This window comes from Halichoerus grypus, chromosome 9, assembly GCF_964656455.1.
Source record: "Halichoerus grypus chromosome 9, mHalGry1.hap1.1, whole genome shotgun sequence".
Taxonomy (NCBI): domain Eukaryota; kingdom Metazoa; phylum Chordata; class Mammalia; order Carnivora; family Phocidae; genus Halichoerus; species Halichoerus grypus.
In genome coordinates, this window is record NC_135720.1 from 53,719,226 (window position 1) to 54,007,583 (window position 288,358).

Genomic DNA, 288,358 nt, shown 5'->3' on the forward strand with positions numbered 1-288,358 from the left:
GGGTTCCTTTGATGTTGCTTAAGAGTTATTTTCATTTTACCAAGCATATAACAATGTAGGCTTAAGAAATAGTTGAATGAATGGAGACTTAACACAGTGCATGAAAGGCTATCGTTAAAGCTATAAGAGTCTATCCAGGTCCTAGATAGATTTTAGAATGCCAATTAAGTAGATACAAATGGAATTCTTATGATTGTTGATCACTGGAAGTCTTGAAATAATATTTGGATCCCCCAAATATTCTCCCACTGCATGAGAGGAAAAAAAGCATATACAGATATATGTGTGTGTGTGTATATATATATATATATATATATATATATATATAAAATAAAAACCCATCTCTGACATTCACTCTGCTATCAAACCATGTGGTGTGGATCAACATATATATATATATATGTTGTATATATATATATCTCCCAACTTTCAAGCAATTATCAGATTCCAGAAATCCAAATTGCTTTGTGAAAACTGTTACCATTAAATTTTTTTAAGTTTTAAAAATATTTTAAGGGACAAAGAGAATATATCTGCCACTCTTGTTAACTGACCAAGACTAATTTGATCATGTATAAGTCTTAGGTTTTTTCCATAGATAACCGTAGCCACTAAAGAAACTGAGATGGATAAGGATTAATTACTTTCCCATAATCCGGATGTGAGATTATAATGGAAGCCAGTCGTAGACCAAATTCCTATGTACATGCAGACATTTATTAAACAAAACAGTTCATATAACCTTCTTTATAAGATTGATGATACCCCAACTCTCTGCCCTTTAAAGATGCTCTCATATCTCCTTGCAAGAAATGTTCTCTTAAGGCAGGTATGATACACCATTCCAGAGGCTGAATTCTAGAACTTTTATAGAAGACATAAGAAAAGTTAGGGATCAAGCTGCAGGCTTCATGGATTTCTACACTCTGTTCATGCAAGACTGGCAAGATCTCTAAAATATTTTAGTCATTCTACCTATCTTAAGTACTGCTAATTTCATAAATGAGATCCCATTTCTAAATTTCTAACACTTATCATACTTTTGAGCAAGTCAAAAATAAAAACCCATCTCTGACATTCACTATGCTATCAAACCATGTGGTGTGGATCAACACAGTGATAACAGACATCCTTGTGACAGCTGCTCCTGGAGTATGGTCTTTCTGATATTGGTACCTGACCACCTTTGGAGCATGGAATTCTCAGTTTGGGCAATTAGAATTGAAGCTTAACTTAGCACATGCATACTGTTATGGTCTGTATGCCAAAGTAGGTGAGAGTACATTCCAGCATCATCCCAGTCATCCAGTTCCAGCCTCTGGAACTCTGGTTTGCAGCCTTTCACATGTAAGAATTCATTCCTGCTTTCTAGGAGTTTTCATTCTAGCATCCTTTGAGAGGAGTCATTTGAGTAAGGATAGAAGAACAGAAGAACAGAAATATGGCTGTGTTCTGGGGATACACTAGAGAGCATGCAGCAATGACACGTTCCCCACACAGATCGGCAAACAGGCCCGGAGATAGGATGCAGTAGTGGTAGAGACCCTTACTGTTTACCTTGGTCACTTTCAACTTTCATTGCTGTTAATTTTGAAATTGGTAAAGTAATAACAGAAATCACTGCTCTCTGCTTAAACTCCAAGCTATGAGGAAGAATTTAGTTCCTAAGGTGAGAGTGATAGGAATCATGGAAGAAAACTCATGTTCAGCTTAGTTTATTTCAACACACATTTACTGAATGCCCAGCATTGTGCTGGCACTGAAGATTCAAATAAAGACTGAGGAAACTATGAGGAGCACCTACAACAAATTGGGTGGATCTGGGAAAACTTTCTAACACCTGAACTAAATCTTAGGTGATGAGTGGCATATGCCAAATGGGGAAGAAGGGACATGGGGGATAATGTTTTAGGGAAGAAGTGTCTGGTGAAGGGTAGCATTTCAGGCAGCAGGACAGAGGGATCAAGAGCACAGAGCCTGACATATCCTGGGTGCACAGAACTGCAAAGTGTTTGACGCTATTAGAGTTTGAAGTGCAAAACAAGGAGAACTGGGAAAGGAGGGAAAGAACCAATTGATCACGCAAAGAAACTTGCCCAGAAGGAATCACCAAAAGGTTCTAAGTATCAGAGTGACATGGTTAGAGTGCATGCGTAAGGTAGTGCTCCCTTATCCATGGTTTCACTTTTTGCAGTTTCAGTTACCAGCGGTCCGTTTAGGTCTGGAAGCAGATGATTCTCCTTCCGATATATTGTCAGAAGAAGGTCAACATATCCTAATATTACAGCACATTGCCTGTGTCATTCACCTCACTTCAACGCATCATGTGGGCATTCTATCATTTCACATCCTTACCAGATGGGTGAGTGCACTACAATATTTTGAGAGAGACCACATTCACAAAACTTTTATTATAGTATATTGTTATAATTGTTCTATTTTATTATTAGTTATTGTTATTAATCTCTCACTGTGCCTAATTTGTAAATGAAACTTTATCATAGGTATGTATGTGTAGGAAAAAATATAGCATATATATGGGTTTGGTACTATCTGTGGTTTCAGGCATCCACAGTGGGGAGTCTTGGAACGTATCCTCTGTGGATAAGTGGGGGTGACTATAATCCACTCTGGTTGAAATCAAGGTCAAATATAGATGGAGCAAGGCTGGAGTCAGGGAGACCAGTTAGGAGGCTATCCTAATAGTTTAAGTAAAGAGTGATGACGGACTTTAATAGGATGAGAGCTCACTTGAGTATGTCCATTGACTGAAGAAAGAAACCAGAAGTGAGGGCATTTGGGGAGACAGGTTACATGGTTGGAGCACAGTCAGAGCTGAAGTGGAAGAGTTATATTTGGCTTAACTAATTCATCCTCTGAAACTAGCAGGTTGGAGACAGAAGTCAGTAGATGGGACCTTTGGGTCAGGAAGTAATGTCACGTTAGAGTTCACGGGTTTAGTAGAGACACCTTAGAGTTTAGGAAAGCAAAGTTAAGTAAATTTAGAGCAAAGAAAGTTGTGATCCCACAGCTTTGAGTCTTACAAGTTGTGAGACATGCAAAAATAAAACCCAGGCTTTACAAGTGCAGACTATTAACGATGAGAAGAAAAGAAAGCATGTTATTATCAGAGACTTGTCTGGAGTCTCTCCTTTGAATCCAGAATTTTAGAGGACTTTATATGCAAGTTCACATAATTCAAATGGCTGCCTGAGAGTAACCCAGAATGAGTTGAGTCTTGGGGGAAATGGTAAGGTCAAAAAGACCTCTTTAAAAGTTATCTTCATAGAACAAAAATTTGAAAGATGTAGTGCCACTGAGAGATAAGACATAATCCTGACAAATGGAAATGACAGAGAACAAATATAGAATCCCTCTTATTTCCAAATTTTTGCTCAAGGAACATAATCATAAGATGGGAAAGAGTACAACTATTTAATAGGGACACTGATAACTGGACCATATCCAGAAGAGAGGTATGTCATGTGAAGATTGGCTGAAAGAACTGACAGTCGTTAGCCCCAAGTGAGTTATGGAGCATGAGAGCTATTTTTTCATATCTGAAGTGCCGTCTATTAGAATAGGGGTTAGATATTTCTATTGTACATTGTAGTCACAAGGTTGGGAATGGACAAGGGGAGAAAGGAAGAAAATAGGGTCAATTCTTAAAAGTTACAGGAAGCTGGATTTTAGCTTGATGTAATAACTTTCTTCCTATTAGGTTCTCCATAGTTTTCCCCCGACATTTTATTATTATTTTATTTTTCAAACATATAGCAAAGTTGAAAGAATCCTATAGTGAATGCCTGTATACTTACCACCTAGATTCTATTATTTACATTTTATGCATTATCACATATTTATCTATCTACCCATTCCTCTATCCACCCATAAAACCACCTAACATTTTGGATGTATTTCCAAGTAAATTCCATGTAGTTTTGGCTACCATGGGGAAGGTAGGTGTTCTGTGAAAGGGAGGTATAGGCAAATGACCTCCAAAGGCTTAAGGAGTCATAAGCCCAAAGAAAAAGGCCGTTAAGTCCAGCTTGATGAGAAATAATTTATTAAGGGGACTTACTGGCAGAAGCGTGTCTTGGGTGGCTGCAAGACCTCACCTCTTGTAAGACCTGCTTTTATAACCCTAGAGGCTGGGGAATATAGTATGGTTAAACAAAAAGAAAGAATGTATGTGTGGAGGATGTGCTCAAGAAGGCTTCAAGTCACAGAGTGGTCATCATGGCCAATTCGTCCAAGAGGATGTTAGTCTGGTTCCTACATTGGGGCATCTTAATTCCAGGAGCTTTTTTACAGAGGCTAATGGCCGACTACTGGGGATACTGAGTAGGTGGAATGGACCAGACTATGGCTTTCAAACTTTTTGGACTGCTATTTATACCAAGAAATGTATTTCACATTCCTATCCACATACATTCTGAAGCAGAAATTTCAGGAAACAATATTTACCCTTAACGTGTGAAGGATGCCAATATTTTTTACTTTATTTCATTAAAAATAAAAAGACAGTCATGATCCACTAACTTGATTTGATGAGCCACCAATGGGTTGTGACTCATCATTTGAAAATCATTGGACTAGTCGATCTCCAAGAAGATTCATCTTTTTAAGAGAATCCTGTAGCTACTACTAGGATTTATCTAAAATTTCCAATGATCAGGAACCTATTTTGAGTCTCCGCACAGTATTTACCTGGCATGTATGGAATTATGTTGTATGTCATGCATAATTAAGAGCAAGATGTTAAATGCCCAGCTAAGACTTATGGATAGATCAAATTCAAACACCCTTTAGGAGTAAGTTTTTTAATTGCTCTTATTTTCACAAACATAAAGGTATGCCCTATTGGTTGGATGAGAGGGCTTCACTACTCATGTGTAGTCTTCTTCTGTTAAATACGGCTATTAATCCCTGCTGTGGGTCTGACAAAGTTGAGAAGATCAGATGAGAAAAGAAAACACTTTGAAAACCAACATTTTATTAATATGATTCTGTGAAGCCAGGCAAGAGAGGCTGCGGTCAAGCTCTATGGGGCAGCGTCTCAGTATTTTTAAAAACTCTCTACTCTGACAGAACTTACATTAGCCTCCCCGAACACCAACGACAATGCCAAATGCGCGAGACTCCCCTAAAAGGGTATTAGCTGTAAACTTGCCAGTGGTTTGACCCCCTATTCAAGCGCTCCGCTCTGTCTGCGCATGCTCCAGCGCGGCTCGGGCCTCCTCGCGGGGTTGGGCGGAAAGCGGAGGGTGGAGTGCGGGCCACGTGGGTTCCCGTGACGTCATCTCCGGGCGCCGAGGGTGACTGGACTTGCTGTGGGCTTCCAAGGCCCCGCGGCGCTGCGGGTTGTATTGGCAGGATACCGGAGGGCGGAAGTGCAGCAGGGCTCGGCTCCGACCTCCGCGCCGCTGCCTTCTGCGGCTGCGCGGGCTCTCGGGACTCCGGGCTCGTGCGCCTCTGCGGGACAGTGTGTCAAGCACCCTGCGCCGCCGCCCTGCCAGAGCCCGGGATCCGAGCGTCTTCACCGGTGCGGGAAGCCGGAGAAGGAGCTGGCGTTTCTGGTAGGGTGTGTGTGACTGTGTATGTGTGTGTGTGTCTCCGTCTCCCCGTTTTCCTAGTGTGGGGAAATGCCTGGAGGAGAAGGGTTGGGGAGGTGCCAGGTAGGTGTGGTAAGAGGGAGGGGCGAGTAGCCGGCTGGAGGAGCGCTCCCCCGGGCGGCGGTGGCGGGTGGAGGTGGTTCCTCCGGGGGAGGTGGGGTTGGCCAGACGCCGCCCCCTAGGACCTTGGGCAGGCCGGAGGGTGTAGCCTGTGTGATCTCTCTCCGGGAATATGTCAGTTCCTTATTAAAGTGGGAAGCCTAGCGTCTTATCGCAGGCTCTAGAGTTTAGTTTAAGACGTGCATTTTTCGTGGAACAGTTACTTAAAGTGTAATTATTTCACAGGCAGTTCGATTCTGTGCGAATTTAGTGGGTGTTTCCTCCAATTTCTTTTCTCAACGGCATTCATTCTAATTTTAATAATATTTAGTGCTAACGAAGTCATTTTCTGTTGGCAAAGAACTTTCACATCCTTTATACTTTGGATTATTTTCAAATCATACCTGAAACTGGAGGAACGTAAGGAAATTGGATTGGTTCTAGATTTTCCTCAGGGGTGATGAGGCACAGCATGTCTTCAGCAACAATCAGAACTCAAGAGACTATCAGACATCTCTGAACTTCCAAGGCCTTCCAGAATCCACGTGATAAATCTCAGAGTCTTTTGAGCTCGGGTACTTGCATTTGAACTTAATTGTTTGTGATTTCCATACATGGATTTGTTGGTTGAATTTTAAATTTGAAAGTTAAAGATATTGGGCTGAGGGTAGTAGTTGAGGGGGATTTTAGAGTTTTATGCTAGCTTTGAGTATGTGCCCTGATCTTCAAAGATATGCTGGTTAAAACTGGGGGAAATGAGCAGAATGATACTATATGACTATGACTATTTAGAATAATGTACATACTCAAGTGTAGGTTTGCTTTATTAATTTAACAAATACTGAGTGCCTGTTATGTGCCAGGCACTGAACAAAAAGTAAATATAAAAATAAACAGTGAACAAAACAATAAAAATTCTTGCCATCATATAGTTCACTTTGAGGGTGGGAGGGGAAGACATTAATGTAAAAATTAATTAAGGGGCGCCTGGGTGGCTCAGGTCATGATCCCAGGGTCCTGGAATCGAGCCCTGCCTCGGGCTCCCTGCTCAGTGGGAAGCCTGCTTCTCCCTCTCCCACTCCCCCTGCTTGTGTTCCCTCTCTCGCTGTGTCTCTCTCTGTCAAATGAATAAATAAAATCTTTAAAAAAAAAAAAGATTTAAAAAATTAATTTAAAAATATGTCAGGTGGTGAAAAGTGCTAGAGAGAAAGAATAAAGTCGTGAAGGGTAACAAGGAATGTCAGTGGCCTGCATAGGAAATTGCAGTGGTGGCTTTAGAAAAGATGATATTTGAGTAGAGAACTGAAAGTGATAAAGAAGGATTTCATGTGGATGTAGTGGAATGAGCCGTTAGACCTATCACAAAGTCCCTGAGACAGGAGCATACCAGCTAGTTCGGCTGGAGCTGAGTGAGCAAAAAGGGGGAGAGGTAGATAATCAGGTCAGAATGCGGCGGGGTCATATACAGCCTTATAGGACTTTGTAAGGACTTTAGTTTTTACTTTGAATGAGATAGTAGGGTTTGAGTAAAGGAGTAAACTGATCTGACTTGTGTTTAAAAGGATCTTTCTGATTGCTATGTTGTTTGTCTCTAGCAAGGGCAGAAATAATGAGACCCCTTAGTAGGCCATTTATCCAGGTTAAAGGTCAAGGTGACATGGATCAGTGTGATAATAGTGATGATGGTGAGAAATGGCCAGATTCTGAACTTGTGTCTAAGCTAAAGCAGTAGGTATGAAGGGTCAAGGATGACTCCAAGATTTATGGCTTAGCAACTAGAGAGCAGTTACCACTTTGTGATTTGGGGAAGACCACAGAATAATAGGGAGATGAGGGAGGAAGGTCTGAAATCATTTTCTGTTTGCACATGCTGAATTTTCAAATGAAATGTCAATATTGCATAGTATCTATGAAACTGGAGTTCAGAAGAGAAGACTGGGCTGAAGATATAAATGTGGGAATTGTTACTGTGTAAATGATATTTAAAGCCATGAGAGATCTCCAAAGGTGTGGTTCAAGGTGCACTTCAAGATTGGTAGGAGGTTGGAGATATTTAGGAGCTATTCCTCCAGGATGGGGGTTGGGCTGTTCATTAAACCCCTTGTTGATAACCACTCATCCTTCGTAACAGGATAGAAGGAAATAGAAAGCTAGTTCATTAGCTGTGAGAGAGTGAGGAAGGAGATGCGAAAATTAGAGGAGAGAGGAGATACGAAATGGTGATCTAGGACAGTGGGAGAATAAATGGACTCCGGAAATGTAGGAACGCTGGCCAGTACTCAGGGCCTACTTTTGAGGTTAGTGTTCATGAATTTAAAAGGAGACCAGCCAGCATAGATTATTTTTAGATGTTTTCAAATTTACTACCAGTAGGTATTTGATATTTTAAGTAATTTCTAGGTAGTTGGGGATTTTGTCAGCAGAATAGCTTCAAGTAATAGGTTAGCCTTTCTTGGTTTGTAGTGTGAAAGAGACTAGTAATTGTGCATTATATTTTTATTATACTTCCTGTGCTGTTTGCTAAATGTTGTTGGCTGGGAACTTGCATTGTTCCAGGCCTTGAATTAGTTGCAGAGAATTCAGCAGTCAGGAAATAGCCCTGTCCTCCACAAGCTTACTTCTAGTAGACTGCATCATGGGTTGTGATTTCTGTGCTTGAAAAATATTGCCTTCTAATTGGATGCATGCTGATGAAAGTGTAGTGTATCTATGAGAGGGGAAAATATTCTTGCAAGATAATGAAATTGCTGAATTTAAAGTGTGATTATACTGATTTGGAGAAGAGTTTAGGCAGAAAAGTTTCTTAAGTAGCTAGTATAACTTTTCAATATATATATTTTATACATTTTTCCAATTGTTTAACAAAAATTACAGAGTCTGCTATGTGCTAATTATGCTAATATTGAGGATACAAAGTAAATATGATTCTGCTTCGGCTGTCAGTGAACTCACAGTTCATTGTGGGTATGGGCAAGAGACAGATAAGATAAACGTAACTGCAATACATGGTTATAACATGCTATTATAGAAGTAATTAGATTGGAGATTGCTTAGTGGAAAGCTTCCCAAGAAGCTGATGTTAAGCTGACTCTTAAAAGAGGATTAAGAATTGGCCAAAAATAAGAGGACAAGGGTGTTTAAGGAGACAGGTCATGGAGGCATGAGGAAATCATGTATTAAATACATATATCATTTATTGAGTGGTCACCAGGTGCTAAACACCCAACAGCCTTGTGAAATTAGAATTATCTTCAGTTTACAAATACAAGGTTCAAAAATGTCAGGATACTAGGACACAGCTCACAGGTGGAAGTCTGGGTTTAAACCCATGTCAGTCTGATTTCAAAACCCCTTAACTTTCTGTCTGTATTGCCTGCTGTCGGCATTTAAATCTTCTCTGTCCTTGTTCTTTATCGCTTAGCCAGTTTTTCATTAACTTCTATTCATTCTTCCTTGGAAAGACCTCATATCTGTCTCTCATCTATCCGCCACTACCAGTCTAGGTTAGGCACTCATTATTATATGCCTTAGTGTTGAAATTGCTTCCTGGCTACCCTCTCTTTGACTTGGGATCTCCTTTTGTGCACTGCTACTAGGTAGTTGTTTTAATCTCACTGTTATAAAACCTTACAGGCTTTGTAGGCTTGTTGGATGAAATTGAGAACCCACAGTCTTCTATTTGGTGTGCTTCATGATCTAGTCTCACTTTACATTTCCAGATTTGACAGTAAAGAAATAATAATTGCTTTTATTTCTCAGCACTTACTATGTGTCCAGTACCATGTCAAATATTCTATAGATTTTTTTTTTTTTCCAGAACAGCCTGATGAATTTCATAGGTAAGGAAATTGTAGTAAAGTGTAGTAAAGTAAAATTTGGCTGGGATCCCAGGTGATATTAAAACATGTCACAATATCAGTTCTTTCATTATCTACTACCCCTCCCAACTCAGTTTCCTAAAAAATTGGCACGCACATTGCTCCTGCATACTTTCTGCCTTTATTGATGCTATTTTGCCCTGCTCAGAATATTTGTTGTCTTTATTCCATATTTTACCTAGTGAATAATTCTACCCATTCTGCATATACTCATTCTTTTATATTCTACACATTCTTCAAGTTCCATATCTTTTAAATTCTTCCCTGAACACTATAGGGGATATTAATATTTTTCTTCTTCCTTTCCACCCTCCTCCCTTATGAAAGCTTTCATAAAATAGCATTTAATTATAACCATGGACATTTTGGAGTTGGAAGGGATGCTGGCAACCGTATGACATAAATGAAAAAATACGAGATCTGAAATCAGAGATAAAAAAGTCTTTACTGTAAGTTTATAAGTGTTGTAAAAGTAGAAGTGCCGTGAGAAAAGAAAAGTTTCACCTGAGTTATGCATAAAAGAAAGGCTATCTTGAGCTGGGTCCTAAAGGATGTTTTAAGTCAGAAAACAAGGTAGGGAAGGCTGCTTTAGGGTAAGGAACCACCAGCATGAGCAGAGCCATGGAAAAGATATGAAAGTTTATGGTATGTTTAATAGATTAGGAGATAATATCTTCTGGACAATGCCTGAGGTTTTTAAAAAGTTGTTATTGTCACTACCATCATCATCTTTTATGTCCTCAGCATCTGCCACACAGCTGGGCATAGCAAATGATCAAATATTGATTGACTTTATATTGAGTGTTAATAGCAGTGTTCAATTTTTTTTAAAAGATTTATGAGAGAGAGAGAGCATGAGTGGGAAGGGCAGCGAGAGAGGGAGAGAGAATATCAAGCAGACTCTGCCCTGAGTGAGGAGCTGGATGTGGCACTCAGTCTTGGGACCCTGAGATCAGGACCTGAGCCAAAACCAAGAGTTGGATGCCCAACTGACTGCGCCACCCAGACGTCTCCCAGTGTTCAATTTTGAGACATGCTCTTATTGGTTCTGTAAATTATAGTAGACACTTTATAATACTATGTTATAGGCATTGCCCTAAGTGCTTTACATGTATTAATTTTATCTATTTTATGGGGTAAGTGCTGTTATTCACATTTCACAGATGAGAAAACTAAGACATGAGAAGTTAATTGACTTACTTGAGGTCACAGAGTGATAAAACTAGGTTTTGAATCCAGGCAATCTGGCTCCATATTCTGTATTTTGAACCCCCACATTGTAGTGCCTCTCGAGAGTTAAATTTTGTTTTTCTGCTTCTGTTTTAAAAAAGATAATTTAATACATCTTTTAGTTTTATCCATGTGTCAGTTAGTTTTTTGGCACATTTTTGAGTTAAGTGTATTTGCATGCTTTCTTACATAATTCATTATATGTGAATATTTATTAATATTGAAAGACTAACATTTTATGATGCTATAAATCTGTGTATTTTGATGCAGTTAGTAGCCTTGTTTGAAGTTTTCATAAATCTGTTTAGAAATTTCTACTGTTTTGTAAAATTTGTATTGACTACCACATGACATCTTCAGCTGCCCTGGCTCAGTCAGATCTTCCCTGCAAGGAATATATACATAAGAAACAGTGGTATATGGGAAATAAGGTACTGATTTATCTTTCACAGGTTTTGTACCTAAAATCCTACCTTCGAACTTTGGTAAAGTCTTATGTTCCAGCCCAGTTTACCAAAGTTCTGCAGTGGGATTTTAGGTATAAAACCAGTAAAAGATAAGTCCATACTTCTATCACTGTTGGGGAGAGACTCCCAGAAACAAAGAGAAAAGGAAGACATTGGCCACTTCTTCTTACTGATTCTGACATGTGAAAGGAAGAAGCAGAAGAAAATGCCATGGAAAGAAATAGCAGGGGGGTCAGGTATTGTCATCTGGCAGAGTAGAGGGGAGAGAATGGAGCCATACCCAAATCCGTGATATTTTTATTTATGGTAACCCCTGCCTGTTAATAAACAAGGCTCAAATGATGTCCTGGACTCTGGCAAATCAGATGATTATTCCTTCTTGAGAGGACAGTGGTTGGAGAGAAGGAAAGAACTTGTAGAAATGGACTTTATTTAAGTGGCCATACTCACTTTAATTTTTAATTTTCTTTTGAATTATATTGTCTACCTATTTTTTTCTGAGGCAGAAAAATTATCCAATGTGACAATATTGATAGTGACTTTCAACTTTAAAATTGTATTTCAGTGTTCTTAAAATCTCTTAGGAAAGGAGCTCTTTGCCTCAAGTTTTTTTTCTTTGTGAGCGAGAGAGGAATCTTAGTTGTAGCTAATGGTTAATGGGCTGTATTATAGTTACAGAAACCACTGCTTACCACCTCTGTATTGGATTCAACTTTAGGTTTACTTATTTGCCATAACTTAGATTTCATTATTTCCTGTCATCAGTAAATTTATTCATAAAGAACAAAGTATTAATGTAATCTGGAAGTAGTGAGGTCTTTTCTATTTTCAGTGAGTTAATTTTGTGTGATACGTAAACTTGGGAATTCTCTGCAGAGAAACTCAATGTGTTGTTTGAATTTGAAGTGTATCAGGGTGGAATTATATGAAGTGTGAATGCTTGTATCATTTGCTTAAAATGGTGACTTTTATGGATATGCTTTAATAAAAATTAAAACCCTGTAATATGCCAGGAAGAGCACTAGACTCAGTTCAGTAACTCAGTGACCAGATTTGTTATCCTGGTTTCACTGTTACTTTAGTGGTCTTGTAATGTTTATCCTGGTTTGACTGTTACTTAGTGCTCTTGTAATGTTGGACAGATTTTTTCACCTCTTTCCGTTTATTTACCTGTAGATAATATTGCATCCAGTTGACCTCCAAGGTGCATTTAAGTATAGTGATACAAAATTCAGAACTCTATTTGTTTTTTTTTATCTTTGGCTAATTAATTAATGGCAGTCCTGATGCACTTGGCATTGGTCAGTGGACGAGAAAAGAGAGAAAAGCTCTTTGAATAATTCAGTGTTAGTAATTGGTATTTGGCTAAACTGATATGGTTATTTAAAATGTTTCCATAGGGTATGCTAGCCTATAAAGAAAAAAAATATATATATATAAAGAAATACATGAGTAGAAGGATATTGAATCTTAGTATCCAGGTACTGACAGTGTTTATTTCTGCATTTACTCATACTGTATATTGCATTGTTACCTAGTTGTGGAATATTAGTGCTGGAAGACACTTGGATATTACAGAGGCCAAAAGCCATATTCTTCTATCATACCCAGAATATTTCAGTTTGCAGATTTAGTGCCAAATTTGTGGTATAAAGAATATTTTAAGTTCAGAGTAGAAGCATTTACTACTACTCGTGGTGGCAGAGGATTGGGAGCTGGGTTTGCAGAGTGGGTAGGATTTGAACAGGTGAGAGATGAGCGTGAGGGGGATGGTAGGACAGAGAGCAAGGTATTTAAATTGCCAGTTTTGCTAGAGGGTTTATAAAAAGTATAGTAAATAAGATTGGAAATATTGGTGGAATCAAACCATGGACAGGATGAAATTTAGAAATTTAGGATGAAAATAGGTCTATACAAAGTCTATACACCAGGATGTGTGTGTGTGTGTGTGTGTGTGTGTGTGTGTTTGTGTATTTTTTTTTCCCCCCAGCAAAAGCAAACTATCTAGATGGAGTGGGAGAGGTTGAATATATTAGATGGGGCAGGGATAATTGTGGGGATGATAGTTTGGAGTTGGCCTCTAAGGGACCATAAGGATATAGGAAGACTTCCCTTTAGATGAGCAATAGACTCTCCTGGGGCTTGAGAGAATGATACAAGTATAGCTTCACTTTGGCTGTGGTTCATTAGTTGCATAAGTTAAGTTAGCACACGTAATTTTGAATTACTTACTTGTATGATCCTTTTAAATAAATAATAGCTCTGCCTTTAGAATTTATTGTACTGATTTTTCATTCGTTCTAAAGAATGCTGATCACACACTTTTTTGAAATGAATGATTGTTATGGCATTCATTTTTCCTATAATCTTTCTTTGTTTTAGAGTGTGTTCATTTATCCTTGCAAGGATCTGACTAATGCTCTTCATTTTATTTTCAGTTTGGCTTTGGGTGAAAAAAGAATTTAGCCTATATGCACTGCTTTAACCATTGGAAGAATGACAGATGACAAAGATGTGCTTCGAGATGTGTGGTTTGGACGAATTCCAACTTGTTTCACCCTGTATCAGGATGAGATAACTGAACGGGAGGCAGAACCATATTATGTAAGTATGTTGATGAAAAATGGGATATCTAACTTTGTCCGTTTTTGTAAATGAAGCTCTAAGAACCTGGAGGCTGTTACCCAACATTTTGTATACAATTAATACTTGCTTATTATGGAAAAAAATTAGAAAACATAGATCAATAAAAGGAAGGAATTAAAAATTACCTCTAATCCTACCACCCAGAGGGAAAAAACTGTTGACATGTTGATTATGGGACCGTCTTGACTTTCTTTTTCTCATGAATACATATATAATATGTGATAATGGAATTGTAAGTTATGTGCTATAGGAGCAATTTTGAAAATAATAGGCTCAGATTTGATTCTTCCTTATGTAAGTGGTTCCAAGCAACTGTTTACCAAATTCTTTTTTATAGCTCAATGAACATATGAATGTGTGTGTTTTCATATGTTGATAAACTAATATGTATTATATAAAATATAACAAATTGCTGTATGTAAACTTGTAGGTTTGAATTAGTGTCATCTGTTTTAGAAAACAATATCAAATATCTTCTGATTTTAGCCTGCTTTTTTTCCTTTTCTAAGTGCATATATAACCCAAACTTAAGCATCTGTCAGTCAGAAATAGTAGTATCCTGCCTTTTTACTGAATAGGTCCTAATAGACAAAGACATTCTCAGTTGACATTATTTTAGTTTTGTCTCAGGTACACATAATATTGTTTACCTAGGAATATCTGCAGAAGTGGAAATTTATTTGTGGTGTTGGACTTTCTTTTTTCACTTTAATAAAGCTTGCCCTTTGCTTTCTCCCTTGTCTGTTTGAGGGGTAGCACTGCTCCTCAGCCTGCTCCAGCCATGAGAAGTCAGACTGGTGGAGGAAGCTACTTAAGGAGCCCCATGCACTCACTTTTTGGGTACAGGAACAGTTTCATTTTACTCTGTGTATCCTCAGCATCTGGCATAGGTCATGCAAGCGGTAGACAGTGCATGAAAGCCTTATAGATTCATGTTGGGATTTTGTTTTAAATGGTCTCTTTGGGTTTTCTTACTGAAAATAATTTCAGAGAAATTGGACAGTCTTTTGTTACTAGTACTTAGGTTATCATAACTGAACATACACTTTTGAGTCGTTTTAACTTTGGAAATCTCAGCAGTTTTTTTTTCTGCCTTTAGAAAAATTTCCATAGTTAAAAACAAAATGTGGTCACAGTTTATTTTTAGAAGAATTTCACTTGTTAGATGTATTTTTTTTTTTTTTTTTGCTTCTCCTTCTGTAATATGTGTTAGGATATCACTTATGTTTTGTTTCCAAACTAGTTTCTGTTATTTTAATTAAAACTTTTAACCTCTGGTGCCTTTCTGATCGTATCTAAACAAAGGAATGTATGTGTCTAGTTGGTCAAAGTGGCAGATACGAGAAATATGTAATTTAAGTCTGTTTACTTTTAAGTCAGAATATGATGTTTGACAGCTTCCTGCAGTTAATTCAAGTAAAGAGGCTTCTTTATTTCTTTTTTTCCTTCTTTATGTATGAACTTTTTTCGTTCTTTATGTATGAATCTGTTAAATATAAAAAGATTGTTGTGAGAGTGGAGTGTAAGTTGTTTTCTAGCTGTCTCTAATTGAATTGAAAATGGCAGCAAGTATTGGGGATATCTATAGAACGAAGAAAGTTATTTTGTCTAATTGATAATTTTTTTAAAATATATTTTTCCCTCATTTTTCACCCAAAAGAAACTCATATAGTAATTATGGTTATGTTTTTGAAAAATATCAGGTGACAGGCATATAATAAATATTAAACAAAAACTACAGTTTAAAACCATGTGGCATCACCTAGATTTTGCTCTTTACATACATATGTACATGCATACTTAAGTATAAGTTACTACATGCAGGAAGAAAACAAACAAAAACATCAGCAGTGGTTAGTCTTAGAATTATAGGTGAGAATGGTAGTGCCAGTCTGGTTTTAGTTTACATGTGTCTTGGTTGTAAATTACACTTGAATGTACTTTTAATTGCTTTAGTTAATAATAATGATAATATTGTAAAGATTCTGGATGGAATGAGGTAAAAATATCATAGCCTAGGTGCCAGTAAACCTCTTTTCCAGACATTCTCAAAGCTCAAGTGAGGTGAGATTAACAGGATTATCACCATGGCCTGCAAAGTCCAGTCTTGTTCAGGTGGATGTGTAGAAAGGATAGGTGAATGAAGATGTAGTTTGCTTTTTTTTTTTTTAAAGATTTTATTTTTAAATAATCTCTGCACCCAACGTGGGGCTTGAACTCATGACCCTGAGATCAAGAGTCACAAGCTCTACTGATTAAGCCAGCTAGGTGCCTCTGTAGTTTACTTTTTATAGCGCTTATTCTTTATTTCTTAGAAACTAGATTTAAAAATATTTACTCATACCAAATTTATAAATTAAATTATTATTCAAAGAGTCTGTTTCCAATGGAAAAGAATATTAATGTTAAATATATTCCTGTTTATTTCTGCATTTTGATTTGTTGCCTCTGCATAAATCTCCTTTCAGCCTACATCCCATATCTATGTCAGAGCATTATATCTTATTCTGCAGGGAATATTAGGAAGAAAAATTGTTAGAAACTGGTCTTTCAGTTTCTGTTGTTTTTCTTACATTCATTTAAACTGTTGCCTTTCATTTAGATTATCTAATGTAAAAACATACTAATTTACATTCATATTTTGTGACTTGTTACAAGAGGAAATCACTCAGTCATGCACAAGATCATAAATCTGAGTGGACCCTAACCATTACACTGCAGTACTTTTATGTTTCCTTAGTCAGCTGTCTCTGTTCTTCTCTAAGACTATGTCTTTGAGCCCTGACCTTGTTTTTCACTCTTAACAGGTAACCTCACTTCCTGCTTTCTGCTTCCTTAACCTTCTGCCACCAAGTCTTCTAAACATATCTGTGCTCACACATACTGACTTCTCTCTTGTTTTAATGGAAGAGGTGTCCTTCCTCCTCGGCAAGGCCCAACCTTCTCTCTGTGCTCTGGATCCCATCCACGGTCTTCCTCAGGAAGCTGGGGGTTTCTGATATTCTCCTACCTCCACCCCTGCCTTCTCTCTTTCTTTTACTTTCAACTTCTACCTACCAGCTCCTTTTTTGCAGCATTTATATTATTTTAAGTCCTTCCTACCCTAAAACAATCATCTGTTGACCCCATCTCTTTTTCACCCTCTTGCTTTCCCTTCATGGCCAGACTTACTAAAAAGGTTGTCTGTACTCGTTGTCTCCTTCCCACTTACTTTACTGGAATCACAGTTTCACACTACTACAACAGAACTGTTTTTGCTGAAGTCACTAATGACATCTTTTTTTTGCCAAACCTTGAGTCTGTTTTTGAATTTTCATTTGCTTGATCTCTCAGTGGTGTTTTGATATTGTTGTTGGCTGTTTTCTCCATTTTGTGGCATTGTTCACTCTTGCTCTGCAATGTCTCATAATTCTGGTTTTGCTTCTAACTTTCTGGGGGGGTTTTTTGGTCTCCTTTGCCAGATCTCTTTCCTTTTGCTTGTTCCTCAATGTTGGCATTCCTTGGGGCTTTGCCCCCCCCGCCCACTTCACTTTCCCCTGGAGTTATCATCCATTTTTATCTCTTTGTTGAGATAAAACTCTTTGTATTTATTTTGACAACTCCTAAGATTTTTCTCCTGAACCCCAGACCTATGTGTCTTCCTGCTGGATATCAAACTGAGTGTTATGAAACTGCACACATCATCGTTACCTCCAGACAGACTGGTCATCTGCTGTAATCCCTTCCTGTTTTTGCAAGTAGACCCAGTTAATTAATTACTCTTACCAGTAATTAAGAAAAGACTTATCCTTATTGCTTCCTTCTCCCATATCCCAGGCATTCAGTCAGTAACTTAGTCCATCTGATTTTACATCTCAAATATCTTTGAAACTTACCCAGTTTCTTCCATACCCATTGCTATAGCCTAGTTTAGACCACCATTTAAAAACTGATGGGATTTCATAGTACTAAGTAATTTCCCTGGTTTCATTCTTGCCCTCTTTCCATTTTCAGTTTGCGGTTGGAGTCATCTTTTCAAAACACATATCTGATCCTGTCACCTGCCTGCTTAAAACCTTTAGTAGCCTTTCATCATCTTTAGGATCCTTTGTGTAGTTTATAGCGTTCTCCATGATCTGATCCCTTGCTTCTTCAGTACTATTCTGCCTCAACCCTCTTCATTCCTTTCATTTTCAACTTCTTATGGTTCCTCCTTGTGCCAGTCTTTGTTTTTGTATTCATTCCATGCCTTCTTGCAGTTTCCTCTGTCTGGAATGAGCAGCAGGATCTCCCACCCCTGCTCACAACCCGACATCCACAACACCCATGTTTGGTTCATTCCTCTTTACCTCCTGGCTGTTGCCTTACCATAGACTTCCTGTCCAGGCTTTCCCTAAGCCCCTAGATGAGGTTAAATTCCTTTGCTACTTGCTCTTGTAACATTCTCTACTTTCTCCTTGCACTCATCACATTTGTAATTTTGTTTTTACTATCTTTCTAGCCTGTTAGCTCTGTGAGAGCAAGAACTCTTGTCTCATTCAGTGCTCTATCTTCATTGCCTGGTGTGATGCCTCACACATTGAAATGGAACAGAATTCTAGTATATTTTAATTCTACTTTTGTTCTAGGTGAAGAAGTCCCTAATTTTAGAATTGAAAATTGGTGGAAAAATTAGGATTTGGTATAAACAAATATTACAGCTACCTTTTTCAGAACCATAAGTAATCTATACAGCTGTATAAAACATGTATTCCTTACAAGCTGTATAGAAAAAAAAAATCACGTGTGCAGTACTCACTGAATACTTGATAGTGCTAAATCAAGAATGAGAGAACAAAAGATTCCATGTAGCTGACAGTTTCCCCAGAGGGGTTTAACCCTTTTCATATTAAAAGAACTTAACCTCAAAGACATTAATGGAAGTGAAATAAGCCAGACACAAAAGGACAAATATTTCATGATTCCACTTATGCGAGGTATCTAGAATAGTCCAAGGGCCTGTGGAGGAGAATTGGGGGAGTTACTGATTAATTGGTACAGAATTTGAGCTTGGGATGATGAAAAATTCCGAAGATGGATAGTGGTGATGGTTGTACAACAGTGTGAATGTATTTAATGTCAATGAAGTATACACTTAAAAATGGCAAATTTTATGCTAGATACATTTTACCATAATTAAAGAAAGTAAACCAATGAGATACACCTAAGAAAATCAGTGAGTGGTACTATCTGGATATAGAAGACAGGATGATGTCATTTTAGTGTTATTTTTTTTTATTTTTACTTATTTACTAGATAAGTTGTATCTATACTTTAATATAGTCATTCTCAAATCTTAGTGTTATTTCTTAATGCTACTATAGATATTTATCTTATTTATAAATTACTTCAACAGGCTAATTTAGAACAGAAGATTTCAAGTACATTTCAGTGTAGATTCTGTCCTTTATTAATTATCATTTTTGGCTTTTTGTCACTTAATCTTTGGGATCTGTGATTCATTCAGACACTATTTTGAGCATTTGGAATGTAGCAGTGAACGAAACCAACAAAAATCCCCATCTTATTGGAGCTTACATTTTAATGTTCCTCATTCCTTATTGTGAAGAAATTTTCATTTCATGAAAATCATTTGTGGACTTTTCAGCAACTTTGAACCCTACGCATGTAGTACAACACCCCAAAATCAGGAGCTGATACCCATGCTCCTCAGTCCTGATGTGTCTGTCCTCTTTTTTTATAATCTCTATAGGTTAGTAGGTTAATATGCTCTGTAGAATAGATTGCTATTTAATGCCCAACAGACATTTTAAGTTATCTGGACTTACTAGTATAGAACTTATTAGACTAATAGATTACAGTTGATTCCTAACACAGGTTTGAACTGTGTGGGTCCACTTATATGCTGATTTTTTTTTACAGTTTAGTACTGAAAATGTATTGTCTTTTCTTATGATTTTCTTTCTTTTTTTTTTTTAAAGATTTTATTTATTTATTTGACAGAGAGACACAGCGAGAGAGGGAACACAAGCAAGGGGAGTGGGAGAGGAAGAAGCAGGCTTCCCACTGAGCATGGAGCCCAATGTGGGGCTCGATCCCAGGACCCTTGGATCATGACCTGAGCCAAAGGCAGCCACTTAACAACTGAGCCACCCAGGCGCCCCTCCTTATGATTTTCTTAATAACATTTTCTTTATCTTACTTTATTGTAAGACTACAGTATAAAATACATATAACATACAAAATATCTGTTAACTGACTCTTTATGTTATTGGTAAGCCTTCTAGTCAACAGTAGACTATTAGTAGTTAGGTTTTTGGGGAGTCAAAAGTTATACGTGAAGATTTTGAGCTGTGTGGGGGTTAGCACCCCTAATTACCACGTTTTTCAAGGGTCAACTGTGTACTTATTTATTTAAAAAAAAATGGTTGATTAATCATGCTGTTTTAATTTCTTAGAGACGTCCATGTTACATCTATATTTGATTCTGTCATTTCTGATTTTAATGAATCATTTCTTTGCCATTTTATTTAATAGAATATGATTTTGGCAAGTCATTTAAACTGCATGTAAACTAGAGGTGATAATATTGCCTGTGAATCAACTAGTGCTTTTTCTTATACACTGTATTAGTTTCCCTTTTCTCTTCTTCCCTAATCCACATTCTGGTTGTTTCTTTATAAAAGAGGAACTTAATGTTTTGTTGAATCCACATTGCTATTCAAAAGCTTGTTTCTAGTATTAGTAAGTATGTTCTGTTCCACACTGGAGCATGCCAGCTACCTCCCATCCCCTGTACCCTGTTGTCCCCAGGACCACTGTCATGTTCTCTTCCCTAGTTGGGGCCTGTTATCTTGATCTTCGGTTAGTTCCTTTATCCAGAATATTTCTTTGTAAGTATTCCCCAGCCCCGTAATTCTACTTGATTTACTGACCAAAAGACATAATAACTTTGAATAAACAGCATGAAAATGATGCATAATTAGCCTCTCAAAAGCACCTAAGAGTAATAAAACAGTTTTACCAGCAAAAGACAGAAACTTAGAAAAGCAAGATATGGCTAGAGTATGTCCTGGGAAAACATGAATTTTTGCCACTTTCCTGCTTTTATCCACTCATATGTATTCTTTATAAAATTCTAACCAGTTTTCTTAAATGCTGTCTTATGTTTTCTTTCTGGATATCTTTGGTGGGGGAGAAACAATGATGGCCTTCATAACTATGCCAGTTGAGGTTTTACCTAGCCCATCATTCCCTCCCAGACTTTTCTCTCCAAAGTCCAAGTAGGCCCAGGCTCCATAAAGACAGGATTGAGGGAGTTGCTGAACAGTGGCAGATAACCAGTCTACCAGCATCATACCTTAAACTTGCGCCTTATTGCCCTTTAAAGATCTAAATGTGTGGCTCAACAGTCATCCATCTTTAACTTATTTCTTTCCTTCAGTTTCTTGATTAGTTATAACCAAATCTGTTCTGACTGATTTTCAGACCTTTCTCATTTTTCCATTCTTTCATGCCCGTCCCTTCATGTAATATTTCCTTAACAGATTTCCAGTTTATAATCTTATCTTCTTTATATCTACCACTACTAGAATATTCCTCAAATACTGTTTCTCATTCTGCCATCCTTTTATTCATTGTATTGTAGTGGGCCCCTATTGTTCATCAAATGAAAATTTCTGTTTGATCTTTAAAGTCTTTTCTGTTGCTGCAGTGAAGTATTTTTGTAAGTACTTTTTATAAATTTTTTTTTTTACCTTTATTTTAGCCTCATATGGAAGGGGACAGATTATATCTTTGTCTTGGTGTTCTTCGTTGCGATTAAGCGAATACATAGTAGATTATCAAAACATGATGGACCAATTGAGAAGTCCTGATTGATAAGGCAAGATGTACCTTAGGACTGAGTTGATTATTTTCTCAGAACAGTTTAATTAATTCAGGTGAATCATACTGATTTTTAAGTTGAATTTGATAGAAGTAATAAGTATCCTAAATAGCATGACATCTGATTACGTTTGTATTTTTATTTGGAGAAAAGTATTACAGAAAGATTGTACGTAGATTGTGTTGTTTATTCTAGGTACTTATGCTATAAGCCCTACTTAAAGTAATGACCTCATAAGAAATTTAAAACATCTTAACCTTTAGCCTTTTTTTGCTATAAAAAGCAGTTGACTTTGTGTGGAATATTCAAAAAAATGCAAAGAACATGGCTGTTTTTCCTTAAAATTCAAAGACCTATTTAGTATATATTTTTTTGAAAAAATAGTAAATAAATATGGTTTTACAAATTTTCATTTCAGTTGCTTTTGCCAAGAGTAAGTTATTTGACGTTGGTAACTGACAAAGTGAAAAAGCACTTTCAGAAGGTTATGAGACAAGAAGACATTAGTGAGATATGGTTTGAATATGAAGGCACACCACTGAAATGGTGAGTGAATTTTTCTGCATTATTAAGCATTGAGTATATGCTAGCTTTATGAAGGTATAGTGCCCTGAGGCAATTTTTAAAAAGTTATATAAAGAAATAAATCACTAGTCTAGCTCATATAATACAGTGAATTTTAAACTATTGTTTAAATATTTTATTGAAAATATTTCTGCCTTCTTTTGGATGCATGGGAGACTGGACAAATTTGTATATATTTTCAACAGTAGATTTTTCAGTGGCATAATAATAGTGTATTTGGTTATGGTTTTTTTTTCCCAGACGTATTTAAGACTCCCTAATGAATAAGTCACTCTGTGACACTATGCAATTTTGTTTCTATCTCCAAAATTTTTGTAACAGATCTTTATATACACATGATTACCTAAAATGGCATCTTTCAAACTGATTGCCACATTTAGTGCCATATGCACATTTTATCTAGCCTTGGCTTAGTATTTAAAATATATTGATTTCCTTTTTATGTGAAAAATAATTTTGATATTATATCATTCTTAAGAAACATATTGAAAATAAATCCTAAATGTGGGCTTATCCATGTTCAGATGATGTATTTTTGTATTTCCTCTGTTACTGAGAGTTTTGTAAATTGTGCTTCCAAAAATATTTAATGAAACTGGAGAAATTACAGAGAAGAATATAAAAAATCGTTCAAGGTATGCTGGGATGTAGGTGTCGAAATGCTGCTATGTGAATAGTTGAATGAAAAAGTCAAGACTTAAATATGAACAATATAAGTAGGTTAGAGGTGGGCTTGCTTTCTAAATCTGGAGTATTAAAATGAAGAGTTTTAAAAGAGGCTCATAAAAAAGGAAGCTAGTAGATGTTTAATAAGTGCAGCTGACTTGAATATAAGTGTTACTTAGAAATAAGGAGTGAACTCTTGGAACTCACCTCATGCTGATGAATTCCCACAAGTGAGTAGATTTTCATAACAGTTTAGAAAAACACAAAGTGATATTTTGTATTGATTTTGGAAACAAGGGGATTTTGTATTGAGTTATAGGTCACGTCTCCAACCTTTTGAGGCAGTTCTGGGAAAGGATGACGAAGTTCTTTATAGCATTCATTTTTAAGTAAAAACAGTATTGACAAGCTTGATGATCATATATATCAGACTCATTATAACTCTTGAATAGTTCTAGACCTCAGGCAGCATAGATAAGTCAATGTTTTCTGTTTCTTTTTATTTCTCAGAAGAATTGGAGGTTTTGGAATGGGAAGGTGGCTTAAAAGAAGTATAAGAGGAGCAAGGATCAGGAGAGTAGAGGGAAAGGAAGGAGGGGGAGAGATTGTGGGTGAGTAGCAATAGGATATATCTATATTCTTGACAGTTTTGTCTGTATTATAGTTGGATATTGAAATTGTATTGCTCTATGTGTATTATATACACATTATTGTTAAGAATTCATGTGACTGACACTAGGCTTTTCAGTTTTATCAGTGTGAAGTAGGGCTTTTTAAAGGGCTTTATTGACATTTGACCTAGGTAATTCTTTGTTGTGGGAGGGTTAACCTGTACATTGTAGGACTTTTTTTTTTTTAAGATTTTATTTATTTATTTGACAGAGAGAGAGAGAGCGAGAGCAGGAACACAAGCAGGGGGAGTGGGAGAGGGAGAAGCAGGCTTCCCGACGAGCAGGGAGCCCGATGTGGGACTTGATCCCAGGACCCTGGGATCATGACCTGAGCCGAAGGCAGATGCTTAACCACTGAGCCACCCAGAGCTACATTGTAGGACTTTAAGCAGCAGCCTTGGCCTCTACCTACTAGAGCTAGTAGCATTCCCTCTAGTCGTGCTTATAAAAAATGCTGCCAGATGTCCTGGGATGGAGGGGTACAAAACCACCCCCAATTGAGAAACTCTGGAAAAGATGGGAAACCTCAATTTAACTTTTATAAGTAAATGAGTGCTCAGTCATCATTCTTCACCTGCTGTTTTAATCCATCCTGTATGGTGGGTTTTTTTGTATTTGATATGACTTGTATTCTGTAAGTTTGTAAGTTTGTATTATATATCAGTAAATAATGTTTGGACCCATTTCTCTCTGTTACCACAGAGTAATGATTTTGGCTTAAATATATCATGTTCTTACTTTGTCAGTATTATCTCTTCTGAGAATCTTTTATTAAAGAGTAAAAAATTAAAATTATTTTTCTTTTTAGAGCGCTTATGTGAAAGTAATTGTATTCACGTATCTTCGCTTTAGGTTTTGGGGTGTTAACTTTTTATGCATGATGTCACTTTCATAGGTATGTCTTGCTATAAGTTCATTGTGTTTAATGGCTTTTGATAAAACTTTTCCTTTAGTACAGCAGTCCCCCTTTATCTGTGGTTTTGCTTTTTGTAGTTTCATTTACCCTCAGTCAGCCACAGTCTGGAAGCAGGTGATCCTTCTCCGACATATCGTCAGAGGGTTGGCAGTAGTAGCCTGACACCGTGTCACAGTGCTTATGTTGTTCACCTCACTTCATCTCATCACGTAGGCATTTTATCCTCTAACACTATCACAAGAAGGGTGAGCGTAGTACAGTAAGATATTTTGAGAGAGGGAGACCACATTCACGTAACTTTTTTATAACTTTTTGTTATAATTGTTCTATTATAAGTTGTTGTTAATCTCTTACTGTGCCTAATTTATAAATGAAACTTTATCATAGGTCTGTATGTATAGGAGAAAGTGTAGTATATGTAGACTTCGGTACTATCTGTCGTTTCAGGCATCCTTAGGGCATATCCCTAAGGATATGGAACATATCCCCCCTATATAAGGGGGGACTAATTACCATATTGTGAGGTACTCCATATATTTGAGGAAGGAATAGCTTCCAGAGGCATGAATATAATCCAGGACCTCTGGGCTAAGTCTTGATCTTTCCTCTTTTTGCTCCCAACTATAGCAGTTTTCTCCTACGTTAAAGGAGTCCTCTTCCTGTGTTAAAGGAGTCACAGACTATCAGTAGCTATCTGGCATTAAGCAGTGGGCTTCATATGATAGGATAATCATTATAGGGAAGCAGCTACCACTGAAGTTTTGTAGGACTTGGACTTTTGAGACCATGCAAGTGTCCTAAGAGTAGAGGAGCATTTATTTGAGTAGGGTGATAACATCTTTCTTATACTTGATTCTTTGGAGTTTTAAATAAATTCAAGTGAGAAAGGATATCAAACACCAGTTTAGATAATTCATAAAAGAAGGTAGAAAGAGCATAAATTGATACTACTTCATACTCTGTAACTCCTGCTGTTCGTATTTATTATTATAATTGTTTAAATATCTGCATAAGAGGGCGCCTGGGTGGCTCAGTTGGTTAAGCGACTGCCTTCGGCTCAGGTCATGATCCTGGAGTCCCGGGATCGAGTCCCACATCGGGCTCCCTGCTCAACAGGGAGTCTCCTTCTCCCTCTGACCCTCCCCCTCTCATGCTCTCTCTCTCTCTCATTCTCTCTCTCAAATAAATAAAATCTTTAAAAAAAAATAAATAAATATCTGCATAAGATACTTGAGCATGGGCTTTTGTACCTCAAGCAGTAGTACATAAGAGGTGCTAAGTAGGGCGCCTGGGTGGCTCAGTTGGTTAAGCGACTGCCTTCGGCTCAGGTCATGATCCTGGAGTCCCTGGATCGAGTCCCGCATCGGGCTCCCTGCTCAGCAGGGAGTCTGCTTCTCCCTCTGACCCTCCCCCCTCTCATGTACTCGCTCTCTCTCATTCTCTCTCTCTCAAATAAATAAACAAAATCTTTAAAAAAAAAAAAAAAGAGGTGCTAAGTAAATGTTTGTTCAGTGGGTGAATGAATCTAAATAATTCCTTCTTTTTATTGAGAAAATGAGGCCAAATTAAATAAAATAACTTGTTCAAATGAGTGAGTAGGACCAGATTTTGAAAGTCTCAGTTCAGGCCTCTTTCCACCATATCTGCTGATACTCTATTTGTTACTTGTTGTTTTCTTCAATTCTGTAGGTTCTCTCTGAATTGCTTATGTTATTTGTCCATATTAGAATAGAAAGATATTTAAGAACAGTTGTATACACATAATGAATACTTAATAATATATTGTTGATTTGTAGAGAGAATCTGAGGAGGCTTTATTTGATTACCGTTTTATCCTCTACAGTCCTTTGTGTCCTTAAGTTTTAAAAATTGCGTGGCAAAAGGAAAGGACTGATCTAACCCAAATGCAAGGATTTCTTTTTTTTGTGTTTTTTTGTTAAGAGTGATTTGAGTTGATTAGTCAGCAGAGGGTGCTCTAACATTGCATTTTAAAAGGTGAAGGTTCTTTTTACTGTAAATCAAGTGTTTAAAGTTTGTATTTGTTACTTTTATATTAGAATTATTTTGAGAGAACAGGTCCTGGTTCTTCTAAAGAACACTTTGTATACCCTAATATTGGTTAGATCTTAGGCCTTCAGTATAAATTTTAGAAAAAGCTTTTCTTTTTGTCAATTATAAAAGCAAGTGTCTCTAATAGAATATTATTATTTTGTGTAAACTGACTTATTTTCAGGACTGGTTGTTGAAAGTAAGAAGTTGAGACTACCTTTTGAATTAAAAAAAAAAAAGGAGCAAGCACTGATGTTGATCTTAAACATAGATATAACAGAATGACCCAGGATTTAATACTGTGTCTATCTGGTTTCAAAATTAAATTTCAGGGCGCCTGGGTGGCTCAGTTGGTTAAGTGACTGCCTTTGGCTCAGATCATGATCCCAGAGTCCTGGGATCGAGTCCCACATCGGGCTCCCGGCTCAGCTGGGAGCCTGCTTCTCCCTCTGACCTTCTCCCCTCTCATGCTGTTCTCTCTCTCTCTCTCTCTCTCTCAAATAAATAAATAACTAAATAAATAAAATCTTTAAAAAAAAAGTAAATTTTAACAAAATAACCTCTTAATTATAAATACTGTGCTGACTCTTTTTGGATTCTCTTTTTTCTAAGGTTGTGAATTTCTAAAATTTTATAAATTCTGTAAACTTGAATTTTGCAATATGATTTACTCAGCATTTGAGACAGGTAGTATCCCCTTGGCTGTTTTTGTACTTTTTCATGCCTAAGAATAGGGTTAGAAAGCTGTGAAACACAGTGCTAATTTACAGTTGTTTGTGTTAGTTCCATAGGTAAAGCAAGGCAAAATTGATTGTAAACATTAAATTACTTTGGTGTACATTGAGTTGCACCCCCCTTTTTTTTTTAACATGGGGCTTGAACTTGTAACCCTGAGATCAAAACCTGAGCTGAGATCAAGAGTCCAGTGCTTAACCAACTGAGCTACCCAGGTGCCCCAATTTGTACCCTTTTTTATTCAATGAAATATAATCCTGTTTCCAGTGAATCACTAGTAGACTTATGAATAGGATGCATTTATTTCAGTGAAATGGAATAGGATGATAGTCTCTCTAGTATATGGGGAAGCTTTCTTTCAATGCTGATATTAGAATACTGCTTTGCTATCTGACTGCAGATGTTTAGAGTACTGAGAGCACCCTTGGCTGATTTAGGAACATATCCGTTATTGCTATACATGTGACCAGTATGTGTGTATGTATTTTAGCAGTAATGAAAGGGTAAAGAAGAAACACCTTATGCAAAGAAAAATGAAAATATTACTCATTTTGAGAATTGAATTTAGAAAAGACTAGAGCAATGTAAGGAAGAGAAAGAAAATGAGTAAAGTGTGAAAATAGACCTAACACTATTCTGGTACAGTGAATTTTTATCGGACAGTATAGATTGAACCTTTACTAGTTGGGTCCCCTTCTGGGATTTATTCCAGGTTCGTATCCTCACCACTTCCTTTTCTATTAAATTTAGGTTAAATTGGCAGGAGTAGCAACATAACAGATAAATGGTTACATTATGATTTACTTACAGTTATGGCTTATGTGGTTTCTATGTTGTGGGTTAGGAGCCTCCTGACAAAACTATGTGGAGTATCTGTTCAGAGGAGTTATACAAATTAGTACTTTTGAAACCCTTGATGTAAATTAGATTATAGTGTAAGAGAAATTCAGTACCTTTAATTCTTGCCAGTTCTGTTTTCTGTTACAGATTTTCTTGCATATTAATAGACTCATCAGAAATAAGCAGTCTTGGAACCAGTTAATTCAGATAGTATATTTGTTTGGAGTTAGTATCCTTGCATCAAAATCATTTGGACATAAACATCTGCATTGAGCTACATATAAGCTATACATGTAGACTTTGATAACAGAAGGAAGTAAATAACTCTCTCTGCTGCAGTTTTATTTTTAAAGATCATTACAGGATAATTATTAGTTATTATATTTAGAATGCTTTTATGTTGATACTTTACATACATTTATCATTAAAGGTAAGTATTAGCAACCATAATATTTAAATTTCATCCTAATTTTTAGTATATTGGGAAAAAGAGTTATCATTTACCATCTGAGACCAGTGAACTTTAAAAATATATATATGTAAGTTATTTTATAAGTAACTTAGAGAAAAATAATAGTGTATGACAACTTTATTAGAAATTTTAAAAAACATTTAGATACAGCAAATTCAGATTTATGCTCCATATTTTCCTGGTTTTGAAGGTATAGAGACCGGAAATGGGCCATGTTTTCCGAATGCAACTAACTACTCATTAGTTGTCATACATTCAAATACACCTCTAAGAGGTTCTAGCTTATTGTGACTTCTGGCTCTTCTTGTGCTTAACAACAATGCTTAAAGAAATTTTTAAACCTTTGACAGATCATGATTTTGTTGTAAAATACTTGTTTCCATTAGTAAACACCAATTAGAATGATCAGTCAATACTTGTTCATTTCTACATCAAGAAGGAATTATAATTCCTTCTAGTCGTCTTTGGTACAAATCTGCCTTTAGCTCTTGCTCACTTACTATCAGGTAAATTGCGGTGCACAAATGGCATAAAAGATGAAAAAATACTATCACACATCTTTTTAACAAAATGGTTTGGGTTCTTGTCATAAAATATTGTATGATGAAATTCTTGCTGTTGAATGACTAAGTGGATTAAGAATGCCGTGTTTTTAGAAATATATTGTTCATTCATTAGTTTTTGAATTCTGTAAAGTTCACCTAGAATATCATCTAATGACTCATAGTCTGAGATTTCACTTAAATGATCAATTTTGCCACTGTCATTAAAGTCCAAAGTACTGCTGTCTCTGTAAAAACCTTCTGATTTATGTAATAATTGTGTAACATTTTCCCTTGTCAATTTTCCTCTCTTTCCCATTATGCATGGAAAATTAGACATTTTGAATTTTCAGTTGTATTAATGATAGATAAAAGCAGACTCCAAAGATGGGGTGTGCATCCTTATTTTATACTTCCTTGAAATACGATGTAATATTCTAGGTGAAGCAATGAGAAAATGGAAGGATGCATTGTTGTATCATCCTTCTAGGCATGCCATTATTCTTCCAAATTGTTACTATTTTAGTCTTTTTTTTTTTTAAGCACAGTTGGGAATAATTGATAAATAATGATAAAATAATTCCTAGAATGATGAAGTAGAATTCCTGGAATAGAATGAGGACTAACTAAGGTCTGTTTTGTAAAAATACAAGGCATTATTTAGAGCTTGTACAATTTTAAGAAGTTCAGAGGGAAGGATCAGAATTGGATAGAATCTGTAACTTTTCTGTAATGCAGTATTTTTGTTCCTCAGATTATTTTTATTTTAGTTTTTGACAGACCAGGGATTTTTTCTGGGTCTGAAATGTTTCCGAAGGAAACATTCTATTATTTAGACAGTCCAAAATTTCCTTCAGTATTCATATTTGGTTATGAAAGATTCGTGTTAGATGCTGACTTTCAAATAGAGAGGTTTAAGGGTTATTAAGAGATACAACACATATATGACTAAAACTACCCACTGTTTTATTTTACTAGCAGGGCATTCATTCTAAATTCTTTCTAAATAACATGATCTCTAGTGATTGATGACTTTTCACCAATTGTATTACGTAGATGTAAACAAACATAACTAGCATTAGTCAATATTTGAATCTTTGTTAGGTAGTGTTTTGGGTCATTCATTTTGAGGGGAATTAGATGTATTTCCAAATTTTTCAGCTTCTAAATCTAGGAATAACTCACTAACATATAAAGAACAGGACTGTACATGACACCAAGTAGTCCTCTTTTTGCCTTTGTTGGAAGTATTGTTTAATTCTGTTTCATTATTGAAGCCACTTTAGATTCTTTAAAAGGATGATTTAAAAAATAAGATTTGTTTGTTGAAATCTGCAAGGTTTGTATTATTGCTAAATAATTTGCTTCACTATAAGTAATGGTTATATTTGGAAATTAGGAAGTCCAAAATTTGTTTTTGTAAAAAGCTTTAGTCTGAGGTTGCAGAAAAATATTCAGTGACTTTGGAAAATGTTGACATGTTGTTATACGGAAAAAGCAGGTTATAGTGTTTTGTAAAGGATAAGCCTAATCTGTATTTACATATGTATGCATACGTATAAAGACTCACTTTCTATAGTGTTAATAGTAATAACCACAAAATAGATGATTGCATGCTTTTTTAAGGTGCTTTTCTTAGTTCTTAAAATTTTCTAATATTTTAAGTTGTTTTAAAAATAAAAAATATATTTAAATAAACTTTAATAAACTGTCCAATGTGAATATTGGGATGATAATCAGATACTGCAGTACTGTGATATAACAGTGGTCATGGCTGATAAAAGATGCTTTAGCACAATCCCATTATGTATATTGAGGCTTCAACGAATGAAATGCTTAGAAGAAAACTGATACCTGGAAACTATACCATATTAGCTTGGGCAAGTAACTGTGTAAAATGTTATCATTCTATGATTTGTGGTTAAAGCCCCCTGATATTTGATGTTACAGTATGTGCTGAAATTTATTTTGGAGTTGTAGTTACAACTTTAAAATATTCTTTCTTAAAACATACTCTTTTCATTTTTAGGCATTATCCAATTGGTTTGCTGTTTGATCTTCTTGCATCAAGTTCAGCTCTTCCTTGGAACATCACAGTACATTTTAAGGTATAGTTTAAATAGCATTTCCCATTTCTCCCACTTGTGGTATTTAGTAAGTAGACTTAGACTAGAATTTTTTTTTTTAAGTGAAGTTGTATATTGCTTCTCCCATGACACTTTTTAGTGGCTAAGCTGCCACTAGTGTTTATCCGTATGTCTTTCGATTTATTGCTAACTCTTGGCAGAGCCATTTAAACATTTAATGTATGAATGCCTGTTTGTTGGAGCTGAATACACTGTTTAAAATTTGTAATATTTTGGAATATTTATATTCATTAAAAAAAATCTCAAATAGGAAGAACAAAATCATGAGTTTAGATGTGGGCATGGGAGTGGAGAGGGGTACAACTTAATGCTGTTGAGTACCTCTGAGGCTATTTTGATTGAATTGTGAGAAGTGTTTGGAGACAGAACTCTACAAAGACTTGATCTGAGTGTGTTTTGAGAAGTTTTAATTCCTGTAGTTTTTAAGACCAGTCCAGATTTATTGTAACTTAGTTTTGTCTTAATAGTTTATAAAGTGGTCTTTCCCCTTAACCACCTTGATTCTTCAACCCCTGCTCCCCAAGCAATTCACAAATACCATTGAAGGATTGTAATACTTCTTTTAGTTGATCACTAGGCAGTGATTCTCAAAGGGCGATGGACTGTGGGAGGGGAAGCATGTTAGGAGTTTGAAAAGTCATTTTAGGTATCTAATTTGCTTTCCTGTAAGGGGCACTCATTCAAAGTCACTGCACAAAGGCTGCTCACCCATTTTTCCTAAGATGCTTTCCTTCCCAATTTACTAAAATTGAGTGTATGGGTCATTGGCATTTATTTTCCTCTCATTTGCACTAATGTGCTTTGCACAGTACCATGTTACCACAGATTTTAGTTACCACGGAACTAGAGTGAGGATATGGTTCTGATATGCATGACTTTGAGTTACCATGGTACCATGCAAAGCAAAGACTGCCTGAATATATAATAATTTAAGTTTAGAAGGGTGTGAAGATAAAACTACTCCAAGCATAATGAAGTTTAGAGGTTCTGTATTGCCTAGCACGTTAGTCTTCCCCATTATGTTGAAATAATTCCCGTAATTAGATTATTTGTGTGCGAGGGATGCACTCTAAGACTTTGGAATCTAGGTTAAAATATATCATAGCTACCCATTTATGTATTCATTCAACAAATACCAGAAGCCTGCTGTGTGCCAGCCAGGCACTATTCTAGATACTTGGGGTACATGAGAGAATGACACAAAGACACTCAAACACTGAGACACTTTATGGTACCTACCTGGCACTACATACCAAGCCCTCTGTAATTACTGACTGAGTGAGTCAGTGCAGTGTAATAATGGTAGGAAAGGCTTAGAATTATTTTGATTGTTTTAGTGTAGTGGTTCTCAAAGCGGTCTGTGGACCCACAGGTGTACCCAAAGCTCTTGGAAAGAATCCATGAGGTCAAATCTATTTCCATAATAATATTAAGATGCTATTTACCCTTTCCTCTGTGTTTACATTTGTACTGATCTGCAAAAGAGATGATGGGTAAAACTGTGGGCACCATAGCACAAAGCAGGGCGGTGTACCACACTTTGCAGGTGGTTATTGTATTCTTCACTGCCACACACTTGCAGTAGAATGAATATCAGTTTCACTTAAGACTGTTCTGGATGAAGCAGTACGAATTATTGATTATTATTAATCTTAAGTACATGTTTTTTTAATCTGTGTGTTGAGATGGAGAGTACATACAAAGCACTTCTGCTGTATGTCAAATATGATGGTTGTCTTAAGGAAAAGCACTTATGCCCTTGTTTGAGGGCAAGCTCAACAAGCCACTTTTTTCATAAAACACCATTTTTTTATTTCAAAGAGTGACTGATAGAGTGTGGTTATCAGACTTATATATTTGTAAGACAGTTTCTTAAAATAAATGAAGTGAATCTCTCACTGTAAGGACAACAGTATTTGTTGCCAGTCGATAAAATGTGCACTTCTAAACGAAAATTAGAATTTTGGAAAACGTATCTGCTACCATGACCTTGACAGCTTTATTATTCTTAAAACAGTTTTCTGTTGAGATTTTTTGTCTTTTTAACAGATCTAATTTTTAAAAAATTTTATGTAATGAAATGTGTCAACGTTTAGAGAAGATCTACATTAATTCAGTAAACAAATATTTTCCAAATGGTCAATGCATGATGTTACAAAATAATGCATGTGAAAAAGAACTATTCAAAATGCAAGGTCAAATTAGGGATTTTTATGTAACAGAGATCAAAATGTTTGTTGATAAGCTTTCAGATTCTACATTAATGTTATAAACTATACTTATGGAATCTGGTGTAGTATCAAAACGGAATATCCACAAATCTGAAGTCTGTTAAAATGCTACTCCTTTTTCCAGCACATATTTTTATAAGCCTGTATATTTATATGTTAGCCAAAACAACATTATAGAGCATTGAATGTAGAAGCAAATAATTAATCTGTTTTCTACAAAGCCAAACATTAAAGATATTTTCAAAACTGTAAAACAGTGTCAGTATTCTCCCTAAGGTTTTATTTTTGTTCTAGAAAATACAGTTATTTTTCACAGAAAATATTATTTTTGTGTTACATGTAATGGGTATATTCTTGGTATTTTTAAATGAATCACTCTTTGAGGTCTTTGGTAGGTCACCATTTTCTTCCCAGATGGGAAGTTTATTAGAGAAATCAAATAGAAAGCAGAATCTTAGAGCTAATAAGGATATTATAGAGGGGGTGTTAAATTTGCTCAAGCCACCAGTGTATTTCTATCAGCTGTTCTTACACTTTCTGCCCCTGGCCCATATTGGGGGAAAATTATTGCCCAGATTTCTTTCTATATACTAAGTTCCCTTTATTTAGGGTTATAAGACTTAGCTTTCCTCAAAAGTTGTCCCCAAGTGTTTAATTGATGGCTTATACTGATTAATTTAGGCCCATTTCTGTTGTACTACTTTATGACTTTTGATTGATTATAATGAAACTGAGTAAGACATTTGCACTTAGAAAAGCAAATGCTTTTAGAGTGAGGAAGCAGGGTTTTGTTTTGTCTTTAATTTCTAGATAATAGTTTATCAGCAGATTGAATTTATCAAGTAACGACTTTATTTATGTCAGTTGATGTATTTTATCTTTTATGATATTGAGTATGTCAAATGATAGCTGTATTTTAACCAGACAGCTTGAATTTGTTTTACAGTTGCTTTCAAAGATATTAATTGATTTTGATTAGGTTTTATGCAATAATAAACTCTCCAAGAGACCCCCTCTGCTTCTACCGCGCGCACACATTTGATCATTTTGTGATTCAGACTGAATTCTTGGGGGAGAATACCTGTTAAATAGCTTTCAGATATTTTGTCTAATTTTTAACGGACTTTGCTGCTTATCATTTGAATAGATATATAATGTTTATAGTAAATGAATTTTAATGTCTCGAGTGGTGTTCTTCAAACTTTAATGTGCATACAAATTACCTTTGTGTCTTGTTAAGGTACAGATTTTGATTCTGATTCTGTAGGTTTGGGCTGAGGGCAGAAGTTCTGTATTTTTATTTTTTTAATTTATTTTTATTTTTTTCCATTGGATTTTTAGACTTTATTGCACAAGTTCATCATATATTCACAGTCGGCATAGATGTCGACACATGAGCATGTTTTATATCAGCTGCCATAATGATTGCCATTCCTATAAGAGTAAAAGTATTTAGTTGACAAACAGCCCTCCATGGAGGAAATATTAAATGATCGCCAGCCATACTCTGAGCCTTGTGTTTTATTTTCTTATTTACAGTAGGAGACCTGACAGGACTCAACTTCTAGCTAATTGATCCTTGGGCCTTGTTTCCGTGATGCATATTATGTAGTAGCATAATTTCATTACATCTTATCGATAGAAGCATTATTTACCAGTATAGGAGAATTTGTTCACCAGCTCCCATTATTTTCAGGCTGTATACATTTAACTCAACCTGAGCAAAAATTCATTTCACAAACACGAAGGTGTTAACATAACTTTCTTCCCGTCACACTTTCTTGACTTTTTAAGAATGCCACCAGCTGATTCTGATTATCCAGATGTGTATACAACATGAAATACCATCTCATCCACCATAGGTTCATTCATTTCATTAATAGCAGTAATATTAATTATTTTCATAATTTGAGAGGAATTTGCATCTAAGCCACAAATAGCAATAGTAGAATTATCAACTGCCTGTCTCAAATGACTACATGGATGCCCCCCCATATCATACATTTGAAGAATCTTCTTACATAAATGTAAAATAAGAAGGGAAGGAATCAAACCTACTCCAGCTTGTGCCAAGCCAGTATCGTAACTACTATGTCTTTCTCAATTAGTGAGGTATTAGTAAAAATTATATAACTTTGTCAAAGTGAAATTATGGGTCCAAACACTTTATATCTTGGTGACATATCCATTCCAGCTAGGTTTCCAAGATGCAACATCACCTATTGTAGAAGAACTTTTACACTTCATGATCATACATTAATGATTGTTCATTAGCTCCTTAGTGATTTACATTATTTCATTAATGTTAACAGCTAACCTAACACACAAGTACAAGAGATACACAAGAGGTAGAAACAGGTTGAACTATTCTTCTAGCCACTATCCTAATCTTGTCTTACCATCACTACAATTTCATTATATAATAGATGAAATGAATAATCCTTCCCTCATTGTAAAGACTATGGGTCATCAGTGATCCTAAAGCTATGAATATATAAATATTTATGATTTTCATCATGATAAGTATACTCTTTAATACCTATCCTCTATTTTCCCATCCCCCTAGCCATCTCCGCTCTGGTAACCATGTTTGTTCTCTGTAGCTAACAGTCTGTTTCTTGGTTTGTCTCTTTCTTTTCCTTTGCTTGTTTGGTTTCTTAAATTCCACATATCAGTGAAATCATATGGTATTTGTCTTTCTCTGGCTTATTTTGCTTAGTGTTATACTCTCTAGCTCTATCCATGTTGTTGCCAATGGCAAGATTTCATTCTTTTTTATGGCTAAATAATGTTTCATTATATATATATATGTATGTATATATATACATATTTTTTCTTTACCATTCATCTATCGATGGACACATGGGCTGCTTTCATAGTTCGGCTGTTGAGGTTCTGTATTTTTAACAAGTTCACAGGTAATGCAGTGTTATTGGTTCAGCAGGCCACATGTTGAATAATAAAGAGTTTGGAAAACAGTGCAGATTTAAAAGTTAATATTGTGTAAAGATCCAAAAGGTTGAAAGGATGATTCAGAAAATAATGTTTTTAGAAATTTTTATATTATTTTTGGAATTCTGAGAGAGAAACATTACATAATTGTAAAGTGTTTACTGCTTTAAAACGTAGGTTTGGATATTTGCTTTGTCCATTTACCAAAACGAGTGAAAATGGTAACTTCTTCAGACTTTTCTAATTAGCGTCAAGAACATTTATGATCCCTAAACTTCATTACCTTACTGAGAAACTTATCTTATTCTTGTTTTTCACTTTTTTATTTTAAAAAATTTAAATCTGGGGACGCCTGGGTGGCTCAGTCGTTAAGCGTCTGCCTTCGGCTCAGGTCATGATCCCAGGGTCCTGGGATCGAGTCCCACATCGGGCTCCCTCCTCGGGGGGAAGCCTGCTTCTCCCTCTCCCACTCCAGCTGCTTCTGTTCCTGCTCTCGCTATCTCTGTCTCTGTCAAATAAATAAATAAAATCTTTAAAAAAAAAAAAAAATTTAAATCTGTATTTGAAAAGTTGAGAGTTGTCTAGTGAACATCCCCATACCTTTCACCTGGATTTGCCAGTTGCTAACATTTTGCTATTTTGGCTTTTTCTTTCTCTGTTTTTTTCCTTTAATATTTACATTATTCCTATGGGTATGCTGCTTGCAAAGCTGCATTATAATCAAAAAGTTGCTTACAGTATGTGGAATTTTTAAAAAGAGAAGTTTGTTACATGATTCAAAAATTTAGTAGCATCAGGTGAACATAGTTGGTTCTTTAAAATGCCAAGTTCTACTACATATCCTAAATAAAGTTTAATGAGTAAACAAAGTCAACAATACCTTGGTGTTTTTCTTTCTTTGTCTCCTGATAACATGGTGCTAAATTGGTGTATTTTGGTTTTGATAAGAGCATAGATTTTAATTTTAAATTTTGATAGTGATTATTAGTGGTAAAGCTCGCATTTGCTAGGTAAAAGAGGGTCAGCGTTAAGGTAAGTGCTTCTGTGCAAAACACTGCTGAATGATTGTGACTAGACAAAATTAGGTTTTTGGACCAAGGTATTCTCTGTTTTCCTACAGTGTTTGGAAGGCACTACCACTGGTTCTGACTGTTCTTTAAATATATTTGTATGACTGCCCACACCCCTTTTCTGATGGTCTTGTTCTTTCTTGCTAGGCCAAGAGCCACTGTGTCTTCCTGAGGTAATTTACTATATTTCTGCTTTTTTTTACTGTGTGTTGAAGACATAGATCTGAGGTAGCTTTCCTTGTTCTTGAGTGCACTTCATGGTCATTCCCATGCTTCTGCTGCATGTACTTGCCAGCTCTAAATATTGGTAGTTGTTTTGTAGTATCTATCAGTAGTGTATTATATTAGTTATCTGTTTCTCTGTAACAGATCACCACAAATGTAACAGCTTAAAATAACACAAATTTATTATCTCACAATTTCTGTGGATCTTCTGCAAGGGCCTCACTGTAATTGTGGTGTTGGCTGAGCTACATTCTTGCCTGGAGACTGAGAATCTTCTAAGCTCACTTATATTGCTGGCAGAATTCATTTCCTTGTGATTGTAGGACTGAGGGCCCTTTCTTCTGTTGACTGTCAGCTAGAGACTGCACACAGCACCTAAAGACTGCATGAAGTTCCTTGCCATGTGGACTTTCCCAGTATGGCAGCTTATTTCATTCAGTCAACAAAAAGTCTCTAGAGCTAGTCTTTTAGCAAGATTGGAGTTTTATGTAGTGTCACTTAATCACAGGAGTAAGATCCCATAGCCTTTGTTGTATTCTTTTGGTTAAATGCAAATCAAGATCCTGCCTATAGCCCATGGGAAGGGATTACAGAAAGGTGTGAAGGAGGTGGAGAGGATGGAGGGTCATGCATACTTAAAACTTTATGAAATATGGTTTGTTTAGTCATTAATTTATTCATCAAATATTTATTGAGGTTAACATCTGCTTTTCAGCTATGACAGAGTAATTGGATTGGATTTTTCCTCCAGCCATAAACAGCTATAAAACTGGACAAAATATATGAAGTAGAGCTCTTTTCAGGCACTGGACATTAGAGAGAAAGAGAACAAACAAGGTGAGCACCACATTTAGCCCATCTCTGTGTTTGAGGGCAGTGTCCTGACTGTGTCCTGGGGAGTGGAACTCAAGCGGAGCAGGGAAGTCCTGCTGAGTTAAGGATGCAGAGATTGGAGTTCTGGGCTACTGAAGCAGCTGGAATTTGCTAGGCAGAGTTTCAGAAAAGCATAAGTGTGAGTTTCCCAAAAGTCCTTTACTGAGAGTTGGGCTGCACATTCATAGGCAATACTCCTCAAGGTCAGATAAGAGAATGCATGTTAGAGTGGGACAAGCCACATTATACCTGGAGATGTTGGATCCTAGTCCATCCATGGTAGAGAGAGACCTAGTTAACATACTAAACATTTATCTGAGACCAGAAAGACCATGCTATAGGAGTAAGAATTATATCTCAGAGCAGGATTAGTAAATTATGGTCTGTGCTAAATCTGGCTACTGAGCCTTTTACAGAAAAAGTTTGCCAACTGCTATTTAGGAGTAAGGATTGCTCTGGATCTGCTCTAATAAAGCCTAAAATTAGGCCTTTTTGGGATCAAGGAGAGGCCCTAAGCAGAACAAAACTCATCAAGAAAGATAGTATAATCTAGAATCCTCACACCATATTTACAATGTCCAGCATACAACCAGTATCTACTATACATGCAAATAAGCAGGAAAACTTGAACCATATCAAAGGGAAAAAATGCTGTTGATAGAAACTGACCCTGAGATAATCCACATTTGGAATTAGGAAAAATGAATTAAACCAACTATTAAATCAGTGACTTAAGATTACAAAATTGTAGAACTGAGAAGAAGAATATCTGAAATGAAAAATTCACTGGATAGGCTTAATGGTGAATTGGAGATGGCACAAGAAAGATTCTGTGAACTTGAAGTCAGATCCATAGAAATTATCCAATAAGAAGAATTGAGAGAAGAAAATTGATGCTGGTGGTGGGTGGGGACAGTCCTGATGGCCTCTAGGATAATGTCAAGCAGTCTTACATTCATGTACTTAAGAGTCCTAGAAGGAGAGGAAAGAGGGGATGATTCAGAAAAATGTTTTTAAGAAATAATGATTAGACTCCCATTTTTTGGTTTCAAAGCTATAATAACCCAAACTCCATGATATTGGCATAACACCAGATATAAATCAGTGGAGTAGAAGTGAGAGTCAAGATAAAAACACATACATATTTGGGCAGTTGATTTTCTATATGGGTGCCCAGACAGTTCAGTGAGGGAAAGAATCGTGCTATGACAACTGGATCGTGCTATGACAACTGGATCCCCACATGTAAAAGAATGAAAGTGACCTCTATAAAAAAATAAGTAGAAATGGATCAGACACCTAAATGTAAAAACTAAAATTATAAAACTCTTAGAAAAAAAATAAGTTTTGTAATGTTGGATTAGGCAGTGATTTCTTAGGTATAACACTTAAAGCACAAACAACCAAAGAAAAAGAAAAACAGGTAAATTGGACTTGATCAAAATGAAAAACTTTTGTGCTTTGAAGGAAGTGAAAAGACAACCCATAAGAGAAAATATTTGCAAAATCATATATCTAAGAAGGGTCCAGTGTCCAGAATATATAAAGAACTCCTAGAATTCAGTAATAAAAAGGTAAATAACCCAATTAAAAATGGGCAAAGTAAAAAAAAAAAAAAGTGGGCAAAGTATTTGAGTAGACATTTCTCCAAAGTAGATATATAAATGGCCAGCAAGCATATGAAATGATGCTCAGAATAGTTGTTAAACTATTGAGTTATCCCTTCAACCTGCTAAGATAGCTATAATCAAAAAGTTGGGTAATAACATGTGTTAGAGTGTGGATTAATTGGTACTCTCCTATGTTACATGTTACTATTAGAAATGTAAAATGAGGCACTGCTTTGGAGAACAGTCTGGCAGTTCCTCAGTTGAACATAGACTTGCCATATGACCCACCAATTCCAGTCATAGTTACATATCCCAGAGAATTGAAAACACATGTCCACCTAAAAACTTGTACTGGGATGTTCATAGCAACATTAGTCATAATAGCCAAAAAGTGGAAGCAACCCCAGTGCTCATTGACAGATCAATGGATAATCAAAATGTATATTCATATAACAGAATATAGTTGGCCCTTGAACTACATGGATTTGAACTGCGTGGGTCCACTTATATACAGATTTTTTTTATAAATATAGTACAGTACTGTAATATTTTCTTTTTCTTAATATCTTCTATAGTTTACTCTATTGTAAAATACAGTGTATAAGACATATACCATACAAAATATGTGATCGATTGCTTATGTTATTGCTAAGGCTTCCAGTCAACAGGTTATTAGTAGTTAAATTTGGGGGGAGTCAAAAGTTATATGCAGATTTTAAACTGCATGGGGAGAGATGTGGGTTGGCGCCCCTAACCACTTGTTTGAGGGTCAGCAATGTAATTTGGCTATGAAAAGGAATGAAGTACTGATACATGCTATAGCATAGATGAACCTTGAAATGTCATGATAAGTAAAAGAAGGAAGACACAAAAGGCTGCATATTGTATGCATACTGTAACTCATTTATATGAAATGTCCAGAACATGCAAAATCTTTAGAGACAGAAAGTAAATTAGTGTGACTGCTTATAAATATGAGGTTTTTTCCTGGAGTTATGTAATTTGATAGTGGTGATTCTAGTATACCTTGTGAATATACTAAAAACTACTGAAATGTACTTTTTTAAATGGTAAATTTAAGTGAATTGTATCTGAGTTATATCTCAATTTAAAAGAAATAATCGTTAATAATTTTTCATATTTGGGGGAGAAAACATTAATCTGTGTGTTGAAGAAGCTCAGGAAATTCAAAGCAGGTAAATATATAGAAAAACACACAGGCATATCATAATCAGACTGGTGAAAGCCAATATAGAAAATCTATACAAAGAAAGAAACATGACATTAAAGAGAACAATAAGTGATGATGAATGATGGCTGCTGTCTTATCAGAGATCAAAATACAATGCAGTGATACCTTAAAGCACTGAAAGAAGCCATAGACAGGAGTGAAGAATGCTAGAAATGGTAAATAAATGATAAATATAAGAGATTACCTCCTTTAACTTTTTTTTTTTTTAAAGCAAATGACTATTAAAAGCAAGAATAATATAATTTTAAAGAAGGGCTTATAGTGTCTGTATAAATAAAATGTATGACCACATTTGTCTAAGGCATGGGGTCACTGAATCCTCAGTTAACTGTGGGTCAAAGAAGAAATCACAAGGGAAGTTTAAAAATATTTCAAACTAAATGATAATGGAAACACAACAGAATTAAATTTTGTGGGCTTCACATAAAGCTGTGCTTAGAGGGATTTAAAAACTTTCTGTAGTAGGAAAACACAACTTACTGATGCCAGGAACGAAAAATGGGATATCACTACAGATCCCACAGCCATTAAAACGATAGTAGGAAATATAATGAACAACTTTATGCCAGCAAATTTGACAAATGGACATATTCAGCGAAAATACCATTTACTTAAACTGACACAATAAATAAGTATGAATAGTCTCTAAATGTATGAAGAAATTGGATTTGTAATTAAAAATTCCTCACAAAGTGAAATTCACCAAGTTTCATTGGTGAATTCTATCAAATATTTAAGGAATAAATAGTACTAGTCTTCACAGACTTTTTTCAGAAAATAGAAGAGGAGGGAATAATTTCCCAGTTTGTTTAACAGGCCAGAGTAACTGATACAAGAACGTGTAATGGATATTAAAGGAAGAAAAAATACAGCCCAATATCCCTCATGAACATAGATGCAGACACTCTCAAGAAAATACTAACAAATTGAATCTTCAATAAAGGATAGTGCACCACAACCGGGTTGAGATTGTCCCAGGAATATAAGGGTGATTCAACTTTCACATATCAATGAATTGATGTAATTCAGCACATTTACAGAAAAAAGTAGAAAAAAATCATACAATCACATAGATCCTTACCAAAAAAGCTTTTGACAAAATTCAGTACCCATTTGTCTCCAAAACTCTTAGCAAACTTAGGAACAGAAGGGAATCTCCTCGATTTGACAAAGAGTAAATATGAAAAGTCTACAGCTAAAATCATGCTAAATGGTGGATTATTGAATATTTTACCCTAAGATCAGGAAAAAGGCAGAGATGTCTGTTCCTACCACTTCTATGGGTAGTTTTGCTCTACTGCAAAATAGGTATTCCTAAAAAACAAGGTGCTGTTAAAAATCACAGGACTTATGGGGAAAATGCATTAAGGGCACAAAATCAAAAACTTTATTAGTGACAAAAAAGATAGGAACCTAATAAAAGGACAGTTTTACATAGGTTAAATGGTTAAATACATAAATACTACAATAAGTTTGACGCTTTATATTGAAAAGACTGTAAGTTTGCTTGTAGAGATGAGGATCGGAAGGGATGGCAGCTTGTCAGTTATTGCAAAGTGGTGAAAGGAAAGTTACTAAATCAGACAAAATTGTAGCATCGAATGTGGGTGAGTATAGCTTATAACATGAATTGAGGTAGCAGGTCTATTGCTGAGGTGTGCGTTTGTGTATTTTGTGGCTCAGTTTAGCTGGGTGCAATTTCTATGTTCATTTAGTATTTCTTGTGGACAGTATTTACAAAAGTAAATATGAAATTCACATTGCTCAAATTGTTCCCTAATATATGATTTCCTTTGGAACAAATCCAAAAAACTTGAACAGTTTAAATATATACATAAATGTGTGTGTGTGTGTATACACACTATTCATAAATATATATTCATATATGTGTATGTTTATATGAACAGTTAGCACATGAAAAGATGTTCAGTACCTTCATCCATCAGGGAAGTGTATGTTAAAATCACAGTGAGTGCTCTGGGCACCTGGGTGGCTCAGTCAGTTAAGTGTCCGACTTGATTTTGGCTTAGGTCATGATCTCAGGGCTGTGAGATTAAGCCCCACATCGGGCTCCCTGCTCAGCAGAGAACCTGCTTCTCCATCTCCCTCTGCCTGCCGCTCCCTCTGCTTGTGTGCGCATGCTCGCTCTCTCTTTCTGTCAAATAAATAAAATCTTAAAAAAAAAAAAAGAAAAATGAAAACGTTCACAAAAGACTTGTACACTAATAGCCACAATCTGGAACAATCTTTTTTTTTTTTTTAAGCTTTTTATTTATTTGTCAGAGCGAGAGTGAGCACAAGCAGGGGGAGCGGCAGGCAGAGGGAGATGGAGAAGCAGGCTCCCCGCTGAGCAAGGAGCCCGATGTGGGACTTGATCCCAGGACCCTGGGATCAGGACCTGAGCCAAAGGCAGATGCCTAACTGACTGAGCCACCGGGCATCCTTCTGGATACAATCTTAATGTCTACTAAGAGGTTTTTGGGTGAACAGACTGGTTTATCAATCCAATGGTATATAGTACTGAGCAGCAAAAGGGAACTATTTATACATGCAGTAACATAGATGAATTTCAAAAGCATTATGCTAATAAGTAAAAGATGCTAGATTACACAGTACTATATGATTCTATTTGTATGTGATTATATTACAGGCAAAACTAATCTTGTGATACAAATCAGATCAGCTGGGTGGGTCTAAATGAGGGAACTGATTGTAAAGGGCACCAAAGAACTTTTTGGGTGTGATGGTAATATTTTATATCGTTTGGGCTGACACGCAGTATTGATTTATTTAACTGTACACTTAAAATTTCTGCATTTCACTCTGTGAATTGTATCTCAATGAAAGTTTATTGAGAAAGCACAGGTGAGAACAGTCATGGTCTGTGCTTTGTGGAGGGTAAGAGTAGTACGACCTAAGAATATAAATGATATTAGAGAGTCAAGTATATGAACTTTGTGAACTTAACCTACACTTGGGAAGTAAGAAATTTCCTGGAGGAAGTGATGTCAAAACTGAACCTGAAGATGGAGGAGGATATTTTGGGGTAGTTGTGTAAGTGGTCAAGTGATAGGCAAGGAGAAAGAGTGTTCTAGACAAAGGAGATATTTTGTGCAGAGGCACAGAAATGAGAGAGTATGGCTGAAAGAATGTTTGAGCAGGTGACAGATAATCAAGATCATTGGAACAGAGAATGTGTGTGTGGGACAAGGGAAAGAAAATGGAATATGTGAAGTGGGAGCAGGAGATTATGATGAAGAGGTTAGCAGAAGATGTAAGTCATTTAGAACCTTGAAGACTTTGGATGAAGTTTGATTTTATTATAAAAGAGCAGAGCAGCTGAGTGAGAAGATCTGATTTGCATTTTAGGAAGATCCTGTGACTCCAAATGTGAAAAATGAATTAAAGGGGTTAAGATTTGTGGCATGGGACCCAGCTGTAAGGTTTTTCAGAAATGTCAGATAGTTGTTAGTTTGTACTAGGAAAGCAGCTCGGGAATGTTGAATGTGAGTGGATTCAGATCTATTTAGGATGTGGACTCAATAGAACTTGCTTGAATGTAGGAGATGGGGAGGAGGAGTCAAGAGGGGAAACTTACTTCTTTTCTTTGGGATTTGACAACGTCTCCTATGCCTAATGCATAATAATAAATAATAAATAATAAATAATCTTCTAGATTAATGAATGTATGGGTCCTAGTCATGAGAAGGATCTTGGCTGGAGACAGATACTGAGACTTATTAGTCTGTAAATGATGTGGAAGTAGGTAAGCTTATGAAGGTGAGTATGTGGAATGAAAAAAAGCAATGAGGTGCTAGACTAGAAATTTGAAAAATACCAACATTTGGGGCGCCTGGGTGGCTCAGTCAGTTAAGCATCCGACTCTTGGTTTCAGCTCAGGTTGTGATCTCAGGGTTGTGAGATTGAGCCCTGTGTCAGGCTCCGCCCTTGCATGGAGTCTGCTGGAGATTCTCTCCCTCACCCTCTGCTCCTCCTCCCCCCTCCTCCCGTCTAATAAATAAATAAAATCTTAAAAAACCAACCAACCAACCAAAACCTTTAAGGAATGGCACCAGAATAGGCTTTTGCAAATGAGAATGAGAAAAAAGAAAAATAAGTGTGGTGTCACAGACAAGGATGACTGCTTCAAGGAGTATATTCAAAGGTATTAGATGTTTGGTGAGGACTTAAAGCAGACTGAAAGGTATCATTGTTGACCTTCAAGACAGCAGTTACAAGAGTGGTGAGGGTAGCAGACAGATTGTGTGGGTAAGAGGTGACTGCCAGCTTGGTCACCTCAAAGGTTGGCTCTGAAGGGGTGAAGTGAGAGGACTGGAGCCAGAAGGAAGTTGAGGTTGAAGGAAGTTTTTTTGTTTTTCTTCGGGTGCTTGTTTTATTTTTAGGAACAACTGATGAGAAACAGTAATTAGAAAGAACATGGTTACAGATAATTATAGAAAGAAATAGGAATAATTAATTGAACTGGGTTTCAGAGATGCACAAAATGGGATCTAGCAAACAGGATTGGAGATATTCCTTAGATTGTACCAGGAGGGAAGCAAATGATTGGTTGAAAGTAACTTTGTAGATTGGATCTTGGTAAAATTAGAAGATTTAAGAAAATTGGGGCACCTGGCTGGCTCTTGGAGTTGTGCAACTCTTGATGTTGGAGTTGTGAGTTTGAGCCCCATTTTGGGTGTGGGGATTACTTAAAAATAAAATCTTTAAAAAAAAAAAAAAAGAAATATTTTAGCTTGATTCCATTAACTTTCATGGCGTATTCTTCTCTCATCCTGAAAATTATATCTTAGGAGATAGATTTGAAAATCTCCTCCCTTTCCATCCCCACCCACATGCACACACATGAAAGTGATCTTGGAAAGAAATGTTAAGATTTTATACAAGTAAGCCTTTAAACTATGGCCTTGTATTTTCCCTGTCAGAATGCTGAGTCTACTATTAGAGGTGGTGACTCAACAATCAAATAAAATAACATTGCTCTGTATGTTAATTTGCTTATTTTGCCATAACAATACCACAGACTGGATGGCTTAAAAACAAGAGAAATTTATTTTCTCACAGTTCACAAGGCTGGAAAACCCAAGATGAAGGTCCAGCAGGGTTCAATTTCGGTGAGGATTGTCTTCCTGGTGTGCAGATGGTTGCCTTCTCTTTGTGTCCTTATATGTCCTTTCCTCCTTTGTGTGGAGAGAGACAGAGAGAGAGTGAGCTCTCAGCTGTCTTTTCTTATAAGGACACTAATCCTGTTAGATCAGGGCCCCACCCATATGAATTCATTTAACCTTAATTGATTCCTTAAGGGTCCATCTCCAAATACAGCCACGCTGAGGATTAGGGCTTTAACATGAGAACATTAGAGGGACACAAACATTGAATCCATAACACTATATATATAGCAACTCCTGCATTTTTAATGGGATATTAGATTCTTTATGGATATATGGAAAATTTTTATTTGTTTTGCTCTCTTTATAGGACTTGCAGTATTTTTTTGAGGTATAATTGACATACAGCATTATATTTTAAGTGTGCAACGTAACGATTTGATATTTGTATATATTGCAAAAAGATCACTAGTTAACATCCATCACCATACGTAGTTACAACATTTTTTTCTTGTCATGAGAATTTTTAAGATTTACTCTCGGCAACTTTCAAATATGCAGTATGGTATTATTAACTATGGTCATCAAGCTGTACGTTACATCCACATGACTTATTTATTTCATAACTGGAAGTTTATACCTTTTGATCCCCTTCATCCTTTTTGCCTAACCCTCCACCCCCAGCCCCTGGCCAACTATCAGTTTATTCTCTATATCTATGAGCTTTATTTTTACCCCTTTTAGATTCCACATATAAGTGAGATTATTATGGCATGTGTCTTTCTCTTTCTGACTTATTTCACTTAGATAATGCCTCAGGGTCCATCCATGTTGTCACAAATGTTGAGATCTTGTCCTTTTTGATGGTTGAATAATATTCCATTCTATACATATACTACATCTTCTTTATCCATTCATCCATCAATGGACAGGTTGTCTCCATGTCCTGGATGCATATGCATCTTTCTGAGATAGCGATTTTCTCTTTGGATAAATACTTAGAAGTGGAATTGCTGGATTATATGTTATTTTATGTTTAAGTTTTTGAGAAACCTCCAATCTGTTTTCCATAGTGGCTGCACCAGTTTATATTCCATCAGTACACAGGGTTCCTTTTTCTCTACATCCTCATCAACATTTGTTATTTCTTTTTGATAATAGCCATTCTAATAGGTATGAAGTGATATCTCATGTGCTTATTTGTCATATGTATGTATTCTTTGGAAAAAATCTCGGTTCACATCTTCTGCCTATTTTTTTAATTGGAGGTTTGGTTTTTGTTGATTACTTATATGAGTTCATTATATATTTTGGATATTACCCCTTTACTAGATTTATGATTTGCAAGTATTTTCTCCTCTACGGTAGGTTGCCTTTTCATTTTGTTGATGGTTTTCTTTGCTTGCACAAACTTTTTAGTTTGTTGTTGTCCTACTTGGTTTTTTGTTTTTTTGCTTTTTTGCTTTTGTTGTCTTTGCTTTTGGTGCCAAGCTTGCAATATTATCAATAAATTGAAAGGCTTTTTTTTTTTTCCACTTGTAAGTAGTTTCAGTGTAGTATTGTTCATTTATCTCTAATCAGACTGCCTGGATTAATATTTTAATTAAAGGACACTGGTAATAATATCTAAGTAAATGGTACTTTCCAGATTACTTCTGTAAAATTGAAGTTAGATTAGTTTATCAGGCATTCTGACTTGGAACATTCATGAAAGCAAATAAACATGGTGTCAAACTCACTACCTTTATTTGCAAGAATTTGTACTGAAAAGATATGCACTTAAACACAACTGCTAATGTATGTGAGAAGATATTAGAAATGTAATGAATCAAGTGTCTGTCTGGAATCTTATTGTGAAGCTTTTGAAAAAAGATTTCTTACCCCCACCCCAACCTCATCATGGAAGGAGGAACATCTCATAAATAGGAGCTGAGGGGGCTTTGACTGAGACATCTGTCACTTTATTCATTGCCACGATTAATTCAGTTGCTGTGACTGCCTACGTAGGTATTTCCTCTTTCAGTTACTGCTCTCATATTTCCTTTGAGTTCATTTCATTAAATAGTTCACTTTCCTCCTAGAGAGGTAGAATATTCTGTTGAAGCATATGTATACAAATATGTTTACTCTCTTGATAGACCCCTCATTTGCAGTTAAGACTAGTTGTTTGTAATTGTCAGCTATCAATTATCAGTGTCCTCATTGGTTAAGTTTAGAAGCCTGCAAAACAATGGAAATCTGGGAAAAGCAAAACTTCAGTACCTTCTCTGATTATAGGAGTCATTGAGGGGAATAGCAACCTGTGCTGAAGCAACACTAGAAAATGGTGGGGTTTTCCCCCCTGATTTCTCAAACCACTGTTTTGAGAGACCCTAACTCCTTTTTTTCATAATCAGATTGTATACAGTTTAAGAAATTCTAACAGTACATAAGCTTAAATAGGTCATAAATTCAAACAACATGAAAATAATACTTTCTTTGGAATATGAACTTTCATATTTTTTGCCACTCCTACATAACCAAAATGGACAATTAAATTAGCAGCATAGAGAACTGTACAATATCCAAAAAAGCCATTCTAAATTTAGAGATCAAGTATAACAAAGTTTAGAAATAATAATTATAATGCTAATCCATTTGAATATAATAGAGTTGATATGATGTACATGTTATTGTTTATCCTGGTCAGGAAGTCAGGACAAATCCCTTCAATCTAGCCTAAGCAAAGCGAATACAACTGATTGTAAAGTTGATTAAGGGAGGGACCCTCTCTCTGCCATCCATATCTTCTCCCATCTTTTAGTTTTGTCTTTCTCTCTCTCTCATACTCTCCTTTTGTCTTTTCAGTTTTACAGACTTTATATTTTCTCATATTCTTTACCCTTGTGTGCCTATGTCTGAAAACATCTACCTTCATTCTTTATGGATTTTTAGTTCAAGAGCACCATGAATTTAGAATCCCTTTGTACCTAGAGAGACAATTTGATTGTCTCAGCTGTTCCCCCCTTCCCCCCAGCAGCTGTGACCAGTGGGTAGTTAAATAGTGGCTTACCTTTTTACTCAGCACATCTATGAGATCAGACTCTATTAAAACAGGAGGTATGACTGATTATTTGCATCTACAAAATATACTTTAGGAAATAGCAATAGGTAATCAAGTGCCTTTTCTTTTGGTAGGAGGGCATGTACTTAAGTGTCCTAGTCATTCTGGAGCTTTCCATTACTTGGATAATTTAATGTTGTCTGTTAATAGTGTCCAAATAGGCTATAACTAAGTGCTTTTTTCTGCCATATTATTTGTCTCAGTTTTTACCAAAGGACTTACAGAACCATGACTTTTTGGTAAAATAATGTTCGAATATAATTATCTTAAGTATTTAGGTCTTATGGAGGAAGTGGTATTGCGTAGTAGTTAAAAACTGGGACTCTTGAGTCAGAATAATCCTAGCTTGACCACATAGGACTCTATCCACTCTCTGAGCTTTTTAATTAATTAGTTAATTAATTGTTTTATCTGTGAAATAGCAATAACAATACTTTTTACCTTAAGGATTGTTATGAAGATGAAATTACATAGTCCATATAAAAAGCATTAGTGCAATGTCTGTCACACAATAAGTGTTCAGTTAGTGTTGGCTCTTACTTTTTTCAGTGAAAAGCTCATTAGTCATCTCATTTACATAACTGCTTATCTGTCCAGTGATCGTTGCCTCAACTGCCTAAAAGATTCAGTGTAGGTATAAGATGTAAATTTAGCTATTTGACCTTAAAAGCTACGTTTTAACAACTTTATTAAGGTCTAATTGACCTACAGCAAACTATACATATTAAAATATACACTTTGATAAGTTTATACTACAATTTATGTATTCATTTACCTGTTGACATTTAGGATGTTTCCTGGTTTTTGGCTGTTACAAATAAAGCCACTGTGGATATTCACACACAAGTCTTTGTGTGGATAGATGTTTTTGTTTCTCTTAGGTAATTACCTAGTTGTAGAATGACTGGATCTGATGGTAGGTATATGTTTACCTTTTTTAAAAAAACTACCAAACTGTTTTCCAAAGTGGTTGTCCTGTTTTACATCCTTACTAGCAGTGTATGTCAGTTCTCTTCCACATTCTTGTCAGCACTAAGTGGCAGGTCAAAAAGCTATTTTTAAAGTTATTACTCTTTCATATCCTTCTTTTGTTGTTTTTTTCTTTTATGTTGTTTTAAATACATATCATATTACATAAGGATTATTTGGAAAAAGTACAAAATATGCCGGGTAGCTAAAGATCTTTAACTTCAAATTTAAAAACTATTTGGAATTGTACTTTAATCTCTTTACTGGGAAGTTAACAGATGGTTTGCTAAAAATATTGGATAATTGGGGTAGATACAGTTCTTTAAGAAGCTAATTTTCTAATATGTGTACCTGTTTTATGTGTGTATTTTTTTTCCTTTGGTAGAGTTTTCCAGAAAAGGACCTTCTGCACTGTCCATCTAAGGATGCAATTGAAGCTCATTTTATGTCTTGTGTGAAAGAAGCTGATGCATTAAAGCATAAAAGTCAAGTAATCAATGAAATGCAGAAAAAAGATCATAAGCAGCTCTGGATGGGATTACAAAATGGTAAATATAGCAGTTTAACTTCCGACTACCACTTTATAAAGTATGAAATAACTGTAATCCTGTGAGTAATTGGTACATCTTAGAATTGGTGGTACAAGTTTAAATTCCAGCCTCTACACACAAATTTGCAAAGAAGCTGCCTTTAGTCATTCCTTACATTGTACTCTTCCAACAGCCTTCTCTTTATGGATTTTTTAGCATTAGAATTGCTTTGCCCATAACATCAGACGGTATAAACTTCCTGTGTTTAGCTTCTGGAGAAAGTGCCCTTATTGCTAGTCATGATCTTTCTGGAATTACAACTGAGTACTTTGTGTGTGTACCAAAGTACCTCCCCTTGGGTAGGGCACAAACTCCAACCCCTGCTTTCTCAGAATAGTAAGACTTGCTTTGTACTTGGATTCTGTCTCTCCTGGCTGGGATTTAGAAGATACGCTCAAGCTGAGAGGAATCTGCAGCTCACCTCTGTATTCTCCATCTTTTAGAGATCATAGCTCCTTAATCTTGCCTGCATTGATTGTCTTCCAATGCCTTCAACACAGTTGTTTTACATACAGGTAGCCATTGTTTTACATGGGTCCGGTATGCATGAATTTCAGGTAACATGCTTTAGTTAAATAATACCAGGTCCTTAACAGTATGGTTCAGGTTTCACTTGCTACCGTATATTAACTGAAATTACATAAAGTACAAACTGTATTGCTAGCTCTTTAGTCCGTGAGTCATTTAACAACAGATATGCATCATGATTAAAGACCAGTCACATCACTTCTTTCAGTGTCTGTCAGTTAATCATCATTACTCATCTGTTATTTAGTTTACCCACAGACAGCAAAGCATGTGGTTGTATTGCCTCCTTGTCTTCAGTGGTAGGTCCACATAACATTTTATAAAAGTACATAATTGAAAGAGGGAATTGGCCAAGAAAGATGAAAGTATGGCAAAGAAACAAAAAGTAATAATGCTGACAGCGGCATTTTACTGGAATAATGGAATTATAGAAGAAACAGCTGACTGTGGGAATGTTGACACTGTCACCTTTTGAGAGACTAGATATGCAGCCACAGGAACTTAGCGAAGGTGAACTTTTCCACATAAATGAGGTAGGCAGTTGTGACGAAAAGGGTGAGTTTATCCCAGAGAAAGTGATGCTGGCAAAAAACTTAGCATTAAAGGATCTCTCAGAGATATTTCATGACATCGGAAGTGCGAATGATAACATGTTTGGAAGTTGATCTGGACTTAGAAAAGAATATGACAGTTCGGCAAGGTTTAGGAAAGGTGCTTCCTTGTAGGGTATGTGTTAAGAAAGCAAGCACGATTGAAACCGTGCTTAAAGTTTTTCCAGAGCAATAAATAAAGCACTTGCATTCTCAGCATTTCTAATGTTTTAAATTACAGTGTACTAAATACATTAGTTTATTTACTTTATTCATTTTCTTATACATTTATAACAGAGTTTTTAATGTTTGGACAGTTTTTAAAGATCACACCATTGATTATTAAGATCACTTTGCATGGTTTCATGATCACTTTTCCAGTCCTGCACAACTGTATAAAGCAAGGACTGCCTATGTTTTATCCATCTTTTATAGTTGTTTTTGGATAGAAAATTAGTTCAATATAAGCTGAACTTTCATGGCAATAACTAGAATAAAGTAGAAGACCCACCTTCTCCCCCAACCCCCCCCAGAAAAAAAAAAACCATAATTTGAAAAAATGTGAACCATTTTTATCTTTTGGACTATATTATTACCATATCAAAGAAGTGTTTGTGGTATTTAGTATTTGTTAAAGTTTCATTATGCAAAACGGCATTATCTGAGACTTCAGTAATGTAAAAGGTACATATTTTATGACACTGTTACTCTAAATTTTCTCATTTCTGTTAAGTCTCTTAGATTTGAGTTACATGGAGTTACTCCTTAGTTTTTTTTTTTTTTTTTTTTTATTTGTCAGAGAGAGACAGCGAGAGAGGGAACACAAGCAGGGGGAGTGGGAGAGGGAGAAGCAGGCTTCCCGCGGAGCAGGGAGCCCGATGTGGGGCTTGATCCCAGGACCCTGGGATCATGACCTGAGCCAAAGGCAGACGCCCAACGACTGAGCCACCCAGGCGCCCCGAGTTTCTCCTTAGTTTTATATTTGTATGTCTGGTTAGATTGCAAGCTCTGCAAAGGCAGGCCTCTTGCTTCTTTTATCTTACTGAGTATACAAATTCCTATTTAAGTAATTAAAAGAGTTTACGACCCTTTAAGAAGGTGTACTTTTTCCTTTTTCTTGCTGGCTGTTTGAAGATGAACTGAAATTTTAGGAGACTTGTGAATAAGAAGATAACCTAAATGGAAGAAGGCCAAATCTTACCAAGAAAGCAGGGATCTAAGAATAATTTGGCTTCAGAATTGAAGTAAATAATTTTAATGGGTATTTAAGTAGGTGTTCTTGAAATCTATTGTGAATGTGGTGAGTCTGCTACAGGGAGCTCTGGGATTCAGCAGAGGATTCTAAAAATGATTAAAATATTTCACTTGGGGCATTGGAAGCGTGGGCATGGTGGGTGGTGGTTAAGAGTTGTTTAGGGACACCTGGGTGGCGCAGTCGGTTAAGCATCTGACTTGGTTTCAGCTCAGGTTGTGATCTTGAGATTCTCTCTCCCTCTCCCTCTGCCCCTCTTGCTCATGCTCTCTCTCTCTCAAATAAATAAATAAATCTTGGGGAAAAAAAAAGTTTAGTCTCAGCTCTCCTAGCAGCTCCATAGGGCAACTCACTCAATCCCTTTGAGCTTCAGTTTCTTTATATGTAAAACAAAGAGAGTATCTGTTATGTTCTTTTATAGGTGGAGGCTTTAACGAAACACTTAACACAGTTTATGTGAAAGTGTGTGAAAGGAGGTAAAGCTGTCTCGATAAAAAGAATTGTTGAGAAGTCACTTTGAGACCCTAGAATAGGGATTGGCAAACTGTGGTCATGGGCCAGCCACCTGTTTTTGTAAATAAATATTTATTAGAACCCTTTCACACCCATTTATTTGTGTATTGTCTGGGACTGCTTTCATGCTACAACAGCTGAGTTAAATAGTTCTGACAGAGACCATGTGGCCCACAGCCTAAAATATTTACTCTCTCTGACCCTTTTAGAAAACATTTGGCAGGGGCGCCTGGGTGGCTCAGTCGGTTAAGCATCTGCCTTTGGCTCAGGTCATGATCCCAGGGTCCTGGGATCAAGTCCTGCATCGGGCTCCTTGCTCCGTGGGAAGCCTGCTTCTCCCTCTCCCACTCCTGCTTGTGTTCCCTGTCTCGCTGTGTCTCTCTCTGTCAAATAAATAAATCTTTAAAAAAAAAAACAAAAAACATTTGGCAGCTCATAGAAGGTTGACCAGACCAACACCTCGTATTTATCACTGACCTAACGCGTGACTTAAAATGTCACATTCAGAACTTGGTATAACTTAATGTATCGGACTTAATCTAATAACTGCCTTCATTGCTATTTTTTGGCATAATATTCCTTTTTTCCTATTTTTGTTCTACTTCCTGTTCTTTCTTGGATATACAACTGTTTTAAAGTTAGCATTGCTAAGTTAAATTTTATTACGTTAAAAAAATTTTTTAAATTACTTTTCAAATTGAGTTTCATTAAATCTGACTTAAAATGGTATGTGGTTAAAATGTACTTTATTCAATTTTTATTTTTAGCTATAGTTTTTTTTTTTTTTTTTAGCTATTATGTTTGGTCTTGTTTGTATTGGTAATGATTGAGCTTACACTCAAAATCTCCTGAATGGTATCCTGTGGGTACTGGAGACCTTGGTAGTTTATTTATTCTACTTTTAAAAAACTAAAATACCCATTTAGGAAATTTTTAGCTAGGTAAATGTTGGTAGAAAATATATTTTGGGGGTGCCTGGGTGGCTCAGTTGGTTTTAAGCATCTGCCTTCGGCTGAGGTCATGATCCCAGAGTCCTGGGATTGAGTCCCGCATTGGGCTCTCTGCTCAGTGGGGAGTCTGCTTTTCCTTTTGCTCCCCGCTCACTCGTGTACTCGCTCATATATTCTCACACACATGTGCGCAAAAATAAATAAATAAAATCTTGAAAAAAAAAGAAAATATATTTTGGGATAAAAGGCTGAATGTTACCTACATTAAAGTAAATTGGTGAAAGGTGGGTGTAGTACTTCCTTCTGCCTAAAATGCCCTTTCTTTTTTTTTTTTTTTTTAAAGATTTTATTTTTTATTTGACAGAGAGAGACACAGCAAGAGCAGGAACATAAGCAGGGGGAGTGGGAGAGGGGGAAGCAGGCTTCCCACGGAGCAGGGAGCCCGATGCGGGACTCGATCCCAGGACTCTGGGATCATGACCTGAGCCAAAGGCAGACGCTTAACTGACTGAGCCACCATGGTGCCCCTAAAATGCCCTTTCTTTCTTTTTGTCTAATTCTTACTTAGGTTTTAATGCTCATCTCTGTTGTTACCTGCTGTGTGAAGCCTTCTTTTTTTAATTTTTTTTAGCCAACAAATATTTATAGACCATCTAACATGAACCTGACACTCTGCTAGGAGGTAGTGATCATCCAGCAGTGATAAAACAGACATGCACCCTGTCTTTATGGAGCTTATGGTGGCAAGGAGGCAGAATTATCCATGTTTTCATGGTGTCATGTCTCCTTGTCCATTTATATGCATTTTGCTCTCATATTTTATCACACTCTGGTATAGTTATGGTTTATGTAATTCTGCTAGAATATAAATTTTTCCTGGTTAGAGTGTATTATACATTTTTGGTTTTTTAAAAAATTTAAAAAAATTTTTTTTAAAGATTTTATTTATTTATTTGACAGAGAGAGAGACAGAGAGGGAACACAAGCAGGGGGAGTGGGAGAGGAAGAAGCAGGCTTCCCGCCGAGCGGGGAGCCCGATGCGGGGCTCGATCCCAGGACCCCGGGATCATGACCTGAGCCGAAGGCAGACGCTTAATGACTGAGCCACCCAGGCACCGCATAGAGTGTATTATACATTTTTGAATCCCTAGCACCTAGTCCAGTCTTAGGCATAGAGCAGATAAAATGAATACTAACTGAATGACTGTTTTATTCCTTTTTAATACTGTAAGGAAATAATATTAACAGCCTTTTATACATAGTTTAATACTGCTATAAAATAGAGGAAGTGTTTTGTTTGAATTTATTTACAAAAGTCCAAAAGAAGGTCCTATTAATTTGTGAAGACAAAGATATTTTACCTTTGGTTTGTAAACTGGTCAAAGTTGAGGCATAGCAGATGGTAAATTTATTTCATTCAGAACTGCACCTGTAGATCATAACAGCTGAACAACAATTTAAACAGTTTTTGAATACTTTCAAATGCTAATTTTAATTTTTCAGATCTGTGTGAAAGAGAAATAAGAAAAACTTTTGAAACCAAGAAAACTCATTTAAGACACACTGTGCCTTTCAGTGTTTTTTATGGGTTTTCATTTTAGATATAAAAGTATTTAACCTCCCTGTGAAACCAAGTTAATGACCACAAAAAAGAAAAGAAAGTAACATTTTTATTATTTATGAGGCTGTTGTCACTACATGTGCAGGCTCTTTTCTATTAAATGTCAAGCTGTTTTTCTTATAAGCTAGAGATTTGAATAAATCTCTAAAAAATATTTTTAACATAATATATGACTTAGTTTTCAGCCTTGGTTTTTTGAGTATACTAAAAAAGAAAAGATAGCATTAAATAAATTCCATAGTCCTTCAAATAAATCTAAGTTTTGACTGCCAAATTTGTTGAAAATTTACATCAGTCAGTTATTTGGTTTTAACCTAAAACAGGTTTTTAAGAGGAAAGTGATTAGTGAAGGGTGATTTTTATAACAAGTCATAATATTTTGAAAATACTTTTGTTTGCTAGGTGATGTAAAAGATAATTGCAATGGTTTTTAGCTCTTTGGAGGCTTGTATGATAGAGACAGTTTGGTTGTAGTTGCATTGCTTTGTTTTTATCAGGTACATATAGTAGATTAAGTATTGCACTGACAGTCTGTTGGTCTGAGAAGGACCTGATATTTACCTCATATCAGTTGTGTGGTCTGGCAAATCACTTTCCTCTGTAAGCTGGAGTTCCTTATAAACTGAATGTGGTAAGACTTCCCGAGACTTGCATTCAAGGACTATAAAGTGGTGATCCCATATACCTCATTCTGATGATTAGATGTTTTCAACGGATTCTGAAGGACTTCTTGGAAGAAGAATTACTGTTGATAATTTCTCCCTTCCCCTTCCCTTTCCCTCTCTCTCCTTTTCTGTTTTCCCTTCTTCCCTCTTCCTTTTTCTCTCTCCCTCTCCTGTCCCTTTGAAGCAGGACTTAGGTGGAAGGTAACTTACCAGAAATGTGTGGTGTCATAGAAAGAGTACTAAAACAGAGAGAGAAGAGACTTTAAGACTCAACTCTGTATCTAGGGGAGCCAGACATTAAACAGCCTCTAAATAATTACTACATTTATAGCTCGAGTTGTAGAGGAAGGAGGAAGGAATAGAGAGCAGGGTGGTCGTGATGAAAGTGTTCCAGGCACAGGGAATGATCTGGGTTAGGCAGAAAAAAGCTTCTGAGATCGGGGCAGCTGGGTGGCTTAGATGGTTAAGCGTCTGCCTTTGGCTCAAGTCATGATCCCAGGGTCTTGGGATCGAGCCCCGCATTGGGCTCCTTGCTCAGCAGGGAGCCTGCTTCTCCCTCTCCCTCTGCCTCTCCCCCTGCTCATGCTCTCTCTCTCTCTCTGTATCTCTGTGTCTCAAAGGAATAAATAAAATCTTAAAAAAAAAAAAAGCTTCTGAGAGCTTGGAGACCATTTTGACAAGAGCATGGTGATCAAGATTGAGTGGAAAGTAGCAAATGGTCCAAATTAGGCCTGGCAGTGCAAATTAGAGTGAGACCCTATGTATTCTGGGCTTTATAGGCTATTTTAATGATATTGAACTTAATCCCCAGGAATTGAGGTGGGATAGATAGGGGACCATTGAAAGATTTTAAGCAAGAATATGACAGAATCAGATTTTCTTTTTAAAAGGCATCTCTTTGGATGCAGTATGGTTAATGAATTCGAAGAGAGCAAACATGGAATTAAAAGACCACTAGGAGTCCATTCCAGTGGTTAGGTGAGACATGGCAATTGTTTATAAGTGGTGGCTTATATTTGAAATATAGAACTGTTAAGACTGAGTATTTGGTTGATTGTGACAGGTAATAGAATGAGAACTGTCAAAGTTGATTCCCAGATGTTGCGGAAACTATTGAGTGCGCCTAACTACTCTTTTGCAGCTTACACATACTATCCAAAAGTAGATCTGTGCTGTATTGTTACATTTATGATATCACTTTTTAACGCCCAGTCCCTTAATACAATTAAAAAAAATTTTTTAAGGGTGCCTGGGTGGCTCAGTTGTTAAGTGTCTGCCTTCTGCTCAGGTCATGATTCCAGGGTCCTGGGATCAAGCCCCGCATCGGGCTCCCTGCTCTGTGGGAAGCCTGCTTCTCCCTCTCCTACTCCCCCTACTTGTGTTCCCTCTCTCACTGTCTCTCTCTGTCAAATAAATAAAATCTTAAAAAAATAATTATTTTTAAGATTTTATTTTTAAGTAATCTCTGCACCCAATGTGGGGCTTGAACGCACAACCCCAAGATCAAGAGAGGATCAAGAGTCTTACCCTCCACCGACTGAGCCAGCCAGGCACCCCTCCTTAATACTGTTACAAAAGGAATTGTAGGTCACTTTGATGCCATACATATTTTAAAATGTCTGCTGATTTCTGATATTACTGTTCTACTTTCTGAATGGTGAAAAACATAAAATTTTGCCTAGGATTGACATCAGGCTTACTAGTTGATAACATCCACTCATATTTTTAAGTTGAAACATTTGCCTGTCTCCTGACCTTAAGCACCTCTCCTATTCACCATTGTTTCATAAGATTATTGGTGTTTCATAATCCTTATAGTTCTTTTAATGTCTTCTGAAGTAACTCCCTTTTATCTGAAGACTTGCGTTAACTAAAAGCAGCATACTACAAAAGCAGAGTAGCTGCTGTTATTTCTGAGCCTATGGAGGCATTGTTGTCACTTCAGCTATATTTTTTCACTTTTCTTCTTTGAAGATCATTCTGTGTTAGAGAAGATGGAAGCTAAACAGAAGTCTAGTAGTTGAGCTTTCTCTCTGTCTCTTAATATGATACTGTCTTCCCCAATAATTTTTTCCATGTGTTCTTTCTTTGCCAAACATAGTTTATGAAGCTCATTTTGTTTTCCTTACTATTTTTTTATAAGCCTCGTCTTAGGCTTGGTGTTGGCCTTCCTGCTACTCTTAAATGTTCCTGTATTAGGGTTCTCCAGAGAAATAGAACCAATTTTAAGAATATATACATAAAAGGAGATTTATTATGGGGAATTGGCTCATATGATTATGGAAGCTTAGAAATCCCATGATTTGCCCTCTACAAGCTGGAAATCCAAGAAAGCCAGTCATGTAATTCAATCTGAGTTAGAAGTCCTGAGAACCAGGGGAGCCAGTGGTATAAATCCCAGTCCGATGGCATGAGAAGATGAAATGAGTTGTCTCAGCTCAATCAGTGGGGCAGGAAAAGAGTGAATTCCTTCTTCCCCTTCCTTTTGTTCTGTTCAGGTCCTCAACTGATTAGGCGATGCCCACCCACATCAAGGTGGGCAGTCTACTGAAAGTTCACCTATTCAATACTAATTTCATCTGGAAACACTCTCAAAGTCACACCCAGAAATGATGTTTAACCTGGGCACTCCATTGCCAGTCAAGTTGACCCGTAATATTAACTATCACATTCCTGCTATATCTTGGTCCATGTTTTATGAGTATCATTTTAATGTTAATTCATTGAATTCATTCAGTTAGTGTTACGGAATCTATGCTGGAAATAAAGCAGTGAACAGAACAAACTGAAATTCCTACCCTTATGCAACCAAAATTATTGTGGGGGAGAACATATAAGAAGTGTGTGTGTGTGTGTTTCTTATTTGTGTATATATATGTATATACATGTAAAATATTTTTATGTGTCATGATAATAAGTGCTATGGGAGGAAAGTAAAGCAGGGAAAGATGAGAAAGAACTGTATTGGGATAGGGCATTACTATTTTAATTAGAATGGTCATGGAGGGTCTCACTGATTTTGTGACATTAAATAAAGATCCAAAGCAGCACTATGCATTTATCTAGGGTTAATACCTTCCTAGGAGAGGGAACAGCAAGGGCAAAGCCCTGAGGTGGGAGAATGCTAGGCAGTTTTGAGGAATCTAACTCTATTTATAGCTTTTTGAAGTTACAGATAATCTAAGTTTTTTTTTTCCTGGGATACCCCTTCTTCTATAGTCTTCTTGTCATATTTTCCCTCTACCTTTATAGTCTCGCTTTTTTTTTTTTTAAACATTCTATGTAGCAAAAATGACACTTTTTTTATATCTAGTTCTGTCCATAAGTCTCCTGGGACACAAAGCATCCTTTTGGCAGTTGATTTTACACTATTTTGAAAGCAGTAAACAAAGTGTTAAGAATAGATATGAGGAGAGATTGGAACTATTTATATTAAGGTGGTTAGGGAAGACCTCTTTGAAGAGATAATATTTAACCTGAAATCTTAAGGATGGGAGAGAACCAATCATTTCAGGGAATAACATGTTTCAAGGACATGAGGCAACAAAGAGTTTGGTATGTTTTAAGGAACCGAAAGAAGGCCACTGTGGAAAATAGTAAGAGGGAAGGGTGACATGAGATGAGATTGGAGAGATAGGAAAGAGCTAGATGATGTAGGGCCTCGTATAGGCCAACGAAAATAATTCAGATGTTAAGTGCAGTGGGAAGCCTTTGGAGAATTTTTAAGCAGGAGAGCGATAAGATGCAAAAATATGTGAAGAAGGAGCCAAGATTGGAAGTGGAGAGGCTATAGCAGTAGGTCCAGGTGTAAGATGATGTTGGCCTCTAGGGTGACAGTGGTTAGAGATGGAGAAAAGTCATTAAATTTGGGGTTTGTTCTGGAGGTAGAATGGACAGAATCTATCACTAGATTGGCTATAAGGTTAGGGTGAAAAAAGGACAGCTAGATGGATAGTGGTGCTTTATACTGTGATATGAAATAACTAGATGGAGAATAGGTTTGGGTTGGGGAACAAAGCCGTTGAGAAGGTCAACTTTGAGGCTGAAAGTTTGAGATGTCTCTGAGACATTGATGTAGAGATACATTGCGTTAGGTATTGCTAGAGTTAAGTATTGCGGGTGTGTGTCATAGATGGAGATGGCTTAATAAATTTGAAAGCTGCAGCTTCTGATTTCATACTCATTTACTTTCATAAGTACCATCTTTATTATTTCATCCTTAAGGATATGACAGTTAATGTTCCCAGTGACGTAAGGCAGTGAAATGTGGAGCAATTCCATATATTCCTAATGTTTGGCAGTTCTTTATATCCGCTAGCCATTTTGTGCTTTCCTTTCTACACACAGCTGAGTTAGTCATTTCCATTATTTTGCCTGCAATACAGGAAGGTGAATAAGTTCAATATAAAGCTGTGTGTGTGGCATTCAAGAATCTACAACTTTGTGAGAAAGTTGCTTAAAGCAAATTTGTAACCTGCTTGAGCATTCAATTAAGTTTTACTGTGGAACAGATAGGCATTTTAGTCTATTATATTACATCTTTTAAATCAGTCTCCGTGTTCTACTTTCTGTAATTAAAAATAATGATGGAAACCTGAAAAGTTTATGTATTTGCGTTTTCATATAAAGCTATACAGATACTTTGTTAGACTTCTGGAGAAAGATTGCTCATGAAATTACATGATTTAAATGAATAAGTAAATTTGGTAATAATTTGGATCATAGCCTCTTACAGTTCTTTGGGTAGACTTGGCAGTGAACATCATGGTTAATAAAACTTGGTGAAAACATTTAGACAGTTATTTCATAATATGCTATACATTATCCTAACATAAGTTTATTGGAAAGAGTCCATTAATAACAGTGAATGGTTGTATATTCCAGAGTTCACCAGTGGTAGGGAATATATTTTGCATATGAGATACAGTGGATATATGTATAAATCTGTATAACTAGGTTGATTGATTAATAATTGAAAATGCTTTTAGTGAATTTTTAGTGTTATAGGAACACAAAGATTTAGTTTGTAATGTCCTTTTAATTTCAAACCATCTACAGTAAAATGACTGCTTTATCATATCTTTTATTTATATTTGATCCAGTTAAAAAACTTTCTTAAAATTTATACCTCTTAACATACTGTCATTTTTTTCCTATAAAGTAGGTGTGGGAAGGTTTAAGAAGCTTTTCTTCCAGGGGCGCCCGGGTGGCTCAGTCGTTACGTGTCTGCCTTCAGCTCAGGTCATGGTCCCAGGGTCCTGGGATCGAGCCCCGCATCGGGCTCCCTGCTCAGCGGGAAGCCTGCTTCTCCCTCTCCCACTCCCCCTGCTTGTCTTCCCTCTCTCATTGTCTCTCTGTCAAAAAATAAATAAAATCTTTAAAAAAAAAAAAGAAGCTTTTCTTCCACTATATAGAGGAAATGCAAACAAACATCTGTATCATAAATGATTTTCACTGTTGGAGTCATGGCCTGTCATTACTATTTAAATTTATAGCACAATTCCTCTTAAAAAATGAAAATTACACACACGCAGGTTTATATGCATATGTAGTTTAACTTACTTTGTTTTTAAATGAATATTTTGTTTTGAAACTTAAGAAAGTCATCATTTTAAGAGAAGAGAAAACCCCAGAAGTACTTACTTGCCTAATATTTTTGTTTTCTTTTGTCCATTAGCTCCTCATCACTTTTCTTAAGAGTACTAGTTCTCAAAGTGTAGAGAGTTGGCTCAGAAGCATCAGCATGACCTAGGAACTGATTAGAAATGTACCCTAGACCAACTGAATCAGAAACTCTGGGGTCCCAGCAAAAGGTCCGAGCAACCTATGGTTCCACAAGCCCTCCAGGTGATTGTGATGCACTAAAGTTAACTTTAGTTTTCTGGAGCGGGATTTCTCAACGTTAGCAGTATAGATATTTTGGAGTGGATAATTCTTTGTTGTTGGGGCATTGGCAGGGAGGGAGCTACCTTATGCATTGTGGGGTGTTTGGCAGCATTCCTGGTCTTTCTACCCACTCACTAGATGCCAGTAGCACACTGCTCCCCACTGTCTATCATGACATTAAAAAATATCTCAGACATTGCAAAATATCCCCCCAGGGACAAAACTGACCCATTTGAGAACCACTGCTCTAGAGAGAAGTGATAATAGAGTTAATGGATAATACAGCTTCTCCTCGAGAGTAGCAGTGACCACTAATTGGATGCCCAATTTCTGTGCTTGGCACTTTACATGAATCATCGTTGTCGTCAGAGCAGCCTTGCAACATATGTTTGAAGGTCTGTCGGCTGGGCCAGCCCATTTAGGAAGTTTCTCATCTGTTTGGCCGGCACAGCGCTTGAGCTTGGGTGTTCCGTTGTTACAGGGACTCATTTAGGGTGTATTTGGAACAAAAGGAGTTTGGCATATAAATGAATTAGAGTTATTTTAACCAGCTAACTCTTCTTATCTGGAATCCTAGCCATGTGAACTTCTTATCGTAACACTTAGCCATAATTATTTCTGGATGGCGATTATTTTATATTTGCTGTAGTGACTATTAAATGACAATGAATCAATAGCATGCTGTCATTTCAGTGAGACTAATTGTGCTTACATTTTTCAAGTAACATGTGTCTTCTATGTTTTTCCTTTTTCCTCTTTTGCTTCCTTCCATCTCCCTCTCCAGCTCTCTGTGGGGCACTTGTTGTAGTTCTGCATATCTTAGCACTTCTTTCCCTCTCTCCTACCTCTCATTTAATTTGACCTAGTCTCCAACCCATTCCTTCATTATCTTTTCAGGGTCTGAATGGCCAGATATTTACATTTTAGTTGAACAGTTTGTAATTAATGCCATCCAATGTGTTACCTATTCCCAGATACCTCTTTCATGCACTTTTTAACAAAGACCTAGAAATTATTTTATTGAAGATTTCAGAGTTTCGAGCCCCTTCTCCCCCACACTCCTACCCCCATCCCTGTGACATTCTGTTTACTCTGTCTCTGCCTGTGCAGACCAATTTTGATTAGTGGCTGTGGTAACGAGTTTTGGATGTCAGAATTCTGTGTATTAATGATTTAGTCCTTTCTTGAACCAAAGAAGTGAGTATGGCTCTATAGCAGTGCTAATTTCTTATTATTCATGGCATGTCTCTTCTCTTTTATCACTTTAGGAACTGTAAAAGATTCAGAAATTCTTCTGTGTGAAAATCACATTTAAATACTATTAAACTATACCAGTGTTTTGACTAGCATTCAGAGAGTTGCAAGATTTTAACCCCAAAACTAGAAAAGAAATCGCTCATAAAAAATCGAGTGCAAAATAAATTTTTTCATCTAAGATGCAGTGTGTTCAGTCACGTCTTGATTATCATCTTCAAAGTGGTTTTCTACATAAGCATTACTTGCCACAGGGTCCCTTTAGGATCCAAGCTATCCTTTTTTTGACATCTAGTTTCTTTCTTTCTTTCCCAGTGGAAGGATATCAATAAAATATCCCCAACAGCATTTTTAATTGCAGTTAATTTCATAAAAGATTTAGCCAAAAAGACTTCATTTTAAATTACTATAAGCCACACTGAAAGCTAAACGTCCGAGATTTTGTGGCTCTTTTTCTTAAGCTAGCTTCTTAGTTTTAAATATACTACTTGGATTTTTTTCCTACAGGTATTATGGTATTAACCTGCATTGACTTTCCAGGTATTTTAAGGTGAAATTACTTTTATGTAGGATTGTAAAACTCTATGAAAGCATCTTTTACATATTTTTTGCAAGATAAAAAGTATTGATATTTGTCCACTGAAAATATAAGGAAGGGGTGGAAGAGAGGACAATCAGTGGAAATCTAATATCTAGGAAGTAGGAAGAGAAGACCATTCCATAGCCTTTTTGAATTAAGGGGAAAGGCTTTACATTTACAAGTTTTGTCACCAATATTTTTATAACTTATTTTTAGGTGTTATTACACTCAAAAGAATACTCTGTGGGATTTAGATATTTGATTTATAAATCAGTAAGTTGAAAAACACTGGTAGAATAATTTCAAATATTAGTAATATTCTCAGTTTGACCCTTAGGATTCTTAGAAATGTGATTAATTTTTTTTTACCTTGTAGGATACATTGTGTATATCACTTATCACTAAAAGCTACTGAATACATTTAAAATAATAGTATTTAGTCCAAAATGAACTCATTATAGGAAATAATAAAATGTAATATATAAAATGTTGGGTGGGCCCTATTTTTTGTGGTACGTATATAATTTTAAGAATCAACCTTGTTTTGGTAATGAGTTTAAATAAATTAATTTTGCAGTAAATGCCACCTGAATAATCCTTTTAGCTAAAAATTGAACTATGATTGAATTTTCCAGTTTCGGTCGTCATTGTCATCTTCTTTTAGGAGGTAGTTCCTAACTGAGTGATGTTTTCCATTGGTTATCACAGTGCATTTCTGCTTGTTCTCATTGAAAAATTGTGCCTTAGGGGCGCCTGGGTGGCTCAGTCGTTAAGCGTCTGCCTTCGGCTCAGGTCATGATCCCAGGGTCCTGGGATCGAGCCCCACATCGGGCTCCCTGCTCAGCAGGAAGCCTGCTTCTCCCTCTCCCGCTCCCCCTGCTTATGTTCCCTCTCTCGCTGTGTCTCTAATCTGTCAAATAAATAAAATCTTAAAAAGAAAAAAAAAGAAAAATTGTGCCTTAGATGAACGTGCTGAGGCAAATAGTATTTATTTTTGCAGCACCCACTGCTAAGTGTTCAGTTTCGTCATCTGCAACTGTGAAAGGAGACAAGATTTGTTAAACTATTATGCCTGACACTACCGTGAATTTTGAAGTCCAGAACTCTGGACTTTTTGAAAATATGAACATTCCATTCATTATTAGTTTCCCAGATTCCTGTTAATTATAGGTTATTGAATTGACTTGGAGTTTTACCAAGCAAGCAGTGTTTTTATTCATAGAAATAAAATTGAAAGTTTCCCGTAATATGGATTATGGTATTGTATCCCTGATACAACTGGCCTGATGATGTCAGGTAAATAATTTACCTGCTTTGAACCTCCGTTTCCTCCTGTGTAAAATGAGGATAACTATCCAGTAAGTTGCTATGAAAATCAAACAATATGAAACCCATATAGAGTTTTAAAAATAGCTAAATTCTGTACAAGTATGTTTTTACTAATAAAACCCACCTCCGAGGTTTTACTATAATCAGAACCCACAACTTTTCACTCTAGCTTCACTTCAGTGTATTTTTTTGTTTAATACCACTTCTTTACCAGCCTAACTTCTAACATGCTTTTTACTTAAGCATCTATCACTTGGTTATCTGCCATTTGAAGAGATGGGGGTGGGGTGGAGAGGGCTTGAACCATTAAGCACTCACTGCCAGTGCAAGATAAAGGACAAATCAGACCGAAATTAGAAATTGTGGTAATTTTATGTATGTCAGTCTGCTTCTCCAGCTACATATTAAGTGAAGGAAAGAACCTATTGTGTACTTGTTTTATTTTGTTTTAATTTAAAATTCTCTACAGCTCCCAGTACTTAATTAGGTACATAAAATGGAGCAGATAGTTTGATAGATTTAACTCTATGCAGATCCTACAAAGTAAAAACTTGTTTGAGCACACCATTCCTTCTGTCAACTGATTTACCCTTTCTTTCCTCTTCCTTCCCTAAAATTGGAGATTCGTAGTATGAACCATTTGCAATGGGGAACTTTTTGTAAAGGGAGATATTTTTCATGTACTTACCATGGAGAGGTTAGATGGATTTGAAATAGAAGAGAATTTATCTGGAATTATATTACATTTACTAAAGTCTTGTGATGTCCTAGGCCTGGATATTTTTATATGTGTTGTCTCAGTAATTTCTCACATGAATTAGATAAACATTATCAACTTTGAAAACAAGGAAATGAGGGTGCCTGGGTGGCTCAGTCGTTAAGCGTCTGCCTTCGGCTCAGGTCATGATCCCAGGGTCCTGGGATCGAGTCCCACATCGGGCTCCCTGCTCGGCAAGAAGCCTGCTTCTCCCTCTCCCATTCCCCCTGCTTGTGTTCCTGCTCTTGCTATCTCTCTCTCTGTCAAATAAATAAAATCTTAAAAAAAAAAAAGGAAACAAGGAAATGAGCTCACAGAGCTAGTAAGAGATGGGACAAGGATTTGAACTTAGATCTCTGATTTTAAAGTGGTTGTGTTTGGGGCGCCTGGGTTGCTCAGTCATTAAGCCTCTGCCTTCGGCTCAGGTCATGATCCCAGAGTCCTAGGATCAAGCCCGGCATGGGGCTCCCTGCTCAGCGGGAAGCCTGCTTCTCTCTCTCCCACTACCCCTGCTTGTGTTCCCTCTCTCACTGTGTCTTTCTGTCAAATAAATAAATAAAATCTTTAAAAAAAAAAATGGTTGTGTTTTCCATTACATCTGGGAGTTATTAACTCTGGCTACATATTAGAATCATCTGGAAGTTTCTAAAAAGTACAGTTGCCAGGGCATCTGAAATAATTGGTATGGAGTGGGTCCCTGACGTTTGTCGTTTTGTAAACTCAGGTGATCCAAGTGAGCAGCTAAAGCTGAGGAATGTTGCACTGCACATGGTGTCTCCTGACCACTGGTGCCTCCCGCATTTCTCCCCCCCCCCCCCCCCGTTTCTAAAGCTTTCGTTATTTGTCAGTGAGTATTAACGGGATTTTCTCATCAAAAGCATGCAGGGTTTGTATTAGAATAAAGACAGAATATCCTGCATAGTAAACATTGCAAAGATACAGTGAATATAATGGACTATCTTTTTTTTTTTCTGTCAGTCTTTCAAAAATTAAAATAGATTTTTGTTTTTGTCTTAGGATTCTGGTGGGCTCTCTGAAGTGAAAATGAGCTTGATTACTTGTTGAATTTGTTTCTGGTCCTCTGACTTTAGGAAAGTAATAAACTGTAATTTAGTCTTAAGAGGAAAAACATTTTCTCAATTTATAGTAGCTTTGAAAGGTAATAAATCAGATTATTGGTTATAAATCTATAGGTGATTTACACAGGGAAGCATTCAGTTAATTAGTCTTGGCCTACCACGGTGCTACAGCTCTGTAAATCTCTATTTGGGAAACAAGCTACTTTAAAGATTGTCTTTTAGAGGGGCACCTGGGTGGCTCAGTCGTTAAGCGTCTGCCTTCGGCTCAGGTCATGATCCCAGCGTCCTGGGATCGAGCCCCACATCGGGCTCTCTGCTCCGCGGGAAGCCTGCTTCTCTCTCTCCCACTCCCCCTGCTTGTGTTCCCTCTCTCGCTGTGTCTCTCTCTGTCAAATAAATAAATAAAATCTTTAAAAAAAAAAAAAAATAAAGATTGTCTTTTAGATTAAATGAAGACTTAATTATAATTGAAGATCATTCTTTTTTTTAATTTTAACATGAGCACATAGAATAGTTGTTTTTTTAGCATCATGACATTTTTGAATTTTGAGGCCCTTTTATGTAGTTATTGGCCCAATTTGAAATAAACTTTTCTTAATTGGCTGGGATACAGTTACTGAATTCTATGTAAAAATAAAGTCAATTACTGGGATTGACTGTTGGAATACATTAAGAGATGTTATAACTTGCAGTTATGGTTTATTGTGATGTTGAAATTAAAATTTACGGTCTGCTTTTTCAAATTCCAGTTAAGATTAGTTTTCTTTAAGTTTCCAGCAATGTTTTTTAAACCATTTATGAAGTAACTGGTTTTTACTGGCTCTGTGTATAGACCTGTGCTGTAAAGTATAACAGTTTTGAGCCTCTCATCTTCCCAGATCAACAAGAAACCTCATTTTTTTTTTCCCACCATGCTTATCCCCTCTGTTGTAATATTTTAAGATATGTTAGGAGAGGGAGGGGTTGAGAAGGAATTGTTATTAGATCTTAAAGATAGTAGAGATAGAACTCAGATGAGCCTGCCAAGACTTGAGGACTCAGATGTTGACCTAGGTGTTCTTGGGCCACCATTCCTGCTCCCACCACCATTTCACCATTTCATTTCCCCATTTCTGGAGATTAATGCAATCAAAATTGATGGAAGGTAAATGTAACTAAATTGTTTCCACAGCATGAGAAGATAGGGCTTATATGGTAGTTGAAATGGTTGGAGGAAGCAGAAGGGGATATGAAGGGAATTTGGTATTGTAAAGTGTTGCAGCTGGATTGTATTATGGCTCTCAGTCTTCCCACCTGGTTAACAAAGGCCACTCAGTTGCATAACTCCAGGAGGCAGCATTCACACAGAATTTGATGTGAGTGGTGCAAGCTCTCTGGCCCTGAGCCAGACTGAACGCTCCAGCAGTCTTCTGATGATGAGGTTTTGGCAGAACCACTTTCCCATACTGGTTTTGACAGTTCACTTACCTTGTTGCTGAATCTTCCCAGTGTCTTCTTTTGTTGACTCTGAGGCAGCCTAAGATCACTTATGTAATACTTACTTTGTGCCAGATACTGTTGTATTTTGCATGTATTAACTAATTTATTTCTTCCAATGACTTTATGAATATGTACTATTAATATCTTCATTTTACAGGCAGTTCCATTTATAGGAAATTGGGACACAAAGTTTAAAAGTATGTTGCTCAAACTCCGGCGGCTATTAAATGGCAAAGCTAGGAAGCAGACGAAGGCAGTGTGGCTCCAGAGTGTCTGTTTTTTCCCACCATGCCATGCTACATTTGGAATTCCTTCTTTTTGTTGTTCCCCATTTCCCTAAATCAGTCAGTCATATCGTTATTTAGTCGCTTAAACATTGATTGAGCATCTACTTTGTGCCAGGAACTTTCTAGGACTGAAGACAAAGGCCTTGCCCTCGTGGAACTATATTTAGTTGGGGGAGAGAGACAAGAAATAATTAGACACGTGAGTTGGGTAATTTCAAAATTCAATTTCAAAAATGTCTAGATAGAAAATAGAACAATGCCTCACTTTGAATTGAGGAGATCTTCTCTGAGGAGGTGGTGCTACTTCTATTGGGACTTGAATGATCAGAAAGCAGCAGCTTTGTGAAGATAAGAAAAGCAAGGATTCCAAGCTATGATATAGGAACAAGTTTGGTGTTTTCTAGGGACAGAAAAGAAAAATCATATGACTTGGAGCTTAGTAAGTAAACAGATTGATGGGCAGTGAGATCTCAGAGGACTTCAGGAGCACCTGCGTTTCCAGGGGGTAAGAGGGAAAGACCTTTTGGTTCACATGCAGTTTGGGCAGGGAGCAGTCCTCCCCCGTTGCAGGCAATAAGAAAGTGAGTGCAGTGGATTTTTAAGTAATGATTCTAGTACTTCTAAAACCATATTGTTAAAGTACATCATAAAGCATTATTCCATGGCCCATTAGAAACGTGTGGAAAATCACTCATTAATGGTACAATTTGATTTACGTTTTATAAGACCATTCTGAATGCTCTGTAGCAGGGATACATGTGGAAGGACAGAGTCCAATTAGGTTGTCACCGTGGTTCAGTGCTTATGAAAAGTTGTGGCAGTGAATACAGAGAGAATAAATTACACCCTAAATATGTATTTATATTGATTACTTTCCTTAATGTCAGTTTTCCAGACGGTAGCACTTCTATTGTAGGGCAAAGGAGTAAATGTCATCGCTCAGTTTATTATGAGACAGTTGGTAGCCCAGGTTGAAATTTTCCTGAGATCCAGGTTTTATTACTCTTTTGATTCATTCAAACAACAAATTCCCCCAGGGTACAATCCTCCTGCCAAGATGAATGTTTATGTTCGGGATTAGCCTTCTTCAGGACTGGCACTCCTCTCAGCCTTAATGTGGAGTCCAGCCCTTTGGTCTTGCCTTCTTCTACCTTCATGATGAATTCTCAGGGGCCCTGAAGCTTTCCCAAGGCTTCTTTGCTTTGGTAAGGGCCTCCCCACTGATATAGCTCAGGAACTTTAAACCTCAAAAAGAAGGGCTCGTAGAGACGCGTGGGTGTAGTTTGTTGAGCAGCATCCAAGCACCAGTGGGTGTGTTGCTACAGAGAGAATGCTCCGTGCCGTGGCTCAGCTAAACACCCTATTAACCTAGGATTCTCTTAATTTGACTTGACTTAGAAGACAAATGAGTTTGAAGATACAGGTCGCCTATTTAACGCACCTGTGTTTGGCAACCTACCAAGTTATTCATTTTTTTGTTTTGTTTTGCTTTACAAAGATGTTTACGTATTACATATGAAGAAAGTAATTCAAATAGATTTCTACTTGGATATACTTTCTGTTACATATTTTGAAAGCCTCTGGTCAAAACACTACATATATTACAAGGCCAATTGTAGTACTGATTCGAATAATACTGTTGATAAATGCAAAATTTTCTGAAGCTGTGATTTTCAACTATTTGCTTTTCTCTTCAAAGAAAAGCTTCAAGTCTATGTTTTATGTGCTGACACTTATTCGGGATGCTGTAAATATGTTTTTTTTTTTACATCACAGATGTTAAAAGACTAGGAAGTGGATTGAGCATGCATGTGGAGGCTGCCTCCTTTCCTATAGTTTGAGGGTCTCAGCCAGCAATGCCACATTGCTGAACTGAAGCTAAACAGCAGTCCCTGTAGTCCCTTAGATGTCCTCCATGTCTCCTGGGGAGCTTTTAGACACATGTATTGTTTGTGACATTAGAATGTTAAAATTTATTTTGCCTTGAGTTTGCCACTCATAAGGCTTAAGTGGAAGAACAGATGCATTGTTTAAAATGGCCACTTTTTTCTTGCAGTTTTTTCCATGTGAGGAAAAAAGAAAACTTTATTTCTTAAGCTTCTTTGGGAGATTTTGATTTTTAAAAATGTTTTTTCCTGAATTTTTAAAAATTTCCAAGACCAATATAGAAGCTTAATTCAGCAATGAGAGAGAAAAGTTGGTGACCACCAGGATCTTGAGGAATTCTATTTTTAATATCTTTATTACAAAAATAGATTCACTTTCTATAAGGCAGTCCTTCAGTTGTGTGATTCTTAATTTTGTAGCCTTCCTAAATGAATAAGCTAAGTTTAAAAAACAGAAACCAACTTATTAGTCATATGGTTAATAGCTCTGGCAAGAAGGATATAAGTTACCTTCCCTTCTCCAGTTCTTTGAATAAACTAAGTGACCGATAGTTTTAATTTTCTCCGACTTAGTTGTTTTGTTTTAGATTTAGAACTAAGTTAACCTGAAAGTTCTTGAAATTGATGTATATTTACTTACAATTATAGTTTAAAAAACGAACAGATAAAGACCATTATGCTTCTTTTACTTGTAGGTATTGCTTTTATGACTGATAATTTTTATGACTTAATTATAATAACTAATAGCATAGTTATATTCAAAGTATTCCTTGGTAACAAGTTAGTATGTTCTTGATTCATCAATATGTAGGAAGGTAGTAATGCATCCTAACTCCAATTTTATTTTAGTTATTGACTAGGAGATAGGAGAAATACTGATACTACAGAATTCAGTGTGAAAGGTGATTGGTTATACACTCAATCTCAGGACTGCTTTTTTTTTAGTTCCTTCTACTTGTGTCTTGTTAATAACATTGACTTATAAAAGCTAGATTATTCTTGGTTGGAATGTCTTTAGTATTATTGAGGAAATACCTATTTTATATAAGAACATCTAGTTTTATAAGAAGAGTGAAAGCTACTATTAATTAATACATATCTTTTATTATGTCTTTATTCCTTTTAAACATAGTTGTATCAGACTGGGTCCAGTCAGGAGGTAGAAATCAAACAGAGGGTTAAACAGGGTAAGTTCCATATGAAGAATTATTAAACTCTGATGAAAGAGTGACTATAAGATATAAGAAAACTGCCTATGGTACTCTAGGGCGAAGGGAGGAAAGTCACACTTACAAGGATCCTCTAGCCAAGACTGGATTTAGAACTTGTGGGGGGAGATATAGTTCAATCCACTGGATTAGTAGAGAAATTCACTCTTCTGCCCAGACTGGAGCTGGTCTGCAGTCACCAGGCAGTCAGGACAACTGGAGTGCAGGCCACTAGCAACAAGTGGTCTGGGCATGCAGAGGGAGTGGCAGTTGTATGGGAAGCAGCAAGTAAGCCACCCTGTGGGCCTCCAGAGGAAATCAGGGGCTGACAGGGTCTAGGGGTTTCAGTGTGCCTATACAAGCAGGAAGCTCTTTCTCCTTGCAGTGTCCTTCTAGCCCTCTACTGAGAAAGCTTAATGTGGTTGTAAGAATAGAAATGCTTCAGGGGCGCCTAGGTGGCTCAGTCGGTTAAGCATCTGACTCTTGGTTTTGGCTCAGGTCATGATGTCAGGGTCATGAGATTGAGCCCTGCGTTGATGGAGCCTGCTTAAGATTCTTTCTCTCCCTCTGCCCCCCCATCCCCCGCTCACGCGTGTGGGCTCACGCATGTGGGCACCCGCGCAGAAAGAAAAGGAATGCTTCAATTGTGTCTGTTATGGCAGGACATATGTTAAAGGGTCATTTTGAAGCTTAGAGTCATTAAATGATAATGGGCACAATAATGTTCCTTTTTCCAGTTTATTTTTTTGCCATATAGGTATGTAAAAACTTTTGACTAATTGCCTTTCTGTACTTTTTATTGTTTGTGTTTGCTTTCCTTCCTACTGACATTTTGGGTCAGATAATTCTTGGTTGTGGGGAACTGTCCTGTGCATTGTAGTATGTTTAGCATCACCCCTGACCTCTACTCACTAGATACTAGTATCACACATAAACAGTTGTGACAGCCAAAAATGTCTCCAGACCCACTGGTGAGCAAAAGTCTCTCCTGGTTAAGAACCACTGTTTTTTATTAAAAAGCACTCTGTTAAAAACAATCTAGATCTCTCTTGTAATAAAGGTTTACTTGTGGTTTTTAGCAAATGCTATTTTAATAAAAGAGGGTATCTTAGATAATTATAAAGTTTTGTTTTTGGAACAGGTATTAGAAACTAATTGAACCTCTGTATTTCATCTGTAAGTGAATTTTCAATTGATTTGTTTCTAGTCATGTAGCTATTTAGTTGCATACCTAGGATTGGAACCCAAAATGTTTTCAAAAAAAGGTTATATATGTAGTATTTTCTTGTTTGTTCTTTGATTTAAGAGCGTATGTTATGCATGCACCTTGGTAGGTGCTAGAGATTTGATGATGAGGCAGTGAGTAAAATTTCAGGTTATCATGAAGAATCATTTTATTTAGCTATCACACTCTTGCTTGATACTTGGTGATAGAAAGATACTTTTTAAAAAGCATTGAAAGAATATTTGATTCATATATGGAAGGACTGTGGTTAAAGGAGCTACTCTTAGCATTAAGATGCAGTTTTGTGGTTGCAACTGTTGAAACGGTTGTGGGCTTTGAATCAGAAGACTGAGAGTCTGGTCTTAGTTCTTCATGAAACTCATAACAACCTAGGCCTTCATTATCATCTGTGAAATTACATTAGACTACCTGGATTCTGAGTTACCTATCCTACCAGTTCTGATACAGTATGAACTTCCAGATTGAAGTTGAAAATGAGAATAGAGAAGGCCTAGAGACTGTCCCAGTCTTCTAGGACAGGGATAGAAGAAAAAAAAAAACAACTAAACTTCATTGTTTTATATAATTATAGTGACCTAAACTGTATCAACACATTGGCAATAATTTGGATTGAGACGAGTCTAATAGTAGAGAATGTGCTTTAATACCAAGCTGATCTGAAATTCTGGTGCTGCTATTCATGTACTTTACAGATTTGACTCTGAGATAAATTTCTGAGTATAAAAAATAATTTTAAGGTAGGATTCTGGGTAAGTCAAAAAGGAGTTACTTAAAAAACAACAGAATGGGAAAAAATATTTGCATAGATTTATCAGTAAGAGGCTTGTAGCCAGAATACATTTAAAAAAAAAAAATCTCGCAACTCAACAGTAAAAAAGACAAACAACCCACTTAGAAAGGGGACAAAGAATTTGATAGACATTTCTCCAAAATAAATATGTAAATGGCCAGTAAACAAATGAAAAGATGCTCAGCATAATTACTCATTAGAGAAATGTAAGTCAAAACCATAAGGAGAGAGGTGCGTGGGTGGTTCAGTCAGTTGGGCATCCAGCTACTTTTGATTTCGGCTCAGGTCATGATCTCAGGGTCTTGAGTTGAGCCTTGCCTGGAGCTTCATGCTCAGCGCAGAGTCTGCTGGAGGTTCTCTGCCCCTAGGCCCACTCTCGCGTGCTCGCTCGCTCTCTCTCAAATAAATATGTCTTAAAAAAAAAAAAAAAAACATAAGGAGATAACATTTCAGACCCACTAGTGTGACTCTAATAAAAGGGTGGGGAGACACTTGGGTGGCACAGTCAGTGAAGCCACTGACTCTTGATTTTGGCTCAGGTCCTGATCTTGGGGTCCTGGGATCAAGCCCCATGTTGGTCTCTGCGCTTGGTGGGGAGTCTGCTTGAGGATTCTCCCCCTCTCTTTCTCTTTTCCTCCCCCCCCACAGCCCCACTTGTGCATGCTCTTTCTTAAATAAGTAAATCTTAAAAAAAAAAAAAAAAAGATATGCAGTAACAAGCGTAGACATGGATGTGGACAAATTGGAACCCTCATACATTGCTGGTGGGAATGTAAAATGATGCAGCCTCTTTGGAAAACAGTTTGGCACTTTCTGAAAACATAGTTACCATATGGCAGTTGAACAGTTATCATATAAATCAGTATTTCCATTCCTAGGTTTATACCCAAGAAAATTGAAGATACACATCCAATACAAAAGCTTATATGTGAATGTTTATAGTAGCATTATTCATAATGGCCAAAAAGTAGAAACAACCCAAATTTCCATGAACTGATGAATGGGTAAACAAAACAAAAAAATTTATCTCCATACAATGAAATAATATTTGTCCATAAAAATGAATGAAATCTGAGACATGCTACAACTTGAATGGACCTTGAAAACAAGCTAAGGGAAAAAAACAGATACAAAAGTCACGTATTGTATTATTCCATTTATACGAAATGTCTGGAATAAAGATTAGTGATTTCTAGGGGGATAGGAAGAGAGGAAAAGATGGGTAACTATTAATGGGTATGGGTTTCTTTTTGGGAGGATGAAAATGTTCTGATATTAGATACTGCCAGTGGTTGTTCAGCTCTGAATATGCTAAAAAACACTGAGTTGTACACTTTAAAAGGGTGAATTTAAAAACAAAAGAAAAGGGTGAATTTTATGATATGTGAATTATATCTCAGTAAAGTGGTTTTTTTTTAAATTGAGCCCGAAAAACTTAAAAAGGAGTTAATCACTGAGATTAAGCTGCAATCGACAGTTAATGCTTAAGTGTCAGTTCCACATTTCCTTCAAACCCTTTCCTGTAATTTTGTCTTTTTTACTGTTTAATGTTTATTGTGTTTGGTGTTTTGATTTTGTTTCTTTAAATAAGTTCTGGTTAAGACTTAGATCACTTGAAGCTGTCCTTTTATTGTTTAGACAGTAGCAATAGGATAGAGAATCTAGACATTCATCCCTATCTGATGTTTTTTGCCTTGATGACACAAGTAGTCATCTGTTCAGGGTTTCTCTTATGAGATGAAATGTCTATGCAAATATCTAGGAAGAGGAAGCAATAATGTAGAAAAATTTATATTTTGCTTTTTGTTTAGTTATGGAAAGATAAGTTTAAAAAATAATATATAAATGATGCTTTTTCAGAAACTTCTAAGAGGATGTTTAACAACTTTCATTTCTTCATGTGAGGTTTTAAATTATAATGTTCATTTTTAATAACAAATAATTTATCATTACAGACAGATTTGACCAGTTTTGGGCCATCAACCGGAAACTCATGGAATATCCTGCAGAAGAAAATGGATTTCGTTTTATCCCTTTTAGAATATATCAGGTAGGAAGTAACATTTTTAACAATACCAACTTGTGAATGCCTCAGACATCTTACTTCTTGAAGTAGTGTAGTCCAAAACTCTTTAAATTTGCATAGTAACTGAAGGATATTTGTTAGGGCTTTCCAGAGCTTATCTTTTGGTGACAATCAAGTCAGAGACTACACTGAAATATTTGACTCATATACAGTTGATCCGCATTATTTGCGGATTCTTTATTTGCAGATTTGCTTGCTTTCTAAAATTTATTTGTAAGCCAGAGTCAGTACTCAGCAGCGCTCTCATGGAAGTGTGCAAAGCTACAGAAAATTTGATTCACCCAACATTCACATATTCAGCAATGCCGTACCTTCTTGTTTCTGTTCTCCTGCTATAAACAAGTTTCTTTTCCCTGTTTAGTGCTATGCTTTTTACACTTTTGTGCTTTTTATTGATGATTTTGTTGTTTAAAATGGTTCCCAAGAGTAGTGCTGAAGTGCCGTCTTTAAAAAGAAATGCACATATGGGGCGCCTGGGTGGCTCTGTCGGTTGAACATCTGACTCTTGATTGGCTCAGGTCATGATCTCAGGGTTGTGAGATCAAGCCCTGGTCCAGCTTCGTGCTGGGTGTGGAGCCTGCTTAAGATTCTCTCTCTCCCTCACCCTCTGCGCCCCCCCCCCCATGTGTGCGCTCTCTCTCTCTTTCTCAAAATAAATAAATTAAAAGAGAAAGAAACACACATAAAACAAGGTTATATATTGGTCAGTTGAAGAACATTTTGTGACCAGAGACACACAGTAACCCAACCCTATATTTCCTCCAGGAACAGTGGCTCAGTATTTGCTAATTCAGGGTTTGCAGTGACTTTGTAAAACGTAGCTACCACCGATGAGGGGAATTGATGTATTTGTTTTAAATGGTGAGTCTTTAGTGTTGTACAACAAAATAGGTAAGGAGAGTCTCCTTATAGCACACTTTCATGGGGTGAAGAAACTCCTGTTTCTGTAGAGTACTTTAAAATTTCTAGGTGCGGGGCGCCTGGGTGGCTCAGTTGTTAAGTGCCTTGCCTTTGGCTCAGATCATGATGCCAGGGTCCTGGGATCGAGCCCCGCATCAGGCTCCCTGCTCCGCGGGAAGCCTGCTTCTCCCTCTCCCACTCCCCCTGCTTGCGTTCCCTCTCTCGCTGTGTCTCTCTCTGTCAAATAAATAAATAAAATCTTAAAATAAAATAAAATGAAATTTCTAGGTGCTTTGCATATAGCAACTACTTTGTAAATATTTGTTGAGTGAATGGTATTCCAGAAAGTAAGTTACTTACTATCTCTAGAGAAAAAGCAGTTGAGAATAGAAATTGGAAACATAATATCACAGACATGGGCTCTAATCAAGCAGAACTTCCATTCAAACTCAGAGAGGTTGTGTCATAAGTTCCCCTTGTAGCCGTTTTCAGTGTCCCACAGTCTTTACTCATAGTGACTCTATAGTAATTTTTAAAATCTTTTTTTTTAAAGATTTGATTTATTTATTCAACAGAGAGTTAGCACAAGTAGGCAGAGCGGCAGGTAGAGGGAGAGGGAGAAGCAGGCTCCCTGCTGAGCAGGGAGCCTGACGTGGGGCTCGATCCCAGGACCCTGGGATCATGACCTGAGCCGAAGGCAGCCACTTAACGACTGAGCCACCCAGGCGCCCCAATTTTTTAAGTCTTTTATAGAGGCATCAATCATATAACTGTATTAAAGAGGAAAACAGTTTGTTTAATTAAAAGTAAGTAAACAAAAATCTCAGTATACTCAAAGAATGAAAAGTGTTTCTGATTTAAATAAGGTATCTTGTTATTGATTTCATTAACATAATGGTAGATAGACTATTTTTAAGATTATATATATATATATATTAGAGAGAGAGAGAGAGAGAGAAAGAGAGCAAGCATGAGTGGGGTGAGGGACAGAGGGAGAAGCAGACTCCCTGCTGAGCAGGGAGCCAGGTGCAGGGCTCAATCCTGGAACTCCAGGATCATGACCCGAGCCAAAGACAGATACTTAACTGACTGAGCCACCTAGGCACCCCTAGATTATTTTTAAATCATGGATTCATAATATGTACAATAGAAATAAAATGAGAAAAATTCCTGTTGGAATAAGACCAGATGATCTAATTAGCCACACTTCTCTGCTTCCTTTTTTTAATTCCACAAGTCTTTGTTAATCACAGATATTATACAGTGGGTTTGGAAATACCACAGCTTATTTATTTATACATAATCTTGTATTATGAAGAATCTGAGGCAATTAACACAAATAATTAGAAAACAAAAGAATTTAAAGTCAGAGCTACATATCATGAAACATCTGATGTAATTTACAAGAATTTATAATCACAAAACAGAAAAGAATTTAAAATCAAAACTACTGAAAATAAAAAATGGAAACTCAGCATGAAATTACATAAGCTATGAATGAGTGAGATACTCAGATTTATTAAAATTGACCTGCAGATTTGACCCCAAGTATTCTTGTAGCCAGAGCAAGGGAAAAGAAATGTGGTAACATTTTTTTTTTCATTATACATAAGGAGAAAACCTAGTAGGTTATTAGGGAAAGCTAAACTTTCTCAGGCATGGGAAGGCTAGGATGGAAAGACTTTTAGGTTATTTTATGGAAGAATGTGTTTATCAAATAAGAAGGAAAGTAATTGGTGGAGCAAAGCATTTGGGGATCGGGATTAACAGTGAAGGTTAACCCAGCAGATGAGAGGTTTGCAGAGAACTGTTAAGGAATAGGAGGGGAAAAATTGTTGCTACTCATGTGGGAAAGCATAAATCTTTTCTGTGTAACGAGTAATAAAGCCATCTGCTGAAAAGAGAGGGGTGCAACAGTTTTGGAAAACTTCTTTTTGACAGTGGGCAAATAGAATGGTGCCTATAGTTGCATAAAATGATGTGAGAAAGAAAGATGGCAGGAAGCCTAGTTGTATGAGAGAAGAAATAACCTCATATTAGATGCCTCTGTACTGACCACCTAGGCATTCTGAAAGAGAAACTTTTACAGAGCTAGATTCACTAGTGATATGCTTTTAGTTATTCCACAGAGAAAAACCAAAATGGAGCCAGATTTTATGGACTAAGTATAATACCTACAGTGAATAGGATTCTTCATGTAGTCTATAAACCCCGTAGAGAGAGTCTACTTCTTCACCATCACTGATGTGGATATTGGTGGTTAAGGTACGTATTAAAAACAATAAAAGGTTATAGAATTTCAGAGTAGTCCTTAAGTTTTCTGAGTGGATTTTAAAAATTAAAAAAAAAACTTTTTTCTAAGTAAGCTCTGTGCCCAGTGTGATGCTTGAACTCACGACCTTGAGGTCAAGAGTTGCATGCTCTACTGACTGAGCCAGCCAGGCCCCCTCAGAAATGGTTTTTAAGCAGCAGCCCACTTTAGGGCCAAGCTTAGAAGGGGAGGTTGGGTGGGGACAAGTGGGATTGGCTCAGGTGGCCTGACCCCACTCCTCCTGGGGCTTGACAATTTGAAAGTCACCTCTCAATCTAGATGGATTCAGGCACTTTGCCCAAGTTAGTTCTTGATATAGCCTGCGTCCAGAATGCAATAATACCCTCAGAATGCTAGTGGTATCTTTGAAGGCAAGGCTGGATTAAAAAAAAAAAAAAATCTATGTAGTAGGATTTAGCACAGTCTTTCATATACTGTGAGTACTTCATAATTACTTAATTTGAAGTATTAAATTAATAGGGTATTAAAAACACCAAAGATCAAAAAAAAAAAAAAAAAAAGTCACTGCAGCTCCTATAATGTTAAAGCTTAAAAATAGACTTTATAGTTAAATAATCCCAAACTGAGAGGGTGGGGGGATGGGTTAGCCCAGTGATGGGTATTAAGGAGGGCACGTACTGCATGGAGCACTGGGTGTTATACAAAAACAATGGATCGTGGATCACGACATCAAAAACTAATGATGTATGGTGACTAACATAACACAATAAAATAAAACAAAAAAAATAATCCCAAACTGAAAAAGCTAGCAGTTTTCCTTGGATTTAAATGTATGGTGACTTTAAAGGAGAGTGCTACTGTAGTAGTTAAGAAAACAAAACACTTTTAAAATTAACCAAGGGGCACATGGGTGGCTCAGTTGGTTAAGCTCTGACTCTTGATTTCAGCTCAGGTCATGATCTCAGGGTCCTGGGATCCAGCCCCATGTTTCTCGGGCCCCATTCTCAGCAGGGAGTCTGCTGGAGATTCTCTCTCTTCCTCTCCCTCTACCCCCCCACCATGCATGTGTGTTCTCTTTTTCTCTCTCTCAAATAAATAAATCTTGAAAAAATAAATAAAATTAAAATGAGGGGAGAAGAGCAGGAGAAAGTGAAAAAGAGCTAGAAGTGTTCAAAGGGTTGAAAAAGCAGTGTACAGAGAGGGGGGAAAGATGGCGGAGGAGTAGGGGACCCTATTTCACCTGGTCCCCAGAATTGAGCTGGATATCTACCAGACTACTCTGAGCACCCAGGAAACCAGCCTGAGATATAAGAAGATCTGGATCTCTACAAACAGAATATCGCAGTTGGTTGGTTTTGACGTATGAAGCGGGGAGCCGTGATTCTGCTGGCAGATGAATGGCAGTGGGAGGGTACCTGGCCGTGGGGATCCTACACTGCTGGTGAGTGACAGCCTCACGCGCTACGGATGGGACACGGACTCGCAGACCGGTAGCGGTGGGGAAAGGACTCTAGGGCAGCACCCGGGGTGGAAACCCAGAGCGGCGGGGTCGTGTGGGCAAACTGCAGACCCCGGGTCGGAAACCCGGAGCAGTGGGGTTGCGCGCGCACGAACTGGGAGTGGCTGGCGGTTTTAGAAGCACAAGGGGCAGAGACATGCTCCGACCTGGAGGCAGGACCGGGAGCGCTGCGGAGGGGCGCACAACCCAGGCCGCTGCAGTTTATAGCAGCACGGACAGAAGCGGAGACGGTGTGGCCTGGAGAGCTCACTGAAGAACAGACTGGGGTCTCTCTGCTCTGAGGCAGAGGGTTGGAAACGGTCTCTTCTGCTCTGACTCGCGGAAGAGACGCGGAAAGCCGCCAGAGAAAGCCGCCAGAGAACAAAAGCCCCAAAAACTGATTCCCGCTGAGCCCATCCCCCGCCACAGGGGGGCAGGGCAACTCCGCCCAAACAGGGTTGCCTGAGTAACAGCGCGGCTCCTGCAGAAGACAGGCTGGGAAAACGAGGCCAGCAACCCTAAGGTCCCAAGAAAACAGGTGCATCTTGCTTGGGTTCTGGTCAATAATTTGGACTCTATACATTCCCTCAAACACCCATCAACAGAATGACTAGGAGGAGGAACCCCCAAAATGGAAAAGACTCAGAGATTATGACTTATGCTGCAGATTTACAAATGGATGCAGATATAACCAAGATGTCGGAGATGGAATTCAGGCTAGCAATTGTGAAGACAATGGCTAGAATGGAGAAATCAATTAATGGCAACATAGAGTCTCTAAGGGCAGAAATGAAAGGTGAATTGGCAGAACTTAAAAATGCTATCAATGAGATCCAATCCAATCTAGATAATCTAACAGCTAGGGTAAGTGAGGCAGAAGAGCGAATAAGTGACCTGGAAGACAATATAATAGATAAAAAGGGAAGAGAGGAGGCCAGGGAAAAACAACTCAGAATCCATGAAAATAGAATCAGAGAAATAAGTGACACCATGAAGCATCCCAATGTCAGAAGAATTGGAATCCCAGAGGGAGTGGAGAGAGAGAGAGGGCCAGAAGATGTATTTGAGCAAATCGTAGCTGAGAGCTTCCCTAATCTGGGGAATGAAACAAACATTCGCATCCTAAAGGCAGAGAGGACCCCTCCCAAGATCAAGGAAAACAGGCCAACACCCCGGCATGTAATAGTAAAACTTGCAAATCTTAGAACCAAGGAAACCATCCTAAGGGCAGTTAGGGGGAAGAGATTCCTTACGTACAGAGGGAGGAACATCAGAATAACGTCAGACCTATCCACAGAGACCTGGCAAGCCAGAAAGGCCTGGCAAGACATATTCAGGGTACTAAACGAGAAAAACATGCAGCCAAGAATACTTTATCCGGCAAGGCTGTCAGATAGAATGAATAGAGAGATGCAGAGCTTCCATGACCGGCAGAAACTGAAAGAATATGTGACCACTAAGCTGGCCCTGCAAGAAATATTAAGGGGGGTTCTATAAAAGGAGAAAGACCCCAAGAGTGATCTACAACAGAAATTTACAGGGACAATCTATAAAAACAACATCTTCACAGGCAACATGATGACAATTAATTCATATCTTTCAATAATCACTCTCAACGTGAATGGCCTAAATGCTCCCATAAAACGGCACAGGGTTGCAGACTGGATAAAAAGACAGGACCCATCCATATGCTGTCTACAAGAGACTCATTTTGAACCTAAAGATACATCCAGACTGAAAGTGAAGGGATGGAGATCCATCTTCCATGCCAGCGGACCTCAAAAGAAACCTGGGGTAGCAATTCTTGTATCAGACAAATTAGATTTTAAACTAAGGTCTGTAATAAGAGACACAGAAGGACACTATATCATTCTTAAAGGGTCTATCCAACAAGAAGATCTAACAATTGTAAGTATCTATGCCCCCAACATGGGAGCAGCCATCTATATAAGCCAACTGTTAACCAAAATAAAGAATCCTATTGATAACAAAACGTTAATTGTAGGAGACCTCAATACTCCACTCTCAGCAATGGACAGATCATCTAAGCAGAAAATCAACAAGGAAACAAGAGCTTTGAATGATACATTGGACCAGATGGACCTCATAGATATTTACAGAACATTCCACCCTAAAACAACAGAATACTCATTCTTCTTGAGCGTACATGGAACTTTCTCCAGAACAGACCATATACTGGGTCACAAATCAGGTCTCAACCGATACCAAAAGACTGAGATTATTCCCTGCATATTCTCAGACCACAATGCTCTAAAACTGGAACTCAATCACAAGAAAAAATTTGGCAGAAATTCAAACACTTGGAAGCTAAAGACCACTCTGCTCAAGAATGTTTGGGTCAACCAAGAAATCAAAGAAGAACTTAAACAATTCATGGAAATCAATGAGAACGAAAACACATCGGTCCAAAACCTATGGGATACTGCAAAGGCGGTCCTAAGGGGGAAATACATAGCCATCCAAGCCTCACTCAAAAAAATAGAAAAATCCCAAATTCACCAACTAACTCTACACCTTAAAGAACTAGAGAAAAAGCAACAAACGACGCCTAAGCCATGCATTAGAAGAGAAATAATTAAAATTAGAGCAGAAATCAATGAATTAGAAACCAGAAACACAGTAGATCAGATCAACGAAACTAGAAGTTGGTTCTTTGAAAGAATTAATAAGATCGATAAACCACTGGCCAGACTTATCCAAAAGAAAAGAGAAAGGACCCAAATTAATAAAATTATGAATGAAAGGGGAGAGATCACGACTAACACCAAGGAAATAGAAACAATTATTAGAATTATTATTAACAACTATATGCCAATAAACTGAGCAATCTGGATGAAATGGAGGCCTTCCTGGAAACCTATAAGCTGCCAAGACTGAAACAGGAAGAAATGAATAACCTCAATAGGCCAATAACCAGTAACGAGATTGAAGCAGTGATCAAAAACCTCCCAAAAAACAAGAGTCCAGGGCCTGATGGATTCCCTGGGGAATTCTACCAAACATTCAAAGAAAAAATAATACCTATTCTACTGAAGCTGTTTCAAAAAATAGAAACAGAAGGAAAACTTCCAAACTCATTCTATGAGGCCAGCATTACCTTAATCCCCAAACCAGGCAAAGACCCCATCAAAAAGGAGAATTTCAGACCGATATCCCTGATGAATATGGATTCCAAAATCCTCAACAAAATCCTAGCTAATAGGATCCAACAATACATTAAAAGGATCATCCACCATGATCAAGTGGGATTTATCCCCGGGATGCAAGGGTGGTTCAGCGTATGCAAATCAATCAGTGTGATAGAACACATTAATAAGAGGAGGGAGAAGAACCATATGGTCCTCTCAATTGATGCAGAAAAAGCATTTGACAAAATACAACATCCTTTCCTGATTAAAACTCTCCAGAGTATAGGGATAGAGGGAACATTCCTCACGTTCATAAAATCCATCTATGAAAAACCCACAGCGAATATCATCCTCAATGGGGAAAAGCTGAGAGCCTTTCCCTTAAGATCAGGAACACATCAAGGATGCCCACTCTCACCACTGTTGTTCAACATAGTACTAGAAGTCCTAGCAACAGCAATCAGACAACAAAAAGAAATAAAAGGTATTCAAATTGGCAAAGAAGTCAATCTCTCTCTTTTCGCAGACGACATGATACTTTATGTGGAAAACCCAAAAGACTCCACCCCCAAATTACTACACTCATGCAGCAATTCAGTAATGTGGCAGGATACAAAATCAATGCACAGAAATCAGTTGCTTTCTTATACACTAAGAACGCAACTGTAGAGAGAGAAATTAGAGAAACGATTCCATTTAAAATAGCACCAAAAACCATAACATACCTCGGAATAAACCTAACCAAAGAGGTAAAGGATCTATACTCTAGGAACTACAAAACACTCATGAAAGAAATTGAAGAAGACACAAAAAGATGGAAAAATATTCCATGCTCATGGATCGGAAGAATAAACATTGTTAAAATGTCTATGCTACCCAGAGCAATCTATACCTTCAATGCCATCCCGATCAAAATTCCAATGACATTTTTCAAAGTGCCAGAACAAACAATCCTAAAATTTGTATGGAATCAGAAAAGACCCCGAGTCACCAAGGAAACGTTGAAAAAGTTGGGGGCGTCACGTTGCCCGATTTCAAGCTATATTACAAAGCTGTGATCACCAAGACAGCATGGTACTGGCACAAAAACAGACATATAGACCAATGGAACAGAATAGAGAACCCAGATATGGACCCTCAACTCTATGGTCAAATAATCTTTGACAAAGCAGGAAAAAACATGCAATGGAAAAAAGACAGTCTCTTCAATAAATGGTACTGGGAAAATTGGACAGCCACATGCAGAAGAATGAAACTTGACCATTCTCTAACACCATTCACAAAGATAAACTCAAAGTGGATGAAAGACCTCAATGTGAGACAGGAATCCATCAAAATCCTAGAAGAGAACATAGGCAGTAACCTCTTTGACATCGCCCACAGCAACTTCTTTCAAGATACATCTCCAAAAGTTAGTGAAACAAAAGCAAAAATGAACTTTTGGGACTTCATCAAGATAACAAGCTTCTGCACAGCAAAGGAAACAGTCAGCAAAACAGAGAGACAACCCACAGAATGGGAGAAGATATTTGCAAATGACACTACAGATAAAGGGCTGGTATCCAAAATCTATAAAGAACTTCTCAAACTCAACACCCAAAAAACAAATAATCAAGTCAAAAAGTGGGCAGAAGAGATGAAAAGACACTTCTCTGAAGAAGACATACAAATGGTTAACAGACACATGAAAAAATGTTCATCATCATTAGCCATCAGGGAAATCCAAATCAAAACCACACTGAGATACCACCTTACACCAGTTAGAATGGCAAAAATGGACAGGGAAGGAAACAACAAATGTTGGAGAGGTTGTGGAGAAAGGGGAACCCTCTTACACTGTTGGTGGGAATGCAAGTTGGTACAGCCACTTTGGAAAACTGTGGAGGTGCCTCAAAAATTTAAAAATAGAGCTACCCTATGACCCAGCAATTGCACTCCTGGGTATTTACCCCAAAGACACAGATGTAGTGAAAAGAAGGGCATATGCACCCCAGTGTTCATAGCAGCAATGTCCACAATAGCCAAACTGTGGAAAGAGCCGAGATGCCCTTCAACAGATGAATGGATAAAGAAGACGTGGTCCGTATATACAATGGAATATTACTCAGCCATCAGAAAAGATGAATACCCAACTTATACATCAACATGGATGGGACTGGAGGAGATTATGCCAAGTGAAATAAGTCAAGCAGAGAAAGTCAATTATCATATGGTTTCACTTATTTGTGGGACATAAGGAATAACATGGAGGACATTGGGAGAAGGAAGGGAAAAATGGGGGGGGGGGAATTGGAGGGAGAGATGAACCATGAGAGACTATGGACTCTGAGAAACAAACAGGGTTTTAGAGGGGAGGGGGGATTGGTTAGCCCGGTGGTGGGTATTAAGGAGGGCACATACTGCATGGAGCACTGGGTGTTATACGAAAACAATGGATCGTGGATCACCACATCAAAAACCAATGATGTATTGTATGGTGACTAACATAACATAATAAAATTAAAAAAAAAAAAAACAGTGTACAATAGTGTCCATATCACAATTTTGTTTTATTCACTTGGTAGAAAATTGTTTTGACCTTTTTCTGCTTCTGTTTCCTAGTCTGACAGTTTGTGACTACATGTAAACCTCATTGAGCTCAGAAGGTTGGAAAATGTTGGAGACATAAAGGCTAAAGTACTTGTCCTTGAAAAAAAAAAGTTGTGTTTCCTAGAAAGAGCACTGAACTAGAAGGGAGGGCCTCCACAGCTCTGTGGGAGGTCTGACACTGACAAGCTGTGCATCCACAGCAGGTTACTCCGCCTGGCTGGGCCTTTGTTTCCTCATCCATAAAACGAAAGGGGCATGACTGTGTGAATTTATATATCTGGTTAAAGTTTTTCTTCAAAGAAGCCATATTACAGGTTTATATAATTCTATCAGTGACACTCTTATTTTTTTTAAACTCCTGACTTCAGAGCAAATGTATTGTTTTTACAACAAACATTTCCTTTACAGTGCTTTATGACTTTTAATCACTTCTAAAAATGAAGGTGGTTTATCTTTTTCATGAAGGCAGGGTAATTGTTTTGTTCATGCTGTCTGTCCAGGGTCTAGCAAAGAGCCTGACATGTAATAGGCATTTGTGAATATTTGTTAATTCATTAAATCATTCCATCTGTCATCAGTAGTTGATTTGGGGCTATTCTGTTGTACCATGAGTTCCATAGTAATGTACTATAATGCATTCCCGGATCCTAGCAAAATAGCTTATTTGTGGAATAAAATATAACACAAACTCTAAAGACGTTCCCCAAAGAGGAGTTTCAAAACTATTCTGAGCTATATACCTCCTAGTACTTACTTGGATAGGCAGGTTCTGGCATATATACTTTACTATAGTTTTTATACTGTGAATATTTTAAGCTCCTATAGGGAAAGTATATCATACTATCGTTACTTATTCTGTAGGGGTTATTATTGTTAGAATCATGGTGCAGATGTACAGATGTACAGAGTGGAGGTGTTCTTTTAATATTTATCAATATGTTCAGGGAAAAATTGTCAGATGTATTCATACCTCTCTTTGTGGTATCACAACAGAGGAGGGATTTAGAGAGAGAATGTGAGGGGGGAGGGAAAAGAAAGAGAATGTGTGTGAGAGAGAGAAAAAATGGTTTTATAAAGTTCTATAATTAGATTGAAAGTGGGAAGCTAGAGAATTCTTAAAATGTGCTTGACAAAACATGGCTGCCAGGTGGGGACTCTGTTAGGAAAGAGCTTGCTGCCTGATCTTTCCTGTGCCAAGAAGTTGGTAGTTTTTCCTCAAACAGGAGGAGCCAACTTTCCTGTTATCTTTATGCCTTTCCAGCTAGGTTCTTACTTGAATTTGATTAAAATTTTAGGAGTAAGGTTTGTAAGTGAATATAAAAATTTACACTTGATCTTAGCCAAAAGGCCGAGAAGCGATGTGAATATAAAAATTTAGAAGTCTTAGTTTTTGCCCATTTCCTTTCTTTTGCCATTCTTGGCTTTTTCCATTTGTCTGTTTTGTATTTTTGAATCTTCATTCATGCCTTGAGCAAAGAAAGATGGGCTCTGCTTTGTTTTCTTGTAATTATATGGTCTAAAGGGTAATGCAGGTTTCTGTTGCTGACTCCTTTATAGCAGATTCGTTTGTATGGTTAGGATATTCCATTCAGTGTAGCTTTTACTTATGCAATATTTTGATGAATCTGAACCTTTCATTTCTTTAACATACTAGATATAAATCTCTGTGCTATTTGAGACCTTAAATTAATAATAAATTTAAGCAGAACCTGAAAATCTAGGTCTATTAAGATAAATGAAAGACACCACTTTTACTAAAATATTTTTCTTTGCAGAATCATAATAAAATTCCTGTGTAGCAAGGGGTATGAAAAGGAAGGGGCACTGAGCATCCTTGAGTCAGGCTCACTACATCTTTTGAAGCCTCGGAACCACGATATGAAGTGGGGATCATTGTCTGATTTTACCTGTGAGGAGGCTGAAGCTGAGGGATTTTAAGTTATTGACTCAGGGGCACACAAATGAAATGTGAAAGAACTAGAAATCAGACCTAGGTAAGACTTAGAAAGTATAATTAAGTTTACAGAATTTTCAGGACATACTTATCATATAAAGTGAAGTCCACCTTGACCGAATAAATTGACAGAAACCTTGAAGACCTCTAACTGGCAAGACTCTCTAAAGGCTGCCTTGTGTTCAGATTGTTGGAAAACTTCAGTTGTTTTTCATCTGTAGTTTGATTGTATGGGCTCAAAATGACTATAATCTAGTGACAGACTTTTTAGTGGTACAAGTAAAATAGGTACAAAAGTAGTCTAGAGATCAATTATGGACCAAAATGTGTCATTTCTGTCATTTACATAACAGTTTAGTTTGGTGTATGAGTTTCAGGTCTGTGTTCCTGAAATCCAGGTGCTTCATATTAGCTGGTATTCTAGAGATGAGGTTGATGGCAGAAAGTGTTTCAGAAATGTAACCTAAATGTTATTTAGAATAGCACATGTAGTGAATGAGGATATCTGTTAAAAAGATTTGTAAAGTGACCATGAAGTCCTCAGGCATTGGTATTTAGGTTGTAGAGTGAAAATTAGACACATTTTGTTATGTCTTTCAAGAAGCAATGGATTCATAAATGTTATGCTGCCAATATACTTCGTGTAAGAGAAGTTTATTTTATTCATTCATTCATTCAACGAGTTCATTGACTCAGATATTTGCATCCCATGCTCTGTGCTAGCACAGTATGGGAGATACAAATGTTGATTAATATTATACATCAGCCTTTATAGAGCTTGTAGTTCAAAGGTGGAAAGAAACTAATCAAGTAAGTATACAAACAAATGTAAAATCACCACTATGAATGATTGGTGCTGTGGAGCAGAGGTATATAATACAACAGAAGCCTAAATCCTCTACGGAGAATTTGATCTAGTTTGGGAGGGCAGAGAAGGCTTTGTTGATGAAGTGTAATGTCTCTTGAAGAGTTGATGGATGGGTGGAATTAAGGAAGGCAAAGAGTGATGAGAAGAGCTTTGTAGGCAGAGGGGACATTGTAAGTCTTGAGCCCAGAGTTGGGGGAAAATAAGGTTGCAAACGAAAGGGTTAGACCATATTAAGTTTTCTTTTTATCCTCTGAAGATTTTTAGTAATCTGAATATCCGTTCGTATTTATTCAATAAAGATTACTTAATCATCTACTTTGTTCTGTATGTTATTCTAGAGGTTATAAATAAATTCAGAGAATCCTCTTAGAAACAACCTAACGGTATTAGTTTTAGTTTTAAGCTGATAAATAGTACTTGTTTTCTAAGAAAGTTAACATGATTCTTAGTTGTTTTTGGAAGTTGTTTATCAGTTAAATGATGTCAGAGATTAACTTGGCACTTCCTAGACTGAAGAAGGAGTCAGAATTTTAGATTGTTTTCAGAAATGCTGATTTATGAATTTTGAAAAGTGAGAACAATAGAATTGTGTGGCAAATTATGGTGGTGTTTGTTAGGGTTCCTCCTCCTCCAGGGTTGTGGCAGTTTGGGTGAGAAATTGAGATTGTTTTCTTCCAGTGTTTTCCATTTTAGTTGATATCTTGCAGTAACATATAACAGAAGAGGCCAGAGAAAAAGAGCAGGGACGTAATGGGTGGTAAACCTTTTGCCTTTAATTTTGTTTTTCAGTCATTTCAAAAAGAAATACTGAGTAATTTGTAATATATATTTAACTGTATTTATCTGGGCCCCACAGCCCAACCAAATTGACACAGAAAATCTACCATCACAATAGGTGTGTGGGTATCTTTGAGACTCTGCTTTCTGTTCTTTTGGGTATATATACTCAAGTGGAATTGCTGGATCATATGGTTACTTCTGTTTTTTAAGTTTTGAGGAGCTGCCATCCAAACAGGATACTGTTTTCCATAGCAGCTTCACCATTTTACATTCCTACTAATAGTGCACAAGAGTTCCAATTTCTCTACATCATCACCAGCACTTACTATTTTGTTTTTTGGTTTTTGTTTGTTTTTAATAATATTTTTAGATGAAAGATAGCCAGTTATATCTTTTTTTAAATTAGTAGTACATGTATTTTTTTGTTAAGTAGCCCCTCCCTGTACATCTGCAGGTTGTGTACATCATTATCTGACCTAGCTTCTCTTGTAAGATAGATGTTTCTTATATATGTATATCTTTAATTCATCTAGAATTTATTTTTATGTACTGTGTGAAATATAGGGGTACATCTTTTTTTCCTTCCATCTGCTGGCTTATTGTAATAAGATCATTTATTAAATAAACTGGGGTCTGGTAAACTTTGAAGAGCCAGATAGTAAATATTTTCTACTTTGCAGACCCGATGGTCTCTGTTGCACCTGTATAACTCTGTAGCCTGAAAGCAGCCACAGACAATTTGCAGATGATGGACATGGCTGTGTTCCAGTAAAACTTTATTTACAAAAACAGGAGTAGGGCACAATTTGGCTTGCAGGCCATAGTGTATTGACTCCTGATACAAACTATCCTTTTCTTACTAGATAAAAATGCCACCTCTGTTTTACATTAAAATATTTTGACTACTGGGATCTGTTTTTGGATTCGCTGTTTTGTTCTATTGGTATATTTGTTTATTCTTAAGTCCATATTATTTTTATTTGATTTTACTTAGTCCTCTGATACCTGCTGGGTAAATTCACCCCTTACCTTTTTTTTTTTTTTTAATACTTTTCATGTTTATTTTGTCATTAATTTTTTCACATGACTTTTAAAATAATTTTATCAACTCCCCATAGCCTCTTGTTCATTTATAAGTGGAAATACATTAAATTTCTATTTTTAATTTTGGTAGAATTAACCTTCTTATGTTTTTAAGTCTTCAGATAGGCCCTGTACTTTCCTTTTTAATTTATTTCAGGTGTTTTGTAGGTGTTATCTTTCTTTCTTTCATTTCCATTTCTACATATTGTTTTATGGCATCAGCCAAAAAAAGCAAAAACAAAAAACACCTCTCCCCACTATTCTCTATCAACCATTTGTTTTTCTTGATTCATTGTATTGCTAGTATTACATTGCTAAGACACTATTGAACAATAATGGTCCTAGCAGACATTTCTGCTTGGTTTCTGGTATTCATTGATACGGTTTTAATATTTCATCATTTGGAGGGGCCTGGGTGGTTTAGTTGATTAAGTGTCCACCTTCGGCTCAAGTCATGATCCCTGGGTCCTGGGATCAAGCCCCGCATCGGGCTCCCTGCTTGCGGGGAGCCTGCTTCTCCCTCTCTTACCCGCTTGTGCTCTCTCTCACTGTCTCTCTCTCCCAAATAAATAAAATCTTTAAAAAATATATTTCATCATTTAGAATGATACATAGCCTTTATCAGATCAAATGAATTTCCTTTTAGATTTTTAAATTAGAAATGGATAGACTCAAAATGGATGAAAGACCTAAATGTGAGACAGGAATCCGTCAAAATCCTAAAGGAGAACACAGACAGTAACCTCTCTGACCTCAGCCGCAGCAAATTCTTGCTAGACACATCTCCAAAGGCAAAGGAAACAAAGGCAAAAATGAACTATTGGGACTTCATCAAGATAAAAAGCTTTTGCACAGCAAAAACAGTCAACAAAACCAAAAGACAACCGACAGAATGGGAGAAGATATTTGCAAATGACATATCAGATAAAGGGCTAGTATCCAAAATCTATAAAGAACTTATCAACCTCAACACCCAAAGAACAAATCATCCAACCAAGAAATGGGCAGAAGACATGAACAGACATTTCTCCAAAGAAGACATCCAAATGGCCAACAGACACATGAAAAAGTGCTCAACATCACTCGGCATCAGGGAAATATAAATCAAAACCACAATGAGATACCACCTCACACCAGTCAGAATGGCTAAAATAAGTCAGGAAACAACAGATGTTGGTGAGGATGCAGAGAAAGGGGAACCCTCCTACACTGTTAGTGGGAATGCAAGCTGGTGCAGCCACTCTGGAAAACGGTATGGAGGTTCCTCAAAAAGTTAAAAATAGAGCTACCCTATGACCCAGCAATTGCACTACTGGGTATTTACCCCAAAGATATAAATGTAGTGATCCGAAGGGGTACATGCACCCCAATGTTTATAGCAGCAATGTCCATAATAGCCAAACTATGGAAAGAGCCAAGATGTCCATCTACAGATGAATGGATAAAGAAGATGTGGTATGTATATACAATGGAATATTATGCAGCCATCAAAAACAACGAAATCTTGCCATTTGCAATAACGTGGATGGAACTAGAGGGTATTATGCTAAGCGAAATAAGTCAGAGAAAGACAAGTATCATATGATCTCACTGATACGAGGAATTTAAGAAACAAGACAGAGGATCATAGGGGAAAGGAGGAAAAAAATGAAACAAGATGAAACCAAAGAGGGAGACAAACCATAAGAGACTCTTAATCTCAGGAAACAAACTGAAGGTTGCTGGAGTGGTGGGGTGTGGGAGGGATGGGGTAGCTGGGTGATGGACATTGGGGGGAGTATGTGCTATGGTGAGTGCTGTGAATTGTGTAAGACTGATGAATCGCAGACCTGTACCTCTGAAACAAATAATACATTATATGTTTAAAAAAAAAATAGTAGGAAGGGAAAAATGAAGGGGGGGGTCGGAGGGGGAGAGGAACCATGAGAGACTCTGGACTCTGAGAAACAAACTGAGGGTTTTAGAGGGGAGGGAGGTGGGGGGATGGATTAGCCCAGTGATGGGTATTAAGGAGGGCACATATTGCATGGAGCACTGGGTGTTACACGCAAACAATGAATCATGGAACACTACATCAAAAACTAATGATATAATGTATGGTCACTAACATAACATAATAAAATAGAATTAATAAAAATCCTTGGCTCATTTTTAAATTAGGTTGTTTTTTCATTGTTGATTTATAAGAGTTCTTTATATATTCTGGATACTAGACCTTTACTAGATACGTGCTTTACAGATATTTTCTTCCATTCTGTGGATTGTCTTTTTACTTTCATGGCAGTATCTTTGAAACACAAAAGGTTTTAATTTTGATGAAATCCAGTTCATTTTTTCTTTGGTTTCTGATGCTTTTATGTTGTTGTATATCTAAGAAACCATTGCCTAATACAAGGTGATTTCCTGTAGAAATCTTCAAGATTTCTTCCTATGTTTTCTTCTAAAGTGTTATAGTTTTAGTTCCTCCATTTAGATCTTTGATCCATTTTGAATTAATGTTGGTACATAGTATGGGATAAGGGGTCCAGCTTCATTCTTTTGTACATGGATGTTCTGGTTCTTCCAGCATGATTTGTTGAAAAGAATTCTCTTTTCCTCATTGGATTATCTTGGCAGTCTTGTTGAAAATGAATTGTCCACAAATGTATGGTTTTTATATGTAGACTCTCCTTTCTGTTCCACTGATATCTAACCTGTGCCATTACCACGCTGTCTTGAATTCTGTAGTTTTGTAGTAAGTTTTGAAATTGAGAAACATGAGTCCTCTTTGTTCAGTTTTTCAGAATTATTTTGGCCGTCCTGGATCTTTTACATTTCCATATGAATTCTAGGATCAACTCATCATTTTCTGCAAGAAAGGAATGTGGGACTTTGATAGGAACTGTATTGAATATGTAGATCAATTTGTGGAGTATTGCTGTCTTAACAAACAATATTAAATCTCAATCCTTGAACACAGGACTTCTTTCCATTTATTTAGGTCTTCAGTTTGTTTCAGCAAGGTTTTGTAGTCTACAGTATATAAATCTCATACTTTTTTTGTTAAATTTATTCCTATGTATCTTTTGATCCAATTGTTTTTTTATCATTTTTAGATTATTCATTGTTAGTGTATATAAAATATTGATTTTTTTAAAAGATTTTATTTATGCATTTATTTGAGAGAGAAAGAGTTCAAGTTGGGGGAGGAGCAGAGGGAGAGGGACAAGCAGACTCCGTGCCAAGTGGGGAGCACGACACGGGGCTCAGTCCCACTACCATGAGATCATGACCTGAGCCAAAATCAAGAGTCGGATGCTTAACTGACTGAGCCACCCAGGCGCCCCAATAATACTGACTTTTGTATATTGATCTTATATCCTGCAGCCTCATTGAACTTGTTTATTACCTGTAATAGTTTTTTTCTGATTCCTTAGAATGTTCTTTGTTAGGAGATCATGTCACTACAAAAAGAGAGAGTTTTACTTCTTCCTTTCCAATTTTAAAGCTCTTTATTTTTCTTGCCTGGTTTCCCTGACTAGAATTCCCAGTATAGTGTCAAAATAGAAATGGCAAAACTGAACATCCTTGTCTTATTCTTGATCTTGGGGAAAGCTTACAATCTTTCACTTGTAGTATGATGTTAGCCTGTAAGTTTCTCTTAGGTGCCTTTTAAAAGATTGAGTTCCCTAATTTTCCTATTTTATTGAGTATTTTTATCATTAAAGGGTTGGATTTTTGTCAAATATTTTTTCTGTATGTAGTTTCTTTGTTGAACCACCCTCATATTCCTGGGATAGATCCCATTTGGTCATGGTATATAACATGTAACTGGATTTGGTTTGCTAGTTTTTGTTGAGAATTTTGTAGAGAATTCTATATTCTTAGAATATAGAGAATTTTGTTGAGAATTTTATATTCATAAGGATTATTAGTCTCTAGTATTCTTACATTGTAATGTCTTTGGTTTTGACGTCAGGGTAATAATGGCCTCATAGAATGAGTTTGGAAGTGTTCCCTCTTTAAGTTTTTGGAAGAGATTGTGAAGGATTGGTGTTAAATCTTTAAATAATTGGTGGAAATCACCCTTGAAGCCATATGTCCTGTGTGTTTCTTTGTGGGAAGATTTTAAAATTACTAATTCATTCTCTTATTTGTTACAGATCTGTTCAGATTTTTGACAGTTTTTGTCAGTGTTCTTGTTACTTTTATGGAGAAGATGATATTTGAGATCCTTATTCTACCATTATTGGGGACATGACCACTTCATAATTTTTTTTTTTTAAGAGAGGGCGGGGTGCGGCAGAGGGAGAGGGAGATGAAGCAGTCTCTGCGCTGAGCACAGATCCCGGAGCCCCATGTGGGGCTTGATCCCCTGAGATTATGACCTGAACCAAAATCAAGAGTCAGACACTTAACTGACTGAGCCACCCAGGTGCCCTTTCATAACCATTAAATTTAGATAGGTGGATTTTGTAGAAATTTGGGAAAGTGATTTGGGGAAGAGAGTAAAGACTGAAGAGTTTTCTAAGGTTTATTTTTTAAAAGAGATCTGTTCTTCCTAATTATTTCTAAATACAAAAATTTTAACCCAGTATATTGCTTGAGCATGAATATTGCTGTAAATGATTATTTTTTGTAAAGTTGTACATTTTTTATTATTTCGGAAATTTCCCATATAGATTTTCTGATAAATAACTTTTTTTTTTATTTTAAAGATTTTTATTTATTTATTTGAGAGAGACTGAGAGAGAGAGAGCACATGAGAGGGGGGAGGGTCGGGAGGGTCAGAGGGAGAAGCAGACTCCCTGCCGAGCAGGGAGCCCGATGCGGGACTCGATCCAGGGACTCCAGGATCATGACCTGAGCCGAAAGCAGTCGCTTAACCAACTGAGCCACCCAGGCGCCCTGATAAATAACTTTGAAAGAATTGAATTTGTAACATTAAGATGGAGAATTTTCAGTTAGGCAGTTTTATTAAGTTTATATCTCAGCTGTGTGATTTGGGGCATTTCATCTCACATCTCTGGACCTCAATTTTATTATCTGTAAAGTAGGGATAATAATCTCAGAGTTGTGAAGATTAAATGTATTACTTTTAATACAGTATTCTGCTTGATACATAGTAGATAATTTGCATATTATTTGCTGTTACTATGTTATTGATGTAAGTCATTAGTTTTGCTGTGAATTATCAGCAACGATGATGGCTTGCCATGCCTCCTGTGTTCTCTTATTTTTATGATTGGTGTGACATATCTGACAAATAGCTCATTCCATTTATCAGTGTATTTCTGGTCTTAGCATGGTCTTCTCTGTGAGGCTCTACGTGGCCCTCAAAATGTATTTCTCCTCACTACCAAATACTCATATAACCTCCTCCTCTTGTTTCAGTTCCCTCTTTCTTTACCACTTTCATTCAAGGTCCTAGACTCAATACCTTGGAATCACTTTTGATCCATTTCTAGAATTGTACATTGTAATGTACCAGAACCATTTGCATTTATTACCTTCTGGCCATTTTCACTAACTTCTAGTTCCTGTTACTTTGATTTTCGTAAAACATAGCTAAACTGCAACCAAATAGTATCACATGTTGTTCCTCAAAACATGCTTGATGTTTTATTTTCTTTCTCTGTTCGCTCGTCCTGGGAATTGGCCTTATTCCCAGAGTGCTTCTAAACTCAATTCAGTGTCATCTCCCCCAAGAAGTCTTTCTTGATTTCTCTATATGTGCTTCAACCCTTCGTATCATGTAGAAATTATTTTTTCTTTCTCTCAACTTTGTTTTAAAACATCCTTCTAAAAAAATTTTTTCCTTCTACTTTTTATTATGACAAATGCAATTATAGAATATTAGAGCCAACAGAAAGCTTAGGAATCATCTAATTCAAACCTCTAATTTTAGAAATAAGACAGCTTGCACAAAACTCTTACCCAAAGTTCAAATGGATATTTGATGGCAGAGATAGGAGTTTAAAAAATTAACCTTAGAAAACTCTTCAGTCTTTACTTTCTTCCCCAAATTTCTACAAAATCCATGTATCTAAATTTAATGGTTAAGAACCTAGTTCTTTTTCTATACACAGCATTGTGATATAACATAGACATTTCTTAAGTCATTTTGCAATATTTCACTGTGGATCCTGAAATCTATGTAGTTTTCTGTAAGCAGTAACCTTTGAATTCTTGAAGGACAAGGAATTGTTTAATTTCTCACTGTATCTTTACAGATGTTTCTCAAAGACTATTTCCTGCTAGAATTAATGAATGAATAAATGAATGGAGACATAATACTTTCCTTTAGTATTAATATTCTTAATGTTAAAACTCAAATGATATTCTCTACTTACGCACCTTTTAAAAGAAATTGGTGAATTGAGGCCTGTAGGGGGCAGCCCAACACAGCAAGTTTTGATTGCCCTTGCTAAATAAGCTAGCTACTATGAGATCATCTTAGACTTAAATTGCTTCCTATGTGGATTTTTGAAAAATGAAAGCAACTATAAATTATAAGCTTATTTGGTGGATATATTTTAAAACAATTGTCATTTATAGGAATGGGAACTTTTTGATGCACATGATTTGCTGTTTTATTTTTAAAGCATTGGATGAGAGAGCAAATGATATTTATTTGAGCTTTTTAAAATTTTGCTTTATTTATTAATTTCTTACACAGATAATCTGGTGGCAAATGTCCCTAACTTATTGCTAAAGAAATTAAGATATGCAAAATTGTTGTTATCCCAAGCTACTAAAGTTATTATTAAATAAAGTCAGCATTTTCTAAATATTAATTTGTTGCACTGAGCTAGGTCATTGTTTCATTTAATACTTTCAAGATTAAAAAATATTGGTGGTAATTAAACTGTAGACAAATAACAGTAATAGCTGACATCTACTGAGTACTATGTGCCAGATACTATTTTAAATATTTTACATTTTTAATTCATTTAGTTCTCACTGCAGTCCTCTGGGATATGTGCTGGTGCTGTCCCTGTTGTGTAGATGAGGTAACTGAGATAAAGCTGGGTTACTGAAACTTGCTCAAGGTCACTCAGTAAGTGGAAGACCTGGGATTTGAACTCAGGTAGCCCGGTTCCAGAGCCCAAACTCTCAATCACTGTTCCCTGTGATAAATGTTAAATTCATTTCTTTTATTTTCTTACTCTGTTCTGGTGTAACTTTCCATTTGAGACTGTTTTCCAGTTTTTACACACATCAGGTGTCTTATTACTCCACCCTTTTGGTTGTTTCCTGCCTTTAGTCCTTTTTTTCTTCTAATAGAGAAAATGCATGGACAGAAAGTAAAAACATAACATTTAGTGTGAAGTGATTGAAACAGATAGCCAAAATTGTGTGGTCTTCTTTCTCTTTTATTTATAGAATGTTCTTTTTCTAATTACCAATTAAGCAATTTTTAGTGAAATTAGTAAAATTTAGTAAAACCTGAACTCTCAAATTTAGGAATAGAATGAACTTTACTCCCCATGCTTAAGCATGTAGTAGTATGGATAATTTTAAAAGCCAAAATATTAAATACATCATTTTAAAAGAGAGATGAATTGTGATAAGATGGTCTTAATTATTCCCCTAAAAATGATTTTTTAGCTTCCTCCACAAAGGAATTCTTGGTTGTAATACAGTGCTTAGTGTTTTTATGATAATGTTATAAAAATTAGCCTTATTGTCACTTATTGGTATATAACTCATTCTCTGCTTTTGATAATGTCACCTGTCCTTAATACCTCTTTGAGAATGTGAGCAGATTTAGTAAAAATAAGTTAGTTGAGTGAGTTTGAAATTTGACCAGTTGTTAAGTTTGAAATTTGACAAAAGCTTGGGTTAAATGTGAGATGGCTTAAGAAGTTATAATTATTGGCTAAAATGAAAATAGAGCTTTTTCATACCTAAGTTCAGTAGTATTTTTATCACAAGCTATGATTTTCATATATAACTCTTCTAAGAAAATACTTTTATATCAAGTTAAATCTTTGATTATTATTATGTATTTATTAAGGCACCTCAGATTACAGTTAATGTTTGAGTTTCTTAGAGAAATTGTCAACCTTGGTAATATATGCCACACATAACCTATAGCTTAGGATGGTCAGCCAGAGTCTTACTGCTGCTTTAATGATTGACTTGTCTTCCCATCTTTCCCTAACTTTCCCTGACATGGGTTTTAGCATCCCAAATTACTGCTGACCTAAGAGGGTCTTGGCAGTTGCAAGCCTGAACTTAGTCCCAAATAATGTTCCTTTAACTTAGTATTTGAAAAAGATCAGAGACCCAAATTGGTTTCTTTGTGTGACTATCATATTTTTCATTCAGTCCCCTTTCCTTCCATCTCAGAGAATGCCAGCATCCAGAAATGATGCCCCGTAGGGCGGTCATTTAATCTGTTGATAATTTCACAGTGTAAAAAAATTTGCTTAATCACGTATCTATTCCAATAGTGAAAACTACCTTCTGATTTTTTTTTCTGTTCTTCTCATAAATGATTTTCATATAACATGCCAGAACACACAACACCTGTCTGTTAAGAACAGAATTACTAGGCTTTGATTCTTAGTAGTGGTTCCTTCTTTTGGGTAAATATGACAGTTGCTTTTGGTTTAATTACTCATACTTTTAAAATAACTACTTACTAATAATTTCAAGTAGGTAACAAATAGGATGAATACTTAGGAATATTAGAAGGAAAAACCAGTGAGGAAAAATGCAAGACTAAGCTCCTCTTCTTTATGTCTGCCCTGGGCCTGGCAAATTTTGTTTGACATTTCATTTCCTGGTATCATAGTCTTTGATGAGGTGTATATCTTAGTTGTTGGGTCATACTTTTGTTTTGTTTTGTTTTTAATTTTCAAGGTTTTATTGGGGGTTATATAATCTTTGTTATCCATGCATATTGTTTATAGTAGTAAGTACTAAGGAGATAATATACATTCAGAAAAACCTATATAGGTATATTGATATGTGTATTGATTATATAGATATTACATATAGATACAGATATTTATGTATACATATTTGAAACTCCTTAAATCCTTAGGCAAGTTACTTCTTTTACAGGATTGATTGTGATAAATTGAAATGTTAATTCTCAGTTAAGAAATATGATCAAGTATAAATATTCAGTTGTATGTATTATCTTACTTTGATGCTTTGGAGGCATTTTATAGAATATATCTTGTCTTAAACAGGATGTATCTTTCACAGGTCTGCTTCTAAAAAGGCTAAAAATTTAAAGGAAATTAAGTGCTTGTTCAGCAAGCCACTGTTTGAGTGTATTATTTGCAGGGAGCAGGTAGGAGGGAAAGGTCTCTATACTGGAATGATATATCTGATCATGAGCTCAACAGAATTGAGTCTACATTTAGAAACCATATTTGATAAACCATAGATATACCTTGGCTGTGATCTTTTCATGAAAGTCACCTGTTGGGATGCCTGAGTGGCTCAGTTGGTTAAGCATCTCTCTTGCTCAGGTCGTGATCCCAGGGTCCTGGGATTGAGTCCCTTATCGGGAGCCCGCTTCTCCCTCTCTCTCTACCCCTCCCCTGCTTGTTCTCTCTCTCTTTCAAAGAAACAAAATCGTTTTAAAAAGTCACCTATCTACATTCATATGTTGTGACACAATTTTGTACGCAACATAAATTAAAATTGTACTAGTTGTGAAATGATATGAATTAATAAGCTGAGGATTTCACATGATTATTGAGTTCACTAATAAGTGATTTGTATATTAGATAATGGCTAAGTTAATGTGCATAAAACTTTGAGAAGTCAAACTAATATATGTTACTTATTATTGAACTTAATTTAACCATGTTTTACACTATATTAAACTTGTCTTTAAAACATCGTTGTTAATGGAAATCCCATTTGTAGTGTAGACAATTAACATATTAATTAAGAAATAGCATGCTTTCAAAACTGAAGACTCAGAAATCTAGTGTAATAAGATTCTTAACATTTTATTTGTCTAGATTTTTCAAAGCATATATAAGAGGAACTTTTCATGTGTATAAAAGGAAAGAATTTCTCCTGCTAGTTTAAAATTTGAGAGAAATATATTTCAGTAGGTCCATCTGTCCTTTTACTCTTCCTTTCCCTTTTCTTTTCCTCCTTCCCTTTTCTTTTTCTTCATCTTTCTGTCCCACCTTTCCTCCTTCACAGAGTCCTTCCTTTTCTCTGCCTCACTAAACTGAGAAGTGTTTTTACTATGTAGTAAAGCATTTCCTATTTTAATTAAAGTTTTGAAGTTTATTTTTAAAAGCAGAGCTTTGCTGTAGGAAAAATAACTCTATTAGCTTACATTGAAAATCCTTTTCATCATGATGAGGGTAATTATCTCTTACTTCTAAGAAGTAAGCCATAGCTAATTTCTGACTCTGTGTCCATGTTTAAAGTAACTTAGAATCAGCTTGGGCTAGTTCTGACGTCTGCTTATGTAATGCAGCATCCATACTCTTCACTAGGTGTTCATTTTAGCTACGGATGCTTCATATAAAACAGGGTAGAGTAGCTTTCAAAAGGATGTACACATCAAAGTGTAACTTGAACTCAGTTTTTACATTGCTTGAGGAATCCTTAATGGAGTAGAAGTAACAAATTTGCTTTTCCCCCTAACATATTATCATTGTAAAGTTTAAAAATTTTTTGACTTCCATGACTTCCTAAGTCATATCATATACAAATGAATAGTTTTGTTATTTTGGAGTGTTTTAACAATGCCCATATTAAATATTATTGAAATCCATATTCTGTGTAATAAGGAAAGTTTCCTTTAATTATAATTATAATTTGGGGGAATAATGATGCTGCTTTTGGAAGACTAAATAAAACTACTTAAATAAAGCACTGTATTTTTAAGTTGGAATACCGTGCTCTCACTCATTTTGTAGTTTGGCTAATACCTTTCATGAGGCCCACCAAGTTTATCATTTTTTAAGACCTGGTTCCTAAGAGGGCTTCAAAGTAAGTACAGTGATTGTAGCTGTTAGCCACAGTGTATTCTCTTTTGCTAGTGAATTCTTTGAAGCAGAATGCCTCTTGCCTACCCTCACCACAGTCTCCTTTCCATTTCTCAGTTAGATAAACTCACCTAAATTACACAAGAATTCATATTTGATGTATATGATCCTCTTAGAACCCTGTTTAAAAATCACCACTTCAATGTACTACATAAATGTTTGTGCTGTTTTAAAACTCCCATTTATGAAAAAGAAACCTGTAGTTTGACTTGCTGAATTGGGGGTATTGGATTATTTACTATCTTGAAATAAAATACTCTTGGAATACATCAGCCTACTTTGGATTCTATAGACAGTTCTCTACACATTTTATATTCCCAGAATTTCACATTTTTTTGGGAGATGGGGGCTTGTATGCAGGGGAGGTGGGGGAGGAAGAGGGAAAGAATCCCAAGCTGACTCCCCACTGAGCACAGAGTCCTATTTCATGACCCTGAGATTATGACCCAAGCCGAAACCAAGAGTCCCATGCTCAACCGACTGAGCCACCCATGTGCCCCACCATTCTAGATTCTAAGTCAAGAATTTGCAAGAGGAAGAGTTCCCTCTAGTTACTGCAGAGTCCCTCCTCCCCATTCAGGTCATAGCAGTGTGGATGGCAATCAGGGGTTCCAAGCTAGTAAGGAAGGACGAAGGAAGATGAGCAGTTCCTTTGCTACCCTGACTGGTAGAGAGGTTTCTGAAAAAGCTCAGAAACAGTAGACATATGAGTCTACAATCTGGGTAGCAGTTTATCAATAAGGACATTTTTTATGATCCAGGCTCTGTGTTTGGTAAGATAGACAACTTCTATTTTATATAACCCCTTATTATTAAATTCTGTATCTATTTCAGTAAACCTTACCCCCTTTTAACTAGCATTTTTAAATTTCAGAACCTTTTGGCTTTATTTTAAGTATCAGAGCATAAATTTTAAATGAGTTTTGGTGAACATTTAAGGCAAAGTTTTTTAAATTTCCGTGGACAACTTTAAAATTGACATTATGCTCTACAGCTTTTAGAGAAAAGCTTTCTTTTTTAAAGAAAACCTGTAATTTTTTTTGAATTAATGAGGGTGGGAATATTTCTCTGATCCTTATTGTTTGGGGGCTCTTGACCTCCTTTAAAATTTTTTTTTTAATTTTGAGAGGAAATATAATTATCATTTTTTAAAAAATCATGAAATAAACATATGGTATGATGAATACTTATAAATACTTATAAATCAAACTATGATGAATCTGGGCTTCACCCGAGAAGGATTCCTCTCACAATCCATATGAGGCCTTTTACATTATTTTCTTTCTCATAACAGCTTTATTGAGGTATAAGTTTGATATCATCTTTCCCCTTTTAAAGTATACTATTCATTTATTTTTTTCCCTTTTATTTTTAGAATATTCAGAGAGTTGGTGCAACCATCACTACTATATAATTCTAGAACATTTTTATCATCCCAAAAAGAAACCCTGTACCACTTAGCATCACTCCTCATTCTCCCTTTCCTCCAGCTCATGGCAACCACTAAACTACTTTCTGTCTCTGTTTGCCTGTTCTGAACATTTTGTGTAAACGGAATCTTATAATATATGGCTTTTTGTGTCTGGCTTCTTTTACATGCATTATATTTCCATGGTTCATCAGTGTTGTCGAATGCTTCAGTACATTCCTTTTTATGGCCAACTAATAACTCCATTGCCTGAAAAAATTATATTTTGTTTATCCATTCACCAATTGATGGACATTTGGATTGTTTCTACCTTTTGGCTTTATGAATAACTGCTGCTATGAACGTTAATGTACAAGTTTTTGTGTGGACATATATTTTCATTTCTCTTGGGTAGATACTTAGGAGTAGAATTGCTGGGTTATATGGTAATTCTGTGTTTAATCTTTTGAGGAACTGCCGGACTGTTTTCCAAAGCATCTGAACCATTTTACGTTCTCACCAACAACGTTCAGTGGTTCCCATTTGTGTGTGTCCACATCCTTGCCAACACCAGTTATTTTCTATCATTTTAAGTATAACTGCCTTAACGGGGTATGAAGGGCTATATATTTTTGGTTTTGATTTGCACTTCCCTAATTACTAATGATGTTAAACATCTTTTCATGTGCTTACTGGTTATTTGTATGTCATCTTAGGAGAAATATCTTCAAATTCTTTGCTCATTTTTTAATTTGGTTGTCTTTTTGCTATTGATTCCAAGAGTTTCTTTCTTTATTCTGGTTATGAATCCTTTATCAGAGACATGATTTGCAGATATTTTCTCCCATACTGTGGTTTTCTTTTCATTTTCTTGATGATATCTTTGAAGTATGGAGATTTTTCATGTTGATCAAGTCTAGCTTACTTTTCCTTTGGTCATTTGTGCTGTTGGGTTGTCATATCTAAGAAACTATTGCATAATTCAAGGCCATAAAGATTTCCTCCTGTGTTTTCTTCTAAGAGTTTTATAGCTTTACTACATTGCTTTTTTTCATTTATTCGTCAGAGTAGTCAAGTGCTATGTTTTTTGAATTTGTTAATTACCAGATTACTTCAGCAGGGAGATCTGTGAAATATTTGTCACTTGTTTTCATTTGCTACTTCTAAAAAAAAAAATCAGAATTTATGAAATCTGCTTTTTTTTAAGTAAACTCTGTACCCATCGTGGGGCTTGAATTCATGACCCCAAGATCAAGAGTCATACGCTGTACTGACTGAGCCAGCCAGGTGCTCCTACGAAAACTACTTTTGATGATACTTCAGTGAGACGAATTTTTAAAATTATTTGTGTCCGAAACATAGTTATCCACGTTCCCACATTTTATTATAAACTTTATTTAGCAGTCACTGTAAAACCCACAGACCATGCTAAGAGGGCTAAGTATCTTTGTAGAGCTTCACTAGCTTCTGGCCCAGTGTTAGAAGCACTTTTCTAATGGATGAGACACTTGACTGAGCATCAGGAGAACAGAATTTCAGTTCTGTGGTCAGTACAGCCTCTTTTACTCAGATGTTTTTTCTTGCTCCTTTGATTTCTTTCTTTACACAAATTAAGAGTGCTGCCTAATTATTTTATGTAAGTATACCATAGTCTGTATACAAAAGTGCCCTTTTATTCTTCAGTAGAAAACAGTTTATTAATTGCATCACTCTTGTATGCACCTTTTTAGTGTGGCTTTAGATAAAATTAGCAAAGATATTTTAAAGCTCTTATAGATCATGAAATTTAAACTATGATTCCCTTGGTATGTTTTGAAATCTTTTGGAAGAAACCTTAGAAGAAGTAAGATAATTATTACTAAAAACATTAATCCTAGCACTTTCATGAAGGAAGCTTCTCATTTGGCCACTCTACTGATAATTTCATATAAAAAATTTAAAAGCCATAACTTGTTTTATAAATCAACTCTTAGGGGTGCCTGGGTGGCTCAGTTGTTAAGCGTCTGCCTTCTGCTCAGGTCATGATCCCAGGGTCCTGGGATCGGGCCCCGCATCAGGCTCCTTGCTTGGCGGGAAGCCTGCTTCTCCCTCTCCCGCTCCCTCTGCTTGTGTTCCCTCTCTTGCTGTGTCTCTCTCTGTCAAATAAATAAAATCTTTAAAAATAAATAAATCAACTCTTATGTAGCATTAAATTGATCTCAATCTTGAGTAAGAGGGAAATAGTGGTTCCCTGTAACATACTTTATTCAGTGAATGGATATGAGGAAGACACAAACTGTTGCTTATATTTGAAGAAAATTTGCCTTAACCATTTATGTGACAAAATATACTTGGCATCGTCTAGACAGAATTATAATAAAGACAACAATTTAAATAACACAAAACACAAACTTCAAACCAGATGTATGGATATAGTTCTGATGAGTGCTTTCATTTAATCATAGTCTCAATTAAGATACTACTGCTTTGAGGAGTAAGTGTCCCTGACTGTAATAATGACAGCTTTTCAAATGTTAATTATTATTTTTTAGTGTTGTTGGGAATATTAAAAGTGGACTTCAGACTCTGGTATCATAACTATAGAAAGTGCTTATTTTCAAGTCTACATCCCTACATAGAGGATAAAAGTAGTCTGATTAAGACTACAGAATTCCCCCCCCCCCCCCCCCCCGCCACTTCCCACCACCAAAAGGACTGTTTACTGTAAAGGTCTAAAAGCATTCATTTGAAAATGGTCTGTTCTTTTTACTTAATGAGGTATTATAATTGTGTATATTCTTAAGCTAATTTTAATATGAGGCTTCTTTTGTAAAGCTTGTGATACAAAATTTGACATGCATGAATATATCTTAGGCCAAATATGCATGTGACAGTTTGAAGCACATATCATGTGTCATTGTTGGTAATATCTGGCAGCATATCCTGTGTAAACCCCTGTTTTCTTTTTCTTTCTGCCACATATTTATTCTAATTAACAAGACTTCAAAGGGAACTGATGCTTGAATACCAATTATTTTTCATTTTCTCTCTTACTGAATCTGTGAGGACTAATGTTACCTTTCTTTGGTTCCACAGTTACCAGTGGTTTAAAAGGGAGGAATGAAAATCAATTCTTGTTAAGCACCTGTTGCAGGAGGTGTTTTATGTATCTCATCTTATTTAATTATCACGGCAATCATTCAAAGATACATATTATTGCCATTTTTCAAATTCAGAAACAGACTCGCAAAGGTTGATGTAATTTGCCCAAGGTATACAGTCAGTCATGTTGTGAGTTGGTACTCCACCAAGGCTTTGTTATTTTCACTACCTTTGGAATTCCAAGCTCTAGATGCTAAGCTCTTAGCCCACTTTTATCCCCCCATTCACTCATTTCTCACAGGTATCATTATACGGCAGCTGCTCTCTGAATCCTTTAGTGAGGAGGGGACATGTGAAAGAAAGGATTGGTACTGCACTCTGCCTGAAATGGCTTTATCTCTTTCTCTATTTAAAAAAATATGTATTTCAAATTGGAAGCTTCAGAACCTTTTATATTCCCTCCTTTGTTTTCATCCTCTTTTGAAACTCCCTACTGTTTTCATACCTTACATTCTCCCACATTTAGCATATTTTCCTTTGTACATACTGGTATGTATCTTCCACTCTTAGAAGATGGAAATCACAGAACCGGTTATAGCGTTTTTGTTTTTATTTTTGTTTTTGCTCTAGCTGCCCAAAAAGTACGGTTAAATTTTGTGCTCAGGCTTTTAAATTTTCTCTCATAGCACTTTGTACATATTTCTGTTATCATTTAACACTGTATTACAATTATTTATGTGTACTTTATTCATTTTGTTCCTACCAACAGCAATGCCCTAGTAAGTACTCAGTAAATGTCATTAGTCAGAGGTCCTGTACATGGGTACTGCTATTGGGATAATTTTATTCAAACTGCATATGTGTTAATAGTTTTTCTTGTCACTATACACATGCTTTTGTTATAAGCACTCTCAATTTTTTTTAAACATAGGCAGGAAATAAATACAGTATTCTTCATTGTAATTTATCTATCTTTATATCTTTGTAATGCTTGTCACTACTGTTAATGGAGTATCAGTGACTATGTGATTCTGTGAAGTATTATATTGTGGATTTGGTTTTTTGTTGTTGTTTTACCTCAGGATCTGTAAGAAAAGTTATATTGGTCTTCATCATTGTTACCAATGAAACTTTCACTACTTATCATGTAAAGCTTTTCAAATTATTAAATTTAGTTCATATTTTAAAATTGTGTGTCAAATGAAGGTACACTGATTTTGTTGGTGAGCTTGTTGATATTGGAGGTAGCTTTTGTGCATGGATGACATACTTAGAGTTATTTGCATTATGTTAGAGTTGTAAATTGTAAAATCTAGTTTTTATAATGTCTTTCAGTTTAATTTATGCTGGTTATAAATACAGTAATTTTTATATACAAATGAGAGCAATCTGTTTTACTTCTTACTATTTGTCTAATTTATCCTTCTTCAGATTCAGTTCTTCTATAAGACATAGAACTACTTATATAGCTAATGAAACAAATCAAATTACATTCTTTATTAATCAACACAGACTTTGCTAATTTGTTATAGTTCAGTATAGCTGACTTTTAAAAAATACCTACAAATCTAACACATGAAACCCTCTGCTATACTTATAGAACTCTTATAAATCAAATAAATTATACTTATAAATGTAGTGAATCATTAATCATCCTATTTCAGAGAACTTACAAAGTATACACACAAAGTAACTGATGACATAGAAACTTGTTACACCTGGGAAAATGCAACATATATAAAGTATAAATAAAATACTTGTTTAAGAATACCCATCTAAGGCTCCCTGGAGCAAATGATCAGTTTACAGTGATTGAGGTCAGTGGTTGGAGATCCTGAACCTGGATACTACTTCTAGGATGATTCTGTCTAAGCACTTTTTTTTTTTAAGATTTATTTATTTATTTTAGAGAGAGAGCATGAGTGGCGGAAGGGGCAGAGGGAGAGGGAAAGAGAATCTCGAGCAGATGCCCCACTGAACGAGGAGCCCAACACAGGGCTTAGTCTCAGGACTCCGAGATCACGACCTGAGCCAAAATCAAGAGTCAGACACTTAACCGACTGAGCCATGCAGGTGCCCTTGATTCTTCCAACTTGTATAACAACCAGGTGTCTTGTCATCAGGTTCTGCCTGCTGTTTCAGTGGGAGACCCCCAACCCCATATTCCTCCCCACCTTCCTGCCTTTTAATTAAGGCCATTTTTAAGGTTCACAACCCAGTGAATCATCATGCACCTACTGAGCATCTTTTAGGTTGTATCCTTGCTGAATTTTTGTTTTTCTCTTTCATAACTTTAATCTCACTTTGTTTCAGTGAATAGAATCTCCTTTTACTGTCTGATGGGATTCTTCCTCCTCTTTATGGTCATTGACTCCATGGTCTCACTCCATGGTCAGTGAGCCAGATATGTACCCTTCTAGCTGTGAATTGTCATTTTTGACAAAACCGACATTTCTAATTCGTATTATATGTTAATATAATATATATGACCAAAACAGTAAAATTATTGGTAATGCTATGTAGTGACAGAATGGCTGTGAGATTAGTGTATCTTATAATCGTGCATGTTTTGTATTATGACTCAATACAAAATACGTATTTGTGTTCAGTAAATTTCTATTGAGTGTGTCAAGTCCCATTTAATGAGAACATTAACAGCACTTATTGAGCATTTACTATGTGCTAGGCATTGTTCTAAATGCTTTACATCATTTTAACATGTATAATCTTCACATGCAGTTTTAAGAAATAATACAGAAAGATATTTATACCCTTCACCCAGTTTCCTCCATTCTTGACATCTTGTATAATTATATATAGTATGATATCATAACCAGGAAATTGACATTGATACAACCCACAGACCTTTTTCATATTTCATTAATTTTGTTCCAACACAAACATTCCTTGGGCTACCCTTTTTTTTTAAAAGATTTTATTTATTTATTTAAGACAGCGCACGCACGCGCGCATATGGGCGAGGGGTGGGGCGTGGCAGAGGAGCAGAAGCAGACTCCCCACTGAGCAGGGAGCCCGATGTGGGGCTCGATCCCAGGACCCTGGGATCATGACCCGAGCCGACGGCAGATGCTTAACGACTGAGCCACCCAGGTGCCCCTGGGCTACCCTTTTATAGCTGCAGCCACCTACTTCACTTCTTCCTCTCCCTAACCTCTGACAATCACCAATTTGTTCTCATTTCTAAAATTTTATCATTTTACTAATGTTACATAAATGGAATCATACAGTATGTATGCTTGACATTGGCTCTTTCCATGCAGCATAACTCCCTCAAGTTCCATACAAGTTATTCCATATATTAATAGGGTATTACTATTATTATTATTATTTTTATTATTATTGCTGAGTAGAATTCCATGGTATAGATACACCATAGGTAGTTTAACCATTCACCTACTGAAGGATATTGGATTGTTTCCAGTTTGGGGGTATTACAAGTAAAGCTGCTATGAACATTTATGTATGAGCTTTTTGAGAACATAAGTTTGCATTTTTCTGGGAATACTCAAGTGTACAATTGCTGAGTCATATGGTAGATACATGTTTAGTTTTGTAAGAAACTACCATACTCTTTTCCAGAGGGGCCTTTACCATTTTACATTTTCACCAGCCATGTAGGAGTGATCTAGTGTCTCCACAAGCTCACCAGCATTTTATTTTAGACATTCTTGTAGGTGTGTAGTAATGCATTGGGGTATTGCAATTTGCATTTCCTTAATGGCTAATGATGTGTCAAACATCTTTTCATGTGCTTTTTTGGCCATCTATATATCCTCTTTGTGAAATGTCTGTCTTTTGCCCATTTTCTAATTGAATTCTTTGCTTTTTTTTACTGTTGCATTTTAGAGTTTTTTTTTTTTTTTTTTAAAGATTTTATTTATTTATTTGACAGAGAGAGACAGTGAGAGAGGGAACACAAGCAGGCAGAGTGGGAGAGGGAGAAGCAGGCTCACTGCTGAACAGAGAGTCCGATGCGGGGCTCGATCCCAGGACCCTGGGATCATGACCTGAGCCGAAGGCAGACGCTTAACGACTGAGCCACCCAGGCGCCCCGCATTTTAGAGTTCTTTATGTGTTCTAGATAAAAGAACTTTATTGGAAATGTGGTTACAGATATTCTCTCCCCGTCTGTGGCTTGTCTTTTCATCTTCTTCATAGGATCTTTTACAGAACAAAAGGGTTTTTTTTATTATTTTCATGAGGTCCAGTGTATCAATATTTCCTTTAAGCTGAATTTCATGATTTAGCATCTAGACAAGTGAACTTAAGAGAAAATAAGATTTGAATAAACTTAAGTCTGCTAAATTGGGATAAAAGTAAAACTGTTGACATGTTTTAGAATGTGTATTTAGGTAATGATATGTACCACGATTGTGCTATGTTTATATTTTATTACTTCAAAAACTCTACAATGTAGATATTATCTCCATTTATGCCCGTGCATGTATGTGTACATACATATAATTATTCCTGAGGCTCAGGAAAGTCAGGTAACTGTGCCAATGGATCTATAATAAATGACAGAACCTGGACTTAAAGCCAGTTCTTTCTGGCTCCAAAGCCTGTACTCTTCAACAACTGCCTTGCGTTTTTGTTGCAGTATGTACTTTATGTAACTCATAAGAATCAACCTTGGTCTTAATGATATATCCATTGTGCCTGTTACTCTTAACATCCATACATTATCTTATCTTTCAGCCTAACATAATAAGTCAGCATTTCTTGTTTTATCAGTTTTAATGTTAACCTGTTGGGTTAACCTGTTTGGCTGTGTTGGAAATAAACCTTTTCTCTGTCTCTTGTTTCTTAGATACAAGATTAGTAATATGATTAGCCTGCAGTTTACACTATAGTTGTAACACACATCCTCTCTAAGAATTTGAGTGTAACTCTTGAACTGTCACTTTAAGAAAATATATAAGATTCACTAAACTTCTACATATTTATCATTTTTATAAATTTGATTCCTTTGCTTCTCTTCAGTATATCTCCAAGGCAAATCAACCACATAACGTTTCCATATAGGAAAAGTTATTGTTTCATTGGTGGGGGTACATGAGTAGAGGAGGGAGGAGGGGCAGCCAGCCAGTAGCACCCCAATTTTATATTCTATTTGGTGTATTTAAGAAATGAGTAACATATTTGTTAAAGTAATAAGGGCAGTTTCAAAGATGACTTTTTGAAGTCATATTATTTCTTATGAGAGCAATACTGCTTCTTGGAAGTCATTGAAAATAGTTTGCATGTTTACAAGTAAATGGCTAGATTAAGTAAATATTGTATTATATTACTGTTAGAGCAGCTTTCTTGTCTGTCAGGCTAAGATTCAGATTACATGGATATTGTTAGCATTGTCCAGTTCATGTATACTAAATCAAAGTTTGCAGAATTCATGTTTGTGGAGTTTTTTCTATCTTTAAAATTCTTGCTATATTGAAGATGAAGATTGCTTTTAAATACTTCTAGCATAATTTAATCTTCTCTGCTGAACTTCAGCTTAGGTTTAATGAGATCTGCCAAGAAATTTGCATGAATCTACCCTCCATTCCCATTGCCCTTCCGAACCTCCGTACGGTACTTGAAGGCATGATCTATATGTGAAGGGCTTTTGTTTTAAGGCGCAGTAACTCCCAAAATTGAGTAGTTTTCATAATCTTTGGTGTAACTTACTCAGACACTTAACTGCTCTTTTCTAGAATACTAAATTTTAAAGAATAAGAATATAAAGGTCTGATAAATATTAAATAGAAGATGCTTATTACATTTTTGATTGAGGTATTTTGGGTAATTGTTCTTTTACAGTAAGGTTTTTGTTACATGAGAAACAGCACTTTAATGAGAGTTTTCTTGGTTACTATTCTACAGAACTTACTTAGAATATGTTAATAGTACATGGCCTTTTCTCCTTCACCCAAGCAAATAACATCGTTACAAAGGTTGTTGAAGTTATACCTTTATTATCACTACTCAGATTTGGGAGAGTAGATAAAAGAGAGCTACAGGGAAATTATAGGCCATTTTTCTAGGAATGGGAGTGGAGGACACTTTCTCTTTTTTAATATCTAGCTAAGCCCACTTGGGGCCTTTTTAGCCTATTGTTTTCAGGTTGTTTTAATATGTATTATTATAGCCTTCACCTCACAATTTTGTCACTAAGTAGGGGGTGAATGAGTCTGAAAAGTTTTTTGACTTTGTTGAAAATCTTAGTGTTTTCAGATCAGACTATGGATGATACATTTTAACTTTATTTTTTTTTAATTGGAGGTATAGTCCTGACCCTCCTTTTCCTCTGACCCAGCCCCAGTTGTCATCACATAGGCTTGCATTATTCAGACAGCCTCTCACCCGTCTTCCTGATGTTACCTCTTAACCAAGTCATCGTACACAGTGCTGCTTTCCATTAGCCTTCAGAAAAAGCCTCTTTCATCACGTCACTTCCTTTGCTAAAAAGTCTTAAAAGCCTCTTCATTGCCTGGAAGATAGAAAGCCCTAAGTGGGTGGTGGCTATTTTAAATTATTACTATAGTCCTCTGTTCATTTATTTCTTCTCTGAACTCCCCTAACCCTTATTATCTTCACATAGTTAATCCTTGATTGTGCATCACATCGTTCTCAGTTTCATCTTGTGTAAAATGTATGAACTTCCTAAATTGAAGGTTATCAGTCATACTTTTTAAAAAAAATCCATAAAGAATTCAATTAGTGAAATGAATTGCTTTATATTTAATGCGTATTAAGTCAAGATTTTATCAAGTATCAAGGCTTTTTTACATACTTACCACAGATACTTAGCTATTACTGGAATACAATTTTTAACATTTATTTATGTATCCACTGAATACACAGCATAAAGCTGGGAAAGGTAGGGGTGCCTGGGTGGCTCAGTTGGTTAAGCGTCCAACTCTTGATCTCGGTTCAGGTCTTGATCTCAGGGTCGTGAGTTTGAGCCTGGCGTTAGGCTCCACTGTGGGTGTGGAGCCTAGTTAAAAAGGAAAAAAAAAAAAAAGCTGGGAAAGGTAGCTCACTGTCTTGTATCATGTCTGTTTTTCTTACATTTTAGTTTATGTCCATACTTAAAAACGTTATTTTTTATACCAAATCTATAATAGTTACATTGAAGAAATTGAGCTACACTCTGTGATTAAAAAACAAGCAAACTTGTCTTTAATGGTTAGGTATTTGAAATCATTTTCTCATAAAGCACTATATGAAAATGTATAAAAAATATGTAAAAATTTTTTTAAATGCTGTATGTAAATACTATATGTAAATATGAGTATATGAGTATATTTACTTATAAAATATAAGGCATTGTTCTCTTCTTGTATGTTTTTATGATTTTTCATCCCTGGAAACTTAAAAGATGAAAACTTAACATCTTAAAATAAAATAACAGTTGGAGGCAGGGTGTTTATTATCCTTAACATTAGCGCATTCATTCTCTCTCTCTGTATGTCTCTGTCTTTCTGTGTGTTTGGCATAGTTCTTCACTCTTTTCCACAACAAACTTAAGAGATACAGAATGTCCCAATTTTCCAAAGAAACTGGATGCGGAATCATAGAGTGCATAAATGATAGTACTATTCATACACTGGCTGATTCCAGGGCCTCTGCACTGTGTGTCCTGAGGCTTTCCTCATTGCTGTCATGCTCCTGTAAATGAAGCTGAATTTTAAAAGTGGGCAATACATTGAAAGTATTAGCAGTAAATTTTGACATAGTGCTAATAACAGTTGTCAGGGGAAATGCTATATCTGGTATTTTGAAAATTTTTTTGGATTCTGATTTTTCTTTTTAATTTTTTAAATTGAAGTATAGTTGATATACACCATTAACATTAATTTCAGGTGCACAACATAATGATTTGACAACTCTATACATTATGCTGTGCTCACCACAAATGTAGTTACATTTGTCCCCACACAACACTATTACAGTACTATTGACTGTATTCCCTATGCTGTACCTTTTATCCTTGTGACTTATTAATTCCATAACTGGAAGCCTGTATCTCCCAGTCCCCTTCACCCACTTTTCCATTCCCCCACTTTCCTCCCCTCTAACAACCATCAGTTTGTTGTCTATGAGAAAAAATTCTTAAAAATTTTCAAATGTATAGAAAAATTAAAATAATAAAACAACTAAGACTGTATACCGTTCACCTAGATTCACCAGTAGTTAATATTATCCCACATTTGTGCTCATGCGCGCTTGTTCTCTCTCAACCATTTGAAGGTATGTTTCAGACAGCATGCTCCTCATCCCTAAATATGTACGCATGAATTTCTTAAAGGATATTGTCCTTATAACCATTAAGAATTTGATGTTAATTCGGTAATATTATCTAATGTTCATTCTGCATTTCCTTAGTTATTCTGAAAATGTCTTTTATAGCTGATTTTTCCCTCCAACCCAGTATTCAGTCGAGATTTATTTTTGTATTTAGTTGTTATATCTCACCAATCCTTTTTAATCTTTTTGTATTGTTTTGTTCTGCCTTTGACTTATTTGAAGAGTTGAAGCCAGTTGTCTTGTGTTTTGTTTTCTCTCCTTTTCTTTTTTGGCCAGTTGTCTTTAGAGTGTCACACATTTTGGATTTGTCTGATTGCTTCCTCATGATTAGATTTACTTGATTTTATGTTAAGCATTTTTGGTAATATTACCACATTTGTGATATTGTATGCTTCTGATTACACTATATCAGAAGGCATCTGATGCCAGCTTTAGATTTCTGATCTATTAATTTGTAATTCACAGCAACAAAGACTTAATTGTTTGAATTCTTTTTTCATTTTTCAAATAGACAACAACCGAACGACCTTTCATTCAGAAGCTTTTTCGTCCTGTGGCTGCAGATGGACAATTGCATACACTAGGCGATCTCCTCAAAGAAGTTTGTCCTTCTGCAATTGCTCCTGAAGGTAATATCGTCAGCAACATGAAAACATTTCTTTCATTTCTCTTTGTTACTGAGGTATAACATAAGCATTCTGCATTTATAAATAACATTTACTGGTTACTTGAGGAAAATATTTTCATTATCTCGTAGGGAACAATCTTTTGAAACAGAAACACTTAATATTTTATTTATTATTTTATAAATTATTGACACTAACAAAATAAGGAATTGACTCTCCTTGGCAAAATAAAATAATACTGCTTTTTAATTACTCTCTTACCACATATCTGGTGTCCTGGGTCTTTCATTTGTGGGTTCAGTTCTGGTCAGTACTATTTTACATTTTGCATCGCGTCTCCTCATTCTAAAGGAATAAGAGATGGTAAAAAAAAAAATTTTCTTCCATTTGGTTAATATTTTAAAGTTCAAAATACTGAATAACGGATAAGTATTTTATTTGAATTTTCTACCACTTCCTAATGTTTCAGCATTGTTCGCTTAGGCATTGACATTTCATATGTGCAATTAAGAACGTATCCTATTTCATAGTCCTCATTTTGTAGCTTAGGTTAAAGTTAATTTCCTGTAGGCAAAGGAAAAATATAAAAATTGCTGGATTCTATTTTCCTAATTGCAATATAAGGAAGACAAAGAAAATGCAAAAACAATAAAAGAAGAAAAATGCTATCGTCCCCTAACTCCTAGAGACCACAGTTGACACACACATGCATTTGGACACTTGACTGTTTGAGAGGGGTGTGTATGTGTTTATAAAATTGTATGTCCTGCTGCATCTTTCACCTAACAACATGAGCATAGGTTTAGTCATTAAGAATTCTTTAAAGCTGGGCGCCTGGGTGGCTCAGTCGGTTGAGCGACTGCCTTCAGCTCAGGTCATGATCCCGGAGTCCTGGGATCGAGCCCCACATCGGGCTCCCGGCTCGGCGGGGAGCCTGCTTCTCCCTCTGACCCTCCCCCCTCTCATGCTGTTTCTCTCTCGCTCGCTCTCTAATAAATAAATAAATAAATAAAATCTTAAAAAAAAAAAAAGAATTCTTTAAAGCTGTTTTTTAAATAGCAGCACTATGGTCCTTCATATCAATGTACCATAATTTGATCATCACCCTGTTACTGAATGACTTGCAATCATAGTTCTGTTGGTTACCAAGCTATTGGGGAAATTTCAGTGGAATGCTACTATATTTGTTAATATGTTGTACAGACTTGTATTTATTATATAGAGAAATTTTTAAACTTGCTACTTTGTCCTTTATAGAAAGAGGTAAGGCATAATAAATAATATTATTATAACAGTATAAGTTCAGTAGATAATGGTATGTTTCTTATTAACATATTCTAAGTTGGGGTAATTGTATTATTACTTACGTAACTAACTATATCACACAGTTCAAGAAGCATGTAGTGTCTAAGGAAATAGTTTGCCTAACAACCACAATTGGAAACAAAGTGGGACTAGGGGAATGTTGATATTTCAGCCTAAATGACCAAACAAAGAATATGGAACTCAAAATAGGTCATTTCGTCTATGACTGTAACTATTTCCCCTTATCAAATTTGCTTTGCCTTTCTTGGCATTCCTGTATCTCGCTCTTCTAAAGTGCACAAATGCTCAATAGGAGGAGTAAAGGGGGGGCATCTAAGATACCATCAGAACCAGTACCAGAAGGGATTGATGAAAAAGATCATTGACTGCTACTCAGAATTGTTGAAATTAAAAAGTTTCATTGGTTTAAGAGGTTATAAATATTATTGTATAAGGTCTTACTGTATCATTTGTCATCACTGTGCTCTACTACACTCCATAGGCAAGGGTTTTGATGGTGTCTTACACATCCTCATATCTCTTGTGCTAGGGTAAAAATGTTTACTCAGTATTTCACGTACTGAATTCTTTCCTTGTGTCATTACCTGAAACACTATTTAGGATCGTTAGATCTGGCACAGTTAACATTAAGTTGATTAGAATACTATTGGAGAATCGTAGTCTATCTTTATTGCTGTGTAATTTTAGTTTTCAGTAAGAATTTCAGTTAAATAATTTTTTGCATTTCAGTTTTTAGTTTTAATAAATTTGTAAGTTGTGCAGCTGTCACCATAATGTAGTTTTAAAACATTTCTATCACTTCAGAAATTCCCTTGTGCTTGTTTGCAGCTCATCTCTGCCCCTACTGCCAGTTGTAGACAACTGCTGGTCTGCTTGCTGTCTCCGTAATGTACCCCTTCTGGGTGTCTTGCATAAATGCAATCGTATGACATTGCAACTGGTTCTTCTCACTTAGTGTAATGTTTTTGGGTTTCATCCATATTGTAGCATGTATCAGTAGTTTGTTCCTTTTTATTACTGAATAGTATTTGGTTGGGTATATATATCATATTTTGTTTATTCATTCACTGACTGATGGGTATTTGGATTGTTTCAGCTTTTCACTTTTATGTATAATGCTGCTATGAACATTTGCGTACAGGTTTTTGTGTGGACATGCGTTTACATTTTTCTTGAGTAGATTCCCGGGAATGGAATTGCTAGGTCGTATGGTAGGTTTGTGTTTAATTTTTCAAGAAACTGCTAAATTTTGGCAAAGTGGCTGCATCACTTTACCGTCCTACCAGCTTTGCATCCTTGGCAACATATTTTTTGTTTTATTATAGCCTTCCTAGTGGTTGTGTAGTGGTATGTCTTGGTTTTATTTTTTATTTCCCTAATGACTAAGGATGTTGATATATTTTCATGTGCTTATTATTATTTGTGGATATATTTGGTGAAATGTCTGTTCAGATGCCCTTCTCATTTTTTCATGGAGTTTTCATCTTACTGAGTTTTGAGAGTTATTTGTAAATTCTGGATACAAGTATTTTTTTCTTTTTAAGTCTTATTTATTTAAGTAATCTCTATACCCAGCATGAAGCTCGAACTCACAACCCTGAGATTAAAATTCACTTACTCTTTCGACTGAGCCAGCCAGGCATCCCAGGATACAAGTCTTTATCAGACATATGATTTGCAATTATTTTCTCCTAGTCTATGACATGTCTTAATTTTCTTTTGAAAAGTAAAAGTATTTCATTTTCATGAGGCCCTATTAAAGTTTTTTATGTATTATCTTCAGTTAAATAATTTAAAAAATTTTATTTATATTGTTCCAAAATCAGAAAGTACATAAAGGAATTTATTGAAAAGTCTCTCACCCTACCTATATCTACCAAACCCTAATTCAGTTTCCCTCTCCAGGGACAACCAGTATTGCCATTTTCTTGTATCTCCTTATAGAGCTCTTTAAGTAAACTTTTATTTTTGAACTAAGGTTACAGAAATTTTCACTGAGAAACTCCCAGTAACTTTTATTGATTCAGGAATAATCTTACCATTCCATTTGATTTTCTCCATGCCATAAGGATTGGTTTTTTGTTTGTTTTCTTTTTAAATCTGCTTAATGTCTCTTTTGCCACATTCTTGAGGATTTGGGAATATAGATTAGTTTTTCCATTTGAAATATAATTAAGGTATTAATCATTTTTATTGCTAACAGAAATGGGACTCATAGACTTCATACCTGTCCCATCTGCAAGCATTGGCTTTCAGTTACTCATTTCTCTGTACTGTATATTTCATTCTTTTTTAGAATGCTTTTATCAACTAAGAGTAATTGAAATTATATGGTAACAGATGGTACCTAGACTTACGGTGATGATCATTTCATAATGTATATAAATGTTGAATCACTGTGTTGTACACCTGAAACTCATGTTACATGTTAACTCTACTTCAGTTTAAAAAAAAAAAAGAGAGAGAGAGCAATTGAAATTTAAGTTTATATTGAAATGGCTACCTTACTGTTCTTTCTTTTTAGAGAGTGAAGCAGGGGGAGAGGCAGAGGGAGAGAGAATCTTAAGCAGGCCCCATACCCAGCATGGAGTCTGACGCAGGACCCAGGAGATCATGACCTGACCTGAAATCAAGAGTCAGACAGTTAACTGACTGAGCCACCCAGATGCCCCTTTACTGTTCTTTTCTTAGATATTTTTTGACAGTCTACTTTGAAAAACTTTATGTCATTTAAAATTTACTTCTTTATAAGATCCTTGCCTGGGGCGCCTCGGTGGCTCAGTCATTAAGCGTCTGCCTTCAGCTCAGTTCATGGTCCTGGGGTCCTGGGATCAAGCCCCGCATCGGGAGCAGGCAGCCTGCTTCTCCTCCCCCCTCTGTCTGCTGCTCCCCCTGCTTTTGTGTGCTCTCTCTCTCTCTCTCAAATAAATAAAATCTTTAAAAAAAAGATCCTTGCCTACTGAGTGAGAACATCACAAAGAAACTCAAATCCTTGGAAGAAGACTGTTCTGTAATGATGTATGCCCCAGACAGCAGCGAAATTAACAAAGACACAGAGTGATGAGGGGAGATTTACTAGAGAACAGGAAGAAATTGGTTGGGTGTTAATTTTGTATTTGACATCTTTAAAGAATCTTTAATTATAAAGCCTTAAAGTTAATTTAGTTCAGTCTCTTGATTTCTTAGATGAGTAGCTAAGGATCTCTTAGCTTCTTAGTTGCAGAACTAGGTTTAGAACTCAAATCTCCATCTTCTGGTTTAGTGGGGGTTTTTTTGCTTTAGCGTGCTTCCATTTGTTTTCATTTTCACTTTTTCAACCTTTTAACTTTTTTGTTTACTTTAAAATAACATTCTGAAATGTTTGCTTTTTCCTAACTCTTTATTCTATGATTTATGTTTGAGTACCTGATCTTGCCTTCATGCTGTTCTCTCCTATAGTATTTACTGGTATGATCTTAGGAACCTGAACTTCTACCGTTGTTTTGTCCATTTTGTTCTTTTGTTTGTTCCTGTATGTAATTCTGGCCACTTTCTTGTTGAACTTATAAAATGGTGGCTATGACACTCAGACATGAAAATGAAAAGCAGTCACGTGCTTTGAGCTGGCGCACTCTGTCAGAATGTACGTTTGTGCTCGTTTGCCATTCCTACACCCAGATCACAACGATACATACAAGATTAGTGTGGCCCTGCACAGTAATGGCACACAAATTTGTGAAGCATTTTATTCTTTTAAAGGCTCTTTAGCTCTCCTAAATGTGTAGCCTGCCCAACCTGCACATCCATCCCTGGAGAACAGACAGTGTGATTTCCCTTACATTTTTTTTGAAGGGGGCCAGTGAGGTAGCCAGTCACAACTGTAATCCACAAATCTGCCTTTTAGGCAATTTCAGATGCTGTAGGTGGATATCTTTGTACAGACTTCTTCCCAGCTGTCACATGCTTACATTGATTAGAGTACACACACATACTATACACATGCTTCATTGAAATGATATAAATAGCACCTATACTTTTGAGGTACTTTTGATAGTACCTTGCATACCAGAGGAGGCCACATTTCTAACACCGGTATCTTATCTTTGGAAAAACTTTTATTTGCCTCTTCCTTTTGTAACCTCATATTGGAAAATAACTGTCATTTCAGGATCTGTGGGGGTATCCAAAACATCAAGTCACTGTTTCAGTAAAGAACTGTTTACTGTCTGGTTCAGTACACCTGTGGTGTTGTCAAATGTGAAGCATTTTGAAACACCTGCGCCCGACTTAAGTTGAAAGCGAAAGACTTTAAGATTGGGTGTGTGTGGATAAGAAGTGGCTGTCATCACATGATAAAAAGAGAAAGTACTTCATAAATGTTATGTGGCACCATTGTCTACTACTCCTTACAACAAGTGATTCATGCATGAAGGAATTTTGCCTTATTTCATCATATGAAAGTAGAATGTACTGATACTTACGAAGATGTGCTTAGGTCATTGTTCTCGTGGGGTAACTAATGATGAGCTGCTTTGTGTGTTCCTTTTTTTGTTTTGTTTTGTAAGTGGCTAGAGGAGTTAGCCAAATTAGAGGTAACAGGAGATAACCAAAGGTGAGCTCAGGTCAATTTGTTTTGTGGTGTCAGCTGTAGTTAAAATGACTCAGAGCTAAGCTTCTGTACCAGACCTGAAGTGAAATACTTCTTGCTTTGTTCATTAAAAACAACTTACAAAAAAGTAATAACAGAAATTTAAAAACATAGCTTTTATTCTTTTACTTTAGAGAATACAGAACACCGATAAGCTTTTGCCCAATCATATTTTATTTCCCAGTTTTCTGATGTAATATATAAGAACCTAGGAAGTTAGGCTTATGAGAATAAAAATGTCCATTTTCACTTTGATAAGTTTATATCAGGGTTCCAGGTGATCAGTCCTCTGTCACAGTTGGGCTGGTTCAACCCTGAACTCATATATGCTATTGTACAGATAGAGTGTATGTGTAGGGCAAGGCTTACATTCCATGGCAAATCGGTGAAGTTCCCGGCATCTCTCTTAGCAACAAGTACAATCCTGTAACCGCTTGGCTTTTTGCATTTCCATCTCTGCTCTGCTTCCTGGGAATTTATTTACTCCTTGAGACCCTTCTAGACTACCATTTAACTTTTGGTTTCCATTTTATGTTGTGGATTTTATTCTTTGTCAGTCATTTCCTTTGCGTCATACTGACTTCTGGCGCTGGAGACAGTAAGAGGTATGAGACATAGTTCCTGCCTTTATGAAACTTTGGTGCAGTTGGAATGGGCAGAAAGATGCCCAGATGTGGTGTGTGCAGGAATGGAGATATGCAAAGAATATTAGGAAGCACCTGGAATTGCTCTTATCTATTCTGGATGAGGTAGTGAAGACTGAGCTGTCTTAAAAGATGAGCAGAAATTAGATGAAAAGGAGAGACCAGGTCAGACATACCGCAGGAGCACCATAGAAGTAGAATCCTTCACCAGCTACCTGGAGCTGGTTGCTAGGGGTAATACCTGGTCAAAAATGCTCGTCTAAAATTTCCCTACTCTGTTTACTGAGGGACTAGCCACATTTTTCTGCTTCTCTCCCATAAATGTGAAGAAAATTTTCAGTGACGTCAGAAATGTGGGAAAAGCACTGAGGAGCTAAGTGATTGACTATTTGCTTGGTTAGTACATTGGAAGATAATGTTAACAACTGGGGTTGGGGTAATTATACTCCATTTAGGTAGTCTAACTTAAAAATTATATTGCTTTAGGGGTGTCTGGGTGGCTCAGTCGGTTAAGGCTCAGTGTCTGCCTTTGGCTCAATCATGATCCCCAGGTCCTGGGATCAGACCCCTAGCTTCTCCCTCTCCCTCTGCCACTCCCCCTGCTCATACTCTCTCTCAAATAAATAAAATCTTTAAAAAGTTATATTGCTTTATTTTTATGAGAAACAGCAAAATAGTTTTTTACAAAAAGTAAAGGAAGATGGTGCATTCACCGTTTTTTCTCCTTTGCTCTGTAACCTAAGACTAGGTTGTTTATAAAGTGAATTAACTGTTTGAGGTTATAACTTTTTTCAGACATAGAGCAGTTAGAGAAAAGAAACATCAAAATCTCATGTTATTCATATGAGGCAGACCCTTTGAGTGTTAGAATTAAAGCTGGTTGATTGATATCTTGTGATTTGAGGCTTGAGCCAGCAGTAGTCACTTCCTTTGGCATGCTGATGTTGACCCCCTCCAAAAGAGGTGGTATTTCAGTTCTCAAATTCATGCCACAGAAACCTAAAACCTACAAACCCCCAAACTTCATCAGAACTAGGGTTTAGGAGTAAGAATAATAGGTTTTACAATTTCAGTACTTCTTTTTTCACTCATTTAGAATTTGTTTTCATTGTAATATCCCTTTTACCTTCACACTGATTTGGAAGATCATTGAGTTGTTTGTTTTTTCTTTCTTTCTTTCTTTTTTTTTTTTAATGGATCCAGGTTTCTTGTTTTGTAAAATACGGTTGATAGTTCCTGCTACCAGCCTCATAGGATGGTTATAGGGCTTAAACAATGAATTTGTTGAAGTGAGATTTCATAATCACATTTTTCCAGGGTTTTATAATTAACATCTTTTTCCTGCAGTTTTTAAAATTTTTTTTCTTTTTCTTTTTTTTTTTTTTTACAAATAACTGTACTCATAAGAAATTGTTACAAAGTAGAGTTAGAAAGAAGCAGTTTTTTCTTGTTTGTTGATAATCCCACTCTGCAAAGACAGGTACTTGATATTTGATGTATGCATAGAAGGTATAAATTTATGATGAACTTGAAATGTAAACTGATATTGTAACTGCTTATATATCAGATTATGGCAAGAGTTCTCTGCCACTGATTTTTACTTTTTTTTTTTTTTTTTAATAAATGATTAGAATATGCCCGAAATCTGGCTCTGGCAAGAAAGAAAGAAGCTAGAGCATCTACTTAATCATTGCAGCCAGCTCAGTTATCATGCACTTGTTAAAATATATTTAATGTAAAAATCTAAAGGTAGCGGGGTCTGAAAGTGTTGCTGTTGGTGAAAGTTTTTCATTGAAGACCCTAAGCAGTAGTTCCCACATTTATTCGAAGTTTCAGCGAATCACAAGTAATCATTGAAGGCCCATTCATAGCTCTGCTGAGATACTGTGAGTCTGGTCTGTGGGACTGAGTCACTGGTCACTGGCCCTTTCAGTCTCATCCTGACATTCCCTGCTCTTCATTGTTCTCTCTCCCTCACTGGATGCAGATTTTATGTGAAAGAGTGATGTAGTGCATTCACAATGGGAGTTCAAGAAGCTCTTTTAAATACAGCGCTCCTGGGCAAAAATCTACTGTACTCAAGTTTGGACAGAAGCAATTTGTTAGGCTCAGTTTAAACTTGGTAGTTATAATATAGTTTCTTTTCTGCCATCAAATTCTAAACTAAAATGAGGGAAATTCTTTGCCTTGACTGTTTCACTTTCCCTCTATCTTTGTGCTTTTCCCACCACGTGGACAGTATGGACGAATCTTGGTGATACAGAATCTGTTAATGACTTAGTCCATTGACATATATCTTTTCTGAAGTCAAAGAAATAATTAACTTAATTTTCCTTATTCTCCCTGAGTGGAGATGAGATTACTGTACCTGTCAGAGGATGCCTCTAATTTCCTCTCAATTATTGTTCTTTATCTAAATCTCAAGAACTTAAATGAATTAACCTGACTTTTTAAAAAGTGGGTGTAGACACTTGCACAATTTCATCTTTAACACTAGAAAATAAAATTCCCTTAACAAAATAATAACACATGCAGGTGATTAAAAGCTAGTCATCTCTTCATTAATACAGTCCTGTGAGACCTTACTCAAACCATATATAAACAGTGTAATTATTGCTTACATTTTAAATAAAACAATGAACTATCTTGTAATTCATACTTGACAAATATTAATGGTCCCTATTACACTCAGCTAGAATTATACTGGGTCATTTTATGAAAGCAGATCAAAAACATTTGAACCTATATTTTTAAAGTTTTGTTTCGTTTTTTGAGTTTAAAAGAATAAGTTTAAATTTCTAACTTTTATCACATTTTTATCTAATTACCAGGAGGCTTTTAATCAGTTTAATATGGTCTTAACAGTCTCTTAATTTAATGCAATTTTCTTTTAATTATCTAGCAAATTTACTTTTGTTTAAAGTTTGGTTTATGTTCTCCTCATTAAGAAATATAAAGATTATAAGCAAAAGTCCATGAAAAAATTAACATGGACATGTTTTGAAAATCTTGTTTAGAATGTTCTGGGAATATTTGGGGCAGAAATAATTTTTAAAATATATAAAATACAAAAATTACACATGGAAAGAGATATGTGGCATATATTAACTGTGATATTATATGTTCATTAAGACCTGTACTGCTAAGTGAGTATAGATCCGGAAGAAGTTAATGTAAGTATTTTTAAATGGGTTTATATTTCTCCGATAAACAGCACTCTCCTTCTGTTTGTGATCATAGGATAAAAGCTCTGTAAGCTTGTATATGTTCATTTTTACTGCTACATCATGTAGTGTGCTCTTAAGATTGAGATCTCATTCCCCAGGAAGCATTTCTGTCTAAGATTAATTGCCCTTTTAAAATCAGCGTTTGATGTATTCCTTTGGCTATATCCTGGCTTGGTTTAACCCTCTTTGACCTGACCTCACTGACTATTACTGCTGAGGCTGAGTCAAAATCCTTCAGCATGATGTATGCACTTCAGATTTCTGCCTGTGGTTTTTCATGTCGATGGATTCAATTAGTTGGCGTTTACTAATGAACATATCAGAGGTTAAAGAATTTGTCAGACAGAACAAAATTGTTCAGACTAGTGGTAATCCAAAAGCTCATCTCTTCATTTGTTTAAAACTTTTTCAGAAGTATTAAGTATTTTTCCAAAGTTTATCTTCAGCATCACACATTCCAAGATAACAAATCAAGTCGTTTTTTGCTGAATTATAAAATATAAATGTGAAACCACAAAGCTAAACACAATGGTTATAGCATTTAGCCTTAGATTTCTACTATTCCATGTTCACAAATATGAGCTAAGAAAATTAAACTGAAATTTTCTGATTAAAGCATTTACCTTTGAAGGTATAACATCCATTTCTTTAGCTTCCTTTAAATTCAAGGAGATATACATATTTAGTATACTAGTTAAAAGTAAAAATGAAACCCATGCATCTCTCTAGAATCTCAGCTAACCTATTTTTAAAGACATTTAGGTCATATTGCTTACTGAAAATTGGCCAAAATGTAAGGACTAAAATGCAGATCAAGATGGGGAAGATTTGAGCCATTGCTAATAGAAATCTCTAAAGGGCAGATTCCTCACATATTGTCAGTTCTCAAATAATATATTTTTAGATATATAACAAAGATTTTTTTGTAAAGTTTTTTTCCCCCTTCCTGAATGTTTGCCTCTTAAAAAATAAAAATAAAAAAATAAGAATGTTATCTGAAGTCTATTAAATAACATAACAGTAACACAGTAGGGCTCATTTGACTTGTCAGTGATATGCTTTACTAAATATACATGTTGAGAGCACTACTAATTTAATTCAGAGGGTTTACAGTGCTTAAGGAATTTTTTAAACTGTCATTCTGTTGTTTGCATAATAATTGAGTGTTTGGGTTTTTGTTGTAATCTTTCTTTCTTTTTTTCTTTTAGCACATTCATAAAATTTATGTGCCACACTGCATAATAATGGGACTGAATAATTCAGAGTGTATATTAACATTAGGCCAAATTCTCACAGCACTTTGCATGCTAATCACATAATTGAATCCATGGTTTTTATATATCTTTTGATACCTCTTAGTACTAAAAGAATTACCTTATTCCCATGACTTTGTGTTATAGGAAAAGAGTTACAATGAGTGTTTACTTTTTGTTGCTAAACCATGATCTTTTAAAAACTAGTCTTTTGTCTTCACTTACTCTATAATATTTTCAACACTCTTGTGTTTTTGGGGAGTGAGCAGGAGGGAGGAGTGGGGAAGAAAGTCAATAATTTCACTGGGTTCCTACTGGGTCCAAGCCTTGTGTTAGGCTGTGTGCTAAGTGCTCTACTTGGATATCTCACTTAATCTCCATGCAACCCTGGAGATTAGAATTCTTTATCCACACTATGAAAGGAGGAAGCTGAGACTCAGAAGATTAAATGATTTGTGTAAAAATTCAAAACTAGTGAATTATGCTAGTTTGAACTCTGAAATATTTTGCTGTTTAAGCATAAAAGACTCATACTAGAACTGTAAGACATGCTAGTGATCCTCTATTGTAGAACATGGTTTACAAACTGACCCATGGAGTCATATCAGGAATTAACCATGGGTTGTAAGTCAGCAAGCAGCAGGATTTGGGAGATGCGCAATCCTACATCAACCAAAGCTGCCCCACCCTCCCCTGTATTATATACCGGGTTTCTGCATAAGATTTTATTTAAGGGCAATTCTACACCCTTATTATCGTAAGATTTATTTAAGGGAACATTTATCCCAGAGTTTGATTCAGAAGGTCTGGAGAGGGGCCCAGCTTATATATTTTTTAAAATTTCCCAAATGATTCTGATTGTCAACCAGATTTGCAAACCATGGATCTACACAGACTCCTTCATTTTATATATAAGGAGACATCCTGAAAGAGATCTGAGGCCTACTCAAGAGTCCTTCATTACCAGAAGGGGAATTCAGCTTGCCTGCCTCCCGATTCATCTTACAGTAGCACCTTGTTTTTTTTGTTTTTTTTTTTTTTAAGATTTTATTTATTTATTTGAGAGAGCGAGCATATGAGAGGGAGGAGGGTCAGAGGGAGAAGCAGACTCCCTGCTGAGCAGGAAGCCCGATGTGGGACTCGATCCTGGGACTCCAGGATCATGACCTGAGCCGAAGGCAGTCGCTTAACCAACTGAGCCACCCAGGCACCCACAGTAGCACCTTGTTAACCAACAGTGCAGAGTTGGCCCTTCTTCCTTTCTGGCTCATTTATATATATATTTTAATCTTTTTATTATTTTTTAAATTTCATTTATTTTGACGGGGGGTAGGGGGAGAGAAGGAGAGAGAGAATCCCAAGGAGGCTCCACACCCCCAGCATGGAGCTTGACACCCGAGGCTCAGTCTCACGACTCTGAGATCATGACCTGAGCCAAAATCAAGAGTTGGATGCTAACCGACTGAGCCACCCAGGTGCCCTTATGTCTCATTTATATTATGTATATCATTATAGTCAGTGTATATTTTGTATATACACACACCTGTATATAGGCATCATTTTTTTATATATACATAAGAAGTTACCATTGTTTTAAGTTCATAATTTTCATTAATGACTTGTGTGGCTAATACAAATTTTCTTTTTACTTCCATATATAATTCTTTACCGTTCTAATCATACAACCAACATCTGTCTGAATATATTTTTCTTAAAATGTCACACAGCTCTAAAAATGTTCACTTTAAAGTAGATGCTAGTTAAGAATTGGGTTTGTTTTTATTAGGCTGTTGGTGATAATACAAAATTATGTGATATATTTACATTTTTATCTTCTTTTAGAATCCTTAGATTTATAAGTAAGATAAATATAAGAAATGAATTTTTTTTTTAAGATTTTATTTATTTATTTGACAGACAGCGAGAGAGGGAACACAAGCAGGGGGAGTGGGAGAGGGAGAAGCAGGCTTCCCGCAGAGCAGGGAGCCCAGTGTGGGGCACGATCCCAGGACCCTGGGATCATGACCTGAGCCAAAGGCAGATACTTAATGATTGAGCCACCAAGTTGCCCCAGAAATGAAATTTTATTATATTCTTTGTGTTGATATATGATTTTCTTGGATTTAATATCTAACTCTTAAAGTAAGTTGAATTCTTCCTCTACCTAATGAAAATAGTGTCTCTGATTTTATTTTTCTGTCCTTTCCTTAATTTATAAACCCAAAGTATTTATGAATGACTATCCTTATATTTACAAGATGAATTAAAACAATTAGGTTTAAAAATTGCTACGTGAACATTTTACAAAATAATGACATGTGCTTTTCAAAATTGTCAAGGTTAAGAAAAGCAAAAACTATCTACTACTAAATGCATGTGTGATTCCTGGACTGGATCCTAGATAGGTGAGAGAAATAATTGGGATAGTTGATAAAATTTGAAATGCTTACACAGTAATATTATATCAGTTAATTTTTTTATTTTGATGACTGTATTATGGTTATGTAAAAGAATATCCTTATTAGCAAGTACACACTAACATTTAGGGGGAAAGGGCTCAATATTTCTAATTTACTCTCAGATGATTCAGAAAATAATTGTATACTTACAGAATGATAAGGCAAATGGGGCAAAATGTAAGCAGTTGATGAATCTGGGTGAAGGGGAATTCCTTGTACTACTCTTGCAACTTTTCCAGGAGTTTGAAATTATATCAAAATCAGAGTTACCCCCCAAAAGTGCTCTGTATGAGAGAATTTCATATAGAACTAGTTCACTTGATTACTGTCTCAAATGTTTGCCTACTTTTAAAGCATCACGCTACCTTTTTAAAAAAATCTGAGTGGGTGAGGTGTGGTATAACATTCTTCTCCTGAGTCATTTGCTTTGTAGTGATATATTTCTAATTCCCAAGTATTAAATTCTCTAGATTCCCATTTTGAAACACAAAAACATATTTACCAAAAACATGATTTACTTTAACAATATCAAGTGTTTCCTTTCTACTCTTAGGAAAACAAGAAACATCTTGCCAATTCTTCACTGCTTCATTCTGTTCTGTTATCACCAAAATGTCTAGTCATGCTCTGTTGTTCTTTATGGTAGTATGAGTTCAGGTGATGGCGTATGTACTTCTTGGCTTATCTGGAAACATTTTGACTTTTTATTATTTTAATAACCAAAACAGTCTTTATAGGTAGAGCTCTTCTACTTAGTAGTGCCAGCCATCAGAAACTATTCTGTACACATTAATTTTGGTCGTGTCTTCTGGTGGTGTCTTCTGCCAGCAACAAGATTATCCAAGCTTTGAAAACATTGACTGATTACTACTAGGTGTTGGGCACCATGCTAGGCACTGGGGATATAGTGATGGATAAGAGGGAAAATTTAGTTAAGAGTTCCAAGGGAACTGCTATTCCATTCTAAGTATTCCTCTGGTGGCAGTTGTGTTAATGGGGGAAGTTTGAAAACAACGAAGATAAATATACACAGTGAAGTATTTGGATAAATGCAGGCAGTGACAAAATATATATTTAAGATCTTAAACTGTTGTGTTGGGGAATATGACAGTCCTAGATGCATTTCCATAGTCGTCTGAGTTTAGTGACACTTTTATGTTACATATTAAAAGTGGCCCCAATTTAAACCAGAGAATCAGTGCTGCCTATTCAGGTCTCTGATAACATGATTTGTTAGGTTTGTTTTACAAGGTATTTGAATAGTGCTTATGTTCTCCACCTTATATTGTACAACTCAGACTCCCATCGATACTTTTGTAACAGGGTTGGTCTTTTGCCTTTCAAACACACTATGCATGAGTGGATTGTATGCCATATTGTATTTGCTCTCACATTTAAATATTGCTTTAGAAACAATATTTTGGATCTTGAGTTGAGATTTGTTTCTTATACTCTGTTTCAGAGTATCCAAAGGTAGCTCTGGCTTAAGGAAAAATTTTACAGTTAAGGAACTCTTACACCACTGCTCTTTCATTTTTTGACTCAGTGCTAAGTAGGAGGAAGATTCTGAGAATATTAAAATATTTCAAAGAAATATACATAAGAATATGAAGAGAACTATACCGGAAGTGTTTTCAAATATTCTAAGAAAGATTTAATGCAGTGAAACCTTGGCAATCTAGAACTTACAAAGAATGAATCATTCCAGATAGCTGAGGGTTTACCTATTTGAATACCAACAATTTAAAATATTCTCAGAGTACGAATACCATGCTTTCTATAGTCTTCTGTATATTGCTTAATCTTTTATTTATAGATGATTCCCATCATTATGAAAATTAGTCATTGTATTAGCACTGTGATCGCAGCTGTGTAAAAAGTATGTGTAGATAAAACAAAGATTGTCAGAAAAATCAAAACCTGAAAGCATTTTTTTAGGGGAGAAGTATTAGGAGGCCATGTTTTTTTTCAAAATTGTTTTAAAGTACGGCAGTGATTCAGGGGTTTGTTTTGGGACTTCTGCTCATGTTTGGGATTGAGAGTGTGTTTATTAAAAGCTTTGTATATTTGGCATCATTTTATCAATTCTCTGTAGTGTCTTTGTGTCTTCTCTTATTGTCAGTCTATTGACTGTCACCTCCCAGGACTTGTGCTGCCTCTAAGGGGGAGTTTAAATACTTCTTTAAAAGGGTCTCTTGTTTCAGGTGCCAGCCACGCCATTTTCACCATACCTCATCAGCCCATCTTGCCTGGGCATTAGAGCACTAGGGATGAACAGAGAAGAAAGGGGGAAAGGAGGGTATTTCCCTCTCCTGCAGTTCCCTGAGCTCTGTTTCCTTCCTTGTCTCTTGTCTCCAGGAAGCTGAGAGGCTTAGACATTGTATTTTGGAGAGATTAAGAGAGACAAACCAAGAAGTGTGCTGGAGGAGTGACACAAAGTTTCTTGAAGGTTCTGTTTTGCTTTCAAAAAAGGAATTTGGTTTTGCTTTCTTTGTTTTCCTATAACAACCAAAGAAATGGTTAGGAGGGAACTGCTGTTTACTGTAAAAGTTGTTAGTACATCATATCAGAATCATAAAAGACACACAATTCACCTTAAATCTGTAGTAAAATTTGAAGTTGAAAGAAAAGTGTGAATTGCAGCACCCTTTTAATTAGCAAATGGGTGTTAACAGAAATCAATCAGTTTTCGTGACTCTAAAACAGGAATCCTGAGTCAGACTCTTAGTTCCTTCTCATTAGAACTGTAACTCCGTGTCTCTAAAACTTTCTGATATATATTTGAACAACTTGTTTGAAAATTAACCTACAGCTCCTATCTGTTTCATTAAACATCTTCCTAAGCACTGATCTTATTTTTGATGATTTCTAATCATATTTCTATTTTACATATTTTAAATATGTATTGACCTACTTCATATACCTGTCATATTTAATAACCATATAGTACAGTTTTTAATGTGTAACTAAAATAAATTTTGGTCAGTGGGTACAATGGGCTGTTTTCTCCACTATAGTTTCATTAACGTCAATCTTAGGTAAGCACAGTAATTAAGAAAGAATGAATACTTTCACATATGGCAACAGAATTTTTATCAGAATTCATTGCAACCCTCAGGTTTCTGTTTTGGGTGATACATATTGCAACATTTGAACTTTCTCCATGTCCACATTTCCTGCTCAGGAGACAGACCAGGTTTAACGTGTTAAAGCTGTTAAACCCATTTACCTCACTGAGGATTCTCAAAAGGCAACAGATTATTTTTTCTTCTGTCTTGACCCTTCCTCATTACTGTTGGATTTCTTTCTTGGACTAGATGGAGAAAAAAAGAATCAAGTGATGATTCATGGAATTGAACCAATGTTGGAAACACCTCTGCAGTGGCTGAGTGAACATCTGAGCTACCCAGATAATTTTCTTCATATTAGTATCATCCCACAACCAACAGACTGAAGGATCAACTCTGTGCCTGAACGGAATCACCCTTAAACAGGATTTACCAGAGCATGTCACCCTTCTGCTTCAATCAGGTTTGGTGGAGGCAACCTGACCAGAAACACTACTACAAGCCAAACAGGAAGATGATTCCATGTCAGATAAGGGCACTTGGGCTGGTCTTACTTTGCATCACCACTGCTTTCCTCTACTGCCGTCATTAAACCTCAGCTGCGACATGAAAGACTTCACAGGACCACTGCAGGTCTTCTGTTTTCTTGTAAAATATAATGAAGCCGAAACCTTTGGCCTAAGAAGAAAATGGAAATATGTGCCACTTGATTTGTATTTCTGATTAACAAATAAACAGGGGTATTTCCTAAGGTGACCATGATTGAACTTGAGCTCAAGGGAGTGGAAACATTGGTTTAATTTTCTAGAGAATTAGACTTAAGAAAGTAAAAGAGAAATTCTGTTATCAATAACTTGCAGTAATTTTTTGTAAAAGATCCAATTACAGTAAACCCATCTTTCCTTAATGAAAATTTCCTATGTTTACAGTCTGTCTATTGGTATGCAAACAATCTTGTAACTTTGATAATGAACAGTGAGAGATTTTTAAATAAAGCCTCTAAATATGTTTTGTCATTTAATAACATACGATTTTGTCACTTTTCCAGTACTTTCTGACTCACATACAGTAGATCACTGTTTTTACTCTGTTACCATTCAGGCGGGTTGTCATTGACGTGGAGTAGATGGAGGACGTAGGATAACTTGTCTCAGGAGCTGTCGTAGAATTTCTTGCTGCCACTTTTTAAGTCTGTGTTCTTTACATGCTAAAGGTATAAATGTTATCATTTATCTTTGCTGTTTTATCACTGTAAACCTGTCAAATCATAGTATGCTAAGCATCTGTATAAGATAATTTTGCTTTTTTGGGAAAACCCAGTCCTTTCCAAGCTAGTGGTTTTCATTGGCTTCAGGTCTAATATTTCACTGTGTCCCCTGGCAGCCAGTCTTTGAAGTCTAAAGATTACCAATCTCCTGACTGTAGTAGCTTTTCCTCAACTTTACCAAAAATATTCAGAGGTTCCTGAAGTTCTTATTCAGTATAAGGATATTTTTGCTGCACTTTATTACCATGCTGCTGGGGTTCTACCAGCTGAACATACTTGTGCATCACACTGTTTCTTGTGAGCTAGTTTGCTGTCCACATGGAATGTCTACCCATTTGAATATGCTAAAAGACATAGTATTATACAATAATAGTTTTAGATTCCATAATAAAAATGAATGTTTTTCTTATAAAAATTGTACAAATGTCGAAGTGAGATCCTGCTAGTGCTCACTGCTTCCTTTTTCCTTTTGTGATTTCCACTGATTAATAATAGTATATTTATTCACAGAATGGGATAAAGTTAGTCAAAGATCAGATATTCTGGAGTGGAATGGATAAGCCTCAATCAAGAGAAACAGGGTACCAACGTGAGAAAATTCAACATAATTGGCAAATGTCAATAAAATGAAAAGTGCCATTTTAGTAAAGGCAGAGAAAAATAATATTTGAGCTACTTAAGGACAAAAAACCCACTGACTTGTATTTTTTCAAAAGAGGTTGATCTGAATATGATTATTCACATTAAAAGTGTTTATTCGTCTATTCAGTTTGGGGGTTTTCCCCCTTGATGTTTTGACAGACTGAAGTGAGCTTCAGTGAACAAAAGGATCAAAATGCCAGGGAGTGCTAAGCTGTGAAGAAGAAAGTGTGGTAAGAACGGTAAGCCATAGTAGTTTTCCACAGACAAAACTAGTTTGAGGTTTCTGCAGTGGACTCAAGTGAGCTGCTGATCTTTACTTCCAGATTTGAAAGTAAATTTTATCAAGCCATTACCCGTTGCTACTTGTTCATTATTGCACCAGCATCATAACTGTAATACTCTGCTCTTGTCCCAGGTAAGTCAAGCCCCAATCCTCAGAGGAAGAATAAACACAGAAATTAGTGCTGGCTTAAATATCTATTTTTGTTTCTTTTTATTTGAATATTTAAATTTTATGGTTTATTAAAAAATTAAATAAAATTTTGTGTCTGTCATTATTTCCAGAAGTTGGAAATTGAATTTATATAAAGCAAGTTACCTATTGGCGAATTGATTTAACTTTCCTTAGTCTCATGCTTGTCTAGAAGTTTCTCAAAGAAGTAAAAGTTATGAGGTGTAAGGAAGAACATATGAAAGAAAACTGGAGAGGGCCACAGCTCTCTATATGCTTGTTTATAACTCACTCTTGGTAGTGACCCCCCCCCCCAAGAAAATGAAAATATGTTTTAAAATTATTGACATTGTTAACTAGGAAGGTATAAATTCAGCCTAAATAAAGTAAATCATTGCTTGTCCATCATAGTGTTGTCTTTCATTTGGATGACCCAAGTTCTGACCATGGATAGAGTTGAATTGACAAGCACCTTACGTATCTAGAGACCCAAAGTAGCCTGCTTGTAATTAAACAAAGTTGACCTCCCAGTCTATAGTGTGGTAATGTATAGACCATATTCCAGTCAGCCAAAGGTGAACCAACAAATGCATTAGTCCTGCTATATTTATCCCCCGTTTGCTGCAAACTAGATAGGAATTGCTCATTTGCTAAGAAAACAATATACAAGATTTGATATTGAGTGATAGTAACTTTTATTGGCAATCTTTCTAGGGTGTGTTTATTTTTTATAGGCTGGATAACTTTTTCAATTTTCAGAAACTTGGTTTATGTGGGTCATGCCAAAGAATGACAGTCTCACTTTTTATTTATCATACTATTGATATTTAGGTCTGAGGTAAGTTGGGTTTCCTGTTAGATGTGCTAACATTGTTGAAATAGAAGTGTAGAATCTTGGGGTATGATAGGAAAAAATCAACCATGATGGTATTTGTAGTCAATCCCATTCATAGTCAGTGGGATGGAATCAAGTCAAAATACTTATCTGTCTCTCTTGAGTTCTATCATCCTCCTAAGTGTTTTCTAAATTTATCCCCTTCCTGGTCTGAGAGTATTAAAAATTACCCATTGGAGTCTTGAAAATGAGAGAAGCATGCCTCTTTTTAGATAATTTGAGATTGAATGACACTTTGTAATTATAAAAATTCATTTACCATATAGCTTTATTTGACAAAAGAATCCTTTAAATTCTCTCAAGTGCGAATTACAAGTTTGATTCTTTTTTTTTTTTAAGAGTTATTTATTTATTAAAGACAATGTGTGTGTGCATGCAGCAGAAGAGAAGGGTAGAGGGAGAAAGAAACTTAAGCAGACCCCCTGTTGAGCGCTGATCCCAATGCAGGGCTCCATCTCATGACCCTGAGATCATTAACTGAGCTGAAACCAGGAGACAGATGCTTAACTGACTGCGCCACCCAGGCTCCCCACAGTTTGATTCTTTATACTTACTAGCAAAAGTAATACTACTGTGGAATCTAATAAGCATAGTAATCATAGAGTGTAAAAGGACTCAATTTTTAGATCCTTTAAATGCGCTCATTAAGTGTTTAGGTTTTTAAATACTTAACTATTCTTGTTAACTGAGAGTATGTTAGAATGATCCACAGAGATAAAGACAAATCTGAAGATTTAGGAATGTCAGTATGCTTTGATATAACCATTGGTTCTTTTGAAAGTGGTGAATTTGGCTTTCCCTCTGTAGCGTCCCCACCCCCACTTCACAGGGATAAATAAAACACAACCAGGCTGTTTCCTCTGTTTTCCCTGGTTCTTAACAGAGTGTCTAGCACATAGTTGGTGCTTTGCAAATGTATATAAAAGAAGAAAAAATTAACTCAGGATTATTTAATGACACTTTAAAATCAGTGTTGTATTTTTCTGCTAAAAATACCCACTATAAAAATAGGAAGAACCTAGTCGTTCAGAAATCAACATACAAAGTACAGTTGGTATGGGTTTGCATTACTGTGAAGACTTGCTGACTCAAACCAGCTACTTTCAGCAGGAACCACTGTGGATCAGATCCTTGCGTCAGTCCACATTCATTTTAGTTGCAGAGTAGACCACAGTACATAGCTTTTGTTTCTACATCACTCTAATTTAAGCAGCCCCTAAAGCTGGAGCTATTCTCATCAAGCATCTGGACGTATTTATTAATTTTGACCTTTTCATAGATGAGTGGTTTGTGTCTTGCTCTTGCCTCCAGCCTTTACTTCTGAAAATGTAATACATTTTTAGCAAGGAAAATGTTAGACCTGTGAGCAAGGTAGACTGTTAGAACCCTGTTCATGAAAAGCTTTAAGAGAAATACATAGCTTTCAATCTTTTAAATTGAGTGAAAGAAGAGGTCTACCTGCTTTAGCATTTACTTAGAAAATGCTGTCTTTTTTTTTTTCATAACATTTACTGTGGTTTATAATAAATAACCTGTGTGGAATTTGTTTCTCACACTTGAGCATGAACTCCATAAGAACAGAGACCAGGTCTGTTTGGCCCAGTATTGTATTCCCAAGACCCAGCACTGTACCTGAAACAATGGACTGTACTAAATACTTGTTGAGGAAAAACCTGTATGACATATCTCACTTTTAGAGTCCAAAACACATTGCCATGTTAAAGGCAGTGAGAAGTTGTAAGGTTATGAGAGCTATTTGATCCAGCATCTCCCAAACTTTTTTCACTATAGGAATCCCCCCCCCCCCCGGCCCAGTACCACATCATATTGAAAACTAGTTTGAAAATGCTACTTGAATCATTAGGTCGTAATGACCTAGAGTTTATAGCAGAAGGCTTATTCCTCCTTTTCTGACAACTCTGTTTGAAAGAAGCTCTCAAGCTTCCGACTCCACAAACAAAATGTCGCTGGACTATTCATTCCTTCCTCTAGATATGCCCCCATTTTGTCAGTGTTGCTCTTAAAATTTAGTCAGCAAGCATATAGTAAGTATCTAATACATGTCAAAGTGTGTGCAGAGAGAGGATGCGATAGTTTAGGATTTATAATGCCAGTACAGGGTAGGCGGTCAGCTGCTCATCAGTGCTGTAATTTGGCAGCGCACATTCAAAGTTAGATTTAGTAAAATGGCCGAGAACTGTAAAGTTCTCTACAAAATGTTCAAATATAAAAACTAAGCTAAGTGGTCAATGGATTGGAGAAGACTCACTTCTCAGTCCTTAGGTATGAGTTAAGTAGAAATCAGAGGTGAATAATTTCTCTCAAGGAACCACCATAGAGCTAGCCAAAAGAGCTATGGAGCTGAAATGTGGCACTCTAGGAACATAATCACTAACAGCCCCAAAGGGAATGCCTAAGGCCAAGCAGAGAAGGCTGGCTTCGTGGGTATGTGGCCCTGGCGGATGGCAGGCACTTCTGATTTCTAGGGGGATACTGTACTTGTGTGGGATGGGATAACTGTCTTTTTGTGTTGTCTAGGGGACATTTTCCAAATAAGTTATGTTGCTGAAAGCTTACATCCATTAACTTAGCTGTTGATATTTTTGTTACTCAGAATTGTTGATTTTTAGCTTTCTTTTCCAGAGACAGTAACTCAGTGACCTATTAACTGTATCTGATCCATTTTGTGCAGGCCTAGAGAAGAATTTCATCCCCTGACTGCTGGCCTTTTTCTGGGTATGCCATCTCAACCACACCTCCCTTAAGAATTTGGTCATTCCTAGTGCCCGTATTTCTATAGCTCCTTTTGTCATGGTTCTGAAATGAATTATAATTTTAATATGAAATATCAATTTATCCTGATATCTCTGATCTGTGATGATGCTAAGATTCAGGTGTGACAGAGAAAGACCTCTGAAGGTATCAACTGGAGCCAACTTTAGATGAGGAAAAGCCAAGTTGGGTGTGTGTGTACACACATACATACAAAGATCATGTGGAGCAAATCAAATAAAAATTAAGTTACTTTTGGACTGTACCATGCTTTAGCATTAGAGTAAAAAAAAAAAATAGAAATGTCAGATAAGTTGTGATTAGTAATAATCCAACCCAGATGTATGGTAGACATATTTCGTTATAGGCAGACCAAAGCCCACACGTTAGTTTTTAAGAAGAATATTTAGGACATCTCATTAAAACCAGTTATTAATTGCTAATTCTGTATTAGTGTAATCTCCCAGATTTTATAGAATTCCACACAATTCATTCATCTATTTAACATTTATTGAGCAATAAATCATGGATGTTCTGGGAGGAATCAAACACAGTGTCTGACCTTAAGGAACCTCTATAAGAGAAGAGAAGACAAAAATAACAATAGAACCTAACAGTTGGAAATTGCAATGAGAAAGGTACAAATAAAGCACTATGAGAAAATAGAGCTGAGAAAACTGATTTACTTGAAGCTAACTAGATGCTATCTTGCATGACCTCTCAGAAGCTTTTGGCAGTTGTTGATTACATCTTCATTCTTGAAACACTTTCTTCATTGGACACCACACCCTCCTGGTTTTCCTCCTACCTCAGCCCCTTTCTCGGTTTCTTTTGATGATTCTTCCTGACCCCTAAGTGTTGAAATGTCTTAGGGCTCAGGCTTTGGTCCTCTTTTCTAGCTACAGTCAATACATGAGCTCATCCCATGGTTTTGACACCATCCATATGTTCTCTCCGATATTAACTTCCATGAGCTCCAGACTTAACACCCAACCACCTGTTTGACACCCATTTTAGATGTCTCATAGACAATTCAAATTTTATTTGGTCAAAGCAGAACTTCTGACTTTCCCCTCAACCCTACTCTTCCTCTCTTTCCCATCTTAATAAACACTACCCAGCCCCAAAGCCTATATTTTTACTTCCTCTCTCCTCTTCACATACGTATCTATCAGCAAGTCCTAATGAGCCTACCTTAAAATATACCCTGAATATATTTACTTCTTACCACTTCCACCATTGCCACCTAAGTCTAAGTACCCACCTCACTTGGACTACTGCAGAGCCTCCCGTCTGGTCTCATTGCTTCCATTCTTGCTCTTTTTCAGTCTTCAAAATAAAGTGACCTCAAAACATGAGTGACATCATGGCCATTCCTTGATCAGAATGTCCCAGGGTCTTTCTGTGACACACAAAATAGATCTAAAATCCTTACCAAATTCTGCTTGATCTGGTCCCTGCTTCTGACCTCATCGCTCAGGCTTTGCTACTTTATTATGTCTACACCGGCCTCCTTGCTCATCTTGTCCTTTGAATATGGCAAGTTCATTCCTCTAGGGCCTCCACATATATATGGCTATGTAGTTAACAGTTATTGAATGTTTACAGTGTCCCAGGGACTGTTTCAAGCATTAGCTCATTTAATTTCAAAGCTCTAGGAGATAGTCTGATAGTATCCCCATGGAGAAACTGAGACATGGGATAATTTAAGTAACTTTACTAACATTATGAGGTGAGTGATAGAGCCAGGATTTAAACCCAGGCAGAATGGGCCCAGGGTCCATTTCCTACAGGAGCCTTGGCTTGCTTTTGGTCTCACAACAGAATGTAAGCTTCATACCTCTAACAGTGCCTGACCTATCACAAGGCCTTATTAAATATGAATTGAATGCGTAAGTTTCTATAACATCTATCTGAGTAGGTTATGAAAAGCTTCACTGAAGAAGGCTTTTGACCTGGAGCTTAAAGAAAGGGAAATTCTTTAAGAAATTGGAAAGAGGAATGCCTGTGTGGCTCAGTCAGTTAAGCATCTGACTCTTGATTTCGGCTCAGGTCTCGATCTGAGGGTTGTGGGATCAAGCCCTGCCTCAGGCTCTGCGCTCATCAGGGAGTCTGCTTGAGATTCTCTCTCTCCCTCTGCCCTTTCCCCCTGTGCTAATGTGTTTGTGCGTGCTCTCTCTCTCTCTACAGTAAAAAAAAAAAGAAAAAGAAAAAGAAATTGGGAAGAGAGGGAAAGAAAATGAGTGACAGTGAGCCAGGTAGAGCCGCATGATAAAAGCTAAAATGGCCAATAAGGCTGGAACCTGTCACTTGCAGGAAAGAGGGAAAGATAAGACAGGAAAGATATGTTCTGCTCTGACAAGATTATAGAAAGTCTTGTATACCATGCTAAGGAGATGAGATTGTTTTTGGTGTGCAGTAAGAGCCACTGAATATTTTCAGTAGAGCATATGTTCAGAACAACCTTTTGAGGTGATGATGCTGGTGACAGTGTGTAGGGAGGTTTAGAACAGGCTGAGTCTGGGGACCCATGAGAGAAAGCTGCCATGATCAAGTCATTAACATGTCTTGACTATCACAGTAGCCTCAGAAATGGAGTTCCTACATCCACTCTTGCCCCTGCAATTCCTTTCTTCATCTGGTAGCTAGAAAGATCATTGAAAACTTTAGCTCTGGTCCTGTGGTATTGTGATTTATAATAAGAAATATATGCTTGGTCTTCCCATTTCTGGCACAGAGCTCCTAAAACCCTTGGAATTTCCTAAGTGATGACAGCCATAAAGGTGTCTTTTGTTTGTTGTTGTTGTTGTTGTTGTTAAATTTTATTTATTTATTTGACAGAGACACAGCGAGAGAGGGAACACAAGCAGGGGGAGTGGAAGAGGGAGAAGCAGGCTCCCCGCCGAGCAGGGAGCCCGACGTGGGGCTCAATCCCAGGACACTGGGATCATGACCTGAGCCGAAGGCAGACGCTTAACGACTGAGCCACCCAGGCACCCCAAAGGTGTCTTTTGTTATATGAGGCAACCACACCTAAGGATGGGGGTTGGTTGTCAAGAGAACCAACCATGTGATTTGAGGGTTGGAACTTTCAGCCCTACCTCCCTTAACTTCCAGGGAGGAGAGGGGCTGGAGATTGAATCAATTGCCAATAGCCAAAGGCTTAGTCAGGCCTATGTAATAAAGCCTCCATAAAAATACAAAAGGAGATTCGGAGAGCTTCTGGGTTGGTAAACACATGGAGATTGGGGGTGAGAGGCACCCCTTCCCATACACCTTGCCCTATGCATCTCTTCCATCTGTCTATTCCTGAGTTCTAGTTTTTCAAAATAAACTGGTAATGTAGTTAGTAAAATTTCTCCCTGAGTTCTGTGAGCTGCTTTAGCAAATTAATTGAACCCAGTGAGGAGGGGGTCATGGGAACCTCCCATCTACAGCTGGTTTGTCAGAAGAACAGGTGACAACCTGGGCTTATGACTGGCATCTGAAGTCGGGGTAGGGAGACAGTCTTGTGGGGATAAACCCTTAACCTGTGGAATATGACACGATCTGATGCAGTATAGATAGTGTCAGAATTGAGTGGACTTGTACTGACATCCTGTTGGTGTCCAGAGAATTGCTTCTTGGTGGTGTGGGCAAAAAAACCCCACCCAACAGCACCACATTGGAATTGGTAACCAGGACCATTTTAGGTCCATTTTCTCCTCTGCTTGAAATCTTTAAATGGTTTCCTATTGTCTTTAGGGTACTCCAGAATCCTTACCATGATGCTGTCTTTGCAAGATCTGGCTTCTCCTCACTAGATTAATTCCCAATACTCTTCTTCTTCATGAACCAACCATATTATACCTCTTTCAGATTCTGAAAAGCATGAAACTCTCTCTTATTACAAACTCTTGCCTGAACTACTTCTTCTTCCTGTAATGTCTCCCCTCTCTTATCACCCTCATTTGCTTGCTAATTCCTACTCATCCTTTCTCTCAATTCCTAAGGACTTTCCTCTCCAATTGACCAATCTCTTCCTGGTAGGGTTGCCAGATGTAGCAGATAAAAATACAAAATGCCTGGGATGCCTGGGTGGCTCAGTCGGTTAAGCGTCTTACTTTGGCTCGGGTCATGATCTCAGGGTCCTGGGATTGAGCCCCACGTTGCGCTCTGTGCGCAGCAGGGAGTCTGCCCCTCCCCCAACTCATGCTCTCTCTCTCTCTCTCTCTCTCAAATAAATAAAAATAAAATCTTCTAAAAAAAATACAAGATGCCCAGTTAAAATTGGATTTCAGATAAGTTATTTTTAGTATAAGTATATCCCATGCAATATTTGGGGCATAGTTATACTAAAAAGAATTTGTTGTTTATCTGAAATTCAACTTTAACTGGATGTCCTGTATTTTATCTGGTAACACTATTCCCTAAACTTGGTTATACAGTAGTCTCCCCTATCCACGGGGTATACATCCCAAGATCCCCAGTGGATGCCTGAAACTAGATAAGATAGTACCGAACCCTAAGTATACTATGTTTTTCCTATACATACATAGCTATAATAAAGTTTAATCTATAAATTAGGCACAGTAAGAGATTAACAGTAATTATAATCAAATACAACAATTATAACAATATACTGTAATAACAAGTTATGTGAATGTGGTCTATCTCCCTCTCTCAAAATATCTTAATATACTGTACTCAACCTTCTTGTGATGACGTGATGAGATGAAGTGAGGGGAACGATATAGGTATTGTGCCATAGTGTTAGGCTACTATTGACTTTCTGAGGCTAGGTCAGAAAGTAGATAATCTGCTTCTGGACCACAGCTGACCACAGGTAGCTGAAATCATGGAAAGTGAAACTGTGGATAAGGGATGGATTATTGTACACTCCCCCCACCCCCAGCTCACTCTACTTTTCTTTGGTATTTATCTCACTTGTATTAATTGCTTCATATTGATGTTACCTGGTGGGCTGTAAGTTCCATGAGGACAGGAATGTGTCTGCTTTGTTTCCTAGGGCCTAGCACAGTATAATGGCATGTCATAGACTCTCCATAAATATTAAATGAATGAAAACAATACAAGACTATTGGAGTTCTAAAGAGGTCAGCGCTGAAGACATGGGAATTTGCTGCATGGAAGTGACCTTTGAAGCAGGAGGAAATTCGGGGGAGAGAAAACACACAGCAAAGGTGTAGGGTTAGAAAGAGAAGAGATGACCTCGAGCTAAGCTGAGGGGAATGCCCACGCTCGGGTGGCAAAAGGAGGAAGAAGGCAGATGCTGGAGACAATGGTGCTAAAGAAAGAATTCATACACTATTGATGAATCTAGGGAAGTCACAGATACCAGGCCTATGGAGTTGGCAGTTAAATACTTGGGGCCTTGGGGAGAACTGATTCAGGTCTGGTTGCAGACTGCTCTTGAGAAATTTAGTGATGGGGAAAAAAAGATTGTAGCAGAGCTGTTAGCATGGTGGAGAGGAAATGTGTGCTTATGTGTATGTTTTATGCAAGAGGGAGACCTTTGTGTCATTGGTGAAAGGGAAGGAAGCAGTGGAAAAAGAGGGGATCATCCTGGTAGAAGGGCTAATAGATGGTCTAGGAAGGCGTGGAGGGGATGAATTCAGAAAAGAGGAAGGATGTTTTCAGAAGTAAGAGGAGGGTGGGAACAATGACTATTACAGTCTTTTCTGATTAAATGTGACTCTCTCATCTCAAAAAAGTTATATTGTCTTCATTGCTTAAGATTATATAGCGTTCACTGAAGGATATAACCTGAATTTGGACATAAGTTAAGGTTTCTTAGTCCAGAGCTTCTCAAACTTTAACAGGATAGTGATCACCACCTGACTCTTGTTTAAATGCAGATTGTGATGAGTAGGTAGGCCAGCACCTGAGCTTCTGCATTTCCAGCAAACACCCAGGGAGTGCTCTTGCTACTGTTCTTAGATCGGCCATCCTTGCTCTGTGAAGCTTTTTTTTTTTTTTTAATGGCAGCTGAATGTAAATGTTTTACATTTGGCTTAACCTAGTAGTGAAATCTATGCAAGAGAAATTGAATATCCTTTCTCCTGAAGTTAGCTGAACTGTGATTGAAATATATCTTCTCATAAATACTCTCTAGTTTTAAATAACTCAGTTTGCTTATGTGTATCTCAAGCATTAATTCCCTCAGAACTAAGAAAGGAGTTGGAATTTGAAACCGTATTGCTTTGGAATGTGAGAAAACAGAAAATTGCTTAAAAGCAGAAAGTGATCTTAGTGAAATATTTATCCATAGTAAATTATTGATCAGTTATTTATTAGAGGGATCTATTGTTCATTCATTCAAAGGGAAATCTCCTACAGATGTATTAGTATGATTAATTATTAATGGTTGAGATGATTTTTAAATGCTTACATTTAACAGAGTAATGCTTTTTAACAGAAAACCACAATATAATACAAGTGTGCTATTTACAAAATAACTGTAGGATTTATTTTTATAATTAATTCCTACGTTAGAATAAATGAACTATGAGGAACACCGCCTTTTTTCAATCCATTCGTGTACTTCTACCACTTCGTGGAAAGCCTTATTTGAAGAGGATGTTAAAAGCTAGGACTTGTGAGGCAGAATAGCCTCCTGCCCATCACTGGACATGTGATGACAGGTCCTGCAGAAAGCAAAAGGCTCAGAGATAATTCAAGCATAAATCAGAAAAAGAAATTACTGTAACCTGTAGCCAAAACTCAAATTTTTCTTCCTCTGGAATCCTTTTTTAAAGTTCATTTTTAGTTTCGAATACAATGTACATGTACACAATTCAAAAAGTTCCAAGAATGTCCAGTGAAAGTCTCTCTCCTTCCTCCTGTGTCTCCTTCACAGAACTCCCCCCTGTTCACCAGTTTCTTGTGAGACATTTATAACACCTGTGTGTGATATACACACCCCCCACATATATAGGGTGACATGCTATACTCACTGTTCTGTAATTCCTATTTTTACTTTATATATTGTTTTATACAAATACCCAGTTTGCTCTCTTCTTATTAATAGGTACATAATTGGGTATGATTTTCCATAATTTTCCCCAAATGTGAATTTTCTCATAAACAAGGTTATATGCAAATAAATATATTGAGCATTTAGGACCATTAAGGAGGAATGTCAGTAGATGCTTACAGGAAAATCCAATATCCCTCTAAACTATCTCTTCACACTCCCTGAGACCATATTGAAAGCTTGAAGCCCCTGCTAACTCTAGCCATTCCTACAGTGCTATGAGCCCCTGCTGGGTGTAACAAGACACCAGACCAGGGTAAGGAGAAGATGACATTTGCTCCTGCTTGTCAGCAGACCTACCAGTTGATTCCATCAAGACATGCTTCAAGGAACTAAGCTTATATCCTGGCCCTTCGGTGCTTGCAGATGACATTAGGACCATTCAAACCAAAGCTAACATCTGCATGTTTTCCAGAGGACCTCTGATGATGCAAACACAATCATCACCATGTACAAAAATGCAAATCCAGTAGGCACCTGGGAGACCTGACTTGACAACAGTGGTTCTAGGGTTCAACTGGAGTTCCAGCATGACCTTCCTTGTCCATGGATCCAGTCACTCACCCATCACACACTTTTGAACATTCATTATGTTCCAGGCACAGTTCAAGGTGCTGGGACATAATGATGGGAAGGCAGACAAGGTTCCTGCCTTCAAGGAACTTATGTTTCAGGGGGGCATATCTGAGTCCACCAAGCCTGGCCTCACGTTCTCTCATAACCGCCCCCCCCCCCACACCCCTCTTTCCTCTGTAGTCAGCCTGTAAACCTGAATGCTTTGCTCATGGTCTTCACGTCTATATTCATCTACTCATCTTCCAAGGGTTTTAAGTGTCTTCCTTGTGTCCAGCAGGATTTGAAGTGCTTTGTGAGTACTCCATAAAACCAACTGAATGGAGGCCCTGCTCTTGGCATTAAGCCTAAACTTTTATTTAAGTAAACCTTGAATTTTAGACTAGTTTGATATACACAGAAAAGTTGCAAAGATATACAGAGTTCTCACATACCTATCCTCACCCAGTTCCTCCTGTTGTTAGCACAGATCTGACATTATCATGGCATATTTACATTATAATAGCTTAATTAATGAACCAACACTGATATTTTAAAGTCCAATAATATTAATTAAAATTTGAATCTCTGATTTTCTTAGATTTTTCACTAATTTCATTTTTCTGTTCCAGGGTCTCACCACATGGCAGGTGATTTTTATATCTCCTTAATCTCTCTGGCCTTGTGACAGTCTCTAGTTTTGTTTTTCATGAAGTTTGACAGATCTGAGGAGGACTAGTCAGGTATTTTATAGAGTGTCCCTCTATATGGGTTTGTCTGGTGCTTTCTTCGCGATGGATTACACCAGGGCTACGGGTAATGGGAGGAAGCCCACAGAGGTGAAGTGCCCTTGTCATTACACCACAGCAGGGGGTATGTGCCAAGCAGGGGACGTGATAGAGACGGCAACCTTGAACATCTGGCAAGAACTGTTTGCCACTCCCCCCCAGAAGATGATCTTGTTCCCCCTTCCCCTACTCTGTTGTTTGGAAGCAAGTCACTCGTGCACACCTCAACCCCTTAAGGGGGTGGAGGCAGGGTGGGGAGAATTAAGCTCCACTTCCTGGATGTGGGGGTAGTAGCTATATAAATTATTTGAAACTCTTCTGTAAGGAAGACTTATCTCTTCTACCCTATGTATTTATTTAGTCAACCACTTACTTATATAGGTGTAGATTTGTGTATGGATATTTACTGAATGCATTGGGTTATAATCTGATAGTAAATTATTTGTTCAAATTACTCCAGCTGTGGCCATTGGTAGCTCTTTCCAGTTGGCTCCTGTGTCCCTTTTGACATGCCTCATCCTTTTGTTTTTTGAGCATTTCTTTACTTTTTGGCACAGTTTATGTATTTCCTGCCCTCACCCTAGAATCAGTCATTTCTCCAAGAAGCACTGTTTCCTTTTGTTGGAGAGGCTTACTTTGAAACGCAGGCCTGAGCATCGCCTACCCACCCACCCACTCGGACACTCAGTCAGGTGGTCAGTGAATATTTATGTATATTCTACTCTGATACAGATTGAGCCAGATGCTGATAGACAACGGGGAACAAGTACTCCCTGCCTTCAGAAGGTAGCAGTGCAGTGTGCAAGATGGTGAACAAGTCTCAATGAGGAATATCATTATAACTCTGATCCATGCTGTGAAGGGAAGGGACAGGGACTCAGATGAGAAGTAACCTAAATCAGGCCTGGTTTAGACCAGGGGGCCAACGAAGGCCACAGAATGTTCTGTCTAACATTTAGAGAGAAAGTTGAAGATAGGAGTGTTCTCACACTGCAGGTTAGTGGGGCTTGACTAGCTTTTTAAAAAAGGAATAGAAAACACCATAAGTATTATCATATAAAAGTAATGTTGCCTTTTGGTATAGGCTGATGTATCTATTGGTTCATGGTATAAGATGCATTTCTTACTGGGGATTATCGTCAAAAAAAGTTTGAAAGCCTGTTTTAGGAGGAAATAATAGCTTGAAAGATCTGAAAAGAGAAAAGGCTTTAATATATTTGAGAGTCTGCCAGGGGGCCAATGCACCTGTGAGGAACTCACATGGGATGTGAGAAGAGGCCAAAGAGGCAAGGAGGCATGCAGCCCCCCAGAGGGGCTGAGGAGACAGGATTTTATTTAAGGAGTGATGGGAATCCATTGGAGGGTTTTAAACAGGGAAGTATTGGCATTTCAAAGAGATCTTTAAGGCTACTATGTGGAGAATGGAAGGAGAGGGCAAGAGAAGAAGCAGGGCCAGTCCATGAGAAGGCTCCTACAGTGGCCTGAGCAACAAGGGTCACTGGAATATGCGGTACACATTCCACTGTCCGTTTTGTTCTCTCAACCACTAGAACAATGCCTGGAACACAGCAGACCTGCAGTATTACTTGTTGAATGAATAAGTTACATGGTTGTAGTCAAGATGGAGAGAATCTTTAAGTCAAGACATACTGCAAGTCTTGCTGCTGTATTGGGTGTGGGGGAAATGGGCAGGGGGAAGAGAGTGAGAGCCCTCCTTCCCACACCTAATCCCTCTGCACTTGCTTATGCTTTCTTTCTCTACTGTTGGACTACGTAGGATAGCTACAGGATTCTTCTAACTGTTTAGACTGTGCTTCTGCCTCTGCTTAGTCATATTGGCCAGAACTGGCAATAACAGAATTTTTCAAGAGAAACCAAGATTGAGTAGAATTGCAAAACCAGTCCCATCAGATTTTCAGACCCATGGGACTTTATAATCTTTGATGCCCAATCTCTGAACCCCTGTGAGAGTCAACTACTAGCAAATAAAGATCCTCAGAGGGGTGCCAAAATGCCTTGGAATTTGGCATTCTGGCAAAGAACTGGCAAGATAATCGTTTATATAACTGTGTTCCAAAGAACCTCCCATCTGATTTTACATTATATTAAAAAAATGTTGTGGCAAAACCCTGCCTTGGCACTACTATTCTTGACAGTGGTGGTGCCCAAGATCTGCAGCTGGCTGCCCACTCCCCTGCTGGTTCCCTCAGCAGAGCTCAGGCAGCTCCTGTCACCGTGGAGGGTATTGGAAGCACATAGACCGAGAGAACACGGAGCAGAAAGGTGAAAGAGCCACATCCTGGGAACGGAAAACTGTGAGTCCTCCCTGAAAAGTCTGGCACTGGAGATGGGCATGCTCCAGAAATGCTGATTAATTTTGAAGGATTGGTCATTTTGGTCAAATGGGTTTTACACTGTTGACTGAGATGCCAGAGCAATAATCCGATGTTACTGGAAGTGATGCCAGTGGTATTTGCATTGGTTAAGATTTTTCATATAACAGAAGAGCAAACTCGAACTGGCTTAAGCAAACAAAGGCATCAAGCCTTGGCTTGTAGCATGAAAACTCCAGAGTGCAATCTCGAATTGACACCCTCCTCACGGTACCAGCTCCATATCTGTTTTGTTCATGGCAATGCCTGTTCTGTGTGCTGGCTTCATCCTTCGGCAGGCACTGCTCTTGGTGGCACAGACAACTGAGGGAATTTTGGACTTTGTATTCTCTAAGACACCATCCAGGAAAAGAAGGATGGTTCCCCCTGGTTACCCAACAGAAGGTTGAGGAAGCTTTTCCCCAGAAGCTCTAGCAAACATTTCCTCAAACCTCATTGGCCCGAATTGGGGCATATGCCCACCTCTGAGCCAATCACTGTGGCCAGGTGATGGCCACTCTGATTGGCTTAAGCATGTCAGGGTGCACACCTGGGAGCTGGATGTATCCACTTGCTGGAGAAAGGGGAGGAATTAAGGTTCCCTTAAGGCAGAATGTGGGTGCTGTTACAGGAGAAGGGGGAAATGGACCCTGAGGAGGCAACCTAGGTATTTTTAGCACATCAACATCATTAATATTGTGATAAAAGCCAAATTGGAGGCAATGCAGATATAGATAAGAAAACTTTCATTCAGAACCCCAGTTTGCCTGCTTCTAGGTAAGTCACTTAACCTCTTCAGGTCTCAATTTCTTTATCTGAAAAGATGTGGATGACACCTCAGGGAAGGTCAAATTCATATATCTGAATATGTCATAGATATATATATATCAAAATATATAAGGTTACATATTTGAAAAAATAAAAGTAAAACATGAGGTACTTTTTTGTATTTCCTTAAAGTACCAAATCTAGTCAGTCCCGTCATAGCCAAGATTGAGCTGATGTTTTGCCGAGCAGAACAGCAGTTGGAAGGAAGACTTCCCTGGCCACCATGAGTACTGGGCAAGTCAGGGCCCATCTCATATCTTCAGTGCAAGAAAGAAGTTTCACTGGTTCAGAACCAAACTCAAGCAGCAGGTGTTCAGGGCTGGGGTGTTGAAGTTTCAGCTTTGATTTTTCTATGAAATCGTTCATGTTATTAAAATGTCGGCCCTATTCTCTTGTTTAAGAACTGGTTTCATTTCTAATGACACAGCACCATCATGCCATTCCTTGATTTAGTCACGAGAACCAAAACTAATGTGTGGCTAGTTTCATGTCGTTTTTATAGCAGTTAGTACAGAGAACAACAGGCTCCTGTGAAAACAGATGTATTTGCTATCTATTTCTCTATCTGCTACCTTTTAGACTCAAAACCCGATTTCTGAGTTGGCTTGGTCCCCTGGTTTGGTCTTTGTGGGAGAGGCTTCGGGGAGGACAAGAAGCTGGCTGTTCTTCTCAGCGGGGACACTTTTTATAAGAAAGAAGAGTGTCATCCCCTAAACCTTGTAAGAGTTGTAAAGGTGCGTCAGAAGGAGACCTCTCTTCTCTTGAGAGAACATTCCTTTGGTGTCATTGTCTGCGGTGAACAGGGAGTGTTCTTTATTTGATGAGCCTCCGTAAATTTCTTAGAGGCCTTGTGGTGTTGCCTGAGAAAGTGAGCATGCATGCAGTGTTGCTGGAAAAAGCAGTGCCTTAATAATAATGCCAATACTCTCAAAATGCCAACACAAAGTCTTTATCATCCACAAGGTCTCTATGATCGGGTTAGATACCAAAGTTTGAAGATGGAGAAACAGAGACATTGAATTTTCCGTGGCTTCAGAGAGAGTGTTATAGAATTTAATTAGAGTCCTGGGCTAACTTCCATTAGGTAATTGCCTGATCTCTCTGTGTCTGAGCTTCCTCATGTATAAAATGCAAATAACAATATAGTAAATACCTCATGGGGTGGTTGTGTAAACTAATGCGTGTGAAGTGCTTAGAACAGCACCTGGCACACACACAGTCTGCACTCAATAAATGTAATTATCATCACCTTCGCTATCCATTTTTCTCAATTGCAAGTTGAATGCCCTTGCCTCTTTGACTCAGACGCATACAACCCCCCTCCTCCCCTACCTGGCCGCCCCCCAACCTCAGTTACTCATCTGATCTTTAATCTCAGGTTGTCTTCCAACATGTGTCTCAGGCCAAGGCAAGTCTTGCTTCCATGCCAGCAAGCTGTCCCCCTCCAGGGGCCTTCTCACCAGTCTTTCCTTGTGGCCTTTTAATGCTCAATAGGACTCCTAGGGGTGTCAATTGAAAAAAAAAAAAGATGTTGAATATTGACTTGAATAGCATATCTCTGTAGATCTGACTCACCTGGAAGACTCGATTTGGCAGTTGGGTCCCCGGCTCTCTGCTTGGACCTGGAGCCTGTGATGTGCTGTCCTCCAGCTCGGGGAAGAAAATTGGCTTTTTCATCCAATTTGATCCACATCGTTTAACCTAATTCCTGCATTTTTTTGTTTTATTTCCACAAGGGGACATTGTTAAGAAAGCTTTTCTGTATTTCATTTCTTTGATTATCTTATACGTTCATTCTTTCTTTCAACCGGCCTTCTCTGACCGTGTTCATCTGAGCAGTGCCAGGAATATTGCCGCTCTGTATGGCTTTGTGTATGACATCTTGTCCCTTCTCCTGGACTGTGAACGTCTTGAGGCCAAACGCCATGGCTTCTACTTCTCATCGCCTGCAACACGATGGGATGCATGGGGATTGGCTCCGGGAAGGGTGTGACTGCGTATATGGCTCTCCCTGACATTTTCCCTCACTCATATCCTCTTTCTTTTCTCCCAAGAGTCTCACGGGCCCTTTCTGCCTGAATGTCGTTAGGCTGTGAGTAAGCAGAGACACAGAGTTTATTGTCAGGGTCTCACCTCTTGGGTATGTGAGGCCTTAAGGCTGACGCACCCAAGAGTGTCCCTGGACCTGGCCTCCAACACACCGTGTTGGTGTATGTGTTGCCAGATTACCTACCGTTTCTTCAGACAAGTGAACGTGTTCTCTCTTCACGTCTCATTGTGCTTTCCTTGATCTAATTTCTTACCTCCTACCCAGCGTCTCATCACCCGCCTTTCCCTGTTTCTTTTCTAGGCCCATCCCGTCCCTGGCCTCTCTTCATGCATTGGCCGTTACTCTTGCTGGATCCTTCTCTGGCTCACTTTGGTTTCTGTTCCCCCTCTTCTTTTTCTTTCACTTTCCCCCACCCACCAGTCATTTTCAACAGTGTCATCATGACTTTCAGTGTGGGAACACGGCACTCACTGTCTCCCACATTACACAGCCACCCCGGCTTCCATGTGACCAACATTCCTTCCCCGAACCACCAGGCAGGACGGAGGCGCGGACACCAAGCTGCGGCTCTCCCAGTGAGTCCTGCTTCCTGCCCAGCCCAGGAAGCCAGAGCCTGGCAGAAGATGGAGGCTGCAGAGCTGGGCCCCGGACCTCTTCTCAACTTCTGTTGGGCAGCGTGAGTGGGGTGTCACCCAAGACACCACTTAGAACAGCTCTGCTCTGTGAAAGCATGAAACAAGGAGGGTTCTCTTAAAGGAATGGTATGGGCTGCGGGGAAGAGGTGGGGTAGCGCATATGACTGAGACCAGGGAGGTTTCTAGTGCTTGCATGACTTGGCCTCCTAATCCACAAAACTCAGCTGAAACAGCCAAGCCAATGAATAACAGGGTCCCAGTCATAAGCAGAAAACACTCTTCCCTTTTTCTTCCCTTAACCTCACACATGCAGGCTTGTGCAATCTGTTCTTATGCAAAGGTTTGCAAAACTGTCCAAGTGGAGGATAGGTCTGGGGCTTCTCTGCCACCCCGTCCTTCCCGCAGGGTCCGCAGTCAGCTGGGACAGCCCGAACACCCCGGACCGCCAGAGCGTGAGGGAGAGTGTCAAGGCTGCTGGGAATGATGGCCTTCTAGGACTCAGTCTCAGAGGTAGAAAAATGGCCTTCTTATTTCAAACATGCAAACCAGATTTGATCAAATACTCTCCCTGTGAAACAGCTGCCCTTTGAAGCCGTGGACCAGGGTGGAAACACAGCTCCTATCTGAGAAAGGATAAGTTTCTTTCTTACCCTTTCTGCCGACCATTCTATTTCCTGCTGGTTTGTTGCACTGACCCTCTGGGGCGCGGGGGGCCTGCAGCCGCCGAGCACCAACAGCAGGGTGAAAGTGATGAACCACCTGAGCTCTGCAGGCGCCCTTGCCCCAGCGCTACCCGCTCTTGCCAGCTTGCTGCCGCCACCCTGTGAGCCAGGCTGAGCTGGCTGGTGGGGGGAGGAGTAAGCCACATCTCATGGCACCTTCTCAAGCACCGGGAGGGAAATGCAGACCCAATCCCGGTGCTCTTCCCTTTTCTTCAGGTGCAAGTGGTTAAAGCCCACCCACGGGGACAGCTCAGCCATGACACAGGTGGGGAAGCAAATACAGCTAAACTCAAGATGGGCATTTGTACGCAGAGGGCCGCCCACATTACCTGGTATAGTGCTGAGAATGTGTTTAATATCTCCGGACCCTTTTGACATTTAAATATGGCCTGACCAAGGTAAAGGGAAAATATAAAAGGAAACTTGCCAACAGGATCAAGGGATGCCATTTTTAGGAACTCTATTTTTAAAGAACTGTCTCTTAGCTTTAGTTGGTCTCAGCCAAAGTATGCCCAGGCCCTATTTCTGACTGTTTTATTTTAGAACTAAATGTGTAATGTTACCCATACCAAGTATATTGGATATCTTTTTCAATTGATTTTGGTAGTTCACAGAGCTAGACTCCTGAAGCCCTCTCGTCAGGACCTGCGGGGTACCCGGAAGATCCAATGAAGTCCAAGAAGAAAATAGTTTAACTTCTATTTATATCTATGTTTTAATCTAAAAATGAAGAAAGAAGTTAAGCTTTACTATTAGTAATAAATATGACTATTTACTAATCCACAAGTATATGTGTATATAAAATATACAAAGAAATATAAATTTTACTGGGATGCAGTTTCTAATTTTTTTTTGATTGGATTGGATTATCAAAAATGTTTGGTGGGACCTTTCCTTCTGACCAATATGGAATAACAGAGACCAAACTCACCCTCTGGTCTGAAAAAAAAAAAAAATTAAAAAAGCAATATATGAAACAACCATTTTTAAGACACGACACATCAGGCAATGAAGAGATCCTGAAAATTCAGGGAACTAGTGAGGTGAGCTCTCCAGTTGCCTCAGCCTACAACACTGAGTTCACAATGTTTAATAAGTAGTTATATATGTTTACAAAAATAAAGTTTGGTGACTTTTTTACTAGACTATAAACTCCTTGAGGGCAAGGGACATATCTTATTCACAGCATATCCCCAGGACCTAGCACAGAAGTTGTCACATAATAGTTGCTGAATGAACATGTGTGAATGAATCACTGAAGGTCTCCAGGGAAGCCCCAGGATGATTACATCATAGATGATGGGATGTTAGGGCCCAAATGCACCTTAGAGCTGTTCTAGTCCACTTTCTTCATTATGTAGATGAGGAAATTGAGGTCCAAAGCAACTCAGTGACTTCCCCAAAGTCAGTAAACCAGAGCCCCAAGCTGCAGAAGGGGCTTCTGTTAAAAGGTGAATTACTGGGGCGCCTGCGTGGCTCAGTCGTTAAGTGTCAGCCTTCGGCTCAGGTCATGATCCCGGGGTCCTGGGATCGAGCCCCACATTGGGCTCCCTGCTCAGGGGGAAGCCTACTTCTCCCTCTCCCACTCCCCCTGCTTGTGTTCCCTCTCTCGCTCTGTCTCTCTCTGTCAAATAAATAAATAAAATCTTAAAAAAAAAAAAAAAAAGGTGAATTACTGCTACTCATGGAGCAGGGGTATAACGGAGTTCTAGATGTCAAAGGTAATGTGTTCAGAAACAAAAACAGACACCAAAAATTATTATAGGCAAAGCCACTTGGAATTGAAGACATGGCCAGACACTGATCAATTCTAGAACAATACTGAAAGAAATTCCCAGGTTGGACAGAGAGGCCAGAGGAGGATCCTTTCTGACATAAGCTCTGGCTGTCATTAGAGATTCCTTGAGAATCTACAGGAGACCTTGGGAGACCTTGGATCAAGATAGGCCTATCTACCTGGAAACCACAGGAGATTCTGGACAGGATCCAAACAAATCAGTACTTCCTAGGATAGACCCATGGCCTATCCTAGAGTGGGCGGGGGCAGGTGGGCCCACAGAGAGCAGTCCCATGTTGGGAACCCACTGCCTAACTACTTGGCCTGACTGTGCTCTGGGAGAAGACCAGACCTTAGGAGATGTTTGTCACTCCATGGAGCACCTTCAGGCCACAAGATGTGTTCTGTCACAGAAGGATCTTTCTGCTTCGGACTGAAGGAGCCCCTAACACTGCGTGCCCTCCAGGTAGGAGCAGAATCCCACGGGTTGGTTCTGACTGCTCTCTGAGGTTTGGTTGCATTGTCAGGCAGACTCAGCAACATCACTTCTCGGTCAGGGTTTGTCCTGGATTCTTCTGGGAAGTCACAGCCCTCATCGAACCCTTTAACTTCGGGTTTCTCCTCAGTTCCAATCACTGACTGCTCCTTAAAGTCCTTGAAAAGGCAGCCCAGCTCTTTCTAAGTACTTAGTTGGAGGCCAGGAAATGCTAGGACATGGCAATGACTTCTTGATATTATCTTGAGAGTTTTAGGATTTGATCTGGGCCTGGTGTAGGGATGGACTTCTGCCTCTCTGTAGATTCCTATTAATACCGCTAGTGATGTCCCAAGTACATCTATAGGACACATGGGTTAGAAGCTAGTGCTTGGCTCTTGTGCCAACATGAATGACAGGGTTTGAAAGAGAGTGGTGATGTCAGTGTGACTTCTGGAGACTTCTTCACCCTGGAAACCCTGGAAGAGTTCCTCTAGAAAGGGGATTATTATAGAGCTTAAAGGGAGCCCCCTGAACAAGAATTACTAGCTGATTTACATCAGATTTGGAGGTAAATCTCCTTGGGCCAGGGGCCCACTTGGGAGGAGGTCTCTGACCCACAGGTGGGCCGTAAGAGGCCAAGCTGCACCTATGCTGTGCTCCTCCTCAGCACTGAGTCGTTAACTCACTAGCAGAAGCCACAGCACAGAGCCCTGGAATGAGAAAAGGCCTGTTCCCAAGAGCCAGGGATGGCAAGGTATTTCTAAGCAGCCAGCAGGGTTGTTCTCTGTTTTCATTTTTATAGATCAGGAAACAAAGGCATTGAAAAATCTAGTAAGGCACCCACTATCACAGGGTGAGTCAGCAGTAAACTGGGCCCAAGAATTCAAACCTTGTGCCTCCTGGGCCAGCACTGGTTTCTGCCTTGGGCTCCATGGTCTCAGAAAATAATTCCCGCTTTATCCATAGCAAGAGTCCTTTGTGATACCCATTTAATGAAAACTTACCCTAATACTGCCTGTTCTCTGCAGGTTTGCTCAACAGCCGAGGCCTTGCCTTCCTCAGTCTCCCTTCATACCACCCCTTGGCCATCTCATGGGCTGTCCAGCTCCAAAGGCCTCTTGTTGACTCATCCCAGTTGGACTCCCCACTTGCTCCAGCACATCCACCAAGGTGATCCCCTAGGCCCTTGGCCTTGGCCATGCCAGCAACTTCCCCACACACTTTTGCTCAGAATTAGAGCTCTGACTGGGGCTCCCAGGCATGTTTCCTTCCTTACTGCTTCTGCTGTCCACACTGGTCTCTCTGGTTCAGCAGTAACGTCATCCACTCCTGCACCCTCTTCCTTATGTCCGTTCTCTGCCTGGAAAGCTCTCCCCTTCTCAGACCACCAAGGCTCTTCAGGAATTCTAGACCTCTCCCAACTTTTCCAGAATTCCTGTTTCCCTTCTCTGTGATATCTTTCTATACTCATTAAAGAAACATGGTGAGTTCTCCATCCACCATTTGCCCACAAAACTGATCAAAATTGATTTGGCCTCAACTCTTACCGAGGCCTCAAATTGCTACTTACAGTATGTGGTAGGCAGAATTCTAAAATGGACCCAAGATTTCCTGTTTTCCCTCCTGTGTGCACCCCCACTGAATATGATGGATTTTACTCCCATGATTAGGTTATGTTTAATGGCACAGTTGACCTTAAGAAAAGGAGATTTATCAGTGACCATAACCTAATCACAGTAGGGACCTCAGTCCTATGACCACAGGAAAGTAGATTTTACCAACAAATAAGAAAGTGCTAAAAGTGGACTATTTCCCCAGAGCCTCCAGACAGGAACCCAGTAAGGCTAACACATGGATTTCAACACTGTGTTATCCTGAGCAGAGAACCCAGGCATGCTGTGCCAGACTTCTGATTTATAGGACTGTGAACTAATCTATGGGCATTGTTTTAAGTCAATAAGTTGGTGGTAATTTGTTAGGCAGCAGTAAGAAACTAATGTAAGTGAATAGTCATTCAGTCATGTTAGAGTTGTGGAATTTCCGTGTTCATCCTGGCACCAGTCTTAGCTGAGGGGCTGCAGTCACACTCGGGTGGACTGTCAGCCATCGGTTACAGACTCCCAGCAGGAAGAGAGCCCGGCCACCTGGTTTCCCTCTGAATAATTTAGCTTGCAAGTGGGATTGCTTGGTTCCCAGCACTCTGTTGCCTGCTCTGAGGCAAAGATGAACTCGGCCTTCCTGCCCACAGGGGTTTCTAATCTAGTAATTAAGTGAGCACATAGTCAAATACAGAGGGAAGAGGAGACATGGAGCAGAATGCTCAGAGATCAAGAGAATGGAAATCATATCCAACGAGCGAAATGAAAAACTTCATGGAAGAAGTGACATTTGTCCTGAGCCCTGAAGGCTGAGTGGGGTTTTACCTTAAGGATGGAAGTAGGAAATTAAAAGTGAATAAAAGAAACTGTGTTGGACATTTGACGAATCAGGGGTAGTATGGTTAGGATGGAAATAGCATTCTGGGTCTACAATGTGAAGGCTCTTGAATCATTGGGAGTAGTGTGTGGGGGTTTTTTGATGATAAATGAGGGCCATGGAAAGTTTGGAGGCTTGGGTGGGATAGAATCAAGGTGGACTGAGTGTGCAGGATGGATTAAAGTAGAAGCAGGTAGGAGATGGGGATTATTTATAGACCATAAGAGTAGAATGAACAAAAATTAACCAGAGCCTGCATCATGGCTCTGGCAGTAGGGACAGAAGGAAGGAGAAGAACTAACAGCCACTGGGGAAGGTAGAACTTCCACTGACCAAACCACAGAACAAATACAGCATCCAGCGCAGGTCCACCCATCGGTCCTGCCTGCCTTCATTCATTACAGTATATCAGATGTGTGATCTGTCTGCTCTAGCCAACAGTCTGTAGGAGGTGCTGCCCAAAAGGCAAAGTGTCACTACATTTGAGGAGATGAGAATGGCTATGGTACCAGGGTTAAAGGGCAAGTCCTATAAGAGAAACATGGCTGATGAACCACAGGCTCAAGAGGGAGAAAGATGGCACCCAGTCACAGCCACAGTCTTCAGGAAAGAATGACATGGAGTCATTGTTTTGCTTATAGGTAGAATATCCAAAAGGAGAGGGGGCTGTGCATTGCTCCTCTAGACTACCAACAAAACTTCATCTCATCCCGGTACACACACACACACACACACACACACACACACACACACACACTCAGAGGGAGCCTGCTGACTCATGCCCGTATGACTTCCACAATGACAAACAGAGCAACAGTTATTCCTGCAAATGCTTAGTTGGGTTGGTCTAGAAGACAAATTGGTAGCCATAAAATTGTCCTTTGAGCCATTCCTTAGACGCTGGTTTCCTTCGCCTCCCTCCCTGACTGCCCAGGCTATGGTTGTTATCATGGTTTTATAAGGTAAGAGACATACAACGTCGTTTTTGTTCAACTACCACCAGACCAGTCAAGGGCAGACCAGGCCAACAAGGCTCTTCCTCCTTCCCCCTCGGTTCTGGGTAAGCACACATCTTCCACCCTTACTTTAAAGGCAGACAATTTGTTTTTATCATTTGCCAACACAGCTGAGGATGATTATTAATTAATCAAAAACACTGACTTTTAACTTCCCACGCTCTCTCCAGAGATGCTCCAGTGACAGCTTGCATCTGGACTTCAGAGCTGTTTAGATAGAAGTGGGCACCATGCAGCAAAGACTTGTTTTTTCTGGTTTATTCTTTTTAAAACACAACTCTAGCTTAATCCCATTTAGCCAGTAAACTTGATTTTAAGGTGGTCTCATTTTGTGGGGTTTCTGTTGGTCTTTTTATACAGCTCCCTTTGAAACCAGAAATGCTGTGTCAGGATTTCACAAAAAGGAAAAGAAGTTCGGAGCACATTTTCTGTTCATCAAAAGCTCAATCTGAAGCACACCAGCAGCATGTTCCCATGAATAATGAAACACCATTGTCTTCCTCGGCTTGCAGTCTTATGTTCTGCTATCACCTGCCAAATTCAGGGTCTCAGCACTGAGTACCTAACCATTTCTCAGAGCAAGTTTGAAATATTACATTTGGAATATAACAAAGGATTATCTGATTCAGTTGTCTGAGGTTTAAGCAACCGAGTCCTTCCCCCTCCGCCCCCCGTTCTAAGATGGCGCTGCTGGGCAGCCATTCCCCACCCCCACCCCCACCCCACCCCCCCGCTCTGTACTTCAGCTTTGCGGCTATACAGTGGTTTTCAGTAAAAAAAGAAAGGGGAGGCAGAAGATAGCTTGCCTCAAATTACACATCAAAGCCAAACGGCTACCTCTAAAGTGAGATGGGGGTGCAGTATGGGCTTACCACTTGGCAGAGGCTAGAATCAAAATTCCAATGCCTTGGGGGGCTGCACAGACTGATAAAAGTTTCTTTTTTTTTTTTTAAAGATTTTATTTATTTGAGAGCGAGAAGGAGAGAGAGAGAGCATGAGACGGGGGAAGGCAGAGGGAGAAGCAGGCTCCCCACTGAACAAGGAGCCCGATGCGGGACTCGATCCCGGGACTCCAGGATCATGACCTGAGCCGAAGGCAGTCGCTTAACCAACTGAGCCACCCAGGCGCCCCCAGACTGATAAAAGTTTCTAAACAACACTGAATTTAGGAGGAAAGCGTGCTTCTCTTCCATTTAGAGAGGGCCCCATCTTCAGAATCTCAGCTACCTGGAAGGAGTATGTTGTCCTGAAGGTGCGCTGTTCCAAACTTGGGGAAAGCGTTTTGTGAGCTGTGGAGCAAGGCTCCCAGGCAAGATCACACTCTAGGTTCCCGTCACTTCTCTTCCCCGCCTTCAGGGATAGATGTTCCTGAAGCCCCCCAACTTCCTTAAGATGAGTCCTGGGAGCTGCCTGGCTAGGGCTCAGACCATCCGGGCTTTTGTTTCTTCTCTCTGCCCTCCTGCCACCTGTCTTGTTGTCCTTGTCATTGTTCATTAGCATCTCTACTGGAGACGTGAGGGAAATAAAAGGAGATAAAAACTTGGCTTGTCACAGTCCATTTGCTTCTTGTCCACAGCTCTGGTAAACAGCAGAAGAGGAAGCTATTAGTCAAGATGAGTTTAGATAAGGTTTGAGGATTACCTGTAAAATTCATTTATTCATGGTTACCCTCCAATCACCTGAAGATAATGGGGAGGGGGGATCTTTATTATAGTTTTTTTGTTTTTTGTTTTTGGAAGGTAAAAGCAAAATTCTGCAGTCATTTCTAAGAGCTGGTCAAAATCACTTGATGAGATAAAACTAGTATAGCTAATTTATACCTTGGTGACATAAAAGTAGCATAGCAACTAACTAACCACTCCATTCTTGAACTCTCTGAAGCCAGCTGCCTCTGGACGTGGAGAATTTCCTATCTCTAGGTAGGCAGGGAAAGAATTTAACTCATTCTCAGATTAATAGGGGTCCTTGGACAGCTCTGCAGTTCTTTCGAATGGCTGGGAAGAAGCAAATTGAATAGATAAGTTAGGGTCTTTGATTACAAGTAATAGAAAACAACTGAAACTAATTTAAGTCGGAAAGGTCAATTGATTATAGAGAGTCAGCAGGGGGATCTCATGGGACCCAATGGCTAGCCCTCCTCAAAGGGCTGGGGCTGAGGCCTGGAAGGCTTTAGGACTCTCGGTCTGCCCCTCCACCTTAAAAAAAAACAAAAAACGAAACAAAACAAAACTATCCATCCTTTTCTGTCCTCTCATTTATATTCTAGCCCTCCCTCCTGTCCTCCTATTCCCCTCCATACACATGGTAAGGAAAAAATAGTTATCCCAGGCTTCCCAATTTCAACTTTAACCGGGCCAACCCCAAGGAAACAGAGATCACTCTCTATTGGTACTAGTTTAAAATTCTCAAAAGAGAACATCGGATTGGCCCAGCTTGAGTTAAGTGTCCTCATCTGGCCCAATCAGCTGCGGTCATGAGTGTAAATATGACTGCTGGGTCAGAGAGAGCTCATGTTCAGAAAAAGTATGTGGGTGATGGAGTAGGACCACTCAGTATTTAGTAATCCAACAAAAGAAAAGGGATGTGGTACCTCTCCCCCTCATGCTCACAATCTGAAGACATAACCTGCACATGTAGAAGACAGACAATTAAGCTCATTTAGTGCCAATTACTGTGAGGATAAAAAGCCTGATTAGACTGAACTCTGAGGAAACAACTGAAATGGCCCATCTTCAGTAGAATAAATACATTAAGAATGTGCATAAAATGGGACCCACAGCATAGCAGTGAAAATTAATGAGCTACAGCTACATATTTCAGTATGGATGCATCTCAAAAGTATAATGATGCATGAAAAAAGCAAGTCACAGAAAAATATATACCAGATGATTTTACTTATGTGAGGTTCAAAAACATGCAAAATTGGACAACATATTATGTAGAGTTACAGATGCATATGGTACACTATACAGAAAAACGAGAGGATGAGAGACTGAACTCAGGACAGTGGTTACTTGTCAGGGAGAGAATGAGAATGTGCTCGGGAAGAGGGCAATGGAGGGCTTTGGAAGGGCTGGTCACATTCTATTTCTTAAGCTGGGTGGGGGGTTTGATGGCATTCATTTTATTATTATTTAATCTATACTTATTTCCCTTTTTTGTTTATGTGAAATATTTTGGAATTTACAAAAATATAAGCCATTGAGCAAGAGTTCTAAGGAAGCCATTTCCTGGTCTTGGGTGATGGCCAACGGTATTGTGCTCATGTGGTCAGGGAAGGATAGGAAGTAATTCTGTTTGTCAAACGATTTTCTGGTTTCTGTCCATGGGACAGCCACCCTGACAAGGGAAGTGTCTGGAGGTGGCCTGTCAACACTACGGGCTGAGAATGCCTGAGGTACAGCCATGATTTTCACAGGTTTTTTGGCCTGATGTCAAGCTGCAACAATTATTCAACTTTGCTCCCAGCCCAGACATCCTAACTCTCTCCATCCAAGAGATCTACCTAACTGCTGAGCATTGCCCTCAGAACACATTACAAACTGACAGGTTCTCAGAAGGCTAGACAGAAACTACCATATGGCCCAGCAGTTCAACTCTTCCAGAACTGAAAGCAGGGACTTGAACAGATACTTGCACACCGATGCTCATGGCAGGATGATTCACAATAGTCAATAGGTGGAAACAACCCAAGTGTCCATCCACACGTGGATGGATAAACAGAAATGGTATATCCATACAAAGGGAATAGTATCGAGCCCTGAAAAGGAATGAAGTTCTGACCCAAGCTACCTGTGGAGGAATGCCAAAAACATTATACTTAGTGAAATAAACCAGAGCCGGAAGGCTAAATATTATATGATTCCACCTATGTAAGATACCTCGGAATAGGCAATTTCATAGAGATAGAAAGTAGAATGGTGGTTACCAAAGGCTGGGAGGAGGAAGAACAGGAAGTTATTGTTTAATGGTACAAAGTTTTTGTTGGGGATGATTGAAGAAATTTTGGGTATAGATAGCTGTTGGTGGTTACACAACACTGCGAATATATTTAATACCACTAACTTGAATATTTGCAAATGGTTAAAATGATGAATATTATGTTATGTTTATCTTACCCCAATTAGAAGGAAACACAAATGCAGAGCACTAGGGAGGACACATATCTGGAGGAAAATGATACCGGAGAGAGGTAGAAAAGTGCACAGCATCCTTTTTTCTTTTTGAGATTTCTTTCTAAATGATTTTTGCTAGTTCCCTGCAGAGTAACTAAACATCAGTTTATTTCCAATCTACTCCTGTAGTCTAGGACCACCATTTCTAGCAATATTTTCAATTCAACAGAATGAGAACATATGCATGCCTCATGGAGTGTGATGTCATGGGGTCCTGTCTTTGCTGGAAACAAGCCCGTGGGCCCAGGGCTCAGCAAGCCCCTGACCTTCCACCTGCCTAGGGGTTAGAGGTAGGCCAGGGGGTGGGGTGAGAGGCCCTAACAGTGGAGCCTACTTCAGAAATGTGGCGAGCAATTGTAGTTCTGTGTCCCCAACTAGTGAATGCTGCCTTCAGTGGCTGATGTTCAGTGTTCCAGAGGATGAGAAGGAGAAGGAAAAATGTGTGTGGTCAAGTCCTTTTTATATTTTCTTTTAGTTTGCTGAGACCAAGCGGTTGCCTCTGACTTGGAGAAAGTCCTACTTTTTTAAAAAAGAGGAAAAGATCATCCCCAGATCCACAGAATGGTGACTGGGGAGGTTAGTCTTTGAGCTAGAAGTAACAATGTACAGCTGGGCCTGGGCTACGCCACAAAGGGACCCGTTGAGAGAGCCAGGACAAGGATGCGGTCACACCTTACCTAGGGGCGGCCTTGGGCATTGTTGCCTTCGTGGCCCCCTCCCACCATAATAGTATCGATATAAACATTTATTTATAATATAACTTTAACTACTTCAACATTTGTATCTCTTTTAGGGAAAATTTAATTGATTTTTTTTTTTTTTTTTTGGTATGTACTCTGGTGAAGTCAAGTCCTGTGGCCCAGTCCAGTCCTATCCCCACACTGCCCGGACTGGGGACCGATGGATGCCTAGATGCTGAGTCCCGTGGCATGCCCATGCTGGCTCCGCTCCCCTCCCCACCAGTCCTGCCTCCAGCACCCAGCACCTCCAGGCCTGTGTGAATGAATGCCCCAGCCCAGCAGGCCGTCTTTCTAGCGATGGCGGTTTTCTGCTCTGCACTCCTGAGGTGGAGCTGGGAAATTCATTTGAACCAGACCCCTTATCAAAATTTAATTGATTCTTATGGGCCCTAAAATTTTCATTTTTTTTCTGATATGAGAACAAGATTAAAACAGTTTCATAGGCCCCTGCAAGTATCTCCGTGATAGAACTGGGCCTACTGCGCATAACCTGGGAGGGACTGGGACAGACCATCTTCTATTTCGTCCTCTGGGGCTTGTTCTCCTGGAGCAGGAAGGGATTTTCAGGTCATCCTGTGCCCCCTCCCATGCAGGCAGGAATCCCACTGAGGCAGCCTCAAGATGGGATCATGAAGTCTCCACCTCCAGGCATGGGATCCAAGCAGCCTCTCTATGAATAAGCCAGTTTTGGGTAATGAACTCCAATAAAAACCTGCATCCCTGTAATTTTTTGCTAACTGCTCCAATTTCTGTCCAACTGGACCAACACAGAGCAAGTTTTAAGTCTAGTTTTAAATACTTGAAGACAACCCCTTTGTGTCACTGCTATACCTCAGCTCAAGTTCTTTGCCCCAGATTAAGTACCCACGGTCTTGTGTGGGTACTTTTTTTTTTGTACACCCCTCATCTGCTAGATGCCTTCCCCTGGACAAGGACCAATGGCCCTGGTGGGGTCTGATCTGACCACACTTGTTCCCTCTGCTGCAACAACATTACCCTTCAATCAGGATCATTTATTATGAGATAGATCCCACAGCCACCATGCCCTAACCCGTGATCAGTTAGGCCCCATAGTTCTTTGTCCACCCCCCCAACTGAAATTAAGCCAGTCTCTCCCAATCTCTACCTGAGCCACTCAAGATCTTGTCATCATGGAGACATAGTGTGTCCTCTTTGACTTGACTCACAATGTTCAGGTCAAGATTTTTATTCTGTCATTCAGGACAGAGGTTGTCATTTCCATGCTTGGCTATCCACAGATTTGGCAGACATACTTTTTTTTTTTTTTTTGGTCTTCATCCTGATGTGACAGGAACCAAAAATTCTATGTTCAAATTTGCCAGCAGTTTTTCCTCGTTACCATTAGTTGGACCCTGACATGGTTGAAACCAAAAAAATTTCCATTTTGGATTTGTGAGTGATTTTTGCATTCTAGGGAAGAAGGAAATTAGCCCTTGGACTTAATTTGTCCTTTTGTCTGGAAGGAACTCTTTTTTTTTTTTTTTTTAAGATTTATTTATTTATTTTAGAGAGAGAGAACACACAAGAGCGGGGGCTGTGTCAGAAGGAGGGGCAGAGAGAATCCTCAAGCAGACTCCCTGTTGAGCAGGGAGCTTGATGTGGGGCCCAATCCCAGGACCCCTAAATCATGACCTGAGCCAAAATCAAGAGTTGGTGGCCAAACCAGGTGAGCCATCCAGATGCCCCTGGAAGGAACTCTTTTAATGAGGTGAGGGTTTTCTTTTTTAAAGATTTAATTTATTTATTTTAGACGGAAAGCTTGGGCACAAGCAGGGGGAGGGGCAGAAGGAGAGAGAGAATCTCAAGCAGACTCCGCACTAAGCAGGAGCCACACTTGGGGCTCAATTTCATGAGTCTGAGATCATGACCTGAGCCGAAATTGAGAGCCGGACGTTTAACCGATAAGCCACCCAGACGCCCTGACGGTTTTCTTCTTCTTCTTCTTTTTTATTTGTTTAAAAGATTTTATTCATTTTTGAGAGAGAGAGTGAGTGAGAGAAAGAGAGTGAGAGAGAGAGAGAGAGTGAGCGAGAGAGAGAGAGCAGGGTCAGGGGCAGAGGGAGAGGGAGAAGCAGACTCCCTGCTGACGCTGAACTGACTGAGCCACCCAGGTACCCTCAGGGTTTTCTTTTTTAAAAAGACATCAGGTATAGGGGCACCTGGGTGGCTCAGTCGTTAAGCGTCTGCCTTTGGCTCAGGTCATGATCCCAGGCTCCCGGGATCGAGCCCCGCATCGGGCCCCCTGCTCCGCGGGAAGCCTGCTTCTCCCTCTCCCACTCCCCCTGTTTGTGTTCTATCTCTCTCACTGTGTCTCTCTCTGTCAAATAAATACATAAAGTCTTAAAAAAAAAAAGATATCAGGTATAAAGCTACATATTACGGGACAACCATCCAGGAGAGATGGTCCCTCCCGGCCACATGGTGGTGGACCAGTGCTTCAGTGAGAGGTAGCTAGGAAAAGATAGTGGCGATGAGGAAGGTCAGTGGCCTGTAGGGCAGATCATTATCTACTTGAAGTTTCCTTTTCTGCTCTGTAATTCCCTTATGTTAGGCCTGAGTCCTCAGCTGGGTCCTTGGGGGAGAGGGGCAGCGGGTGCTGGCCTAGAGGAGCAGAGTGAGAGACAACAAAGGCAGCAGGATGGAGTTGGAAAACAAGATCTTACGCCCATGGAGTCCCTGGAATGCGAGAGTGGGGCTGGGGGCAGTGATGGATGACTCGGGAAAGCATGACCTAAAGGGCTGGAAAACACAGGACGCCAAGGGTACACGAGACATGCCTGACGGTGAGCAGCAGATGGAGGCTGAGGAGCTCAGCCACAAGAGGACAGAGTTCAGATGCTATCAATTTAACATTTAATGTTTTAATACGAGCATTTGAGTAATATGCTTTGGGTGTGGATTCACACCTGGGTTATTCAAACAGCCCAGCGTTCCTCTAGCCACATCATTATCAGCCTACCCACTACGTCTTTATTTTCTGTGGATTTTTTTGGTTTCTTTTAAATTGCAAAAATAATCTGTGCTCCTCACGAAAAGCTAAATGATGCAGATGTACATTGGAAAACATTTTGTCAAATGTTATATTAAAATCAAGATGCACCGAGCCCGTGGCGTTTGCCAGTGGTCTTAGGTAATGTGGTGCCCGTGGGCTTTATATGCTACCTGCCTTCTTGTCTGCCTCTCCCGGGTCCAGAGTGTGGACCTGAGCTCCGTGACCAGGAGCAGCCAGAGGAGCTGGAGACAGACTAGTAAGAGAATCACATTTGCTTTTCAGTTCCTCAAGGCAGCGTTGTCACTTAGCAATAGTATTTGAGGGCCAAGCGAGGATTTTATGAGGGGCATGGAAATAACATTTAGAAGAATATTTTATGAGTGTACATGGTAAAATGTTGACTTTTAAATTTCTGCACATTAGGTAGGAGAGATCTTTTTCGTTCACCTGCCTGACTTCCTTTTCCTCTTCTTTAGCAAGCAGTACCCCAGTTTTCTTTTGGGGAACCAGTGGTTTGTGAAGGGCTACCCCCATCTCCTGGTTCCACGAGCAAGCATGTGGCCCAGACCTAGATAACAAGAGTGGCATAGCCACCTGTCACGGTGACCTCAGAGAGGGTCATGGAGTCCGGCCGGCCAGCCGCGGTTCACCCCGGGACCTGCGGGCTGTGCTATCAGTAAAGAAGGGCTCTCCACCTGCAGGACCGCTCCACTGGAGGAAGTCAGCCTGAGCTCCGGTGACTACCTTCGCCCCCAGGCAGGACCATGCCAGGCCAAGAGAGGGAGAGACATAGTTTTCTTATGGGAGCCCGGCTATACCTGAAGCTGTCCCTGGAATTCACTGCCTGAGCCACTTTGAGGATTTCCTGTCACTGACAACTAAGAGGCCACAATAAGGGTATCCTTTTAGCAACTGCACTAAAAAAAAAAAAAAGAAGATCTTCCTGGAAAAAAAGAACTGGCTTGGTAGTTTTGCATATTCTATATTGAATTGATCAATTAGATATATGAACATGAGTGAGATAGTTCAAAGGAGGCTGTTCAGAATTATCATGCAAGCCGTATTTGAGCGTTTTAAGTTGATGCAAGGTTCATAATACTCAAGCAACGATTGGGCAAAGGAAGCACAAGGAACAGGGATTCCCATGTAGTGTCTAGATCATCAGGAAAACATCACCGGTTGTTCAGTGGGTAGCAAGTGAAGGTAATTAACTAGCCCTATCAACTCCTTAAACCAACTACACAATGAAGGAGGAAAAGAAGGGAAGTAGAGCAGGCTGGGAACATTTACATTCCACTTCGGTTGTCAGGAACACCCCCTTTCCTTACCCAGAGCGGACACAGTTCTTGTCCGGCTCAGAGGCTGTCCACTGACAGCAGGTGATCGGCTTCATCTGGACTGGAAGCCCAATGCCACACTTCACCTATCATTTTTTCCCCCCTAAACTCCTCTCCAGGAGCCTTTTTTGGGGTGTAAGTTTGATGTTCTGAAGTCTTTGTTGACAGGCAGGTGTGATCCCTGCCCCAGATCAGGAGATAGTGAAGCCCAAATTTTCATTTCAGGTACGATACTGAGTCTCTGTGTGGCCTCGAAAAGCCACTTAACCTCCTGGCCTCAGTTTCCCTGTCTGCAAAATAAGGCTCATAATCCAAACTTAGATGCCTCACTGGACTGCTGTGTGCATTAATTATTGTTTATAGTGTAAGTGGAATGGAGCTGTGTTAATTATTATTATTATCATTTCTGGGTCTTCCAGCCAAGTTTAAGCCAAGCCCTTGCCTTCCTTTTAGTTCCTGAGATCTGACAAGGCACAGCCCAAGGCCCTGAGGAGGGCCATAAATCAAGGCTAGTCAGTAGATTATGCATATCTCACTGCAAGGGACTGGCTCCAGAAGGCCCTGCCAGCCACAGGCCCTGGCTTCTGGGGTTCCGGAGGGAAGCCCAAGACCCACAGGCTTCATTTAAGAGCCTCACTTTCACAGAGCAAGGGTGTGAAGCGGCTGCCACACTCCTGTCCCTTGCCTCTTTGTGTCCCTGCCATTTAATTTACTGAGAAGTCTGAAGATCAATAAGAGGAACTCACCCTGTCATTAGACAAGGCCCTAAATTGCAAGTTACAGGTGGAGAAGCTTCAGGAGTATTGTGATCACTCATGAAGAAAGATGACTAATCGCTTTCTTCTGGTCACTTATTTGGCTTATGACTTTGGTTTCTACTCTCTAAGTACAACAGTTATCAGATTTCCATGTAAGCAGGTGGCTGACAGTCGGCACTCCCGCTTCACTGAATACGCCTGTGGGTTCTGCCACGTCCCCCCCAGTCCACAGGGCTCAGTTGCATTTTCCCTCACCGTCATTTGAAGTATAGGAGACGGGTGGAGGGGAGAAAGCTCACGTTCGTCCCTGCGTATCCAGTGCAAGTGGGGTAAACCGTCCCAGCAGGTCTGGATCTGGGCTGTGTGCAGAATCCCGGAATTTAGAAAAACAAACTCCCAAATCCACAAACGTTCTGAGGAGCACGGGGAATCCACGTTCTCTGGAAGGTTTGAAACCGACTGTCCAGGGCCCAGGTGCAACCTACTTCCTGTGTCAGTGGCCTTGACGGGGCAGGAGCAATCTGGTTTTAGGGGAATCCTAAGCCCCCTGTGGGGCCCTGTCCTTACCCACCCGGGACGGCAGCCCGTGGTTCAAGGGCTGGTCACGTCCCTGCCTCTGTGCTTGACCTCCTTATCAAGGAGTCTATAGCCACAGCCACTTGCACTGATTCGTCCTGTCTCCTTCCTGATGTAGCCCTTGATGTGCATGCCCCTTCTCCACCCCCACGCTTCACCCCACATGCCCTGGCCCTCACTTTCCCCGGCTCTGCTGTTCCCCCCCCCACCGCCCAGGGGCAAACTGGCAGGTCCTGCCCGGCTCTTTTGTCTGCTCAGCAGGCCAGCAGACGGCGGGGTGGCAGCGAGTGCTGGTTAACTAATTAATGATTGTAAAGCACTTTGAAAACATAAAGAACTAGATAAATGCCAAGTATTATTGTTATTAATGATGAGGAGGCTGTTTAGTCATCCTTTGCCGTGAACTCAGCTCGCTGCCCCCACTGTGGCCGCAGGCTGATCTGTGAACTAGGATGAGAAGTCTCCTCCTCCCTGCAGGCGCTGTTTCACACTGAGTCAGTGACCAAGGTGAAGGGCAGGGGCCAGGAAACCTCTCCTCATCTCCCACCTGCTCTCGAAGCACTGCCTGCCTTGTGGCTGTCATGCTAGCATTTACCGAAAGCCAGGGCCTGAAACTGCCTCTCTGTTTCCCATTCACCTGTTTAGTAAGTTCGCTGATGTTTGAGTTCTTGATTGTGGTGATTAGACTGTCCCTATCTGAGCACAGGATGGAGCCCAGAGTGGAGCCCCACTTTCCATTTAGCGGACGGACTCACTCACACGCCTGATCATATCTCTTTCACATGTTTTTAGGGCTGTATTTTTTTTTTTTTCCTAAATGCTTCTGTGCACATTTGCTGATTTGACAGAGTAACTCTGTTGGCTAGGGAAGGCAGACGTTCTCGTCCCCATTTTACAGATGGGACACCTGAGGCTCAGGGACGTTAGAGGCCTTGCATGGGGCCCCAGGGAAGCTAGAATCTGGGGAGGGGCCCCAGTTCACCCCAGCTCTCCAGAGCCCTGGGCTGAGTGGTGCCCTCCGACACATGAGGTGATTGTGACAGACTCCAGACCCCTGACAGGATGTGCCAGGAAATGTGAAGAGGCTCCAGAGTGTTCATGCGAAGCAAACACCCTCAGGAGCACCTGGTTCCCGCACAGCGGTCTGACTGGACGGCCCGGGCACTGGCCAACATCGAGAAGTTCTCCATGCCCTGCCTGAGGCTTGTGATCCTAGAGTCTGACATCCTATAGAATGTGAAGACCAGGAAGGCCTCAGGATCCGTCCCCGGCATCACACACGACACAGCTACTATCCAGAGAAGTCCAGTTACTCGTGCGAGACGGCAGGCAGAGCCGGTCAAGAAGAGAGGCTTGAGGCCTGAGACCGGCTTTCCTAGGAGGCCCCGCCTCAGCCAGCACCAGTTCTCTCTTGCCGGGCGGTGACGGCTTCGGGTGGTTTCACGTTCTTTGTCCTTGTCTGTATTTTCCAACATTTCCTTTTCAAATAAATGATCAGAGTAATCAGAAAGCAAGAGATCTGTCATAGGTGTATAAATGTGAATATGCACACAAGCGTGGAGTCTGCCTTTTTCTTCCCCAACCACACAGCTTTTCCTTGTTTTGATAGATACTCCCTCAACGGAGGCTCATTTGAGAGTCCCCGCGTTGCTGGTGGTCTTAGCCCTTCCAGCTGCCGTCACAAAACACCACAGGGCGGGTGGTTTCTGAACAACAGAAAGAACACAGTTCTGGAGGCTGGAAGGCCAAGATCAGGGTGCCACATGGTCGGGTGAGGGCCCTCTTCCAATTTGCAGATTGTCATACCCTCTCGTGGCAGGGGAAGGGGCAAGAGAGACCTGGGGGAGGGGGGTGTCTTTTCTGAGAGCATTGACCCCCTTCAGGGAGGGCTCCATGCTCATGAGCTAAGCATCTCCCAGGACCATCCTAATGGGAGCACACTGAGCATTAGGATTTCCACAGATGAATTTTTGGGGGTGCACAAACATTCAACCCATCACACCGGTTATCTTCTCCCATTTGAGTTCCTAAAAAGCAGGCATTTCAAGAGATGCCCAGCTTGGCTCTAGCTCTAAGCCATCAAAGATAGGGCTGTGGGGTCTGGGGGTGGGAGGGGGGGTTGATCTGAATGACAGATCCCGGGGGGAGCTTGTCCCGGCAGGGGCCCCGCTGTTGTGATGACAGCTGCCTCAGAAATCATTTCAAGGGCTCTTCAATGACCATGAGATCTGGCTAACACCACACTCGGTATACGCTTCTGACCAAGGCCTGTGGCCTAGCCCTGTGGCCGAAGGTGCTGTGGGATTTCTTTTAAGTAGTGAGTTTATTATGTACTAAGTTTTTAAAAAATTGCAGCTTCCAAATACATCAAAGTTCAAATGTGCAGCAAGAGCGTGGTCCTGGCCTGCATTGGAGCTCGAAAGCAGAGCAGCCCGGCGCCAAGCCTCCCTTGCCCCTTCTCAGTTCAGAACTGCGCTCCTGGGGCCCCGGCTCTGTTCGCAGGGGTGGGGGAGGGAGGTGGGCACTGCCAGCAGATCTGATTCTCCTCACTTGCTTCTGAGCAGGAGCTTTATCCTGAAGAGTCCTGGAGTGTCTGCAGAAAGCGAGAACAGCATCCAGGGCAGACACACCACTGACCAATGAGGCTGACCGGTGGGTAAGACGCAGCAGACGCGCCGGTCAAGTGGGAAGTAAGGCAAGCGTGTCCCAGAGACACCAGCAGCCTTTTGGCATTTTCTGGCGTGAGCATGGCATAATTCACATGGCTGGGTGATAAAAAAGAAAATTAGCTTCTCAAACCTGGACCCATCACTGATCACAGCCATCCCCCCCTTCTTTTCTCTGCAGTGCTAACAGGGTTTGAGCACTCCAGTGCGCCCGGCACGGTTACCTACAGCCTCTCATTCAAGCCTCAAAGCTCAGGTTCATAGAGGAGGGGGATGAAGGCACAGATCGGTTAGGGGCTTGCCCGGGACATAAGGCTGAGAGGAGAGCTGGGCTTTGAGTTGCGTCCTCCTGTCTCCGAAGCCCATGCTTTTCATCTTTTGGGTATTGAGACACCATAATCCCATCTAAGTTGCTCTAATCACGGCAGCCCTCTCAGTCTAAGGGCTGAATGGAAGTGAAAATGTTCCAGGGTCTCCCATCCTCCTGATAAAATTGCCGCAGAGAGGTGAGGAAGGCCGGCTGGTGGAGGCACGTGATGGGGGCGCTCCTGCCAGCCAGCGACGGTGCTCTTGGGGGGAGAAGGAAGCACACTGAAGGGCTTTGCTGCCAGGAGAGCAGGATCCAGGTGGGTGTCAGTGTGTAAGCCCCACATTCAGGACAGAGAAAGCCAGGCTTTCCCAGCAGGCCATGAGACTAGTTTAGAACGATGTTAGCTGCCCATGATTCGAAAACCTCAATTTCATTTCCATCTCCATTAAAACCCACTGATGGACCCCGCTTTGCTCAGTCTCACTGTCCAAGAAGGAAGGCCTAGGTCCTGGGAGAAAGGGATTTCTGTGACGATAGCCACTCGTTTGCAGGGTTTTGTGCAGGCTGTGCTGTTTGTGCTCGGCCTCACCTGGCTGTGCCTCGGGGCCAACTGCCACCCAACCACGCAGGTCACTCACACGTCCTGTCAGCAGAAAATGCTGCACAACCTATGCTAAGAATTGTGGACTCTGGCCTGGAGATTGGTCCTCGTTCTACCTCATCAACACGGTAACACCCCTCTCTGGAGTTACTCCGGTGGATGTCACGAGCTGGGAAGCCGAGAGCTGAAGAAAAGAACCATGCCCCTACCAACACCTACCTGAGAAAGCCTTTCATCTGACCAGCTCATGGCACCGTGGACACTAATCAGTCCTCACAACACCTGCCCTTGGTAGGTAAGTGTGATGACCTTGTTTTTCTAGATTGGGGCACAGAGGCCCATGGTGCTCATACAGGACTTTTTGCAGGGGGCCCCTCCCGGAAGCGCCGGGACTGGACCACAGGGCAGTTCTGCCTCCGAGGTGGGACGGCAGCAGAGGAATGCCAGGCCCAGGGAGTGGGAGTCAGGCCCTTGTCACCTGGCCGCCTTCCCCTCCCCATGACTCGTGTTCCCCAGGACAGGCTAGCTGTGGCTACTGGCTGGGAGGGGGGGTTTTAAGAAGAGTCTCAAAGATTCAAGAAACCAAGGGGGGAGGGGGGCTGTGGTGAGGAGCAGAAGAGAAAGAGAATGAAAAGCAATAAATAGCGCAGAAGGAGGTTAGAGGTTCTCTCTGACTTCCTGTAAGTACAATCCTACCAGCCACATGTAAGGGAAACCAAATGTCATGTAAAGCAGTGAAATTGTCACCCTCAGGAGGTGGAGCTAAAGGTCAGAATAATCCCTTCTCTAGCAAAGCAGAAGTCCCATTGCTATTTTTAGAAACTCCTAGAATTTGCCACCTATTTTTAGAAGCTCCTAGAATTTGCCACCTCAACACGATATGAGAAGCGCCCAAAGAATTACAGTTCATCACCCTGCAGTGCAGCGTCACACGGCTCTCCACCTGGGCCAACGGGCTTCTGAGAAGTGTGTAGCGAACAGATGTTTGTCAAGGGAATCGCACCTTGAACACATGGGGGCTCCTAACGGTTAAGGACTTGGGTAGAAAATCAAGGCACACCGTCACCTCTCCACTTGTGCAGCTGCTGCCCAGCCCAGTGGTCAGGAGTGCAGGCTTCCAAGTCCTGCCGAGCCGAGCTCCAGTTGGCCCCCTGCCCCCCGCCGGCCACCATAGCCGTGTCACCTACGCAAGCCGCCTGATCTCCTCGAGCCGCCATGTCCTCATTTGTTAATCAGAGCTTATCGTGCCCTCCCTCCTGGGGCAGTCATAAGGATTACGTGTGATAACACTAGTCCCTAATAAGCATTCAATGAACAGCATCTATTATCACAGGCTGAAGTTTTGCATATTGGTTTTTCTTTACTAAAAGGATGTCTCTTCTGTGGGGTACCTGGGTGACTCAGTTGGTTAAGTGTCTGACCCTTGATTTCAGCTCAGGTTATGATCTCAGGGCTGTGAGCTGGAGCCCCGTGTCAGGCTCCACACTGCGCCTGGAGCCTGCTTAGCATTGTCTCTCTCCCTCTCTGCCTCTGCCCCTCCCCCGGCTCATACTCTCTCTCTCTCTCAAAAAAAAATAAATCTTTAAATAAATACAAAAATAAATAAATAAATGGGTATCTTTTCTAGATTATTGGAGTGATAACTGGAACATTGTGTTTCCTTAGAGTTCTAAAACACACTATTCCTGCAAGCTGCTTAAGTGTGTCCTCTAAACCCAAGTTTACGAGGCACGACTGATTTGGCTTGGCCTAGAAGGCCTCCCTCCCTTTTTTTAAATTTTCCTTGAGATAAGCACAGATCGAGACGCCAGCCAGTGTGGTCTTGGGGCCAATCCATCCAGTCCCTGTGCCCCCTCCCATGGTTTTTCAAGAGGATCAGCATTATTTTTCTTTTAATAGAGGGTCTGAAGCAATGACTGGACCTTTTTCAGTGCCCCCTTAAGAATTTGATAAAAGTCATAGTTCTCTCCCTCTCAAAAAATGTACACGTACAGAAAGTTTATACAGTCAATGCTGTGTGTGTGTGTGTGTGTGTGTGTGTGTGTGTGTGTGTGTGTGGTGGTGGGGGTGGGGGTGGGGGTTATGTTCTATAAAGTGGCCGGGAGTCCTGAATTCAAGAATACTGAATCATGGCTCCTAGAGAAAATACAAAATTAGTTTCCTGCAAGGTCACAACATTTTCATCAACTGGTCAACATATAACTGTTTTATGTGTGTTTCTACTTAGAGACACCTTTTTAAATATATATATTGTTTTTTTTTTTTTTTTTTAAAGATTTTATTTATTTATTTGCGAGAGAGAGAATGAGAGACAGCACGAGAGGGAGGAGGGTCAGAGGGAGAAGCAGACTCCCCGCCGAGCAGGGAGCCCGATGTGGGACTCGATCCCGGGACTCCAGGATCATGACCTGAGCCGAAGGCAGTCGCTTAACTGACTGAGCCACCCAGGCGCCCCAAAATATATATATTGTTGATTCATTACCACTGAACCCTCAGCCAGCAGCGCTAGAACACCTGCTGGATTGAAGCTCATCTGACACACATATTTTCTGTGTAAGGCATCATCATAGCCTTCTCACGTAGGAACATGAGACAGCACTCACTTCAGCACTACGCTTGGGGACATCACTAACAAAAAGCACACGAGGGCAAATAACATGGAATTAAAGACTGTGAAAAGTCCGTCGTTTATAGTATGAGAGCTGAGGGGCGCCTGGGCGGCTCAGTCGTTAAGCGTCTGCCTTCGGCTCAGGTCATGATCCCAGGGTCCTGGGATGGAGTCCCGCATCGGGCTCCCTGCTCCGCAAGAAGCCTGCTTCTCCCTCTCCCACTCCCCCTGCTTGTGTTCCCTCTCTCTCTATGTCTCTCTCTGTCAAATATAGTATGAGAGCTGAGACAAGAAGGCAGAGCGTTGCCTCATTCAGCCTCAGCTGGCAATGTGCGTACCAGGTGACTGAAAGTCTTCGTTGCTCTGCCCAAGTGCATGCCTGCGAATGACTGCAAAAGTGCCACGAGTATTGATTTTGGGGGTTACAAATAAATTTTAGCAAGTAGACGAATTTGCAAATACCGAATCCATAAAAAATGAGGATTAGCTGTATATAGTTTCTGGGCATTCAAAGCCCATGGAAGCCAATCCAATGGGAATTGGAGCAGAATGAAGTGTTTTATCTTTTGCAGCCCATAAGGACTTGTCTAAACTAGGAACAAGTAAAATGTCTTTCTGTAAGGCATGGGCATTTCCATTCTTACCTTCCTTGATATTTTATACCACTGGACTTTGTTCAAGGCCCAGCAGTTTAAAACCTAGGCATTTGGGGAAAATGAGCCTATTATTGTAAGAACTAAGAATATTTGGGGTTTTCTTACATTTATTATTATTGGCCTTAGCAGTAAAATGTTTATCTTTCTCAAATAAGTCTGATTATAACTATGTGAAAAAATATGCATAAGCAGGGACATTGGAAGGAAACACACAAAAAATGAAAACAGTTGTTGGGGTGGCAGAATATAAAAACATTTTTTCCCCTCATAATGTGCTCTTCAATGTTGATGTTATGTGGTTTCAGACATAAATAAACTTAAGAAAAAACTTCAATTAAAACAATATGTCTGTGAGTAGAAAAATGACCAGTGAAAAATCTATTTAAACACAGGGGACTTAATAATCTTTCATCATTTCTCCCTTGGAAGTTTGCCCACATTGGCAAGAAAAGATGGAACACTCCATCTTACCCATCATTTCTGTGCTGCAGGATTCTCTGAGGGCCGTGCTATTCCTCTGCAGGATGAATTTTAACACTCTAGGCCCTTTAGATGCTTTCATTCCTACAGACACATAATACTAAGACAGAAAGTAGGAAGGCCTAACAGTGGAGATGTAAACAGCACAGGTAAGCAGCTCATCATCAGGTGTCTCTGGGAACCAGGAAACTCAGCAACATGTGATTTGATGAAAACTACGAAGGAGAAGGCCAGCAGGGGTACCAAGTGGCCCATAATGAGGCAGATTGGATGGAGGTGCCACCCACAGTCTTTGAGCACAAATCTGACGCAATTCATGGGCCCAAATGCCTTAGTAAGATTCCTCTTGAAGGCCACAGCCATCAGCCAATCCAGGTTTTACTGAGCACATTTCATATGCCAGGCTAGGCTACATGTGGCAAGGACCAGAAAAATCAGACCCCATCCTCGGCCTTGAGTCCAGGTCCCCTTGGGAAGACCTGGGGGCAACCTCTCAAACTGATACTCCCAATCAGCTGGAGTTGATATGTGAATTCAAGACTAGTTGCCACTCATACTATAAATAACAGGAAGCCTTTTCAAGGTTTTGAGCAAGAAACTATTCAAATAAGTGTTTTAAGAGAGATTAATCTAACCATGGTATGCAAGATAACTTGGAGGGAACTGAAATGGGCTTGCTTGAGGCCACGTAGAGGAGAATATTAATTGTGCGCATCTATTAAGCACCTACTATGTCCTAGCACTTTACAACCTTATTTATTTTCACCAACCTCGCAGGTAGATTATATTATCTCCTTTGAGCCAATAAAGAAACTGAGGTGCGAAGAAGGGAAGTTATTGGACCAAGTGAAGAAACCAAGATTTGAACCTCAGTCATTCAGTTCCAAAGCCCTTGCTCATGTCACTATGGAATGCTGATATTCTAAGCGTAAGACAATGGGAATTTGGGAGAAAGACTGGACAGATGTGAGAAACATAAAGGAAAAATTAGTGGGAGTTCATGACTTACGGATATTAGAAGGAAGGCAAGCGTAAGGTCAAAGATAACTGTGACAAAAGAAAATAGGTCTTGGCTGCATAGAAAAATATCTAGAGTGATGCTTATTAAACTATTAACAGTGTTACTTCTGAGGGGTGGAATGGGGGAGGCAGTCTAGGAGATGAACTCTTGCCAGGAGAGAACTTTCTGGGGCGCCTGACCTCTCTGTGCCCTGTCTGGGCATCACCCCCTATGAGTTTACCTTAAAGCGATGGGTTTGTGAGCAATGGCTAATAAAAAGAGCTATTTGGACAACTAGCAGTTTACGTAATCACAACCATAACAAGAACAATAATAATAATATGTCCAGGAGAAACAACAGGTCACTGAAAATTTGAGAGTAGATTCCTGAGGCGGGAATAAGGTGTCCCCATCATCATCTTACTCAAGATGCCTTTTAATAGAAGGTAATAACCAGAAATGAAGCCATCAACATAATGCGTGCCAGGTCATAAAAAATAATCGTCGGGTCAGCCAGGCTCCCCAGAGCAACCTTCCTCTACCTTGTTCTCGGGTGCTTAGCTGCAGACTTCATTTGTCACCTCCCCGAGGAGTGACCAGTCCTCAGCGTGCAGACGTCCAGATTTGGAGCAGAGCACCCATTAAGCTGATACATATTGTCCCAGCTTCCGAGCAGTCTGGTTGGTAGCTTTGAACTCCAGGAGTGGGCCGTTTCCTCTGTGGGAGAGAAATGAGGGGCAGAGTCAGGATGAACACATTTCCCTCCTGTTTGTTTACCATATGTGTGGCTTCCGAGAAATCTGGCCGGGAAGGGCTGCATCACTAACACGGCCCGGGTGGGCCTCTGTGTGGGACCCCCAGCGCCGCGAGACCGGAGAGTCTCCTTTGGGCTCTCAGGAAGTTGGTCATGTGGTCATTTGCCAACCCCAACGTCCAGAAATGTGTCATTTCTCTTAGAAATGGACCTGAAAACAGACAGCTACCTAAACATACCGGCTGTCCCAAAGAGCTAATGCCCCCCCACCCCCGGCAGCGGGGCGGGGGCGAAGGGGGCAAATGAGTCATGCCCTGCCAGGCCCGCAGCCTGTGTCATCTTGACAGTTTATAGGCTAACGTTTGACCAAAAGTCTCTCTGTCCCCATGGTTAATACCTTGTGACCCTGGAACTCTACTTTCATTTTAACAGGCATAATTCTTTTTTTTTAGAGAGAGAAGATAGAGCATGAGCAGGTGGGGGGGAGGGGCGGAGGGAGAGGAAGAATCTTAGGCAGGCTAAACGCCCAGTGCAGAGCCTGACAGAGGGCTCGATCTCACCACCCTGAAATCATGACCTGAGCTGAAATCAAGAGTCGGATGCTTAACTGACTGAGCCACCCAGGCGCCCCTTAATAGGCATAATTCTCAAGCCTCATTTTATATGGATGGCCTTTGACAGGAAAATTCCTCCCAAGCAGCGGAAGGCAGATCTTGTGTTTGCAGGGCATGCCGTGGCTTTGACCTGTGCGGCGATCCCGGGCTGAGCCTGGGAAGTTTGGGACGGATCCCAGGTCATTGTAGGAAACGGCGGCTTCGGTGCGGGGGCCCTGCCCTGCATTACTCAGAGTCTCAAAGCTGATTCATCCCAGTGATACAGAGAATGGGAAAAGCAGGCAGCCACTCTCTGTTACACACCTCTTTGTCACATTTGATCACTTAGAATCATCTGACATAATTTGGATTGTTTTACACTGTGTTATTTCACATTTTATTTATGAAAGCTGGAGGGGAGAAGAGACCCATCGCCAAGTCCTCATCCCTAGAGACGGGGCACTGGGAGCTTGGGCCACTGGTCAGTTATGGTCGGTTCGCTTCACCTGCTCGTCGTGCCTGAGGAAGCCCCCTGACCAGCCCTTCCCCTGGGGCTTGGTCAGTGGCCTTCCTGTCATCCCTCAGACGAGGGTCTCTCTGGTGCAGTTGGGGGCTTCTCCCTTCCCTGTCAGGCTTTGTGAGCCCAAGTGGTCAGGATCATCTCGAAGGAAGTCCTGAAGTCAGTAACAGGCCTCCCCGCCACTTTCGGGTGCAGCAAATGCCCTGCCTCATTTCCTCTTCCTCTCTTGGCTCTGCCTGGGCCTGTCAGCCTCTTCCCTGACCGCCCAGGGTCCTAAAGGCTTGCGTTACTTAGATTTGCAAAGTCTCAGAATCTCTGAACCCATAAAGGGCGCTCACATCCTTTCTGTCCCCTCTCTGCCCCAACACTTCTTCCATTGTCGACCCTTCTCTACTGGAAGAGTATTTATTCTGCTCAGCGGGCACCAGGAGGGACAAGCATTGGACACTTTTTCTTACTTTGACTCCCAGCACTAAATTCCTGTGGTCAGTGCTGGAAAGGGGCCTCCTCAAGCCTCTGGTGTGCAGTGTTCCCAGCCGAGTGACACACCAGCATCTTGCTGGAAGGGCCCTGCCTGCACTGTCCGCTCCAGCAGCCTGGAGCTGCAATGGCAAAGTGGCCGGCTCAAGGAGAAACGTGCTCTCAGTGTGAAATACACACCAGATTTCTATGACGGAGAACCTCCACAACGAGAGAATCCCAAATGTCTCACTGATCGGTTTTGTGTTGATGACATGTTGAAATGTTATTTTGGACATAGTAGGTGAAATGAAATATTAAAAATACTTCGCCTGTTTCTTTTCACTTTTTTAAATGTGGCTACTAGAATGTTTGAAACTACACGTGTGGCTTGGATTCTCTTGCTATCGGACAGTGCTCATCTAGGGTGAGACACCGGCCATTACTTCACAGGGCTCCTGGGGACCACAAGGCCACACCTTAGTCTCTTTGAAATAGCTCCAGAACATGGCCTTAAGGCTGAGCCTTCAAGTGGTGAGTTCCACCCACACAATGAAGATTGGATTAAAAGGAAAAAGTTTTTTTTAAAAAATCCTTCCTAACTGCCTGATTAGCTTATATTACAGGTCCCCAGGGACTATGTTTTCTTAAGCCTTAATTGCTATCAGTGTAGTGGCCCCCAAGAAACATGTTAATTACTGTGGCTATTATTAGGCCCAATATTAATAATAGCCATAGTAATCATCTGTTGAGCCAGAGTGAGTGAAATATCCCCTGCAAGTGAGATGCGCACCCATTAGCTCAGAGTGTGTGTGTGTGTGTGTGTGTGTGTGTGTGTGGAAAATGAGCTCGTCTGGGAATGAAATGATACCTTGAATTCAGAAAGAGTTAATGCAGAAGGAGCATGCTGCCAGGCGATGTCATCCATACCTCCACGCAGATGCGCAGAGGCACACGTGTAGGGATATAAAAATTGCTAGCAATGTGTCTGTGCAACCCCTTTCTTTCGGGCATCAGAAGTAGTTCCAGCAGGGACATCTCTTCTAATGCAGACGTGGCTGAAAACCTGTCTCTGTGGCTCACGACTCTACCACAGTTCCTGGGAGGTTAGGCGGGAGTTCCTGTTGAGCCTTTGTTCCTGGAGCAGCCCCCCACTGTCGCTGTGTGCAGACCTCCTTTCTTCCATCTCTCAGCCTCACTGCACATTCACCTTCCTGAACTGTGGAAGGTTCCATGGGGCTCCCTTATTCAGAAGCTTTCAGTGAGTTTCTGCTGTCCGAAGAATAAATCCCAAACTCCACAGGACTCAAGGCCCTCATCACTCTGATCCCCAGTTCCTTCCCTCACTTTTTTTTTTTTTTTTTTTTTTGCCTAACACTCCACACAGTTCAGCCCAGCTGATGGGTCACTCATTCATTCCACAGACATAGATTGAAGGCCGAGGATGTGTCTTGCACTTTACCAGGTTTTGGAGACATAAACAGACGCCATTCCTACCCCCTGGAGTCTACTGTCTGGTGAGGAAATATTTATACAAATAATTGTTTTCTCGGAAACGGCTATGAAGAACGGGGCTAGAGAAGCATAACTTAGCTCTCCTTAAACCCTGTTCTCCACCTTGGGTGGAGGCTCCTGATGAGAGTCACGTCTTTACCTCCCCAAGAGGGCCTACCATGCAGCTCCGCGTGTGGTGGGTGCTCAGGGACGTCTAGGCAGAGATTATTGGTGACAAAACATCACAAGTGGATGGGCTATTCCAAGCCACGTGGTCAGTGGTTTTCCATGCCTGAGCAGCCGCAAGAGAGTCAGGGTGCGGGATGTGGCCCACCCCCGCCAGGCTTTGTGCAAGGCGTTCAATGGCAGTAGCCTTCCTGTGAATTCCTCCCAAGACCGTAGAGACAAGTTTACTCAGTAGAATTCTTTGATTGAGGAGCAACACTTTTAAAAACATGTTTGAGATCTTCTGGCAAGACCCTCTTTCCAGAGGGAGGGCCCTGAAAGGGAAACGATGGCTCCTCTTCTCCTTTGAGGGACTCAGACACCACCCAGAAGTTGTCCTGACGGGGAGCATTATCACCAGCGGAGTATGGTGGGTGATGCCTGTCAAAGTCATGGTGTCCCGCCCTCGGCTGTCAACTGGGGAGCATGGGGAGCAAGAACCGATGTGACGCCATCGCCCATCGAGACACAGCGTTACATCATGCAAATCCACGAGGAGTTTCTGTGGAACCAGAAGAGGGAGTGAGCTTCTTACTAGCTGCTCTGAGGCGTTTCATGAGTTAAAGTGAACACGAGCTTATGAAATCATAACTTGCGTTTTCTTCTTCATACTGTACTCACCAGGCTGGGCAGCAGGTTTTTAAAGAGAGGCCCTCAGGCTACTTTCCGGTTAGAATCATCTGGGGATTCCTGTGCCTCATCCCAAATCTTCCAAACCAGGTCTGGGGTGAAACCCAAAACCTGCCTGCCGTCAGGGTGCCCCCGGGCACTTGTGCAAACTGAGCCAGGGTTGAGAACGGCTGCTGAGCATGCGCAGCCCCAACCTTCCCGGGGTTCCTTCCTCTCCTTCCCTCACTGTCGGCCCTGCCTCCCTCTAATCTGCACTGGAGGTGGCGGTTTGCTTTCCCTGGTCCCCAGAGCTTATGGTCTGCCACCAAAACTACCCACCCTGCTGTCACCGCAAACTGTCCAGAGTTGTTAGAGTTGCCTCTTGGTAGGGAGTGGCCACTCTAGTGGGGGCTGGCTCTGCTATGGCCCTGGAGGGAGAGGGCACAGGTGCCATGATGGGGACAAGGGGATTCCACTACAACAGGATGCTTGGGTTAAAAACACCAAACTCAGGGGCGCCTGGTGGCTCAGTCGTTACGCGTCTGCCTTCGGCTCAGGTCATGCTCCCGGGGTCCTGGGATCGAGCCCGTGTCGGGCTCCCTGCTCGGCGGGAAGCCTGCTTCTCCCTCTCCCACTCCCCCTGCTTGTGCTCCCTCTCTCGCTGTGTCTCTCTCTGTCAAATAAATAAATAAAATCTTAAAAAAATTTTTTTTAAACCCCACAAAACTCCTGTAGTCCTTGTATTTCCTAAATAGAAAACAATGCATTTTTTTATTGTAGGAAAGGTGAACTTAAAAGGCCCAAAAAAGAATGAGGAAGAAAACAAAAATCTACCACAAACTCACACTATGGACATAATAATGAACATATGAATAAACTCCCTTCAAATCTTTTTTCCTTTTCATGTATTTGTGACCATGATGTTCTATCTTACCAGTTCAAACTACAGAATGATCACAGCTCTTTTAACATTAAGATTAATCAGATTTGGGCCCCCATCCTGCAAATGCGTCTGTAGCTTCCTGTGATAATTTTAAGAAGTTTACTTGGTCCCAGTGCTATTGTTCAGTTCTGGTCTTAGTTCCTTGCTGCGGAGCTGTTGGGATGTGTTGTTGCTGCCTGCCTGCGGTCAGTCTCCTTGATTTTAAAAGGTGGCCCCTATACCCCCGCTGGAACAAGAGCTTAGACATGGCCGCTGAGGCGGGAGGACTCCGTAACACTGCTAGGAAGCCAGTCAGTTCATCAGAGATGTTCTTGCAATATCGAACCTCAAAGAATAACAGCCAACACCTCAATCCCTTTCCTCTTGGGTAGTTCTGACAATGTGTCCACTCCTTGCTATAGGAATGTCCTAAAACGTATGGACAGGGACCACCTTTGTCAAGCCTTCCCCCCGCAACTCAAAAGTCCTACTAACCCCCAAATCACCCCTGAAGTGATTCTCCCCAAGGTGACCCACCAATGGACAGCTGCTCAAAGGTGGCTGGAAACTTTCCAATGTCATCCTACCTTAAAATGTATGAAAAAATGATGTGGACTTAAACTCTATTTTTAATGATATAAGGACTTTCTACTTTATCCTTTCTACCACTCCCAAATCCTGATTATTATTCCTAAAAATGTTTGAATTATAGTTTGTTTGTTTGTTTGTTTGTTTTTTCCAAGGCAGCCTCTTAAAGGAAATACTACCGGGGCTAATCCTGGAGAGCACTGGCTTTCTTACCTCACATTATTTTATTCCCTTTCTCCATTTCAGGGCCTGTCTATAGACCCCTAGGCTGCAGGGATGCTAGACTGTCCTTCCCAAGTCTTTTCTGATAAAAATACTTTCATAAAAACCAACTTACTCTAACAAAACCAACCTTTAACAAGATTTTAGGACTTTTCCAGTAGGAGGGTATTTTTAAAGAGAATGAGAGAGAGAGACAGAGAGACAGAGACAGAGAGAGCATATAATGGCTAGCACCAAGAATGAATCACTAATGATGGCATTCATCATCTGTGGGGTAAAGAGCATTTGACATACTTCCAATCACACTTTGTGGTTGTTTGGATGCCTGGTTGCTCTGCTCTGCTGGAGGCTGGCCCCAGATATTTCTGCCTGCTGGAAAATTAAAATAGAAAGCATTTCATGTAGGCACACTAATGCATACTGTTCAAGACTGACAAAATACTGATAACAGTTGAAGCTGGATGATTGGCACATGGAGATTCATATACTATTGTCTCTACTTTTGTGGATGCTTGGAAATTTTCATAATAGAAAGTTTAAAAATGCTGTTTAATCAAAAACTGGTTTGGTGATTATGTTGGGCTTTTGACTTTGTGCAGATTGGAAGAGTGAGTAAAAAGATTTGAAAAAAGAGCGAAATATATAATTTCATTTAGTCAGTTCATAACTGACAAATTCACTTTGAACATGAGGAATTAAGTCATTGCACAAAAATATGCCACAAATCCAGTTCCTTTCTCTTTAGTAAAATAATATTTTTATAATCCAGGAAGTAAAGCACCATTATGCAAAAAGAGAGGGATCTATGTACACAGTACAGGCCCTCCAAAAAAATTTACCAAACTTTTCTTGTATGAAAAATAACCACAGGTCCAGGCTGGTTCCAACTCTTGCCACAGTCATTCATGAAACCTGTACTAGCAGAAATGCAGGGTCTTCTGAAATAATCATACATACTTTAGAGACTCAGGAAGTTAAGGTTAATTATTGTTTCATAATCTGAGAACTTGTCATTGGATGATATAAAATTATGGTCATCAGAAACTAGTTTAATAGTGACAGTGTGGATTATCTCAGGGATATCTTGCATTGTAAATATACAAAGTAAAACTTGACCATCCAGAAATCTTGGGGAGGGAGTCATTTTTTTGTTATTTTGGTGATACCGATATCCTTCAGGTAAAAAAACTTTAACCATTATGTACAGGAATTTCTTGGGAAAGTTGTGAAGCTCTCCAACATGTTACAGTTGATCATGTGTGTCAGTGTGTCAGATGTCATCCCTACACAATTACTGCATTTCTCAATGTCAAGGAGGCTGTGGTTGGGCTATCATGTCCTACACGAACTGATATCACATTTATGCCTTCATAAAGCTCTTCTGTCTGTTCAGGTATCAGCTCCCTCTTCTATCCACTCCAGGATGCAGGTTTCCAGTGTCTTTCCCTCTGGGCTCTGCCTTTTCATTTGTTGTTTCTAGCCTTTTATGAACTAGAAAAAAGATCCCTGGCCCTTTTAGAATTGTGTAGAAATTAGGAGTAAGTAGAATCTCAATGACTCTGAATGAGGGGTTTGCCTAATAAGCCAAGTACTGGGATTGAGCACTGGACTTCTAGAAAACCCTTGCTGGTGGATCAGAGGCTAGTATACTGAACGGATAGGGTCTTCCCATCAAAATAACTTATATGGTTTGGGTAAGTATAACATTTCTGTGTCATATTTTAGGCTCTATGTTGCTTTTTCTCATTTATTAACATTTTAGTGTTTTCCACACCAGACTTTGCCACACAATAGACAATGCCCAGACTCAAAGATGTCAACTTATTGAAGGGAGTTAACGTCCATGGATCCAAATTACACCAAATGAATTATTATTTTTACATCTAAGGGTGTGTATGTATGTGTGTGTGTGTTTTAATTGCCCAAGAGGTGATTAGGCAGCGCATAGGTGGTGAGAGGCAGGGCAGCACGGTATTAGACCACCTCAGTGGTAAAGTGGGGACAAGCCCACCGTTGTTGGGTGCCATGGGAGTTGGTATTTGTAAAGCATTTGGTGAACATGAACTCTTATTTTTAGGCAGGGAGAAGAATGAGCCAAGACTGAAGACAGTTTCTGAATCAGAACAAGAGTACATTTGCCCCCTTCTTCCTCCTCAGGGAAGGGGAAAAAAGAGAAAAGAGGATAGTGAAAATGGAGATGAAGGCAAGAAGCCATGGAGGCACTTTGTGACTCTTTGTGTCTAATGACCATCGCCTGAACAGAAGCGTAATGGAAATGTTGACTCACGCATCCACCAACATCTGGCAAACAACCTGTAGAAACGACAAAGGGAGAGTGAGAGGATGGTGAAAATAGTCACCGGAACAGAACCAAGGAAGCAAATACCCCAAAGGACCTGTGTAGCAGGGAGAGCTCATTGCTCCTTCTGGGATCTTTTCCTGGTGTCTGGAGGGAAGTCCGAGAGAAATAGAGTCAGACATGAAAGTAACCAAGGTCAGGCCAGGGACAAGGGCTGGGAAGCAGCGAGCTTGGCAGACTTTTTCTTTAATTTTATGATCTCATGAAATGCAAACTCATGTGCAAGGAAGTGCAGTCTTGAGTTGTTAATTAAACACCGATTCAGTAAATGAAAGGACAAAGCCTGAAGATGTGGCATAATTAATTTCGTGGTGCACTTTTCCCCCCATCTGGGACTTGAGTCATTTCCAAAGACAGACGGCAAAACCCTTGAACTGCGGCTGGAAATGAAGATGATTAGCTTAGGTGCTGACACTTTTTTATTCATCAAGACGTGGGACACTGGACATAAGGTGGAACTTCCAAAGCTTTCAATGAAAGCTGAATGGTAGTCAAGGAAGATTAAGAAATAAGAAGACCCCTGCCTTCTAAACAGGAATGGAGGCCCTCTCCCTGGTTCTCAGTTTCCAGGCTATCATAACATGAAAAAAAAAGATGGTTGGTGGTTTTCGTTGTAAACATTCAGCTCCAAACAAATACCTCAATTCATTAAGCAGTCAGATGAGGAGGATGATCCATTTTGACTCATGCTGCCTCAGTGGCGGAAGTCCCACTGCAAACAGCAGAGGAATTAGATGAGACTAAACTAACTCAGGTGTCTGTGGAAATGGGTGGGAAGAGGCGGTGACTCATGGCCAGGATGAAGATAAGCTGCTTCTTTTCCTTATAAACACCAAGTCCACAGTCCATTTTCTGCAGTCATTATAAAAGGGGAAATTTATTTTAGTAAATAGAAAGTAAAAGGCGCCAGAGCTCCACAGGTGAGACTGTCAGTAGGGCTCGAGGTGATGAGCCGAGGCATGATGAGCATTCGCCACCCCACCCAGTCGGCTCTGATGCCCAGACCCCTGCCCCCACTGATTAGGGAGATATGAATAGCAAACAGAGAAATGGTATCAAATGAGGAGGACATTTGGCCCTTATTACATTATTTAAAGTTGTTACAATTATTGAGGTTTTATTTTTTTTTCCCCACAGAAAAAGGGGACAAAAGTTGTCTATTTTCCTTAGTGCTTTCTTAGTCCTGCAGTATATGGTTTCCAGGTCTGAGACTTGTAGGAGATTTTCTGTAACCCATCACTGACAAACATTGAAAAACATTTTGGGGTGGAGATTTTTGATGCCAAAATTTCTAGGTTGGACCTGATTCACGGTGGGGGGCTTGGGTTTCCTGAAGAGTACCTGTCCTGGCTGTTTGCTGGGAGGTCTGTGTCATTCACCTTCTCTCCAGCAGAAAGAGGGAACCTCTCGTCTCCCTACTCCCACCCCCAAAACCTGTCTCAGCAGCCTGGACTTAGGGAAACCCTGAGCCTGACTTGTTGAGTTTGCCCTCAGTTATCGATCAGTTTTGGGGGAATAGCTGTCATGGCCCTAGCATCACCCCTACTGAAAACCAAAGAGGACTGAGACTATAGAAGGGTCAGAAAAAGAGGATTAGACTCAGAGTTAGAAAACCAAGAGTATAGTTGCAGCTTTGCACCTGATGCCTGATGTGTCCATGGAAGGGTCACTCTTCTCCGTGGGCTGTGAGATCAGGGAGTTGGGGACAATGGCCACAGTTCCTCCTCCTTCTGAGATTCTACTAGTCTATGAAGAGCTATCATCGGTGGTAGCCGAGGTCTGACAAGCTGCCATACCCTCTGGGAATGTGCTAGAAAGTACTTCGAACCAAGAAGACATGACTCTCCATATGACAACAGCCAGGGCTATCAGTCCTCTTTGTGACCACATGTGTTCAGGAGACAGAGGACACCCGAGTGTGACAGAGCCCGCAGAAGTTTTAGGGGAGGAACTGCTCATGGCACTTCCAGCCTGCTCTCCCATGTTCCCCAAATGTCCTCCTTCCCACATCTTTCGAGCAACCACGTTGAAACTGTGACCTATAACTCCAAGTCCAATGTACTGGTAGGTTATGGAAATCCTATTCTTCAGTCCTGTTCTACATGTCAGAAGCATCAGATTGGAACTGATTTGAAGGGGACAGAGCTGTAGAACTTCCAGTAGAGCTATGTCCAGACTGCGTGCAGAGAATTTGCTCCATTTTCAGACCTCTATGGAAAAAGTTCTCTATTTGTCCCTTATTTAATGACTACCAGCCCTCACTGTTGAGATTAGGCACATTTTAAATATTATTTTTTATTAAAAATTTTGATAATATGTGTACCTGGTGCAAAATTCACAAGAGACAAGGAGATATTCCAGTAAGTCTTCCTCCTACCCCATTCCTTAGTCTCCCTTGTCTTCCCTAGAAGCTTCTACTTTTTCCAAATTCTTGTGTGTATGTTCTAAGATATTCAATGCACATGTAAGACTTTGCATACATTTTGCTATTTTTTCTTTTCATTAATGGTAGTATGGTACACACTGTTACACATTTGCTTTTTTTCCCTTAAAGCTATAGGTTAGGGGTCTTCCACTCTAGTACAGGTAGACCCACCTCATTCTTTTTAATAGCTGCATTGTATTCCACTGTATAGATTATCATAAATTGCTTAATCTGTCTTCTATTAATGGATAGTTAGACATTTGCAAAATGTTGTTATAACAAACAATGCTGCAGTGAATATTCTTGTACACACATTGTCTCATTGGGCATTATCACGTATCGCCTTGTGCTACTAGTTTTATTTGCACGTGTAGATGTCTACCTTTTCAATTAGATTGTAAATTCCGAGGGAATAGGAGCAGACATTGTGCTGTCCTGTAACTGCAAAAACACAAAGCGAAGCATCATGCACGTGGTTCAGGTTTCATAAATACTGGGTGAACGAATTAAAGCTCCTTAGTTGTGCCAATGATACTTCAGGAGATGAGTAAATGGTAATTCAAAGGTTAAATGACTTGCTTAAAATCACAGAGACCAGGCATAGGAAACATTGATAAAATAAAATAAAATAAAATAAAATAAAATAAAATAGATGAAAATAATACTTTAGATATTTAGAATATATTCCAAAAGTAAATATTTTTCCAAGTTTATATGCACCTTTGGAAGAGATAACTCCATTGGCTAACTCTGCAAGGTGAGTAAATAACTCCTCTGGAAACATCGGCCATCTTAGGAGGCAGGCACCTCCAACTACTGCAATTCCACTTGATAAGTGTTGACTCCAGTTCACCAAACGGTGTCCCAGTGACCTGGAAAATTCAAGCATCACCCAAGGTGCCTGACTGGTCAATAGGGAGACATTTCCTCACAAGAGGAAATCTAGTTCAGCCCAGAGGAAGATTAAAAAAAAAAAGAAGAAGAAGGAAGAAGAAAAGGAGAAACAATCAGGTGGAAGAAAAATGTTCTCTGACCGTATGACAACTCTGGAATCCATCAGGCCAAAGAGGGACTGAGGAGATGATTTGGGGCTGCATTGGCTGTCATCAGTGATACATGAAGAGAATGCCCCTTTGTTAGCAAACAAGGCGGGCATGTTTATCATGATGTTTCATGAACACTCATTATAACCTGGTAGTACGAAATGTGTGGTCTGATTGGTTGATCTCAAAACAATTATGTCAACATCTCATAACTTAAAGATTATACAGCTTTGTAGTTTCACAACTTACTACCCCCTAAAAACAAAAAGTTTTCCATGCAGGTGAGTGTTGTATTCTTTTTTTTTTTTTTAAGATTTACTGATTTCAGAGGTGGGGGAGGGGCAGAGGGAGAAGGAGAAGCAGACTCCCCGTTGAGCACGGCACCCCAAGGGGGCTTGATCTCCCAACCCAGAGATCATGACCTGAGCCAAAACCAAGGGTCGGACGCTTAACCGACAGAGCCACCCAGGCGTCCCCGGAAACTTTTCCAGGATTTCTAAGACCCCCTAACTACCTAGAGTGACTCGAGTGTTGACATGAGTGCTTCAAGGCAGGAAGTGTCTTTTGCCATCAAAATGGGAAGAGTGTTGGAGTGCTTATTTTCTTTGCCCTTTCTCTCTTTTCTCCTTAGTGACCTGAAAGACCGAACTCATTGGGTCTAGGAAGAATACCCAGATTCACCCTCATTCCTACCCCCAACCAATAAAAGCCTTGTCATTGGGTTTATGGGTTGGAAGACAACAACCAAATGACACGGCACCAGGGACAGGAAGGATGGATGCCACACGGCACTGAAATGCAAGAATCATTTGAGGAGCATTAATTATCCAAGGTGGCAGATGGTGAAGGGATGGAGGTTGACACTCCTAAGCTTGAGTAAAGTGTCCTGGAATCTGAGTGGTTATAAATGGTCTGCATTTCAAGTTCCTGCCTCACCCCAAAGTGCTGGCAGCTTGCTCATAACAAGGCCCACCTGGGCACCTGGAGCCCTGGCCCACAGGGCAGAGAGCCACGTGCCGAGTCATCAATAAATACTTCCCAAAGCTCTGGGCTCGGAGCTGCAGGGCAACACCACCCTGTTTTCCTTGGGCACCCTGACCCAAACACCGTGCTAGGCAGAGTGGCTAGAAGGGAGCGCCACCAGCTGAGGTTTCAACAAGACCTTTAATGTCAATACAGCTTTATTAAAATAAGCAACATGCTTTTACATTCTTTGATCTGTAGAAATGGACGTAGAGGGCATCGGGCTTAACTACTGCATTTTACAAACCTGAAAACAGACCTAGAGAGGTCACACCTCTTGCTAAAGTCACCCAGCTGGCCAAACCAGGAATAAGCCTAAATCCCTGGATGACCTGTCCCCCATCTACCCGCCCCTGGCAGAGTGTTCTTTCCATTTCATGACGCTAATAACTCCCCTCCCCCTGCATTGTTGCTATTGTTCTGGGAGTAAACTCTTCTGAAATAAAATAATGTTCTGACATCATTTTATGAATTCTTATAAGGTGCTTGGGTAGTTGAAGATAAAACCCAGGACATCTCAGCATAGACTGTTCTTTTGTTTTTGTTTTTTAAAGATTTAAAGCAGTTCCCTTCGGCTCGTGTCCTGATCCCAGTGTCCTGGGATCGAGCCCCTCATAGGGCTCCCTGTTCAGCAGGGAGTCTGTTTCTCCCTCTCCCTCTGCCTGCCACTCGGCCTACCTGTGCTCTCTCTATTTCTCTGTCAAATAAATAAATAAATAAATAAATAAATAAATCTTTTAAAAAAGATTTTAAAAAAGATTTATTTATTTATTTTAGAGAGAGAGAGAAAGCAAGCACACAAGCAGGGGGAGGGTCAGAGGGAGAGGGAGAGAATCTCAAGCAGGCTCAGACTTCCCACTGAGCATGGAGCCTGATGTGGGGCTAGATCTTATGACCCCAAGATCATGACCTGAGCCGAAATCAAAAGTTGGCTGCTTAACTGACTGAGCCACCCAGGTGCCCCAGCATAGTATGTTATATAATGTTAAGACAAAACAAAACTAAACAAAATAAAACAAAAAACAACCGTGACTTAGAGCTCTTTTTGTTTATGATCTTATCGAGAAATACATTTCTGGAGGTGTATATTGAAATGATACTTCAGTCCTATTTCAAGGATCTAACCACCAACTCCTAAATTATTACTGATTTATAACAAAAATTTAAAAATTTTCCTTGCAGGCATAGCCAGACTTAGCAATGAGTTTTGCTGATACTCTGTTTTATCATTGCCCCATGGGGGCTAGTGCAAATATAACAAGAGGAACATGGAATTTTCAACTGGACATCCAAACCCAAATATAGCCAAAATTGTACACTCTTCTTACTTAAATAAACTTTTTGAGCCAAAGGTGAAGTAAATGCAGAAGATACCAAAAATTACCTATAAAATTAAATGCTACAAAATAAAAACTAGGAATTATTGCTTCTAATTCAATTTGATCCCTCTTAGCAGATAATAATAGAAATAATTTATTTAAAAGAGGTCAGTAACAGCAATCAGATTGTACATAGTTCGGGGGAGGCTGGGTGGCTCAATCATTAAGCGTCTGCCTTCAGCACAGGTCATGATCCCAGGGTCCTGGGGTCGAGCCCCACATCGGGCTCCCTGCTCCGTGGGAAGCCTGCTTCTCCCTCTCCCACTCCCCCTGCTTGTGTTCCCTCTCTTGCTATGTCTCTCTCTGTCAAATAAATAAATAAATAAAATCTTTAAAAAACAAAACAAAACAAACAGATTATACATATCTCTCTCTGGAAGCAAGTAACTCTTTAAGATAGGGTCTTGGTCTTATTCATACCTGAACATCACCCCCAGCTTGGCCTGATATTTGAGATATAGAAGGCAAGCCATAAATGTCCTAAGAATGAATAAATGAGTGAATGTATGAATAAAAATGCGGGATTTATCTTTTACTGTTAGGATGAAAACCCCACAATTTGAGACTAAAAAACCTCCCACAAAACTCAGGATTGGTATGTTGGATCATCCATCTGATGAATGGATTTAAAAATAAGAGGATCGCTTGCTTCTCGGCCTTTTGGCTAAGATCAAGTGTAAAAATAAGAGGAACAGTAGGGAAGATTTTCTAAGTATTTTTTCTTGGAGGGAAATGGGTCGAAAATACACGAGACTGTGAATTACATCTACAGAGTCCTCAACAAGCCCCCTAATTCTGTAGCTAGTACATGATAAAGTGGAGTTTCTAGAACATCTTGAAAACGATATCTCTTATATCTTGTGGACTAAGGCTGCTTATGCTGAGGGGCAGAGAGAAGTGATCAGCCATGGTTTAAGAAGGTTCAGGTCATAGTCGTTAGTTGGGTGGCATTAAGCAAGTTACTTACGAATAGTATGTTTTGGAAGACTCTGTGTGCAGTGAGTGAAAGTGTTTTCCTGCATCGTCTAGTTTATTTGATCTCTCTGGGTCTCTGCTTTCTTGTAGGTAAAATGGGGACAGTAGAACCTACCTCAGAGGGTATTTGCAAGGATAAAATGAGAAAATGACCCTAGCAGGGCATCATAACCTATACAGTATAGACCAAATACAAGGCATTATTTTCATAATTATGAATGTATTACAGAAGCACCAAGGTTAGTATTTAGCATACATTTTTACTTTCTGTTTCTTCTGCTGGAACAATGCCATTTAAAATGAACACTATAGAAAAAAGATAGACATGACTCATGAATCATATGCTCTTTGGAACCTTAATCTGTTGCTTTCTTCATTTATCTCACGAAGGAAATGAACCAAAGAAGGAAAAAGTCAAGGTAAGAGTGAGAGGAGACAAAAAGTTACTCTAAGAAGTGACCAGCTAATTTCTAGAAAGCTTCTTATCAGCAAATAGCATGGTCAAATCGTTCGGTGTGTTTTAAAGTGTCTGTGTGATGATCGGAGTATGATTCATAATCTTTCTCTGGATTTTCCTCCCCTGAATTTCTACGCTCTCAAGGAGTAAGAAGTACATTGTAAAAACCTGGAAGCTTTGTTCTGGGCAGGAGAAAATGGGTCTACTGAAAAACAAGCCAACCTCATTCTGGGCCTTGGAGCTCGACAGTGTCATTTACAGAGTGACACAGTCACGCTGTAAATGACCAGAGACATTCCAGAGTTCATGGCTGTTGTGTAACAACAACACTTCAAGGGTGGCTACAGGGCCGGAGGCCAACAGGCGGGGCCCTCTCGGTGGTGCGTGCGGTGGTGAATGTGCGGGAACCACTCCCCCTGGAATGTGGCCTTGCTCAAAGGCCGGCCTTCCTCCCCATCCCCACCACCAAGCGCTGGGGGCAGGAACTGGACTGACTGGAGGGACGACTCTATTTTCAGGGAATGACAAATTGATTGTGCTGATTGGGTGAGAGTTCTTACCGGCCTCCTCCTGCCCCATTTCCAAGCACAACTTGCAGGGAGGATTTGTTTAGAAGCAAACTTGTAAGAGGAAGTGTCTCGGAGCCATGAGAACCCAAACAACCTGCTACCGAAGATGACTGCAACCCAGGTTCCATTAGAAAATTGGAGGCAAAGGGCCCTCTCCTCCTCGTGTTCCGACAGCCACCACTTTGCTGGAGAGGACATTCCATTCCACTGAGAGAGAGAGAGAAGGAGACAAGATGGCGGCTCTAAATTACATGTGCAATAGCCCAGGAGGCTTGTAAACATTTAAGGAGTTGATTGTTATTTTCATTCCTCACTGGTTTGGTGGTGCCAATAACAACTCCATAAACTGCTGAAGCCCCACTGGAGTGCTGAGGACATGCATTTGTGAACGTGACCCGTAGCGAGTGATGAATATTCATGGCAGAGTGAATCTGAACTGCTCCCCAAACGGGTTGGCTGGTGCATGAACTCCAGACAGGTCTTGGTATGGAAATCAAGCTTACAGATTTAACCAAAGAAGAGCACTCATAATTCAGCAGTGTGATCAAGAAATGTCACTACTCAGGGGCCGAGGGGGAGCCAGGAAAGGGGAGTTGTTCCGAGGGCATAGTCTCACCTTTGCGAGATGAGAAAGTTCTAGGGATTGGCGGTACCACAAAGTGCATATGTAGTTAATACTGCCCAACTGTGTGCTTAAAAATGGTTAAACTGATCAATTTTATGTTATTTTTTTTTTTTTTACCACAATTAAAAAGGAAAAGAAAAGAACTGTCACCACAGACACTTCCCTAAAACAACTCAAAGCAAATATAGAGCTGTGCCCTAACCTCTCCCCTTATCCTTCCGGTCCATGGGGACAAGTACTAAGGAGACAGGTACAAGCTAGTCTCAGGCTACATGGAGGTCCCTGTGGCCACTCTTCGGGCTTCCCAAAACCACGGAGTTCTCGAAGTGAATACCCTTTCCTGTGTCTAACGATCTCTTCCTCCATCGCCCCAAGATGATCAGGGGCATTAAAGATAGGCTTTGCTGCTAAGGCTTGGAGAGCCCGGCCGGGGTGGGTACCTTGTGTAGGCCAGAGAGGAAACCTTAACAATCTCCCCTGTCTCCCCCCTCCCCACCACCCTCCTGCCTGGCCCCCAACACCTTCTACCCCTACATGCACCATCAAAAGGGACTTTCCCTCTCTAACCACCAGGGTCTCCAGTGGTGAGCAAAGAAGATGACAAAAGACGTGATGTGGTTTCTACTCAGTTAGAAGCACAGGAAAAACTTTCAAACACCCCTTAGAAGGGAGAAAAACCCAAGTACGGAAGGAAGTCTGTGCGCCTCGGGCACAGGCTTTACCCTGCCACTGCCGGTGCGGCCTCTTTGTCCTTCAGAGATAGATGCCTCTCTCGTGCAGCAAACCCCCACGAGCCCCATGGGCCTCAGCAGGACCCCCAGAGAGCCGGGGCTGCAGGCCGCTCCCTGCAGATGCCCGTCTCCACTCTACCCCTTTCAAACTCTCGTTTCTCTGATGTGAACAAGAGTTGGACCTGAGTTTGAGAGATGCTTCTCTCATTTGTAAGGTACATAGCTAGTTTTAAAAGATGCCTTCCTTCCTTCCTTCCTTCCTTTTCTTTCTTTCTTTTTTTTTTTCAGTCAATCCTCTTAAGAGCATATAATTCTTCAGGCTATAGAGGAACCATAATATATTACGCTCTTACACTGAAGCTGGAGGGAGGGCTGAGACAGCTGTAAGCCATCTAAGCCAGGCTGAACGGTTTGCCTCAGATAATGCAATTTTCAGTCTGGAATCCACGTGTAGGTCAGAGCGAGAGAAGACAAGAACTACCGATTTGAAGCAATGTGACTATAAATCTTGTAGGGTTTCTGTTGGTTGCAAAAGCTGCGCAACAGGTGGGCCTACTGCAGCTCTTCAGAGAGTTCCTGGAGGGATTGCGCCTTCTGGGATGACATCGCCTGGGAACATAAAGGGGGAGCAGGCTGCTCTTTTCAACTTTCCTCTCTGCCTTTGGGAACGTTGGTTAACTATGTATGGGCGATATTTAAAACACAGAACATACCTTTGTAAACTCAGAAGCAACAAGGTTGTTCTTGTTTTTTTTTAATGTGCACTTGAAGCAGAAAATATGTTCATTTGTATGTTTCCTCTCTTGTAGAAAACACATTCTCCGTATTTGGAAGTGGGATGAGCTTAAAGGCACTTTATCCCAAAGAGCATCTGAATTTTTGCAATTGCCCGATGTCTTCTATCCGAGGATCACTGTGCCCTTCCGCTGCACTCGCCACGTCTCTCTGAGGTATGCTCCGATAGAGAGTGGGGTCAGCTCAGTGCCTCAGTTTCCTCTTTGCAACACTGGTGACCTGAGGCTGACACAGAACTGTTGAAGTCTGACACCTACCCTTCTGGGAACACACAAGGAAATGCCAACTCCATCTGGCACTTTGCAGGGGAAATAGCCACCCCCAGGGTGATGAGGACCATCCAGTGAGGGGGCACCTGGAAGGAGCTTGGTTTCAGAGACTGAGTGGTTGTATGGAGTTCGAAGTGGGGTGGATGCAGCGGAACAGTGGGCCGTTGTCGGCACAGGTTCCTAAAGTCCCTCTCCCCTCCTTTCTTTCCTCAAATGTCTGCAGAACTTGTTAAGAGTCAAGCTCCGGACAAGGCAGAAGACGGTAATTCAATGCTACCAAGCTCTGCTGTTTGGGCAAGCCGGCCCTGAGTCCAAGCACCGTGAGGGAGTCCTGTGGGCCCTGCCCAGCTCGCGGTAGCAGCACTGACTCATCTGCTAACGTAGGCAGCAGAGTCAGGAAGCTGGGATTTGGTTTCCAGGTCCAGTAGGAACCTGTCAGGCGGCTTGGGTGTCTCTGCTGACCTTCCATGCTTTGACATTCCCATTTCCAGGACGGAGAGACTTAAAGGCCAACCCTACCTACCGCCTTCGTGGAAAAAACTCGAACGAGGAAAGAAGGTTGCCTTCAAGCCTCTGCTAGCATGAGGCCAGTTGCCTTTTGCAGCAACAGCAGGAGCGAACACCAAGATCTGTGTGGGGCTTTGAGGAAAACCTCAGCCCCATTGGCCAGATGCACAGAATTGCTGTCTTACTTTGGTTATTAAAAATGAAATAGATTCATTAAGGTTGGACCTCATTCTCTGATTGTGCAGCCGGCTGTGTGCATGGGCTAGAGGCTCCACGGGTCACTTGGGTCAAACGTTCCCCCGGGCTGGCTTCCCTCAGCCCCCAGAACACCGGCAGGCCACCTGCCTCCCCGGAGTCCGCCAGACACGAGGGTGTGCTCAGGTGGGGCGAGCGCCCCCCATACAGCACCCCCACTCAGATCATCTTGGAATTGGTGACCGCGCCCCCATTCCCCACCTCCTTCCTGTTGGAGCAGATCATCAAAGGTTGGCTGCATGCAGGTGGCTCTGATGTAGAAGCGTGTTCTACACTCGGAATGAGAAGGAGGGGTGTCCGTGCAGCTTTGGAAATGGCTTGTACCAACTGTACCAGCCATTCCTCATGCTGCTGGATCTGTCTTCTGGTGGGGGCCCCATCCCTGCCCTTCTTGGGCTCTCTTCCAGGAAGGAGGCTCCGAGGGTGGGGTCGCACTGGGACAACTGGTGATGAGGACATCCTTCCTCAAGGATGCAGAGGGAGGAGGCAGCGCTGTTCTGATGGCCCTTCATTTGCTAGCCTTGAGCCCACGTGTGTTGCCGAGAAGGGTGTTCTGTCCGATCTTGACGCACACAGAAGACACTTGTGGGAGGGCCACCGTGTCCCTGTGGGAACACACCACCAGGAATGACAAGGCACCAAGAACGAAATCACGTTCTGATTTTCAGAAAAGGGCAGTGGCAGACTGAGGCCTCGGGCCTCATGAGCATCCTGGCTTCTCCTTCCCTCAGAAGAGGTGCTCACCTGCCCCAGCCCCCCCCCCCTCGGCTCGCCTGTGTCCTAGATGTCCTCTGGAGGATACCGCCTGCCCCGGAGCATCAGCAGGTTGGGGAGATGACCACGTTGCATTTTCTGGGTTCAGGGCGGTGAGGTGGCCCACGGGCGCCTGTGAGGAGGGTAATCACAACGAAACTGACACTCAAGTAGAAAGCGGGGTCCGCCCACAGGAGCTGCCCTGCCCCAACTGCTGCATCGGGGCTCAGCTCCCGGGCGCCGCTTAGGTCAGCCGCTGCCTTCCACGAGCTCGTGATTCAGTAATAACTGGAAGCACAAGTGCTTTTTCACTCACTCGTTTTTAACGGTTTATTCATAAAGCAATTTTTCACTTTTCACTTATTTTCAGCCCCTTTCACATCTATCTACTCATGGTTTCTGTCTTGGTGTAACCTTTCCCTCTCTCCTCCTCCTTCTCTCTGCTTCATTTTTCTTTATTCCCTTTTTTAAACCTGAACCGTTATAACAGTCTTGAGGCCTCCATGGCTCTGCTAACCAAAAGGTTTCCTTTTCAACGTCTTCCTGGGTTCTCTTTATTGGGTTCTTATTCTCTTTTTTAGCTACCAGTGTTTTTGTCCCCCTTGCCTTCTCATGGCAACAAATTTAAATCTTTCCCAGTCTTCTTAGAACACGTATGCCTTTGGTTTGAAAAAAAAAAAAAAAAGGATGAAAACGAAAAAACAAAACCCCACTAAACTAAACATCCTAGAATTCATGGTACTTTACTCTAGCAGAGGTTTGCTCTAAGCACAACCCATTATTTCCATTAAAAGAATCTTGATTCCTTTCAGATGAGCATATTAATTCCTGGGGAAAGTTCATGGTTCTCACAAATTAGCAGGACCTTTGTGAGCCCAATCTTTTTGCCAAAAGAAGCCACAATAGTGGTTTCCATACAAGCCTGCCCCTCATTTCCATTTCCTAGGACATCTGCTCTCTAAATTACAAATATCTGCCTATAGCAACAATCAGAGTTCCAAGGAAAACAAACCAAGAGGAAATAAGAGAAAACGATGGAATCTTAGCATACAAAGAGATATAATATTTCCGAAAGAGGGGAAGATGCCCCGGGACCGACTCCTTCATTTTGTGGGTTAGTAAACTGAGGCCCAGGGAAGTCAGGAGTCTGTTGAGAGCACACAGTCAACCAGGCGCTGACCCTGGGCTAGAACTCAGTGTCTCCGGCCCCAGTTCTGTCCACCAGAGTGGGCACTCATAATCTCAGTGTGGGTCTATTTTTAAATTCTGGCCTGGGGAACCATGGAAGGAGGAGTTAAATCATCCCATTAATGATTCTTTGTTGGTTGGTCTCACAGCAAGTCACTACCAGGTTATTTGTACTAACCTGGGGGGCAAGAAGGGGTTACATGGAAGGGGGGGAAGGGTGTGCCCACCCTCCTTTGCCTGCCTGGGTGAAAAATAGTACTCAAGTGGAGCCGAACTGTGCTGATGGGAGGAGTGGGGAGAGGCTGGTCCCTGCTCTTCCCAAGGAGTCACTGCACTGCAGGGCTGCTGGCCTGGAGGTTGCTTTGCAGAGTGCCAGGTGCCAGATGACAGTGGGACTGCTTCTCATTCTCCCTCCCCTTTTAGAATCCCTGAGAAGAACTCAACTGTGGAATGTATTTTCAAGTATTTTACAAAATAGACAGCACTTTTCCTTTCACGGTATCATGGACTCATTCTCCGGATTAGACAAGCTCTTCAGATCTGCCTTCTATAGATCTCTATATAGTTATATATGTATAGTAACATATGTGTGTGTGTGTGTGTGTGTGTGTGTGTGTGTATACAGTTTCCTAGGAGGCCTCAAGGACGTTAAGGCAACTCAAGTTTTCTACCAAAACCTTGTATCCATCTTGTCCCCAGTCGTTCAATCATTTCTAAGGTCAATAGAAATCTTTGAATTATAGAGCTAGGAAGGGCTTGCGAGAGCAACTTGCACATCCTGCACTTCCAAACAAGCTGACTTCTCTCTGAGTCCTCCCAGGAAGAAGATTCTACTCCCTCCCTCCCATGGAAAGGAAGCTTTGTGATACCAACCCTAATGGAAAGCGTTAGTCTCTGATTTAAACCCAAGTCCCCTCTGCTGTGGTTTAATAGATTTCCTTTGCTCTGCTCCTCACCTGCAATGGAGAACTGCTGGTTGCTTTCATCCACAGGTGAGTTCTTCACATACCTCAAGATGGGAAGGTTTGCCACAATTCCATGAAAACAACCACCTTTCATTAATACACTGAAGAATTTCTTATGAAAATTAACCATTGGGGCGCCTGGGTGGCTCAGTTGGTTAAGCAACTGCCTTCGGCTCAGGTCATAATCCCGGAGTCCTGGGATCGAGTCCCGCATCAGGCTCCCTGCTTGGTAGGGAGTCTGCTTCTCCCTCTCACCCTACCGCCTCTTGTGTTCTCTCTCTCTCTCTGTCTCAAAAAAAAAAAAAAAAAAAAATAGAAAATTAACCATTGGCACTTACCTGTTGTGTCCACTTTCTTAATGGGGGCAGGAGAAAACTACAAGGTGACTACATTCACATTTATACTAAATAAAAGTTTCTATCTTAAATTTGGAGAGAGGGAAACGTACATGTGGACGACTCCGGTTCATTACTTGTCAAACCTGGAAGGGAGAGCAAACTGGGAGAGAGCTTGTTAGTTTACGGTATTTTGTGAAACTGGGCATGGAGAATATTTGCATAAATCAGGTTAAAAATAACTTTCTGGAATCTTGCTGTGGTTTTTTTCTGCCTACATGCCTAAATTACATAATTAAGGCTGTATTGAGATTAAAATCACTTCTCATTTAAGGAGCCGCTGTCAGCAGCGCTTTGAGCAAATGGACCGGGGGGCTCTGAGGACTTGAAGTTTGGAAAAGGAAGTGATGGGAGAATTATCTGTGAGTCCTGAAATGTTTCTTGCAGCTGCTGCACACCCAGAAGTGGACTCCAGAGAGGTGGCCAGTGCTCAGAATGATCTGATTTCTTCTGGCCCGAAGTTGATAATGAAATGGACATGTTATGGACAAAGTTCTCATGGTCTCCTGAAGGAAGTGGAAGTGTCTTCCGGATTGGTTCAAGGATCACGTTCTATGTAACTTCTCTCCTGTTCATTCATTTTTTTTTTAAGCTGCCATTCTCTGTGGTACACCCTTCCTTTCTAGACCAGATTATCCTTGAGGCCTGGTTTTACATCAGAAATCCTCCACCATGTGCCTCTAATTACTTTCATTTCTCTGCTCTGGCCTTTGCTCATTATCTCCTTTTAGAGAAGGCTTCACACACACACACAGAGGAATGAGCTCACTTATACAAACTTACAGGTCCTAAATGGATTTGCTGTCCCCCAAGGGAAGAAATAATCTAGAAATGTGCCCATAAACTCCCACAGCACCGTACATTCTGTATATTCCCTTACGGTGGGGAATTGAATGTATTATTTCAGAACAGAGCTTTTATTTTAAGGTTAAGACTCAGATGACTTCTTCGGTCTTGCCTTGCCCTGAAAACAGCTGCATGAAGCCTTGATCCAACTGTGTGGATGTCAGCTGGGTGGACTTGAGCTCCTAGTGAATATTATCTTTTCATGTAATGTTTCATTAAACAGCTAAGTCCACAAGAGTTCCCAAGATACATAACTCTCAAGAAAAAAAAGGCATGCTTTGCCAAGTAAAGAACTATGATTTATGGTAGTAACTGTTACACTTTGAATCTTATTGGGCTTTGTTTTGAAAAATTATTACCACAATGGTTCTGTAGAATTTAGTAGTGAAACCAGCACCATTTGGCACGTTTATGACAATAGGGTTCTGGTTTTCTTAACTCCACAGTTACATGTTGGCAGCATTTCAAATTCTTGGCACAGATGTTTAAGTGAATATAAAGAAGAAACATGAAAAAAAAAAAAAAACATCGGGCAGTTTCGAGTATCCAAATGTAAGAAGGAGCAGTATTCCTAACATGCGGCTAGCATGGACATGGAACCATGAACTTGGTAATAGATGACATGGCAAGCATGAACACTATTTGCAAGGGACTTTTGGATTTTTTCACTGAGGACACTAACAGTTTTCTAAAAGCATCTCCTATTCATATCTACCAAATGAGACTCAAATTTATTTGTGCCTGGAGACAGGTTAGTTTCTGGAGCCTCCATGGACAAACAAATAGACCCTTTCCCACCACATGACAGTTGGGACTGCATGGCCATACCAACATGTCTCTGGGTTTCATCCTAACAATGCCCAGATTCTGGTAAAACAACAGCTGTCTTGAAATTCATTTTAAATGAACAAGTGGCAGATCTACTTTCTAAGCTAAGATGTAAAAGGAAAAAAATACCGTGGGATGTAGGGCAAGAAGACTATGCAGAGGCACAAAAAGAACTTATTCCCTGTGGCATGCTCAGTGCTAGCTACTGAGGCAAAAACGTTGTCCTCACTGGGCAAAGTGTTGTTCCTCAACCCAGTTTTCCTCCGGGCCCCTTACCCGAGTCAGTTGTGTCTACACACACACACACACATGCAAAACACGTACACGCTGTCATGAGGCTAGGAAGGCTAGGGATCCAAGTCTTCCTTACCTCCTCACCACCCCATCCCCATCAACAAAGTAAAACAGACAATCAAAATTCATTACTAATGTTTGAAATGCTTTTCTCACTATAGCTCATAATTGAAAAATCTTAAACTGTTCGCTTATGAGAGAAAACAGATCAACACTTCAGATCACTCACAAGTGTGGTCCCCGATGGAGGTGGGGGATGAGGGGCGCATGGCTGCTGGGGAGGGTGGGCGGAGCAGGAGAGAGGCAAACACTGTCATGTTCAAAAGTGTTCCCTAACGGCACGGTGAAGATGTCGCTTCACTGGCCCTTCACTGAAGACATCAGACAAGCATTGGTAAAGCATGAACATTTATATTTAATTTACATTTTGACAATTTGCACATAAATAACAATGTAAACCAGTACGTAAACATAAGATAGTTTGTTGTTCTAGCAAAGTAAAAAGCCAATAACTTTGGTCAGTTTTAACTTTGATTAGAGGAAAAAAATAAAACCACTGTTGATTGTGGGCTCAACATTCACATGTAAGAGGCCTATGAGGGAAAGTCAAATGGTAAAGAGAATCAAGAAGTCTCAAGCCACGCGGGTCTTGGTAAAAATTCCCACAAATAAGAAAGCACAAAAGGGAAAAGAGAACAAATGAGCAGAACCGAAAGTATTTGGTGTCAATGTCAGTGTGCGATGCTTTGGTTTACCTACAATTAAGGACTGTGTTGGTCCAGCACTGATCCATAAAAAATTGTCAGTTTTGCCACTTAGAGGAACAGATCAGTAAGGCTCTGAGGTTTCCCTGGATTCTCCTAAGTTCGTCCTTTGCTGTTGGTTGACAGTAGTTGCCATCAGTAAAAGGCTGAATATAGAAACCAGACTGATTAGTGATGCATCAGTTAGTGAGGAAGGAAGGAGAGGAAGAGAGAGAAAAGTTAACAGTGGTAAAGGGAGTAATGGGACTTTATTTCCGTGACTTGGGTGTGACCACATAATCATAATGTGGCAAAACAAAAATAAAGCCATCTTAGACTGCCCTTACTGGTGAAAGACGGTGAGTATCTCTCCCCCTGGTTGTTATGCAGTCCCCATCTTTGCACCAAGGTTTTGGGGTCCCTTTCAATAGCAAGGAGGTGCCCAAGCTCACCAATGTCTATGATAGTGAGGTCATCAAGTGTTAAGCAAAGCCTCAGAAAGGATTTGTTTTCTCTTTTTGCCCTTAGGAAAAGTAGGTTCTTTTACATGGTTTGGCTCACAATTTAAGTGGTTATAAATATATTATATATACACATGGTATAGTGGTATAAATAGATTTATAAATATACATCGTTCTTTGCTACACCTTGAATGCTGACATGTAATCTTTGGGCTTAGCGGAGTGAAAGACAGAACGGCACACATTCTGTCTCTCTGGAGCGCACTTGGTTTCTCCTCTAGAGTAGCAAATCATTAGATAAGACATCACTTCCTGTACTACTGGACACACTCAATGAGGTAATTGTTGTTGAACAGCTTTGCAATGCCCTTTCATCTTTAATTAAATTAACCATAAAATGTAAAAACACAAATACTGAGGAAAATCTGAGTTTTACAGAACAAAATACAATTGATGTGTTGGGGATAAGAATGTGCATTGCCTGCTTTTACCCTAAGACAACAAGAATACCCGTTTTTCGGTTTTTTTGTTTTTAAAGTGTGGCCTGAGCCTATCTAGCTCAAATCCTTCCCGGTAGAGCACCATGTTTGTGCAATCTTGACATAACAACAAAAAAACCCCCCAATAACAAAAACAACACCCAGACTCAAGCCCCCAAACCTCACACATACTAAAACCACCTGTGCTTTGGGAACATTTCGCGGTGGTTTTAAACATGGCATTTTTGTCTTATTCACATTTTCAGATAATACATTGGGATGCAAAGGTCACGTGACCACTCTGAATGGTCATGTGACTTTGGGGGTGGGGTAACCCTGCTCTTTGGAGAGGAAGACAGGTTGGCAAAGCCTTCTTGTCTCCTTTCTGGTAAATCCATGGCTAGGGGGAAAAGAATCTGAACTATCTACACAAACATACAAGATTCCCTTTCTTATTTCTTCTACTGAAGTTATTATTGGGTAATTCTGCACACATTCCCCAGCAAGTTATACAATGCTGTTCAAATGACAGATCTTATGAGTTAACACATCAACTGTCTAACTTTGGCAATACCAAACCTCATTTTCAAACCATTATTGTAGAGGGAGGTCAACTGAAGTAATGTATTTGTTTACTAAATCGTAGGGACTCAAACAGATGTGCAGAAATTATCTACAAAGAATGGCCACAAGACAAAAATATAACATTTATAACTCAAATTACAAGGAATTTTTCCAGTCATTGTAAACTTTTTTAATTATTGCTTTTTGAATGATAAATTGTATAATAAATTATGAAGGATTATCACTGAAAAAATAATTATGGCTAGGCAATAGTCTTAGCAATGGGAAGGCTATGCAAACATATCCACACAAATATTCAAAATACACAGGTTCAAATATATAGATGGGGGTGTAAATAAGTATATATAATATGTATATATATTGTCTTTGCTTCATTTATGCCCTGAGATTTCAGTAACTTTGGAGTTCCTTCTTTAATTCCAGAGAGGTGAGGGGAAACCATCTGCCGTCAGGAGAGCTTTGCAGAACTGGAATTATGTACAAGCATTTGCTATAGGCACCCTGACTTGCCAAGTCATAAGTTAAGAAACAAAACAAAACACTTTTTGTTTTCTGAAAATCTTAAGGATCCATTGGTTCAACTGTTTCCTGTTTGACCTTTACAGGCCCCAGAGGTAGTGGGTTGCTGTGAGCCAACTTCATGAGGGATGGGTCTGATGACTCGTAAAGGCTACACCCTGAGAGGAGTCCATTCCCCATGTTTCTATGCAAAGACACTTTCAGGCCAGTTTCTTCCTTCTCTTTTCTGACCACAGCCAGAATTTCTTTCTCCACCACAGAGGTCACATCAATGTTGTCCTCCATGTCCTCGAGCCGGTCGGCGTTGTCGCTGATGTCAAACTTCTCGATTTCTTCGTTGATCCGGGTCAGATCCTCCAAAGGCATCCCTGTGGCTGGGGCCACGGGACAGTTCCCCTTCAGGTGGACCTTGAGGCTGCAGAGATGGATGTAGCTCTTGTGGCAATGGGCACACTTGTGGGGCCGCTCCCGGGTGTGTAGGCGCTTGTGGAGTTTCAGGTGCACAAACTGGGTGAACTTGGCAGGGCACACCTTGCACTGGTAAGGTTTCTCTCCAGAGTGGAGTCGCAGGTGGGTCTTGAGATTGCTGGTGCTGCTAAATCGCTTGTGGCAAACCTACAGGTGGGGAAGCGGGCAGAGACAGGAGGCGGGAAGACCAGAAGATTAAGAGTTGCCAGTGGGAAGGGCAAGCTTACATACCGACGCCCAGCAACCTGTGAGGCGAGAAGCCTCCCCGTGGCACCTCTGGTGTGGCATTAAGCAAACAGGCAAATGTGGGCACGGCCCGCGCGGAGGTGTTTACTACCCCCTGCCATTTTCCACCCACTGGAAGCCGGCCGTGTCATCATCTGGGCTCATCAGCAGATACAGGCTTATCAGCCCGTGGCCGGGCAGAATTCTTGTGTCGGTTTAATCTATGGGTTACAGGACACAGGGAGACCGCCCCTGAGACATTCTCTACAAAGGTTAAAATTTCTACCGGAAAACACTGCCCACCTGGCATTCATGTGGCTTCTCTCCCGTGTGTACCAGGTAGTGTTTCTGCAGGTGGGCGAGCTGAGTGAAGCCCTTGTTGCAAGTCTGGCATTTGAAAGGCCGTTCTCCGCTGTGCACTCTGAGGTGGACCTGGAAAGAAGCCACGTGCGTTAGCCCTGCTCTCGGTCGGTGGGGAGACCTCACATTTCTGCTCAAGGACTCAGGCATTTACGATGCGGACATCTTAAGAAAACCATCAAGTTAAATCTTAAACCGAACAAACGGAGCCCCAATATTTTCAGAACGCTTCGTTTCGTCTGCGCCAAAGGAACAGAAGTCACAGGCCCGCAGGACTTTAAACTGATCTTCTAGCCCAAACCCCACATTTTCATTATTCTGAAGAAACTCAGCAGAGAAGTAATGAGTCCGAAGTCACAGAGCCAGAAATGCAAAAGCAAAGGAACCCCGCCACCCCCAATCCACTACTCCCGGCCCGAGTCTCACACTGTCGCAAAAGCGCCTCGTGAGCTGCGCAGAGCGAGCGACACGCAGGCGCGCACGCGCACAGCGCGGCGGTGGCCGGGCCCGCCGGGAGGCCTACCTTCAGATTTGAGAGCTGGCCGAACGTCTTGGCGCAAACGTTGCATTCATACTTAATCTTGCCATTCTGCTTCTTCAGAGGGTAGGGCAGTGTCTTGTAGCCGGTCATATTTCTTTTGTTTTTAATGAGATTCATGGCTTCGTCACTGCCGGGGGCCGCCAGCGCCGCTGAGGTAGCTTTGGGCTGCACCACGTGCTCCGCCGAGGCGGCCGTGCCGGCCGTGGGCGACCCGCTGGTGGGGCTGCTCGCCCTGTCCTTCATGCTGGCGGCCGCCCCGGGGAGGGAGAAGGCACTGTGCGGCGCCGGGATGAGCACCTCGCGCGCGTGGTCGGGCTGCAGCGGCCTGCGGGCCCCGTCCGAGGGCAGCGAGCTGGGCAGGGAGGCCGGGCTGAGCAGGGGGTGCGGCAAGCCGCCGCCGCCCAGGAGGCTGCCGTAGACGGGGTACAGCCTGGGGAAGAGGCTCAAGTTGCCCACGCCGCCCATGTTGCCCACGGCGCCCAGGCCGTTGCAATTCACGCCGTAGGGGGGCAGAAGGAACTTGGGGTAGTGGGCGTTGTAGGAGGGGATGAAGGCCGGGGGCAGGTGCGGGGCCGGCGCGTAGCCCGGGTAGGAGCCCAAGCCTTCCGGGCCGTAGGGGGCGTTCAAGTAGGCGTACGAGTCCCGGTGGTCTGGAGGGCAGGACGCCAGGGGCGACACCGTGTTCCCAGGGCTGCTGTGCGGGCTGCAGCTTTTGAGGCTTTGGTCGGGGCTGCTTCTCGCCGAGGGGCTCGGGGTCGTGGAGGACGGGATGGGGGAGTGAGTGATGTAGGTTGGCCTCTCCATCCCATAGGCTTTCAAAAAGTCCTCCGGCAGAGGGGCCCGGATGGGGTAAACAACCCGAGGGTAGAAGGGCATTTCGGGGCTCCCGTTTTTTCGGAAGTCGTCTGCCTCCTTTTCTGACGCGAAGGGTGAAATGTTGGAACGGTAGCAGTCCTTTCCTTTGGAGGGGTTGGAGTCCAATTTCAGGATTTCTTTCACGCTGTACTCTCTCTTTGGGACGTTCTTGGGGCACAGTTCATTTTTCTCAGTGCTGGGCTGCTTTGGATGGCCCTGGGTTTGTGCTGAAATAAAGAAAGGACGGTTACTCAAAGGGTTATAGAGAACTGAAGTGAAATTGCCAAAGCTGCTCTCTCCTTGAGAAAACCTGAGCGCCAGCTGGCCACAAGCGAGACACACCTGGCTTCTCAACGCCCTCTCCTTCTAGAAGGCTCGGGGCCACTCGCTCAAACGCACCGCTCCATTTCCTTCTGGGCAAAACAGGAACGGTGACAACATCTCGAATCAAGAGCACCGTCTGGATTATTTTGTTTCTACCAGTAAAAACCGTATGATGGAAAAGTGCTGTTCAAGCCACAACGGAAGAGCTTCCATTAAAATGGGGTGGAAATAATCCTGGGGTGGGGGTGTCAGAGGTTAATAAAAGTCATTCTGATGTTCACAGTGTACGGAAAGGAAATCAGCACACCCTGAGAACTAGATGTGAAAGATTAAGTCTCATTTCAAGTAACAAACAGTCATCAGTTTTCGCCTCGATTCTTGTTTAATACGAATTTGATAAAACCCTGTTCAAACTGCCTATGCAAAGTAGATTAGCAACATGGATGCCACCCCTTCCCCTTGAGTTGCTGACAACACAAGAATGGCACCAAGGCTCTGTCTGGTCTAACCAGGCTCCCAGCAATGCTGTCCCCTGGAATCACAAGGCGTGACATACTCATCTCTGCCAAACCACAACAGGCACTTCCCAAGCCAGTTCAATTACTTAGAGCACCAAAGAAAACAGGCAGCTAAGATGAAAGCATTTATTCTATATTATTACTCCGTAAATACACTATTTAGGAAGAGCAGCAATGAGGACAGTTCCAGGCTCTCCAGGCCATCAGCAGCCCTGCCCCTCCAAACACACGGGACAAACGACGCCTTTGGGAAAACACCAGTCAGAGCAGGGAACACCAAAAAGTCCCCGCTCAGCCTTCCCTGGAAATCAAAAGTAAAACATAATGCTGCTTCGCTGGAGCTCTGGTTATCAGAGGGCAATCATTCCAACTGAACAGCTGCCCCACAAGGAGGAGTAGGTTGAAGGCATGAGCCAGCCATGTGTGCAGATGCCTTGGGAGGCAGGGGAGCTCTTGGCCTCCGCATCGGAAGGGGACAGGTTTGCGGGACCATGCTGAAGCCTCTGTAAAAGTATCATTTGTCATCTCAACAAAAAAAAAGTTTCCATTTGATTTCACTGAGAAAGCACTCCAGGCTTGATACCTGATAGGTCTAGAAATGAACTCTGTGGAAGTCCAGATTATGAACCCTTCAAATCCATTCTCTGGACTGACAGGCTTGAGGGATTCGATTCCAGTTTGAGAGGCCCTCGGAGAATGTTATCTCCTGCTAGCTGTTATCAGTTACTCCCGGGTGAGCCAGCAGCCCCAGAATAAACACAGCCAAGACACTATCAGGGAAGATGCTGATGGGGGCAGTGATGGAAAGCTTGTTGAGGGAGAGGGATTTCTGAAGCCACTAAACCAAAATAAATAAGCCCTTATCGGGCCAATATCAGTCTTTCAGTGAGGCCCAGCAGGCAGGAAGTTCAAATTGTCACTTTTGTTTTTTAAAGCTGAAATGGTAAAGGAAGAGAGACAACTAAGTTGGGAAACTGATAGGCAAGGCATCTCACAGCCACAGGAAGGAATTTTATGGAGGTGAAAAAGAACAATCTGGAGGCACCCGTGTAGGCCCACATTTAAAAAAAGATGGCACCCTCATAAAACGTACAGAAACTTCACCATTTTCATGTGGCCAGTTACACCTCAGTCTCAGAATTTTTCCAGTGGCTTCAATACTCTCTTGGTTCTAAAGTTCAACAGATTAAGCCCATAAACAAGAAGTGCACGTCCATCAGTAGCACTGTCCCTCCTGTTTAGTCAGGTGTTCTCACTAGGTACCTTAATAATTCGGTTATTAAACTGAAAACAAAGCTAATGACTGGGCCAACAAACAGGAAAGTCAGAATCTGTAATTTTCCATGCAAAAGACTTAGCACAGAGCCCAGCATATAGTAAATACACAATCAACGTTTGGTATCTCTTATGCCTCCATAGAAATAAATTTCTATCTTCCTCCAAAACAATATCCAGAGGGAAACGTTAGCTCCCTAAGATGTTCAAAGGTGGAAGTCATGGAATCTATGTGAAGGTACATTTTAAAAAATCATCCTTCAGCAGCTGAGTAATCAGTAGAGCTGGTGTCATTTCTGACTCTCCCACTCAGCAGCAGCTTGAGTTAACATGAAGAAGAAAATCAAGATCTGTTTTTGTTCTTAAATCTTAAATGGCTGTAGGCGGACGGAGTCATTTCAAGAGTGAACTGCTTCTGAAGGCTCTGAATGGCTTAATTATGCCGACTCACATTTTCGATCTATAATAAGAACCCCCAAGACTACAAGAAAGAACCTAGAAGTTCTGCAGTAGGCAAAACAAAGTCTGTTTTCAACTGAAACTGAGAAAGCAGATTAACATTTAGAAGTCTATAATTTGGTCAACTGTTTTCTAGATGGGTTGGTTAGATACATAGGAAAAAAATACCAAAAACCTGGGAGGGGTAAGAGTTAAATTTAATAGTTTCTACTCCTTTTCTTTTGTTTCTTAAAAAAACACCAATTTGTGATTTCTGGCTACTTATTATTTTTTAACCTCGGTTTAATTCGAATCTCTTCTCAAAATTCTACCAGTTGAACCATCACTGCCATTTAACGTCCTCACGGAGATTCTGGCACAAACCTCTGTTGTGCTCGAAGCATGGAAACCCAACACAACTCATTTGAAGACACAATCTACCTATTAGGCCTGATGAAAGAGTGGAAATTTTCCTGATCAGAGGCTCAATCATCAGTTACCACACCTAAGACAACTGGTTTCACAATCGGCAGCAGGAGTGTTGGCTTAATGTGACTGGTTATTTGTTCACTCTCCTTCTTTACTATGATAACTGGAGAAGGAAAGGGTCCCTGAAAATGTTAAGCCACCATTTAGAAAAAATTCTGCATAAATAAAAAGGGATATTTGTGGGAACAAAAGTGTCATTTCACAGTATACATGGAAGTTGCTCTGAACACAGAGAATAAGCACTTGACTCTTAAATATTGTGCAAAGCCTTCGGGGAATAAAAATGTAGGGCCTTTGAAACCACACCAGGTGAAGGATGTAGGTGAAAAAGCTTCTTCGGGGTTGGTGCAAAGTCACTGGGGTGGGTCACTCCAAATGGAGTTACTGTTTGGAAAAAAAACCCAAAAAACAAAACAACCAAGGTCTTTCTCTGAATCCACGAATGATGAAGCTCAAGGATTGTAAGGAGACCTTGCCATGCTGAGAAAGTCAAGAGGAAGCAGCACATCTTCCTGTGAGAGGCTCTGCTAGAATATAAGCTGTTTTTTACCACTCGGCCCTGCGCGGTGGGCCTGGCACGTGCAGATGCCGAAACAGCTGGAGGGCTCCTGGGATGCTCAGCGCATACCACAGACTCTTGGGAGCTCAGAAGAGATATGAGGGAAAAGAACTGACACCTTTGGTCAGGACCTGATTCACCCCTCATGCTCATGTTGGAAGCCAGCTTGTTTCCAATTATTCCAAGACCTCTTCCTAAAGCTCACGGGTGCACTAAGAGCCTGTGTGTGTGTGTGAGAGAGAGAGGACCACGAATGCAAACTTGAAAGGTGATCCTGAGAGGGAGATTCATAAGCTTTTATAGTCCCAGCTTTTCAGAAAACTGCAAATATAGTATCGAGATCGTAGGGAGATCAAGTAAACTAGACAGTGTGGGATAAGCACCAACTAGCTACGGAGTTGGCTTATCCTGACCAGGACAGGTAATGGGTTTGTTAATTGGTCCTAAAGTTGAAGTCAAAATTCTAATTTATGTTAAAATTAACATTCATTCCAAATGTTTCAAAGGTGGAAATGTGAACTAAAACAATTGAGCCTTCAGATAAAGCAAAGAGGACTGCATTATCAACAATTGGTAAATCTGGGTAAAAGGTATGTGGGAATTCTTTGTACTATTTTTGCAACTCTTCCTTAAGTTTAAATCATATCAAAACAAAAAGTTACAAAAATTTCAGAATTTAGGGGCGTCTGGGTGGCTCAGTCGTTAAGCGTCTGCCTTCGGCTCAGGTCATGGTCCCAGGGTCCTGGGATGGAGCCCCGCATCGGGCTCCCTGCTCTGCGGGAAGCCTGCTTCTCCCTCTCCCACTCCCCCTGTTTGTGTTCCCTCTCTCACTGTGTCTCTCTCTGTCAAATAAATAAAATCTTTAAAAAAAAAAAAAAAATTTCAGAATTTAGACGCCAAGACCTTTACACCACAAGGATCTAATGTTAAAAACTTCCTTAAAACATAGTAGTCTAACTGAGAACACACAACCATAATTACAACAGATTGGAGTTTTATGGTCATTCTTAAATTGATCATAGAGATCACTTGAGAACAACTAAAATGAGGTAGCCCTTTGCAGAGGGGTTATGACAATAATTTCAACCAAATAAAAAAGTATAAGCTATTTAAGGAACTGAGAATTTGTTACAATAAAGTGATACATAGCTACTGTAATAGTGGTCAGGAGGTTAGATAATTAGGTTTTTGCCTTAAGGAAGCTAGGATATAAAATCTTTAGTTATCCACTTAAAATAATATTTTAAAAATTATAGCTGTGAGTTTTTCTAAAAACAATCTGATAAGTTCCACATCAGACCATATGTTGACAACCAAATATGCATCTCCACAATATTCCAACACACATTGTAAGCACCAACAAATCACCACAAACAAGGGCTATACCTTGCATACTAGGCATGTCAGGACCAATCCCTTTTATACTCTCTACCTGCCCCCTTTTGGAAAGATTAGAATTGGACATATATTTCTTCCAGTAACTTTCTGAATTAAACATTCAAAATAGCTTTTAATATTTTACATGATCAAGTTTCATAATGGGCAACAGGGACTAAAATAATTTTTTTTCCCTTTTCCTCGTCCCTTGTTTAAAGTCACCTACTTGGCCCAACAAATGAAGCCATATAATTAAACAACATGTTATTAGCTCTTAGGGGCAGAACTGACATTACTGGCATTTTTTATTGATTTATTTATTTTGTTCTATAATCCACTTACTGAGATTCATCATTGTCAGCTCTCCAGGATAAGGGTAGTGAAGCCTCTCTGCAAAGTCCCGACAATACCACACAAGAAGCTCCTGGTTGTCAGGGATGGGCTTAATGGTGTAGAAGTAGATGTTCATCCCGTTCTGACACGCAGCCAGGTTTTGCTCCCGGGCAGAGTGCGCCGGATTCACATAGCGCATCCAGTTGCTTTTCTCCTCATTAAAGCCATCGATGAAGTGGAGAAGCTCCCCTCTGGAATAGATCTGTCCAAATGAAAAGACAGACGTGTAAAAGAAAGTCAGCCCCAAAGCAATGGAAAGCTACCCCAGCACCTCTAAGAATAAACACGGCAAGGACCGTGTGTGATTTTTCATTCCCTGTTGCCCACTTCGAAAAAGAAAGAAATTGGTTTAGCCAGAGTAGTCTTGAATCAGCAGAAAATCAGGACAGAAACAGGTTAAGGCGCACTTTGTCAGTTACCTTTTCCATTTCAGTTTTATCATCTTTTCGTGTTTGGGGGAAAATGACAGAAGAATGAAACACCACATTTCATTTAAGGAGCTGCCTCGGACGGATCAAACCACCAGAGAGTGTTACTTTTGCTACAGCCGTGAACGGCAAATGGGCGAAGCTACTAACTTTAGTTCCGATTATGCTGACTTTGAATGCTTTGAGTCACTGGGTAGAAGACCAAGCCAACCGAATACGTCAAACTGAGTCTCAACTTTTTCTATGGCCTCTGTACTTGCCGTTTCCTACACCCCCGCCCAAGGCTTAAACTATGCAAACATCCTCCACCCCCAAGCCTCCAAGTCCAGAAGTAACACTTGTTCATATGAATACTTGGAACCCTGCCTTTTTGTGGAAACACTGGGTGGGGCAAAGGTGAACTTCACCTGCCATAACAAAGTGAATACCGGGACAGAAGCCAGGATTTGACAGTCGACTAAGAAGTCACTTTTCCTCTTGATAAACATGTTCAGCCTTGCACTTCTCTTTCAAGCCGAAGGAGGGGAGAGGGAACCCTCTTATCTGCAAGGTGGTTGGCTAAAACACCAACTGACAGAGCCATAGGCATGTGTTTTTCGAAAAAGAACAGGAAGAAACTGTGCTCTTCTTTAAAGGCAACGCATAATCCTCACAGTAATACTACTTCTGGTTAACAGATGCACTCAGGCTATGTTCCGTAAAAAGGCAGAGGTAAGAATAGGAAAAATTAAAACATACATTCTTGCTGAAACTACTTTATAACACTCCTCTTCCTTCCACAGAAAGTTTCTCTCTCTCCCTCTTTTTAAGGTGTACCACTTTTTCTTCAGACTTAAGAAATTTCTTTATCCCTCTATAATCAATACCTGGTTATCTGCAACTCGTAGTCTTCAAGTAGGAAGGCACTGGTCATAGCAGAAATTTTGCTCTAACCGGACAGGAGCTTATGGCTTTGTTCCTAGTCACATACTGACTATGATAGTCTATAAATCGTGTCTGTATTTCACTCACACGTTATCAGAAACAAAAAGGAACTCTGTCCCTTTAACACGGGCAGTAAACACCAGAATCACTTTCTTTTAAGAGTAACTTCCTGTAAATTGTGGAGGGGGAAATACATGTGGCTTCATCAAAGCAGCTTGTGAGAGCTTTTGCGGTGTGTTTTGTTAAGAGAAAATGGAACAAGGCTGGGTGAATTCTGCTATCAAGAGGGGTTTTCAAGTTTGTTTACTCTGATGTGCAAACTTCCAGGAACATGGGGTTCCATCGTTCTGCACTCTTCGCTGGGCGGAGACTGCTTTCTAAAGCTACGGGTGTGGGATTCCAGTCAGCCTTCCATGGACTACAATTTACTGTACGCTCATTTAAAAACAGAAACGTCTGTGCCATGAAGTCATTTGTACACACACACGAAAATAAAATAATGCGTACGTCAAATGAACACTGCTCCTTCTCACCTCACTACACTGCCATATATTATCAGGAAGATTAAAAAATGTGCTGACTCATAGTACAGTTACAAGAAATGTCACTGGTTTCTCAACTTGAACATCCCTACTCTTCTTTGACTGTGTAATTTGCATGAAACTTTTTCTTTCCTTACAACAGATGTTCATATTCCTGCCAGCAAAATCAGGATACTTTTAACAACATGTGGGGAGTTTTCTCCTACAATATCCTTTGTATGTGAAAGACTGATTCAAATAAATCCTCCCAAGGAAAGCATTTCAGTTACTTGGGGTGAATCTTTAATGAACCAGGGAACTGGGACAGAGATAGGAGGTTCTTAAGTATTTCTTGCCTTTTTAAAAAATGAGCATGCATTAATAAGTCTCATGCTGGATCGTGTTAATTCAGACTTTTGACTCCAAGAATGACACACTTCTGTGGCTCACTTCTGAGAAGACTTTATTGGCAATAAAGGCAAAAATGCACTTACTGACATTTTGCCCATTATAAGTCACAAAGTAAATATATCTTAAGTATGTGTAATTATTAAATAAAAATTGTGAGCCTACAATTCTTAGTGAACAATTCTTAGTGCACTCTCTTGATTGGAAAATAGTAAAATAAAGTTCTAAAAACACAAAACTCCCTGGATTAAAAAAAAAATATATCCTGTTTCTATGGAACAGCTTCTGAACGATCCCCAAATAGAAGTCTTTTATAAAGATACTTCTCCAAAAGATATAAGCATGATGGGTAAAAACTGGCCAAAATAAGTATAATCCAGTTTTTGTTGTTACCATGCAGCTGTTTCTTAAAAGAATTCAAATAATGGTTCCCCGGTAGTCATGTACATTTTATGCAAGTATGTATAAAAAAATTACTTTTAAATTTAGTAAGCATGTCCTTATTTCCTAATTGAGAAAAGTGAATATCCCAGAGAGATCTGTGGGAAGATGGAAAGCAGTCTAATTTTTGTCTCTGTTCCCTTCTAATTCGGGGTCTTTTACTCAAAAGCTCCGTCTAAGTAGTTCATCTTTGCAGCCCTTCCTAATCCTAATATTCCAAAGGAAATTGTATGGGCCAGACTTTTATGCTCTCACGATTGTAAGCACTTCCCTTATGCTACGGGAGTAAAGTACAAACTGTCAAAGCCGACAGTTTTATGATGCAGACGTAAGACCAGTCCCAGTCATCTCCATTCCCCCAGTGTCATCTTCTACCCATCCTTCCTTAACGGCATTTATTTTCACGCTAATTCATTTACGATTACTCTTCCATTCAATTAAAGTTAACTCAGCAAGAAATCAAGAAGGGGTGAAATCTAAGGCTTGGTGACTCATTACTACTTCCTTGCAGAGAAATGCAAATGAACCTACCCTTGAAGCAAGCAGCAAACTGCTTCCTTTCATCACAAAGCTCTAATGAATTGCAAAAATTAAGATTCACATACAGTCCATATCTCCATCCCTAATCACCTACAGGCTGTATTTCTAGAGCCAAACAATTAACCAGTTTCAATCACACTTGCTTAACAACTCCCTGTATCCACAGGGGCCCTGAAGAGTTGTGGTAAGCCCCAGTACAGGTTGAAAAAGGAAGTGACCCAGCAATTGTGGCTCCATTTTTTTCCTTAATTCTTAAGGAGTCTGAAAAATTTTTCCCTACTTACCCGCCAGAAATATTTCCTGTTGGCGTTCTTGGGAACAGTATCATTGGTGTAGATTTCACCTATTAGAGGTCCAAAACGTGTTCCCTTTGGTATGTATTCTTTACTCACCACTCCAATAACCTAAAGGGGATAAAACATGAAATAATTACTTCAACTGTAACATATTAACCGATGATTTTATTGAATCGAATTGTCAAGTGGTAATACAACCAACAATGACAAAACTATGATACGGAGAGCAGATATCAATGGTGCCAACATAATTTTAACAACAAAGTTCATCTTAGGGGGAAATCATCTTTTAAGCTCCCAGATCATAAGCAAATACCCAACCAAGCATTAAAACAGTCTAAAGGATTATTCTCTGGTGACTTTTTCATTTTTATTATTACTTTTCATACTAGAAGAACAGAGAGGGTAACCATTCTGTTTTATCTGATTTTAGAATCAAATACTGCAGAATTAGACGGTCAAGATTAAACTATTTCAGCCTGCTCCTAGTTTCTTGTTTCTCCTTCTCCATCAAACCATAAACATAGCATGCTTGAGGGGAATAAAATAGTTTTAACCTCAAAAACCAAAATAGTGCTCTTTGGTTGTTCCACAAAGACCTAAGGAACCAGAAGCAAAACACACTATATTTTTTTTCATTCCAGATGAGGTTTTTTTTTTTTTTCATAGCTTGTAAGTTCTCTTTAATAGAAGAAAGATCTTTCAAGTAACTTTGTTCTGCCCTAGCATCTTCTATTCAACAGTGGTCAAAAGTTGTCCTTTGAAATGGAATTTATACTGAGGAGAGCTGTGGGTTCTAAGATCTGAGGAAATGACCTTCTCAGACTGGATGTATCACACTAGGGCCTTGCTGAAGAAACATGTTAACTATGCCAGTTCCTCCTTGATCGTAAATTTCTTTAAGGGAGTGAAAAAAAATCACCAACCAGGAATCAGGAAGCAATTCATCACTATTCAAAAGAACTCCTCTGTAAGTAGTCCTCTGCAACATTTCCCAGTTAGTTTTGTGTTGCTTTTTATTCACTTTCCCATTTTTTTTTTTTTTTGTCCAAAACCGCCTACAAATTACTTATTGAATACCTTACTGAAATGGACCAAGAGGGGAGGTAAAAGAGATATTTACTTCCAGGTTTTACTAAGCCGGATGGCTCCTGAGTAATTGTGTACCTGCCGTGGTAGGTCCAAATATATGTATCAGTCAATATGTACAGTGGAATCTCAGATTTTGGTTGTGATATACATTGATATGTCAATAAATCTCATCAAGAACTTAAAACCTGTTTAAATGGATATGGAATAAGCACATCTCCATGGTTGTAACAGCCTAATCTTTCTTATGTACATTTCTTATCAGCCAATTATTTTTTTTTAACAATTTAGTATTCAATATACAAGCCACTGGAGCATACCCAGACTGGAAAGACAGGAAAAAAAAAAGGAAGGAAGGAAGGAAGGAAGGAAGGAAAGAAAGAAAAAAAAAAGAAAGAAGGAAAAGAAAAGAAAGAAAATTTCCTACACCTAACACAAGTTGAAACAAGGTTGTGAGCTAAAGTGTTATTTTTGGTACTTTATGAATTTCTGGCAGAGAGCTGAAAAAAGCAGATGTTCATCTCATCCTCCTCCTCTGCCTTCATTTACATCTATGTGCCCTTTCAATACAGTTCATCGTTACTGGTATTTGTTGGCAATAAAGCTACTGGGGACAGGAGTAGCTCAGAGCAGTCTTGAGATAAAACTGCGTACTAAAGCTTAAGTAGACTTACTTATGCAGAGACTCATTATTTACGATGCATTATTGAACCTAATTAATTTGAAAAATTCATGGAATTGACTTCTATGACACGCAAATCATTTGGCATTCACATTCGAGTGATTATTCCATAATATTAAAATGACAAACAGGAAAAACAAATAATGTCATTTGTTGGTGAGCCAATAATTAGCAGTTGATATTTTCAACATATCCACTTTAAAGCAGTAATTTAAAGAAAGGTACTCAACTGGTTCATCAACTTTGTTTTAAATTATAGTCTCTTGCAGACAGTGTCTTGGGAGTCAGAGCCTGATTACCAACCAGTAGCATTACATTGAGGTTGGGTTTTCTTTTCCTTCCAAATTGCTCTTTTTTTAAACCAGTGGGCCTCTTGGTTCTCATCTATCAATCTTACACTAAGAAAACACAAAATTTCTTATGGCCAAAAAGAAATCAACTGGAATCTTATTTCTACAAAAGAATTTGCAGAAGACATAACCATCCAGCACCTATTTGAGAACAACTATAAGCAAGTCACCGAGGAAGCTATAGGACAGTACTTGCCATCTATAACCTTACAAATGCAATTAAGCAAGCAAGACAGGAGAACAATTAAAAAGAGGAGGGTCTGTGGTGGAAGAGAAGTCTATGAAAATCCTCAAGCCCCAAACAAATGTAAGAACCTACACTTACTGTGGTGAGCATTTTGTAATTAAAAAAAAAAAAAAACAACCAATATTAGATTGTCTTTACGAGTGGGACAGAACCCTATTATTTAAGTTCCATTATACACAGAGCTATCGGGAACACATAAACTCACACAAGTGGATACACAGAGACACAAAATAATAGAATTTCAAGGTTGGAAGGAATTGTATAGCTTAAATACCATCACTATCCATTCCCAGCCTAGCACTTTAGTACAGGATAAGTACCTTCATCTCAAACCCATGTCTGAGACATTATTCAAAGAGGACATACAAGCTGCAATTCTAAGATTACAGCACTCGGCTAGGTAACTGTGGAAGGGGAACAGGAACCAAGGTTGTTTTTAATGGGAAGTGGAAGACCAAGTCCTATTCTCCCTCTTGCCCCAGAAAGATCCAGATGTGAACCTTAGCCAACAACAGTCTATCCCTGGAGCAAACACATGAGACAGAGGAATCTGGTGTGTGCCTCGGATTTCACAGTGCTAAAAAAACTAATTAAGAATGTGTTCACCTAAGCTCAAGAAGGAAACTTCACAGGAACTGACCAGGGTCCTAAAGAATTATTACTAGGGGCAGACTGCTGTCTGTGTGCCTCCCATAATCCTATCTGGGAGAAGACCCTGGTCTCCACACTTGCTTGCCTCCTCTCCCGCTGCCCCACAAGCTCTTCCACGCAGTGCCTTCTGTTGGGAGCGAGCCCTTCCACCACTTGGGCAGATCTGTCTCTGTCAGTGGCCTCAGTTACAGCACACACCCTGATGCCTAAGGCTTCTAGACAAAAAAAGGGCTTGTTTTTCACTGTATAAAAATGGGAGATTTCACAACTTAGGATGGGGGGGTTGCTGAATTTAAGTCTGATATCAAGGAGAATATGAACTTGGGTTTTTTTTTTAAAACAATTCCTCCTTTAGGGAATCTACAAACACACACACATAGCAGTGGGCTTTAAGCAGAAACATTATTCAGATTTAAATGTGGTATGAGCATCCTCACCCCAAATTACATTAAGATGACTTTAATTACTAGCTATCTCTTCCCCTCCCCGAATCCACCCCCCCATAAAAATGACTTATTCGATTAAAATTCTATTTTGAATACAAGGATATTTGCATTGAAATGACTAGAACTCTGTAGTGGACTAAGACTTCAGCTTGTAATTCACTTCATTTTTTAAAAAAGGGAGTGGGATGGATGGAGATGTTTTTGGAAGATTTCCTCCTTAATTATCTTTATATTAAAGGAAACATGGTAATGCCTTGGTACATTGTCTCACAAATAAAAGGTAGTAGGAAGAAGAAGAAATTGCATGTTATGGAGAGATACTTTTTACAGATGGCTTGAGTTAATAATGGACTTCAATCAAAATAGACATTTGGTGAGTCCCCATCATCGGTCTGATGTTTATCACCACATGACTCTCGGAGGTCAGACTTAGAGCCACCATGCCTCTTGAATATAAGCAAACTTGGTACAGGCTACTGCTTCTAAAATATAACTGTTTAAATTGATCTGTCTGTATTCATGTATTCACAAAAGATTATTTCAGGAAGACAAGGGGAAAATCCCCCCTAAAAGAATAACCCATCAGTTAAAAAAAGTTTTAAAAGTTTTGAATAGTATGTCTATATTTGGTTTGAGTTCTGGAAATAGGAAGTAAGAACAGGCTCATTAAAGGTGCAGAATGATTCTAAACCAAATCTAAAAATGAGGGTCAAGAACAGAAATTTGGTTCGTATGTTTTGTTTTTAAACCAAAAGAAAAAAAAAGGTGCTGACACATAGCACAAATTCATAATGAAAAATGGTCTTGTTAAAAAAAAAAAATCCCCAAGTATGTCAGCACAACAGTACACCATGGAACATCTTCTGTTACTTAAATGAAAACATATAAAGAAGGGCAAGATCAACCAGTGAGATAAAAACCCCTTATAGAAAGGCTTTTTTCCCCTCTTTCCATGGCCAGTGGGACTGAAAGAACTAACTGAATAATGTCAATGTAAACATTTCATCCATCCTGAAGGTTTCCATTCGAGAACTGGCTTTCAGGTATCACATCCTCAATGGCTCAATTCCATGCGCATCTTTCACCCCCGTAAGGGAGCTGTCCTTTCCCAAAGTGCAGAAAGGAAGGAGAAAGAAACAGAAAAATAGGTACAAATTCCAGAGTCAGTGTAAGACAGCATTACATTCGAGTTGGCTTCCTGGTTGCTTTTACGATTAGGAACTGGAGATGTGTTATTCAAGTGTTTCAGTTAAATAAAATATGGGAAAATAGAACAGGAGGACCCTGATCTCTTATTAGGTTAGTTTTGAAGGACCCTCTTTAGGGTTACAAGAACATACTGAAATAGGAAGTTCTACGTTCAGAGGGAAAAAAAAAAAAACCAAACAAGCTTAATAAAGGATGGGTCTGCAAGATGTAAAGACGATAAATAAAACCACAGTGACACCAAGAGGGGCCAGTGTAGCATAATCAAGAAGCACTGGCTGGGGAAGTCAGAAGAACTTTGCTCCTAGTCCTGGCTCAGGCTTCTCACTACACATCTTGGGTAAGTGACTATCTTTCTAAACCTTGGACTAATGATCTGAGAGCATTCCTTTATTTAGGTATGATTTTAAGTAGAATGATGGAAATTGAAAAACAAGCTAAGAGCTGAACAGAGAATAAGAACATTATAGAATGAAAAGGCAAAGATGACCCACAGAATAGAGGTCTTTATTTCAGTCCACTGGGCAGGACAGTGCAACACGCACAAATGAACCCTGGGAACAGACCACTATTTTGGTCAAATATGATATGGAAAAAAACACATGACACCTTCTAAAGCCACAGCTAGAACCTTAAATAGCCAAACAAATCCTACATTGATTCCACAGGCCACGTATCATGAAGCTTTCTATTGGAAAGAGTGTTACTCTCAGAAAGAGGTATAATTAAGGCCGACCTCTGGGGTTAAATTTTTGGTTAACGTTCATGTACAACTACAATTTAAATTTTGGTTTTTATAAAATCTGCCTCTATTCTTCCAGCAGGGGGAAAAAAAGGGGGTAAGCTTAATGAAACTCAAAGCAGAGCTGCTCTATTTAATTTTAGACAGCTGTGTCTCCCCCTCACCAAAAACACTGAACTCAGACACACAAATAGGAAAGAGACAAAGTATTTCCCAACAACAGGCTCCCCCAACTCCTTCAAATACTGTTCCTTAGGGAAGGAGGAAAAGTGATCTGACATGGCTCTAATAAATAGTCCCAGCATCAAGTCATGGATTCCTACAGCAAGGAATCACTTCTTTCTGAAGGCAGCGACAGAAAGGACGGTGACCTGTGGTAGTCCTGGTGGTGGGAAGTCTGTTGAGGGGTCAGTTCCCTCAACTTAGCTCCGCTGCAGAGACCAGTAGGAACCACTGCAGTAGCTGAATTCTCAAAACAAGAGGTGGTTCTGCAAGTTATTTCACAGCTAAACATCACGCCTAGCTATAATCATTATATAAAAGGGTAAACACAAGTCCTTTGCTCATTCCAAGTTTGGGTTTCCAGCCCCTTTGAAACAACAAAGAGTGTACCCACTTCAGAGGCCAATAAGGAATCAGCCTGCCAGCCTAGCCAGAGCAAAGGAGCTGCGGCAGATAAACAGTGGTTAGCTCTGAAGTCATCCGGACGGAGGACACTTTTACACGAACCTCTTCTTGGTTTATACCATCACTTCAGTTCATAAACATGCCAAGGTTTTGAGAACAATCTTAGAAACCCAGCTAATAAAGCTGGCTCATTAAAAGAATAAAGCCATCTAATGACCAAAAGGAGACAAAGGAAACATGAAAAACTTTTTTTCTAAGAAAGTTTTCTCCCTCAAAAGCTACGGTACACCTGGAGGACCAGGGTCAGCAAGTCCAGGGTGGACAGTGGCTTTCTCGAAGGTTGTTGACAATTTCGCCCACCTTGTGCTGCCGTTGCGCTTTGCCAAGATGTGTCAACTTGCCAAAAGATTTAACTGTTTGCTAATTAGTATGGAACAGTGGAGGGCTGGAGGAAATGAGAAGGACAGACTTAGGAAAAGAGAAAGCAATGAAAGAAGTGAATTAAGTAAATCAATTATTTACTGATACTTACAGATTCTCACAGAAATACGAGGCCGCAAGGGCAAGTGGTAGGGAGATTGGGCGTCAGGTGCCAATCTTCTTCAGCAAGAAACCAGAGGCTTACCTCTTTGCTGTTTGTGGCATATTTGAAAAGCAGATTCCTTGGTAGGGATGCCTCTGCCTGAACTGAAGTCCCTCCGTCGGCGCTGCAATCCCAGGGGTGGTCGTTCACAATATATGTACACTTCTCTTCGAACTCAGCCTCTGTCCACAGAGTCATATCTGCGTCCTCCATGTCCATTTTCATGGTCCCGTCAGTCAACCCTTGAAACCTCACAGCGCTGGAGCTACACTTCGGGGCAGCCTGGAAGAGAAGGGAAAAGGCCTTGAATCCCCATTGTCCTGTGGCTCGTCCGAGAGGCTATGACTAATACAGTAGTCTCAAGACTTTAAAAGCAGATGCAGAGTGCTTGGTACAGTTGAGTAAGAGCCAAAAAGCTGTATAAAGAAGACTGCCTTGAAGAAGCAAGGTTTTAAAATGCTACTCTTACTTAGTTCTTAAAAAAGGAAGACAGACAAGACTGTGGCAAACTCACTGGGGGGGAAAGGGAAGAAAAAGAAAGAAAGAAAGAAAAGAAGCACCTCCGAACAATCCCTGGCTTTACCTCTCACAGCAGAAGAATGCTGTGGGCGCTCAGTCCTATGTCCCAGAACTCCTGGGGTCATGGCCGCCAGACCCTCAGCGCTGTGGAAAAGCTGCCTCAGAAAAGTGTCACAAACAAGGAGAGGAAGAGGAAGGAGCTCTGTCTGCCTCTGAATGAAGCTAAAAATGGAAAGCGCGTGTGGGGCAGGAGCGGAACCCAGCCGGCCTTTTCCAAATGGGGAAGACTGAACTTTCCCACCAGCTCCCAACGCAAAACAACTTTCAAAACAACTCGCCGCCCCCCCACCCCCCCACCCCCCGCTCTGCTGCGCGCTCCCTTTCATCCTCTCCCATGGAAGACTGAAAGGGTTGCATCCTGCCAGCATCACTGAGCTGCAGCTTTTCAGAAATGGTCTGGGAGCACAGGAAAAAGTGGAGGAAAAATGGGCGAAGGGGGAAAACTCCTGGCAGTTTCCTTTGACTGGTGGGCATCTCACACCAAATTGAAAAAGCAAAAACAAAGCATAAAACTGTTCAATAGCATTCCCTGGAGAGAATTCCTTTAGGAGCCCTCAGCTACAAATAGCACTTTCCATTTAAATCTGAAAGTGTACGAATTCCCAGAAGTCACTGATGTGCTTCAGTTTACTGTAACTAAAGTTATAACAAATATAGAAGACTCAGAGGACAGGCTCTTGCTTCCACTTGTAAACTGATAAGGATATTCCCGCAAATCCCCCCCCCACTCAGAAAAGTGCTTTCCAAAGAGAAAAAAGGGTAAACAACTTCTGCAATGCTTTTCCCTGCAATGTTTGATCAAAAGTAGGAACATGGGTAGCATTTCCATGTAAGAACGTGTCCTCCTTAGAATGTAAACACAACTCTCCGTGGAAAGTCCTTCAAAGTGGCTTTCACATTCTTCTCTTTCTTCCCTAAATACGATGCTCTTTTAAAAAGAAGTCAGATGCAAAGTTGTCTTTCCTGAGTGACGATTTAGACAAACTTGCTTGTTTTTATTTAGTTCCAACATGTACAGTCATGATGCCAAATAAATGTTAAAATAAAGCAAAATTTACAAAATTAAGCCAACCCGGAGAAGTCACTTTGACGGGGGTGGGCAGGAGCCACTACCGAAATTTCAATGAATCGACAATTACGCCTCGAACTGAAAGGGTTAATGATTCATAAGGAAAAAGTCCTACAAATGTTTGACAGTTCTAAGAGCGCTAAAGCAGAAGCTGTTCTGGTTTCTACTGCGACTACGCCAACAACAACAACAACAATTTCTGATCAATTTCAGAATTAAAAACAAGATCAAGTTCCTTACCAAGGTCGTACCCACACGCTTTTCCAAGCAAATATCCAACATCTGAGATAAGTGTCGCTCATCTCTATCTACACAGTCCACATTTCCTCCGCGTCCCCTCGCGGGCTGAGGACTGACGCGCACCTCGGCCGTCCCTCCTGTTCTACGGCCGCCCCGGCGCCCGCGTCCCGGCTCTCCGCGGCGGACAGGTGCTGCGCGCTGCTCTGCCTCTCCGCAGCACTGGAGGGCTGAGTGTCACCGCAGCACTTTCAGTCTGTGTTAACCAGACCGGAGGCTCCTTTCCCCTCCCTGCTGCAGATTTCCCATTCGTCTGATTCACTCCCACCAGCTGCTGAAGGGGGCGTGGCCACACCTGGACTCGCCGGAGCCGCGCAGAGAGCTCAGCCCAGGGCTTTCCCCCAGATCGCGAGCCGCCCAGAGCTTCATCTCTTCGCATGTGAATTTCAACATCTATTTGGAATCTTCTTACTTCCCTTTGAAAACACTTAACCTCAACGTTTACTCGGGCTGTATTGTATTCTAAATACTCAGCCCGCCCTCCTTCCCGCCGAGGCTTTCGAAGGGGGCGCACATTCCTTAAATTAAGGGAAACCTAAAAATTACCTAAAAATCTTGTAGTTCCTCGGCTCAATCCACACTTTAAAGAATATACAAAATGTACCTGAAAAGAGCGTGCGAAATTATTTTTGCACTTCATGTAATAAAATGTAGCTGTCTAATCTTCCAGCTATAGCCCGTGAAATGCACATCCCCCTACCCCCCAAACTTGTCTGCTTCCATGTCTCCTGCTAACTGAAATACATTCAGATTTGGTAGAACTAGCTTCCCTCTTTCAACCATTTAATAAATAGGGAAATAGGGAAAAGTTATAATCCTACAGATTAAAAGTCTTTGCCTTTGCTCCCCTCCCGAAACCCACAGCCAGACTTCCGAGGAGGAGCGTGTAAGCAAAGTGTAGAACATTCATCGTTTCACAGTTAAAGAGAATGTTGAACTGATCACTGCAAGTGGAGGGCAGACGGAGGCAGTAATTAGTGGGGCTCGTTCTACGCCCTGTCCGGCTTTTCCTCCAGCCCCAGTCAGTCCTCTGTTGAAGGAAGGACATCCTGTGATGATGGCATACAATGTCCTGTTTGTTTATTATTAAGAGAGTGGACCTTGCATTCCTGCTTCTCATTACAAAACAAACCAGATGCTTTACTTCCTTCAATGGTCTTGTGCCTTCAGCAAGGAATCCTCTAATTCAGAGAAACAATGATGCAAAGGGTCCATTTATAGCAGGCACCCCATTACAATTACTGTTTAGATCACTGAAACAAAGTCTCCCACTTTTCCTGCTTGCCTCATAGAGGTGGTTGTTTTTGAAATCGTCTCTCCTTCAACCTTAGGCTGCAATGTCTTTTCTAACATTTTAAATACACGTGTGCATACACACCCACGTCCCAACACACACACCCACATACACACACCCAGTCCCGACCTAAACCTAATGATACCAACTTAGTCATACAATGAAGTGGACATTTGAGTATTTGTTTACAGGAAGAAACAAAACAAAGCAAAACAAAAGCCCAACTCGATCATAGAAATAGGTCTGTTTATCTTTAGCATTTCTTTTCTCTCTTTTAGGAAACTTGTCTAGAATTTTTTTTCTCTCTTTTAGGAAACCTTTCTAGAATTTTTTGGGGTGGGTGGGAGGCAAAGACTATTTGCCAGGAAGTGGTTTTTGCGTATAAAGTCCTTCCACAATCTCTGTAGTACAGAACAATTACATTCCCACTAGGGGACATAAGTAACACACACTCCCCCCGCTTGGCTGCGGGGCGGCTGTTATTCCATGTTACGCCAGAGGGGACGCTAGCAGCAAGAGGAAACAGGACTTTGAATCGGCAGATGTGCTAAGATGTGCTAAACGGAATGAACAATTCCTAAGAGTTCTCAGAAAGCTCCAAAATGATAATTAAACAGGAGAAATCCAGCCTTCTCGAGAGGGTTTATTAACTGATGCTGAGTCAGCGCCACGATGGACAGACAAACAATGTAGTCATACTGAAGGCCGGCCTGCTGTTGCAGCGGTCTCGCCTGCAGAGGTTAACGAGTATTTCACTTCCTTTTTAGAATCAAACTCTGTTCTTGGGCCACATACACCATGCAAGTCCTGGTGAGTCAACCATGGTGGAGTAAGGGAATAGGCAAGAAGTTGGATATTTGAGGTGGGAAGAGGCTATTTTAAGCCAAATATTTACTTTAATGACTGGAAGATGCCAGTGAATCAACTCGCTGTTAATTAATATCAGCCTGCACTCACCTTCAGAGGTGGTGAAATGGGCTTGAGTCTAGGGGAGGAGGCAAACTTCAAATACCAGTGTGGGGCTTAGCCAGGCAACCCTAAAATTAGTTCCAGGTGTTCCAGCTGAGCTGGAGAAGGCCACGAGTGGAACTTTAAGGAAAGTCAGTTTTGAAACACAGTGTTAGACTAGGAAATCCTTCAAATGTTTCCTTCTTGTCTAAAGTAGTACCCCAACGTCCCCCCATCAAACCATTTCTATTGCAATGATCACAGTCAAAGATAGGCAATAATATAATTAAAACTCAAAGATGCAAAAAAAAATAAAATAAAATAAGAAGGAATACAGGAAGCATGTCCCATCAGAACAAGCATGCTCCTATAGTCATATTTAGATATGGTCCAGCACAAAAATGTTAAGTGGGGAGAAGAGGGGTGATCCCTGAGCTTCATCTACCCCTTCTAGAAGTCCAAGTACCACATTTGGAATACTGACTAAAGCAGGGAGATGTTGGTATTGGTGCAGCTGTGCAGACAGAGCTATCTAAGGCTGCCACGGGCTGGAATCTTAAGTCTTAAAATGTTTGTTTATAAATAATAACTTGATGCTTTTTTAGTCACTCTATTATTTCCCTCCCTGTTAGAACACCAAAACAAAACAAAACAACCTCAGTTACTTTTATTAATCAACATTTGTTGTCAGGCAGATTTCTCTCATTAAGAGTGTTCACATGGACACCTGGGTGGCTCAGTCGGTTAAGCATCTGCCTTTGGCTCAGGTTATGATCCCAGGGTCCTGGGATGGAGCCCCAATTGGGCTGCTTGCTCAGCGGGAAGCCTGCTTCTCCCTCTCCCTCTGCCCCTCCCCCCTGCTCTTGTGCGTGCTCTCTCTCTCTCTCAAATAAATGAATAAAATCTGAAAAAAAAAAAATGTTCACAGTGGCAGCCAATCATAAATGATCCAGATAGCTCTGCTCCCAGAAACCCCCATCTATTCCCTTTGATGGTGTCATCACAAGGGCTCAACAAGCCTGTGTTATTCACTCTGAGCTACTGGGCTTGGCCTAGTCCTGGGGGGGTGGGGGCGGTTTAGGAATTACAATGTAGGTGGCTAGAGGACTGTATGGGGAAGAAGATATGGTAGAATGAAGGGAAACTGAGTACCAAATATGGAGATTTGACTCCACTTGGCGGGTTGGGGGGGGTGGGTTTCTTCCTAAAGAAAGTAAAAAAATGGGATGAAATGTGCCCAAGATGAAACATGTTTTCATTTTCTAATTCAACTCCTGCTATACCCAAACAAGGTCAATGACAGACTAACCACATCAAGAGAACACCCCCCACCCTCTTCTCCCCACTCCCTACCCACCCACCCACCCTCACCCCCCACACCCATTTCCCACTTCCTGTAAGTTAGGCATCTTCATGCTGGTAAACATTTGGGGACCAACTGCAAGCCTGAGCTCTAAAAGAGGGGCGCCACGGCTTTGAAGCCCTCCCACATGTCTCAAAGCCACGCTGAGAACTAGAGGGACACTTGGTTTTTAAACTCTAACAGCCTTTTCAACTCAGTTCACTGGGCTCAGCTTTCTGGCTGCCTTCCTTTTGTAAAGCCGGACAAGAAGAGCTAGTGTGTGTATGAGTGAGAGAGAATGTGTGTATGACACATGCTATGTTACAGTGCCGCGTGTGTGTGTGTCATGGGTACGATATGTGTGTGATATGTTTCAATGATGTGTTGCATCAATTTAAAAATAGCACAAGCCTTCCTTCTTATGACAGGGCTCGCCGCCCCAGCTCTTTGGACAAACATACTCAAGGCCTAAACCTTGGGCCGGGGATCCTGGGAGGCTGTGGATGTTTTGAAATGAGGTCAGTGTTTTGACTGCCTAAATAAGGGAAACAAAAATTAAGTAAATTAAAGAACCAAAGTCAAGCTCCTGGCCCTCAGTAGAAATAAAAATCTGGTAAGTGCCATCTAGAGGACCTTATAAAACCCACATAATGTCTGAAGTCTCAGTATTTACAAAACCACCTGTGTATCATCACACCCAAGTGTCTCTTTCGCACTGCTTTCAGACAGACGGTTGTGTTCTTATCACATCATTCATCTATTTTTAAATTATTCATTGAGTTTGACATCCACCAACTTAATAAATAAGCAATTATAATCTTTTCCATATGATGTGTGGAAACCAATGTAGGTTTCTAACATTAGTTTTTATTCCTAATTATGTTTTTATTTTAGGGAATATTCAGACAAGAAAGGGACTTAAACTTCTGGAAAGGCTGCAAGGAAGGTCATTGGAAAAGGAAGATCCTCTCTGAACCCAGAAAACATTTCAAAATCTTATATTTGGTGGGGAAAGGGAATAAAACGAAGTTAACGGAAGGCAAAAGATGAAGTGTAAAGTAAGGGAGGGTGTACAATCTGCAACTCAGCTTTCTCTAACCTCTTCTCTTTGCTTAGGGAAAAGGAAGAGTAGCTTCCACACAAGAGAAGGAAGACCACAGACCACTGTTTGCTTCTCTCACCTTACTGTGGGTGGAGGTGCCACACTGAAAGGGAGGGCCCATGGTGGAAATAAAAAGAAAAGTTGTAGATAGGAACGGTTTTCTAGAGGAAGAGGAAGGCGGGGGGACTGAGGTGAAGGGACCGCAGGGGCGAGGCCGGGAGCGCCAGCGTGGGCACGGCAGTCCCCAGGGAAGAAGAAAAGTGTCCCCTGCTTAGGCCTGCCACAGTGTGCTTCCCTGAAGCCACGCAATGTTAAACCAAGGGTCGAGGCAGAATGACTTCTTCTTAAAAATGGGACTGACAATTTCTGCTCATCCTTTCTAAGGAAACATTCAAGATTGGAGAGGCTTGATTTTTATGTTCCAGGATGAGGTGTGAGAGAAGAGAGAGAATTATAAAGGTTAATAGTGGAATCATTTGAACTCCCAACCGCAGAGAGAAAAGGGGGAGGGGGGAAGGTAGGAAGGACCCTTGTAATTCGTTTATAGAAAGAGCCCCCCCCCCCCCACTCCAGTTCTGCTCCAAAGGGAATTTAGTATGCGGCCTGAGTTGAGGACCACAGATCCAGCCGACACCTCATTTCCTGCTGAGGAAACCGAGGGCCAGAGGTCAGGAAGCAGAAGAGGCCACCTCTCCTAGCCCTCCTTCTGCTGCTTGGATCTTACGTCTAACTGTGAGCCTGGTAGATGCCAGCCCACGGACATGGCCCACTGCTCAGGAGGGGGGCAAAACCAGACTTGGCTCTCTGGATTCCCAGCCAGGTGGCCAGAGTTCTATAGTGAATCCTCAAATATTATTGGGCACCTCCTGGGCCCAAGGTACAGTTGGCCAAGAAAGTGGGGGTGGGGGTGGGAGGAAGGGATGCACCTACTGTAGAAACTTTTCAGTGTTTAACTGGTGGTGACATTAATACAATTAAACCAACCTCATTCTGTGTGTGGGTTTGGAGGATGGTTGGCTTGATCCCATAAATGCCTTTTTCTCCATCTTTAATAGGCACTTTATCTTTTGAAAAACTCTCTAATGTTGACTCAGAATAAGCCAGGAAACCTCTAGTAACCAGAAGATAGTACGGAGATTCTAAAGCTACCATCCCTGGTTTATCTGGTCTCCACTTACGGCCTATTGTTTCCTGTAAGCACACACAGGAAGCTGGAGCAGAGGGGTTTAAGGTTCAATAGGTATCTTCCCCCTTAAGGTGTGCCCCTGGGGACAGAAGGGCAACACTGCATTACCCTAGAATAGGACCAATCACAGAGAAAGCAACAGCTCGGGTGTTTTTCAGGCTGGCTTTCCTACAGTTCCTTTTAAAAGAACAGGCACTGTCTTTAGGAGAGATAATCCCACAATGGAGGTCCATTAAAAGTATTAGGATGTAGACGGCCACCATGATCCTCGGGAGGAGAGCTCTGTCCCGACAATAGACAATTAAAGCTGATAAATCCAAGCTACTTGTTGCTGTTCTAATTCCTCCTAATTGTATGCTACTTGTCCCCGGCTCCTGCATTCAGGGATGAAGCACGCTACTCTAATCTCCAAAATACCTGACCTACTTCCTACAGGATCTTTTCAGCACTCTTTTCTTCCCATCTGGACCCCTTTTCCTCTTCTATTTTCCTCCCCCCCTCTTCCTTAGAGCCTGAGGGGAGGAGAAGGAAGGGTGTTGGCAGGGAGGGGGAGTGGAACAGAAGGCTGCATCCAACGCATTAACTAACTCTGGGGCCTCAGACAGTTTACTAATCGGTAACAGCTAATCATGCTCACGGGCACACCAGTGACGAAACCGCACTTGGCATTAGGCTCAACAAGTGGCAAGGGGCACACTTTGGATCCAACTGTTGTTAGATCACTGTTAGCTGCCAAATCTGCGTGTGCTTATGCGTGCGGAGTGTATGCCTCAGTGATTCTATTTGTAGCCGCCTCACTAATTATGCTGCCACCACCAGCTACTCAGAGCAAGGCATTCATTCTCCCAAAGCATATAATTCTATCTAAACAACAGAGCTCTAAATGCCAGTTTGGTGCCTGCCTGCATGTGTGTGCTCTCCTTGCAGAATCTTTCCAGAATCTACAAAAGGAGGAAAATTGTCTTTGCAAGTCAATTTTGGCCTCCGGGGTATACTTTTTAATGTTCAAAAATCTTTATAGAGCCACCTCTCCAAACCCTTCCCCGCTCAGTAGCCTAAAGGGTCTGTAGCAATCTATCCTTAAAAACAATACGGCTTTGGAATTAACAGTATTTCCAACAATCAACAATAAGGTGTTGTTGGTTGTTTTTAAAAGAAATCCTTATATTGCAGATACACATCCTGAAATATTTATGGATGAAATTACACGTTTTCTGGGATTTGCTTCAAAATCATGAGGGGTGAAGTTGCGGTAGAAATGAAAACCCATTGTTTTGATAATTGAGTTGATAATTGTTGAACTGGGTCATAAGGGTGCATTATACGACTGTCTTTAGTATTAAAAATTTTTTTTTGTAATAAAAAGGTTAAAAAATAAAATTCTAAGTTCTGCCTGACCCACTCAAGTTTCTCATGCTGTTTAACTCAAGTTTACCACCTTTCATTAGTGTGAATAAGTGTTAAATTGAGAAGCACACGTATATAACGAAGAAGGCACCGAGCTCCTGTTCTGCCCCTGTCAAAAGAAGCAAACTCCGGGATCACAATCATTTTGGGGGACATGGTTTTTCAGTGCTGGGCAGATATAGGGCGTCCCCAGTACCGTACCTTCAGCGTCAGAGGTATGACAACAGCCACCACATAGGTTTGATTTTGCCCCAGTCTCATAAAATTGAAAACTGTCTCATCTGTTGCAATTTTACAGTGACCGTACCAGGCAATGGGCTGAAACCATATGTGTCACAGGAGGTACACCTCCTCACAGACATCTGAATCGGTCCCTGAATAAAGCACCCTCCGCTAGACAGAGGGAGTAGGAAGGGAATATTGCAGAGAGCTCGCTTTTTCTCCGCAGTAGTCAGAGCCAGCTGCCGGCAGCACCCAGCAGGGCTGCTCAGCTGATTAACTGTGTCAAACCCAAACCATTTGTCAGCTCCAAAGAGAGGGGGAAAGGCTGAAAGATGGACTCAGGAAGCAGATTTATCTGGCACAATACATTAACTAGTATAAATACCAGTGGAAAAAAGTAAACACATTTACCCGCAAGAAAGGACCAATCACAGGTCCCTCACTGCTTAACTCAATGTTCAAAACCCAAGGCTTTTCACTCATCAGACAAGTGACACTGATTCATCTTGGTGTTCTGCCCTGGATATATTTAAACAAATCAAAAGTTTTATTTCTCTACTGACTTCTATTTCATTAACGACTAGTTTACACTAACATAAAAACTTTCTGTGGGACGAAAGAAAAATTTTCAAGAGATGCTGTTCTTCCGTTTCTTAGGAGAGAAGGTTTTCCAAAATGCCATTAGGAATGAAAACACAGTGTGAGAAATTCTTCTTCGAATCGTTATGCGTATGAAGCTTACACATTCATTCATATGATTTTGGACCTTCTTTGAAACATTTTTAATTTCCGAAGTCCCAACCAGCAAAGACCAGCATGATGGTCAATATACAATACTGGGTAATTGAAGTTCATGCTTTGCTAAGAGATGCTGGAAGATGGTCACAGTGCTAGGCATGGCCGCGGGCACCTGGCTTCCAGTCCAGGCTGGGTCTCCAGGCTCTATTTCCTGGTGTGTCCCCCTTTCCTCTCATGTTCTACTAGAGAACCCGTGCACCCCAGTGAGGATCTGTCTCTGCAGTCTGCTACTTAGTGGAACTGTGAACAATTCCAGGCATCTTTGAAAACTCAGCACTCAGTGCAGTGCCTGGCTTGTATTAGATGGTTGATTAATGTGCGATGAACGAACAGATTAAAAATAGTTCTTCGGTCCCACCTGTGAATGAGGCATTACGTAGGCTCTGGAGATACTTTCTCTTTTCTTAGAGAAAATGTATACTACTGCTCAACACTTGTTCAGAGAACTTAAAAAAAAAAATGTTCCCAGGTAGAAGCCACAGTCCTAAAAACGTGCATATTTATGTGGGAAGGGAGGAACCTACCTCTAACAATTGCACTTGAAAATCAGTTCACGCACAAAAACAAACATAACAGTTTTCCGAGTGGAAGTGATTTACATAGTTCTTGTGGAGTCTGCTTTTGTCCACTCTCCTCGATGTGCACATCCCAGTACTGGACCTCTTCCTAAAATTTTCCCTTGCCGGTCTTTGGGCCTTCCTCCCCTACACAGCCACTCCACCCCACAGTAATTAAATTTAACAAGAGCAATTAACAAAACAAACTCCATGCTGCTTAGTGGGCTGATAATTCTGATTGCAAAATTGTTTTAGGATGTGCAAAGCAGTTGAAAACAAAGATAAATAAGTTATGCAACCATTTGCATATAATCCATGTGTGGATAGGAGACACAGTTCCACGTCTTAAGTAATGCCGTCTAAAATTACCATTACATTTCAGCTACATTTTACTAAGCAGGAGGCCTTCTTCATATAATATTGATTTAGATCTAAAGAATCTAATTTGGATTATTTTCCCAATGTTAGAGTTTTAAATGATTGAGACAAATGCCTCATTTTTTCTACTAATAAATAAATAGAATTTCAGTGTTTTTCAAATGGAAGATCGATGTAAATGTAATACCAACCAATTTCCTGAATACCTTTTACAAAAATACTATGATTTCAAGTCTAATTTTGACATAGGCACTATTACCGTAGATTTTTTTCTGTACGCTAAAAAAATGTAGCACAATTCCAAGGCTTTGCTTATTCTTCTGCCACATAAAATTTCAAGCATATATTTGGAATTTTATATACTTTAATTTTACCTGTAGTGATTTTTATGACAGTCTTATACCAACTCCCTGGACTTGGGGAATAAGAACATGGTGATGAAGGAAAAATAAGTTTCCTGCAACTATACCTGAAAAGGAAAAGCCTACATGCAATAAAAAAAGTATGATCTCCTTTCCATTTCTGATGAGCATCTGACAGTAGTAAGATTCTCAGTGTGTTAAAACTGCAATAATACCACAGGAAAACAAACATTTCTGAGAGAAAAGACTTAGAGCCAGGGACATGCAGTGGTTAATAAAGGCTATATATAAGCTTGCCACTGTTACTTAGTATTATGTCTTTATTCTGAATGACATTGATCACTGGAAATAAAAATCCAATTGTCTCAAAATGTATAGAGCTGGGTGAAGAGCCAGAGTGAAAACCATGGCTAGAATATTATTTTAGCTTCTAGAAATCTAATATAGTCTAGGAAATGAGAAGTTCTGAAAATCGTTTGCTTTAGAAATGAGCCACTGAGGGATTCCTTTAAATAGCAAACTGTCTTTGCTTTAAAAAATATGGCTCAGGGGCGCCTGGGTGGCTCAGTCATTAGGCGTCTGCCTTCGGCTCGGGTCATGATCCCAGGGTCCTGGGATCGAGCCCCGCATCGGGCTCCCTGCTCAGCGGGAGGCCTGCTTCTCTCTCTCCCACTTACCCTGCTTGTGTTCTCTCTCTGGCTGTCTCTCCCTGTCAAATAAATAAATAAAATCTTTAAAAAAAAAAAAAATATGGCTCAATTTATAAAAATTTGATTTTGGAAGAAATTTCTTTGTTGATATATTAAGAGATATTGATACAAACCAAGTTCTGTTCTGATCAAAATTAGCTTGTTAAGGTCAAAATTACCTTTCTTTTGTTTGTTAGTTTTTCTTTCCAATTTGGTCAATAGTACAGTTGATGCTTTCTTTTTTTTTTTTTAATTTTTTAAGGATTTTATTTATTTATTTGAGAAAAAGAGAAAGAGAGTGAGAGCACGAGTTGGAGGGATGAGTACAAGGAGAGGGAGAAGCAGGCTCCCCACCGAGCAGGCAGCCAGATGTGGGGCTCCATCCCAGGACCCTGAGATCATGACCTGAGCTGAAGGCAGGTGCTTAACCGACTGAGCCACCCAGGTACCCCCAGTTGATGCTTTCTTAGTCAATGCAACTGGGACTAAATTTAACAAATTATACAAACAGGTAAATAAGACTTATAAAAATGGTAAATACTAATCTGAAATATTGTATTTGAAACTTACTATATATCAATGCATGTCAACTTCTCTGTCTTTGACGCAGGGCCAAGGCCTCTGAGAATGAACCTCTTCCTTCTTCAATGTCCAGTGTCTTTTCTACATAAACCCTCCCATAATAGATTGCCTTACTTAGTCCAAGTAACCTGAGTGTAAAATTCTCCTAGATTTATTTATTTCCCACCCCTCCAATATTTTATCATTGGCTCACCCACATCTATTTCAATTACAGAATTTTTCAAATACTATTTATCATCTTTCCAAAGAATTCTGCTTGGTTTTAAAGGAGTCAACTCTTAATATTTATAGTTCATTGGTTTACATAATATTTAATTACATTACATAATTACAACTAGCATCATCAAGTTCGGGAACAAACACAAACAACTTTTGCTAAGTATACAAATCAGAAAATATAAAGCAGAAATGTTCAGAAATATTAGAGAGAAACCAGCTAGAGAGACTTGGGGATATAAAGTCAGTGTGTAATACAGAGGACAAGAAGAATATAAAAACATACAGCAAGTTGGTTTAATGAGGTTAGTTAAGCATTTCTAGGTGGTCAGCTAATAACTGAATTCTTCTAATTACCCTACTTGGGTTAATAAATTGCTTTGAAGCAGCTGATAATGTAAGAACCAAGATGAGCTGTGATATTAAAATATTCAATTTTTTCTTTTTGTCCACATTTCTTCTGAACTACGAAAAATGATTTTTAATAGCTAGTAAACTTGAAATATTGACTCCATAAAATAAACATTCTGATCTAAATCATAAAAGGATGTACTATAAAGCTATAAAACCTATTTTAATTAAGATGGTATCGTACAAAAATACGTACTTTCTTCATATGTAGAGTTACCTGAGATGTTTATTAAATTTAACAACAAATAGTTACTAAAAGAGCTCAAATCAGAAGCAAGATGTCTCTTAAGGTTCTACCTGGGAATTGAATCAATAGTGATGCCAATAAAGAAAATATTCAGCTGGTAGTTAGAAGTTCTAAAAAAACCTACATTTAAAAATAAATTTTACTGTTTTATTTTAATTCATAAGAAATCAGTGTTCATGGTAAAATTTCTATAAATAAAAAAGAAATGAATATTTCTTAAAATATCACAGCAGCTTTATTGCATTTGCTTTTAGATGCCCCCAGGAGATGATCTGATGTGCCTTGTTCATAAATCCTTAGCAGAAGGCTTTTTACCTGAGATGGTTTAAGTGGGTTTATTATTCCTTGCTACCAAGTGAACCCCAAGAAAGCAATCATTGTTAACCTTTTGGCATAGAGTCTTACTTATCATTTTTTGAGATGGAATCATATTATAAACAATGTCTTATAACCTACTTTTCCACTTACTACTGTGAACATCTTCCCATGTCTGCATCATTTTTGATTGCCATAGAGTATTCCAAAGTACATATAGTTTACCATGTTTTATTTAATCAGTGATCAAACACACATTATTACTGTATTTTTAAGCTATTATGCAGAATGTTGTGAGCAGCCGGCAATTTGAGTATGAAATTCAGGAGCTTCAGTCCATGGAAAGTTAAACAAGCCCTAGAAATCTTACCTAATTTCTTAATCTTCTAAGGGAAGAAACTGACTCCCAGACAGAAAAAGTAATTTTCTTTTGGTCATCTAGTTACTAGTATAGGCTCAGGACACCTTATCTGTAATCCCCAAATCCAAAAAGCCCTGAAAAGTAAGTTATTTCACTTTTTATTCCCACTACCAAGCAACAACCCTCAGCACTAAGATGCTACAATAGCCTTCTAATTGCTCTGTTTCCAGTTCCACTCCTTTGCAATTTTCATCAACACCACTGCCACCAGAACTATAACTCTGGGTCATGGCCTTCCCATAGTCCTTCCCTCCCCCCAGAACCTTGCATGGCTCCCATTGCTGCCCACCAGAGACTGTCTACGTCTTTGCCTCAATGAGTGTCCTTTGTGCTGTGTTTTGCTGCAGACACAATAATGTTTGAGGAAGAACACCTCACTGAGTGTATTATGCATCAGTATTACCTCCCTAAAATTCGAAAAATTCTGAATTCCAAGTCACATGGGGCCCTGAAGGACGTAGACAAGGGAGTGGGGTGTGCATCAGGGTCAATCCTAGAGCCAAGGTTCTTTCCTCAGATGGCCACTGCACCTGCGATCCCATGGACATGACTGATTATGGCCCAAACACGTATCTTCATTGAAGTCAGTTACTCAGTTTTAATACTTTCTCTTCTTACACAAACTTCAAAATGACAAATAATTTTTAAACAATCATGATACTAAGCCACTTATGATCTAGGCAAAACAAGAAGTTAAAATAATAGTTCCTGGGGCGCCTGGGTGGCTCAGTCGTTAAGCGTGTGCCTTCGGCTCAGGTCATGATCCCAGAGTCCTGGGATCGAGCCCGCATCGGGCTCCCTGCTCCGCGGAAAGCCTGCTTCTCCCTCTCCCACTCCCCCTGCTTGTGTTCCTTCTCTCACTTTGTCTCTCTCTGTCAAATAAATAAATAAAATTGATTTTATTTATTTATTTGATAGAGCGAGAGAGCACAAGCAGGGGGAACAGTAGAGGGAGAGGGAGAAGCAGGCTCCCTGCCGAGCAGGGAGCCCGATGCGGGGCTCGATCCCAGGACCCTGGGATCATGACCTGAGCCGAAGGCACACGCTTAATGACTGAGCCACCCAGGTGCCCCAATAAATAAAATCTTTAAAAAATAATAATAATAGTTCCTTATCACGGTTCAGCTGATGAAAATACAAGGACAATAGAACAGCTTAATCACTGTTGAGACTGAAGAAATGACATGATATGCTATGATATTAGATTGCCCTTCACACACGCAGTCAAAAGAAAACGGGAAGACCTGGTGGGTTCAGAACGGATACGTGCACACAGGCACACAAATTCATTTATCACTGCTATTTTAGATGTCTGCTCCTCTTGGCTGGCTCCTGGTGAGGACAACAGCCAGCAGCCCGTTCTCATCTTCTCTACCACACACTTTAGCATCCCCGGCCCACCAGAGTCAAATCTGTACACGAAACAGGCCACGTCTTCCGGGGAAGCTCAAAGGCCTGCTGGCAGAAGGTTCCCTTCAAAGCATCCCCTGGAAGTCTGTGTGGGTTGAGGAGTATTGAAACCATCCCTCTTCCAGGGAAGAGCTAAACCCACCCCACCATGTTTCTGTTCTCATTCACCCAGGGCTCGCGACATAAATGGTTAGAAGGTTGTCCTGCCGCTCCCCCACGCAAACCACACCACAGACACAGAAGAAGCCCCACACACATCTGCGCAGAGGCTCCCAGATGGGACACACTGAACTTTGATTATCTGGTCTTGACTTTTATGAGGGCTGAGTTGCAGAGAAAAGACTGACGGTGTGACTAACTAATTGCGGGAAAGAAGAAGGAAGCGATGTCTCCCTCTCCTTCTCCTTCCCCCTTCTCTTCCTGCCTGCACTGAACCAACATGCAAATTCCAGACACAGGGGAGGAGAGCTGTGTTTGGGGAATGTGAAATCCCTGAATTGCAGATGAGACATACCCAACTGTGTGAGGTGCTTCAGTGCAGAGAAGACATAGAAGGCCACAATTCCCAGAACTACCTCATTTATAATTTGAAATCCCATATGTTACTCCCCAAAGTATACCTGCAGAGTAAGTTCCAGGTTAAATTAGTTGTAGCTACCTTTTGGAACGTGAATTTACTCCTCATTTGTCTCCTCTCTTCCTATCCCCAAAGAAGTAGTTAAGAAGTATGAAGGAGAGCTTCCCCTCACAGGGGGTAAAGATCAATGCCTAGGACTTAGTGTGCACATAATGCAAAAGCCCAGGCAGGGCACTGGCAAATGGAACATGATCCCCCAAAGCCTTCAGTGGTCCCCAAACATTTCTGTATACTAGAATGTTGGGGGAGTTTTAAAATATTTTGATGCCCAGGTAGCACCTAATACCAATTAAAGCAGAATGCTGGTGTGGGAGCGGGCATGCTAATTTTTAAAAGATCCTTGGGTGATTCCAGTTGTACTGCCAAGTTTGGAACCAGCTGCTTTACTTAATCAGAGGCCTGCCCATCTTTTAGATTATATCTATACTTACAGTACTGTGTTCCCCAATCCTCTCCTGGCAAAGAAAATGTACTATGGTTGGTTGTGGAACATTCACAGGAACATCATCTTAACGTACGGCTTGGGTTGATCACTGGGTAATAGACAATCTGTCTCTAAGAGTAGCCAAGAACTGGATCAGTGAGGTCAAGGACATGAGTTCTGTACTCACAGGGGTCACTTAGGCTGGCTTGGGTCTATGACCACAGATTGTGTCCCTAATTCCCGTTGTGGATGAATATGGTGGCTGGGAAAGGAAACTACCACCAAGAGTGTTGATGGGTAGAAAATCAATTCAGAATTCTACATCCTACTGAAAGTGGGTCAGGACTATCATCTTTGTGTATTAATTTTCTGTTGGCTCTTTATATTATTGCTCTTATCAGACTGGATTCTGATCATTCTCTGAATTAGAACATGAATGAATGGTCATATCAAGATGCATTCTTAATGTAGACAGATCAAACCTATCATTATAAATCGTGATTATTTAAAGAAATGGTCTGGAGATTGTTGGAAGAATAAATATTTGAAAACAGCAAAAGCTACTCTTTGGGGTATCACATGGTGCTTAGCACATAGCCAGGTCCCAAATATGTTTATGAAATGAACTAAGGATAGAAGCACTATGCCATGGGGCAATTTTTCAAATATTAGTGATGCCACCAATATTTACATAGAGGAAAATATTAAAATATGGAAACTCTTGAAATTTTAAGCTAAATCTAAATGTCCAGATATTTACAAACTATACTGTGTTGCTATATCTTTTCTGGAAAGAACTTTATCAATATATACCAAGAGACTTAAAGATTCATAACTTTTGATCAGATTATTACACTTGTGGGAATACATTGACAAAAAAATCATTTGAGCAAGGTTACATAAACATATGAATTGTAGTATTATGTACAATTTATGACAAAATAAAAAATATTCTGAATATTCAAATTGACTCAAATTGCTGAATAGATTATTATATGGCCACATGATATGAGTATTTAGGGGCCAATACAAGTTTTTAAATAAGTGTGATAGGAGAGAATGCCCGTGATATACCACTGGATGAAAACAGCAGGATGCAAAACTGCTATGACATGATTTCATTTGTGTTCTTTTTACAACTACTAAAAATGCCCTGTCTTTAATATAAAAGAAAAACTCTAAAACAATTAGAAGGGATATCTGAATGTTGATTCCCAATTATATTCCTCTAATTAGTCTTAATGAAGTCAACAGTTTGGTCATAAATTACAATTAATTATAATCCTCATCTGACACACACCCACTGGTCCATATGTTGGGCCTCTTAGTCAACCAAATGTGACAGCCTTTGAAAATTGATTTAGCTAAAAAACATGCAATAGACACAAAATGACAGACACCCAGGAAATCTGAAAAGATAATCGTTAAAAACAAATTGAGGGGAGGTGAGATGGAAGAATTGCATTAAATCTGTTTTCCCATTTTTCTCCTTCCTTCAAGCATAAATTAATCCAATCACAGCCCATAAATAGCTTAGAGAAAATTTTAAGGTGAAAAAACATACACAGGGCTTTAGAAGCCAATTCCTTCTTTCCCGTTCTGCTCGCTAAGGCAACCCTTTCCACTGAAGTCAGACAACCCGTTAAGAGTGCAGCACACAAGAGTGCATTTTTTTTATCCAGCAGAAATATTTAGCTTGGCTGTCTGCCAGGGAATGCTGGAAGAACGGACTGAATTAGGGGATTTACCTTCCACGTGTTTGGCACGCGTCATTTAGAGTATATGAGAAGCTGGTCTCTCTTTCCTCCAGGGTACCAGAGCAGTGGAGAGGGGCTGCCAGACTAAGGAAGAGTAATGTCACTGCGTACATCATTAAGAGACATGTGATCTGAATTTACAAATTAGGCATTTTACTCAGGTTCCAGTTTGCTTTCTTTCCATGAGTGATACAGTTACAAAAGGGCATTCTAGCTATCTATCACTACCAGAAGAAAAACCCTATAATATTTTCCCTAAATTCTAAAGATGATTCCATTTTTCCCCCTCTTAACACCACTTTGGAGCTGCCTAAGTCTATATGCAATTTCAGATAACCTTGATTAAAAAGAAACTCTGCATCATAAGGCAGTTTTAGCATCTTCTTTTATGCATTAGGAAGAGCTGTTATTTTGTTTATTTTAAACATACGCTATTGAAAGTTTTATATAATCGAGTCCCTGGATTTGTGTATGTTTTAAGTTTTTTCATTGGTTGAACCCTATGCTAAGCTACTAACCACCTCGTAGACTCTAGATGCTGGAAGAGCCCCTATAGATCATCTTCTCCTCCATTTTATGAGAGAGGCTAAGAGACCCACCAGAGGTGGCAGCTGGTGGAGGCAAAACTGGTGCCAGGTTTGAAGTCTTTACCTCCACGTGCCTGTGGGATTTCTGCAACCCCACCTGCCAGCCCATCAGGCACCAAGATCAGTAAGTGATGGAAAGTCACTTGCTGTTGAGGAAGGCACTGTCTATGCTGACAAAACCATGGCCAAAGATGGGGATATACTACAGCCTCCAAATGGAGAAAGTTCATCAAGAACAAATTCCTAAAGAAACTGCCTATTTTCACCCGAACACAAACTAGAGAAGATAATGTCAGTTTCTTTTTGAGGGAAAAGAACATGCCTGTTTGTCTTCTCTTTGCAGGTGGTGACATGAGGCTGTCATCATATCTAGCTAGAGTTGGAAAGGTTACCCCAAGACTGCACTATGTTTCCAGGCCAGGATATCCATCTCTTGGCCCAAACCCCCAGCTTGGTACAGCGTGTTCAATAACAGCATTCAATTATATGACTATGGATGGGAGAGAAAAACTTCAGTCATGCTTTAAAGCAATGCATGAGTTGAAGTGGGAGAGGATTCTATAAACGCAAACTTAAATGACTTTGCATTTAGGGGCGCCTGGGTGGCACAGGTAAGCAGCTGACTCTTGATTTTGGCTCAGGTCATGATCTCAGGGTCATGAGATCAAGCTCCGCACTGGGCTCCGCATTTGGCATGGAGCCAACTTAAGATTCTCTCTCTCTCCCTCTCCCTCTGTCTCCCACTGCCCCCCCTGCCCCGTCCGGCGCTCTCCCCATCACTTATTCAACCCATCCCTCGCCCACCTCCCCTCTGGTAACCATCAGTTTGTTCTCTATAGTTAAGAGAAATTTGCCATTTTAACCATTTTTAACTAAACAGTTCAGTGGCATTAATTGCATTCACCCTGTTGTACGACCATCACCAGTATCTAGTTCCACAATGTTTTCATCACTTGAGACAAACTCTGTACATTTTAAACAGTAACTTCCCATTCTCCTCTCTACTGCCCTCCCCCAGCCTCTGATAACCTCTATTCTACTTTCTGTCTTTATGAATTTTCCCATTCTAGGTTCCTATATGAGTGGATAACACAAAATTTATCCTCCTGTGTCTGGCTTATTTCATTTACCATAATGTCTTCAGGGCTCATCCACATGTAATATGTGTCAGAACTTCATTCTTTTCATGGCTAATATTCCATTGTACAGATGGACCACATTTTGTTTACTCATCTGCCATACCCATCTATCCATATACCATCTGTATATGACATTTTGTTTATTCATCTGTTGATGGACACTTGAGTTGTTTCTACCTTTGGACCGTGGTGAGTAACGCTGCTCTGAACATTGACATACAAGGATCTGTTTTGAGTCCTTGTTTGCAATTCTTGTGGGTATATATCTAGGAATAGAATTGCTGAGTTATACGGTAATTCTCTGTCTAGCTTTTTGAGGAAGAAAACTCACATACATTTTAATACAGAAATTACACTTGTAGGAGTTTATTCTAAGGAGGTAATTGTGGATACCCCCAGAGAACTATCTACTAGGTTATTGATCATAAGCACTGTTTCTAATATTGAAAAATTGGAAACAAACCAAATGATTAGTGATATAGAATAGGTTAAATGTATAATTTATACAAACAAGTTGTATGAGGTTGTTCATGTTAGTGGTTAAAAGAATTGGCTCCAAAGTCATCCTGTCTCTACTATTTACATGCTGTCTGACTTTAGGCAACTTAATTACCTTCTCTACTTCTCAAATTCTTCATCAGCAAAATGGAGATAATAATTGCACTAAATTCATTGGGAGATTATAAGACTAAGTCAGTTAATACACATGAAACATCAAAAAAGGGCCTGGCACATAGAATGTGCTTTAAAAATGTCCACATGTATGGTTAGAATACTTTACAATAAGCATGTCCTTATTTTATAATAAATAAGAGTGTTGCAGAAGATATGTTAAAATGGAGGAAATATCTGGATTTATAGCTGACATTACTATAATGATTTTTAGTGAAAATGTGTGTGTGTATCTCCAGAAAAAAAAGATTAGAAATATATACGCAAAATATTAATAATCAATTGTAACTAGGGGGTAGAAATATTATGCACTTTTTTCTTTTCTGCATTTTTCAAATATTTAAGAATCAATATTACTTTTATAATCAGAAAAGGAGTTAAAAATTAGATAGGAGAGGAGCAGAAAAATGCTATTTTTTTGAACACCTATCACATTTTTAATTTGGATTCCTAAAATCAGAGCGATTCTGTTGTTGTCATCAGAAATTCTGGATTCTAAAATGCAACCTGCTTTGAGGGACAATGATGAAGCAGAAAATTCTCCTTCATAAAACTGCCTATTTGGTTAAAATTTTATTTAAAATCTTTTTTAAAATCTGGTAATCATCTTTGATGGTAAAGTTCTAAGACTACTTAACTAAGCCCTCCTCCCAGTTCCCTCCCACCTTCGACATGATCAGCTAGCTCCTGTCCAACAGTGTGATGAATTAAATGTATGACAGATATGACAGGTGAGGAGTGCATGGAGGGGCTTAACCAGCAGGGATAAGATAAAGCCCCCATTTACGAACAAAGCCCCCACCAAAGCTTGCCCATTAACGACCATGAACAGAATCTCTTCATTTGTCCCATTTGGAAGGAGCAAGTGGAAACCACAGACAATGTGTGGTTACACAGGGTGGCGTTTCTCCAAGGGTCTCTCAGCTAACTAATTGAAAATCCTTGATTTTCTGCTAAATACGCCTGAAAGACAGAGTCAGCTTTCCACGGGTATGAGCAAGGCTGCCTTTCAATGCTATAGTAATACAATAGACTTAAATTTACAGCTGGACTAAGTGGAATTACTGTATATAAACCATAATATCTATCCGCAGGGATCCAGCTAAGCCCTAGAGAGACAAGTCCAGCAGGGCAAATCCAAGGAATTTTGGAAGTCAATCCATTAGGATTATCAAGCGGCCCCTGATTTTGGAAGTCATGGGCTCAATCTATGGAAGCAATGAAGTCTCAATCTTCTTTTATCCTAACCTCTTATCTGAAGGTCTATTGACCCGGTTTTTATTTAAAATAAACTGATAAACTACAGATGACATTATAATTATATTCTACAATATTGGCATGGCATTACTGGGCAGGCAGCCTAATCACATATGAACTTTAGTGTAGTCATTAAAAACATACTTTTGAAAACTATTTGCATAGCAAAAGTGTAGCCCTCTTAACACATAACCACAATAACCTGAACATGCTGCTGATGATACATGATGCTCACAATGCACATGAGAAAAACTGGACTGCTGGTTATGATCTCCTCCCTCAAGGCTTTCAGCCACCTTTCATTTCAGCATAACAACACAAGGCTTTGTAAAAGGAGCGAAATTATAGGATGCTCTTCGAAAACGTACTGTCTTTGCGGTCTAGCTCTTGTAGATTGCTTTGTGTGGGGACAGGTCTATACACAGTAGATACTCAAAAACTACTCATTGAATAAATGACATATAAGTTTAACAAAAAAATTTCTAAAGCTATAGACATCCTCGTGGCACTCTGGAGATAAGAATAAACTGGATGGGAGTCCTTGACCATTCCTGCAGTCTGGGCAAGTTTAGTCACATTAACAGCAGCTATGGCTGGCAGAGGTCCTGCTAAAGATGAGTTTAAAAAAAAAAAAATAGCAGGGAGTGTCTTCTCTCTTCTACAGGTGAGGAAACAGCAATTCAGTGAAGCAACTGCCCCAAGAGCAGTTCAGTGACTGGGCTGAGAACCTACCCAAACCTGGGAGGCACCGAAGGCTCTTTCCCTCTGCTGTCCCTCTCACTGCACCCCAGTGGACAGTTTCTGGATCAGTGCAAGCTTTTATTTCGAATCTGTGAGAACTCTGGCTAAGTGAGCATTCTTTCCTCCTCACTAAGGAGAACCAGCTCTGGGGACATCTGAAATAGCAGGCCCCAACTTACGCGTACACTGCCAGGAAAACTGGACAGAGGGTTTTCCTGCACACAGAGGTCAGGGTCCCCTGGTGCCACCTGCCCGTGCTCAGACGACAAGGGCTCGCTCTTGCACCGCTTTCTTCTTCCAGTTTCACACAGGAGGACAGTGACTCAGATGTTCCTCAAAACAGCAGATTCAAATCATTTGTTAAGTACTCCTCAGCTCTCTGTACTTGGACCCATTGTAAAACCATCCGCCTGTATTTCAACAGCCAGTGACACCTTCCCTGCTAGTGAAGCATCTCACCAGCAACCGGGGGGAGTGATCGCGGGCGGAGTCCTGTGAATTGGTCTGGGTTTCGTCCGTCTACGGCTCAACACCTCCAGAGGACACTGTGCAGAAGAGCCAGAGACACTGAGGCAAGCCTCCTTTGGGCCTTATCTGCATGACAATACTTAACTTTCACCACCCTGGCTGGCCTTGCAGAAGAAATAGTCACACTCAATTACCGTCTCTTTCTCCTAGACAACTACTGTTTAATCCTACCCCCAGCTGATGTTAACTGCTGGAAAACACAGTGCTATTTTTAGACAGGACAGTGATTTCTCCCTTTCATCTGAGAGAAATGTACTTCCTCTTGCAGTCGGGTCCATCCCTGCTGGATTTGGGGTAAAATTTTAAAATGAGGGCATTACTACCCTTTGCCAAGTGAGTTCTCTGAGACAGTTTTAAATACAAAGCCCCCTCTACACCGTGCTCTGTTAAAATGTAGAAGTAAACATAGTATACACTAAATCCCCACCAGCCACACTCTTGACACAAGGACAGAAGATAATTCACTTTAAATAAGACTAGCCCACGAGAGGGAAATTAACCAAAATAACAAAAAAGCTTTTTGATACATTTCTGTTTCCTACTCTCCTCTTCTCAGCTTATCCTCACTCCATCTTTTAAATCTCAGACTAACAAACGATTTGATCAAGAGCTTGATTCAGCATGTAGAAAACTTAAAATGGAATTTCCAGAATTGACTAATAAATATTTCTCGGTTGATCATAATGCCTTTCTTTTGTATTTTTTCTAACTTTTAGAAAATATTTTTCAAGGAACCAGGAATTGCTAAATTGATTCATTATCTTTATACATGAAATCATGTCTTAGAGAAAAAAATGTATCACACAGAGCAGGTAAACACACCTGATTCCTGAAAATGTATAGAAAACTCACGCCTGACATGTTAGTAATTCCTGTCCTTCCTTTAAAATGTGTCTGTTCATTTCTTGGATGTGGGGTGGGAGACATGTAGAGGCAGAATATAGATTAAGATCAGAAAAACTCTCCCAACTTTAGATCAGACTAGTTGGTGTCAAGACTACCTGCTCTGTAGCCAAGATATGAAAATATTGGGAGTGCAAATACTTGTACAAGGCAGCTTTTGATAATCCAAGCACATTATTTCCCCTGGCAATTTTTTTGCCATTTGAAGAATGATCTGGAAAGGAGGTGTTGAGTTGGTTTACATTGACCTCAGCCTGACCTGGAGGTAGAGGTTTTAAGAGCTGAGCAGTGGCCACAGAAAGAAAGCCCCGGGAAAACATCATGAAGAAAAGACTGCATTTGCGGGGACCCAAGAGTCACCCCGCCATTCCTTTTGCAGACGGAGGGCATCCTCTTCACCCTTTAGGGGTAAGGGAATTCATCCATCTTCATTAGGCTCTTTTTTTGGGGGGGGGGAGGGTGGAAGGAAAGGGGCCTGCCATTTCCTTTGACTCTTAAAAACAGAAGCCAGCAGTGATTATTCATTTCAACCCCAGTGCCCACCCCCAACTAAATCCTCTTAGGGCAACCAGGGGAGAATCAACATGGCCTAACACATTAGCAGCCCTTCTATTAACCAGCTGTTGTAAGGTGAGTAGCAGCAAGTCACGATTTAGTCAAAACCTGCAATTAAAAAAAAGTATATGTGTTGGGGGAGGGGAGAGGAAGTGTAGAAGGTCTGAAATCGATTCATAACCTTTTCTATACAGGAATACCTCCCATCAGAATAATTCCATATCAAGGCTGTTTCCCTCTTGGAAATGGCCAGGAGCAGCCAATATTTTTTGTATACATTGCACTACAATTACTCTGGTGAGATTCTGCTTTTCCATACTCCCATCAGCAACTCTACCAGCAGTGGTATCTGGAGCATTGGAAATGCATCTCGAATTGTTTTGCAGTATAAATCAGTGGAAAAGTCAGTTTCAAGATATGAGTTTTCAAGTGGATTAACCTCATGAAAGAAGGAGTTACACATTTTCCTTCTCTATGAGAAGAAAAATAAATTTAAAATGAACCCTACAGGACAAAGATATTGAAAATTACTCCAGGTAATTAGATCCTAAAGAATAAAAAGACATACTGCATGTTACAATGGTGTGTTCCAACATATGTAGCAAAATTTATTTTTAAGATTCTATAGTTAGCTTCAAATTTGAAATAATCAAAAACTTCTTTACCAACATCCCGAGAGAGTTATAAAAACAAGATATGTGGACAATGGGGGCTAACAGTTTTTCTGTTTTAATAGATATGTCCCACTTGCTCTCTAACCCTGTTATTTACAACTTCACCAACAGCCGTTTTCCCCCCACTCTTGCCTATCCTGGCATTTTTCAGCTATTACCTTTGCCAATCTGATAAGCAAAGTGATATGGGATGGCTAGTTTTATATCAGGATAGATCCTCTCCTGAATATATCTTGCAACTGAGCTTTAGAACCTATCCATTTCATTTCCAGGCTCCTTGGACATGTCTATGTTTTAAGCCCATTCTCTAAAGTAGAAACTGATCATGGATGGGCCAGGGCTGAATTTGCCTGTTGGATATCACTATGGTGTTCCATTGCCTCTGAAATTCATGAAGGCCTCTGCCTCTAATTACGTGAAAGCTTCGAGCATATCACTCAATATCTCTGAGCCTCAATTTCCTTATTAAGACTCTCAAACTCAACAAGAAGTAGTGTGTCTTTATACCACAGTTACTTGTTGCTGACGATGGCTGAATGAAGTTGGGGAACTTAGAATCTAATTGCATAGTGGAAGACATATTTGAAATAACATTGAGCTATGGGACATAATTATCATGTCCAATGCAGATGATTTCAGTCAGAAGGAAAGCCAGGGACATTCTGGATGGGGTGGTAACTCCTGAGCCAGGTGTTTAAGGACAGGGTGGATATGAATTGCTGGAAGACATTCAGTACAGGCTAGTAGAACATTTTAACTCTTCTGACTAAATCTGGACATTGGCTAAAAACCAAAAAAAGGAACAGGGGGCATAGCATTAGGGGTTGGGGTTCTTGCTTCTTGTGACTACTTCTAGATCTTCTTCTGAAGAACAAGACATCATGCATCTACTGCACCTCTGCTCATTGCCATCATCCACAGAACTCTTGGTCTATTCCCCTTACTGACTGAAGACTTAAAAAAAAAAAAAGATTTATTTATTTATTTAGCAGAGCGAGTGAGTATGGGGGGAAGGGCAGGGGGAGAGAGAGAGAATCTCAAACAGACTATGCGCTGAGTGCAAGCCTGATGTGAAAGCTCGACCCTGAGATCATGACCTGAGCCCAAACCAAGAGTCAGACGCTTAACCAATCGTGCCACCCAGGCGCCCATGACTAAAGGCTTTTACACCTGGCTCCCTGTATTCCTCACTACTGTTACTTCTTATTACCTCTGACATCAGCTGATCTTTTCTCCCCCTTCATCTCCCACCCCTCCCACCCATTCACTGTCCACTTAATGGAATCACAAGAAGCAGCCTTCCTCAAGCCTCTGTCTCTAATCTCCTCCTCTCCAGTCTTACCATATTGACTTTATTATCCTGACTCCAAAAATTCCTCAGATCACATCAGATCTTCCAATTCAATGAGCAGTTGCCCTACTTTTTCACTCTTTCATATTTACCTGCTGTCCTGATTTCCCTTACTACCTAACTTCTAGCCTATGAGCTATCCTCTCTTGCATTATAATTTTCAATTACATGGTCCCTCTTCTGTCATACTTACCCCAATCCCCAATACTCAAGAGAGTTATCTATGTCTACAGGTTCTACTTTCTTTCATCCCAGTCTCCCCCCAATCCATGCAATCAGGCTTTACCCCCACAACTGCACTGAAGTCACTCTTCACATTCACAATGACTTCCATCTTGCCAAATGAATGGGCAATTTTCTGTTCCCATCTTGCTTGTCTCTGAGCACCACTTGACACAATCATGCTCCCCTTGAGAAAATTCTTCACTTGACTTCTGAGCCCTATACTCTCCTATTTTCCTCTACCTCACTGGCCACTGCTTCCAGTCTCCTTTGCTAGATCCCCATCTTCCTCCTTAAAAAGGTAGAGTGACCTGGGGTGCCTGGGTGGCTCAGTTGGTTGAGCATCTAACTCTTGATTTCAGCTCAGGTGGTGATCTCGGGGTCCTGGGATCAAGCTCTGCACTGGGCTCCCTGCTGAGTGGGGAGTCTGCTTGAGGTTTCTCTCTCTCTCTCTCCCTCTGTCACCCCCACTTGTTCTCTTTCTCTCTCTCTCAGATAAATAAATAAATCCTCCTCAGAATGAAATTAAATTACATACTTACCCATGGTATCAAAGACCTTTCATGTTTATCTCAAATCTCATCTCCTTCAACTCTTCCAGTGGTTCTCCAGGCTCTAGTCACATGGGTCTTTTTGTTGTTCCTCTAACAAACAAGATCATTCTCACCTTTGAATCTGTACTGTTCCCTCACCAGACCTTATATGGATCATGTCATTACAGTCTATACTCAAATGCCATCTCCTCAGAAAGACCTTTCTTGTTGGCTTTTATCTAAAATAGCACACCATCTCATCATTCTCTATGCCCTCACCCTGTTTTAATTCCACTACCATGACCACTATGTCTTATCAGTATTTGAATTTGTATTAATTGTTTGTTTATTGATTTATCTGTCTCTCCCCCTAGAGAGAATGTAATCCCGGGGCACCTGGGTGGCTCAGCTGGTTGGGTGTCTGCCTTCAGCTCAGGTCATGATTCCAGGGTCTGGGGATCGAGCCCCATGTCAGGCTCCTTGCTCAGCGGGGAGCCTACTTCTCCCTCTGCTCCTCCCCCTGCTCATGCTCTCTCTCTCACTCTCTCTCTTTGTCAAATAAATAAATAAAATCTTAAAAAAAAAAAAAAAGAAAGAAAGAATATAATCCCCATTGGAGTTACAAAATGTCATGTCTTTTTTTTTTTTTTTTTTTAATCTTTTAAACACCATATCCTTAGCACTTAGACCAATGCTTGGTACTTGTAGGTACTCAAGAAATATTTGTTAGATGAGAGAATTATTAAATGAATGAATGGGTAGAGAATGTGAATGCTATAAATTTAAATTTGGTTCATTGAGTGACTGCTGAGCACAGTGATTTCTTGAACAGGACCACTGACATGGGGGCGCCTGGGTGGCTCAGTTGGTTGGGTGGCCAAGTCTTGATTTGGGCTCAGGTCATGATCCCGGGTCCTGGGATCAGCCCCATCTTGGGCTCTGTGCTGAGCGTGGAGTCTACTTGAGGATTCTCTCTCCCTCTGCCTCTGCCCTTTCCCCCACTCACACTCTCATGTTCTCTCTCTCAAATAAATAAATAAGTAAATCTTAAAAAAAAAAAAGAAAGAAAGAAACACTGACATGAAGCTGGAGCTAAAGAAATATACCAGCTACTTGTGTGAGAAAACTAAACTGGAAGCAAATAGAGGCCAGCATCACTTGCTCTGAGGCTGTCCAAGAGGCAGCTGAGAGTTGAAAAGAACTTTTGCCAAATATTGGTGCAGGTTGGTATGTAATGTAAGGAGGGGCCAAGGAGAGGATGAGTCACAAAACACTTCAAGAATGTAAATCTAGGACGCCTGGGTGGCTCATTTGGTTAAGTGTCTGCCTTCAGCTCAGGTCATGATCCCAGGGTCCTGGGATCGAGTCCCACATCGGGCTCCCTGCTCAGTGGGGAGTCTGCTTCTCCCTCTGCCTGCCGCTCCCCCTGCTTGTGCTATCTCTCTCTCTCTCTCTCTGACAAATAAATGAATAAAATCTTAAAAAAAAAAAAAAAGAATGTAAATCTATACAGCCAAGAGGTGCCCCTTGTCCAAATGGCAAAGTCAGGAGGAACTGGCATGGGGCAAGAGAGGAAGACTATAAATTAATTTGCATCATGTTCTACCTACTTTTTTTTTAAGATTTTATTTATTTATTTGAGAGAGAGAGGGCATGAGCCCGGGGGGTGGGGGGGCGCAGAGGGAGAAGCAGGCTCTCCGCTGAGCAGGGAGCCCGATGTGGGACCCTGGGATCATGATCTGAGCCCAACGCAGACGCTTAACCAACTGAGCCACCCAGATGCCCTGTTCTACCTACTTTTAAGAGCAAGCGACTGCCTTTGGCTCAGGTCATGATCCCAGGGTCCTGGGATCGAGTCCCACATCGGGCTCCCTGCTCTGCTCTCTCCCACTGCCCCTGCTTGTGTTCCCTCTCCCACTCCCCCTGCTTGTGTTCCCTCTCTCGCTGTGTCTCTCTCTGTCAAATAAATAAATAAATAATCTTTTAAAAAAAAAGAGCAATAGTTAAACTATGAATTTCAGAATATACCTCTCCTTATTGTCTGAATTATCTACATTTAAATATTTTAAAAGAACATAAGTGATCTAAGACCCATTTTCTTAGAGTTAGAAAGGTACAGAAATGAAAACTGAGTTTTGTATAGAGCGACCAAATGATTATTATATCCAGTATCATTTTAAAAGATGATTTATAGTTCTGGTACGAATCCTGTCACCCCAAATTACTTTAAATGGCTCTTTTGATATGTTTCCCTTTGAAATACAGTGAATTTGGCATATATATGAAAAGCTGATTTATTTTTTATAAAGTCAATATTATGCAATAAACCAGTAAATTATCCTACAAATTCAGGAGAACACACACACACACACACACACACTACTCCTAACAACTTATACACTATACAGTATGAATCCCAAACCAACAACTGAAAAACTAAGGACCACTGCCTCCTCTCAAGGTCTACAAGAAAAAGCTACATTTATGTAAATATATATGGCAGGTGTATGAGGCAAAAAGCTTCTTTTCACCTTTCTGTACAAATATAACACTAACAAGAGTGCTTGAACATGCTTTTCTCTAAACCACTCATAAAAATTCTTGAGGTTCTTAACCTTACTGGAAAAGAAAACCTCAGATGACTATAAAGTAAATACACAGCATATTCTCAATATCATGGCCATCTTCAAGCAATTTCTCACACTTATAATGCATTTATTTTTATATAAAGCAGATGCATGTCTTTCGGGCAAACCATGCCTTTTATTCTTATGTTGTGAAAGTCCCTTCTAATTAAAACAGGAAATACAAATTTCCTTGTCTAGTTCTAAGGGTAAGTCCTACTTAGCACAAGCAGCTGTCTGCAATTTCTGATGAACCCTTTCTGACTATTCTGAACGTGCACTGCTGAATTCTTATTTTGTGGGCACTTTTGAATCCCCATTCCAAAAATGAAAGGCACACCCAGTGTCCTTGCATTCCCACCCTTCAGGGTCTTGCCTACTTTGGGCACCTTCACAAACTAAATTACAAATGAGCAGTGTTGCAGCTTCAAAACCTTATTCCGAACTGAGAAAACTGAATATGTTCTGGAGGAGGGGTTAAGTAAAAAGTGAAAAATGAGAAGACATTTCAAAGGAAAAGCTAGGAATCGAATGGCTAGAATGTAAGTAAATTCCTTTTAAAAGATCATTTTTCTTTAAATGCTTTACATTATAGCTCAAATTGCAATTAAGAAGACTCTGGTCCCACCCATCTAATTAAAAAGCACAAGTAGTTCCTTTACTGACCACAACAAAGGGAAAATAGACTCAAACCCACTTCCTCTGCAGCAGCTTCTCTTGCTGCTTCTGAAGGGTTTGTGTGCGGCTGATAAAATGGGCTACGGGGTCTGAGGGACTAAAAGCCCAAGCCAGTTTATACACATCAGAGTGGATTCAGTACAGTATCTGGTGAGTGAGACAGTTTTTCCACTCTTGTCAAGCCTAGATTAATATTTCTACTAATTGCATTTTAGGAATGGCCAATTAGTTGAAGTCAGATCACCTGCACAGGAAAGGTGGTGGGAAGATGGGGAGACCAGAAACTGCCCTTACCCTTGTAGGGGGTCAGTGGGTCCCAGTCCAGACCCCCTGTGCTTCTTCCATTTCAGCACTGAGGACTCATAGGACATCAGTTAGGAAGGCCAGTTCCCTAAATCCTGCTGGGCTGCAACAACAAAGAGTTGGTGATGGAAGTTTGCGCTTAACTAATGAAATAAAACTGCTTTGTAGCTTCATCTGTTAAGAATTATGATATAGAAATTCTTGACTTCAAAGGGTTTTCTTTCAATCTTGAGTACCTCAATTTCTACCTTTATATCAGAAACAATGTCTTTTTACCTTGAGTGAAAAATTTGATGTTTGTTCTTGAGAATGAAACTGTCTCCCAATTCCCTTCCCATATAGACAGTTTTAATATTATTTGGCCTCTCAGTCAAAAGAGTCTTATTACTGCCAAATTTGCAAATTCAGCAAAGTGATGGTTGGGTCTTGAAATAACAACAGGCACACTGGCAACTAAAGTGTCAATAATGACTATGAACACTTCAAAAATCTGGTCAGGGGGCGCCTGAGTGGCTCAGTGGATCGAGCCACCAACTCTTGGTTTCAGCTCAGATCGTGATCTTAAGAGTTGTGGGAAAGGGACGCCTGGGTGGCTCAGTCATTAAGCATCTGCCTTCGGCTCAGGTCATGAACCCAGGGTCCTGGGATTGAGCCCCGCATCGGGCTCCCTGCTCAGCAGGAAGCCTGCTTCTCCCTCTCCCACTACCCCTGCTTATGTTCCCTCTCTCGCTGTCTCTCTGTCAAATGAATAAATAAAATCTTAAAAAAAAAAAAAGAGTTGTGGGATGGAGCCTCGAGTTGGGCTCTGTGCTCAGTGCGGAGTCTGCTGGAGATTCTTTCTCCCTCTCCCTCTGCCCCTCCCTGCTCATGGGCTCTCTCTCTCTCTCCCTCCCTCAAATGAATAAATAAAATATTTAAAAAATAATCTAGTCAGGATCCAGGAATTGCACCCATGATTCTCCATAAACATGGCAAGGAAGTTAGTTAATAAACACCAACTAACTTTTTTCAACTGCGGCAATAAATCGTTCAATTGGTGAAATGTCCACAAGTTCTGCTCAAAACACCTTATGGATTGTTTAATTAGCAAACTCTTGCAACACTCAACAAATAGATATTGGCAAGTTAGAGAGACACAAGGTCCCTGAAGTATTAACTGTGCTGATAATCTAATCTGCAGACTTTTCAAAGGGACACATACTCCATTTTTTTTTTTTAAGATTTCAGACCCTTCAATGACAAACATTTTCCATTTTAAATGTTCTAACAAGTAAATAAAACATAAGATGTGCACAGACAACTAGTTATAATAGTGAACCAGGTTGTTAATCACACACTGAGCCCCAACTAGATTATTAAAATGTCCTATGTATATAATAATGCCGGACATGTACGCATCTTCCTGGAATAATGAGAGCATTTTTTACATACATTTAAAACGAAATCAAAGAAAAAAATATTCTTCCAAAAACTAAGTCTTCTTTTTGTTTCACCAAACTGCAAAATAGGGTATTATCAGATAAACATTTAAGGTCCCCCGTCCAGTCTCCTACCAGCCAAAGTATAGGAAGGTTCACTTGGCAGTGATTTTTACCTGTTGAACAATCTTGGGTCATAACTCTGTGGCATGTTTTGAACCAAGAAGTGCTGAGTGGGAAGGGTCATCCTTTGCAACAACCTCTCCTGCAAAGTTACCAACACTCAGGGGAGGGGAACATTTTGGCTATGGTGAAGCGAGTCCTAACCCATTAATTGCAGGGAAACTCATGGTGGAGCCAAGCTTAGAGGGAATGGTTTCCTTCCTTGGCTCAGATAATCCAGGACAGACCACACTAAGAAGTGCTGGTTAGTTGATGAAACCCAAGTCATAAATCCATTAGCAGTGAGGATCATTTCAATACATTTGTTTCAAGGGTAATACCCAAGTGCCAGTATTCATGGTAGTGATATCTTAAATAAAATGGTGTGTATGAAAATGTCAAAACCTATCCTTTACTATGAATTAAAAATATATCTCCCCTTCATCAAAGGGTCAGTAAGTGGGGCATTTTTACTTATAAAAGAATAAAAAAAAAAGAATACATATGCAGTATTCCCATAAAGATAAATGAAATGTGTATCTTTTCTTGGCATAGAAAAGTTTGAAAAGCATTAAATCAAGCTTCTCTCTCCTTTCTCCTTAACAAGTACCGCTAGGATTCATTACCATCACCATAAAATAATTGATTAAGCTGCATGTAGCTATTCTTAGTTCTACCTGAAGAAGTTAAAACACACACAGTCCTTATCTTCTTAAAGCTTATATATTAATCTGACACTGATCCTCTTAGGCTGAAATGCTTAAGTCTTTCATATATTAATTTGTAAAGCACAAAAGAAAACATAACATTTATTGTTTAGTTGAAGAGCGATGCTTTTTATCCATGAAAAGGTCTTTTAAATACTTGACTTATTCTTGAAAGAAAACCAAATACCACCAAAGACACGCTCCCCCACCATCCCAAAACACACACAATTCACAGTTAGTTTCAAGTGACAGACAGATACAGATAGACGGGAACAAGTAGCCATTTGATTTTCAATTTAGAGATAGAAGTATAGCCAGGCATACACACAAACGATTTAAAAATACTTGTAAGAAGAAAGAGGCAAATCATTTACTAGAAGTCCAAAGGCATTTAAAAACCCTTCTGTAAAATATCAGTTTGTACCTTCCTTCAGTTTTCTTTATCCATAACTATGTGAAACCTTTTAGATGATCTTGTTCTCTATTTGTCTGCTACAATCAAGTAATGACAGCTACCTCGGGACACCATCAGTCTTTGGGTCAGCCGCTTCATCCAGCAGTAGGCAGACTGATGCTGCAAGCAGATGACCTATGATCCAAGCATTTAGTCTCCATGAAAAAAAGAGACCAACCCAATGATCGTGCTCTGCAGTGAAACCCCAAAGGGGCTTTTATTCTGGAAGTTGTTACAAGTAGTTCATAACCTTTGTACTCTAGACACTCATTCAAACTACCTCACCACTCTGTAAACCAGGGGCTAAGGATGCTCAAAGGCATGAACTTTCTACCCAGAGTATTGTAAACATTTGGGGGAGGCACAGAGCTACTGCTAAAATAAACCATAAAAAAGGACATTAGCCACGACACTTTTATTCAAGGAGCCTCTCTCAGTTCAGGGAACTCAGTTTACTTCAACCCTTTTACTCAAGAGCTAGGTTCCACTGAGGACAAGCAAGCACTTTAGATTACTGGCATTTTAAAGTTTTGTCAGCATCCTTAGGTGCTAATAAAAAGTATAGTTAAAAGAGCTAAAAGACTCAGGATGCAATAGAATAGTATATTTATGTATTTATAGTCTGGGTCTCAACGGTTTTTTCTATCCTTTTAATTGTAAACGAAACCTATAAAAACATATAAAGGGGAGAATATTATTCAAAAGAGATTACTTATTACTTAGTATTTCTTCTTCATTCTAATTTGGATGTTTTAATTTCATTTTTGATTGAGTTTTAGCTTTCATTAAGAGATCTTCTATCAGGTCCAAAGATATTTTGATTACAAATTCAAATTAAATGATTTGATCCTACACTGCAAAAAGCTTTTTCTTCTTTGGGGAGAGAAGGAGAGTAGAGAAGAAGGAGGTCACCAATGCCAAGCTCACTGACTATCCTCCCAAAACTGGTATAAATAAAGTCATCAGGGGAAGCAGGGAGTGAAATTGAGTTAACTGAATAAAATAAAAGACTAAATTTATTCTAAAACTCATATTTAACTAAAGTAAAATTTTACCCTAAAAACTACTTTAAATTAAAAAGTAAAACTGTAGGAAATAATAATATAATTTTTAGGTTTTAATAACCTCTAGATGATGACTATGGGTTTTTTAAGTTATATAATGAAGACACACATAGTTAAGAAGTGTCTGGGGGCAAATCTGCCATCCCACTAAATGCATCATCAACTGCCAACAAGGAGACAGTCTGTCTTCCAACAAAGGATCCAAAATAACTGAATTTAATACGCTGGACATTTTATTATGCCACAGTGTGATGAGGTAAATTACATATTATTTAAATCAAGCTGATAATTATTTTTAGAATTGTTAGTTAAATGCAAAGCATATAAAAGTGTAACAGATATAAAAGGCATCTGTTAACTAGAAATTCAAGAAGACCATGCCTTTAACACAAATGATGTGGAAAATTTCCCATAGAGTAAAAAATATTGCCAAAATACTCATTTCACTTCAACGAATAAATGAGTATGTCTTAATCATGATAACCTCCAAGTCACTGGACCAAATTTTTACAGGTTTCCTTTGGTATATCTTATAATAAAAATGCCTTTGAACAATATTTATCATAGCTGATTTTTTAGATGTGGTAAAATACACATAAAATTTAGCATTTTAATCATTTTTTAAGAGTTCAGTTAAGTGGCATGAAATACATTCACATTGTTGTGCAACTATCACCATCCACTTCCAGAAATTTTTCATCATCCTCAAACTCATTAAACAGCTCCTCATTCCTTCCTACCCCCTAGTCCTTGGTAACTTCCCTTCTGTTTACTGTTTCTTTAAATTGGACTATTTCAGGTTCCAAGTATGAGTGGAATCATATAATATTTATCCTTTGGTGTCTGGCTTATTTCACTGAGCATAAGGTTAATTCTTTTTTTAAAAAATGAGGAAATCTTACTTATCCAATTTATATATGAAAAAAGAAAACAAACATGTTACCTGGAAAATATAAAGGCAACACCATTCTGAAGATACAGCATAACCACCATTGGCTACCCACTCACCTTTTCAAAAATAATTTTTGCCTTTTATAAAGAAAATTCAAGTTTCAGCATCATTTCCCCTTGAAGGGCTCAGACTTCAGAATCTTCCTGGACAAGCCATGTTGTGATCTACTTCTCTCGCCTGGAAAAGAAAGTTATGCCAGCTATCCTAAGCAACCCTTTGCTGCACCACACACCTGTTCAGACAACAGGTCAGTTAAACAAGCAAAATAACAGCTGAGAAAGCCAGGTCAGCTACCCTATGATCTGAAAGACATTTGCAGAACCAGTCCCCCTTCTCTGGCTTCTTTATGTGAAAATAGCAGTTGAAGTAACATGATTCCTTCCCTTCCTGTTTGAAGAGACAGTGAAAGCCCTCCCGCCGAGAGTCCACTCTCTTAAGTCTGGGGAAGAGGCCTCCTCAATCCTCCAGCTTAGTCCATAAGCCTGGGTCTACAGGGGAAAGAAGATCCATTCCACTGTGGTTATGTTTGTTTAAGGAGCCAGGTCCAACTCAAAGAGTTAACGATTAACAAGAGCCATAATACATGTCACATTTTCTTGTTGCCATGCTTTTTACTCCTAGGCATAATTAAGGAGACGTTTTGCTTTCTGAGCTTTCTTAAGCTTCTCTTGAGTTGGGCTCAAAGAATCTGAACGCAAAAAATACACGAACTAAATGGATAACATTATGGACTTATGACAGGTGAAATCTGACTTTCCTAGGAAGAATTTTTTTTTGAAACTGATACACTACAGTTACAGCAGCAAGACAACCAATCAGGTGGAAAGATTTTATGAGCATACTTCTTCCAAATATGTTTTATAAAATTTTCTCCAAGTACAACTTATTATTAGATTATAAGTAAAAAAGTACATAAAAGGACATGACTTTTTAAAATGTTCTCCTTTACTTGTAACTTCTGAATAGTGTTTTTCTTAATCCCTTAGGTGTGAGTATATTGGTTTGCTTTATTTTACCTCAAGGAAGAAAAAAGAAAGGATGAATGACCAAAATATCCACCTAAGTACTAGCTCATACAAAACATGTTTTTGAAGGTATAACTCTAAGACATCTAGTGCACAAAATTAACAAAGTCTATCAGAGCCTTTTGTTGAGAGGGAAATTTTGTCTTGGTAGGTGAAATGGATGAAGGCAGAAAACCTAGCAGGCCTAGAAACGTGACAGCTCAAGAATATACATTATTATGAAATAATCTCATCTGTTTTTGCAATCAATCAACCAGACAATCAATCAATAAAGCTTAAAAAGAACCTCAACACCTTAAATCCTAAAGTACTATAAATAACCCTGGATAAAAACAAAATCTCTATGTGCAATAACTCTCTTTTAAGCTTTCATTTTAATTTTAGTCAAGCTTTTCTGGTGCTCTCTTAAGATCACACAATTTTTGAATGCTCTATGGAACCTTAGAGATAATGTAGAATAGTATAACAGTATCCAAACGGCTTTTTTTTTTTTTTTAGTGGAACTACCACTAATTATCTTTCTTTTCTTCCACTAAACCTACTGAAATCTTAAGTAATCTGCACAAATAAAATAGATAAAAGAAAAAAGCTGGTTGGGAGGTAACCTGGGGATCCAAGGCCCATGCTTGAGAACCACTGTCTGTCAGTCCAATCCCCTCATTTTACAGAAGTGGAAACAGAGGTCCAATAAAGTCGGGTGACTTCTCCAAATTCATATTGCACCAGCCTCGGAGTTGAGACTAGTATGCAAGCTCCTTACTCAGTGCCTACATCACTCTCTACCAAATCTTAATGTTTTGGAATTTCAAATAATTTATTATTTTGCACTTGTAGGAGAACTGAAGAAGCGGCACAAAGCTTAGTGGAAGGCAGGAATGTGTGTTTGAAATTCCTGATCACCTAAATTTGGGTTCTTAGGCCAAAGAGACGAGAAATAAAGAAAAACGGAGAAACAGGGAAAGGAAGAACCAAACTGAAATCAAGGGTAAAAGAAGCCACTCATCATTCTTTCCTATATTCATTCATTCAGTGAAGTTACTACAGACATGGCACCAAGTACTGAGAAAGATGCCAAGATAAATTAGGACATTGTTTCTGAGCACAAGGTTCCAGTTTGGCATAGTATGTGCATGTGCACGCAGTTCTAGGCAGGCTGTGATAGATGCCACGAAACTGACCCAGGAGAGGCAAAGAGGAGGAGGGGAAAGAGCAATCAGGGCAGGGTGCTGGAGGTGTCATCTGAGCTGAGCCGCCAAGCATATGGTGGGGGATGGCAGCACCAAGGAAGGATCCCAGCAGCCGCAGCTGGGCGAACAAAGGTGGAAAGAAAGCAGTTCTCTCTCCCATCCACACTGGCTAAAACGAAGGACTCTTACACAGTTGTGAGAAGTATGTCTGGAAAAGTTACTTTGAGCAGAACTTTGAAGCTGATCCTACTCTGTGGTGTGGTGAAGAGAAAGGGGTTCGGGGTAGGGAGAAGAGAGGTAGCCAGGAGACAAAGTAGAGACCAAGGCTTCAGACTGGGGTACAGGACTGGGCAGTGAGGGATAGGAAGTGTCTATTTACTAAAGGGATGAATGGAAAACACATCCTTACAGAAATTAAGATGCATAAGATCAGGTCAGCCATCCAAGGGCTGTTGGTAAAAGGAAGCCATAGATTTCAACATTTGTTGACAAGCTTTATAAAAACTATAAAAACTGTGGAAGTGGCAGAATCAGCTTTCAGGGGTGCACCTAGTTTGCTTCCTAAGGTCAGTTTCTTTACAACGTAACTCCCCCTTCTCCATACTTCGCTGCCTCCAAAAGTGCTGACATAAAGTTGGAAAGCCTTCCCCTCATATTTAGAGTAAAGCGCTTGAAAATACTAAGGAATGGAAAAGGTTAATTCTGAAGCAAGAGAAAAGTAACACCAAGGAAAGAGAAAAGTCTTCCCCCACCTTGCTGGCCTTCAATATTCCATAAAACACATTTTTCTCCTGATAAGACCCTGTGCTGACCAGGCAACCGCACTTTACTGTGGGTTCACTAACTGAACTAAGCTGTCTTTTTCAAGGATATCAGTGCAACCAGAAGAGCCATAAAATTGTGAAATTTCGAGAAAAGGGGGCTAAGTCAAACAGAGGCTTGGCTTCGCCTGATCTGTCCAGGTGTGGACAGAGCTAAGCTGCTGACATCAGGATAATGCAGTGTGGTCGGTTCTGAGCGCGTGTGTCCTGCCATCCCCACTCATGCATTGCTTCTGCTAGAGATGTTGCTGTTGACAGGTGCAGTGCGCATGCCACCAGAAGTCTGGAAAAGGGAGAGGAGCTTTTCCAAATTCTAGTCACTCATACGAAATAAAATATAAACAAAGGCATAACACTCATTTGCTCTTGCCATCATGTTTTAGAATTTCTGGCATAAGCTGTTTAAGAAGTGCCAAATCTGAAGTTTTACAGCTAAAAAAAAAGACTATCCCTCTACTTTGAATGTATTTATTAAAATGTCCCAGACTCTAAGAACTGTGTAGTTCATATAGGGGCCCCAGCATTTTAGCCCTGGAGAAGACCAAGGACCAGAGAGGTATGGGGTGTGCTCTCACTTGTCTGATCAACAGTGAAAACTGACAACTCTCCAGGTTTCTCAACTTCTGGCTCTTAATCTTTCCGTTACCATAATGGTTTTCTTATTAGTCTGTAAAATTTTAGTGAAAGGCGATGTAATTCTTATTCCTTTGGCGCAACCACTGGAGAGACTGCAGCAAAATGGACCTCTGAAGATAAGGCTGACAGGAGAGGGAACTGCAGTGGTGATCCTAATACACATTTTCCCCCTGGAAAGTCCCAATCGACTTCCTTTAACAAAGTCTTTGTATCTTAACTCTTGTGTGATCAGCTAAGCCACACACAATGAAAAGAAAATATGCAATTCTCAGTGTACCTTTTGACCTACCCTCCATGTGTCTGTCTGCCTCTCTATGGGCATTTCCACCGAAGACCTATTTCACTGCTAAAGACCATTTTAAAAATGTACTAAGCCAATAAAACCCAACTTAACAACTTCTCTTACTGCCCTCAAAAACTAACAAAATGGCATAGAATTAAATTGCTAAGCTGTGACTAAAAATGAGGGGTACACAACACCTAGTACTTACAATTAAGGAAACAAATTAAGATTCCAAATTCTTCCCTCACCTCCATCAGTTATTCTTTTTCCTTTCCTGGTATTTCTGATATAGGTGTTGGCAGAGAAACCAAAATAGATACAATACAGAAGAATTACGAAGACCCACAACACTTGGTGCTGTGTATTTATTAGTCTGTTAAAAAACCAGGAGAGATCATCTGAGTCACTTCATATGGTGATCATCCATCTCTTAAGGGAGTCTTGCTTTTCAAACTTCTTAATCGGTAAAGAAGTGAAAAATACCTGTGACAATCTTATCTGAAATTTCAGAATAACTGTTATGAGGAAGAATGTCATCTTTCCTCCAAAGGAAAGAATGTATTCTCAGGGTACAATGAGAGAAGCTCAGAGAATTTCTTAACCCTGAATTTATTTGTCCTTTGTTTCTTTTTAATTCAGCTCGAAAAAGACTCTCTCCCACTGCTGATGAAATACTCACTTTTCCACTCAAGCAGCCTGGAATTCTCCCCCGCGGGCCTCTGGAAAGGCTGCCCCTGAGCAGCGCTCTCCTCAGTGCGGCGTGTGGCCAGGAAGAAGCCACTTGGTGCTCTGAGCCCAGAATGTGGATCTGCAAAAGAGGCCTGTGTCAACAGCCCTATCGGGGATGATCACATGACATGGCCTTTGTCTCCTTCCTGCCGGTGTATCAGTGGTCATGGCCAAAGACTGCGACAGGGGATTGCCAGGGGATGAAAAATGCTTCGTCTGTCTTCTAGCTGTCAAAGGAAGACAAGCAGCCTCTGCCAGCCACTGCCTTCCATCACAGCCAAGAAAGGACCTGCTTCTCCCATCTGAATGGTTCAGGACATGCCAGGAACTAGAGATGCAGGGAACTAGATCTGCAGCCAAGAACCCACGAACCTTATTCCATGGAAATGAAAGACAAGTTGCTTTGACCACCGTGGAGACCAACCACCTCCTTCCACTGAAAGCTAACCCCACCTTGGCGGTGACTGCCTCCCCTCCCCCCAGGCACCCCACTCCCTTCTACTCCGGCTTGAGTATCAGGCTAATCAGTTTGATCTGACAGATTTTAATTACATTAATTAGGGCTGTTCTAAATAGGTCTGATTAGCATCCTACCAAGGGGTGTGTGGGTGGGTGTGTGTGTGTGTCTCTGCTCTAAAGGAGCTCTACTAAAATCAGGACTAGTACTGTCTCTCCCTCTAACAATGGTGGGTTTTTTTTGTTTTGTTTTGTTTTTCTGCCTTGCTCAAGGTAAATAATCAGACAATTGGTGGAACTGGGTGTGAGAGTGTATTTTATAATAAAATCACCCAGGAGGATCTGAAGTAGGCTCTGCTGCTATCTTGTGAGCCCAAGTGGGTGAGAAGAGATGGTTATTTAGAACATTTGTCTGCAGGACAAACATTGGTTTTGTTTAGCCTTTGCCTAGGAAACACTACATTTAGTTTGAGTTTTAAAAATCCAAATTCTTCTAAATTTTCCCCTATGCCCTCATCAGACTGAAGCATGAAGAAATAGATTATTTCCTCTCTGCACTATTTTATCCATCACATCTTAGAGACAACCAATGATAGCTACACAAAAGCCAATGGAGACTTAGCCTTTGTCCCTCCATTGTTTCTGAGAATAAAAATACTTTGAATGTCAACAGGGTTTTTACTGAAAATATTTACTTTCAGCCACTAATAAAAGGGAAGAACATTAATTTCTGAGAACACTGGACAAAGATTAGCATGGCACGCACATTTAGCCTTGTTGATCATCTGTACTGAAATTACTGCTTTAAAATATGCTGTTTTGAATAAGCCACAATAAATGAGGGCATAGTTCCAGACACCAGGAAGAAAACCTGCCATACTAAATAAAGTTTGTTTGCTTTTTTAAACAGTCTAATACGAAACTGATTTTTTTTAACCACATATCTTAGGGAAAGCAGTAAAAGCGTGGACTTACGACCCTTAATCCAAGTTTTGAATCCTACTGACATCCTATCTCCCTGCTGAAGCTTGTGCAATATACTTCTCTGGGGGTTAATGATGCTATTCTTGCTCACCTGAGCAATGTCATGATTATGATGGTGCTTTCATGGGATAGTTCCTGAATCGGTTGAAATCTTGATAAGACAGCTGAGAAATCACATTTTCTAACCACAGCGACTTACCAGGAAGATAAACGTAAAAAAAAATTTTTTTTAATCACTTAAAAATATATTCTAATGCCACTTTTTCCATTTGTAATATATCCAATTATCTTATCTTTAAGGGTCAACTGGATTTAACACGTCTAGTGATTTGGTTTTCTAGTCACTTTAAAGAGAAAGTGAAGTCTCTGAAGGTGTGTATATATTCACTTTTTTTTCCATTTTCAGGGAAAAAATCCCTCAGTAAAATTGATGTTTATTGCCTTTTGTTATCACCAGGTTCTCACCAGACATCAGTGCTCTTTCCTCCTTTCTGTGATCTTATGAGGTAACTAGGATATGCTTCAAGAAGGAACCTGATTTAACTTTGTCTTTGATGACTACCAAGCTTATACCTGGGCTCACCAATCCCAAGAATGGGGATGATTCATTAGTCACCTGCATGGGAAGTAGCAGGGATCCAAAACTTTTAGCTCTAGGTTTTTAATCCAATTTGGATCAGACAATTAAGAATTTCTAGGAAGAACTAATAAAAAAATGGAAGAAATTGAAAGCCAGAAACAGGTTATATAATTTGGTAGACACTGAACAGTACAGACATACCTCAGAGATATTGCGGGTTCGGTACCAGACCACTGCAATAAAGCAAATATTGCAAGAAAGCAAGCCAAATGAATTCTTTGGTTTTCCAGTGTGTATAAAAGTTATGTTGACACTATCCTGTAGTCTGTTAAGTGTGCAATAGCATTTTATTTAAAAAAACAACATACATCCCTTAATTAAAGAAAAAAAAACGTTTATTGCTAATACATGCCAACCATCATGTATTAGCTTTCAGGGAGTCATAATCACTGATCATAGGGCCACCCTAACAAATATGATAATAATGAAAAAGTTTGAAATATTGCGAAAATGACCAAAATGTGATACAGAGACGTGAAGTGAGCAAATGCTGTTGGAAAAATTGTGCCAATAGACTTGTTCAATGCAGGATTGCCACAGACCACCAATTGGTAAAAAATGCAGTATCTGTGACGTGCAATAAAACAAATAAAGCAAACGATGTTAGTACTGCTACATTGACCCCCAAATGTTTGCCCTGGAGACCATCTTATTTTATGCTTTGCAGCGAGGGTTAACTTTCGGTTCCTCTTGGCAATTAATACTCAGTGATTTGTTAAACAAACACACAACAACAACAACAAAAACAACAAACAAGCAAACCTCCACACAATAACTTTGTGCCAAATTTTGCCTAGCATTCAATTTAATTACTTAATTACAACTTTAAAATCTTCCAAACAATTTAAAGGAAGAGAAATGAAGTTAGAGTCCTGTCAGCCAAACTTACAGAGTGTTAGCAACAGAATTTGGTGCAGGGAACAGAACAGAAAAAAAAGGTAGCAACAAAAAAGGAAAGGACCAAAAAAAAAAAAAAAAAAAAGCGGGGGAAAGTGGTTGGTGGGAGAAAAAAGAATTCAAAGCTTTTGCTTTCCAAAGAAACTGAGAACTGTAAAACCAGTAGTAACTTTAAAAATACAGATACTGATATACATAGGCAAACAAATGTACCTGAGTGCATGGGTGCGTGTGCATGTGTGTGTGTGGGTGCATGTGCATGTGTGTGTGTGGGTGCGTGTGCATGTGTGTGTGTGGAGAGAGGGAGAAAGGGACAGCAGGGGTGGGGATTAGGGCACAAAACCAACAAGGAAAGTACTAAAAGTAAGAAAAAGCCTTTCCTGGGGTTCCTGGGTGGCTCAGTCGTTAAGCGCCTGCCTTCGGCTCAGGTCATGGTCCCAGGGTCCTGGGATTGAGCCCCGCATCGGGCTCCCTGCTCGGCGAGAAGTCTGCTTCTCCCTGTCCCACTCCCCCTGCTTGTGTTCCCTCTCTCGCTGTGTCTCTGTCAAATAAATAAATTTAAAAAAAAAAAAAGAAAGAAAAGCCTTTCCTTAGATTTTAAAATACTCCAGCGTAGAATAATAGAAAACTCCAGTGGTTCCATTGTGCCCTTTTATTAAATTAAGTACAATGATGGTCACTAACCAATCTCAATGCCACTTAGAGTTAATGTGATCGAAAATATTAAAATCTGGGAGCACCTGGGTGGCTCAGTTGGTTAAGCATCTGCCTTCAGCTCAGGTCATGATCTCCAGGTCCTGGGATCGAGGCCCACATCAGGCTCTCTGCTCAGCAGAGAGTCTGCTTCTTTCTCTCTCTCTCCTCCCTACCCCCACTACTCATTCTTTCTCTCTCTCTCAAAAAAATTTTTTTTTAAAAAACCAAAACCTGAAATGTAAGCTCTCCAAACATTTTTGTAATCACTAGGTCAATGTCTTACGAGAGCATGCTCGTATTCAGTCAGGCAGCCAGCCAAAGTTCATTTATTGATCACCTACTGGGTAGCAGGCATTGAGCTAAGCAGTAAGTATACAGTATTCAGCAAACCTGACATGGTCTTTGACCTCAAAAGAGCTTATCATTAAGCGTCAGAGGCTGACGTTAAACAAGTAAAAAGATAATTCCTAAGTATGGGATGTGATTTAAAAAAAGGGGGGTACTTCTAAGCTGAAGCTTAAATGTGTCAATCTTGTAGAATGGGAGGGAGGGAAGGACAGAGGTGGAGGCAAGAGTGGATGGAAAGAGAGTTACTCCAGTACTCCAAAATTAGGCCCAATTGGTGAGTTCTGGGAACTAAAGGGCCACAGGTGTGGCTGGGTGAGTGACATGAGTTTGGGCTGCAGAATTTCATAGCCCATATAAGAAAAGGAGTTTTATTCTGAAGCCTGAATTTTCTCCTGAGGACAATTCTAGAATGAATAAAAGTTAAGTATTCTTAAATTAACAACTTTTGTAGCACACTCAATTTTTAAAGTAACAGTGGGGAAATGTACTACAATTAGAACAGTTAAATAAATTAGGTACATCTTATGATGGACTATTATCCAACCATATAAAAATGTTTTAAAAGAATATTTAATGATACAAAAAATGTTCAAGATATTTAAAATCAGTATATACATAAACATATAACACCATTTGGTAAAAGAGAAATGCATCTGTAATTATATTCATAGAAATACTAAAAGGAGGGGTGCCTGGCTGGCTCAGTCAGTAGAGGATGTGACTCTTGATTTCAGGGTTGTAAGTTTGAGCCCCACATTAAATGTAGAGATAACCTAAAAATAAAAAAAAAATTAAAAAAAGAAATACTAGAAGGAAACACCAAAATGTTCAAAATGATTAAACTAGGTGGAGGAATTATAGATGGTTCTATTTTTTATTTAACTTTTTTTCAGTTATCATTCAGTAAAGTGAACTTTTTTGGGAGGGAAGGATGTACAGTTCTGTGAATTTTAGCACAAGTGTAGATTCAGGATACAGCATGATTCTATTGTGCCAAAAAAATTCCTTCATGTTATTCCTTTATAGCCACATATGATAGTTTATTTTAATCTTTATGCTTTTCTGTAGCTTTTAAATTCACTGCCATTAGCATGTATTGTTTTAATTTGTAGAAAAAAACCATAATTTGAAGTAATGGAAATAAAAGAACAATATAATAAACAATAATTCCCTAATGCAATGACTTTTTTCTTAACCATTATTTGAGATAAACATGCTTCAGATATTCTTAGATTTTAGAAGTCTTCCTCAACTAACTCATTCTGCTCCTGGCCAGAAATACTAAGCTTTGAGCAATGTGAAAAAAATACCACCAGTGGGGTAAGTCCTGGGGGGAATCTATGTTAACTAGAAGAGGATTCTCTCAAATGAACAATGACAATGAAAAGTAACAGAAAGACATACAGTAACGTTAACGGTAATGCCAGCTCAAAATACCTGGGGGGGAAAAGAGACAATCCCACCCAAGAAACCTTCCTGTGGGGCACCTGGGTAGCTCAGTCGTTGGGCGTCTGCCTTTGGCTCAGGTCATGATCCCAGCGTCCTGGGATCCAGCCCCGCATCAGGCTCCCTGCTCAGAGGGAAACCTGCTTCTCCCTCTCCCACTCCCCCTGCTTGTGTTCCCTCTCTTGCTGTGTCTCTCTCTATCAAATAAATAAATAAAATATTTAAAAAAAAAAAAAGAAAGAAACCTTCTTGTTCTTTTTCCTGTTTAATTCAGTTATCCATTCAGATGATACTGGTACATACACAAGCAATCCCAGGCCTTGCATAACATTACAAGAACTAGCTATCACAACTTTATAGCTATCAAGTTCTATTCTGGTTCAATTATCCAGCACTGAAAGAAGATTCAAGACATGTTTCATTTTTAATGTATTAAGCAGAAAAATACATTTCTGTGATGCCAAGTTGAGATCGATAGTTATCTTCTGGACAGGATTTCGTGACTATGTGGCTTAGAGCGTTCCTGCCATATTCCCCTCTCGACTCAAATCTAAGTAAGGAGCAACTGCTGGGGCTAGGCAGGCCTGGATGGTGGGAAGGAGGCTTTGGGCGCTGACGATCTGAAGATAAGACTTGGATGAAGAGACCTGGGGAAATGTGGATGTAATCCCCACCAGGCCCCAAACACACACAATTTAGAGTCCTGAGGCTTCAGACAAGATCCTTAGATAGCCCCATCCCATTCCGCCAAGGACACAGCCTGAAGGTCTACCTTGACTCCTTCTTCCAACCAGACAGCTGAACAGGTGAGCTGAATTATTTTGCCTGAAGGTGAGGCGAGTGGTGCGCTCTGCTGTGGAAGAGCCACAGGAGGTAAATATTTTAATTCCCTCCATTTTGCATAGGAGGAAAATGAGGCCGATAGTGGCTGAATCACTGGCCAGAGATCAAGAAGTTGGTACATGGAATTACAGGATTCTAATCCAAGCAGTTTGGCTTCAAAACCCATGCTACTATTACCTCTTTTAGAATGTTGTGCTGTTTATGGTGGGAAAAAGTACCAAACTAAAAGAATGCCCATTGACAGAGACTGGTGGGACACACTGTAGTGTAGCCATACCAGTTAATACCAGGCTTAAATGAAACGGAAGCAGGATCTGTAAGAGTGACTGCAGAAGGATTGACCTCAGCCGTTTATTGAGAAAAGCAAGATATATAATACCACTGAATTTTTCAAAAACAACGACAGAAAATATATCTTTATGCTTCTCTATAATTACATGAGCATGGAAGAAGATAATCAAGGACACACACCATGTTGCTAACACTGAAAATGGACTTTTTATTCTTAATTCATAAAAGAGCAAGTTAACAATAATTATTTTAACTGTTAAAAATAAGGAACAGGGGCGCCTGGGTGGCTCAGTCGTTAAGCATCTGCCTTCAGCTCAGGTCATGATCCCAGGGTCCTGGGATCGAGCCCCGCATCGGGCTCCCTGCTCCGCGGGAAGCCTGCTTCTCCCTCTCCCACTCCCCCTGCTTGTGTTCCCTCTCTCGCTGTCTCTCTCTCTGTCAAATAAATAAATAAAATCTTAAAAAAAAAAAAAAAAATAAGGAACAGACAATCTTCTGACCTCCTACAGTCAAGTATGTATTCAGACAACACCTGAGCGCACGGGATACAGGTTTGAACTGGAAAGCGTGCCTCACAGGGAGAAGCTGCGGCTGCAGCCAAAAGGATTCTTACTTACTGAGAAAGTAGAACAGAAACTAGAAGTGCATCTCTTAAGCCAACTATCTGCCAACCCCTTCAATCCTTTTATTAGAGGCTAAATACACCCTGGTTTGAGTGTGGATGGAGGTGGTGTGCTTGTATTTGTGTGTTCAAGCCGCATGCTCGTGCATATTTATTCTAACACCACACTGTCCATTGCTCCAGTCTGGTTGGAACGGTCCTGGAAAGCAGAGCACGAAAAAGTCAACTTGGCAGGTCACTCTCGGCCACCTCAGGAAACCAGCTGAGTGCGCTGATTTCTTCATTAATGTCAAGAAAGGGAGAACAATAGGTCCCAGCCATTAAGCCCTTCCCAGTTCAAGATAAGAAAGAGTTAAACAGATGATAATCCATGCATTTAGCTGGGTTTCAAACATTTGGCTGCTTAATCATTTGTTCCTCACTGCGCACTGTCCAAACACACAGGGAATGTTTGAAAAGCCTTAGTCTTAGGGATGGGGGAAATGAGGAGGGTTTCTAGAGAGGTGTGGGAAGGAGAGGGGAAGGTGGAGACAGAATTCACAGGGGTGGAAAAGCCAGGGAGATTTCACGGCCAAACCTTCACTAGGAAATGAAACCATTTCTCAATTGCCATTTGGGAAATAGGCTAAATAAACTCAATCTCACTAAGTCACTAAGGACTAGCTAAATGATTAAGGCAGTGATGTCAGTATTTCAAATAGTGTATGACAATAGATTTATGACTAACCCATTTAGTACTATTGTTTTGCCAACTAGCTTATTTTAACTTTTTAAGTAACATTTTAATCACATGTCACTGAACACTTCAGGGGTAAAATTATATACCTGAGTTTAATGGTAAGGAGAGACAGAAAGAAGCAAATTCCAGGTGGCCTATATTTCAATCTTTATAAAATAAAAACAATAAATACAAAGAAAAAAATAGCGTGGCTGTTTCCTGAAATGAGTGGGCTTAGAATATAGACTTGTCTGATAAATCCACACAATGTTTCAGAAACATTTATGAGTAACCAAAATACTAGCTGTAGAGAGTCATTCATCTTCCTACAATGAATGTCCTGGATAATACAGAAACTTATGAAACTATAACAAGAATTGATTCACTTCTTTCTTAAGTGAGAGAAAAACTTAAGGCAGACTTCTATGAATACACAGATACACAATATAATTTTATATTTTTTTAAAAAAGATTTTATTTATTTATTTGACAGAGAGAGACAGCGAGAGAGGGAACACAAGCAGGGGGAGCGGGAGAGGGAGAAGCAGACTCCCCGCAGAGCAGGGAGCCCGATGTGGGCCTCGATCCCAGGACCCTAGGATCGTGACCTGGGCTGAAGGCAGACACTTAACGACTGAGCCACCCAGGCACTCCTAATTTTATATTCTTGATACAATAAAATCTGTATCCACAAAAGAGACATAACGGTCTCTTTTCTAAGGAATGTTTTTATCCTTTGGGGAAATCTCTTAGTCTCTCCCTACCCCTCCAAAACAAACTGAAAAGTAGAGATGACCCCAAGAAACCAAATGGAATGCTTATACCAAAGCTACTTCTTCACTTTCTAAGCTTATACTCTACTTATAAAAATTGTGAGCAACAAAGAAGATACTTCAGTTATTTTCTAAATATTTTTTTATTCTGTTATGTCACCATACAGTACATCATTAGTTTTTGATGTAATGTTCCATGATTCACTGTTTGCATATAACACCCAGTGCTCCATGCAGTATGTGCCCTCCTTAATACCCATCACTGGGTTAACCCATTCCCCCACCCCCCCCTCTAAAACCCTCAGTTTGTTTCTCGGAGTCCATAGTCTCTCATGGTCTCCCCTTCTGATGTCCCCCCCCTTCATTTTTCCCTTCTTTCTCCTAATATCCTCCATGTTATTCCTTATGTTCCACAAATAAGTGAAACCATATGATAATTGTCTTTCTCTGCTTGACTTACTTCACTTAGTATAATCTCCTCCAGTTCCATCCATGTTGATACAAATGTTGGGTATTCATCCTTTCTGATGGCTGAGTAATATTCCATTGTATATATGGACCACATCTTCTTTATCCACTTGTCTGTTGAAGGGCATCTCGGCTCCTTCCACAGTTTGGCTATTGTGGACATTGCTGTTATGAACATTGGGGTGCATATGGCCCTTCTTTTCACTACATCTGTATCTTTGGGGTAAATACCCAGTAGTGCAATTGCTGGGTCATAGGGCAGCTCTATTTTTAACTTTCTGAGGAACCTCCACACTGTTTTCCAAAGTGGCTATACTAACTTGCATTTCCACCAATATTTTCTAAATATTTTAAAAGCACATATCTTGGGGTGCCTGAGTGGCTCAGTTGGTTAAGCATCTGACTTGATTTTGGCTCAGGTCATGATCTCAGGGTTGTGAGGTTGAGCCCCATGTAGGACTCTGCACTGAGCATGGAGTCTGCTTGAGATACTCTCCCTCTCCTCTGCCGCTCCCTCACTTGCACATGTGCTCAAGAAATAAATAAATAAATAAAATCTTTAAAAAAAACATATATATTATCTCATTTCTTTTCTAGCAATGGATCATTATGATTGACAAGTTCTATGCAAATCTGAATAAGATTGCTGAAGATACATGCAGAAGGATAAAATATATACGCTCAAAATGGCAATTGGAAGAGAGGATTCTGAGAAGATGGTAGAGTAGGAAGCAGCAGGAATTCATCTTCCCACCTAGACAACAATAGGACTGAAAAAAAATCTGTCGAATGTAATTATTTTAAAACTCAAGTAGACAACATGCATTACTGGAGTTCCAGAAGGAGAAGAGAGAGAAAAAGAAGAGAGAATATATGAAGAAATAATGGCTGAAAATTTACCAAACTTGACAAAAGATGTGAATATAAACAACCAAGGAGCCCCACAAACTTCAAGTAAGATGAACTCAAAGGGATCCACACCAAAACACATTATTTTCAAACTCTCAAGAGACAAAGAGAAAACAGACTAATTAGACTTCATGAAAATTAAAAACTGTGCATCAAAGGACACTATTAACAGAGTGAAAAGGCAACCTATGGAATAGGAAAACTATTTGCAAATTATATAACTGATAAGAGATTAATATCCAGAACATATATAAAGAACTAAAATTCAACAACAAAAACCCCAAGCCTGATTCAAAATGGGCAAAGGACTTGAATAGACATTTCTCCAAAGAAGATACATGAATGGCCAGTAAGTACATGAAAAGATGCTCAACATTACTAATCATTAGAGAAATGCAAATCAAAACCATGATGAAATAACACTTCACACTCATTAAGATGTCTACTAGCAAAACAAAACAAAACAAAACAAAATAACAAGTGTTGGAGCATTTGTGGGTAAATTAGAATCATTGCGCACTCTTAGTGGGATTGTAAAATGGTACAGACACTGTGGACAACAGTGTTGTGATTCCTTAAAAAATTAAAAATGAAAATATCATATGACTCAGAAATTCCACTTCTGGGTATATACCTAAAAGAATTGAAAGTGGAATATCAAAATGATATTTGTACACCCTTATTCATAGTAGCATTATTCATAATAGCTAATACTTGGAAACAACCCAAGTGTACATCAACAAATGAATGGATAACAAAATGTGATATATACATCTAATGGAATATTTTAAAGCCTTAAATAGAAAGGAAATACTGACATATGCTATAACATGGATGAATCTTGAGAACATCATGCTAAGACTTTCAGTTTTACAAGATGAAAAGAGTTCTGGAGATGGATAAGGGGGATGGTTGCACAATAGTATGAATGTGCTTAATGCCACTTAACCATACACTAAGAAATGGTTAAGATGGTAAATTTTATATTATGTATATTTTACCCAATAAAAATATTTACAAAATAGGGGTGCCTGGGTGGTTCAGTCGTTAAGCATCTGCCTTCGGCTCAGGTGATGATCCCAAGGTCATGGGATCGAGCCCTGCATGGGGCTCCCTGCTCTGCGGGAGGCCTGCTTCTCCCTCTCCCACTCCCCCTGCTTGTGTTCCTGCTCTCGCTATCTCTCTCTGCCAAATAAATAAATAAAATCTTAAAAAAAAAAAAAAGTTACAAAATAAACTTAAAAAAAAAAATACCCTGGGAATAATTCTAGCCAAGTAATTGGTAAAGTTTGGCTAAGACTTCAGAAAGAAATTCTCTAGAAGTGTCTAGTCAAAAATCAAGCCTTGGTACACCATTGGTAGATTCCCAAAGTATGGATGAAAAAAAAGGCATGGGCTTTACCAGCTGTATGCCTATTCTGTATGTTATAGTTGTGTTTTCCTTTTGTGACCTTTAGCTAAACCTTTGGAAGATGATAAAATATAATACTGAAAACACCAAAAATCAAGGTTGTATGGGCTTTTTCCCACCTGATTCTGAAGCAGATTGTTTTTATCCATCAAATCTGTCAGAGATCATTGGGGAGTGCATTTGAAAGTAAAACAGAAAGTCCTAGGCTGCATTCTTTCTATCTCATTAAGCAGATAGTATGTACATCCTAAAATCAAGCTTCCTCTGCCTATGGGATCAGCATGGGATTCATCTGGTAAATGAATGTTTGAGAATATTTTAATTGTTCTATATTAGCTTTGGTTCACTCTAGTCAATGAAGAAAGCACCTAATGAAAAATGAAAAGTGATTTCAAAGAAATGTAAGCCAGTAAAATTTCTCCCTACAACAGAAAATGAAACATGCTACTAATGCTTCCTTGTTTTGCACTCCCACTGAATACTGTTAAAGTGATATACATGCTCTAATAAGTAAGACAATAACAACACCTACCAAGAGCCACCCCTTTCCCTTTTTTGGAAAATGATTAAGAGTTTTAAAAATAAATCTTCTCACTGAACATTATACATAACAAATTAATTAATCACAAATTAATACACATGAACTTACATTTTCAGTCATAAGTAACTGGTACTAATCCAGTTCTCCAACCACAGTCAATAGAACACTGGACAAACACAGGATACAAATGTTTCCGGACACAGAATAGACAACACAGAACTTAACTCCTGAGAGATGGAAAACTAACAAGATGGACCTTACTATCACCCAGCTTTCTGCCTGAGGACACGTACCAGGTACCAGCAAAGGAAGGGAACCCAAGAAGACTACTGCAGTCTCATTAACCTGAGGTGCCAGATATCAAAGAACAAGAAGGCAGAGGTGGTTCGAATTTGTAAGGCAAAGACCCAAACAGAAGGGAGCTATGCAGAGAAGGAGCTTAAGAAATCTGCATAAGGGTCCCTTTGAGTCTCTAGCTGAATGTGCTTAGTATCCTTAAGGTGAGGTTTCATAAGGCTATGAAACAAAGAAAAACTACAAGGGAGCTATAAGGAGCTATGAGCAGAGCAATGAGCATCAAGACATAAACAGGCAATGGACTACAACTCAACAACATAAAGGAATGACTCTTGATACTTGGAGCAACACAGGTGCATCTCAGAATCATGCTGAGGGAAAGAAGCCATATACTGCATGATTCCATTTATATAAAATTCTAGAAATTGCAATCTAATTTACAGTGATAGGAAGCAGATCAGTGTTTGCCTGCAGATGCAGATGGAAGGAAGGAGGAATGCATTAATTGATTACAGAGAGTCACAAGGAAACTTTTTTTGGAGGGGATGCTGATACAATGTTTATTACCTTGATTATGATAATGGTTTCATAGGTACCTGCAGATAACAAAACTTACTGAGTTGTACTGAGTTGAGCACTTTATTTTTTAAAAATATTTATTTATTTATTTGAGAGAGAGAGAGTGTGTGTGCACACACCTGAGGGGGTGGGCAGAGAGAGGAACAAGCAGACACCACACTGAGTGTGAGCCTGACGCAGGGCTCAGTCTCAACACCCCCAAGATCATGACCTGAGCCAAAATCAAGAGTTGGCCACTCAACCAACTCAGCCATCAGGCACTCCTGAACACTTTAATTATATGTGGTTTGGTTTACTTCAATTATACCTCAATAAAGTGAACAAACAAAATCAAACATAGGATTATACTTACCTATTGCTTTTAATTTCATATGATGTGAACACATTTCTATATAAATGCCTATATGTCTGTACTCTGTTTTAGTATTCTATTACATGAACATATTCTGATTTATTTAACCAAACCTATTATTAGATACTGAATTTGCTTTCCACTGTTCACTATTATAACACCCAGACAACAGTATTTTCAATGAGAGGTCATGCATAATTTTCAGTTGCATTACCTCAGTTAGTAGGAATACTACACTCAGCAAGCAAAGATCCAACATTAAAATTCTGTTCCCTAGCCATGAACTTGGACTTACCCCTAGTCTTGGACTGTTGTGCTGAAAATACACACAATTGGACCAACAGGCACTGGAACAGCTCAATGTGAGGAAAAACTAACAGAAATTGAGCCCCACCAGAAGAAAAAGAAACATATGCTCCATTGGAGGATCAGCCACATTATCTCTGAATGCAAAGAATACATTTAATCAGCCTCAAAAGAAGAATGAAAAAAAAAAATTTATTGCAGGTATTCAATGTGTATTGTAGGGTTCATGAGGAATGCAGAAGAGCTCTCCAAGGAAAACACTACTATCTCGGCTCCGTGTGTGCTGAAAGCTGGTCTTGCACTGAGAAGGTGAATTAAGTAGGTAAATTCACTAATTTGCAAACCCACTCCAGGGAACCATGTGTAATGAGCTAACCACCACTCCAGAATGGCCTGAAACCCAGCAGTAAGAGGTGGAGAATGGTCAACAAAGCAGCAAAAGGACAGTTCACACCAGCAAAAAAAAAAAAAAGAAGAAGAAGAAGAAGAATATATGCAATACTCGTCTCTCTCCCGAAGGAGAGATATTATTTCATTCGGGAGACATTGCCCAAATGATGAAATCAAAATCACCGTTTCAGGATAGAAGAATAACACACTACTTAATACATATCTGGTAGTCTTCAGAAAAAGCAGTGAAACGCTCCTCTCTTCCCCTCCCTTCCCTGTCCCCCACCACCTACTTTCCGTGCAGCCTGTACTTTACAACTCTCTCTCCCTGCCCTGCTGGAGCAGACCTCTCCTTCATGCCAAAACTGCCCTTTGAAGTCTGCCCTCCCATTAGGGCTTTGGTGTAGGTATTCAGACTGATCACACGAGCCCCGCAGAATTCCCGGACCGTCCACGTTCTGTCGTATACAGTTGTTTCATGTAGCCTGTGATTTACAGTCTTAATTAATGCTCAAAAGAAGAAGAGCACATCTTTGGTGGGGCTTTTCCCCCCTTCTTTCTACAAAACAGGACTCTTGGGGTTTCTGCGGACATTGTGCAGGATGGTTTTGCCAAATGGAATGAAGCACACTTAATACTTTTCCTTTATAACCTTTGCCATAAATCAGCTGGCACTCGGTTTGCACAAGTGCGGCGATTAATGTCCTGCCCCTCCCCCAGCACTTCCCGAATTTTAAACAAAGTAGGAATAAACTGAGGGTGAACAGAGCCAGCGGGCCCAGTAAATCAGTTTAATGAGATCCGAATAGATCACATAGGACATATTGTGGTAAAATAAGGTGGGTGGTGGGGATCTGAATTTCAACAGTGTGGGAGTAGCGGGGGCCGAGAAGATGGAAGTTGCAGTAGACGATGCTCAAACTCTGACACATGTCTTTGGTAAAAACAGCACATCTTACATTCTCTTTCCCATTTGCTGAAACGTACTGCTGTGACTCGTTTGGATTTAGCACTGTTTCCTGTCTGTGGTTTTGCTTGTCCATGTTTTCCCACAGATGGGGAGTTTTCTGTTTGCTTCTTCTCATCCATGACTATCTCAATCTGCGTTCGTTCTTAGTCTACAGGCTCCCTTCCACAAATATACATCTTTGCCTGCACAGATACCTCTCTATATAAGATAGGAAAAATAAAGACCTCATATCTGAGTGCCGTAATAAGAAGTGAGTAACTAATTATTAGGTTATACCCATCTGGTGCGGGACCCCCAGACGCTGCTCAGTACACCCTTCGCTTACTGTCACTAACGAGCAGGAAATTCACACTCCTCCCTCCCCTCCACTGTATCAGAGAAAAACATACTGTTTAGTTTTCTGCTCTTTAAATCAAATACACAAATAGGATTCCTCCTGTATTGAAAACTATATTAATGATGAAAATGAAAACAACCTTCTTTCAGATAAGTTCCCTGATTAGGTATGACCTCAATGTTGCTCACAAAGTAAAGTGTACCATCACAGATGTCTCTATTAATAGAGCTCTCATGAGTTATAGAATTTTCAGGAAGACTGTTGAAAGAAATAAATAAATGAAAAAGAAATGAGAGAAAATAAAAGAATGCCTCGTAATGTTTCATTTACTTTACGAAATGCATGAGGTCTGTTTCAAAACTCCCGAGTCCCCTGTCTATAAGATTACCAACTTTTAGTAATGTTTACCTGTTCATATTACTCTCCATGACTAAACACCAGAAGGACATTAATTTAGTATGTTATAAGGCTAACTGACTTTCTGAGAAAACTGTACAAGCAACTAATTAACTCCCAAAAGAGTATCTATTTGATCATAAGAAGAGGTTTAAGAAGGACATGTTATTACACTTTTAAGACTTGAGTTATGGGAAGATACAGATCATCCTTTTTCCTTTTCATAGGAGAGAGTATTAATTACTTTTACATATATCTCCTCCCAATTAAGCCTGAACATACTAACTAAGCAGCCTCTTAGCCTCATACTAAAAAGTTTCTTCTAGGAAGCAGATTCAAGATTTTGAATATTCCAAATCTGCATTGTAACTGGAAAGCAATTGAAAAAAGAAGCACAGTTTTTAACTTCCATTATCATGGGTAATAAATACTAATTAAATGTTTTTAAGCTTAAAAATTGCCAGCATACTAAACCTGAGGAATGTTAGCAAGCTGAAAGTTATGTATCGTTTACAGAAAATTCAGCCCTCTCATGTTTCTGGACTATTTCACGCTATGGATTATGTCACGCATGTGGCATAAAAGTTAATGCACTCAACAACACAAAGGAATACAGCTGTTGAAGAGCCTAAATGACACAATGGCAATTTTGCATTTTAACATTTAAGGTCTCTAGTGCTTTTCAAAACTTAACATAAGGTCTCCATCTCCAATGCTCCTCCCCTTCTTTTCTCCTTTTAAATGTGAAAGAAGTTGATTGATAACATATTTCAACCTTACCAGATAGCTCAGACATGGTGTGCTTATCTCAAAAAAATCACAACTACATGCAGCATGACTTATTTTTAAATCATTCCTTTTACATATTCTTTTTCTTGCAGAGGTCAAAGATGTTCCACCTTGCAGAGATAAGAAATAGAATATGAGGCAGACAGGAGATTTGCTGCCAAGGACTAGATCTCAAACACCTTCCTCTACACAGAATCACTTTCATTTCCTTTTTTTTTTTATGAGCATGAATATATTACTTAACACATATTCTAACTACAAAGCTGATGGCTAAGAGGAAAGAGGGATTTTCTACCTGGAGCATGGCGAACAACCTGGAAGGATAAGCTAAACATGGTGTCTGGTATGGTTGTATAAAAATCAGTGTTAGTGCTCTTCCTTCCCCCATGGAAAACCAACGCCTTCATTTGTACTCTACTGGGTAGAAAAATACAGACTCAGATTCGGTGAGATTTTAAAAACTTCACATCTTCTCAATGTGACTTCTTCCCCTGGATGGATGATTAAGAATGCAGAAAATAATAGTTTGAATTTACAGTATAATGACATTTTCAAATGTGACATGTCTGTCTCATAAGAGACATTTCCTCTCATAAACAAACAGTCTGAGACAAATTTAAAATTTCAACTGCAATCTGTCGTTGTTGTCACATCATGCAAATAAAATGAGGTGTCTGAAGTATTTTCATCCTCCAACTGGGACATAGTACTAATTTGGTGGAGGAAAAGTGTCATCTGTCGTGTAAAAACAATAATATGTTAGTATATACCAAATTTTTTTTAAGTATATGTGCTGCTGAAGCGAGTACAGTATATACCAATTTTTTAAGGGCCAAAGATCCCTGAAACTTTGAAAAAGGCTCTGGTCATAGTCAGGCACACAAATGCCTGCATTTAACTTGAGGGGTTTGTGAGACAGCCACAGGACCGTGCTCCGAGGGAAAGATGGCCTGCTAGGCATAAAAGGAACCAAACAGGCTTCAGGAACACTGATCCGGACATGTAGTCACTCAGCTTGATTTTTCTGGATCTCTTACCAGAGGAAAAAGTTAAGGATCCAGGTCACAGTTGAGATGTGGTAGAAAGATAACCTGGAGTCAGATACCAACAGATTCTATCAGTCCCAACGCTGGCTCTGCCACTTACACCAGCCCCAGTTTCCGTATTTGTAAAGTCGAGACAGAAGTACACATAGAGCATCCAGGCTTTCTCAGGCAAGAGGTATGGTCCCTACTCTTCAGGAAGAGGTAAGAATCCAGCGGACTCCACAGAGGTGACAACACAAGGGTTTAAGCAGAGTTCCTGTCAATGAAGAAAAAGTAATGACCTCCCTTGCCTGCTTAAGGAAAGCTTCTTAGAGGAGCTGAGGGCTGATCAGAACTTTAAATCACTAAGATCTAAACCACTGTTAAACACTAAGGTAGTCTTAGTAAAAAACCACTGTTAAACATGAAGGTAGTCTTAGTAAGTGCCAGAATCATACAAACATTATATAAAATACACTGCAGTGGAGGAAAAGAAAGAAAATAAGAAAAATGTCCGTGGTGTTTAACAGACCAAATAACCAATAGAGAGGCAACAAAGGTTGTGTCCACAAATCTTGGCAATTCCCCACTGCCGGTCATTTACTTATATCAAAGACAATGCTAATGAATTAATTACCACATTTCCAAGCACCAGAGCAGAAAATCAGAAAAGGCAATCAGAAAGGATGAAGGAAACCACATTAATAACATAAGAGGGGCAGCTGACAGTCTTTCAGGGAGGAAAAAAGTGAAAAAGCAGAATAATTAAGAACTGAAAACACACACACACACACACACACACACACAGCAGCCTGAAGTCACTTGGAATAAAGGACAAAGACCTTGAACAATTCTTTTGGGGGGGTGGTATGAATATCTGCTTTGATTCGCTAATATTTCTTGTACCAACGTAAACATTTCTGTTTGTTCTCACAAGTAACAAATAGGCAGATAGATATTCCCCTAACAAAATGCAGTGGCTCTCCCCTTGCCTGGATAATCACGGAGTAGCCTACAGAATAACTTGCCCCGTTCTAAATTTGACACCAGGGGCCTCAAACAATTTTGTAACCAATATTCATGGTGATGACCTTAAATTTTTAAGAAATAGGAAAATGATATTCAAGATTCTATTTATTGCTTAAGGGCGCACGTGCCCCACTATCTAGACGATACACCTGGAATTTTATGTTTCCAGTTCTGACAAAATAACTTGCTCCTTTAACAGAAATGTCATTATGCTTCTGGGGCGTCCTATACTTCTTACGCTCTCTCTCATTTTACTCTATCCTTATAGCAGTCTTTTGGATAAGAAAGCAGATACTGGAACTCCCATTTTAGGTAAGAGGAAACTGAAACACCGGACATGAAATGACTTTCTCAGAATGACCAATCGACTTAGTGACAATCTCTGGGCTGTGGGCACATACTTGAAGAAATAAACATTCCAGTTGAGGGAAGGGTGGCAGTGTTTCTTTGGCTTTTTAATGAACAGCATGGCTAGCATTACCTTTTCCTACAATAGTGCTCCAGAAAGCTTCCTTTTGCCCCCAGGTAATGGAGTAAGAGCCTCTGGGGTGAACTCCGAGAGTACCAGCCCTGTCAGGCTTCCCCCGCTCCAGGGTGCCGTCTTAGTTATGGGGACAAATGACAACTCAAGGGAGCCTCTGCCGACGTGCTGCATCGCTGCCCGCCCTGCACACACACAGTCTTTGCTGGCTTTTCCTCCATTCTCCGCATCTTTTGCCGGAATTGGAATGGGAGTAGGAGAGGAGATCAAGAAGGGAAACTACCCAAACATAGGAAACTGGAAGTACTTTAAAAAATAATCATCAAAAACAAGTAATCAGAGAGTCTGATGTCAGTAAGTCTGGTCAGTTTACACTTGGCATCAGATTACACACTCTTGCCAACTTGATTTAGTGTGCACACTTGTGTTTTTCTTCAATTACCAAAAACCAAATAAAACTATCTTTAATAAGTTATTGTTATGAATGGCCTACTTTTTTTACTGTACTTCTTAATGCTAGTTAGCCTTTTATAAGAGCCCAAATCCACTGCAGCAGAATCAAAATCCTCAGAGAATGTGAAGCTAAAAAAGAATAGGCAGGGCTGACCCAGAAGAAAATACAGGTATGATTTCTGGGAAGGCTAAGGTGACCTACTCAAGTTCTCTTTGTACCCATTTGGAAACTGAGATTCAGGTGTGAAGGGATTTGTCCAAGTAACTAATGGCCAACAATCAGTTTATAAATTATGCAAGTCATAGAAAAGTGGTCTTTGTGCAATGCCAAGAATATTCTTTGAATTGGGATAAATTCTCTGGCTCCCTCTATCAAATTCACTGCGAAGGACAGGAACAAAAGGTTGGGATAGAAGTACAGAGTAGAACACCAAGAGCATGCAAGGCTTCTGCAGAGCTGGACTGCATCCAAATTAGTCTGTATAAACTTTCAGTCAACTGCTTCCTCTCTCCAAGTATCAGCTTCCTCATCTGTGAAATGGGAAAAAATATACTCCACCACACCCTCCCCAATCAGCTCTTAGAGTTTCTAACAGATAATATAAATGCAAACCGCCTGCCATACAAGAAGGAAATGTTGGTTCTCTTTCTCAACAGTAAGTAAAACTTCAAAAATAAAAAGGGGAGGCAGAGAAAAAGAAACGAAGCAAAAATGAACATAAGAAATCATTTATGACCTCGAGGCTGAATAAGCAATATGTGAAATATTCACATATATTCCTCCAAGCACTCCACTCCATTTTTAGCTAGCTTACTCCTGCCACGAATGAATGAAAATGTGAGTTAATCAAGTTTTCAATTCTATTTTTTTAAGTGTAGAGGGAAGAAATAATCAAAAGCTATCAACTAACTCAGTATCTGTGATTTATCTATATTTCAATTATTCTTGTTATTTTGAGATGCCTCCTGAATAAATTTACATGAGTAAATAACATATGTAATATTAAACTTTTCTTAGAATATAAAACCCTCTACACCAAATAATTTATGTAGATGCTCTGGCCTCAGAGATGGAACATAACTCCCTACTCCTTAAGTTTTATCTATACATAATGACTTCCTTCCAACGAGTACAGTAGGGAAAGGTGGCAGCAGTGGGGGGGGGGGGGAGTGCTGTAGAGAAACCTGACAAACACTAGCTCAGGCAGTGACCAAGGTCATACCCTTGATATGATGTGATGAAATGGTACTTTATTTCTGTGGTCGTCCTCTCCCAAACCCATTACTCCAGTTTAATCATGAAAAAAAAATTAGACAAATCCCAGTTGAGGGACATTCTACAGAATACCTGACCAAATACTCCTCAAACCTGTCAAGGCCATTAAAAACAAGGAGTTATCTGAGAAACTGTAACACAGACTAGAGGAGCCTAAGGAGACATGATGTTTAAATGTAATATGGTATCCTGGATAGGATCCTGGAATAGAAAAAGGACATTAGGTAAAAACCAAGGAAACCTGAAAAAAAAAAGTGTGGACTTTAGTTAATAGAAGGTATCAACATGGGTCCATTAATTGTAACAAGTGAGCCATACTAATATGTTAATAACAGAAGAAACTCTCTGTACTATCTTACCAATTTTCTGTAAAGCTAAGTCTGTTCTAAAGAAAACCAACTGTGAATCATTACATTAACAAGACTATTTTAGTAACTATATATTCCATTACTAGAAAACTTATTTTTCTAGAGTCAAATGTATATTCAATTCCAGCTTTGTAAAAAAAAAAAAAAAAAAAAAAAAATGGTGTTCTGTTGAGCAATAGCCATCATTAGAAAATCAAATTATTTCATAAAAGTTGAGCAGTTCAGATGAAAATGGCATCTGCCCAACTCATCCTCAGAGTAATATGGTCTTATGAGACCTCCTAAGCAAACTTGTCTATTAATTTCCTCACCAGTAAATACAAGAAGCTGGGCTAGATCATCAGTATGGTTCTTTACAGCTTTACTATTCCACCATGTTCAATATCATTTCTCCAAAAGCCAAACACGCACAATAACACAGAACTTTCCTACTCCCACCCCTCCCCCTCTTTTTCAGTTCAGGCTTTATTTCTCATTCCAGAAGTGGGGCTGGTCTTTCATCTGCCTCAGCCTTCACATCATCACCATGACTGACGGAGTCAACCATGAGAGGCTGCCACTAAATCAACTTCCCTTCAGGGTCCCTTTACAAAAAGGAAAAAAAACTCTGGCAGCTGACCTTGGCACCAGGATTGTTCAGCTTGGTCAAAGCTGCTGCATCATCCATCATTGAGAGATGAGGGGACATCTGCCCAGGGTCAGACTGGCCAAGCAACTGTGTGAACTTACCCCAAATCCCACTGCTGCTTCACTTTGCCTGTTTCTAAACTTAGTTGCTTTCTTCTTAACACAGTGCCCTCTGGCAGGGGTAGGGTATTGGTGCACGGGTCATCCTCCACGGTCAGTTCACGGTGGAGTCACGTACCCACATTCACACACACAAAGAGCAGGAGTGTTTTCTATTAGCCCACATTCATTAATATTGTCTTCTGGCTGCCATGTTGTGTTTGGAAAATGGTTTCTGCAGCTACTTCCCATCATCTAAATGTGCTTTAACTTAGAACTAATTCCCAATAAACAAGATCATTGCTTCACAGCTGACAGAGCTGAACAAATACCTTTGGATTCTTCTTTGTCCTTTATGAAGTAAACTCAAAACTCATTTTCAACCTACGGTTTAGTCATGCAACAGGCAGACATTTAGTAAGCGCCAACTGAATACCTGCTTTTTACTCTACTGGTGCTGGGGATACAGAGATGAATAAGTTACATAAGACAATGCCCTTACTTTCAAAGTTCCTAGTCTTGAAGGGGAGGAAGATAAAATGCAAATAATTACTTGCTGTTAAGTATATAATGGTATGAAGAAAGCAGTCAAACTCAA

The 288,358-nt window shown here is 39.7% G+C and overlaps 2 protein-coding genes, 1 long non-coding RNA gene and 1 pseudogene across 9 annotated transcripts; 2 read left to right on the top strand and 2 right to left on the bottom strand.

The window, feature by feature from the left end:
• Positions 1-5,304: 5,304 nt before the first annotated feature.
• On the top strand, positions 5,305-136,227 carry ATG5 (autophagy related 5). 3 transcript variants are annotated; one of them, XM_036109661.2, is made up of 8 exons: positions 5,305-5,579; positions 13,728-13,893; positions 22,221-22,348; positions 31,308-31,386; positions 51,222-51,384; positions 77,282-77,376; positions 116,837-116,954; positions 133,805-136,227. In XM_036109661.2, the coding sequence occupies exons 2-8, from the start codon at positions 13,786-13,788 to the stop codon at positions 133,939-133,941; spliced, it is 828 nt and encodes a 275-aa protein (XP_035965554.1). In that variant the 5' UTR covers positions 5,305-5,579; positions 13,728-13,785; the 3' UTR covers positions 133,942-136,227. The 3 variants fall into 3 exon arrangements, with proteins under 3 accessions (XP_035965554.1, XP_035965560.1, XP_035965557.1); XM_036109667.2 differs by having other exon boundaries at positions 77,286-77,376; positions 133,805-133,943; XM_036109664.2 differs by lacking the exons at positions 5,305-5,579; positions 22,221-22,348 and having other exon boundaries at positions 13,756-13,893.
• Positions 32,915-35,741, top strand: LOC144379155 (cytochrome c oxidase subunit 1 pseudogene; annotated as a pseudogene).
• Positions 136,228-179,630: 43,403 nt separating the features above from the next.
• On the bottom strand, positions 179,631-191,263 carry LOC144378967 (uncharacterized). Its single transcript, XR_013440912.1, has 2 exons — positions 191,122-191,263; positions 179,631-179,948 (listed from the first exon to the last, which is right to left on the bottom strand). It is a non-coding gene; the product is annotated as an uncharacterized LOC144378967 (long non-coding RNA).
• Positions 191,264-204,689: 13,426 nt separating this feature from the next.
• On the bottom strand, positions 204,690-227,129 carry PRDM1 (PR/SET domain 1). Of its 5 annotated transcripts, none has more exons than XM_078054928.1 (7): positions 226,977-227,129; positions 225,131-225,370; positions 218,454-218,573; positions 214,857-215,109; positions 208,662-209,761; positions 208,082-208,210; positions 204,690-207,700 (listed from the first exon to the last, which is right to left on the bottom strand). In XM_078054928.1, the coding sequence occupies exons 1-7, from the start codon at positions 227,016-227,018 to the stop codon at positions 207,128-207,130; spliced, it is 2,457 nt and encodes an 818-aa protein (XP_077911054.1). In that variant the 5' UTR covers positions 227,019-227,129; the 3' UTR covers positions 204,690-207,127. The 5 variants fall into 5 exon arrangements, with proteins under 5 accessions (XP_077911054.1, XP_077911055.1, XP_077911058.1 ...); XM_078054929.1 differs by lacking the exon at positions 226,977-227,129 and adding an exon at positions 225,672-225,805; XM_078054932.1 differs by lacking the exons at positions 218,454-218,573; positions 225,131-225,370; positions 226,977-227,129 and adding an exon at positions 216,202-216,762.
• Between the last annotated feature and the right edge of the window lie 61,229 nt (positions 227,130-288,358).

Coding starts and splice junctions, on each gene's coding strand:
- PRDM1 (XM_078054928.1), bottom strand. CDS start 227,018: ATGTTGGATATTTGCTTGGAAAAGCGTGTGGGTACGACCTTG. Junction 215,110..218,453: donor ACAGGAAATATTTCTGGCGG/GTAAGTAGGGAA, acceptor TCATTTGGACAG/ATCTATTCCAGAGGGGAGCT. Junction 208,211..208,661: donor GCCAGCTCTCAAATCTGAAG/GTAGGCCTCCCG, acceptor GCTTCTTTCCAG/GTCCACCTCAGAGTGCACAG.
- ATG5 (XM_036109661.2), top strand. CDS start 13,786: ATGACAGATGACAAAGATGTGCTTCGAGATGTGTGGTTTGGACGAATT. Junction 13,894..22,220: donor GGGAGGCAGAACCATATTAT/GTAAGTATGTTG, acceptor TTTTCATTTCAG/TTGCTTTTGCCAAGAGTAAG. Junction 77,377..116,836: donor TCCCTTTTAGAATATATCAG/GTAGGAAGTAAC, acceptor TTTTTCAAATAG/ACAACAACCGAACGACCTTT.